Source organism: Zalophus californianus, chromosome 7 (assembly GCF_009762305.2).
Source record: "Zalophus californianus isolate mZalCal1 chromosome 7, mZalCal1.pri.v2, whole genome shotgun sequence".
Classification (NCBI taxonomy): domain Eukaryota; kingdom Metazoa; phylum Chordata; class Mammalia; order Carnivora; family Otariidae; genus Zalophus; species Zalophus californianus.
Window position 1 is genome coordinate 41,277,044 of NC_045601.1, and position 288,358 is coordinate 41,565,401.

General features: G+C 36.5%; 1 long non-coding RNA gene across 5 annotated transcripts; it reads right to left on the reverse strand.

The window, feature by feature from the left end:
• Positions 1-70,622: 70,622 nt before the first annotated feature.
• Positions 70,623-178,280, reverse strand: LOC113927520. Of its 5 annotated transcripts, none has more exons than XR_003521655.1 (8): positions 177,818-178,280; positions 176,648-176,728; positions 113,662-113,861; positions 98,316-98,576; positions 96,701-97,426; positions 96,234-96,344; positions 72,473-72,630; positions 70,623-71,073 (listed from the first exon to the last, which is right to left on the reverse strand). It is a non-coding gene; the product is annotated as an uncharacterized LOC113927520 (long non-coding RNA). The 5 variants fall into 5 exon arrangements; XR_003521654.1 differs by lacking the exons at positions 70,623-71,073; positions 72,473-72,630 and adding exons at positions 81,727-82,110; positions 83,084-83,138; XR_003521652.1 differs by having other exon boundaries at positions 70,623-72,630.
• Between the last annotated feature and the right edge of the window lie 110,078 nt (positions 178,281-288,358).

Here is a 288,358-nt window from a genome sequence, read left to right on the forward strand (position 1 = left end):
ATATGAGGAAACCACAATTAAAAGTCTAGATCACAGAACAAGAGAGTCTTGGGGTTGAGGCCTCCTGAATCCTAGGAATTCACCTACACATCCACATCTTCACATACCCATGTTGTCACACACACACTCATCAATCAGTATATATAAGCAGATGGAGGATTCAGCCACCACACCCACTCCACCACTCAGCCCCAAAGTTGCATTGATAGTAAAGGAAATAACATCTGCTATTTCCTACCTTACACACATTACAAGTTATCCTACATGAGCGAGAGAGTTACTGTTTCCAAAGGATGTTTTCATGGGATCATTTATGACACAGGTTACGTGCATTTTCATTGTTGCTCTAATTGCTTTTGCTCAGCTCTTTACAAGTCAGACTCATTTAAATAGTCTGAGGTAAAGACATAAGATACCTATAATTTAGTTAGCCACTGCCCTTTGCCTGATTTCATGCATTAGGAAGCTGTGGTTAAGAAAGTTTAAGAAACTTGTCCACACAGCAAAAATATTTCAAAAATAGAGTTTTTCACCTGGGATTATATGATGACAAATCATACAGTACTTGGTACATAATAGAAAAGGTAGAACTGTGAGTGCTAACAATATAAGAATAGCATTACCATCTTTTTATGACAGAAGATATCAGCATTACGTTGCAGAAAGGTGGGTAGCCATCAAAAATCCAATTCTAGGAATAAAGAAGCATTCAAAGAATTAATGTGAATTATTTTCCAGGAACTCCAAATTTAAGTCTTACATGAACTTTGAAAACAAAATTGTTTTGTAGTTACCAGTTATGAGAGCTACACAAAATTCTCAGGAGTCATGCCATAGTTCCTGACTAGCTGGGTTTCACAAGCTCACCTAATATAGCATATCTGTAAGAGCATTGCTAAATCAGGCAATGAAGACAACCTTCACTTCTAAGCCTCCACTACAGCACAAAATATGAGGAGGAGCAGTCCCATTGCAACAGCTATTTTATAATTCATCAGCAGTAAGCAAACATAAAATGCAAGCAATGGTTTATAACAATATGTATAATGTCATACCACTGGAAACTTTTTTCTAGATAATAGTCAATGAGTTACAACATAATGGACAACAATCTTTTTAGGATGCCACTTATTATATTAAGGCTTTTTTTTTTCCTAAAGTATTTCTGCTGCAATCCTTTTGAAGAAAATGTTATATTGAAACGAAACACTACTTTGCTGATTTTCTATTTTACAAAGAATTCCAAATTAACAACTGAGCAAAGAATCATCATGTTTGACAATATTGATTAAACTTTAAAATTCTACATATAAATAAACAAAGGCAATAATACCATAATTATGTCAAAACCACATAGTATTATTGTTGGAAAGGCAAATCTTAGATATTCTCTCACAAAGACTGTATTTACATGAGGCAAGTGTTTTTCAACCACACTGTATTATTTGGCCTCAAATATCTTTTCTACACCTCACTGAGACTTGTCTTGGCAAACAAGGAGGTAAAACAGGAGGCCAAATGATGTATCAGGATACTCTCAAAAGTAAAAATTGCCAGGAATTGTAAAGGATAGTGCCCTTGAAATTTGGCACTGCATTTTGACTCCAGTAAATTCAGAAGACAACTTTCATTTTTCATTATTGTCTGAGTTTTTAAACTCCAAATTAAGTCCTCTTAGTTGAAAAAACAATGATAATTTCATCTTTTAAAAAGTTAGATGACAGTATACAACTAGGGCCTCAACATACATATGTGATCACACATATAATTAGAAGAGAAAGTCAACCCATTTTCTTCTGATGAAAACAATTCCTATCATGCAAAGTTTCTTTAATGTCCATTTACATTAAAAATTATGTCAAGTCTTGGTAACATTAATTCATGACAGCTACACAAAATATACAATAAAATTAAAATTATTACAAGGCCACTAAGTCACTAAAAGGAAAAACAAGAATGGTTATAAGTGGATTTAACAATATCAAATTTGTTTTGAAATAAAGGATACTGTATCACATAATCTTCTTTTCCCTTTGATTATTGACTTGTAATTTTATCTAGGAATTTTGCTGAAAATTATAGAGAAACAAAAAAATATATTTTGACATTCAAGTTCAGAATTGGGCATACCAACAAAGAAATATGCTATTATTCAATATATTTGATAAATATTCCTTTTCAATAGTCATTTTGAAAATTCTCATGATGAATCCAAAAAGTAAAATGCCCTTTTTTTCTCTTTTCTGTTGTGACATTCTATAAAATGTGACTGCATATATGTTCAATACATTATGTGTGATATTTAAAAAGGAGACAGGAAACCTAAAAGTATTAAAGAAAGTAATAAAATCACATTAGTATTATCTGCAACACTCTTAATGTTCTGGGGAAGTCAAGGTAAAGACATTGGGAAATGTGAATGCTGTCTTTTCATCAAAAATTAGAGAAAACAATGAGCTGGAAAGGCAGAGAAATAATCACGTCATATAGACTTCTCAGGATGCCAGACAAGACTAAAACAAGGCTCATATCACCCAAGGAACAAGAAAAAGAGATCTGTTTGGCCACCCACACTGAATACTGGCACTGGATTATCAGAAGTGACTTCCTTGGGGCGCCTTGGTGGCTCAGTCGGTTAAGCGTCTGACTCCTGATTTCAACTCAGGTTTTTTTTTTTAAGATTTTATTTATTTATTTGAGAGAGAGAGAATGAGAGATAGAGAACACATGAGAGGGAAGAGGGTCAGAGGGAGAAGCAGACGCCCTGCCGAGCAGGGAGCCCGATATGGGACTCAATCGCGGGACTCCAGAATCATGACCTGAGCCGAAGGCAGTCGCTTAACCAACTGAGCCACCCAGGTGCCCTCAACTCAGGTTTTGATCTCAGGGCTGTGCGACCAAGCCCAGTGTTGGTCTCTGCACTGGGCATGGAACCTGCTTAAGGTTCTCTCTCCCTCTTCCTCTGTCTCTTTCCCTAACCCCCCTCAAAAGAAGTGATGTTTCTTAACCTGTTAACTAGAAAAATTATATTTCCTTATATTGATAGCAGTAAATTTTATTTCTCGAACTTGTGACAATTTGAAACATGAGTTTGTGAAATGGTACTTATTTCTATTTATTGTTTTTATTAAAATCTAAGAATGTCACCATAGAAAACAAATCAAGAGTGTTATGTTTATTAATAATGCAGCTCTTGCAAAGAGAAACTTCTTAGCTTTTATTAAAATGACTGTACGTATTTTCATTCCATCTCAAACTATATACTTTAAATGTAACTAGTTGGAAACTACCGAGAATCTCATGATCTATAGCATAATCTTCAATCCTTTACTCAATATAGATCAGATGTGTGAAGAAATTCACCACCTAAAGCTATTATCTCCTTGCCAATCAAAAAAAGTCACAATTTCATAAAGTAAAAACTGAAGCTGTTTACATAAATTAACACTTCATTGTAGCTAGAAATACTCTCTTGTCCACTGTCATTATATAATACTTTACAAAATATTGGAAAATAGTAATGCAAAATTAGAATATAGTATGACAAAGCTTAGTATTACTTCTCTCCTTGTTTTCTTCTTTAAAAGCAAATAGACCCCCGCCACAATGTAAGTAGAAATTAACATATGATTCATAGAGTCTTTAAAGGGATTCTGGATTTCCTTGGACATGGAGAAATGTGGAAGGATTCCCACAATTCCCCTGATCACTCAAGCTCTCCCTTTTTAACTTTCTATTGTGTACTTTCTATTAGTGGAAGATGATACTCTTCCTGTATTACTTGTCCAGGGTACTGAATGACACATCACTTTATAAATATAAAGTATAATATTTTACAAAGGTAAACAAAAAATTTATTATAATTCATAATAAATGACAAACTGGGGGGGTCAATTCAAGGAGGACTATTTTAAAGATAGGCCAGTTTAAAGATTTATTTATTTATTTGACAGAGAGATAGAGAGCCAGAGAGCACAAGCGGGGAGGGGGGACAGGAATCACAGAGGGGAAGGAAAAGCAGGCTCCTCCCCGAGCAGAAAGCTTGATGCAGAGCTTGATCCCAGGACCCTAGGATCATGACCTGAGCCAAAGGCAGACGTTTAATGGCCGAGCCACCCAGGTGCCCCAAAGATGGACCAGTTTAACTAATAAATAAGAACGATAATAATAAAAATAACCTTATTTTTGGAATATGCTGTCAATTTTACATAGCATCTTGATTAAAGGACTCCCATCAGACACTATTTTAAATAGCTTGAAATAACACATAAAATTTAATTCAATTGATATTTGTACGCTTTTATGAAAAGCAAAACAAAAAGCCAAAACCAAAACCTAAAAGCAACAAGTTAGTGAACAATAGTACAAAAGTAATCATAGAATATCCTTTGAAATCATGAATTCTATAAATTTTTGCGAATAATGAATGTGCCACTAACATTATGGGGATTTAGTTTCTAAATTCCATGACCAATATATAAGTGCTGAAAATAGCCTCTAATTTTCCGTTCTGTTAATCTGTTTAATGTAATCTAAAAAATAATAATCATTATACATAATCACATAAAAATAAGGTAACAAATGACAAGATTTCAATTTTCACAACTACATGGATAATAAAAGTTAATAGATAGATAGTAGTAGATAATAATAGATAAATAGTGATAGATATCTATCTATAATAGTAATAGATAATAAAAAAGAAAAAGCATAGAAAGATGAGTGAAGGATCAATCAGCAAAGGGTGAAAAGTATCTGAATTTAATGTCATAGTGGCAATTACTATGATTCCTAAAAATACACTGAAGTCACACCCAGAAATGGAATTGTCTGCAGAACACAAATCTAAGCTGCTCTTAGTATGGAACTCGCTGTGCTTTAGTCTTTATAGGTTTTCTTTGATTAAATGAAATTCAAAACATTTTTATTTCATGAACTAAACCTGGATTTATTAATTTTTGAATTTCCAAACACAGAAATTGCTGCCTGAGCAATACACACTATACTCAGACACACTTTATCTAGTGGCAGATACATTAGCAAAATTAAAGTTCAGTAATTAACCTTCATAGGAAAAGTAATTTTCAGGATAGATTATTACTGGGTGACATGTGTGGTTTAACATACCCTAATCATTTCTAGAGGTGTACTTTTATAATTTATACAAATAAAGATCTGTAAATAAGCTCCTTATTATTTTCTTTAATTCTAATAAGATAACAACTTCATGTGCCAAATAGATGAATTCAGATTTAGCCCTAACACAAAATTTGGTTATGTTAGAAGATATCTAGATATTCTTCTTCTATGTATTTATACAACTCAGTTCAAGTATAAACTGACGATGAGAGGACTCTCCAAATCTTTTCCCATAAGTAGAGATGAGGGAAAACTACTCAACTAGCTAATATGAAAAGAAGGATATTACTTTAGGTTCACTGACATTTTCTTACATGATTTATTGTAATTATGGTAATTAGGCTAAATGTCAAGCATGCCATATTGACTCTTTTCAGAGTCCAAGGTAAATGGGAATATTCAGATCTTGACATTTTCACTCATATTTTTGAATTGCCTGACTAAGTGAAAGAGAGATCTAGCACTGGAGAAAATTCACCTGTTCTTACAGACTGTACAAAAGGAATGTATTAGCTAATAATTAGATAATGTTTGTTTCACTTAAATTTTAAAAAGGTTCTTCTTAAACTAGCAATATTGATACAACAGCAAAATAAAAATTAAAAGGAAGAAAATCTTTATTGTGTTGTCCCATGGGAGGAAAGAGAGAGTAGAAAATTAAAATGTCCAGCCTCTCTGGGTTCTACGGCACCAGCTTTTTAAGACTGTACATGGTGCTTAAGTTATATGCCACCAATAATAATTTCAAAAGATATCACTGATTATTTTTATGTGGGATATTGCTTTTGGTATTCCTTTCTGGAGGCTCTAGAGGAGAATCAGTCTCTTCGATTTTTCCTTCTAGTGGCTCACTGTATTCCCTGGCTCACGGCTCCTTTCCTCTTTTTTCAAAACCAACAATGGCAGGTCAAGTCCCTCTCACATTGCATTTCTCTGACCCTTCTATTATTGTATCCCTTTGACCCAGCTGGGAAAAATTCTCTGTTTTAAGGACTCATGTGATTAGAATGGCTCATCCAAATAATCCAGAATAATCTTCCCATCTGAGGGTCTCACATCAGCAAAGTCCCTTTTGGTTTGTGAGGTAAAATATTCATAAATTCCAGGGACTGGGGTGTGAACATCTTTTATTTTTCCTACCACACCTTTTGTATACAATCTAGAAAAAGCACACCTATAGAGACAGAAACTATCAGTGGTTGCATGAACTGAGAGTGGGAGCAGGTTTCACTGAAAACAGACATGAGAGATCATCTTAGAATGAGAGAAGTTACCTAAAACTGGACTATGATGGGGGTGCCTGCCTGGCTCAGTTGGAAGAGAATGTGACTCTTGATCTTGGGGTTGTAGGTTTGAGCCCCATGTTGGGTGTAGAGATTACTAAAAAATAAAATCTTAAAAAAACTGGATTATGATGATACTTGCAGCATTCTAAATTTTAGTAAAAATCATCAAGCTGCATACTTCCAACGGGTAGATTTTATGGTATTTGTATTGTAGTTCAATAAAGCTGTTAAATATTTCAAAAATCAATAGAAAAAAACAAAGGAAATAATTTATTGAAGTAGTTAATATGTTGAAAATAAGCACTGATTAAGATAGAGGTCTTATTTGGGATTTTGAGTCCTAATAAATTTCTGTGTTCTCCCAATCAGTGGAATGGGTTTTTGGCTTCTGTCAATAATACACTTTATATATAATGTCTCATCTGCTCATCTTAAAATATTCTTATCATTACATCACCGGATGGGAGTGAAAAATACTGTGCACAGTATGAGAATTCTGAATTCAAAGAAAGGCCAAAACAAAGGGCTTTCTTTGAATGCCTCCATTGGATGAATTAAAAACATGTAGACAGAAATTCCAGGATCAGATCTCTGACTACTTCATCCCACCACACATATAAAACTATAATTCATTATTATTAAGAATCATAACAAAGTCTGTTTGTCAGTTAATTTTTTTCTTCATAAATATATGGTAAATCACTTTTTTTTCTAGTTTCCCTTGCCTGACAAGTAGTTATTCTCTAAAAATTTTTAGAGAATTTTAGAATCTCTAAAAATTTTCCCTAAGTATGTAAATTATTATAGATAGTGATTCAAAAGACCACGTAGTTGAAACACATTTACTCCAAAAATACTCAGGAGGGTTATTTTACTCCCATGAGGAATAAAGGGACATAATTTGCCCATTTATTAATGATGACTCATTAATTTATTCTGATTAGCCTTAAGGTTTTGAATGAGTCAGCTAGCTGAATTGTGTGAAATGGTGGGCGGTACAGCAGGAAGTCTGATGCTGACATATTTAACTGTAAATGTTAACTCCTGGCTACGGATATTCCCATGATCACATCCATTCTGGTTTTTCTTTGTACCTCAAGCTCTCCCAGAACTGGAGGTGTAATGTTTATATATTGCTTTGAAATGAAAAGTATATCCAGAGAGAGGGTATTAGTCTATTACAAAAGCATTCACCTAAAACTTGCCAAACAGTGCAGGTAGGAATGAGGGCCATAAATGGCCATGCCAATATTATCTCACCTTGAAGTACAAGAATGTAAAAATCAACACCTAATCTACTAAATGCTTCCTTCCTTAAATCAAGAAAGCTGGAGAGTTTAGCTGATTTATTTTCTTTTATTATTTCTTTACTCTAATTTTTCCTATCTTATTTTTACTATTTTGGATTTATCAAAGTCCTTTACATTGACTTTTAATTTGGAAGTTGCCAACATATCTTCTTTTATGTATCGATTGTGTTGATAAAAGAAGTCAGGAGCTAAGTAGATATTTCCTTGGGAAATGCAATTTTAGGGATATATATCAATGTCTGTATTTCACTAATTCTTTGGTAAGCAGGATTTAGAGGCAGAAAATTTTTTTCATTCGATCTACAACCATAAAACATTAAAGATATATTCATTTTGGGTTTTTTTAAAGATTTTATTTATTTATTAGAGAGAGAGAGCACTGAGCTAGGAGGAGAAGGAGAAGCAGTTTCCCCTCCAGCAAGGAGCCTGACATAGCAGGGCTCGATCCCAGGACCCTGGGATCATGACCTGACCTGAAGGTGGACTCTTAACTGACTGAGCCACCCAGGCACCCCTAAGATATAGTCACTTTAAATTAAGTTGAAATAATTCTTGAATCGTGAATAAAGATACAGATTCTTCATTTTACTAGGCTTTGTTGGTCTGATTCATTAATAGATTTCTTAATTTTAAAGTTCTTACCAAAGCAATTAAAAAAATTAAATTATTTAGCAACAGGTTAGAGCAATTTCTGTTACCAAAAGGGCTTTGGAGTTCCACATAATTAGAATTAAACAAAATGTATGATCTGTAACCAATTTTCAAGGGTGCCTTTAAAATATACCATGACAACATCAGGATTTTATTTTCTACCTGTTTCTATTTTCACTGTTTCATTTTGCTGGCGATTAGCAGAATGTTTGTTTGTTTTTTTTAAACTCAGGTATTATTCATAGGTAATATTGTATATTAAAAGCCAGAATAAGAAGATGTGGCAGAAAGGACACTGATGAGAATCTGGAAACCTGGCTTCTCATTTGATTTCCCCTGAAACAAACTGTGAGATTCAGAAAAAAAATCCTCGCATTCTTAGCATAAATTAATGGAATTGACTCCATGAACTCCAATAAAACTAAGCCGTAAAACCCTATTCAGAAGTAATAGATTCATAATGAATCAATAAGTAAATGGGCAGAGACATCATCTTTGAATTTTAGAAACTGGATTGCAAACTACAGGGCTGTTCTCGAAATCACAGGTGTCCTAGAGTGGAAAAAATAAGAAAGCAGCAAGAACCATGGGAAAATTTCTGAAGAGTAAAACTTGTCAGAAATGTGCTTAATTCTTGCTTTTCCATACGTAATTTTTGGTCAATTAAAAACACTATGGTTAATAGTAATTCCACTACTGGGTATTTACCCAAAGAATACAAAACCACTAATATGAAGGGATATATGCATCCCTATGTTTATTGCAACATTATTTACAATAACCGAACTATGGAAACAGCCCAAGTGTCCATCTATAGGTAAATGGGTAAAGAAGAGGTGATATATATATTATATGTAATGTATAAATTATAATGGAATATTATTCATCCATAAATAAGGATGAAATCTTGCCATTTGCCACAAGTTAGATGGAACTAGAATATGATGTTAAGTGAAATAAGTTAGTCAGAGAAAGACAAATACCATATGACTTTATACATATGTGGAATTTTAGCAACAAAACAAATTAACAAAGAAAAGAAAAAACAACAAGAAACAGACTCTTAACTATAGAGAACAAACAGATAGTTACCAGAAGGGTGGTAGGTGGGAGATGTGTGAAATAAGTGAAGGGGATTAAGAGTACACTTATCACAATGAGCACTAATGTATACAATTGTTGAATCACTATATTGTACACCTGAAACTAATATGACACTGTATGTGAACTCTACTGGAATTAAAAAGAAAAGACTATGGTCAGAAAGGTCATGTAGCTTAGAGGCTAGCACTCATTTCATGAAAAGGAGAAATGGGACAAAATGAATTCTAAAAATGGGGCAAAAACTTGAAATTTCTCCTGGCTTCCCAACCCCCAGGGAAGCCACATCAATTTTTTTTTTCCAATTAGAAATAAATAGTCAGGGATGCCTCGGTGTTTCAGTCAGTTAACTGTTTGCCTTTGGCTCAGGTTATGATCCCAGTGTCCTGGGATCAAGTCCTGCATTGGGTTCCCTGTCAGTGGGGAGTCGGCTTCTCCCTCTGTCTGCCCCTCCCCCTGCTTGTGTTCTCTCTCTGTCTCTGACAAATAAATAAATAAAATCTTTCTAAAAAAAGAAATAAATAGTTGTAGCTATTTCAGTTTAGATAAATGTCACTGAGGAGGATTTCATGGGACAAATTCAGTAGACAAAATCCTAAAGACTCTGCACTCTACTAGCATTTTATCCTGGTCTATCTTAATGTTCTCTTAACCTTGTTTCAATTGCCTTAGTTCGAAGGTCAAACATCTAAATGGCAGAAACATAAGGAATTATGTGGAATGGTAACTAGATAAAAACTAGAGGAGACATTTTAGGTTGGTGGCTGCTTTGATAGTCATCACTGGATCCCGTGCCTGGCACACTGATTGGTAAGTGGAAGGGACCTAATAGATGTTGGATGGTTAAACAGACATACGTAGGCAGGCTTATTATGGGTCAATTCTGTCTCTGCTCTCTGGGCAAAGGGTCATTCATGTAAGTGACAGAGGTTATGGGAATTGTTTATTTAATCTCTTGCTGTATCTCTCTCCAACCTTTCAACTAGCACTGATAAAAACATTGCTCTCTGCACCTTCTGTGACCATATTTTCCTGGAATCTCTTTATCACCAATATTACTCAGGAGATAGAGCATCTCAAAATAATAACTCCTCTGACGAGAATATCTCTTACATGACCCAAACTTGAGTTAAATCATCAAACCTCAAAGCCCATGGAATTTTAAAATTGGGGGTTGCTGGTGCCGAATATTTCATGATTTTTTTTTCCTTTCTTGCACTTAAAAAAATTCTGTGTATTCATACAATTCTGTGTATTACATAGACACTGATTAGATAACTGACTTTGATTGTACACTAGACTATTTGAGGAAAGATTTTATAGTGAAATTTGGTTGGTTTTCACAAAGCTTAAATGTTTTGTAGCTCATTCAAACTTATCTGTGTTCTCAGATTGACAGTTTTACCTCATGCCACATCAGATAAAGTTTCATGAGTTTATCTCTAGAAAGAAGAGCTTCTTGTCCAACACAAAAATAGGGAGCAGAAAGAGGTGGAGTTTCCTCATGAAATCAGCCACCAGCATGCTGTCTGTTATGAACCCTCATGTTCAATAAAGTTGAGAATGCTAGGGTACTGTAGCAAAAAGTTTTATTGAAGATCAAAGCAAAACAAGCTGCTTTGACTTTATGTTCTGTCTTTTCATTTCCTGTAGGTGGTGAGCTCCTGAATTGTACTAATTACCAAAGTCTCTGATTAGAGGCAATTGGTTTCCTTCCTGCTACTGAAAATGTCAAAAAGCAAGGCTGCCTCTGGATGGACTTCATTTGTGATGATTCCAGTTGGTTCTAAGATGGTAAGAATTAGAATATATTTTGTTTTAGAGGTTCTTTCACATTTCTTGTTGGAGATTATTTTTAAATTCTCCAGTGGTTTGTGTCATAGTCATAAACAAATTGATCACTCTGAGTTCTAACTTAACAATTTTTTAATTTTATTATGTTATGTTAATCACCATATGTTACATCATTAGTTTTTGATGCAGTGTTCCATGATTCACTGTTTGTGTATAACACCCAGTGCTCCATTCAGTATGTGCCCTCTTTAATACCCATCACCAGGCTAACCCATCCCCCCACCCCTCCCCTCTAGAACCCTCAGTTTGTTTCTCAGAGTCCATCGTCTCTCATGGTTCATCTCCCCCTCCAATTTCCCCCATTCATTTTTCCCTTCCTGCTATCTTCTTCTTCTTTTTTTTTTTAAACATATAATGTATTATTTGTTTCAGAGGTACAGGTCTACAATTCAACAGTCTCACACAATTCGCAGCACTCACCATAGCACATACCCTCCCCGATGTCTATCACCCAGCCACCCCCATCCCTCCCACCCCTCACCACTCCAGCAACCCTTACAACAAACAAAAGCCCAGGGCCAGATGGCTTCCCAGGGGAATTCTACCAAACATTTAAAGAAGAATTAATACCTATTCTTCTGAAACTGTTCCAAAGAATAGAAATGGAAAGAAAACTTCCAAACTCGTTTTATGAGGCCACCATTACCTTGATCCCAAAACCAGACAAAGACCCCATCAAAAAGGAGAATTATAGACCAATATCCTTGATGAACATGGATGCAAAAATTCTCACCAAAATATTAGCCAATAGGATTCAACAGTACATTAAAAGGATTATTCACCATGACCAAGTGGGATTTATCCCTGGGCTGCAAGGTTGGTTCAACAACCGTAAATCAATCAATGTGATACAATACATTAATAAAAGAAAGAGCAAGGACCATATGATCCTCTCAATAGATGCAGAAAATCATTTGACAAAATACAGCATCCTTTCTTGATCAAAACTCTTCAGAGTATAAGGATAGAGGGTACATACCTCAGTATCATAAAAGCCATCTATGAAAAACCCACAGCGGATATCATTCTCAATGGGGAAAAACTGAGAGCTTTCCCCCAAAGGTCAGGAACATGGCAGGGATGTCCACTATCATCACTGCTATTCAATATAATATTAGAAGTCCTAGCCACAGCAATCAGACAACAAAAAGAAATAAAAGCCATCCAAACTGGCAAAGAAGAAGTCAAACTCTCACTCTGTGCAGATGATATGATACTTTATGTGGAAAGCCCAAAAAACTCCACCCCAAAACTGCTAGAACTCATACAGGAATTCAGTAAAGTGGCAAGATATAAAATCAATGCACAGAAATCAGTGGCATTCCTATACACCAACAACAAGACAGAAGAAAGAGAAATTAAGGAGTCGATCCCATTTACAATTGCACCCAAAAGCATAAGATACCTAGGAGTAAATCTAACCAAAGAAGCAAAGAATCTGTACTCAGAAAACTATAAAATACTCGTGAAAGAAATTGAGGAAGACACAAAGAAATGGAAAAACGTTCCATGCTCATGGATTGGAAGAACAAATATTGTGAAGATGTCAATGCTACCTAGAGCAATCGACACATTTAATGTAATCCTTATCAAAATACCATCCACTTTTTTCAAAGAAATGGAACAAATAATCCTAAAATTTGTATGGAAACAGAAAAGACCCCAAACAGCCAGAGGAATGTTGAAAAAGAAAAGCAAAGCTGGTGGCATCACAATTCCAGACTTCAAGTTCTCTTACAAAGCTGTAATCATCAAGACAGTATGGTACTGACACAAAAATGGACACATAGATCAATGGAACAGAATAGAGAGCCCAGAAATGGACCCTCAACTCTATGGTCAACTCATCTTCGACAAAGCAGGAAAGAATGTTCAATGGAAAAAAGACAGTCTCTTCAACAAATGGTGTTGGCAAAATTGGACAGCCACATGCAGAAGAATGAAACTGGACCTTTCCCTACACCACACACAAAAATAGAGTCCAAATGGTTGAAAGACCTAGATGTGAGACAGGAGTCCATCAAAATCCTAAAGGAGAACACAGGCAGCAAGCTCTTTGACCTCAGCTGCAGCAACTTCTTCCTAGAAACACCGCCAAAGGTAACTTACCAATTTTTAATTAGAGTTAACAGTTAACAAGAAAATTTTACCTGATCCAGTCATAATTTTTATGAAAACATTTATTTCATAATTCTGTGAACTCCTAATTAAATTGCAAAGTTTAAATTGGGCATAAAGTGTTTTTTTTTTTTATGCTGAGGAGGTTTAAAAAGTATGTATGAAGAAAATACTTATGTTTTTCCTTTTCAGATAGAGTAATCATTTGTATATAATTTTTACTTATGCAATTCCAAAGATAAAATTCCTAGGATGGATAGAGAGTTGGGAAGAAATTTTTAATAGTACCTAAAACTTATGATCACATGAGATTTAACTAAATCACATTTTCAGCAACTGTCCTAAGTAAAATGCAAAATAGTAATTAATATTATTAGCATGTGAGATAGTGCCCAAATTAGATAAGGTTTGAATAAAGAACTATAAGCTCAGCATCACAGAACTTTAGACCAGAAAGTTACTGAAAAAACCTTCCAGTCAAAATTCCTGAGTTTCACAGGTGAGAAGATTCAGTTTCAGAGGAATAAACTGTTAGTAGCTGCATTGAGACAACAATCCATGTCTTTTACTTCAAATTCACTACTTTACTCTCTGTTTTTTTTTTCTAGATACACTCTTGTGACTATATGTATTGAACTAGCCATATAATTATTAATTTAGATAGAACCAAATCAAACCTGAGCATATTTTGTAGAGTGTTGTACATTTTGTAGATAAATGTTCAATTACATATTGCTTACTCAGTACTTATTTCCATTGTACAAATAAAAATTATGACAATACAGAAAATATAAAAAGAAAGGAAGAACATAGACAATTTCCACCATCACAGTACACAATTTAGTTTTTACTTCTAGTACTTATCCATGCTCACATATTTTCTGAAGTTGTAATGATGAGGTAATATGATCTTGTTCTGTTTATTTAATTAACATATTATGTCATGACATCTTCATGTTATTATATAATGTTCAAAATTATTACTTTGACAACTACATAATATTTCATTGACTTGCTTTGATATTTATTCAGCCATTTCCCCCTTGCTGAGCAATTAGATCATCTCTAATGTTACTATAAATAACACTGCAGTGAATTTCTTCTTGCACATTGTTTTTGGTACATTGTTTTCTTTGAATTATTTTTCTTTGAATAAATTATAAGTTACTGAATTTTAACTGGATATGAATATTTAAATATCAACAGGGCTCATAGTTCATTTTGCTAAATTGTTTTCCAAAGAGGTTACATCCCATAACTAAAGAATAAAGTTATATTGGCTACTTTGGTTAAATAACACAGGCCCACTTTTACCTGAAGTGGACCATGAAAACAGAGAAGCCACAGGTAGGACTGGCCTTGTCTGCAGAAGCACATCCAGAAGTCTGAAAAAATAACTTACAGGACATTCCCTAAAGATGACCCCCTAGTAGTCTTTCCTGAAATTTCCAACAGTACAATTGCTCAGTACCTTTCCTAAAGGGCTAGATTTTTAATAAAATTAAAACATTTCTAAGCCCAAGAAGGGTAAACATTAGCTTACGCATGTATAGAGTCTAGTTTATATGATTAACTCCCATTACCAGTCATATATGCTTAGACAACATAGACTTAATGCTTCAAAAAAGCATTAAGAAGAAAGAGGTTGAGGGGCGCCTGGGTGGCTCAGTCGGTTAAGCATCTGCCTTTGGCTCAGGTCATGATCCCAGGGTCCTAGAATCGAGCTCCTCGTCAGGCTCATCGGGGAGCCTGCTTCTCCCTCTCTCTGCTCGTGCTCTCTCTCACTACCTCTGGTTGCCATCTCTGTCTCTCTCTTTAATTTCACAAGTTCTTTAGAACTCAGTCAGGCCCTGTCAGATTCAGACAGTTGTGGTGATTTGTTTGCTCATTATTGCTTAGTGTTTCTTTTTCTGGCTATCACTATACAGCTACCTTTTATCGAAAAGCTGCCACGTCCTAGTCACTTTTTCTTTTTTTCTTAAAGATTTATTTATTTATTTTAGAGAGAGAGAGAAATAGAGCATGAGTGGGAGGGCCAGAGATAGAGAAAGAGAGAATCTCAAGCAGACTCTGCACTGACGCAGGGCTCCATCTCATGACCCTGAGATCATGACCTGAGTGGAAACCAAGAATTGGCTGCCCAACTGACTGGGCCACCCAGGCACCCCCCCCCACCCCACGCCAAACCACTTTCTTGGGCGCTTTTTGTTCAGGATCTCATTTAATCCTTGCAACAGTTCTATATAGTACTTTTATTTTTCTCTTTCACTTTTATGGAACCAATGTCCCAGAATGTTTACGTAATCTGTACAAACTCATACGTTCTGCGTTGTGAAGTGCAGAGCCAAGATTCTCCTTTCTCTGATGTTATTCTAGAAAGTACCTCTTAGTGTGGCATAGTTGGGGGGGGCTTTCTACTTCAATATGTTAACAATGTTTCTGGGATATCTTGAGCCTCTTGGGATTTTCCTTTTCATAAAACTTGAAAAATGTTTTAGTTCCTTTTCTCAAAATGTCAGTCATACCAGACATTTATTCTGCTGTTAAATGCGTATCCAGAAAAATACAAATGGGAACCACAACAGTGACCCAAAATGAACTCTATAATGTATTGTGAAATGTTATATAACATTTTGCACTCAGTCTTCATGACTAAATACACCAAAGTCACAACTGATATTTCAAATCAGCAGTTTTGTTGCCAGTGAAATCTCAACAATATTAATTCAGATATTAATAACCACTCCGATTTATCTTTTTAGATTCAAGTCCCATAAAAACTTAGGATGACATTCATAACTGAAATGTCTCTAAATATAAGTCCTAAAAGATAATTAAATCTGCTAAAGTGTTTACATCTGAGGAGTTTTTGGAGGAAAAAAAATGTAACAAGAATGTACCTGTGTCATAGCACAGCAACCTCAGATTTAATAATACTTTTCTTCATTTAAGCTGATTTCTTAGCAAATTATTTAAAATTACTCACAAGAATTTGAGTATGTACTATTAGTTGGAATGATCTTGGTGCAAAGTTGAAAAAAAATCATTCTTTTCACTGCTTTGAAAACTTCACCCAAGAAAGGATTAGATAAATTCTAAATTTTTAAGATTTGAAAAAGAATTCTACCACAAATTTAAACTCAGAGGAAAGCACTTTAAATGTATAATTAATATGCTATTAGCAAATATTTAGGATAAAAATATCATACTTAGAACCTCCCCCAAAAACTTACTTTGTGTCTATAATAGGTGGAAAGATACTGGCCATAAGTATATCTTGAAACTTTTACTGTGAAGAAAGAAACTTTACTACTTATTCAGCTTGCCTTTATATAGGTAGTTAAACTCTAAATAGTTATGTAGTTACAAATATTGTTATATGACACATTAGGTCCTGTAAAGGGGAAAAACATGATTCTGTGTAGGCACATAGAGCCCCCAAAATTTTCTTGTAAATGGTTTGACTCTTAAACATAATTTCTCACAGAAAAATATTTCAAATTATAACCTCCCCCCACCTGAAACCCATTGAATGTTTAATTAAGTTGAACTGTGGTTATTGCATTTGAGACAAATCTGAGTTCAGAGAGGAAGGAAGCAGAGAACACACATTTGCTTCTTTCCTGTCTATAGGGTGGGCTGTGGATAAAATTTTGGCATAGGCAATATATGTTTGGAATCTTTGACTTCATATTGGTTACTCTTCACCTGAGTATTGCTTGCTGCTGAGTTTTTTGAATATGCTGTACTCATTTGCTTTTTTAAACTATGCTTGTTGGCACACTACCCAACATCAGCCTACCTCCCAAAGTACTCTGCCTCAAAATATTCTCCCTCCTCTCTTGTCCCTACTGCAGTGCCTTGTATATGGAAGACACTCAATAATTATTCATTGAAAGAATAATTGAAATAAGAGATATAGAAAGTAAAAAAGAGGAGATGGCTCTAGCTGATCTTTTACCTTATAGCCTCCTCTTTCCCTACATTTATGTTCTCAGTAAGTTTCCAAGTTTCATATGGTTGTGGTTCTGTTGAATGGCTCCCTGGGAGGCAGAGGTTTGAGTTTCAATAAGTATGTGAAGGCAGGGGTGGGAGGGCAACAGTGTGGATATTTTATATTTTTATAATCAGTGTTGATGAATTTTAAATAGTGAGGTTGTATGACTCAAAAGGCCATTATGAATCAGGATAAAACAAGGTAAACACACAGTTGTCACATGGCATAGTAATTCTAGACTTGCTCTATACAGGTACTGTGACGGGATCTTGAAGCAGTCACAGCTCTGTCCTACCCAACATGGAGAGAGGCACAATCAAACAGTGTATCTACAGTGCTCTTGCTCTGCAGCTGCCCTTTACAGCCAACAAAGCTCAATGCTAACTGTGGCCGCCGTGGTTATTCATGGGCGAGGTGCCTCCTTAGGCCTTTCCTGGGCTGCATACCTATCTTATTGCTAAGCTGCTTCTGGTTAAAAATTCATGCACATGCTCTTGTATGGTCAAAAGGAGACTTCCTCTGAACAGAACTCACTCAAGGCCTGACGTGGGCACATGGCAGGCTGCTGGCCAAAATGTGCCCACTAAGCCCCTAACAAATGATTCATGAATCTGGGTGACTGGAGAGACAAATGTTTACCATGGAACGATAACAAAAAAGTCTGGGCTTTTTGCCATTTAGGGGGAAGAAACATATTAGCTTTCTTATCCTTCCCTGGATAGAGCTCTAAGAAGGTACAGTGCACTCAAGTCAGTCTTTGGATGAGCACATTGAAAAAAAAAAACGAGACGTTTTATGGGCTCACAATGAAATTGTATATACATATATGATGAAGTGATTCTCTCTCATGGTGACTGATTTGCTTTACCATAAAATGGAGAGTAGGATGATGTTATTATAATTTCACTCTTTCCTATTATATCCCCTCATTGTCTAAGGCTATAGAGCAAAGAGACTGTGTTATTACTCACTGAACACCAAGAATGAAGGCAGAGTTAGATAATGTTTAGGAGCATGGCCTTTGTAGTCAGGCAGAGTGGTTTTCAATTTCAGCGGTGCCACTGTCCGGTTGTGTGACTTTTAGCAGAGTTATTTAATATCTTTCTCTTTGTTACGGTCACTGAAATTAGACACCACATGGTAAGCACTTAGGACAGTGCCTGGAATGAACTAAGTGCTCAATAAATGTGATTGACAATTACTTATTTACTGATATTATTCCTAAAATTACTATTAGGACTAATTTCCACTACAAGCCTTATTGCCAAAGAACCAAAAATATATAGCAATAGCATTATGGCCTGCTAAACTAGATTTGTTTGTTCATCTAAGGGAAGCTATTCGAGAAGAAGTATTTTAAATTAACTATTTGTTTATTATTCACCTTTTCTTGGCTTAAGATCTTATTCCACTCTGTGCTTTTGTCAACTCTTCTCACTATACCTGGTGAAAAAAAATATTACTTTAGAAAATGGAGGTAAGACAAATAAGAGCTCCAAGACAATAGAATATCTAGTACGGTTATATACTCTATTCCAGAGGGAGAAAATTAAGAAAAAAAGCTTTTGAAATTTTATGAATAGTTTATTATTGATATTCTATGGTATGTATGTACATACATACATATATAGCTGAGCCTTGTCTTTGGGACTGGAATGTGTGACTCAGATGTGCTCATCTTTCCTTCTGACCAACAGAATACTTTTCCTTCAACTGCAGTTTGCTTCTATTTGGCTCTCTGGAAAGCTGACAAGCTGTGTGATGACTCCATGTTCAGCATACAGAGACTTTGCAGGTTCTTTAAAATCCTCATTCAAATATTCAGGAAAAATTTGAGAACATCAAACTATTTTCAGTCATGCTGGAAGTGTACCAGGAAGTTTCCCACCATGTAGCAGAGTGGAAGTGATTTATTAAATGAGAAAATGAACCATTGGTCAATGGAAAGTTGACAGCTGATAAAAAATGTACAGTTGGAACTCGTCTCTTCATGCAAAAAATATTTGAAAAAGGCCAGGAGAATTAAGGTGATGTGTACTACTTATGACACAATCTTCTGACACTCATTCTGTAAGACCATTAATATAAAATATGTTTTTCCAACTTCAAGTTTGAATGATGAAGGAAAGAAAGACATGAAATTTTAGAAACTTACTTCACAGGAGATTTATTTCAGATCCTCTAAAAATATCAGTAGGACCTCATGTAAAATTTCCTTGTAAGGTCCCCTTCCTACAGAACTTCACTTTGCAATCCAAACCTCAAGTTCAATCACAGTGTGAGCTCAAGAAGAGTAAGGTAGGAAAGGAGAGATAGAAGTTGACACTACCAAAACACCCTTTAATTACATACCTGTATGCTCTAATAACTGCTTAACATTTTAGAGATTTTTCTTTATCATTTATCAGCTTTGAATGAGAATATCAGCAAGATGGCAGAATAAGAAGTCTTAAACCTCTTTCCAGTTTTCCATGTATACCAGTTCTACAACACACAAACCAATTCCTTTTATGTAAAATCCAGACACCACTTAAGAAGTTCCTTCATCCAAACAAGCATAAAACCAGCTGCATCAAACCTGATAGAAAAATTTATGGCACTCACTAACCAGAGTCCTCCCTCCTGGTTCAGTGCAGCACAGTACAGCATGATTGGGAAGAAATCCCCAATCCCCAGCTTCCCCTGGAGAAGGAAAGAGAAGACTGAAAGATACATCTAACATTCAGAATTTTCAAGGGTGGGATGGGGGGGGGGCTGCCAGAGGGTTTGGTTTCTGTCTTGCTCTAATCTAAACACTGACAGGAAAGGATGCCAGGTTGAGGGCCACTAAGAACAATGGTGAAAATTTTGTTCACCTCACTCACTCGTGTTTACCTGTCCCCCAACTCAGCATGAAGCAAGTGAGAGAACACCCCCAACTTCCCAGTTCTCCCTGGAGAAAGAGTTGGATCATGTGTCCAATGCTCTGCTTTCAGTGGGGTAGAAGGCTTTCTCAAGGGATTGGTTTTTGTCTCATTTGAGTTGGAGTGTTGATAGAACCTGGGATATGCTAGGTGCCTGGGGATCTTGAGAACAATAAAGAGCTGGACAGTTTATGGCAGTTCCTGAGAACTTGCAGTACCACAGACAGACACCAGAGGAAAAAAGAGATAATGAACTCCTGAAGAAAAAGCCTACAAAACTTCTGTAATTAGAAACTTACCACTATAAACCTCCCTCTCAGTACTGCTTTTACTACATCTCATAAGTGATGACAAATAAGTCTAAGTCAATAAGTTCTAGCATACCAGAATTTACAACTCCATAGAAAAGGTTGAGAGGCCCCGAGAATCTTTAGCGAAGATAATTGGTGAAGGTATTCCCTATACAAAGCCAATCCATAAAGACTGGGAGAAGTAGCTGTTGTTTTGAGTGTGCAGAGCACAACACAATGTAAGTCACACAGAGAAATAGGGAAACATGGTCCAACCAAAGGAACAAAATGAATCTCCAGAAACTGACAGAAAGAAATAAAGATATGTGAATTACTTGACAAAGAATTCAAAATGATCCTAATAAAAATGCTACCAAATTCAAGATATGATACATGCACATATGGTAATAACTACAAAGAAATAGAAAAATAGACAAGTCAAAAACTGTCACAAGAAATGAAGTAGGACGTTATATAATGATAAGAGAATCAATTTACCAGGAAGATATAAACATTATGATTATATACATCAGAGCATCCAAATGTAAGAAGCAAACAGTGACAAAGTTGAAGGGAGAAATCTAAACACAGTAATAATAATAATAGGCTATTTCAATACTCCACTTTCAATAAAGGATAGAACAACCAGACAGAGCTCAATATGGAAACATAAGACTTGAACAACAATATAGACCAAGTGGTCCTAACAGAAATATAGAAAACTTCCACCCAACAGAAACAGAAAACTCATTCTTCCCCAGGAACACTATCCAGGATAGATCAGACGTTACATCACAAAACAAGTTTTAACAAATTTAAGAAGATTGAAATCATACCAACTATTTTTTCCAAGTGCAAATGAATAAAACTAGAAATTGATAGCAGAAGGGAAACTGAAAAATCCAAAAATATGTGGAGATTAAAGATGCTCCTGACAACCAATGAGTTAGGAAAAAAATCAAAATAGAAATTAGAAAATATCTGGAGACAAACCAATCCAAAGATAAAAAGATAGGGGCGCCTGGGTGGCTCAATAGGTTAAGTGTCTGCCTTTGGCTCAGGTCATGATCCCAGGGTCCTGGGATCAGGTCCCCAGTCAGGCTCACTGCTCAGCAGGGAGCCTGCTTCTCCCTCTGCCTGCTGCTCCCCCTGCTTGTGCTCTCTTTCTCTCTCTCTCTGACAAATAAATAAATAAAATCTTTAAAAATAGAATAAAAAAATAAAAAATAGCATACCAGAACTTACAAGATGCAGCAAAAGCAGAACTGAGAGGGAAGGTCATAGCGATAAACATCTGTATTAAAAAAGAGAAAAAACTCAAACAACTTCACTTTACACCTCCAGAAACTAGAAAAAGAGGAGCAAAGAAAGCCCAAAGTTAGCAGAAGGAAGAAAATAAAAAAGATTAGAGAATAAGTAAATAAATAGAAGATAGAGAAAAATCAACCAAACTAAAAATTAGTTTTTCTAAAGATCAATAAAATTGACAAACCCTTAGTTAAACTTAAAAAAAAGACATGAATAAAATCAGACATGAAGGAGGAGATATCATAATATAGGCAACAGAAATAAAAAATACTATATAAAACTGTGAAGAATTATACACCAACAAATTGGATAACCTAGAAGAAATTTATAAGTTCCTAGAAGCATATAATCTCCCAAGACTGAATCATGAAAAAATAGAAAATTTAAACAGACCTATAACTAGTAAAGAGATTGAAATAGTAATTAAGAAAAACAAAATCTACCAGCAGAGAAAAGCCCAGGACCAGATGGCTTTACCAAAGAATTCTATCAAATAATTAGAGAAGAATTAATATCAGTCTTCCTCAAACATTTCCAAATAACTCATTTTTATAAGGCCAGCATCATTCTGATAACAAAGTTAGAAAAAGACACTACAAGAAAAGAAAACTGCAGACCAATATCCCTGATGAATGTAGATGTAAAATCCTCAACAAAGGGGCACATGTTTGGCTCTGTCAGTTAAGTGTCTGACTCTTGGTCATGGTCTTATGCGTTAAGTGAGATTGAGCCCCAAGTCAAGCTCTGGGTTGAGCTGTGAGTCTGCCTGAAGATTCTCTCCTCTGCCTTTTCCCCCAACTTCTGTGCGCTCTGTCTCGCTTTTTTTCTCAGATAAATAAATCAATCTTTAAAAAAAAAATCCTCAACAAAACATCAGCAAATCAAATTCAACAGTATATTAAAAGGATCATACATCAACAATAAATGAATAAATAAAATTAAAATTAAAAAATAATAAAAGAATCATATATCATGACCAAGTAAGATTTTTCCCTGGGATGTTTGGATTGTTCAACATACAAAAGCCGATCAATGCTATATAATATTCACATAGATCTTCTCAATAAATGCAGAAAAAATGTTTGACAAAATTCAACATGTTTTCATGATAAAAACATTTGATGAGCTAGGAATAGAAGAAAATTATCTCAACATAATATAGATGGTATATGGAAACACCATAGCAAATATCATAGTCAACATGAAAAATGGAGAGCTTCTCTGTTAAAATCAGGAAAAAGGCAACTGTAAAACTCCTACCATAACGTATATTTCTATCTCAAAATTTTGAGATCAAAATATATTTATATACAGTCAATATCCATTGGCTTTCTTTTACTTTTATCAAAAGTCATAACTACAGTTAAGAATATAGTAAACAAAGATAACTAAATATTTTAGATATTTTTAGATTAAGCAATAGTTCAGAGGAATAATTTTTGGAAAGTCATGAAGTAATAATAATGACCACATTCCAGACACTTAACATACAATACATCTATTCTTGCAACAACCATATAAGGAAGTTATTTTATTCCAACTTCAGAAATGAGATTGAAACTTAAAGAGGTTAGGTTATTTGTCCAAAGCCAACTGTTTAGTAAATTGCAGGGCTGGAATCCAAAACTACTCCTGACAATAGGAAGAGATTACCAGCTCAAACCTTTACAAAACTCAAGGAGATAATATAAATCTGTGAATACTGTAGTAGATGTAATGCAATAAGAAGTACAAAGGTCTGTGGATTGATGTCTCCTACGTGATTATTCCCATGTGATCTGCTCATGTGTATACCTGGTTTAGACTTTTTACATGAATAAGTGAAAGAATGACTCTTTCAAATAAAAAAAAAAATTTAAAAAAGTTGGTGGCTCAGTCAGTTGAGTGTCAGACTCTTGATTTCAGCTAAGGTCATGATCTCATGGTAGTGAGATCGAGCTCCCTGTGGGGCTCCAGAACTCAGCGAGGAGTCTACTTCAGATCCTCTCCCCCTGTGCTTCCTCCTGCTTGCTCTTTCTCTCTCTCTCCCTCTCAAATAATAAAAAAGAAAAGAAAAGAACGAATGGTTACCAAGTTGATTCTAATTAAAGATGACATATTACACATATATTTTCCTTCACTTACCTAAAAACTCACTAAAATAACAAAATAGAACTTACTAAATGAAATCGACAAGGTCAAAGAGTAATGAAAATGATATGTAAGTAAGCAAATGTGGAAAGCTCTAAAGCAAAATAAATAGCAACTGACATTGTAAGACTGAGAAAACAGGTTCTCAAGACAGTAGTTGGGGAAACAGGAAGCAACCCAGTTTATACCATAATGCCTCAAATGACTCAGTAAAGTGGTATTGGGTACCTGCTTTGAAGCTGGGGCTGAAAAGAGTATTGTTTGAAGGTTTAAGACACTACTAGGCCTGAGCAGAGGCTTCTGGGAAGATGGTGGAATAGGACGTCCCTGGGTTCACCTCTTGCTGTGGCCGCCTAGAGAGCACCCACGTAGGCATAAATAACCCAGAAAGCAGCCTGAAAACTGGCAGAATGGACTCTCCACAGTCGGGCTTAGACAAGAGGCCACAGCAAAGCAGATCCACCCCCTCCAATCACTCTTGGCAAGATCCCGTCAAAGCCATGCCACAAGCCTGGCAGTGTGTGTGCAGCCCAGATAAGGGCCAGCACTACTGCAAAGTAAGTCCTGCCCCAGGGAGAGGGGAAGATAACCACACACCAGTCTGACTGTGACCCCAGCAGTAGGCTGGGGGCAGGCAGTGGGTCTGACTGCAGGCCCCAGCCACCAACAAAAGCTTCTCAGGGGACTACACAGGGACAGTGCCTGCAGTTTGGTGCTACTGCATCTCTGGCAAACGCCTGGTCCGACTCAACTCAAGCCCAAGGCAGCCCCGGAACAGCCCACTAACACCACAGGCACCGGACTCTGCCCACAACAGGCAGAGAGCCATTGCAGACAACAGGATTGAAGGGAAACACATCCTAGCCACAATGGTAGGACACCCCTGGAACAACACACGTAGGAGACACCCCCTGAAGCACAAGGTTCTGGGGAACAGACGTTGCACTGCAGGACCTCTTCTTCATAAAGCCACTACTTTCAAGTGTGGGAGATGTAGCTGACTTTCCTAACACAGAAAAGCAGACAATGCAAGAGACAGAATGAGGAGACAGAGGAATATGTCCCAAATCAAAGAACAGGACAAAATCAGAGCAGGAGACCTAAGCAAAATGGAGGTAAGTAATATGTCTGATAGCGGATTTAAAGTAACGTTCATAAAGATACTCTCTAAAATTGAGGAAGGACTGCAGGACCTCCATGAGACCCTCCACCAAGAGATAGAAGACATAAAAAAGAACCAATTAGAGCTATTGGACTCACTAAATGGAAATAAAAATAGACCATCTGGAATAAATAGCAAGCAAGAGGAAGTAGAAGAAAGGATCAGTCACCTGGAGGACAGAGTCATGGAAAGCAATCAAGCTGAGCAGATGAAAGGGGGAAAAATATGCAAAATGAAAATAGACCCAAGGAACTCAGCAACACTGTCAGGAATAACAGTCGCATGATAGGGATCCCAGAAGGAGAAGAGCGAGAAAAGGGGGCAGAAGATTATTCTGAAGAAATAATAGCTGAAAACTTCCTGAATCTGGGGAAGGACAGAGAAATCCAGATCCAAGAGGCACAGAGAGCCCCCAACACAACCAACCCAAAGAGGTCTGCACCAAGACACAAAGTAAATAAGATGGCCAAAAGTAGTGATGAAGAGAGAATTTTAAAAACAGCAAGAGAAAGGAAAGCAGGTACATACAAGGGAAACTCCATACGGCTATCAGCAGAAACTCTGCAGGCCAGAAGAAAGTGGCATGATAAATTCCAACAGCTAAAAGAAAAAAATCTACAGCCAAGAATACCCTATCCAGCAAGGCTTTCATTTAGAATAGAGGGAGAGATCGAGTTTCCCAGAAAAACAAAAATTAAAAGCAAAACCAGCCACGTCCCTGTCACACACGATTCCATCGGCCTGTGGGTCCCAAATTCACAGTCCAGCCGCCCTCCTGCCGGAGTCAGCATGCATGGCCTGCCACCTGCTAAATGCCATGTCAACATGCCTTCACCTCAGATTGCCAAGGGCTCAAATTGACACTCTTCCCCTCAAATTCCAGCCCCTGTGCTCAAGTTTGTGCACAAAAGTGGGCATAATTTAACAGCAGAATGAAGCAACCCAAACATCTAACTATTTGTGTGGAATATAGAATGGATAAGAGGACTGTGCTAGGCTGAGAACATCTCCAACAAGCACGTCAAAGAACAATACATACAGCATGATTCTGGTTAGTAAAAAACAAAACAAAACAAAAACAAACCTGGGAAGAATAAAACAAGATGAAACCAGAGAGGGAGACAAACCATAAGAGACTTCTTAAGCATAGGAAAGAAACTGAGGGTTGCGGGAGGGGAGGTGGGGGGGATGGGGTAACTTGGTGGTGGGCATGAAGGAGGGCACGTGATAGAATGAGCACTGGGTGTTGTATGCAACTGATGAGTCACTGAACTCTACCTCTGAAACTAATGATACACTATACGTTAATTAATTGGATTTAAAATTTAAAAAAAGGAACCCCCCCAAAAACAACACAAAAAAACCCCCCGCAAAATTGCTAGGTCCTTTAGATCCTCTCTCTCATCCCCTTCTCCCATCCCAGCTGAATATAGGATTCTTTCCCTGGAGAAGACAAAGGAGGCATGCTTTGGGAGATATCAGGAAGAGCTGAGATTTAGGGATCATTACAGAGAACAAGAGAATTCAACGAAGGGTGTTGTTTTTAAAGATTTATTTATTTTTTTCATTTTAGAGAGAGAGAGTGTGCAGAGGGGAGAGCCAGAGGGAGAGGGAGAGGGAGTCTTAAGCAGACTCTGCACTGAATGTGGAGCCCAATTCCAGGCTCGATCTCATGACCCCGAGATCACCATCGGAGTTGAAACCCAGTTGGACTCTTAACCAACTGTGTCACCCAGGCACCCCAATGAAGGCTTTTTATTGAATGTTGAGGCACTAGTTTTCTTCTGCTACACAGCTTCCAGAATACTAACAGGCAGAATATTACATTCCAAGCAGAAGACTGTAGAATTATTCTCTGGAATTTGATCAGCCCAAAAGAAAAGCCCCAATAATGATATCTAAGCTTCCCCCAATGAAATGGCCCAGTCAGATCACACAAAGAGTAAAGTATACAGGGAGAACTAAGTTTACAATTCGCTTATTTATATAACAATCTTAACTACTTAAGAGTAGACATTCAATGATTGTCAACTTTTGAAAGGATCTGTTCACATAAAAGGCATAAATATTTCAAAAGAAGTAGAAAGCAACTTGGATAGTCAGTCTGCACAAGGAGAAGAAAAGTTAAAAGAAAATACACACACACACACACATACACAAGAATCATTGCTGTCATCAAGCATATGAGAATATGCCACATCTATGAAATAAGAATAGGGCACTATCAAATAGAACATGAATTAGTAGACATTTTATACCCTAAAATAACCCAGAAAATGGGATCAAAAACAAAATACAATTGCCAAAAACTAAAAGATATGATTATAGAAATTTAAAATCTAATAGAAGGAATGAAATAAGGATGAGAAGGAGGAAAAACAAGAAGTAGAAAAGTAAAAGAAATAGAATAAAGGAAAAAAAGAAAAGATAATTAGAATATTGATCCAGAAGTTCAACATTTCACAAACAACATTTAAGGAAACAAACAAAAAAGGAATGCCTGGGTGGCTCAGTCAGTTAAGTGTCTGATCCCAGGGTCCTGGGATTGAGCCTCACGTCGGGATCCCTGCTCAGCAGGGGAGTCTGCTTCTCCCTCTCCCACTCCTCCTGCCTGTGCTCTCTTTCTCTCCCTACCAAATAAATAAATAAATAAATAAAATCTTTATTTAAAAAAGGGGGAAAAAAGAAAGAATATTAAGTAGAAGAAATCATAAAGTAAATAATTCAAGACCATTTTACAAAATTGAAAGGCATCGAAAGAAGTACCCAGCACAGTCCTGATAAGGGACTCCGCCAAGGCACACTATTATGAAATTTAGAACAGTAAGGAAAAAAAGAAGATCCTGGAAGCATCCAGAAAAAAAAAAAAAGCTTACGTAGAAAAGATCCCGAATTAGAATGGCTTTAGACTTTTTAACTGCAACACTAGAAACTAGGTATCAGTGGAGCAAAGCATTTGAAATTTGAGTGACAGTGTCACTCGACTTAGAATTCTATACCCAAATGACCAATTTATTAGATCTGAGAGTATGAGAATGTTTTCAAACTCATCATATCTCAAAAATGCTGCTTATGTATACCTTCTCAGAAACTTATTGAGAAGATGTTTCCACCAAAATGAGGGAATAAAGCCATAAAGAGGAAGAGATGGAATCCAGAAAATAGCAGAACTCAAGAGAGAAACAAATGGAATGCGCCAGATGTTGTTGAAGGGAGAAAACACAATCACAGCTGTGGACCAGGAAATCAATTCATATTATAGCAGTTCAAAAAGCTATAGGAAAAACAACAATAATGACAACAACAACAAACCCCTAAAAATCCCCAAACAAAAAACCAGAAAGCTATAGGAGAAATGTATCCACAAAAATAAATCAACAAAACACTTGCATGCCATTCATAATAATGTGAATACTTAATATTTATTCAGCCACAATTATAATCCAACCACACTGAGATTCTGGGGAACAAAGTGAATGAGGAAGTGTTGAGTGACACAAGTTAACCTTTCATTTTCCAGAATAGAAAGTCAATATAAAATGCCTAAAATTGAAAAACCAAAACTAACACTAAATATGTTATTTAGAAGAACAAAGGTGAGTAACAAAGGAAATAGCCAAAAGACTACAAAGAAGTTGCTTCTGGGAAAGGAAAATGCTTAGGGTGAGGTAGACAGTGTGCCGCCATTCAATAAAAATAATATAGAACTGTTGAGCTATGTGCCTGTGTTATTTTGATTTAGATAAAAAATTTAATTGTAATAAAAATAATAGGCACTATTAATATTGAAAGATAAATGGATTAATAGATTTTTTAAAATTTTAAGATAAAACATTTATATACAGCAGTGTCAAGTTTTGGCCCAGTTGAAAGGAAATAAATATAAACTTCCTGAAAAAGTAAATAAAGAGAAATGTTTCTTAATCTTCTAGTAGAGCAGTGATGTTCATTTGTTTACATTTTTTTTTTTTTTTAATAACAGCACAGCTTTACTGGCTGAGTACTGCCTTTTCTGTCAAGGAAAAGTTATTCTAAACTGAGTGCTGCAGTCAAAGAGCTGCCGACCCAGGCCTGCTGTTTTCAATTAGCATGCCAGTCCCAATGGCATGTCCGGCTGACGGTGTTTTATTAGGGCTTGGTCATCTCCTCCTCTGAGCCACGTGAACAGCCTGCGGTTCTACATGCTTCCCTTGACCTTCCGGTCTCTCTGGAATAATGTGACCGCTGGAAGCTGAAACCACAGCTGTCTGTCACTTGACTCCCAAAGCTCAATCTTCTCTGCTCTTTCCCCTGGGGACAGAGGAAAAGCAAGTTGATGGAGAGAAAATCTCTTCCCTGAAATGAAATAATGCCTCTTCCTTGAGCTGTTTGAGAAAGGGAATGAATGAGCAGTTGCCTGGCAGAGGTGTAGAAGAAGGTAGTCCTATGAATGTTCAGCAGAGGTCAAGTGGGAAACTTTGCTCCTTTCAGCCAGGAATCCCGTTCCAGGTTGGAAGAGAGAGACTCTTTATGGGTTCAGAGAAGGGCAAGGATATATAAAGCCTTGGCACATAAAAGTCTGAAGAAGAGTGAGTGGACCTGGAATTTAGCCTAAAGAAGAGAGGGTTGAGGGTGATTTAAAATGGATCTCTAGAGCAGGAAATATCATTATATTAGGAATGAGGACCAGATGTTCTCAATCTCATCAGAGCACAGAGAAGGGAGAAATTATAGAATAAGGCAGAACTTCATTGTTAAACACTGGAATGGAGTGTCCATGGAGTCTGTGGAATTCTCCATAAAAATAAGACTTTGGTCTAATATGAGCATTTGTGTGTAGCTTTGCCTAAAGCAGAAGGTATTAAGGAAATGGTGTCTTGGGAGACCGTCCATGAGCATTCTTTGTATCAGAGCCTTTCAGATATATAAGGAACACCCATTGATAGCCACCCCTGAGCCCCATAGCTGTAAGGACCTGATTAAACAATACAAAGTTAAATTTTCTTCTTTTCTCCCTTCTATTCTCTTGGCATTTCTCCACGTGTTTGTAAACATATTGATTACAGTGATAACAGAACAATTCCTCAATTATACCTTTTCACTAACAGATTTGTTCTATTTTGGTGCTAGAGACAGAAAAACTTATTAACTAAGATAAATGTATCTTCACACCTTAGTTCTTGAGATGGGCTGAAATTCTGTTTTGGCACTTAGAAGATATTCAACAAATTGAAAGCTAATAGGCAGTATTTTATAAGCTTGAATGAAAATATTTCTTTTATTTGTTTTTTTCCAGCTTTACTGAGGTGTGATAGACAAACAAAATAGAAGATATATAATGTATAATATTGTGGTGATTAACAGAGTATATGTTGATAATGGATTCCTACCATCTGGTTAATTAATGGATGTATTCATCCATTACTTCACATTTTTATCTAACTATCATCTATTTATCATCTATCTATCTATCATCTATCTATCATCTATCTAATCTATCTAATGTGTGAACATTTAAACTCTATTCTCTTAGCAAATTTTAATTATATAATACAGTGTTGCCAACTATAGTCACCATGTTTTACATTGGATTCTCAGACCTCATTCATCTAATAGCTGAACTTTTATCAACCTTTGTTATCTCTTGTATATTTGATGAAAGCGTTCTAACGGGTATGAGCTGATATCTCATTGCAGTTTTGATTTGCATTTCCGTCATGTTTAGTGATGTTGGGCACTTTTTCATGTACCTATTAGCCATTTGTATGTCTTCTTTGGAAAATGTCTATACAATTCCTCTGCCCATTTTTTAATCAGATTTTTTGTTCTTTTTGCTGTTGAGTTGTAGGAGTTCTTTATATATTTTGGCTATCAACCCCTTATCAGATATGTGATTTGCAAATATTTTCTCCCATTTGGTAAGTTCCCTTTTCCTTTTGTTCACAGTTTCCTTTGTTATGCAGAAGTTTTCCCTTTTATTTTTTATTTTTTTTTAAGATTTTATTTATTTATTTGAGAGAGAGAATGAGAGACAGAGAGCATGAGAGGGAGGAGGGTGAGAAGGAGAAGCAGACTCTCTGCTGAGCAGGGAGCCCGATGTGGGACTCGATCCCGGGACTCCAGGATCATGACCTGAGCCGAAGGCAGTCGCTTAACCAACTGAGCCACCCAGGCGCCCTCCCTTTTATTTTTTTTTAAATAAGATAACAGTAAGATCGAAATGTATCTTTTTTTAATTCTTCCATTTGCTCTAATCCTTATCTGATAAGTAATTTTACATGCAGGTCCTATAAAATGGAAATACCAGCAGGACCTATATGTCATCTCATAGAAATTTTAACAAGCAAACCAATGATGGATTGGTCACTGTAATCTGTAGTTAGAATAGTTTTCAATTTATATTTCCTATGCTCCAAATTAAAGCTAACATTTTAATTAGTAAAATGACCACGAAAAGGAGGCTGATGGCTAATTACTACTGATTACTCCACTGTTAGCTGATTAATGAGTTCAATCAATAAGATAGCCATGCATTTTGATCAGTTAAACTCATCTGTGTATCTCTGAATCAACTAAATTATACAGGTGTGTTTAATAATCTGGCATAATTTTCATGAAGTTTTATATTATTTGACAAACAAAGGTTATTCAAAGAAAAGCAGTCTACAAATGTACGAATGACAATGATTTGTGTAAGTTGTATATAACTATCTTCTCCTCATGACTAAAGCTTCTTATCAGCATGCTATTTTTCTTGGTACTCATCTTTCACATGGTTGCACTAACACAGAATAACTGCACTTACTTATCAAATAATTTTCTATTTTTATTTATTTTGTTTATTTTTTTTAAGATTTTATTTACTTATTTGACAGAGAGAGACACAGAGAGAGAAGGAACACAAGCAGGGGGGTGGGAGAGGGAGAAGCAGGTTCCCCGCTGAGCAGGGAGACTGACGTGGGGCTTGATCACAGGACCCGGGGACCTTGACCTGAGCCGAAGGCAGATGCTTAACGACTGAGCCACCCAGGCGCCCCTCAAATAATTTTTTAAAATAAAAATAGGCAAGCAACATTTCTATAAATGGAAGAGCTTTGAAATCTGTTTTATCTTTCCTTCTGCTTCTGACAAGATTGAATTTAAAGCTATCTCATAAAATGACAGGCTCTCCTGTTGGCTAGCAGGCAGCAAAAGGAATGAAGAGTTGGGGTTAGAGGAAAGAGTGTGAAAGGCTAATATCACATTATTTGTGTCATAGGACCACCGATATTAAAGAATCATGGATGCCAATAATTTGTTACTCACAGTATCAGAAACTGTGCTGCCCCCAAAACACATGATCAGTCGAGAAGCCAGGACAAAAGATATGGCACCTTGAGAACTCTTTTAGCATTACCAAAGTAGGTGCTACAAAATGGATTCAAATACTTTGTGTGCTTTGATAATTTTATTCCCGTAAATCATATATATGATTCTCTTTTTATCAGGCTGCTGATAATCCAAAGCAAGAATGATTATTTTGGCACCAGTAGATATATTTACCTTTAAACTTTGTCAAGGAAAAGAGTAACGAGAACAAACTTGTAGTAACTATTTCTATTTAAAGTGATGTCTATACTAGTGGAATTAATATTTGTATTATAAAATAACTGTCTTTTTGTGCATCCTACTCTAGAAGATACAGCATGTCAGAGAACTATGTCAAAGGGAAGAAAATTGGTTATTTGATGATAGTGAGGATAGATGCCGTAGATCTAAGGGAGGACAGATAAAGGAAAGAAGATGACTGACTCCAACATTCCTGGCTTGAGAGACTGGGATAGACACAGTATCCCCGAATGCAGCCCAAATTTGGAGTGGAAAGTCAGTGTGAGGGAGAAGCAATGAGTTTTAACTATTGAGTTGTAGGTGATGATACAGCTTCCCCCCAAAAATATTCCCTTAGAAAGTACAAATTTAAGATTGACCATGGGTAAGAAGAGAACATTCAGGTTAGAAATTTAAGGATCACCAAAGAAATACAGTGTGTGAAAGCATTAGATTGGAGGAGAAGCTTTCTGAGTTAACACATGCTTTGGGAAGTTGGGAAAATATCCATAAGTAGATTGTTAGGTAAACAAGAGGCAGAGGTGAGAGAAATAGAAAAGGTAAGGAAGTGTAGGAATGTAGAAGCTGTATTTCTGCAATGTTTCATGTATTTTTATATCTATGTCACTCTCTACTAAAACTTTTTCTTCAAATTATCATGTAAAGAAGATTGGACAAAAATATATGCTATATAATAATACAAATTGATAAAGGCATATAAAATTTTACAGCAATTATTATATTCCTTCCATGAAAACATCATGGAAAAAATGCAAGGTTAAAGGGATCTAAACTACTCTGAAATATCTGTGATTGACCCATATGAAATCAGAACTCATAGTAGTTGGGCTCTTAGTAGTTGGACTCTGAAAGAGCCTAATTCATTTTTTGTGTTTTTTTTTTTCACGAGAAATATAGCTAAAAATAGAAAAAGAATTACTCATGAATTTTTATGAGATCTGTGATTTTTTTTATCAGAAGTTTCCACTGACTTAGCTTCAATTCAAGAGGAAAACAATTCTCTGACAAACTTAATTATCTAAATACAATATTTTGGCCTGACTAACTTTTTTTCTCTTTCTCTTTTAAGACATTCCTGTTTACATTCTAAGTTTCCCAGGTTGGTATACCTTTGTAACTTTTCATTTTCTTTACAGAACTGCATTTGACTATGTTCAATCATTGGTCACTATTTGAAATAAGTTGTAGCTGTTTTTAGACAAACAGAACCAGGAAAAATTCCATTATGAGAAGTGAAAGAGGGTGAAACTTTTCCTTGAGTATAATTTAATAATTTATACTCAGTGGCTTTTAAACCATTTGACAATCCAGGGGTGAATTTTTGGTTGACCAGACTCAGTTATGTTCTGATGGGAACCATGTGCTTCTCAGTAGTTTCTAAGATTTTGACCCTAGAATCAGTTAAGTTTTGATTTTTGTGAGGTTCTGTTTTTCTTGGAATTGAAATATGAATCCATATTTGCCTGTTTTGAAGATTTTTCTGGGTGTATTTTATGGTATTAAAAGACCATTATATATGGAATTAACCACAGACTTTTCTATAACCTAACATGTTTCACAAATCCCCAGATAGCTTCAAAATATTTTAAGTTGGCATTTGAATTTTTCCCATGATTCATGCATAATTCTATCAATCGCCTCACTTACTGATGCCTCCATTGAGGGACAATGATGTGCTCAGGATTTGTCTCTGAATTTAAAGGGCATTTTTGTAAATTAGACTCAACTCTTGAATACTTGGGGATTGATTAATGTTAACTTGTGGAGGCAGACACTGAGACGACTCAATTGTGAACTTCTATAATTTCAACAAATTATCAAAAAATTTACATTTTGGAGGGCATTTTCTTTCTGAAAGTAAAAATAACCAATAGACAAAAGATTCAATTTAATGGGTGAATCTAGAAGAAACTAAATGTGTATAAACTAGCCCCTTTCTCTTTCCACTCTCTTTTCAGAAGAAGCTGTCTGGTGGTCCAGGACTTCCTATGCCTGTGTGTATAAGCTTATCTAATTCTGAGAATCAGTATTAGGAAGTCCACTTGCCCACACATTTAAGCCATATGCTGCTTCATCAGCTTTATCATGGATCATTTTATTCTCCATCTGTCTTACTCTTTTGTCCTACTTTTTATTTGGTTTATGAACCAAGCAGAGTAAAGAGCTGTTCTTCATTGAACCCCTCAAATCCTAGCACTCCGCTCCTGGCCAATAGCCTATCATTCATGGTTTATCATACAACAAATACTTATACTGGGTACTGTGCTAGGTGCTGGTGATGGTGAAAGGGAAGGCTCGGTCCCTGCTCTCATGGCTTGCATCTAACTTGTGAGTGAATTATAAGGTCAGCCCCAAACCCAGGCAAAGGCTATTATATGGGCTGTGAAGCTGGAGAAATTAGGTAAGAAAGTGAAGCAGATTCTGCTAAACTCAGCTCCTATTCCAAAAATTGACAAAGGATAGATCTGTTAAAATGTAAACAGTTCAGTTCAGTAAAACCTCGGACATTTTTAATGAAAGAATTTGAAATGTATAGTATCTTTGAACTAAATTTGTATTATTTTTACACTTTTAAATGAGGTATGCAGAATAGAGTGCTCCCAAATGTTGGATATGCCCTAAATAATGTTTTAATTAAATCCATTTGGCTACTTTTGCTTTAATTGTAATTTGGCTTATGTTTAAGCACATTCTTCTTCCCCCTTGTCTCCATGATTCCAATGATAGGGAGTTTACAGTTCTATGCTTATTTCTTAGTCTGTTCACTATGTATTTAATAAATGACCACACTGTGAATCTATACCTCATTTATAAGTCCATCTCCAAAATGGTTTTCCTCTTTCTTGAACAGTCTTACAAAATTCAGGAAAAAAAAGTTAAAGGAAAATGGATGAATCCTGGAACTTTCCTTATATTAGGCACAGAACTATACAGAAAGAATGTCTTTAGAGTATATACGATTAGCTCCAGAAAATGAGTGGAAACATTTCCAAAACCTAGCCAGTGTTTTTTCCACCTGGAACCAACATCATCATTTTGCCTGAGACCCAGCCTATTTTAAATTCTCTTTCACTCTCAATCCACTCCCAGACCAAAGTCTACCCAGGCTAAGTCTGTCACCCTTAACAAGCTGGATAACGTCAGTGTACTGGGATGGATTTTTGCTTTCTCAAAAATACTCTGTTCCAAGAAATATAATGCCTTTTTATTAATTTTGAACAGTAAATGTATGTACTGTTCATAGAACATGCCAAAATAGTTTAAAAATGACACTATGGAAAATCATTAGCCAAGCCCTTTGCAACTTTTAAAGATAGAATTTAAATACAGTTTCAGGCACTCTCCTAAAAACAATCTTTATCTGTTTCTGACTGTGACTGATTTTGACTCTGCTAGGAAAATCTCAGGATGGAAATTTCCTGAGCCGACAGGAGGTCATGCTAAATTGAGCCACCACTCTTGGGAGGTGGAAGGAGTTAAAGAATGTAACTGGATTTATTTCTCATTAGTTATATATCCATAAAAGTATTGAAGAGTAACTTTCTAATTTCCCAGTTTTAGAAATAGTGGATCATTTTTTCCATTCAGCTTCTCATAGCAGGATGGGAGCAAAAGATACCTAAAACAAAGCTTCAACTCATTTGCAGCATGTTTAAAAAATTTTTTCCCCCAAGAGAAGAAAGTTGTCTTTTTCTTTAATTTTTCCTATTATCTTTTCCATGGCACATGATTGGGATATCAAAAGCTGATATGTTGTACTCCATAAATGGATCTCTAACATTTAAATCTAATGGAGACGCACACAGAATTTCATTGAAAGTGTGATTCATGTAGACCGAACCAGAGACAATCTGTGCCTGCCCTCCACCCCCCAATTTATCCTTTCTTAAAAAAAAACTATTTCTTTGTTACTAGATATATTTTATTCACTACTCACATTAGTAGACACCCTAAAAACTAAAACTTTGATATGCAAGATGACATTTAACTCAGTATTTGAGGGAAAGCCAAGAATTGAAGGCAAAGGGGATTTTGGTTCTTTTTAATGACTTCCCTTCCTTTCTCAACTTTTAAAAAGGAATTTTTCTCTTGTGCTCCTTGCCTGGCATCCCCTCCAGCCTTTTTTGTCTCGTCTTTTGATATCAATTTTCCCCCCAAAACCAATGTAGCTTTATAAATCAGGGATAGCTACTACAATGCTACATAACAAACCACTCAAAGATCTAGCACGTTGTGACCACAGTTGTTTGTTTTCCCGTCCATTGGTCTGTGGTTTGTCTGGGGAGACTCTGCTATAGGGTGTAAGCTGGCTGGGCTTGGTCCCAGGCTTCAGATTGACTGCCAATGGACTGTGCATGTCTCTATATATTACTGGGACCAGAAGTTCTCCGAGTCATGGTCCCCTCACAGTGGTTCACAGGAGGCCAAGTAAGTAAGCAGGTAAGTGTGAGGTTTATGAAAACTTTGGATCAGAGTTCTGTACTCACTGGCCAAAAACTTCACATGCCCAACTCCAAAATCAATGGAGTAGGAAAATATACTCCACCATTCACATGCACTGCCAGGCTCATGGCAAATGCGGGAATTGAGAAAAATGATCAGCTCTATTGCAAGGACCAATAGGAAGAAATATGGATGGGTGGAACATCCCATTGTTTCTTGACTTCACATCAGGCTAACCTGATGTAACTTGCCATTGGTGTTATATATCACAAAAGGTATCATTAGGAAAAAAATGTTTTATTTAAGAAAATTGTTCATATACATTTTATCAACCCCCTGTAATAATACCAATCATAGATAAATACAGAAGATTTTACAGCCAGATACATGAACATTTACTCAGACATTTGTCATTTTCCCACATTCATTCAAACATAATTATGCTTCTTTAATCCCAGTATATCCTTAGATATTACCATGACTTTCCTTTAGTCCATTTATCTCACTGTGTTTTAGGTAGAGCAAGAAATTAGAAAAGTTGTGCAAAAAAAAAAAAAGCTAAAAATTAGAAAATGAGAAAAAGAAAAATGCCTAGGAAAATGTGGATGCTAAGTACATAGGCTGAATCAGCTCTGGTGATACCCATTGTGAGCCTGTGCAGAGTGAATAGACTGGAATCTGAAGTCAGTATCCAGTGAGCCCTAATGAACATCACAATGAAGCAGATTCCCACCTTCATCCTAAACATGTGATGTTAAATGTGTAGGCAAAGCCAGTAATAATAAAGTCCCACCAACTAATAAGGAGCCAATTCTAGTAAATAAAGCACTGATTTGACCCAATATGTATTCTGTGCCTGGAACATAAGTAAGTGCTCATAAGTATTATCCATTGTTGTGTTTGTTGTTGTTATTGTTGTTGTTGTTGTATATCCTGTACTGTGTCAAGTGTTGCAGATAGACTGTCAGCAAAACAGATATAGTTGCACTTATGCAAATTGTCCAGTAACCTCAAAATTGATTTTTATAATATCGACTAAACCTCTACACAATGAATTTGATTTAAGAACTGTTCTTGTGAAAACTGCCCAATGGTTTTAGTTTCCTGGGTGTTCAGTTTGAATCAATGACTGGGTGTGGTTACAAAGGAAAATCATTTTTACTTATAGGTTAATGAGTAGAAATGTATTTCCCCCAATAAGAGAAGAAGTTTTCCTACTTTGCTCTTGAGCAGTCAACATATGGAATACTATATTGAGATTATATCAGGTTCTAACATTTAAAGAAAATTACTGAAAAATTAGACTGTGCACAGAAGAAGGCACCCAGGAGGATAAAATGTCTAGAAATTAGTTTATAGGAAGAAAAACTGAAAGAACAATGAGAATTATCTTAAGTGAGAGAAACAATAATTATAATGTTTCTTAGTAAGTATTTAAAAGATTGCTGTGGTCAAGATATTATCTTTGTTATTATAGAGGTTAAAATTTGGCATAAAAACGGAACTAACTCTTTAGCATAGATATAACTATACTTATTGATATATTTAAACAAGGGAATAGCTACCTATACAGTTTGAGATCTCCTTCCTGGAAATATTCAGGAAAGATTGAACGGTGTTCAGGGTTATTTGCAAATTTAATATTGCAGGGTATAATTCTATGCTCCCAATTGTCCAAAGAAATAAGCTTATATCCTGACCCATTAATTTATTAATTTATTTACTTTTTCATTCAACAAATATTCTTTGAGAATCTACCGAATATTGTATACAGACCTTGGCAGAAGGAATAGAACAAAAACAGGACAAACAAACTCCTTGCTCTTATGAACCTTACATTCTAGTAAGTGAAACGTTGACAGACTTGTAAAGAAGTAATTTCAGATTGTGATAAGTTCTCTTAAGAAAGTAAATGTCTTTACAATTACTTGTTTCAAGAATATAAAAAATGCATGTTTTGTTTGTGCCCTTTCCCCCAATCCAACTCCATTGTTTTCAATCTCCTTTCATTTCCAGGCTCATATCAAAATGTTTAAGTCATTATATAGTATAGAAGAGGGAGGAATATAAATACGCACTAGACAGACCTGCATTCATTCTAGGCTTGAGCATTTACTAGTTATGTGATTTTAAGCAATTTACTTGTCTACTTTGACCATCACTTTCCTATTTATAAAATGTGGGAAAATGGAAGATTTAGTGAAAGGATAAAATGAGATGCCATGTAGGATAGTTATCTTTGCTACTAGTTCTTCATTTGCATCTCCCCTCCATGCCATCCCCACGTACCCTTTCATAGTTCCATTTCTTTCTTCTCCTACCTAACTCTGTAGCCAGGAGGGGCTGATCCCCAAGGACTGCATCCTGATTTCCCTTATTGATTGGCTTACATTAAAGTTCAGCCAGTGGAAGTGCTGGCCCAAGATTAGAAATTGCAAGGAGAGAGAAGTCAGAGTTATTTTTTCCCTAATGCTTACATGCCTTGGCAGGGATATTCAGAACTAGGGGCATCCACCAAGTGGTCCCTTTTTTATAATTCTAGCACTCTCTGGGGTCAAGGAACTTTATTTCCTCCTTGAACTTTTGATCCTAGGACTGTATATTTTCCTGCTGACGTTAGCGTATGGGTGCCTCAGTATCCTTTCACCCTACATATACACCCATGGATGAATACACCCACTGTTGACATCTTTTCACTTAACTATCTGGGGAGAATTTTGTTTTCTATAGGGATTCTGACTGAACAGTGCTGGGCACCAGACATAACTTCGCAAGGTAGATTCTTAATATGGTATTCTGAAATTGGTTTGTTAACATATTTAATGAATACATGGTCTTCCTGGAGGAAAATGGGAGACTGGTAATGGCATGTCATGGAATCATAATTACTCAGTGCTGTTGTGGGATGAAGACCCAGATATCAAATGGCTGTTGCATTTGTTTTCTATGACAGTAATGATAATTACAAAGAATATGGGGTATACCAGCTATTTCTGACTATCCTGGGAGCTTACAAAAACAAAAAGATAAGTACAGGACTTAAATTTCAAACCCAAAGCACTAGTGGAGAGCTCAAAAGTGTCTGTGGTGACCTTAAAAAAAAATCTCTTCTCTTTAGTAAATATAGGGCAGCCATGCCTGAGGATTGGGCCCAAAAATATAATAGTCTAGGTTTCAGAATTGCTATATTACATAAATGTACAGCATCAGCACAGATCTTATGACAAGGTTAGAGCACTGCTTGAGAAGCTGGACTTGAGACTTGGGATGAGCATATTTGGATAGACGCATTTGAAGTCTGAACTTTGATTCCCCAAATCATCTCAAGATTTTTTTTTCGTGTGGAAAAAGTAGCCTCTCTTTCCCTGTATGAGAAAATAATCTTTCTATGCATAAAGACCTTTCAATGACCTCATCTGAGCTTCTCCTCACAAAGGGATGCTAGTTACTAATACCCACCCCCACCATCTCTCTTCACTTCTATATCCATAACTAAAGCTGGATCCCAGAATGGCTCAGCTGGAAAACTGATAAGCCTGCTTCCAGAAGAGATAGAGTATGCATTATTATAAGACCTGGAAGATCTTTTTAAATTGTATCAGTAGGAACCTGATGAACTGTGTGGGGATGGTTTCTATGAGTATTATGCTAAAGGAGATAAAATATAAGGTTGAATTGGCTCAACTTACCTATAAGGCTTACTTGCCTAGCATTTTGAATTTAGCGTGCCAGCCAAAGCAGCTTTAAGTACATTTAGTAGTTTCCTTTGTTGACTACAGAAGCCTGGATTTAATGAAAATCAACATTTCATGATGTCAAAATGGCAGAACTTCCTTGCCCTAATGTGGAGAAAGGAACCAAAGGTTTAGAGAATTGAGACTTTTTTTTTTTTAAGATTTTATTTATTTATTTGACAGAGAGAGACACAGCGAGAGAGGGAACACAAGCAGGGGGAGTGGGAGAGGGAGAAGCAGATTCTCTGCTGAGCAGGGAGCCCGAGGTGGGACTCGATCCCAGAACCCTGGGATCATGACCTGAGCTGAAGGCAGACGCTTAATGACTGAGCCACCCAGGCGCCCCAGAGAATTGAGACTTTTAAGGTAGATTTATTGTATAAAACCTACACACCTTCCTTTTATGTCCATTAGGAGATTCCAGAGAACACTCTTTCCATTTAGGCAATAAAAAATTCAGAGAATTCACAAAGAAGAGAGTGGTGTCCTTGAGAAGTTCCAAGGTGGCTGTGTTTGGAAAACTGAAAATAAAGGTGAAGGATCCTGCCATTGTATAGGCTCTCTCATTTCTTGGGATCTCTTGTTTCAGTGGGAATAACACCATCCTGGAATAGGAAAGACCATGTGGTAGTGCTTAACCCTTAGAGAAAAGGTGGTTACGATTACCATAACCAGCCTCAGAGACAGAGTGGCAACCACTGTTTTGACCTCCAGAAATCTGTGGCTGTGGCTAATTGATGACAATGTCCCCTGGTATAAAGTGGACAGGCAGCTGGGCGCCTGGGTGGCTCAGTTGGTTAAGCGACTGCCTTCAGCTCAGGTCATGATCCTGGAGTCCCGGGATCGAGTCCCGCATCGGGCTCCCTGCTCGGCAGGGAGTCTGCTTCTCCCTCTGACCCTCCCCCCTCTCATGTGCTCTCTCTATCTCATTCTCTCTCTCAAATAAATAAATAAATAAAATATTTTAAAAAAAGTGGACAGGCAGCCAACAAGGTATTACTTGATCTATATAATTGGAAAAAGTGTATGTCTGGTGAACAAAAACCTAACTTAAGCTGCCAAAGGGGAAATTCATTACTTCTTATAATCCCACTAGAAAAAGGTGAAAGATTTATGCTAGATTTCCAGACCTAGGACATTCTTAAAGAAAAACCCAGGAAATCCACCCCCTGGAGAACGACTGGGTTATCAAAATCTTAATCTGATTGTAGCTGTTAGTCCAGAAGTCATATTTTTACTGGAGAAAATTAACATGGTCCCAGATTCCTAGGATAGTAACTACTCACTTGACAACCTTTTTTTTTTTTTTTTCAGTCCCTAGGGATGTTATATGAAGCTTCTGACACAGGGCAGACACACAGAATTTGGGGACAAAGCAACAATTTCTTCATTTAAGAAGCAGTTCTTAGGAAAATAGTGAAAATCTATTATTTTTGTTTTCGTCACATAGATGTCCAGCTGGAGACCCCTGTAGCTACATACAGCTGGCTGACTACGTGCTAGGCATTGAAATGTAAGAATACATGGTGCATGCAATGTCTATCATATTTATATAAAAGAAGTTGCTTGCCCTGGAATTTCTCTCTATCCCCTTTCCACAAGCTGAAATATAGATATTCACGACCTACCTTTCACCATGCAGATGAAGATAATTTACTAGGTATACTAAATGTTGTGAACCTGAGTCCCTGGATGACCACATGGAGCAGAGCTGTCCCACCAGCCCAGACTAGCAAAAGGCTTTATGAGCAAGAAAGAGAAAAAAACAAAACGAACGTACATAATATTTTGTACTATTCTTTGGAGTCTCTCTATATCACCAGCTAAGCCTTAACTTTAATACATTTTGAAAACTGAATGTTGTGTTACCCCATTTCCCACCTTTCCCCACTGTTACTAGGATAAATTCTTCACTATCCCTTCAACCTAATTAATAATCAAATAATTATAACCTTAAAGAACACGGGGTGCCATTTTTTAGCTATTTGGAAAAGAATAAATATGGTAATAATATTCACTATGAGAGAAGATGTGGAAAACAACTTTCACAAATTTTGGTGGAAGGATAAATTGTTACAAGCTCTTTGGAGGATAGGTTGGCATAATCCATCAAATTTTAAAAGCAAATAAACTGATCAAGCAATGTTGCTTCTAGGAAACCATTCTATATGTGCACAAAGCTGTGTTTATAAGAGCATTCACTTCAGCATTGTTTGTAATAGCAAAAATCTGGTAAAAACTATCAATGGGAAAAGTCTTAAATTAGGGTATGTCTATATTTTGAAATTTGATACCACCATTAAAATGAATGAGGTAGGGGCGCCTGGGTGGCTCAGATGGTTAAGCGTCTGCCTTTGGCTCAGGTCATGATCCCAGCCCCACATCGGGCTCCTGGCTCAGCGGGGAGCCTGCTTCTCCCTCTGTCTCTCTCCCTGCTCATGCTCTCTCTCTCTCTCTCTCTGTATCTCTGTGTCTCAAATGAATAAATAAAAAATCTTAAAAAAAATAAAAATAAAATAAAATGAATGAGGTAAGTCTATATATCATGATGCGAATAAAGAAAAATTTCCACAATATTACATGAAAAATGTAAGACATAAATTAATATATGTAGTTTATGTTCCAACTTTTATAAAGAAAATCATCTGTATATTTATACAAATAGGTATGTAGACAATACACACAATACAACACACACTCAGAAATAGAAATTGATTGATAACACAAATTTTATAAGAAAATATTTCAACCCTCTTAATTTTTAACTATGTCAAAATTTCTTGAATTTTATATAGTTATATAGTACCTCGATAGTTAAAAATAATAAACATAAACTATCAAACTAAAAAAACTTTAAAGGGCTTTTCAGGGTCCTAGGGTCTGCTTTGGGAAAAGTTATTCTAAATCCAGTAACATACTTTCTTTTTTAGAGAGCAAATCTATAATACATGCCTTCAAATCTGTTACACTTTTTAGGACATTTATTATTATTATTATTATTATTATTGACAAACTTGACTTCAAATTTTCAAATGTAAATGATGTTTTCTCAAGGTTAATTCATATTAAAAAAATCCTGAGGTTTTCAAACCTAAGAGAAAATCTTATAAACAGATAATGTGTAATTGATGCGATAAATCATCCTGGATAAATGCCTGGTTTGTTTTAAATTTGGTTAACATTAGGAACAGAAAGAATTCAAATTGTCCAGAAGCTTATTGATGTTCAACACTCAGTATTTTAAAAATCACATTAACAACAGTGGCAACTTATACTCACTGATATCCCAAGTCCCCTTCTGGATAAACCTTGCCAGGAAAATTTAACTTTATTCCTAAAGGCATTGTTTCAGTCTAAAGAATCATATGCACAGACTCCAAACAGAGGAATTACTACTAACAAAATTTCTGTTTGCTGCTCCTTGATTACCTCTGTAGCACTTTAATACTCTTGATGCTTGAGGAAGGTAAATGGTCATGGAATTTACTTTCTCTTCTTGTATTACATAAAGGGTTATGCTTAAACCTGAAGTCCTTAATCTCAACAGTCTTATCAAGGGAATAGTTATGACATATTTTAATATAGGTGCAATACGTACCAGATATTTTCCCTCCTTTTATAATTCACAAGATTGGTCCTTATCAAGTGTCACTGTTAATAACAATGCTTACCCATCTTAGGAATCAATGTTTCTTTTTTTCTCTCTCTCTTTTCTTTAATTTGAGTATAGCTGATATAAAATGTTACATTAGTTTCAGGTGTTCAGCATAGTGACTCAACTTCTCTATACCTTACGCTGTGCTCACCACAAGGGTATACCAACTGTCACCAAACGACTATTACAATATCATTGACTGTATTCCCCATGCTGTGCCTTTTGTTCCCATGACATTCATTCCATAAGTGAAAACCTGTATCTCCCACTCCCCTTCACCCATTTTGCCCATGCCCTCACCGCCCTGCCTTCTGGCAACCATCAGTTTGTTCTCTGTATTTATACATCTGCTTCTGCCTTTTGTTTGTTTATTCATTTGTTTTTGGGTTTTTTTTTTAGATTCCACATATGAGTAAAATGATATGGTATTTGTTTTTCTCATTCGAACTTATTTCACTTAGCATAGTACCCTCCAGTTCCAGCCATGTTGTCACAAATGACACAATCTCATTTTTTATGGTTGAGTAGTATTCCACCCCCCGCGGCTCCCCCCCCCCCCCACAGAGCACATCTTTCTTATCCATTTTTCTATCAGTGAACATTTAGATTGCTTCCACATCTTGGCTATTGGAGATAATGCTGCAGTAAACATAAGGGTGTACACATCTTTTTGAATTAGTGTTTTTATTTTCTTTGGGTAAATATCCAGTAGTGGAATTACTGGATCTTATGGTATTTCTATTTTTCATTTTTTGAGGAACCCTCATACTGTTTTCCATTGTGGCTCTGCCAATTTACATTCCTACCAACAGTGCACAAGAGTTCCTTTTTTTCCACATCCTAGCCAACACCTGTTGTTTTTGTGTTGTTGATTTTAGTCATTCTGACAGGTGTGAGGTGATATCTCATTGTGGTCTTGATTTGCATTGCCCTTATGATTAGTGATGTTGAGCATCTTTTCATGTGTCTGTTGGCCATCTGTTTGTCTTCTTTGGATAATGTCCATTCAGGTCCTCTGCACATTTTTTTTAAATTAATTTTTTTGTTTTCTTGGGGTTGAGTTGCATAAGTTCTTTATATATTTTGGATATTAACCCCTTATCAGATATATCATTTGTAAAGTTCTCCCATTCAGTAGGTTGCCTTTTTGTTTTGTTGATGGTTTCTTTTACTGTGCGAAAGCTTTTTATTTTGATGTAGTCCCAATAGTGTACTTTTGCTTTTGTTTCCCTTGTCTTGGGAGATATATCTTAAAAAATGTTGCTATGGCTAATGTCAGAGAAATTACTACTTGTGTTGTTTCCTAGAATTTTTATGGCTTCAGGTCTCACATTCAGGTCGTTAATCCATTTTGAGTTTATTTTTCTGTATGGTGTTAGGAAGAGGCCCAGTTTCATTCTTTTGCATGTAGCTGTCCAGTTTTCCCAACACCGTTTATTGAAGAGATTGTTTTCTCTATTGTAGATTTTTTCCTCCTTTGTTGTAGATTAATGGACCATATAAACATGGTTTATTTCTGGGCTCTCTATTCAGTTCTATTGATCTATGTGTCAATTTTTGTGCCAGTAGCATACTGTTTTGATTACTACAGCTTTGTAGTATCCCTGGAAATCTGGAATTGTAATTCCTCCAGCTTTGTTCTTTCTCAAGATTGCTTTGGCTGTTCAGTGTCTTTTGTGGTTCCATACAAATTTTAGTATTATTTGTTCTAATTCTGTGAGACATGCTGTTGGTATTTTGATAAGGATTGAATTGAAACTATAGATTGCTTTGGATGATTATTCTTTCAATACCTGAGCATGGAATATCTTTCCATGTGTTTGTGTTAGCTTCAATTTCTTTCATCAATGTTTTGCAGTTTTCAGAGTACAGGTCTTTTACCTTTTTTGTTAAGTTTATTCCTAGGTATGTATTCTTTTTGATACAATTGTAAATGGAGTTGTTTTCTTACTCTCTCTACTACCTCATTATTAGTGTACAGAAAAAGCTACTGATTTCTTTTTTTTTTTTTTTAGGATTTTATTTATTTATTTGACAGAGAGAGAGAGACAGTGAGAAAGGGAATACAAGCAGGGGGAGTGGGAGAGGGAGAAGCAGGCTTCCCGCTGAGCAGGGAGCCCCATGTGGGACTAGATCCCAGGACCCTGGGATCAACGACCTGAGCTGAAGGCAGATGCCTAACGACTGAGCCACCAAGGTGCTCTGAAAAGCTATTGGTTTAAATATTTCTCCACTTCGGAGGATGATTAAGATTTTTTTTCGCACTTCTACAGTTCTCAGCTTGGATATGGACATGTTTTAGGGAGTCCCCTTAGCTTTGAAGTTGCTTTTCCAATCTTATTTCTTTTGTCTTCTGGGAGGATTGAAAGGACCCATTTTTACAGTTTGAATTATTCAAATAAGAAAAATATTTCCTTTGCATTTATTTGAACTTTTTTTTTTTAATCACTTGGAATTGGCATGAAATTGGTTGGTTTGGTTTGGTTTAGTTTTCTTGCACATAAACTATTGCATAAAACCGTGGTTTTGAAGCATGGTCCCTGATCGGCAACATCTGTATCACTTGGGAACTTGTTAAAAGTGCAAATTCTCATCCTCATCTCAGATTTACTGAATCAGAAAGTCTGGGTATTGGGGCTAGCAATCTGTTTTTAACAATTTCTCTGGGTAATTCTGAGGCACACTAAGTTTGAGAACCCCTGGCATAAGATAATGTGAAAAGTGGCTTAGCATTTCCATATAATGCAAATCGAACTAAGTAATTTGTACATTGTGTTGAGGTGGATTCTGAAGCAGATTATGGGGTCATCAGAAAAAGAGCTTTGAATTTGAATGCTATTGACCCCTGGTGGGGAGGGGTATGAATAGGGGCAGAAGTGGTTAGTTCCTTAGTCTCTTGTTTCAAGTACTGCTTTTTAGCAGAAAGTACTTGAGTCTTGGTATTTCAAGTGCAACCTGAGAACCAACATCTTCAAAATTACCTGGGAGCTTACAGAAAATTCATCCAAGAATCTGCACTGTAAGTAGACCACTTGGTGAATCATAATCACATTAAAATGAGAGGAGCCATTGCCTTAGTGATTACCTGGTAGCCTTTAGTTCAGTGTCAAGGGGCTTCCTCTTGCACATTGGTTATGATTCACACTTTTCTGATGACTAAGCTTTGCTGGATTCTCAGCCTGTTGCATTTATTGACTTTTGTTAATTGAGATTCATAAATATGAAATTCTTGGGTCAAAGACTGTCTTTTAAACTTTGATAGATACTGCTGAATTGTCCTATCACCAACAGTTGGTGAAACTTCTTTTTTTCTTTTTTTAACCCTTTGCCATACTGGATATTTTTAAAATGTTTATTTATTTATATATTTATCTGCCAAAACTAAAGGTGAGAAATGACATCTCATTTTCATTCTATTTTTGGTTATTTGAGTCTTATATGTTGGAATATTGCTCCCTTTCTGCTGTTTGTGTTTACCTTTATGCTATTGTTGATTATCTATTATGTGCCATTGCATTGCTAATAATAGTTAATGCCTATATAATCCTACAAGGTAGGTTTTATACAATTTAGACCTGAAGATATTCAGGCTCAGAGCAATGAAATCATTTGTCCTCTAAGTCACACACACATAGGTAATGAATGACATATATGTCATATACACAGATTAAAATTCCAGTTCAACTCAAATGTCCATGTATTTTCTAACTTTTGCTATCTCTCTGTTCAAATAATAAGAACAAGAAAAGTGAGGAAAAAAATGGATTCAAGAGCTTTAAGAGTAAAGAGCTGAAACTAACTATCATGGGTAAAAATTGTCTAGAAAATATTGTGAGTTAAAGCACTAGTGAGTTCATGTGAGAAATAAAAATAAAAACAAAAAGGGATGTTATTCAGGTTATGCTTTAATATTATAACTTGTTGAATGTGAAATAAACAAAAAAATTAATGAGTTGAAAGTTTCACTTGGACAATATCAAGCTATTTTTATATAACTAATTTTAAAACATTTCTCATTCAATAAAGTAACTTTTGCTGCTTTGATGCAATAATAGTATTAACAATAACAATATTTATCAAGTTTCTACTATGTGCCAGACACAACTGAAGATTCTTTAGATATATTAACTAATTTAATCCTCATATCATTCTTATGAAGCTAGTATTAATATAGCCCTATTTTATGGATGAGAAAACTGAGTCACAGAGAGGTTAAATAATGTGCATAAAGTTACACAAGAGTCAACTAGTATTCATCTTAAGGTAGTATGGCTCTGGACCTAGCCTTCTTAAATACTATACCATAATGCCAACTCTGTAAAGATAATTTTATTTTATTTTTTAAATTTTATTTATTTATTTTATTTAATTATTTTTGAGAGAGAGAGAATGAGGGAGAGAAAGAGGAAGAGGGAGAGACAATCTTAAGCGGGGGCTCATGACCCTAAGATCATGACCTGAGCCAAAATCAAGTCAGATGCTTAACCGAATAAGCCACCCAGGCACCCCTGTAAAGATAATTTTATAAGTTTCTTAAGTGGTCCTTGTTTGGAGTAACAATAAAAACATCAAAATAATCAAAAATGGTTATTTGGAAAATAAGGGTACTTATTTTCAAGGTCTGAAAATTTATTTTTCCTTATTTGTTCATTCTATGGTAGAATTTAAGAAGAAAGAAAATTGTTCCTTTGTCACCCTGTGTTTTCTTGTTATTTCCAGGCAATTATTCTCACATAAAACACATATTTTCAATTCATGTCACTCTTTCTCGTGTTGCTTTTATCTACTAGGCTTCTGATAGATGAGATAAGTAAAAATTTGGACTATCCACAAGGTAAATGGGAAAGAGTGCCCACAGACACAGTATTGTCTAGTAGTGCCGTGGGTCCATCTGAGGTTATAGTCAATGAAATTGTAAAAGTAACTAGACCAAATTGAATTTCAACAATTAAAACACATTCTAATTGTCACTGGAGTAGCTAGTCAGATTAATAAAATAAATAAGTACATTCAGAAAAATTTTGAAGAGTATTTCTAAGAGTTAACTTAATAAATAATAAAAATAAAAATTTCCATTAAGAGGAATACTGTCAATTTCATTGTTTCAAGTGGTGGCAATAACTATCTGGTGCTTGATGAACTGCTATTCATTTAAAAATTCTCTTCCGTATTATATTAATTCTAGAAAGTTTAATTACATAAGTAAAAATGAAATTATAGCTTACTATATAGGAGAATCATTTTCAAATCTTAGAATAGGAAAAACTGTTTAAGCTAACTTCAAAAGCTGAAATAATTTAAAAAAATGTCTACATACACATTTAAAAGTGTAGAAAAAAATTCTACACATATAATTTTTTCATATATTTATAAAGTGGGTGAGTATTTTTAACAGAATTAACTAACAAAGTTTCTTAATATGTAAATACATCTTATTTGTCTTTCTTTCTAAACTGTAAATTGCTTGAGAATAGGGACTTATGCTATTTGACATTGGATAAAATGGCCAAAACTCCTTGAGTTCATAAATGAATGAATGTCAGAAAATCAATGTAAAGCCAATACAGACAAATATTGAAACATTTTGAGATGTTTGGTTGAAGAGTTTTATTTTTACTTCCGTCTGCAAACTATTGGAAAATGCAGTTATTTTTATATGAGTTGGGTGTGTGATTTTTCACTGACAGACACATGAAATTTTTTATTTAAGTGATGCAAACAATCTTCCACAGTATCTAAAGAATGATTGTGAGCCTAGGATTTGATGGCTCCTTTTTTTTTAGAATTGTCTAAGCTAGATTTCTTACAGTTAAGTAGCAGCATTGAACCCTGTGTGATGAATAGGCATGTCATCTTAGGAAAGCAAGTACTTTTCATAAGCTGAATTTTGTAAATGTTTTGTTACATATCATTATATTGAGCTTTGGGATCAAGTACAAGTAGCAAGTAATAAGAAGAGTGTGATTCATGCTACTTTGGTGGTGAGCCAACTTCTCATTTATGTCATCAATTGTCCTCTTTTATTGGACTTTAATCTTGGTCTCTCACAAATGCACACCCACCCATTGACCTGAGCATAAACTGTATATATGATGGCACCACACCAATTTGCCATATACTTGAGCAAGAGACTTAATCTCTTGCCATGTTTTACCATCCATAAAAATGCATTTTTAGTATATTTATTCCATACCACACTGGAAGTGTTGATCTAGTTACAAGGTCTATAGTCAATACAACCACATACAAAGAAGCCAACAGAGAATTCTTAGAATTATAGCCTTTTCTGCCCCAGAAAATTTATTTCTACTCACCAAAAGAAAATATTTACAATTGCCTCAACTATCTTTATTGTTAACTCAAAGCATAAAAACTGGTTACCCATAGGGCAAGTAATTGGAGAAGTACCATATTATGTTCTAACTTGTTACAACCTTACAAAAACCCTTTTTCCCACAGGCTTTGTTAAAGGTCCTTTGTAAAATAGGTTCCCTTTTCCAGTCTGCCATTGCCTCAGGGTGTTCCAGCACCTACTGCTTTTGGCAGAATGTTAATTAGCCCTTTTATTTTAGATCCAGTACCTGCTCTCCACCTATTTCCATAGACTTAAAAATTTGAGTTCTTGCTCCCTGAGACTGCTCAGTCCAAGACATGAATTCTGATTCCCTTTATCCTGTACCTGCATTCATGGGCCACTCTCACACTTTCTTAAACCTAGCTTCAACCCAGAGCCACACACAGAATAATCTACAACAATCACAATGGCAAATTTTATATTACTCTCTAATTACCTCCTCATTTCTCTACTGGGAAAACCATAAAGTGAGTGGGCCCAATGTATTGATTTTACTGAAGGAAAGGGCATTTCCTAGCTAAGGTCACAAAATGAGGGAGCAGAAAGTGAATATCAAAAAGATGCTTAGAAGAAGATAAGAACTCAAGCTGGAAGGGATTGTCATTGTCTAAAATAGATGATCTCTCAAACAAAAAGGGCAGACCGCAAATACTAAGAGCTATTAGAAGTAGACTAGCTTCTTTGTTTCTGTTCTTACCCCTTCCAATCCAATCTCTGTGCTATAACCGGAATTAGCTATTTAAAGTACAAATCTCAATTACTAGTCCCCGAATTAAAAACCTTTTAATAATGTTTTCTTCTTAATTAAGAATGGAATAAATTAGGAATGGAATAAAGTCCTTTTATATCCTCTGCTTTGGTGACCCTCATTCCCCTTATCTACTTGTTCTTTTTTTTTTCCCATGTTCTCCCACTTCCTAACCTCTAAACATCTAAAACCTTTCTAGTAGACCTTAAATCTCAATTCCTCCTGTCAAAAAATAATCTCTTCACTGTGTTTTGTAATGTTTTACTCCGACACTTTGCCCCTTTCTTTTTTGGGTTGTAGATGGCTATGTCCCTGTCTCATCTCCCCTTCTTTCCTGAATACTCCTTCACATGTAATCAAGGAGCTACATCTGATTTGTCAGTTCTTTCAAAACATCTAGCAGAGTATCAAGAACCTTAGTTGGCATCCTCTCAATAAATATTTGTGCAATGCATGACTGTCTTCAGCCGTCAGAATCAATCACTTCAAAAATCTACGAAACCAAATGACTACTGACTTCTTTTGTCTACTACTGCCTATGTGGAGAGTGCCAAATAGTCCTAGAATAAATGAATTAAGTTCCAAAAGATGAAAAAGCACAAAGCAAAGAGAATAAGAGGGAGATGATCACACCATGTGCTGATTGTTTTGCCCAGAAGCCTTCAAGGCCTTTAATTAAACAGTTTAACCATGGGAGGCAGAAGATGGACTGTGTTCCAAATTAATGCTTTAAACTCATTATGCTTCCAGGCCAGGAAATATAATAACTGCATAAGAATTTGGAAATTATTTCCGCAGAGATCATGACAGGTTTTTCTGATAAATTTCAGTCACTGTGCTTCAAAGAAGTCTGTGTTATTAGCTGAGCCGATATCATGAAATCAAAATGGGACAGGTCTTGAAGCTGGCAGTTTGATTTAGATATATTTAGATGAAAAACATCACCATACTCAAATCTCTTTTCCCCCGTCTTAAAATTTCACAAAAGTAGTGCATAGTGTGGTTGAGATATATTGATTGAGTAATTGGATTCTAAAGACATTCATGGGGAAAGGATTGCTTTTTAAAAAAATTGATTTAAAAGAAAACATTTAATTTTACTTATTCTTCTCAAATTAAGTATGTGAATGAATTGGACTATTTTTATCCTTCTTTGTGTCCTTTCTCCTTCCTCTATCTTGAAAAACTTGTATGGGGCGGGTGTTTGAAATTTGTCCACAATTCCAAAATCTTATCCTCTTGATTCTATTATATAATGTTTAGAAGATTTTGATAAAGCAGGAAGTACTAGGCAATCAAAATTAGCCAGTCTCATCTCTTATAGTAGGTCTTTACAAGGCTAGTATACCACTTCTTTTTTTTAATTTATTTTTTTATTATGTTATGTTAATCACCATACATTACATCATCACTTTTTGATGTAGTGTTCCATGATTCATTGTTTGCATATAACACCGTGCTCCATGCAGTATATGCCCTCTTTCAATGTTGAGATTTTTTTTTTTTTTGCTTATTAGATGATAAGGTTATACCACAAAATATTTTCTGTTTTACAGACATACTCATTACATTTTATGTGGAAATCTTGTTCCCTACACCATATATAATATTTTTAGAGCAATGCAATTCAACAATAATATTACTAATGTAATATGAAATTTACTAGTTTGATTTCTGCATATAGCACAAAAGTAATCAATATATTATTTCTGAGCTCAAGTTTTTATAATTTTTACAATTTTTAGGAGACCTGTGATAACCAGGTATCAAGATAGCTCTCAATGATCCTCACCTTCTGGTAGTCCTACCTTTGTATCGTCCCTTCCCACATTGAGTCAGGGCTGACCTATGATGGAAGCATGGAAATGATGGTATGTGGTTTTCTCTGCTAGGTCAAAAAATCATCTCAGCTTCTCTTTTGGCCTGTTGGATCATTCACTCTGGCGGAAGCTATCTGCCTATAAAGAACTCTGAGTGATTTGAGATTGTACCCTACTTGCAAGCTAACTTGCCACAGGTTCTTGGATGGTAGTAGAAGATATGAGACTTCAGGGTCACATTCAAAGGACACTTTTTAACTCAAAACAATGGAAGTAACCAGAGTATCAGCGTTGTGCCAGTTATTTGAGCCCCAGTTCCCACTGGCTAATGCAAAGTGGACCATAGACAACATCCATGCAGTGAGTTGCCTTGAAGGAGATGAACCTCAAGTTTAGGGGACTAAATTTTTTAAACCTGACTGATCTTTGTCTTAGGGAGACATCACTCTTATGATATGGGAAAAGAAAAATAAACTGTCTTTTGCTCTGGAGGAAGACTATCTCTAACCAGCAAGGCTTTTGCTATGAAAATGTCCTTGAAAAGATAATCCAGAACAAGGGAAGTTTTCGGTTCCTCTTCTCACAAGCTATGAGAGACTGATGAAGAATTGTTTTCCAATATTGCAAAGCCACAAGACACTCAACAGCATGTCTTGAGAGAACCAGGCAGTGATGAACTGAAGCCTCTTCTGGCAAACAGCACTGCCCTACCAGCAACTGAATCACCTTGAAAGAGGATCTTTCAGCCCCAGGGAAACCTTCACATGACTTCTTTTATAGCTGAAATCTAGCTACAATTTTATGAAGGGCCTGAAGACAGAGCCATCCAGAAAGTTACTCCCAAATTCCCAATCCTCAGAAATTATGAAGAATAAAAATACTGTTTCTTTAATAAAAGCCACTAAGTATAGAGGTGATCTGTCACACAGACATAACCAATATAGATTTTTGTGCTTGAAAGTGGTGTGCTATCGCAACAAAAGTCTTAAAATGTAACAATGGCTTTGGAATAAAGTAGTAGGAAGAATCTGGAGGCACCTAAGGAGAGTTTTAGAGAAAATGTAAGAGGTCTTGATGAGATTTTGAGCAAATCCCTACCACTTTGAGGCTGTTGGGAGAGCTTACAGGAAAGTGAGAGAATGTTGCTGGATACAGGAGGAAAGGGATACTTATGATGCAGTGGCAGGAATTAGCAACACTGTTGCATAGTAACATGGAAAGTGGAAAATGTATCTGAGGAACTGGGGTATCTAGCTAAGGAGATATCCGGGCATTATGGAAGGTGCCATCTGGCTGCTTCTTGCTTCTAGGGGAAAGTGAAACAGAGAGCCTTTTTGGTGATCTTTGAAGAATACATACTGTGTTATATTATAGATAACACAAATTTTATAAATAATTTACCATTTGTGCATATTGCAGTTTCAGAAGGTAAGTCATTTTTTTTCTACGTACTAAATTGTTTCCTATTTTAACATGAGCAAACACCAATTTTTTTTTAAGAAAAATTAAACTCGTTGGAGAGAAAAGAGAAGTAAGAACTTTTGTTTTAGTTGACTTTTATTAAGTGGCTTTAAAGATGAACTTAAAAGAAAAATGTTAGAAATACTTTCAGTGTTAGTTTCATGGAGGGTTAAATTTCCTATCCTATAGTGCTGGAAGTCAACTATTATGAGTCAAAGTAAGATGGGGGAAGTTTTCAGGAATATGGGTGTTGAGGCATAACTGTATATTCACCAGGATACAAAAGAAAAATGAGGAATCAAAATAGAACATTACCCTTAGAGGAATAGTGTTAAAACTTATTTTCACAGGCAAGTGCTGTTCTATTTCCAATAATGATTCTGTCTTACTTTGAAAACTTCTAAACAATAACAAAACACTTGGTCAGAAAGATTCAATAAGCTCTCAAGATGCCAACTTTAATTTGGCAGTGATACTAAGCTGCTCTGTGAAAACTGAACACATTGGGCTGATTTAATGATGAATAATTTGGAAGCTCATGCAAAATAGTTTTTGAACCCTCAATCAACTGCTGTTACAGTCAGCAATTACATACCTTTCAAAGGCTGTTAAACATGTTCTTCTTTTAATTTTGGATTTTATTTTTAATAAATAAAATCAAACAAAACAGTCAAACACTGAATCCAGTCTAGAACATAAATATTATATTTGGAATATTTGGTTTAATGTATATTTCTAAAGTTTTCCTTTTTTATGGATCATATACTTGAAAAATACCTTAACATAGTTTTTATGTGCACAGACACACATGCACACATACACACACAGAAAAATAATTGAAAAAAGAGGTCACTGAAATAACTATATCTTTCTTTCTCTTATTTTTGTTCTGTAGGAATATTTGTCTTTCGAAAGATAATTGTCAACTTCTAACAAAAACTCATCAAAATGATGAAATCACTCGGAAAAAGAATTTCATTTCTTTCTTAGGAATTGAGTTTCTGGCTCTGTTCAAAAGAGAATAGAATATTCCTTTCACTCTACATTTATTTATTTATTTATTTATTTATTTATTTATTTATTTATTTATTTATTTATTTGAGAGAGGGCAGAGGGAGAGTGAAAGAGAGAGAGAATCTTAAGCAGGCTCCATGCTCGGTGTGGAGCCTGACACAGGGCTTAATCTCACAACCCTGACATCATGACCTGAGCTGAAATCAAGAGTCAGATGCTTAACCAACTGAGCCACCCAGGTGCCCCTCACTCCACACTTATTTAAAGTCAGCAGTCACAGGTTTCTGGGCTTGGGAGAGACACTGCCACTATTTCCTAAGGAAACTTGGTGTGACATCCACTCTAGTCTCTTCAACTCAAATCTAGGTGCCTCTCTCTTTCGAACTCTAGATACCAGAGACACTGCTATGAAATGGAGACAAGTATATCACCCCAGAAGCTACATGAAATGTGCTAGTGTGTAACGTGCATGGGGCTGGGGGTGGGGAAAACTGAGTCTCTACTGAGCTTTGCTCATAACTAGCTGTGTAGTTACTTGATATTATTGAATTTCCTCACCCATAAAGTCATATAGTTATATTGAGGGATCTAAGTTTCCTTCAACTCGACTAGTCTATAACTCTGAAAGATTTACCTTTAAGATGACTATAACCTGATATCACATAATGAAGTCTGGCTTTACTGAGCATATCATTTGTAAGTAATTTTTTTTCTCATGATGTATTTTCCCATGTAGTTAATGTCCAATTACTTTGAAAGTTAAACACTGTTTGAAATGCATCACCAGTCATTATGATTTAATGACATTTTCTGAGAGGTGAAAACACCATGACCTTGATGTTATTGGAAAGGTCTTGGTTATGAGTTGTTTAACATGTATGGAGTTGTTTGACATCCTTGTCACTACAATATAAACTTGTACAACTTTTTATGAAGGTATTCTTCATGAAAGTTGATCTCTGTCACTGAATGTATGTTCTTTCACCAAATACCTGCCTCTGATTAATTATTTCAAACACAAGTCATGATAGAGTTGGCATGACAGTGGGTATCTGTTCTATATTCAGAGGATCATTTCTCTGAATGAAAATATAAATTGTATTTTGTGTCAGATAGTTATCTGCTCCAAAGGAAAATAGCAAGAGACAAAGACAGCTTTGAGGCAGGCTTCTGGCTTTTTACTAAGACCGAACACATTCAATCAGTGGATAACTTCACAGCACAGCAAAGCAGATGGACACTTCTAAAATCCCTAGAATGAAGTGAGGTTTTAAAGTCAAACATTTTAAGTGCGTGCAGCATATTGTATAGGGGCAAAACTATTGTGCCTGAAGAAAAGTATTTTGATACTGAAAAAGGTTTTGCGTGTGTGCTTTCTTAAAAAGACATGCTTTCTTTTGAAAATATCAGATTAGCAACGTTTTCAAAAGGCCAGAACTCTACAGATGCTTGTGTTGGTTTGCTGGCTTTTTAAAAACTTAAAAAAAAATGTTTCCCCCAAAGAAAACAAATATGAGCACGTTTTCTAAAGTGGAACATCTGAAGAGTTGTTCACCCATACTACTTTTATAGTCTTCTCCTTTTTTATTCTTAACATATAGAAGAATCATACTTTAAAAAATCCTTACCAAGCAAATAAAGTTGACTAAGAAATCCAAAACATTTGAACAGGAGCCAGACATGTAGGTAAAATTCATCTTAAACCATTTGATTCACACGTGTTCTTTCTCTGACAAGACAAGACAAGCCAAACAGTATCCAACAGCATTCCTCCGTTTTTCCTTTTGTTGTTTGCCAGTTAATTTTTATTCACTGGAAATGCCAATTTTCCACATGCTATTCAATGTGGGGTGCTTGTTTGAAAAGAAGCAAAGAAAAAGAACTTAAGATGCTGAGAACTTAACTCATTCCTTCCTTCTTTTCCCTCCTCGCCGACAAGTCCCTTTCTTCCAGGCTTAGTGAGAAACAAAAGCAGACTCATTCAACTTCAAAACTTGAACCCATGCCAGGTGAAATATTTTAGTGAGGCTTATCCTCCACTTGGTCACACTGTATAGGTGGGCCTAGTTAAGTGGTTTTTGTTGGCTACATGGTTTATTATGACTTTACAGTCACACCCTCTGTGCCAAAGTGCAGCTCAGCAAAGTGCACGTGTGGGTGGGGGTATGTGTGTGCTTTGTTTCAGAATGGAGAGCTAAAGAAAATATGTAGTTGTAGACAATGAGGAAACTTATAATTTCGGAATACATTTAATCTACCATGAACTCTTACTAACATTTGATCTTTACCATATACCTGAGAGCCAACAGCTTTTACACTGTCTTATTATTTTTTCCTAATTAGGTAAACTGCAAAAAAAAAAAAAAGTGCTCAATCACTTGCTTCAGTGCAGGTTAGAAAGTTAGGACAAAACACAGGAGTACAAAACAAAACTTCCAACTTGAATTCTTTTGCCTGAACCACCAGGCAAGTCTCTGCCGGAGAGAACATGGCAAAGTAATGCAAGGGCTGCAATTAACCCAAAAATTCTTACAGGAAGTACAACATCTCTCTAGAGTGACTTATCGTGCAGGGAAGGGCCCCTTTTCTCAGACTTGGCATGGAGTAGAAGCAGTTATTAGCATGCATTAAACAACTACAGTTCAGCACATTTGCTTATGAGAAAAGCCTAAAAAAACTATGGAATCTAAACCTTTTTGTAGGTTGTAGATGATTTGTAGCAGACGAAATCTATGTTCCATAGATTTCTAGTGGTGTTATGTTAATAGGGATGACTGATGCTTGATTATTGCTATTATACGTTCTGCAGCATTTCAGAACAGGAATAGGTCTTCAAGATTAGCTAGTTCAACTCCTTTGTTTTACAGATGAAGAAACTGAGGCCCAAGAGGACTAAATGATTCATCAAGTATTACATGTCTAATTAACAGCAGGAGGGGGTTATAATGTGGTTCTCCTGACAGTCAATTCAACTCACCAAACTTTTGGGTGTGCATTTCATATGAAAAGAATTTTTCTTATGGATGCAAGAGATGAGAAGATACATAAACCACAAACCTTACCTTTAAGGACAGAACAATGAAGGAATAAGACAAGTATAAAGCTAACTATAATGCAAAGAAAATGAAGATACTAACTTCTATGGGTTCAAAGGATAGGGAAGAGAGATTTTCTACAATTTCTTGCTACTCTACACAGTAATGATTCCTTTTTCACAACTATAATAGAACAGTGATTTGAAAAGGACCTTGGAAAACCCACTGAGTTCATCAGGTGACGATCTATATTAAGGGTGACCAATTTATGCTTTAGGATATACAAATCTTCAGAGTGTCCTTAAAGGAGTAAAATTGATATTACAATGAAATAATACTCCATTTTAAAGTAATATGTATTTTCGGGGCACCTGGGTGGCTCAGTCAGTTAAGCGTCTGCCTTCAGCTCGGGTCAAGATCCCAGTCGGGGTCCCTAGTCCGCAGGGAGCCTGCTTCTCCCTCTCCCTCTGTCTGCCGCTCCCCCCTGCTTGTGCTTGCCCCCTCTCTCTCTCTGTCAAATAAATAAACAAAAAAAAATCTTAAAAAAAAGAAAAAAAGTAATATGTATTTTGTTAAAAATCTCAAGTGAGAACAATGTAGAGAAATATCACTACTTTCAAAACTACCAATGATGTATTTTTTTCCTCGTAGCAGTAAAATTGTGTGATACAATTCTTTGTTGATTTTGCAGTCCATTGTTTACTATGTTGGTCACTTTTGGACAAAATCTTATGTCTTATGACCTTAACAAATCTCTTATATACTTGAGAATATTAAACTCTTAGATTTTTATAGGGTCTTTTTTGCAAAGTATTAAGGCCAGTTTATATCTACCTATTTTTTGTTAATCCTGTAAATATAGAATTTTCTACAAATTTCATAAGCAAATTCCAGAATACAGAATAATGTATACCATTGATAGGATTCATACTAGACTGTGACATCCTGGACTCTGTTCTTAGCCATACTGATACTGGTTAAAAGTTCTCATCAACTCCTTTGAAAATTGGAACAGGCACTGAAATTCTAGTACCCATCATATGTAATTAACATAACTAACATAATGAAATTCCAATTGGTTTATAACATGTCACCCTTTTTCCCAATAGTACCATTTGAACATGATGACTTACTCTAATGGAAAGAAACAAACATAGCATTAATTGAGCTTTTTAGAAAATGTGGTGTTAAAAAAAAAGCGGTACTTCCATTACCTGTGAAATGATTAAGTTTTGAGAATGTAACAAATGTGCCTCATGGAAAAAAATTCCCCTCCCAGGGATGAGCCCTGGTGGGTTTAAGGGTGGGCATGTGACCTAAACACTTTCAATGTCAGTGAGTCTCAGAACTCTTGCTTCCAATGCTGGGATAAAAGCCTCTTCTCTCTCTCTAAACCTTGTAGTAAATAGAGTCTAAAGATAATGACATTTATTTTGTCCTGTGGGACGTTTCCATAGCTTGAGTTTGGATCCAACACACAGAGGAAAACAAATCTCAGGAAGTGACAGGAAGCTCCTGGATTTAGCTAACCCTGAAGCCAACCCATCATGGATTTACAGCTACACAAGCCAGTATATTTTCTTATTTTTAAACCATTTACCATAAGGTGTTCTGATTCTTGCAACCAAAGGCATTCTGAATGATATAGTCCTTTAACTCTCCATATAAAGTAAAAGCTTTGTAGCCTTTCTCCAGGCTTCCTATGCTTGTTACTAGTCACCTTCTCATATTCACTCTTTTCTTCAGCTACAAAATACCACTGGAAGGTTCCCTGAACACATCATGCTATTATGGATCCTACATCTTTGTGTTTGTCCCTCTCCTAGGAATGTCCTTGTCCTCTCTCTCGACCTATCTAATTCTACCTATTCTCCAAAATTTTTCTCCTATATGATGTCCCTAAGATTTTCTGGACCATCTCCTACTTGACTTAGATGCCCTTTCTATGTGTGTCCATGGCTTACTTTTACCATGGTATTTATCTTATATTATAATTTATTTTTCCCAACTGGACTAAAAACTCCCCACAAGGAAGACTCATGTGCTACTTAGTTTTTTTTCTTTTCTTTTTCCTTTGTGTTGTTTTTATCACTAGTACCTAAACTAACACATGTTGATGTTCAAATATTGGCTGAATTAATGAATGTGTCATATTAAAGGAAAAAGAACCAACCCAATTCCAGCTTAGGACACATGTTTTCCTTTAATTTGGTTTGGTTTTCAGGTAAGAGAACAAAGCTCATGGACTTTAATGACTTAGAATGTGTTTTTGTATTTTGATACAGTTTATTAACCCTTAGTAGATAGGCAACTAGATAGAAAACCTAATTGCAGATGAGTTACCTTCTCTGATTACTTGCCATTAGTCACTAGAGAGAAATAAGCAAGAGAGATTGAATGAATCAGTAAAAATCTACATTGTTACTTGAAAGCTCTGAAAACACATGATTTACATGATGATGTCATGCTTATTTAGACCGAGTATACAGATGTAAAACTAAAAAGGGGGAATTTGAACATTAATTATGATAAATAGTTTTGTAATAATTGGTACGGTAAATGGTTTTGTATTAGTAGACCCTTTTAAGGTTGCTAGAAGAGATTACCTTCACTGAGTGGTTCCAAAGCATTACTACTCTAGACCCCAGTCATTCCATGACCTGGACATTTAGTGGCCCTTATGGAGAATGTCAGTATCATTTTAGAAATGACTAGATCTCAAAACCTATGTTCTCTTAGGTGATTACTCAGTGACATCTTTTTCAGATAATATACACAATAGGGGAAAATTCTTAGTGAGTTTTTTTTTTTTGGTTTTTTTTTTTTTTTTTTTTTTTACAGTGAAGCTTGCCAAATTTGCCTCTGCATATTCTAAAGTTGGTTTTGGCATGTTTGTTATCATTCATCTAAGTGTCAGTCAAGGTCCTTCCTCACAGGAAACAGATGGCTCACTCACATCAAAGTAACTAAAGTAAGGTTTATTTACAAAGGGACTAATGCCCAAGGTGTGAATGGAGTTTAGGAAACAACTAGATCATGCAGGGACCTGAGACCAACCTCCACAGGGCTCCTACTCCTCCCTCCATCCCATGTCCAGAGAGGTGGGAGGAGGACTCGCCAGGAAAAAAGTGGGAGGAGAAGTCCCCTTGGGGCAGAGCAGGGTTTCCCGTCGAGAGCAGAGCCAGTCCTAGGTAACCTCATCAGAATGGAGCCAAAGGAACAAGCTTCCTGACATCATTCTCCTCACTACTTCCTATCTTCTGCTAGACTCCCCCTTGATGGGAATTCAGAGGGTGTGGGAGGCTTTTGTTGTTGTAGTACAAGACGAGTTAGCTTTTTTTGCCCCTCAGCACCCAATACTGCCTTTGTCTGGGTGGAAAGCCTGTGTCTGCCACCAGTGAACAGTCTCATCAGCTAATATATCATCATGGGGTAATATCAATTCAATTATATTCCTTCCCAAAGTCTAAAATGTTAGCTGCTACTGTTATTCTTCATATAAGAAAATCATGAGAAAAAGAAGAAAAAATAATGGAGTACCATGAAACGCAGCTTCTGAATTCTCTCTGTAGTCAGCCACTAGCATAAACTGGTTATCATAACTGCCTACTTCCACTTTCCATTTCCATGTCCCTTTTTCCTCTGCAAGTACTTCTGGTAGATGAAGGTGGTCATCTTCTGGTGAGATGACTTCAAACTTCATTCCTCTTTCTGTGGATTGGCCTTGTACCCTCAGTCTTAGCTATGCTGGGTTCTGACTCTCTTGATGGGCCCACTGATGGGAGAGAGTCTGAAGAGAGTCAATGTTTGCTTTTGAGGTGAGGGAGGTTCAAGAGAATTTGGAGATTCATAGTTCTTAACTCCATCTATGTCTACTTGTATGTCTCATCCAGTGAGACAGGGTTCCACTGTTTACTGATAATTGCCTTTCCCTTAGCATATTGAAGGATCTGGCAGGTCCAGTTTATAATTAGTGCTAGGACTCTTCAACCTTCACAATCATACCCTGAGCTTGGCTGTCAGCTGTGTCTTTCATAGTTACTCAGGAAAACTTGTGACTCAGCATATTCATAATTACATGTCCATAGCCTTAATTCTTTTTTTTTTTTCCTATCTATATTCTCTAGGACTATAAGAAGAAGCTAAGTGACTCTAAAATCTTAACTATCAGAGCAGCTAAGTGCCACAGCCAATTGATCTCTACCAGCTTATCATCCTGTGAAACCATAGTGATAATCTGAATATTTATAATGTTACAAGATTTCATGAATTACCCCCATCTGATTCTGCACACCCCCAGCAAAGAGGTTATCCCTGCACTCCTCACATATATGGCGTACCAATCCTAGAATCTCATTTCAAGGTATCTGTTTTCTGGGGGCACCTTTGGTACCAACTAATGTATCAGCCAAGATTGCTCCAGAAAAGAGATCATTAGACAGGTATTTATTTACAAAGTGACATATTATAAAAGTTTGATTTTTAATTACCACAGAGAGGGCAGGAGTGGGGGCTGACAGAAGTGAGGGTTTTACCACTCTTAAACCCTAAGGGCTGAAGAAAGGGAGAGACTAGCAGAACCTGGAAGAAATAAAAGTCCCAAACTCATCCAAAAGCTGGAGTATACCAGAGCCCTATTAATGTGGTTGATGCATGCCCATTTTTGAGGCAGAGGACAGATGAAAAAGAAGTGGAATGGCTCTGGATGGTCACACATAGATATGTGATGCATGGTACTTCTTTGCTTTCTCTCTGCAAAATCACTTTCCTGTCCATTAAACTATGTAATCTCACCTTTTCCTTGAACTATATAGTTTAATTAATCTATTATCTCCAGTTTCCTATTTATGTACACATTTCTGTGACAGTATATTAAAACCCAATTTTTGTGTTCCCTAAATGTGCTCTGACAGTTACATATCCTTTCTCATACTCTTACATATGTACCTATAAACATATAAATTTACTTATTTCCCATTTAGATATAACCAGTGATCATGTCTTGTATGTTATTTGAATCATGCCATAGACATGTGCACAATTGATATTATACATGTATTAATGACTTCTTCGGTTTAAAAGGTGAGAATTAATAACTGAACTTGGGATTACATATAGTTCTAAAGATTATATCTTTTCCGTCCCTCTCCCCACCTAGCACAAGCATTCTTTCTTTGATTTAAAATGTTTAATTTCAACTTATTTCATCATCTGGAAGAAATGTTGGCTTTGAAAATGAAATTTATGAAAGCATAGCTTTCAAAAAGTGGCAAGAGATATTTTTAGTCTTAAGGAGTTCATGGTGTTTTCTTTTTTGCATCTTGTTTCAGTAATGAATTCTGATTTTCTTAGTAGGAATTAGGGTTTTTAATAAAAATCCTTTTTAACTAACTCAAATTTTTATTTGAAAGAGTAGTCTTACCTAAATAATTCCCCGAAGAAAAATCATAACAGACCACAACCAAGTTATTTAAAAACCAGGGATATATATTCGTCATCTTGATGTCTAGTTCCAGATAATTTTAACTTTGAACATTCTAAGTGTAGCAATAATAAAATAGAAGGTAAAATAGCATTTTGAAAAGATTATTTTATATCTGTAAAATGTTGCTGATATACCGACATTGGGAATAAATTCGTAGTAATGGTGTTCTAAGTCTATTTTCATTTATAACAACTTAAAACTCGGATGGCAATGATATTATCATAGGTTTCCAGACTCATAAATCACCATCAGTCATTTCCATAATTGTTTAATGTTTGTTTTCCAAGGACCTCAAATTAGTCTATAGATAGACCATTAGTATTTCGGATGTAGAATATCTATATAATTTTACAATGTGAAAAGTAAAATAAGAACACATTCTTGACATTGAGATAATTTACGTCAAGTCATATCCCATGTCTCTGAGAAAGAAAGAAATAGAAACTTAGAAGTTGTGGTTCTGGATTCTCTACTGTGGCCATTTAGCCTCCTGTATTTCTATTTTATACTTCAGTAAGATAGCTTTATGATTCTAATCAGTCCTCTTTATTGGCTCAGAAGTTATAGCAGGCATGCCCTTTGTGTACTACTTAGGTTTTGTGGAGCATGGTTTAAATAATGCTGGTTTCAAATCCACATATGTATGTAGAATAATGGGTTTCTGCCATTCTATGCAAGCTGAGATAAATAGCAAGGAATATAAGAAAACTTAAGTTATCTCCTCTTTCTAGTTTAGAGAGACTGAGGGCAGATGGGTAGGTTGATTTTATTTTCCCTAATAAACAAAGAAAAGGAAAGAAAAATCTTACTTTTAGCATGTCAGTATCTAAATAATCAATAGGGGACCCAAAAGATAACCTTAGAATCAAATATTTTTCTTTCTGGCCACAAATGAGATTGACATAAGCCTCTATAGATACAAAGATGATTTTCTTTTTTTTTTTTTTTTTTAAGATTTTATTTATTTATTTGACAGAGAGAGACACAGCGAGAGAGGGAACACAAGCAGGGGGAGTGGGAGAGGGAGAAGCAGGCTTCCCGCAGAGCAGGGAGCCCGATGTGGGGCTCGATCCCAAGACCCTGGGATCATGACCTGAGCCGAAGGCAGACGCTTAACGACTGAGCCACCCAGGCGCCCCGATACAAAGATGATTTTCAAACTCTCTACATAAAGCTTGGCTTATGATAATTTTAGATAATAAGAACATATCTGATGTTAAAATAACATTAGATATGAGTTGGAATTTGTTGGTGACAAAGCATTTTAATGATGGATCTGGACAGGAAATCGTCCTTTAAAATGTAATCATATGCTTCTAATTGTGATGTAGTAACATACTGTATGCTGAAAGGCAACGTGATCAACTAAAGGAGATTGAGCAATAAAGAAATGGAAAAAGAATTAATGGCAGACAGGACAGTTTGGAACCTTTTTGAGAAAACATCTTTTAACCTGTTTTTGTATTCTTAACCTGGAGGAACACAGATAGGAATCCAATGAAATAAAAATGTAGCAGAAGTGGTTCCAGAAGGGATGGGAAAGAGCCAGGATGTAAGACAATGGCTTTGCCTGCCACGCTGGCCCAAAGGTAGGTCCAGAAAAGAGGCCTCGCATTCCAGAGGTCCTTGCTTGACTCCCAGACTCACACTTTTTCCACAGCACCATGCGCGTCCAGTAAGCATTGCCTAAGAAAATATTGGCGAAAAGGCCAATTTGGATTAGAAATTAGTTTGTCTGAAGCTAGAGTTCACAGTTTTTACCACATTATTCTCCTGCTCAAAAATCCTTCAGTGGCCTTCCTTTTAAATATGCTGTGTTAACAAAGTACATCATTCTCTTGGCATTCCATTTAGACTTGCTCAGTCTTGCCAGTTGCGTCTCCCACGACTTCCCTACAGGAAAGCTCCGCTGCATCCAGATCATTCCATTGTTTCGCATTTGTGCTCTACTACCTTTCTACATGTCCTCTGAGGCTGTTCCTCCATCTGGAACCCCCACTTCTGTCCTCTCTTTATTTCAATCCTACCCCACATGCCATGCTGGGGTCAAAAGCCCATCTCTTTGTACATGTTCCTTGAAGAGACCAGCCAGTCCCAGTTCTCATTTCCATTTCTGGACACCATACAGTACACATTCTCAAGACCACTTATTTGGCCTTTATCAGGTTCTACTTAATGTTGTGTGCTGTCTTTCCAGGAAAGCCTCTACTATGTTGCAAAACACCACATCATACCATAGCACCTCCATCATAAGGGATTAAATAAGTAAGATCTCGTGCAGCATCATGTGTAACACAGGCACTTTGTACACAGCTTACAGGGGCTTTTACTTATTTTATCTTATCTCTCACCATGAAGTTTTAAATAAACAAGCTCTCATATTCTCAGACTATAGTGTTTACAGACGGTCTACACATAATATCTTATTTCACAATATCCTTGGAGGAAGGCCTGGCAGATATTATGATCTTTATTTTACAGATGAAGAAGCTGAACCAGGGAATTATGAGTGATCCACCCAAGGTCACACTGACTGAAGAACAGCACAAGGATTTAGAGCCCTTTTTTTTCTCACTTACTAATGCTCATTTTGCTTAATAGTTTTTTTTTTTTCTGTACCTGATAATTTTAATTTTGTGGTTTTAAACATTGTGATTTGGAATTTGGATAAATCATTAAAATGATAGAAAAACATACTGAGACCACAGAGATGCAAAACTAATAAACATAATAAAAATATATGATTAGTACTTTAAGTGACTTGGCAATTGATGTAAAACAGGAAAAGGAATGAGAGACTGCTTAATGTTGAACTAAATCATAAAGACTAAGCAAGTATGGTGAAAAGAAAAATGAGATGGCAGTCAAGGCACAATGGTTTTGAGTTAAGTATGTTTGGAGTTTTTTTCCTGAATTTTAAATCATGTACTGCAAGATGAAAAGAAATATACAAAACCCATTAAAAATTAGAAGAGTATATATTCACAAGTTACAGATTCCACTGACTAACCCATTCTAGTGTTGAATTGCTAGCATTTCTTAAATGCAAACCATAGGTCAGCCGTTGTCCTGAGTACTTTTCATGGATTATCCACTGTTCCTCACAATAACACTCAGAGGTATTATCCCAACTTTTCAGGGAAACTGAGGTGAAGTGCAGATGTTAATACAGATGAATTTTTCAACATATGCTGCCTAACCCTTAAACCCAAGCTAAACTTTGTATACTCACCCTTGTAATCAGGAAAATCTGAACCCAATGATTCAAATCCATTTTAAGTTAAAGTAAATATATTTGAGCGTCATCATGTTTCTTAATTGTCCATTTGTTTAAAAAACCATTGAAATCTCTTGTGCTTTTCTAGAACTACATATAACTTCAATGATGTAACATTTCTCTAGAGAACTTAAATGTCAAATCTGGGACAAAATAGTCCGCAGCACAAGCTCCTCTCTGCTTTGCAGTGTCTGCACATCTGTTTGCTGCCACATGTGTGAGAAACGAACACATGTGGCTCAGTTAGGACTGCCAAATGTCTCTGATTGTGAAAGGCGACATTTACTTTAGAAGGACCTCTAGGTCTCAGTGGTTTCGTCAGTGGTTGAACGTAACCATAAATGCATTAACAATTTTCAGGAAATATAACCCAGTTTTTCCCCCTTACAAAAGCAGATTATCCATCTTCATGCATATTTGTGTTTGTGACCTCCCTTGCAGTATTGGCAATAAACAGTAAGAACTAACAAATGGTCATTCTCACAGACCTAGGTGTGAACCTCAACCCTTCCTTTACTGTGTGGTATAGGATTTTGACTGAACTTCTCTGAACTTCAGTTTCCTCAGCTGTAAAATGTAGTACCTAATTCATAGGATTTCAGTGAGGATAAAATAAAGGAATAGGTAGAAAATCCAGGGATCACGGTTAACACATGTTCCATAAATATTCACTTAAATAATGGCCAAGAAAATACAGGGCACATATATAGAAAATGTATTTTTTTTAGACAGACATCTATATCAATATAGTTGTTGGATATTATGAAATCATACATGCCTTCTTTTTACTTTTTCAGTCTAACTTTCTGTCTTTTCCAGAAATTTCATTTAAAAATAAAATAGGATTTTGCCATGATCAGAGGCTAAGGAAAGACGCCATGTTACTGGCAGTAACAAGAAATCTCAGCACACAGAAGTGGACATCAATATTCATATCAGTTCACTCAGAAGAAATCAGACATAGTCTCTTGAAATTTTATATTGAATTCAGTTTAGCGACCAATTTTATTTTCTCCAGTAAATTCTGTGAACATATTTCCACTGGCCCAGTCACTTATAGTCTCTAAGACTAATTTTTTTAAGTGTAAATGATGTTGAGTATGTCAGTGAAAAAAAGTAGCAAAGTATAAAGGACAAAAGAGGTTAAGTTGGTGTGCTGAAAACACTGAACTTGGAAAGATGCTTCTAGCACAGTCCAAGGAAACTCTGAGGCTGTAATTTTAAACAGGCAGGCCAAACCTTTTGGTGAGCAGTGGTCTAGGGTGAAGAAGACTATTTTACCTGGCAACACCCATGTGCAGGGATTCTCAGGCTAGCTGGCAACACTTCTTTTTTCAGAAGCATCTGGCTCTTCAGCAGGAAATCCACTCATAGCACCTGCTGTAGCGCCCTGTGAATACCAGCTATTCTTGGCATGAATTCTACTATAATATGATTAAAACAACCTTTACGTAGATGGGTCCTTTTTAGGTAGATGGAAAATGTGAACACAAATACCATTCCCAGTCAGGTGAGCCCCCTTCAGAAAAAAAATATGAAGTGGGACACTCTGAACCATATTTAGGCATCCTCTTTTGCAATTCGTCCAGTGCAATTTATTGAACATTAGTAAGTGCTTAAAAATTCCTCATTAGTGCAATCATTGATTCTGGTATAACCCAGGCTTCTGTAGGTCAAGCCCATATGAGTCAGTTCTTCCCACAAAACCCTAAAAAGCTGACAACTGTAGTTATAGATGTTTAAAACTAAGGTTCAGGGTGCCTGGGTGGCTCAGTCGGTTAAGCGTCTGCCTTAGGCTCAGGTCATGATCCCGGGGTCCTGGGATCGAGCCCTGCATTGGGCTCCCTGCTCCGCGGGAAGCCTGCTTCTCCCTCTCCCACTCCCCCTGCTTGTGTTCCTGCTCTTGCTGTGTCTCTCTGTCAAATAAATAAATAAAATCTTTAAAAAAATAAATAAATAAAAATAAAAGAAGATAATGTTTCAGGGCGCCTGGGTGGCTCAGTCGTTAAGCATCTGCCTTGGCTCAGGTCATGCTCCCAGGGTCCTGGGATCGAGCTGCGCGGCGGCGGGCTTCCTGCTGCGGGGAGTCTGCTTCTCCCTCTCCCTCTGCCCCTCCACTCCACTCATGCTCTCTCTCTTAAATAAATAAATAAAATCTTAAAATCTTAAGAAAACACCAAAATTTCAAAGATATAAGAGGCTTAGCAAATGTGGCAAGCTAGCAGTGAATCTACAAGAAGAGCACACGTTAAATTGCACTAAATTGAATGATAAATGGTAAGTCACCTACGTTTTTATGCTTTTCCCCTTCTCATACTTCCCTCCGCTCTCAGTGATTGTTATGGTTACAGGGTTTTCTCTCTAGGCAGTAACAACTGTGACAGTCATTTCCCAGTAGAACTCTCTATACATCTGATGCTCTTTAAAATCCTCAGTTTTCAGGGTGCCTGGGTGGGTCAGTCAGTTAAGCCTCCAATTCTTGGTTTTGGCTCAGGTCATGGTCTTGTGGTCATGGGATCAATCAGATTGAGCCCGTGTTGGACTCAGGGCAGCGTCTGCTTGGGATTCTCTTCCTTTCCTTCTCCCTCCCCCTCTGCCCCACCCTCTCAACTCTTCCCCCTCTGCTTTTCCCTCTTTGCCCTTCCCCCTCTGCCCTTCTGCCCCTCTCTCCACTTGTGGGCTCTCTCTCTCTCTCTCAAGTAAATAAAATCTTTAAAAAGTAAATAAAATAAAATAAAATCCTCAGTTTAGCCGTCGGTCCTTTTGAAGCTGGAAATGCTCAGTGTGACAATCCTTATAGGGCAGTTTATAACATTTATTATATTCTTTAATCATTCACTGAAAATCTATAGTGTTGTAAGTACTTCAGATACAATAATGAATACTCTAGATGGGATCTCTGTGACAGGAAGCATACAGTGGGGTAAGGAGAGGCACTTGCCCTGCGAAGTTCTCTAAATAACCATGTTGAACATTCCCCCTAGTAGCATCTGGAAGTTGGCCTGTACATCATGTTCCCCTTGGAGACTTTCACAACCTAGAAGCTGATTCCACTGCCCTGGATTCCATGTTCCCTTAAAGGGGCAGCCATGATGCTTCTGCTGCCAGGATGCTCCAGCCTCAGCGTGTTCCAGCATGAAGTCATTCACTCTCTCCTAGGCAGGTCCAAACTCAGGTCACCAGAGGAGGTGGTGATTCTTCCTCATGTACCTCACGACACATGGCACATAGAGAAAAAAAAAAGTTGATGTATTTTTGGTTTTCTTTTAGTTTTCCAAGATAGTTGTACAAAATGAACTAAGGACTTTTCAAAACTGATGAGCACTTAACCTGTGTTTCAGTCTTCTCCATGAGTCCTACCCAATGCAACCCAAAATAAAGCATTGTGAAAGTGGTAATTCACTAGTTTTTCTTTCTGTTGCTTGGCAATTTACATTTTTGAACACAGAGATGCAAATAAAGTGGAGAGGGAATGTTATCCAACTCCCTGTGTTTAATTCTATTTCAGTGGGTTTACTATAGATTCTATAACTTAAACTCAGATTACTTGGGTCAAAGTAGTGCTATTATCATTGTCTCCACATGAACAAAACTAATACATTATAATCGTGTTGTTATATTCCTTGTCTTCTTCTAAACTTTTTATAATTTATAAAATTAATTTGCATATTCAGAAGCAAACACATAAAATAAATATATATTAAAACAATTCTTCATGGAGTACCAAAATAATTTCCTTCATATTATGTTGTATATAACTGATTATCATTCCAGTTTTGTTTGTTTGCCTCATTTAGTTCTATTGTTTAACATACATAGTTTATTTTACAAAAGGTGATAGATAGATAGATGATAGTTAGATAATAGATAGATAGGTGATAACTATTGGTACATACATAAGGCTGCATTCTGCAGAGTATATTTATGTATATCATTTTCTAAAGTAATAATTCCAAAGACATCCTAAGTATGAGAGCCTACATTATGCTAACATCAAAAAGCAATAAAATAAAACTTTCCAAAGCTCTTAGCTTTGGAACTCTGAATGTGGCCAACTAAAAATGATTTCCTGTTTCCAGAAAGTTTTTTTTTTAACAGAAAATCCTCTCTCTGGAAGTATCAGATGTCCTCATAGTTATTTGATATTACTGCCCAGAAGAATCTGGGAGAAAAAGAAAAGAAAGAAATTGGGAAAAGCCAACAGAGCACAGGAAACCCCTTTTGGAATTTCAAAGGCAGTGAAATGTGGAATAATTTAGCTATGCCAAGACATTTTATATAGAAAGCCTGAAGAACTGAATAAAGAAAAAGAACATTCATATGAAGAACTGTATAGCCATAATGCATATAGCTTCATATTATATAAATTAAAATGAAAAAAAAGAGAAGAGAAAGCAATTAAAACCACGTATAATAGAAATTTAGGAAATAGTACATATAAACGGATGAATAGTTAGAATGTACAGGGAACTATGGAGTAGCCACTCAAATATGTTCCTAAAATGCTACAGCTGTTACTGTTGTGGCTTTTCCTCAATTTTTTTATACTAAAGGTATATATATGCACACACACACAAAACAAGAGATTTATTATGAGGAATTGACTCACATGATTACGAAAGCTGAGAAGTCCCACGATCTGCCCTCGGAGAGCTGGAGACCCAAGAAAGCCAAGGATGTAATTCAGTCTGAGTCTAAAAGCCTGAGACTGAGAGGAGCCAGGGGCATAAATCCCCGTCAGAAGGTAGAAGATATGAGATATCCCAGCTTAACAGTGAAGCAGGAAAAAAAGAGGGAGAGAGAGAGAGAGAATTTTTCCTTTCTTCACCTTTCATTCTATTCAGGCTCTCAGTAAATTGGATGATGCCTACCCACACTGAGGAGGGCAAACTGTTTTACTGAGCCCGTTGATTCAAATGCAAATCTCATCCAGAAACACCCTCCCAAATATACCCAGAAATAATATTTAATCTGGATACCTCATGGCCAGTCAAGTTGACATATATAATTAACCATCACAGTAGCTAATCTTTATTTGTTAATATTTGCCAAAGGAAAAGATAGTAAACAATTTTAGAGAATAAAATTTTTTTATGACATTGCCAATGTGCCTTGCCTTTTGACATGTCATTTTTTACTGCTATTATAAAGAAGTAGAAGAGGAAACTTCCAAGGCAAGTATCTACAGAATCATGACAACTTCATAAAATGAAGCAGAGGAAATTATGCCACCTTGTTTTTGGCCAACAATGGATGTTTCAGTGCACATAATAGCGATCTTGCTGAAAGTGAAAATATATTAGAATTCTTGTTCTCTTCAAACTAATAATTAACTATAAGAAAGAGTAGCTAGTGATTTGGAAAGAAAAAATAGTAAATATAGGTAAATTTTGAGTGGATACATTAACTTTTTGGATATCTTGTATTCCATCTAAGATTAAAACATAAATTGAGACATTGCCTAAAAAAGAAGAGTTAACTAAAACTAATATATATGTCAATGTAAAGCACTTTATAAGGTATGTGACACATTATAGTTGTTCAATAGAGTTTGGGGTTTTATAGACTGAGTTTGAACTCTATCTAAAGACTATTCAAAAGCATATCATATATTTGAAAGTTGCTAAGAGAGTGGAATTTAAAAGTTCTCATCACAATGAAAAAACACTGTAACTATGTGAGATGATACATATTAATTTAATGTGGTAATCATTTCACAATGTATACATATATTTTTTCCCTTTGTATGAAAAGTTTTAAGAATTATGAGCCATTAGCCATTATAGACTTTAAGCCTTAATATTTCTTTCCTATGTAGAACCAGATAATTAAAGCAGTCTATCTCAAGTATGACAGAAGACCACAGTATGAATAAGAGTAATGGTAATGTTCATCTACACATCTGCATGCTTCACTAAAGTTAAGAATCAAAGAGAATACTCCAGCTTCCCAAGTCAATATAGTAAATTCAATTACATATTTTTCTTTCCTGATCATAGTTTCAGTTGAAATACAACAAATACTACTTTGCCTGTATTACGATGTTGTATACCTAAAACTTATACCATGTTATATATCAATGATATCTCAATAAAACTGGAAAAAATAAAATCCTTCTGGAATGGGAAAAAAAAACCATTCAATGCTTTGCTAACAGTTTACACGTAATTCACATATTTACTTGTTATTTTTGAACATATTTACTTCTTTAAGAAGAATTTTATTTTGGAAAAGAAATGTGAAAAAAACAGTGAAGTTGCCTTTGCTGTACTCTATATTAAAATATATAATTTTAATAATTTAAAAATTCTGTAACTGGCACTATAATAGAAGGAAATTAGTGTAATATACTAGAAGACCCACAAGTAACCGAGTATATATAAGCATCTCATATACGGTAGAGGTGCCATTTCAAATCATTAAGAATGGAAAGTCTCTTTGGTGAGGGAGCTAGCCAACCACTTGAGAAAAAAAGATCCTTACCTCATGTGATGTAGTAAAATAAATTACAAATGTATCAAAATTTAAATACAAAAAATTGAACTCCTAAAATACTACAAGAAATACAATGGCTATGTGATTTTTAGGTGAGAAGTAGTACTTTAAATCGTAAGTAATATATTTATGAAAATTACCTATACTTTCCAAAACAAACACAAATTTAGTGAGAAGAGTAGCACTGTTTTACGTTTTGCAAATCTCTTTAATGTCCGGCTTAATAGAAAACATCTGGATTCTCATATCTGCCTCTGCATTCATCTGTGGTGATATCATATGTCATGCAGCTTCTGGAAAACTCCACTGTAAACTTGTGAAAGAATAAAAGTGAAAAGGCAGATATATCTTAGTATTATTATGAAAATAGTTTTGACCTTTTAGTCCTCTGGAAGGGGTCTTTGGGACACTGAAGGGACTCTGAATCATACTTTGAGAACAACTGTTATAGGGTAATGTTAATTTTTAAATTGATATTTTTAAGGGACAATTTCATTTGCATTGCTATGGAAAAGATACATCAGCATTACCTGTAGTCTCCCGTAAATTATCAGTTTCCTACCCCTATGAAGTTGCAAAATAGCCAAGGCAATCGAAGACATACACTCTTAAAGAACTGGGTAATCCTCTAAAAGGTCTAAAAGGATACCTATAATCTTATATTTCTTCTGCCCATTTCTCAATCTATCCTCCCCCTGAACACCTTGCATCACTAGCCTCTGCTACATTAAACATGCTTATATGCAAAATTCATGAGTTAGGGAAACTTCCTGATGGTAATAAAATGAGAAGGAAAAGATTGAACTGCTTCCAATGTAGTTAATGCGGTTACTCCTTTATACTCCCACATTTAGATGTTCACAAAACTCCTTCCTTCCCAATCCTCTTTTTTTTTTTTTTAGAGGAAATTCTTCTTCATCTTCCTATTTCAGTCCTTTACCCCTTGTTTGGGCAATCTTACCACTTTCCTCAGCAGACAGAAATTTCTCTTTTTGGTCTCTTTTTATGTCCAGCAACTTAAATGGCATCTCTGACTTTGGTCACTTGTTTATGAGAATCTCTTTTGTTCAGGAAGTTGAGATGCACTCTCATTTCATAAATAAAATAAGTATGATTGTTCTAATTCGGTTTCAGTACATACTCCAGCAGAAAACATGGCTTCTTTTCACACTTGATCATTTAGTAGGTAAAACTTATCAAGGTGAGCACTAAGGTTATAAAACCAAAACTGAAACCCAAAATACATGCATGCATACATAGTGTGTGTGTGTGAAAAATTAAAAAAGATTTTAAGAGGCATTTGACCCTTTCATGCCCCAATTGAGTGTTATATCCTTCCAAAACATCATTCTAAATACGAGTGGCTTAGCCTTAGCTTCCCCTCCTAAGAAGTAGCAGCTCCAATTAAATTCTTTATGATTTCCCCTTCTAAAAGTATGTGCTTGAAAAGGGAGAACACGTAGTAGGGAAAGCTCCAGTTTATATATAATACATGCACAAAACTTATACCAACAATGTGGACATGAGTAAGATTGAGCAGTCCAGACATTTGCAAATCTACCAACATTGCACTACCTTATTTAATGGTTTTTATTATGGTAGGGAGGACAAGTCAGTGCCTATTCTCACTATCAATAATCCTAAGAAGTTATTAATCCTAAATCTGACCTTAAGATTATAGGAACTCATTCTTCCATCATATTCTCAGTATAAAACTAGAGGCACAAGGATGTCCAAGTGTGATTCTAGAGAGAAGACATGAGCTAACTTCGATCACAAGAGACAGACTTTAGTGAGTTGTACCATAAAATCCCTTTTCTTCTTCTGCCTCCTCCTCTTCTTTCTTCTTTCCTTTCATGAATAGAGGAAGAAATGGCAGCAATATGAAGCTTTTGGTCTGAATAAGAATTGGCAAGTTCTGACCCATGGATCAAATCTGACCCTCTGCCTGTTTTTGTACAGCCTATGAGCTAAGAATATTTTTAATGTTTTTAAATGGTTGAGATTAACTGAAAAGAATAGTATTTCATGACACATGAAATTCAAAAGTAGTATTCGTAAATAAAGTAATATTGGAATACAGGCACATTTATTCATTTATGTATCATATATTGTTGCTTTCATGCTATATTGACAAAGTTAAATAGTTACAACAGAGACCTTGTATGACACTCTCATCGCTTCACATTCCTGCTCAGTGCACTGCAAATCACAGTGATGTAATTATAACTCAATAGCATTTCAAATGTTTTACATATTGCTATACCACAAGATGATTTTTATAAATTACCAGTGTGTGCCTATCATGTCAAAACAAGAGAAAAAGAAAAATTGGACTTTGAAAGTTATGCTTTTAAGGTACAGTGGAGTATGGGTTATTTGTTATTGCATTAGATAGTGAATGGTGTTTATTATGGAGTGACACTATGGATAAGTGACACTATGGATTAAGTACATAAATGTACTCAATGTACATTTAGTGTACATTTATGTACACTAAATGGGTGTACATCATTACCAGACTAAACATTCTAGACAATATTTCCAACTCAAAGAAAAGCAATGATCATAAAAATTAGAAAATTTAATGTGGAATATTTTATCAGAGCAGAATTTTTTTTCACAAAAATAAGAAATGAAAAATAAGACTGCAACCAAAGTAAGTATTCAAATTGCTCACTTGTTAGCCAATAAGGGAAGACATTTACAAATGGTGAATTAATTAGATCATATTTGATTGTGGCAATGCAGGAAATATAGCTAGAGAAAATAAATCTATTCAAGCTTTTTGGTGAGAATATCCTTCAAAGAGTTGAAGATATAGGAAGTAACCTCAATGGTCAGTTAAAAAACAAAAGAAATGATTTTTAGTGGTTTTCCTTGGTTCCTGGTGAATTAACAGATATCACCAATACTCAGTTGTTATTCATTTGAGGAAACAATGCTGAGTCTAACATGACTGACGAATTAGGGTCTGTGAACAGCCTGTGTGGGATATTATAGGAGAGAATATTTTCTTTCCAAGTTGAGAAGTCACTTATTCAGTATAGTTTGCACTGGAATCTGCCATGATACATTCCACTTAATGGTGGAAATAAGTTTGTGCTGAGCAGGAAATGGCTTTGTTGGACAAATTCACTAAGCTTGTGAAATTTCTCAAACAAGAACTGCCCTCAATCAGTATTTTTAATATTAAATAGCTTTGGAAGTTAGCTTTTGTTGTGGCCTTGATAATGTCTCCTAATCAATTAAATCTAAAATTTCAAGGCAATACAGAGTGTGTATGTGAAACCTACTGCAATGAAGTCATTTTGACAACTAATGTTTTTTTGAATCACAAATAATTTTAAGCTGCTTATACACATCATGTGCTGGCAAAAGTTAAAACAAGAGTCAAGACTTCTCTCTCCATGCAAATTTGCAGCATGTGTATTTTCTGAGCTCAAACTACAGCTCCAGCAGCATAATTCAGACCTCAATGCGAGTGGAAAGGAAATTTTATTATTTCAAAATACATTTAACTGTGCAATTGAAAAGCTTTCACCTACCCTTCAGTTGGAAGTGATTAATCTGCAATGTAATGACATGCTAAAAGGCAAACATCAAAAGAAGAATCTAATAGAATTTTGTTAACGTATTTCAAGTTTTAAATATGATTAAAATCATATGCTGGTGGATTGATAACAGGATTTGGCAGTATTATCCCTGTGAAAATACATTCTGAAAGATGAAATACATAAAATCTCATTACAGATACCATTAACAGATGAATATTTGCATTGATTTTGATGAGAGGGAACACTAACTTTGGAACTCCATTTAACTAAAATGTCACACCCCTCCCCCCAAAAACAAAATTCCATTCTTTTCATTTGCAGTCCTGTATTACAAATTACTATTTTGTAGTTCTCAAAATAATTTGTCTACTCTACTCTAGTATGCAATCATTACTACTACTACTACTATTATTATTATTATATTTACATTTCATTGATATAGAAGTATAGAAATTTTTTATCTTATTATATAAGTACCTACATAATGTCCCCAATATTTTCTCTTGGCCTACAAATTTTAAAACATTTATTATCTGGACCCTTACAGAAAATGTTTGCTGACCTCTGATCTAAATGAAGTAAATTTAAATTGTGGCTCCACTAGCAGAATGCAGGGGGCCTGACAAAGAAGAAGGTGCTGGAAACCACAGACCCCTGAGGTTGGGATGGTCACTGTCTTGAGGACTACAAGGAGAGAGATTGCTTCAAAGGTCATAGCTGAGATTTTCTTCTCCCAAAAGAGAGCAGAGACTAGCATAAGGATGGATTCTCCTAGGGTCAGAATTAGCCAGGGATTTTTGAGAATCTTTGGCCACCAAAGTCAGAATATTTAGACGTGCACAAATAAAGAAACGTAGCATTATTTCACTTCCCCAAACTGCTAACACCAGACACTGATATATATATATAAATTCTGAAGGGTACTCATCAACATGTTAATATAGGTTCTGTCTGGGTCATGAGGTTATAGGTTATCTTCTTTTTCTCTTATCTAATCTTTTCCCCCCGATTTTTCTTTTTTAAAGATTTTATTTATTTATTTGACAGAGAGATAGAGAAAGAGCACAAGTAGACAGAGCAGCAGCAGAGGGAGAGGGAGAAGCAGGCTCTCGGCTGAGCAGGGAGCCCGACGCGGAGCTCCATCCCAGGATCCTTGGATCATGACCCGAGCCGAAGGCAGACGCTTAACACACTGAGCCACCCAGGTGCCCCTCCCCCTGATTTTCAACAGTAGATAGTTTGGTATTTACTTTTTCACTTGTCTCTTATCTTTTTTTCTTGGATATTTCAATAGTAACTATATTTTATTTGCTTAAAAATTTATATTTTTAAACATTACTTCATTTTAAATATTTTTTTTTATTTATTAATGTTCCAAAGTCATCCTGGGAGAGGACAAATGTTTATTTTCAGATTACTTATAAGAAAAAAATATTGGGGGCGCCTGGGTGGCTCAGTCATTAAGCGTCTGCCTTTGGCTCAGGTCACGATCCCAGGATCCTGGGATCGAGCCCAGCATCGGGCTCCCTGCTCGGCGGGAAGCCTGCTTCTCCCTCTCCCACTCCCCCTGCTTGTGTTCCCTCTCTCGCTGTGTCTCTCTGTCAAATAAATAAATAAAATATTAAAAAAAAAGAAAAAATATTGTAGTTGAAAGAAAGGAGGATCACTAGGCTAGCCATCCTTTCTCTGCAAACATATTCTCTCATTTTATTTCTTCAAGAAAAAAAGATTTTAAAATATTAAAATAATGCCCACTTAAAAAGTAGGAAATAATGTTCTTAGGTAACTAAATATACCCGTATCATCAGCAAAAACAGAAGGCACTATTACTGCTAAAAGAAATACGAGATTGCTTTAACCAGAAAAAAAAAAGTAAGTATATGTAAGACAGTCTAAAAAAAAAGGAATTAACAGGCTTCTTGTCATGACATGAAGAAAAGAAAATTTTTTTATAGAATGTAAATTTACTTTTGTATACATTAGTAAAATTGTCTTATATTTTGAAAATCTAATACATTTACATTATCTCAGCTTGTTCACATCCTTAAAAGTTGTGAATTCCTCTGAGATTATGATTTCATGATGTGCCAAATGCCTCCCATGTTAACACAGTCATATATATGTAACTATGAGCCTGAGAAAGTGTCAGGTTCTGAAAGAAATCAGTGGTCCTAGAGCCAAGGAAATCATACTGTCATGCTCCAGGATATTGAGACACTATTATTTTTCCTTCCAATGACTTTCTGTTTGTTTCCATAGAGTTACATATTTATAGGGAAACTGTATGCTTGCTCTAAACAGATGTTTGTGTTTGTTTACTCTGTTGACATAGAGAACACTTAGAAACTTTGGATAATTTCTATGTTAAGAGATGACATTGACCAACGTATCATTAAAGCATACAGTAGGTGCCTAGGCAAGAGCATGTATAAAATCACAAATTTACTTTTTCTGAAACTAAAGTCCATTCTTCCAGTCTTATTAGCTTCCCACATTTTCAGAAAGAAATAAAAAAGATCTAGAGAAAATTAGAACAGAGACTATTAAAATAGTTTTTCACTTCATTTCCCCACATCTTAGAAAAGACTTAAGACTTCATCAGACCAGTGTGAAAAGATTATGTACTGTCTGAACATAACCAGGCCAGGAAAATAACCACTTTCTGCTTGGCACTTGTTTGCAACTTCATAATCAAAAAGATGATATTTACCATTCCTAAGTTCTTCCAAGATATGGAGGATAAAGGAAAACTTTTATAATAATCTCTTTAGAATAGATTTTCATGCGAAGGAAGGAGAGAATCACCACTGTTTTCTCTTTGTCAGCATACCTCTGGGAGGCACATTAGGATTAAGTCTGCTCTAATCACCAGTTGTTAGCCCACAAAGGTGGGCTTTGAACTAATGAGTTCAAACATGGAGTTTGCTCATGTATGAAAAAAGAAAAAACAAGATCAAGTCAAAGCTAGTCTTTATCACCTGTCTGGCAATCAATCGTGGGCCTTCTGTGCAAAGCTGTTTGTTTTACATACAAAATATCTGCCTTGATGTATTTTATAGAAATGCAAGATGTGCATTGAAAACAGCCTGTCTTCCTTTATTTGCATGGTTTCGTAATTTTTAAAGAAGTAGATCACTTTTTTGAAAAGTACAACTTTTTTTTTATCACATCTTATGTCATTATCCTACATTTAAGTCTTTCCTTTTTGTTACAAGGTGAAATAATAAAATCACATAGTTGTCACAGAAAGATTTTCTGAGGATGAGAAAAACATGCCAAATACCATTTGCTTATTAAATAATTTGCTATACTTCATAAATACCTATAGACATTTAGCTTATCCAATTATTTCTTGTAAGGGTAGTTTTTAGAATGTGGAGTTTAAATAGTCATTTACATTAAAATAGTAAAGAGAAGGTTATCAACCTTAAGTAGGTTTAGCTTCCAATTGAACTTCAAGGTCAAATTTGCCACAGTGGGAGCAGCCTTCCCCAGGCCCCAGGTAGCATGAGAGACAAAGCTGTGAGTGGGGAGGATAGAGTTTAGGAGGCCCAGGACAGAGGAACCCCTTTTCCAAGGTACATTTTGTTCAGTGGAGTCAAGGGGAGGGGGGGTACAAAGCTGGTAGTCTGGATCCCAGGTAGCAGAAATTTGCTTGGCAAAGTTTTTATCAAAACCGGAATTGGTCGGGGCGCCTGGGTGGCTGAGTCCTTAAGCATCTGCCTTCCGCTCAGGTCATCATCTCAGGGTCCTGGAATGGAGCCCCGCATTGCATCGGGCTCCCTGCTCGGCGGGAGGCCTGCTTCTCCCTCTCCCACTCCCCCTGCTTGTGTTCCCTCTCAAGCTGTCTCTCTCTGTCAAATAAACAAATAAAATCTTAAAAAAAAAAAACCAAAACAAAACCGGAATTGGTAAAGGCTTCTCTTTATCTCTCCCTATATTTAATCAGTTACTAACTTCTGGTGTTTCTACCTTAAAAATTACTCTAGGACACACCGAATAAATATATAACTGTATTAATTAATTCATGGATGAATGAATGAACAAATGAATGAATGAAGGAATGAGGCGCAGCTAGTAAAAGCTTTTGACTTCTTATCTCTTAGGTGAGATGCTGCATCCTAATTTCCAGGAGATCTGTCCAAACACGACAATGTGCCAGTTGGTTGGTGGGCGCAGCAATCAGCGTGCAATTCTGGAGAAGGAGAATGGTCTGAATCAGGCTCAGTATTGACGCCTTCATTTGAAGAACAGGGAGATATTTAGGAAAATTAGGGCAGAAAAGAATGTTGAAGCTTACAAACTAGGTAATAAACACAATTTCTCTTTGGCACACAAAGCATCCTGCCTTGCTGGTGACAAGACTTCATTTTAAGTACCACCCCCTGGTGGGCTGAGCTTTCTAAAATACTTGTTGAGCTACCTTGATGATCTTTGTTGGTCTGCGTGTGGCCTATAGAGGATAGAGTGGAAGGAGGTTTGGAGCAGGAAAAGGCAGGAAACATAAGGCAGAAACCAACCACATCAATCCAACTTCAACCACTCTTGTTTTTACAGTATCTTAGGCCATATTTTTTAAATTATTATGCCTTTATTATTATTATATTTTATAATTTGTTAAGCTTCTATGAAATTTACGTTGGCATTATAAAAGCCTTTTTTTTTTTTTTGCTTTGACACAACTAATTTGTTGACCATTTGACCACACAAAAACTGCTGAGTTGCTGTCCTTTTTTAAAGTTCTTGAATTATCTTCCACTCAGCTGAAAACAAGAAGAAATTATGGGAGGTGAAAACGTGAGGGGTTTGGATAACTCAGATATACATCCAAACAAATGTGGGTGCTTGTCAAATTCAAGCCCTTTTTTAATTTTTATAATATTAGGTACAGAAAAACGTTCAACCACCAGGCAGAGCCCGGATATCTTTCCTATTTCTATCAGCTGGATATTAGAAAAAGAAATGCATTCCGTTTGAAACACATTGTTCAAAGACAAATTATGCAGAAATAGTTTATCAAATAGTATCTATTTTATATAGAAAACATCCCTAAGAAAGGTAAAGCAAGTTTTGTTGGCAGGGGAGGGGATATAGGACATCTAATGTGACATGTTAATGTTCATTCTGGTTTATTTCACAATGCTGTGCTTTGCGAAAACACTGCTTACCTTGATTTGGGGTTTCTCATCTTTTCCTTTTCCTGGCTTGGCCTTAACTTTTAAACTAAAAATAAAAATAAATGAAAGCAGAGAACAATTTTTACAAGCAAGTGTCTTACAAGAAATAACTGTAGTCTCATAAAGTTTTATCTTTTTTGATTTGTTGCAATTTGAGATGTAATAAAAATGTAAGGCCAGGTTTAACATCATGTCCTTTAGTCTAAATATAGTACTTTCCTAACTACCTTCATCAATGGAACTTACAAACTTTTAAATTTTAGTATGCTAAGATTTTTAGTGTCGCCCGCGTCTGCTAGGATTCTCCTTACAAGTTTTTCAGAGGGACAGAGACTGCACGTAGGAAACTTGGCATCACTTCTAATGTTACCAAATTAGATGATGTGTGACAGAATGTCTAATTTTTCAACAAATACCATTTCACCAGCTACCAGATTTGAAGATAATCCACTGAAATCTGAAGTACAATATTCTGTATCAGATAGAAGATTATACATAAAATTTTGATTTAAAAATATGTAACATTTTAGCTTGAAATACATTTTATGACTATGATTTAAACATACTTGGGAACATCACATCAGATAGTAGAAAACAGTATGCTGAGTTTTAATTTTTCATAGTAAACATGCACTCTGCAAACACTAAACTAACAAGAACATGTTCTGCTTCCTTCAAATGTATTATGTTTTTAAATCAAAGACTTATTAAAAAAATAACCTTGTTCCTTACAGTGGGGGGAAAATTTGTAGTCACTTTTATGTGGGCAATATTAAGACCATAATATTAGAAATCTCAACATGTCAGCCTAATGTTTCATAATTTTGTGAAAGATCTATGCAGCATCTACTTCACAAACATTTCTGTAAATAATTTTTAAATTGAAAAAAATCTTGCTTGTATTTTAGGGAGAAGTGGAATGGTCTATGAAACTTGTTAGGTCTTATGAAACTAGCAGTTTCTTGGCTAAAAAACAGTATGCCACTCGAGGCCATTCCTTCCAACTGAGTCACTAAATCAGAGGCAAGGCATGGCGTCTAAATGCCAGTGAAGACATAGCCCTTATTTTTATGATGCAGTCTCATGTTTTGGATATTCTCATTCTAGTGAAATTCAAATCATGTTTACTTATCACAATCTGGGAGCTCCTTGTATGTAAATACTGCATCTAATTTCCCTTCCTATCTCCCCAAACATTTCTAAAGTAGCAAGGGCTAATCCACTGTTTACTGAGTTGAATTAATCTAAGGTGGGCTTTTTTCCTCTTCTAATAATTTCACATTGTGACTTCTATGCTGTTTTCTTTGTAGGTGTCTCTGAGTTAGACCACCACTTACTGATTTTTGCCTACTTAACAGGAGCAGGCTAGTAATACAAAATTGCCTCTTCGATTTTCAGCCTGAAGTAAATAAACAGCAAAATTTGGAAAGCACCAGGAAAGAGTAGGAGGCAGAAGGAATGTGCTGTCAGGGATTTTTCTGTCCACTGGGGGATTTGGTGCAGGGGAAGAAAACACAGGTTTAAAAGTAAAATGAGCTCATTTTCAAACTCCTGTCATTTCCTAGGAGAAGTGACAACTTTTCACTGAGCTTTCGTTTATCATCTGTGAAATGGGAAGAACAAGGTTTAGCCTTGGGAATATCAAGAAGATAAAATAAGCTGTTGCATGTAAAGCATTCAGGATAACACCAAACACACAAATGGTCACTATTAAAATTTGAACCAGAAAGATCACGGTGTGACAAAATACGAGATTTCTTTTTAGGTCACATTCTTAGCTAGAAATGACTCAAAGTATCAAAAAGGTTTTAAAGTGCTCCCTCTTAATTCAACAATATGTAAAGAAGGCTGACCCCATCCAGAAAATTCCCCTGCTAATGAGAAGACAGCCAAGTACTCCAGCATTACATAGGGCAATTCCCTGCCACTCCCGGGGTTGGTGATCTATGTCAGAGGCTGCATTTCTGACAAACATGGTAGAAGCAAGCAGCATCCTTTAGAATCAATCAGTAAAGATAAAAGGCCTTAGAAATCTCTCTGATAAGACAAAGGGTCACACATTGGCTTGTAAAACAAATCCAACCATAAAAGAAGCATCCTAAAAATTAAATGATACAGGATCAACAAAAATGAAAAGACAGGCAACAGAGGTTGAATACTAAAGTGTAATTAAATGTTAAAGGCATCTCCCTTTCAGGAAGTCGAATTTAATTTCTTCCTCTACCCCACGGTAAGTGTGGACTGCTCTTAATGATCTATTTCCAAATAACAGAATATGGAAAGGTGGGAGAGTAATTTTACAGTGGAAGACCTGGCAAAAACTACTTCAGCCAGGTGATAAACATTAACATCACTAACAATAACTCATGTCAATAGCACAAAGCCCTGATACAATGTAGTAAAAAGGGCACTTCACCTCTGTATACTCTTCCCTAAAAGTCGTAAGTCCAATCTAACCAGGAGAAAAACATCAAACATACTCAACTTGAGGGAAAGTCTACAAAATACTAGTGTTTCTTAGAACAGTCAAGATTGTGAAAAACAAGGAAAGACTGAGAAACTGTCACAGGCTAGGGAACGCAACAACTAAGCATCATGTCTTATGTTGGATAAGATCCTGGAAGAGAAGAAGGACCTTAGTGGAAAAACAAAACAAAACAAAACAAAACTTGTGAAATCTGAATAAAGCCTAAGGTTTACTTAGTAGAAATGTGCCAGTGTTGGTTTCTTAGTGTGACCAACATATCGTGGTAACGTAAGATGTTAAAAATAGGAAAAACTGCAGGAGGGATATTATCTTAACAACTTTTTTATAAATCTAGAACTATTCTAAAAATTTTTTAAAAAGATTATTTTAAAAGAGGGAAAATATTTATCAAAAGTTTTTTTCATATGTTGAAAAATTTGCAATCCACAGTAATTTATAACAGTCATGGCAAACATGAACATATAGTAGTATCAAGTTATAAGAAGCCAAAACTTAGAAATACAGATAGTGGAAGACTTTAACACTCCTTTCACAGGTTTGACCTCAAATAGGCAAAGTTAAAGATGAAGATAATTATAAAAAAATACTTAATGCAGTTGAATTAGGGTACCATATTCATATTTAAGTTTGCACAATAGTTAATCATGTATAAGGAAAACAAAGAAACCTATATATTCCCAAAAGTTGAGAGTGAACAGACCAAAGTAGCTGGCTATAATAAATTTATACCACATACACAAAAAGTGAATGACAAACTACCAAAAGCACAAAAAACATTTTTCAGTATTTATTTATTTATTTATTCATTCATTCATTCATTCATTCATTTATATATTTATTTTAGGGAGGGGAGGGGGAGAGGGAGAAGAAGAGAGAGAATATAAACCAGGATCTACATCCAACACAGGGATCAATCTCACAACCCTGAGATCATGAACTGAGTGGGAGTCAAGAGTTGGATGCTTAACCGACTAAGCCGGATGCCCCATTTTCCACATTTTAAAATATTCTCTGACAAAAAAAGAAAGGATAAAAGTATCAAGAAATTAACACAGGTTATTTTGAAAATAAAAACAAAAGAAGCTTTGTATATCTAAACTTAAGGGATGTGGCCAGAGCAGCACTTAAACAAGAATTCTATTTTAATTCTACAGTGTTTTTAATATTGAAAAGAGACTGAAAGAATGCAAATGCATTCAACTCAAAGTCAGGGGAAAAATACAAAATAAATCCTATGGAAGAAAGCTATATATATCAAAGCAGAAATCCAACATTTGAAAATCAGAAGGTAGTAGTATTAATAAGGAAACTCAGGATGTGAATCTTTAAGGAAAAAATGTAAACATTTGTAAAGATAATTTTATTTAAAAAGTGGGGTGAAAACACAGAATTAGAAATGCAGAGAGACACAAACAATAAAATATTAGCAATTACTATGAAGATCTTCATGGATGCAAACAACTCAATAACATGAAAGATTTTCTACACAACATAATTTATTTAAATTCATTTAAATAGCCATATTATAATGTGAGACATCTATAAATCTGCTGCACAGAATATCAGTAGGTTTCCTATATGTGATTCCACCTTTCCTTCTGTGCTGTAACTAAGTCTGAGGTTTTAGGACCAAGTGTCTGACATGAAGGTGAGTGGGGCTGGTCTTTGCCTACGGTCATGGACCAAAGAAGACCTGGACCCTAAATAGCTATTGGCAAAGATGGGCTCTGAAGTACCAAGCCCATGAGAGCAAAAACTGGGTACAAATAAAAGTGTATATAATATATAAAAGGCAAAATGGAGCTGAGGTTTTGCTTGGCTAAGCCTAGAAAGATGGTCAAGGAGAGACCAAGCCATGGGTAAAGAGTGAGCTATTAATTGCTCAAGCCAATTTAGAAGTTAGAAGGCAATTATCATATATTATTTTAATTCAAGGAAGGATTTCAAGAGCAAGAAAGAGATTTTTCCACAAATGATGTTTCAAGGAATAACAGAGAAAACAAACAGTTAAAGTTATGTCTTCAGCTTACAAACACCACAATATACCCAAATGGGTTAAATGTGTGTATGTATAAATGAATACATGTGTATGCATATACAACAACAGGAGAGCATTTAAGTGAATATCTAACTGACATGATTCTCTAAGCATTGAAGTGATCAAATAAATTAACAAAAGATCTATATGGCTTATTATATACATTTTTATGTCTGCATTTGTATATTCAATAAGTATTCAAGTGCTTATTGATTGCCAGGCACTAGAAATAAAAAGATAAGCAAAAGCAGATAAAGCCCTGCCTTCTTAGAGTTTATAATCTAGTATGTGCAAGAAGCTCAGGGGGAGGAGAAGTATCAAATGTGAATTAAAGAATTACAGAAGAAATGTAAAATTAAAATTATGATAGGAGAGTACAAGAATGTGCATAGTGCTATGATAGTGTAAAATATGGAGATTTGGTCCAAATTGTGGGCTCAGGAAGGGCCTTCCTGGGGAAGCAGTGATTGAGCTGATATCAGAAAGATGAGGAGGAGATATGTTGGTGAACTGGGAGTAGTTCACAAGAGTATCCTCAGCTCTTCCTTTGCTCTTACTATGGCCCCATTGTTTTTTGTTTGTTTGTTTTGGCTCCTTCAAAAGATTTATTGAACATACTTATATCTAGTGCTTTAGTGAGGAGACAGCAGGGGCTGAGCCTCAGACCTCATTCTGCTCTCAAGTTTGAGGACCAGGAAATGTATGGGTCTTACTGTCCCCTGGGAGAGACCTGAGCTGCAGAGATTATTTTCTCACTCCTTCTCTTATGGTCTTGGGCCACCTCCACCCCAGAGATTCTGGGCTCAAGGGTTGCCTCCTCAGCTCAAGACACGCAAACACTGTGATTGGGTGGACAGGCAAGGCAGACGTCACTCCTGGTAAGTACAAGCTGAACCAATCCATCTTCCCTCCCGTGGTCCTTCTTTCTTTCTCCACTTGTCCCACACTGGGCAGATCCTGGCTTGGTGGGCATTTATCCCTAGACCAAGTCCCTCAACTGCTGGACCATAGCCAGCTTCCCTTAGAGGTTGGAGTCTAAGCACCATCATGCCCTATCCAAGGGCAATTTCCCTGTCCTGGGTTTTCTATGAAAAATAAACAACATCTTTGGTGAAGGAAAGGAAGGAGGAGGTGGGCACAATACATTTGAGCACTAAGAATACTGAAGCAGTAATCTAGTTGAAAAATAGAAAAAAAATTAATACATTAACCAAAGTTTTTTTTTATAAATCTAATCATGGGAGTTAGGAAAGATGAGCGTATTTGGAATGTAGAGATCAAGCATCAGAGTATGCAAGTAGATGAGGCTGGAGAAATAGCTGGTAGCCATGCAAGGCATTATAAGACAAGTTAAAAAATATTTATTTTACCTTATAAATAATAGGAAAGGAGAGTTATGTGGGAGGTGGGATGAGGAATGTGAGGTGGGAAATATAATCAGGTTTTATACTGAAAAGAATGATCTGGCTGCAGTGGGAAAAATGGAAGATTAGTTAGGATGACACTAATAATGTAGGCAAGAAAGTATTATAGTATGAATGTAGCTTGTTGCAGTGAAGATGGAAAAAAAATGAAGGAAGAAAGGGAAATGTAGAAAATGAAATTGACAGGGCCTTTGGATAGTTGAGAAACTGAGATCATGTGTTTGGTTTAGACATGTTGAGCATGAAGGGTCCATTTACTATTGCTGTCAAACAAATAATCCTGAAATTTAAGGGACATGAAAAATATTTTCCTTTGTGCATAGATTTTGTGGGTCAGTAATTAGCATGAGGCACAACAAGGATGGCTTGTTATTGCTCTACAACATCTGGGGCCTCTAGTGGGAAGACTTTGAAGCTGGAATTGACTCTATAGTTGAAGGCTTGAATCTTCTAGAGATTTCTTCACTTAGTATGTCTGATAGTTATGCAGTCAGCTGGGAGCTCATCAGGAGCCATTGGCCAGAGTGCTTGTGTATTGGTCTCATTTGGCTAAGCTTCCTCCTAGCATGGTAGCTTCAGTGGTCAAACTCCTTACAAGATGACACAGAACTCCAGGAGGAGAACCTTTTAGTAAACAAGGTGGAAGCTTCATCTCTTTTCTGTCACCTTCCATTGGTTATGAGCAAATCACAAGTCCATCCAAATTCAAGGGGAAGAAACATAGATCTACATCATCATGGAAAGAGTGCCAAATAATATATGGCCCTATATTATTTATATTCTTCCCACATGCAAAATACATTCATCACCTTTCAAGACTCTTGACAAGTCTTTTTGCATGATGGCATCAGGTTTAGTCCCAAAACCTAAAACCTCTAAATCAGATCCAGATGTCGAGGAGTCTCCTCAAGTATACTTCCTTGGGTACAACTCCGAGAACATACTTCTTCTCAATTAAAGCTCTGTGAAGTAGAGACGCAAGCTATATACCCCCTATATTAGTCAGGGTTCTCCAGAGAAACAGAACTAATAGTATGCATATATGTATATGTATGTATATGTTCAGAAGTTCCAAAGGCCTCTCTTAATTTTGTTTCTCTCTTTTAGTTCAAGCTGACACAGTGTCTTAAAACTATGGGTTTCCTTCTCATCAATTCACTCTCCACTCAGTTAGATAAAAAACATACCAACATATATTTTCAAGATAGTCCCTCTCTCTCTCAGGCTCCCTGGGCTAGAAAGGTAAGTCTATGAGTCATCAATGTAATAAGTAGTAATTGCAGCCACATGTGTGGGTGAACCTGCTCAGAGTAACAGAGTAAATAGAGATCAAAGAGTGCTTAGGACCAAACCTATGCTGTCAAATATATATATATATATATATATATATATATATATATATATATATATATATATATATAAACAAAATTAAAAGGTAAGGACAAAATGGGCATTTGTACTTCCAATGAATATGATGGGCCAAGATTTGGTAGCCTTAATATAGAAAATGCTCTTTTTAAAATTATTAATACCTAAGAAGAAAAATGGTCAAAGGAGTATATCTATCTCTTCAAACAATGAAATACAAATATCCTGAACAAGCTATCAATGAAAATAAAATAAAAACAAAATTATATTAAAAAACCAGTCAAATTCAAAGACTCTTGAAGCATTGACCTCAAAGTTAGGAAGGGTAAGGTAGATAATCACTCACATATACTGGGGCTGTATTTTGATACTAGAGGGCAATATTTGGGCAGTATATAGGATAGGCATTAGAAAGCTTATTTATGGGGCACCTGGGTGGCTCAGTCATTAAGCGTCTGCCTTCAGCTCATTTCATGATCCCAGAATCCTGGGATCAAGCCCCACATCGGGCTCCCTGCTCAGCAGGAAGCCTGCTTCTCCCTCTCCCACTCCCCCCTGCTTGTGTTCCCTCTCTCGCTGTGTCTCTTTCTGTCAAATAAATAAAATCTTTAAAAAGAAAGAAAGAAAGAAAGAAAGAAAGAAAGAAAGAAAGAAAGAAAGAAAGAAAGAAAGAAAGAAAGAAAGTTTATTTACTTAGCAATTCCATTCCTAGAGAACAAGTTTAGAGAAGTGGTTAAATATTATGTGTGGCAGTGTTCACTGAAGCACCATTTTTGTGTAAGAATGATAGTTGAAGCATCATTTTTAATAAAGGAAAATCAGGAATGGTCAACATTTCCAGCAATAGAGGGACAGCTAAGTAAATTATGAGACATACATAGGAATAAGAACTAAAAAGCCAAGAATAATTATGCTTTAATAAAATAGAAACATGATTACAATATGATGATAATTGAGGAAAGCAATAAAACAGTATAAAATATGATTCCAATTTAATTTAAAAATATACATGTCGGAATTCAGAAGGAAATATATCAAAATGTTAACACTATTTATCTCTGTGTGATGCAATTATGGATTTTTATTTTCTCCTTTATTCTAGCTAGTTTTCTTTTTCATTTTCCCACAATAAGCATGAATTACTTTAAGAAACAGAAAACAATAAAAATAATAAAAATGAGCTTAAAAGATGTGGTATTTACAGGCTTTTCTTTGAGCAATTGCACAAGAAAAGACTAAGTGCTTAGTAATAAAGGCCCTAAGGAAAAAGTGGACATCCCAGCACAGATGGCAGGATAAAAATCCAATATGGGGAGCACAGAAAAAGATTCAGACTGAATCAAAACAGAGACAATTCCCTTAGGTGGGTGGTTTTCTAAAAATTTGGCACAGAAACCACTTATCCATACTAGATCTTGCCCAGAAGCATTAAAAGAAAAACAAACAGAGCTGCGGTGGCTGAAGACAAAGACAGAGCCCGGAGCTGTGCTGCCTGCCACCCTGGATCCACACTCATTGCCTTTGCCTTACCCCCCAGCAGGCTCTGCAGAAGAATATGATGTAAGAAACAGTTTAAAAATCAAGAAAATCATCTTATGTTAAGGTTTATCATCAGCCACTCCTGAACAAGATGAGTTGGAAACGATCAGAATTCATCATGTAATCTTCATGGTTCTTGATTTTACCATGTAAGAAAACATGCAATTCACATGATCCTCTGGGTTGGTTCACTAATTCTCCACAGATTCATTGGCCTTCAGTATTAAAACCTTCATTAAAGATATCATTCTAGGTATTAACATCTATAGGTACTTGGCCTGGAAATATTCTACCTGATCTTCAGAGTTATCCAGAGTAAGAAAAACAGAAAAAAACAAATAGGAGTGCATCGAAAATGGGTTGTGGCACTGAGATGCTGGGCCAGCTCTGGCTTGATCACCCTCAGCCATGCTTAATGCCAAAAGGAAAAGAGTCCTTCCTGCCTGAGCCACACTGCAGCCTGGACAGGGACATATAATGACAGTGGCTACAAGAACAACATCAGTCCTGCTGAGCTTAAACCAGCAACTGCCTCCGTGGTAAGCAGGCAGGGCCTGGAGACAACTGAAACATTTGGACAGACCTTCCGTACTGAATCTACTTAGACTTCTCAGAGGTTGCAACAGGTTGTCTTTTCTCACAAGAGTGCCAGTGGCTTCAGTGAAGTTGAATGGGAACATTATTTTCTCACTGTATGAGAAACTATAGCACAAAAGCCCACTCTAGAACTATACTGCCCAATGTGTAACCATCAGCCACACAAGGTTTTAAGCTCTTAAAAGGTGGCTGGTCTGAGCTGAGACATAGAGTGAGCGTAAAGTGCACATCAGATTGCAAAGACTTAGTACAGAAAAAGGATGTAAAATACCTCATTAATAATTTTCATGTTAATTATATATTGAAATGATTTGTTTTGGGGATTTTAAGTTAAATAAAATATCTAACTGAAGTTATTTTCATGCATTACTCGCACCTTTTTTTAATGTGATTCCTAGAAAATTTAAAATTACTTATGTGGCTCGCATTTATGGCTGGCATTAAATTTCTACTGGACAGTACTGTTAGAGAACAAACTGTTTGGAACAAACAGAATTGGGGCCGAAGTTGTTAGTCCCACTGGTCTTACTTGGGATTTCTTGGGGGTGGGGAGAGGATTTCTTGTTTTATGGATGAAGGGAAAGAAAACAACCCTGTCCTTTTGAGTCCTTGATGTATCAACTGGGGTTTCAGTTTCTTTGTGGAAGCAGGAAATACCAGTTGCATTCCACAATAAATGAGGGAGATGTGGACTAACCCAAAAATGCACCCAGAATGAGCTTTCTGTTGGCCTGTGCAATGGTTAGAATCTGTGTTAAGTCCTTTGGTCAATCTAATTCTGTTTTCTGCCAAAATTAAAAGGAGGAAACTATTAACAATTTCTTTATAAAAAAATGGGTATTGACTATCAAAATGAGCTTGGGAACGCTCTATATAATGAGAGCTGATTTTAACTTTTATTTAGGGATATGTCCTCTTATATGTAGGTCTAAACCTTTATGCAGAATGCTTTTTTCTGAAATTAAACATAAATCTTCTGAAACCCATAGATTCTAGCCTAACATTAAGTTATATATTTCTCCAAGAACATCTTCATTCATCGTTTAAATATATTTCACAGTCTGACTAACATAATAGTAGATTCTAAGATGCATTTTACATTACACAGTGCCATACTTTCAAGGGCCTTAGTATTTTTATTCATTTATTCAACAGATATTTATTGAGCACTTACTGTGTACCAGGCACTCTGCCAGGTGTTAGGGATGCAATGGGAATAATAAATAGAATAAGGTCACTGACCTCTAGAAATTACAGTTGAGTGTGGGTGGTAGACATTTATCAAATAATCACATGTGAGAGTTCTGAGAAGCAAGAAGCAGGGAGAATTCAAAGCTTGAGTGAAAATGAGTTGTAGATAGAAGGAGGTATGATTCTTCCAAATATGACAGGAAGAGTAATGCCATCAATCTAATAGCTACAAAACGAGCTGATGTGTTTAACATAAAGTGTGTGAGAGGAGAGCAAATGTAGATGGGAAGCCTAATATATCCCAGCTACATGATCTAGACATAATAATCATTCATTATTTAGGCATGACTAACTACTCAAAGCAAGATTTAATTTCACCGAATGGCCAGGAATTAAGAGCAAACTCATCCATTAGTGCTGAATTGCAGGTTAGTGGGGGGCATACTCAGCCAATTACAGCAGAAGGAAACACTTGTCAGTATAGACAAGCTTGTCATTACCATCTAGGAAATCCATTATGTACCAAGGCTGGACTTCCATACTTGCTGAGACCCTTCAGCAGGTCTAAATAACAAGGCAGGATACCATCGCAAAAACTTTGAAACATGGGTCAAGACAGATGTCCAGTGACCGGGCATGCAGAATGCAGGGGAGTGGGGCATGGAAAGAGAGAAGGATGCTGAGCCTTAAGATAAAAACCCAGCCATGGAACCTTTGTTACCAGCAATATTCAGGAACAATGTTGACTGGAGAACATTGTGGAAGCCCAGTGGCTAGTAGTAGCCATGATCTGAGTTATCTTAGTAAGTGTGATCAGTGCAAGAGCCCTATGACCAAGGTCAGTCTGTAAGGGATATTGCTTAATACCAAGTTCCCTCGTTTGGAAGAGGACATAGGGATGGAGAGTCCCTAATTTTTTCTGCGTTAAGTCAATATTGCCCTCTAAGTGATTTTGACACGCTTTAAAAAACACTGCTTTATGTTCAAATATCTCCTAGATAGATATATTTTTGTGTGTACGGTTGGGTGAGGGACTGGGCTAGGAATATATACTTCAGAGGAGACTCTTTCTGGTGATTCTGATGTGTACCCATCCCCAGAAAAGCACAATTGTTTTAGGAACTGAATGGGGAGAGAATGATTCGTGATCTTAACACCATAAAAACTCGGGAAGGCAACAACCGAGAAAAGGCAATGACTGACAGAGACACACAAGTCATGATTCTGAGCAAGTTTGTAAGAAGGAAATGGTACTTTAAATAGGCTTTGAAAGAGAATCATAATTTAGAAAGTTGAATGTGATAAGAATGCCATGTGTAATAAGTATATAGTCATTTAAATGTAGATAAAATTGGTGATATCTGATATATGAATATATTTATAACATAAAATATACAGAGTTTATAGTTTTAATAAGTAAATCAATACTGTTTTGATAATATTGACAAGAATATAAAATATATTTATTTTATTCTCTATATATTCTCTAAACCTTACATATCTTGCTTACCAAGTATCCAAATTTATAGTAAAAATCATACATCAAGTCATTCTAATGCTATTAAAAATCACTGATGTAATCTTTGATTGATAGATCTATCACTAGTTAAATGATCCTCCTTTCTTAGCTGAGATTTTACATATATAATTCTTCCAAAGACTCCTTCATTAGAGCGAAGGTCATTAGGTGACTGGGGATGCTATGAGGCACCTGAGAACGGAGATTCTTCCTGCTTCCCCATTCAATTTCAACTCTACCTATCTCTCTCCACCCACCATCCAATAGCAGAAGGCACTGGCCCTGTCATGACCCTCTTCACATGGGTATGCAAGCCAAAGTGAGAGGGAAAGAGGCTGAGAGGGAAGGGTCTTTAGCTTCTGTCAACTTGATAGTTTAACAACTACCCTGTGTGCATATGCCAGATACACCTGGTCCCAGACAACATGATAATGTGGCTAAGTCCCCTTGTCTTGGCTTTCTGTGCTCCCTTACCCCTCAAGAGGAGTCCTTCCAGAGGCATGCTTTTCAAATAGAAAGCAACCATTTCAGAGTCTACACCTGCTATCACCTCCCTTGTCAGGCTCTCCCCCTAGGCAACTATACACCGGCCCTACTCACCACAGGGCCAGATGCGAGACAGCTAAGGAGAGACCCTTATGCTCCAAAGTCCACTGAAATTATTCAGAGTAGCCAATCCCAAGCCTGCTTTCCCTGCCTTGCCTGTTCCTTCCTGTGGAAACCATGATAAAGGCCCTTGCCCACAGTTTTCCTCTTTCCCTCTGCCTCCTGACCCTGGTGCTTCCCTGTGTGGCCCCCAATGGCATGAGGTGTATTCCCTCTCTTGGGAACGGTGTGTATCATAGACTATCTTGTCAATGGCAACTGTATCCTAATCTGTTGGCCTTACCATACCTAAATAATAATAAATCCTATTAAAACAAAGAGTGAGCAGGAAGAAGGGACAAGGTGAGTAGTTATTGGTTAATTCTAGTTACCTGAGTTAAGAATCTGCATATTTTGTCAGTTTTGTTCCACCCAAGAAGGGCAAGATGGTTGCCTCCTTTCAAAGTCCAGTCAGGAACCAACCAGTAATGGTGTGGAGACAACTGGTTAAAGCACAGTTAACAAACAGGACAAATGCAGGAAGAGAAAGAAGAGGAAAATAGAAACAAATGGCAATTGCCACCAGGCTCAGCAAGTACCAGTGCTTGGACGAGCTGCAGGAGCAGTCGGGGATGGGGATGGGGAGGGGCATGGTAACATGAGGTTTCTTCATTGGGAGAACTGACCACAGACAGTGGGGAGGAGACCCTCGCTGCCACTTCTTGCTCACACATTCTTTGGATCTTTAAAAAGGGATCCCAGGAAGATTCCCTCCTCATAAACTTTCTCACATTGTTCAGGGATGGACAGTACTTTTCAGGGGAAAGTTTTCCACTAATGCAAATTTTCCCAGTCGTACCTGAATGATCATTATCGGTTTCTCCTCAATGTGTCTGTGTGGATCTCCTTCTAGCCAAGAATGTTTGAACCTGAAAGAAATTCCTCAACACCTGAAACAAAAAACAGAATCTCTTCAGCAGGTCTACCCATTCTATGCTCCAGTGCCCACACAAACAAACAAACAAAATATATAGAAATCATAGTGGTGTATGATTTCTGAGAAAAACCACACATGCTGGAATTCATTAATTAATTTTAGTGCTTATCATGTTTATTATTATCCCACTTCCCAACTGGTAGAAAAAATTTTCGATATTTAATAAGTAGTATGGCTGCTTGATGTGTGCTCCCTGAGTATAAGCCCTGGTTTATTGTATTTCAGACAAACAGACTCAGCACTCCAGTGAAGAGCAAACTTTTGTAAACCCAGCCAAAGAGATTTTAAATAAAGGATTCATACATACATATAAATACATAAGCAAATTGTGTGTGTCTACACACACACACACCCCCCCCACACCCACACCCACAGACACACTAAAGTGACACTATTTTAAATATATCCAGTATTTCTGAACATAGAAATCTTTCTTTTCACAGATTTGCAGTTTAGCAGTCCCAGTAGTGAAGGTTCTCTGTGCCAACAGGAATACTCTCCCTTGCAGCATGAAAGGCTCTTTGTTATCATGTTCTTATGCTACTTTCCCATTCAGTATGTTGCAGAATACCACAGTTATTCTCCACTCTGTTACAAATAAAAGAAAATGGTGTTTCAGAAAATTAGTAGAATTGTTAGAAAAAGAGAGGAGGATCTAAAATAATCTGTGCTCTATAATGTTATGGATTCTCTTCTTTATAGCAAAGTCAAGGTCATGTCTTCAAAATAATGAAAGTCTCTGAATGTTAACAGCACATTTTGAGATGCTCTACCTACAATTAAGTGCAGTTACACAATTCCTTGGGGGACCTCCAGACCATTCTAGAAAGGGCTCCTGAGTGCATGAGAATCAGTGCCTACAGACTTCTGTTCCCCACTCTCTTACACACTTTATTTGGTAACAGTACCAATATGTGTCTTTGGGGAACCTCTCTAGTCTTGCTCTCAGTACATGCACTTTAGGTGGGGCTAAGTTTGCAACCCTGTCTCTAGAAGTGAGCTCATGACCCCAAGCCAAACTGATACCATTCAATCTCAGGACATTAACCGGAATTTTTGTAAAAGATTCTTTCTTTAACATTGCCAAACTCGGGATGCCTGGGTGGCTCAGTTTTGAGCCAGGGTTTCAGCTCAGGGTCATGAGTTCAGGCCCTGCACTGAGGTCCATGCTGGGTGTGAATCCTACTTTAAAAAATATAAATAAATAAAATAAAGTTGCCAAACTGGTGAAACGTAACTCTGAAGGTTTGGATGAATATTTTTGCCCTAATTTTGGAAATGCTTCAGAACAGACCCAGCATATAGGAAAGAAAGCAGAGTCAAAGATGGTGAAGTAGGCATGGAGATATGGAGATGTGCCACTTAGGTGTTTCTTTAAGGAAGGACTGATTGCCCAGCTGCAAGGAATGTGGTCAGCAGATGGCCTCCAGCTGTCAGCTTCTTCAGAGTCTGACTCAGCCACAGAAAGATGCCTCACCTGAAGTCATGCCCTTCCTGGGTAAGCCCACATTAGTGAATGAACAAGGTCAGGTATCAAGCATGGCCATTTTGGCTGATCTTGGGAAAGATGCCATAATCCGTATTTAATACAGAGCTCCCCGTTGGGTGGGCTGCAGTTTTGCAGGGCCTGCATCATAGTTTCCCTTCTTCCTCTGCTTTTCCCTTCACAGGTGTTGATCCCTAATAAACAGCTCACACTCTGAGCTCCATCTCAGCATCTGCTTCTGGAGAACTCTGCCTGTGATAGGTAGAAGAAAACAGATGACTGATACATTATTTGAGAAACCAGCTGTGGTTGAAATAAGTTCTCTCTCCAGACTTCCAATATATTGAGTCAATAAAGTCTCCTGCAACCGAGAGGTTCTTGATAAAAACAGACTCTATATGCTAGCCCAAAGGTTTCATGGGAAATTCTGGATATATCTGTTTGTACTTGGGTATCTCTTGTTTTTGCATTTCTAACCACCAACTCTCTCATTCTCTTCAAACTAATCTGGTAATCCATCTTAATCTTCTCAGGTTTATGAGAAATGAGATCTTGCCACCCAAATTACTGAAGACTACATAAATCATTAATGAAGGATAAGGACTTGAGTCTAGAAATTTCTTACCCAAAGCATATTGTGGGCAACAAGGAAAAGTCCTATTTAAGAAAGGAGAGTAGGTTTGTTCTTTAAGGTAAGAAAACCAGTATGCCCAGTTATAGGGAGACAGGAGAGGCAGAGATGGAGGAAGTGAAATCATGAGCTAATATTCAACCCTAATTTATATTTGCTTCCATGCATAGCTTTTGTCTATGTCTTTCCGTTCTGTCTTATGGGGCTCCATTTTACTAAGGGGCTCCATTCTATTTATACTTCCCCAAAGCATTTTCTCAGCTCTTCTTTTATTAAAAATCTGCTTATAGGGGTGGCGGGGTGGCAAAGTCAGTTAAGTGTCCAACTCTTGGTTTCAGCTCAGGTCGTGATTTCAGGGTCATAAGATAGAGCCCCACATTGGGATCCACGTTCAATGTAGAGTCTGCTTAAGACTCTCTAGCCCCTTCTCCCATGCTCACATGTGCACTCTTTCTCTCTCAAATAAATAAATAAATCTTTAAAAAATCTGCTTATCTAATGATAACGCAGTGCTATCCCCTACCATTTTCTATGTGATGTTCACTTCAGTACCACACTTAGACATTAGCAAAGGAGCCCCTACTCTGAGCTCTAAACATTAGAGGACCCACTAGACTTTCTTTCAGCTGTCCTTCCCATGGGGTGAGGTATCTATAGGGCCAAGTGATATGCTTGTGCTTTCCCTTCCAGAGCACACTCCAGGTTCCAGGGACAACAGAACTTCATGTTCCCTGCATAGGCCACTTTCTCTGGCCATACTCCAAAAGAGCCTACTGTACTGCTAGCATGTACAACTTTAGGTCCAAGGGGGATTGCCAGGAAATGGTTGTTTGGGGAGAGTGAGGGCAGAGTTTACAAAAATGGGCTAAGATTAAGAAGAGAAAAAGGGGTGTGCACCAGAAGCCAGAATGGAACTCCAAGGAATTCCTGACCTCTAAATTGGAACTGAGCCAAAAGGTAAAGGATAATTTTTACTACTATTATTCCCATTTATCTTTGTGGCTTCTTCTAAATCACTGAATTGCCCTATTCTTTCCATCTCTAATCATTTGAAGACTCAGATTTATAGAAAGTCAGCATTGTAACTTCTCCTGAGAGAAATCCTGGGTCTAAGAGACCCTTACTCTGCATAAATTCATGAAATTCCCTTGATTGCACCCTTGTTACTAACTAGAATTCTTATTGCTCTCCTGTCTCCTAAACCAACTCAACAGAGTAACTGTTGAGTACCACCTACATTACTTAGTACTTATTATGCTAGACACTGAGAATTCAAATGATATGGACCTATTTTCTGCTCTTTAAGTGTTCATAATCTAGTGTTTGTAGTGTAATGTTTGTATATGGGTGACAAATACTGCAAAATAATGGTTAAAATAATATGTAACTTTGAATAATTGACAATTAACAATGATTTATAATAACTAAATTTGAAGGAGGTAGGTGAGAAGGGCTGGAAAGGAGAGGAATGGGTCTTAGATGGTTTCATAGCAAAGGTAGGAATGTTTAAAATAACATGCTGTGTTCAAGAAATACCAAGTAGCTCTATATTGCTAGATCTTCAAACTTAAGGGGTTGAGAAAGACATGATTAAAAACTAGACCAAAATGGGGCACCTGGGTGGCTCAGTTGGTTAAGTGACTGCCTTCGGCTCAGGCCATGATCCTGGAGTCCTGGGATCGAGTCCCACATCGGGCTCCCTGCTCAGCAGGGGGTCTGCTTCTCCCTCTGACCCTGTTCCCTCTCATGCTCTCTGTCTCTCATTCTCTCTCTCTCTCAAATAAATAAATAAATAAATCTTAAAAAAAAAAAAAAAACTAGACCAAAATGGCAGCAGTCAAGTCATGGAGAACCTTGGATGCCCTTGTATAATAAGGCATTGAGATTTTACCTTATAGATTGAGGGAAAAAAACTTAAAGAGTTTTATACAGGAGAGAGACATGATATTTAAATCTTAAAAAGATCATTTGAGGACAGAGATGGATCCAAGGCAAGATTGATTCAAGGTAGGGTGACCACATAATTGTTGCCCAACTGGCATACTGAAAAAGGAGCACTATGATCACCCCACTCAGAAAATAGGCATAAATTGGAACCATCCCTGGACAACTAGCATGTATGTTCACCATAATTTGAGGGGATTTAAGGGCACACGGACCATTTACAAAGTTTCTGAAATAATATAGGTTGGAGACAAAGAAGCCTGAAGAAGAGCAATAGCAGTGGGGATAAAAAAGAAGGACAAATCTAAGAGATAGGTAGAAGAGAAAACCAGGAATCGTTTATTTATTGGTTGTAAAGGATAAAGAAAAGGAGAGGACTTCTGCTTTCTGCTCCGATGTGTTTAAAATTTGGAAGATGTTCCATCTGTCCTTATAACAAGAAAAAACTGAACAAACAAAATCAATGAATTTTCTTGGACCCATCACAGAACTGAAGTTGAAAGGCAAACTTCCACTCCCAAATCTGGCAAGACAGAAAAATCCAGAAAATCACAGCTAAGATAATTTTACCTGGGGTGGAAACCTCTGGAACCATAAACTTCTAGGAACACTTAAATGGCAATTTTAATGAATTACTGGAAGCTGGGTGTGGGCTAGCATGAAATTGAGAAACTCCTTAGGGACACAGTCTTAGGGGGACCACCCATACTTTCGTGGGTTCTACTTCCAGAAATCCCACCAGTTTCTTTTGTGAAAAACTAATAAAATCCCCCTGTGCTCCGGCAGGGGCCATTTGAAACAGGTGCAGAGCTCCACAGTGTTCTCTATAACAAAGTGCTACTTCCAGAGGAAAAGACTTTACCAGAAACTTATCCAAGCAGTGGAAAGGACATTTCCTCCAACTCCTGCCTTCTCTAGTCTTCCTGTATAATATAAGGAAAGGAAAAAGGTGAAAAAACATTTCTGAAGGTCATAGCCCAGAAACTCATGCCTACTCAAAGACTGAGATTTATTCATAAGATTGAAAAAGTCTTTCCCTCTTTGCATCTTACCATCACACTGACAAGACTTCAGTATAATAGCAGGGGATTATGGGTGAAATGGCTACAGGATGCAGATTCTATCTGAGGAGGAGTTCTTAAGAAAGCTGAAAGTCAACAAGAGAAACAAAAATCACGGACACTAGAGGAATTTAAAACCCCTGGCTTCTACAGCTACCACAAATATTAAACACGGCCCAACCCAACTTCTAACAGATAAAAACCTGAAACTAAGAGACTATTTACTTCAACTCTTGTTATCCAACACATTATAGATTTCAATAATTATAAGGCATGCTAAAAGGCAAGAAAAAATTGTCTGAAGAAACTAGGCAAGCATCAGCACCAGATCCAGGTATGGGATAAACTTTGGAATTATCAGACAGCTAAGATAACTATAACTGTAGTTATAAATATAAAATAACTATAGTTAATATGTGAAAAAGTTCTAATAGAAAAAGTAAAGAGTATATAAGAACATCTTGATAATATAAGCAGAGAGATGGAAACTCTGAGAAAGAAATCAAAAGGAAGTTATAAAAAGCAAAAACATTGTAACAGAAATGAAGACTACCTTCTACGGACCCATTGATATACCTGGATATCGTTGAGGAAAGAATCAGTGAGCTTAAAGATAAGTCAATAGAAACTTCCCAAACTGAAATGCAAAGAGAAAAAGAATGAAAAAAACATAAGAGAGCATCAGAGAACAGTGTGACAATTTCAAAATGATAGACATATATATTACCAGAATACAACAGGAGAGGTAAGGGAATAGAAATAATAAGAATGAAAATAATAATAATGAGAATTTTCCAATGACAGACACCAAACCATAAATCCAAGAAGCTCAGAGAACACTAAGTGGATGAATAAAATATATATATGTACATATATATATATATATATGTGTACACACACACACACACACACACACACACACACACACTTGGGCATATCATGTTCAAATTGCAGAAAACCAAAGACAAAGAAAAATCTTGGAAGAGGAAGGAAAGTGAAGGATTGAGAATAATTCTCAGGTATCTGGTATGGGTAGTCCTTATGCAATAGGAAAAAAAGATTGGAAAACCTTCCATCTTGAATTCAGCCCTAAATTATTTCTTATATCTCCATAACCTTCTCCACAGCATCTGCCAACACTGAGACCAAGCCCGACACCTGGATTTCTAGACCACTGTTTTAAATACCACCGCCCACCGACCCCCCTCCCCACCCCTGCCAGAATTGATTTTCTCCCTTCCCTTCTATTATTCAGCTTGAGTACTGTCCCATACCATTTTTAAAAATAATATTACTCCACAGTATAACTTTTTCCAAATGTCACTGATTTTGTATTCTCATGAGCACCTAAATATTTTTAAATAATAAAGTAATGTGGCTTCATTGCAGAAAAACTATGAAAGTTAAAAAGGGTATTAGGAAAAACAAAATCACCCATAATTTTGTAGCCCAGAGTTACCTGCTATTAAAAAACGTATGTAGTTTTACAGGATTTTTCTCTGTCTAGTCATACCTCTCCTATTTTTGGCTCTTTACATACATGGTTCTATATGACTGGGACACTCTTTCCCTCATTTACATGCTTTCAGGAACATGGTGATATGAACCAGAAAGAACTATAGCCTTGGCACATAATACAGGGCATCTCTATGACCTGATATATATATATATATATATATATATAAAATCTCAGAAAGAATCCCCAGCAAAAGTTCACAAGCACTGTCTTTCAGGCTGTGCATGCTGAGTCTTTAACATCAATATTATGTATGGGAAGGTGAGGGGAAGCAATAGCAGAAGGAGTAATCAGTCACAGTCCTTCCTCTGCTTGGTATTGGAATCAGGATAAATCTTCACCCTCACTTCCTTTGGACTGAGTTCCTAGAGTTCTTGGATAATTTTATTTTGGGGGATAGAGGGCTTAAAGAGAGATATTGCTGTTACTGTTTCTAAAAAGAAGTGTAGAGGAATAAGTGGTTGTCTGGGGGAAGTGTGGAGATGACTCTATTATTACCATATCTGTATCCTGAACTTTGAAACAGATCATGCTAAGTCTCTAGTCTTTGCATGCTCCTCATTCTATTGAGTTCCAATGGAGCAGGAACTGTATGTATCTCTATAGGATACATGCTTAAAAACCAAGTGATTACTCTCCCAAAACTTAAGTCAAGTGTATAAAAGTGCATTATTGTCTTGTTCTGTCTTTAAAAACAAAAATTTTTCACTACTTCGCTATATAAGTACTAGCTTATAAACTAGTGAAAATTGGGAAACTTCCTTTTTTCTTTAAATGCTTATTTATTCATTCATCTGAGCTAAATTTTTTGTTACTTTTGGAATTAACAACAACAACAATAACAACAAAAATACATAGCCTTTCATTAAAGAGACTCACCAAATAGCACTTCAATTAAGAACAAAGCCAGTATTATGGCAAACAGGTCCTGATACACAATACTGTCCAATTAATTTCAGTAGGTGTAATTATAAAAGATCTCTTTCATGACAGTGGTTGACAAATCATTAAAGGAATTTACCTGCCTTGCAAATGGACACTTTTCTATTCAAATGCTGCGAAGAAATAAATAAAATTTACAAAAATCTTGTAACTGTCAATGTGGGAGAAAAAAACCACAGGACAATGGAATTCTTCAATGGAGCCTATTGTTTTGATTGAATTTTCTCAACTGCATTGCTTTTTTTTTTTTTTTATAAGCTGTCACAGTATAACTTCTTTCACCCCTGAGGCTATCACAGTAAAAACGGTATTTCTTTCTCAAGAAAAAGTTCCATACAGCTAAGATTTTTATGGTGTATCTAGTTGTATATATATAAAAAATCATGTTCTTAATTATCTACAATTCTGTATAAGAAAAGTGACTACTATGATTACTCAGGAAACAGAAAAGCCTCTCTGCATTCTTTCCCAACAGCAACATTGCATGAGATAAAAAGAAGAAAAACATCTTTTTATTTTGAAGTATGAGTCAAAAGAGCTTGTCTGATGGGATTGTACAAAGTCCAGTTTGTGCTAAGAGTTACTTAAGCTGGAAGTGCCACTGCAAGGGAAGGAATGGAAAGAAGGCAGTTCTTTTATACAATTGCAGGGCAATGCTGGGAGCCTCAGAGCCTGCATTCAGCTCCTTGGCTGGGACAAAAGCAGGGCCAGATCCACACACTCAAGTGGATGCAGAAGGAATAAAGAAAATGCCTGGTATTCAAGAGCCAACTCTCAATGGGCCTTCAGGATTGCCCTTTTTGGTTTTCAACAGTGGAGAAATCTACAAATGTTTGAGAAAACATGTATATTTCTATTGTGAGTGGAATGTGGCTGGGTCCTTCATTGCATATCTGGTCTTCAATCTTCAAATTCTCCAAGTGGAAGGAGAAAAAAGCAGATACAGAGAACTAGATCATCACAAGGCAAATTTTCTTTCTCTCTCTTTTTTATTTTGAGTATGACAGAAGTCAAAACTGAGCTTGGACCTTGCAAGTCTGATGACAGCGGAAAAACTCTTCATTGGAACACATGGGGATAGATGTACTCTTACTCATTCTTCTGATTCAGTCACCACCTAGTCTTGTGATATTGTTCACACTGTTGCCCACAAACAACATTTTGTTCAAAGTCTTGCCCAGGTTTATCTCTACCATGAAACTTTCCCAGACAACTGCGGTCTAGAGTGACCTTCTAGATTCATAGCACTTACTACTGATAATGCTCATTTGGCACTAAATACTTATGGCCGTGAATTATCCTTTGGGTATGTTGGATTCGAAGGGTCTTTGAAACATTTTAGTAAAGAATTCCAGTAAGAAAGTGAAAGTGTGAATCTGTCACTTAAGAAAAGTCCAGTCTAGAGATATGAAGATGGACATCTTTAGAAAATAGGTCACGGTTGAAACCAGAAGAATGGATAAGAGTACATAAATAAAGGAATGGAGAAAAGAAGAGGGTTTGAAGTGAATTCTGAAGAACACCATTCTTAAGAAGTATATAGTAGAAAAATGAGGGAAAGGGAATTTTAAGGTGTCAGAAGAGCAGAAAGAACATTGCTTTTTGTGTGCTTTTAGTTTTTCTGAAGGGAGAATGAAAAATTATTATTGGTTATTTCAGTATTTTTCAGAACACCTGTTACAATTTTTTGCATATAGTATGCCCTAAATGTTTTTTAGTGTACAAGACATGAAGAATAAATTCACATAAATATTGCTTTTGTTTTCCTTTGGATTGTTATTTTCTTAGCAATAACCCCGGTGCCATTCCTGGTCCAGCGTGTTTATCCCGTCTTCTCAGAAGATAGTGGGTGACAGCAGTGGGCTTGTTAGTGGAGGACCTTTGCCTCTAGGGGGAGCTCAAGGAAAGAGTACTGGATAAGGTCAAGTCTGAGACCTTATTGGGTCATGGCAGTAGGGAGTTGAGCTTTTGGTAAATTGGGAAAGGGTTAGAAGGAATTAGCCTTCATAGGGTTGAATCCTTCATTCTTTTGAAATTGCACCTTTTAAAAAATTTCACATGACAAGAAGCAGATCCAGGCTTGGCTCTCAAGCCTCTGTGTGTATGTGTGTATTTTGGAGAATTTGAACAACTTTGAAATAGGCACAAGCTTACCACTCCCCACAGTCTCTTCCACTCCATTCATCTAACATTTAGCCCACTTTTCAGGGTTTTGTTACCCTTTCATCATTACAGGCATTTGAGTTTGCAAATATTATTTAAGTTTGTAAAAATACATTTTTACAGTTTATCCTCTCAAAGCCTTAATGATTAAGATTTAAGCATTCAGTATCTCACAAATTTCTGCATTTCTTGGGACACCTGAACCTCTCAGTTGGTTAAATGTCTTCCTTCAGCCAGCTCAGTGGTGATCCCGGGATCCCAGCAACAGTGTAGGGCTCCCTGCTCACTGGAGAGTCTGCTTCTCACTTGCCCTCTGCCCCTCCTCCTTCAAATAAATAAATAAAAATCTGTAAAAAAGAATTCCTGCATTTCTTATCAAGGAAAAAACTATTTCAGTTCCTTTGTCTGAAGATGTGTTTTGCTCCATGTAGGGGAGCTTAGCATAATGGGCCAATGATCCTGGGCACAAGCCACAGGCCACAGAATTTGCCACAGACTGTCCTCTCTTGCTTTTGGGTTCAGTGTCCCTTTGTTGTGTCCAAATTGGTCTAGTTGAAATCATGGAAGCATCCCTCTTAAATGGAACAAGTGTGAATCCTTCTTATGGATTGTGAGTTGTTTTATTACTGTCATCAAAAAAGTCCATAGAAAAGACAAATAAGATCTGAAAACAAAGGATCCAATACTGTTAGTCAACCTTGTTTTCCTTACACTTGAAACAAACAAACAAACAAACAAACAAAGGGTGCTTTAATAAAAGTCTTTTTCTAGAGTTCTACAGTCACAGCCAAGATGGGACACTTCACATCCCAACACAAATGAGCATTCTAAAGCAGGAGAGATTAGACAACATTCACAAAGCAGGTTTACTGCCATTGGACTGGATTTCCCCATGCTAAAAGCTCTTCTGTCCTAAAAGGACAAACATTTCAGGTCTCACCATGGGTGACTGAAAAATAGGGTAAAAAGAGTCTTCCAAACAGTGAACCACCCGTTTGTTTGAAGCATGTTTTGTGAGTTCAGTAAACCAATATGGTGTTTGATTCATCCATCTAATCAAAAATGCATTCATTAAGTGTCTACTATGTATGCGGCTCTGCACCTGCACAGGGGTATAAGACAAGTGCCCTGCCCTAAAAAGCTACTAGTCTAACACTGTTGGCAAATGTAAATGGATTTGCTGTTTTCACCATAGTCCATGTCAATATTTTGCTTTGAATCCATTTACTTGAGAATATTGTGAATTATTGGTCATAATTGCTACAGTAAGAATGGGTACCTAAAATCAGTTCCCAGGTATGAGGAATTCCAGACATATTTCTAAATGGCAATTTTCAGGATCCCATGGCAAAGATTTTAAATGGATTTGATCAAAAGTCAAAAGGAGCCCTTTCACATGCTCTTGCTGAGAAACTTGGCATTGGGACTGTACCTAATTGAGAGACTGTTGGCTGAAGTGTATTGGCTTCAAGCCCAATCACAGGACCCGCTGGAACAAAAAGTAAGGCCAGTAGTTTGCATGCTTAATCCTAAGTGATCTTGTATGAGTCTCCTTCATTCTTGGGATTTGCAGGTCCCATGGTTTGGTAGCATGGGAGTGTGACACATTAATCCTCCTTTTTTTTCTCTCTCATCCTTACAGATTGCTGCAGGCCACTGACTGTCCTGTAAATGGAGATTGAGTTGTGTTTGTTTTTGTTTTTTTTAACAACTTGACAGTAAAGCTTACATCAGAGCGTGTTAAAGTTACAGGTATTAGTGACTTTGAACATCAGTCTCACTATAATTTTTTTCTGTGGGCCTTGGTAATAACTCCCCTTCTTTTTTAAGATAGCTTTATTAAAATATACCTTAACTGTAGCGGGTTCAAATTCTATCAATTAATTTAAAATTTTTTTCCTTAATTATTATTCCTACTTCTTAGAGTCATAACATATTGGATTTGTGCCTTTTTTTTTGTACCTGCAGAGTGACTAACCAAATGCAGAAACTAGCTGTCTTAAATATACCTAGATTATTACTTAATCCCTCAGAGATTTCCTCTATATTTTTGTCTTTAAAAAGAAAAAGCAAAACAAAACAAAGAAACAAATAGACCGAACATACCAAAACCTTTAAAAACAATATATATATATTTTTTCTTTAGGTAAAAATAAAACCTGCAAAAATGTCAATTATATGAACCCCCTTGTTCCATTATCATTGAACTGGCTTTGACAATCTCCTCTTGCCAAATTGTTTCTGGTTGTATGGATGATATTTCTAAAAAATAACTTAACTTGAAAGAAGCAGGGGAAATAGTTCTCTAAAAATAAATGTATACAGTTGTATAAGATCATTAGCAAATAGGTTAGAGTAAATTTGTAGGTTGAAAGAGATGGAAGCAGACTTTAAAAGGGGGCTTTCCAAAGGTTTTCTTGATGAGAAAGTTCTCTCTCCCTGAAGTCTGGCTGGGATTGGAGAAGTCAGACACACTGTGGGGATCTCTTCCTTCTGAGAACAGATTCCCAGTGAGCTGGATGAAGCCATTCAAGAGTGACTACTGGCACAGAGATCCACCACCATACACTTTAAGGTCTTGTTGTGAACTGTCATGTTTAGACCTATTTAAAACTTATGAGAAAGAGGCTCCAATTTAGGGCTGAGTGGGAAGCATGGATTTGTCCAAGGAGAAAACAAAGTGAAAATTATCTTGAGATTTTTCAAGTAGAATTAACACTACTAGTTTCATCAAACAATTATGTCTTTTTAAAAAATTTATTTGAGGGGCGCCTGGATGGCTCAGTCATTAAGCATCTGCCTTCCACTTGGGTCATGATCCCAGGGTCCTGGGATGGAGCCCCGGCATCGGGCTCCTTGCTCAGCGGGAAGCCTGCTTCTCCCTCTCCCACTCCCCCTGCTTATGTTCCCTCTCTCGCTGTCTCTCTCTCTGTCAAATAAATAAATAAAATCTTTAAAAAATAATAATAAAATAAAATTTATTTAAAAAATAATTTAGTCTGAAACAAATGCAGAAATGGCAAGTAATTTCTTGTCCTGAAAAAATAACCATGGTTTTTCCTGTGACATGCAAAAGCCATTATTCATGCAAGAGCTATAGACTTCCTTCACCCACACACCAAGCATCCCTCTCTCCCATTTGTGGGGGAGCCCAACTTGCTCCCGCACTCCCTGCCCCAATTTCCTTCACTGGCAGAGGGTTAAATTTGGACCAAATATATGTCATGGTCACATGTGCATCACTGGAGAGACTTTGTATAACTAGGTTTGAAAGCCTAGCTCTGCAGCCACATTTCTATAACCTATATGAATCAATATTTTGCTGTTTGTGATAAAGATGATGTTTTGATCCTTTTTTTAGTGCTAAATTTTTAAATATGTGCAAGTTTGGTAGAAAAAAATGAATCAAAATCAATAAAGAAAATTTAGCTTCCTTATTGAAAGGTACATTAAAGAAACTCATTAAACACATATTGCATGTCAAAATTTAAAAAGCCAAAAGGAAAAAAGCCAAATAATAGTATAAAAGCTCTATCCTTGTGGGTAAGTATGTTATGTAATCAAGAGGTAATGAGTAAGAAAAGACTATAGAAAAGGAACTTTCGCTGATGGCTGTTACATATTAAATCATCAGATGCTTGCAGGTATGATGAAAATTAGGACATTGTTCAAATAGCCAATTCATTTAACATGTAAAAAGATTTGCTGCTTTCAGTATAATATTTGGATTTCTTTTTTTTTCTTTTTTATTTATAAGAGTTCATAAACTACCCTTCTAAGAGTTAAAACATTCCATCGGAAAAAAAAAAAAGACTCCTGCGTATTACTTATATACAAATACAGAATCTAATTGTAATAAATTCCTTTATAAAGATTGTGTCTTGAGTTTTTTTCCCAGAAAGTCTAATATGTCCCTGGTCACAGATGTGTACTCCCTATGGACAGAAACCAGGCAGCCTGTTTCTGAATGTCTTTTATCGGTTCTGACACATCATTGCTCCCGTTTCTTCAGAAGTACCAGAGGATGTAAATGAATAGTGCCCCACCTCACTATAATTAGTGGCCTTATCTAATAAAGGTGCCAAGGTTCTGCTCTGTGCTTTATCTGAGCCCACCGCCTATTTTTTGGAGGGGAGGGAGAAGTACTGTCATCAAGTCCTGCTTAGTGATCGCTGCCACCCTGTGCTATTTTAGAGATTTTGACTTACTCATAATTCAAGGTGACAAAAATGGAAACCACTAGTTTGGATTTTGAGTTATGACAAATGAAAATGCCATTAAATATATAATAAATTATAAGAACTTCTGAAATGATAAACTTTTTCCAGAGGTCATGAAAACCAGGAAAAAAAACAAAAAAACAAAAACAAAAAAACCAGAAAATACACTGATCCTTTGGCAAAATCTAAACTCATAATCATTTTGATAACAATATATTTTATTTTCTTATACCATAGTAACACCACTTTCCATTTGGGACTTCCCATTTCTGCAACATGATTATTACTATTATCATTCTCACCCTAAAATTTCTTCCTCACTTTTACTCCCACCAATGTTTTCAACTTCTCTGATTCATCGGAAGTCCCATCCACAGGTAGTGAAATATAGTATTCCTAAATCCTTTAGGCTTTAATGTCTGGATGCATGCTGCCTAATCCCAATGATAACAACATAGTGCTCTACTGGATTTCCCCCTCCTTGCTCTCAGAGATGTTAGGCCTGTGCTATTTACTACTGTAGCCAACAGTAGTTGATGGTAGAAACTGATGAATTTCAAGCCCGATCCATTGAAACCGAGCCTCCGAAAAGATACCCAAGTGAAGTTATGTGGTTGCAAAGAATGGAGATGTATGGTTCACAGGATTAAAATTATACATGTTATCAAAATATAGAGGTTAAAAAGAATCACTGTAGGATAGAACGGTAATTAATAACACAAACTGTGAAAAAATTTTTTTGTGAAAAACTAAAAATAAAATATTTAAATTTCTACATCTAAATATAAAAATACAATATTTAAGGTTCTATGTGTAAATACATTTACACAAAGAAAAGTTCATATGTTCAAATGTTAAGTGACTGCTTTTGAGACATGAGGTTATGTCTATAATGGACATGTATTACTTATGATGCCTTAAAGGTGTTTTGTTTTAATGACAGAAGAAACAAGATTAGTATATTCAAGTCAGGCATCTTCAAACAATACAGAAATGCATATAGTAAAAAGAGAACATTTTCCTTCAACTACCTCCAATACCACAGAATCAATGTTACAATTTTAGCTTGTAATCTTCATGCACGTTTCTAATGCATTTACAAATACATGAGAGAAAGATGGATAAGATAAATGTTTTTTGTTTGTTTTTCTTGAGCTTTGGTTTTGGTTTTGCTTCATCATAGTCACATCTTGAGCCTTTTCCTCTCCTTTACCTACATTCTCTACGCAGATGATTGCTCCTTGTCCATTGGTTTTAAATGCCTCTGTATGACTGGTGACACCTAATTTTACATGCCCAAGCCATGACCTCTACTCAGAGCTCCATACTCACTCACACTACTCAACCATTTGATACTGACACTTGGCTGTGGACTAAGCACCTTGAACTAAGTTAAGTCCCAAACAGAATCCTTGATGCCTGTTCTTTCCTGTGGCCTCAACCCCAAATCATTCTTCCTGACCTCAGTGTAGGGTATTTGCTTTTGTTCATCCAGGCTAGGGCCAAAAATGAAGAAACTGTCCTCAATTTCTCAACTTCATATCTAATGCATCAGCAGAAACTTTTGGCTCTTCTTCTAAAATATATTGTATCCATCCACTTTTTCCACCTCTATTGCCATTACCCTAGTCTGAACTATCATGGTTCCCTTGTCTGGATTACCTCATAGTCTCCTTTTCTTCCACTCATGTCTCTTCAGAACCTATTTTCCATGCAAAGAAGTGATTTGTAAAAATGTATGTCAGATCACTGTACTCCTCGATTAAAAACATCCAGTGGTTTCTCATTTCTTTTAGAATAAAACCTGGACTCTGTACCATTACCTGTAAATCCCTCCATGACATATGCCTTGATCTCCATCATTCTGGCCACATTGGTTTTCCCTCCATTCCTAAAACAATAGCAATTCATTCTGGCCACAGAACATTTGTATTGCTGTTAAATTTATCTGAAAAGCTCTTTCTCCAAATATAAGTAAACCTGACTCCTTTTCAGCTTCCAGGTCTAAACCCCAATGGCACCTTCTCAAGGAGTTTTCTCCCTGGCTCTGTTTCTCCCTTATTATACATGTCTTTACAGGTATGAAGTATAAATACTTAAATTAAGCAATGCATGTAATCAACTTAGAAAAATGCTGGTATTTTTATTATAGAGTCATTATACATGACTTTACCCATTTAGGGCTTTTTCACAAATCATGACTGTCAAAAAATGTTCATTTATTAACCTGGGGCCCAGGACCAGATATTTTATTTACCCACACTACTAACTTATAAAGGCATATGTATATATATATATATATATATATATGTATATATGTGTATATATATATATATATATATATATACATAGTCTCTTCTCTTAGTCTATTAATTAGTCTAGTCTTATTCATGAATGTGAATAGTAACTCCACCAGCTAGTAGCAAGGAAAAATGAAAAAGAAAATATATGGATTATATTCCATTTTAAAATTTAATTCAAACCAACTGTTTGGTTTGGTATAATTATTTCACCTTTTACATATATCTCCTCAACTCCTTAATTTCCTTGAGAAAGAGAAGGAAAAGGAATTTATATTACCTCCAAACAATATGAAAAGGGGAATCTCTGGCCTCATGCTGGTTCTTGGGTAACTCAACCATAGTTAATGAATTATTATATAATCCTAACGTCACTTTAATTAACTTACATGCATTGCTTAATTTATTCCTTGCAACAATACTATAAAGTGAATACTTTTATTACCCTGGTTTTTAAGTTGGAGAACCTGAGGCAAAGAGAGGTGATGTTTTTTGTGCACAATTTTACTACATTGTAAATGACAGAGCCAGAAATTGTACCCAGGCAGTCTGCTCCATACCTGATGGCTTTAGCCAACATCCTGTGCTGCTTTCTTAGTGTGCTGGCTGGATCCAGTGAGCTAGGGTTGGCTCTCAGTCCCATCCTTGTGTTTTCTGCTGCTGTCTGCTGCCAACATCTATAGCTAATGAACTTGTGGTGAAGTCCACTTGTCTTGGCCAGAGACTGGGCTGTCAATTCAGCCTTCACGTTACACAGGACCTGGGGGAGGTTCAAGAGGAAAAACAAAACCCTGTCTAGGCTTGTCTATGCCATTCCACCCACTTACCCAGTGTGGGCCATTCCACATTTTTGTGTGAACACTCTACTCCGTGGGCTCCTCCTAGAAACCTAATGGGGAGTGGGGCCAGAGCCCTTACACTCTCCTTTGTTAAAAGTCCTTGTCTGAATGTCTCATTTCCCTGTGTCTGTCTTCTCTTTTCTTTCTCTTTTTCTGCTCATAAGCTGCTGGGCCAAGGGGATGAGCTGGCTGCTGACTTTGTAACACAAACTTTCAGGTGACATGCCTTATTTCTTCCAGAGGTAGCATTTGTCACTTCCCCTTTTCCATGGGGAATGCCAACAGAATCACTGTGATGCAACATGGTGGAAAAGAGATGAAAACACATTGGTTTATTATTTGTTGAATATTTTCCATACCTCTCTTGTATGTCTTCCCTGATAGAAAACGGGCTAATGACAGTGGAGGCTTTGGCTGCCCTTTGTAGACCAGCTTGCTAACTCTTAAATTTCAGCTGTTTATTTCCTTAAAATATATGGTCTATTTGTCATGGATCTGACCTTAATAAAGGTCTGTGCAATGCTTAGAAGAATAAAATACATTGTAAAACCTTTCATCCATCAAATGTCTGTCATACTGCCAGGCCAGGTGGAGTAATAATTGTGCTTACATGTATCAGCAAAGAATAATGTAATAGATGAAACTACTTCAAGCAATTAACTTACTCATGGCTGTTTTGTTTGTTTGTTTTTGTTTGTTTGTTTTTTTACAGGAAGATGCTTGAAAGACTGAAGTTACCAAGAGCAGAGAAGAATAAGGTATGTAGAAAAGGTCACCATAGTTTCACACAGTCTGTTTAAATCCTGAAAAGACAACATGATTAAACACACACACACGTACACACAACACACACACACACACACACACACCCAGAGCAAATCACCAGAAAAGAACTGTAGTTACTAGGTGAATAAAGGAATGAATGAATAAGTAAACTTGGTATATATACTAATGAAAAAAAGAGGACAATTTAATGTATATTATACAGTTATAACTTGCCCACTGTGTTAATTTCTTGTGGCTGCTGCAAAAAATTACCACAACCTTGGTAACTTAAAGCAACAGAAATTTATTCTCTCACAGTTCTAGAGGCCAGAAGTTCAAAATCACAGTGTGGGCAGGTTCTGTGGAGGTTCTCCCAGAAGTTGTGGGGAGAATCCATTCCTTCAGTCTTTGAGTTTCTGGTGGCTACCAGCATCCCTTGGAATTCTTTGGCTTATGGTTACATCTCTCTAATTGCTGCCTCAGTCTTCACATCATCTTCTGTGCATGTGCAATCTTCCTATTCCTCTCTTTTATAAGGATACATGTGATGGCATTTAGAGCCCATCCATATAATCTAAGATAATCTCCCATGCTAGGGAAGGAGAGGACACAGGTAAGGGAAAGAGAAACATCTGATTTTTTGAGTAGGCTCAAATGGAATGGCTTTTTGAACTTTCTAGATTTCCACTTCCAAAGAAATCTTAGCCTTCCGTGTTCCAGCTCTCTCATAAATGTGCTTACTACAATCCTTCCTAGATTACTCAAATTAACTTCACTTTTCATCATTTTATGCTCAGTTGAAATTAATTGCTTGAAGATTTTGACCATTATAAACTAGTATTTGCCAAAATATGCAATGATATAAATGCCTACTAACTCAATGCAAACTAGTACAATAAGTACATGTCCATAGAAAGGAGAGTGGAAACTGATAATTCATTTTCATCTGTCCTCCAATTGTGCTTCACTTTTGTTCCACATCCCTCTTCCCCAGGTAAAATAAAGATGGGCAAAGGGAAAAGTAGCTATGTATATATGCCTTCATTTTTACACATTCAAGGAAAAGTTTGGAACTACTTTTGAAAAACTAAAAAAACACAAGAACTCCCCAAATGAACATACAGTTTAATAAAGTTGAATTAATCATGTTGGATTATCTGGATACTTTTGGTAAAATTTTTCTTCATTTAATTTATATTAGTTATCATATCAGTTTGGTGCTAGAATGGAAAGAGACCCCAAGTGAGCCACTTGGCTTGCATGGTATCTCCACGAGCATCAAATCAAAGGCTCCCCCTATTTCATTGCTCCAACCTTCATGACATGTGGCTTCCATCTTATGTTCAATTGATGACCCATCCCCCTCCTTCCCATAACTGCAAAAGGCAAAGGGAGTAATGGAAGAACATCCCTTTAAGGGAAAATCCTGGAAGCACACTATTTCTGCTCTAAAAGCCAAAACCAAATCACATAACCACAACCAGCTGCAAAGGAAACTAGAAAATGTACCCTTTATTTTGGATGGTCTTGTAAGAGTTAAAATTACATTACCATGAGAAAACATATTGGAGATCAATTAACCATCTTTTCCAAAAATTACACCCATTTGCCTACCCAAATATCCGTGTTATTTCTTCTCATACATAGAGCATAGACAGGCCCTTTGAAAATCTCGTTCAGCATCTGAAAACCTATAAAGTAAAAGGCGAGTTATGTGACTGCCCCCCAACCACACACATGCCAAATCTACAATGGTAGAATATGACTAGGATAACTGTTGTAAAGTCTCTAATTTTAAACAGGGAAAGATGGAAATACTGAAGAGTCATCTGTCTATAAAGATTATAAAGGGCTGTTGAGTAAGAACCGCAAAGATTCTCTGCCTAAGAATAAGTTCTTATATAGCCACTGACTGCCCTTGATTCTTCACTCTGAGAGAAGCCCCTGGCTTTGCCTTTTGGGAAGTTCCTTTCTAGCTTATTGTCCTCTGTGGCCACCTCTGAAGAATGTTTGAGGACTGCCCAGCTTTTGCAGTCTGATTTTGTCTGGTACAGAATGATCTGATTTAGAGCTTGAACAATAATATAAATCTTTGTAAGTTTAGCTCGTACATTCTTTGACAATACAATGTCCTCAAAAACCTAGGAGGTTTTTGTTCCTACTCAATTCCATTTGGGAGTAGCCAGAGCCCCTGTTTTGGACGTAATTCTAAAACCTGAAATCACAGTTCTTTTGTTTACTGGTTTCTGAGTTCTACTTCCCCACGCCACCTTCTCAACATAATGGATACTATCTAGAGGCTGTTTGACACATTTGCCTTAGGTGAAATAACAATGCCCTTGATTTGACCTTTACCACCTCACTTGCTTCACTATCTAGCAGATACCGTAAGGCTCCAAATCACCGGCATAAACATTACTTACCCAGGAAGTGATCTTGAAGGGTAGTCTTGAAGGAAAGCAGAAATTAAATGAAGGTGTGAGGGAAGGATTATGAAGCTAGAGAAAACAGCAGGAGTAAGAGCATGACGGTAAGAGAAATGTGGTATATGAAAAGAAACATTGACAAACAGACTAGAGATAGACTGAAAATGAGCCGAGTTCAGATGATGATGGAAAGTTTATATACTAAGGCAGAGAGGGCCATTTTATGGTTTGAATAGGTTGGTAGCAAAACAGATTTTTGGTAACAGTGTAAAGAGGATGGATTTAAGGAACAAAAATTTTGAGACAGAGAGGCCAGCTAGAAGGTTATTTAGTAAATCAGGCAAGAGATAATGACAGAATGATAATAAGGTCAAGAAATATTTAATAAATATAATTGGTAGAACTTGGTGGTTATTCAGTTGTAATAGTATGAATGAGAGAAAGGAAAAAGGCAAAGTCAAGAGTTCACATAAAGAACAGGGAAAGGAGACTGATTCTATCTCAGAGGTATTGAGATTAAAAAAAAAAAAAAAAGGAAAGAAAAGCCTGTATGAATTCCAGGTGTAAATATTCAGAGGAGGTAAATACAAGAAACTTTTTTTTCAGGAGAAGACTATACTAGAAAAGTCCATTGAGGGAGTCGTCTGTGAACAGGCAACAGTTAAAATCTTGAAACAAAATGATAGCTCTCAGATAAAGTATATAATGTAGGAAGAAAATTTGAGAATCATCAAAATTTTAGAGGAAGGCAGAAAAAAAAGAGGCTTCTGAAGAAACCAAGAAGGAGTTGGAGGAGCACGATGAGAAGCATGGGAGTGGTGTAAGAGAATTGCTCTGAGTGGGGGAAGAGGCCAGATGGCAGTGGGCTCAAGAGTGAATGTGGGAAATGGGAAGTATAAGTCAACAGGGCTATGACACTTGCAGGGGAGGAAAGAAGGAAGACAGTGTAGTAACGAGAGGAGGAAACAGGGTCAAAATGGGATTTTCTTCTGAGGCTACAATATAGGCCTACAATATAGGCCAATGGCAAGGTGAAGAGAAGGGGGCTGAAGTTGTTGGAGACGCAGGGATAACCGATGGAATAAGATCCCATTCCAAGAAGAGAGGAAATCGTGAACATGGTGGGGAGATTGACCTTGGTCATGAGGGAGGTCTTAATCCCTTAAACTGGATGGTGTGCATGTAAATCAATATATCAGAACTGGGAAAAAGGAAAGCTGAGGGAATTTACAGTTATGGACTCAGTTCTGCCACTGGGTTGTGAGTGAACACAGCTTGGGGGTCTACTGCCCAATTCACCGTCTCTGCACTTACACACCATTTAGATCAAGCTGAAGAAATGGGGTTTAAACATCCTGTAAGAACACAGGAATACAAGAAAGTGAGCACGACAAAAACTTAGAAGTTGCTTGCAGCAGACCCTGCTATGAGGGTTAGGGTGCTGTCATTTACATTTCTAGGAGGTGTTACCTGGAGAAAGCAGAACCTACTTTCCTTCCCTTGGCATCTGCCATTATCTCATGCTCTTACAGAGTGGAAGTCCCTTAGATTCCATTTAATCTATAATCAGTCCAGAATACTCAGTAGGGGAAACCTGGACATAGTTATTTTTGAAAACTAGGCTTTAAAAATCAATAGAATTTGACCAAATTTGTGCTAATTTTTAAATAACACTTCTTTGATAATTGATCAAGCATCCAGCACATTTGAACTGGCATTCCTAATAAGCGTTCAGTGATTGTAATGCTTAAACCATTTTCTCATATGAAGTTTATCTGAGTTTGGTCAAATATAAGCCAATAGTAATACCATTTGAAAGCCAAAAATCAAAGGGAAAAGAGAGAGAACAAAGGGCGGGGGGGGGAGACAGAAAGAGAAAAAAAGAGAGAAAGAGACAGAATGTTATGAGAATAAAAATTAACATAAGAGCTGAACTTGCAGGATCAAAAATATTTCACCTGGGAAAGACTCTCTGAGTAACTCTCCACAATTGCTTGTGTGGGCAGGAGTTTACACCGAGGCTTTTTGGAACCCATTACCTAAATTTTCTCTTTTTCCCCATTCTTTTTTTAAAAGTATTGCATAATTTGAGTCTTTTGAGATCTATAATGAGACAAGGAACAAATCAAAAAGTTTTAGGGGATCTTGGCACACAGGCAGTTTGTGAAAATGAATGCTAAGACACTACAGAGTTTCATTTCTTATTAGAAACACCTGCACCTACTTCTATAACTTAGAGATTGTAAGTCTACAGTGCTGAGCTGCTCTCATACAGTTACCTAAATAACATCTTTGTTTTATTTATTTATTAATTTTAGAGAGCGGGGAGGGGCAGAGGAGTCGGCCTGGTTAGTACTTGGATGGGAGAGAATCTTAATCAAGCTCCGTGCATAGTACGGAGCCTGAAGCAGGGCTCAATCTCAGGATCCTGAGATCATGACTTGAGCCAAAATCAAGAGTCTGACACTCAACTGACTGAGCCACCCAGGTGCCCCATAACATCTTTATTTTAAAGCACAATGTGTACTTTCTTGAATTTAGTGATTTGTCTCATTATCTATGCCCCTTAAAGTCATGTTCATTCTTTTTTTTAAAGATTTTTATTTATTTATTTGACAGAGAGATAGACAGAAGAGCACAAGCAGAAGGAACGGCAGAGGCAGAGGGAGAAGCAGGCTCCCCACTGAGCAGGGAGCCCAATGCAGGACTTGATCCCAGGACCCTGGGATCATGACCTGAGCCGAAGGCAGATGCTTAACCATCTGAGCCACCCAGGCGTCCAGTCATGTTCATTCTTGATCTGATTCTTCTCCTCAAGAAAATTTCTCAAGATACTATTAGTGAATGCAATGCTTAGAAAAGGTATGGAGTTAAATGTGTCACTGTTCTCTTATCAATGTCTTCTCTTTAATTTTTTCTTCCCATGATCACCAAGATAGCATCAGTTCAAACTTCAGATCAATGCAGAGAAATCCAATTTTATCATTCTTACATTTTGTCTCTTTCTTTTTGCCAAGGGGTAACTTCTGTTCTCTATAAAAGCAAGATGAGTACATAACCACATAAATAAATCCCCCCCACACACAGACACACACTCACAAACACACATACACATCATATACACACACACACGTACAAACACAAACACCAGACTCCCACAGAAGGAAGAAAAAGTTTGAGTCAAACGAACTTTTGTGACAAATTTTCCAAACTGGACCAAAAATAGCCCTTCTGCACTAAACCACCAATTCAGTGCAAAACAACACTACCATCTGGTTACTGTCAGGTCTGCTAGTGCATAAAAGAAGACTCTGTTTTTATACTTTATTTTTCTTTCCCCAAACATGCTGGGTTTCTTTCCCACTGTGTGTGTTGTGTCTAGAAAAGGCTATACTGAAGCACTATCATTGGTTTGTACTTGCCACCCCCAAATGCGAAGAGCTACCTTCACGATTTTAGGTGATAGATTCCCAAATGCTGACAAAGTCCAGTTCTGAAATAATTTTCTTATTCCTTTTATGCAAATTAAGGCCATAATAACTTTACCTAGCTTTAGCATGTGTTCTCACACAGAACTCCGATACCAGAAAAACTGAACTAACATGTCCAGAAAGGAGTGAAGTCCTGAAAAATGCCCAGGGATCGTCTCCAGTGGCCCTGTTTGAAGATGGTCATGATGTAGACCCTAGTCTACACTGCCCGATTTTCCAACCCCCAGAGTGTGAAGGTCTCAATGAGTGCTTCCCTCAAACACAAGTCCAGCACAGCTGCTTTTATTTCCCTAATAATGAAAATAGCAGAAACACATCTGTTTTCATGCTTTGCTGTTGACAGTTCACCAAAAAATATGCATCCAATAGCTTTTATCCAAATAGACAGAGACATATTGGGTCCAAAACACAGAGAGGTTATACGATGTTTTGGTTTTAAGTTTGTGCAAGAAATTCAATTTTTGCATTTCATGTCATGCCTAGGACAAATCCCTCTCACATTCTGACAATATTCTTAGTGAGGTTCCAGACTATTTCCTAGAGTGTCTGCAGTGTGTTAAAACTCATTTCTATGTTTTATAAGGTATATTTTGAGATAGTTATTTGAAAAAAATGAATTATGCGAAGTATTTCAGTACAAAGCAAGGAATGGTGAAGAAGTACAAATGCTTGTATGATGCACATAAGATGCAACAGAAAGGTATGAGCAGAAATAGAATTTCTTCTTTATTGTTACTCAGCATATCTGTATTTGATATTACTTTAGATTCTCCCCTCCCCAAAAAAAACCCAGCTTGAAAATAAAAGGTTATTTCTCTTTGATAAAAACCTGTGTAGGAAAAATGTTCAATTCAACAGACAAATATTTTTCAGCCTTGAGATAATAATACATGCAGTATAATTTTACCACTTATAAAGTAGAGCGAGGGAGAGGGGCATAAAATATACAGCATGTGAAATTTTGTATCCTCCCCCCACCAAAAAAATACATTTTCAAACATGTCTTTTCAGGACACCCAGTGTAGATGAGTGTCAGATGAATAACTGTGATCAATGAAGAATATTTTGGGAGGAGAACAAAGAAATGGAAGGTTGTTGGCTTTCATCTTTGAGTTTGCTTCAACCACATCAAATAGACATTTAAAATATATGACTATATACTACTTAATAATAATAATTATGTGATTATTGTTAATATTTCAGATTATTAGAATCAAAATATTTTAAACACACACCTAGCTTTTCTACCTCTGTTATTAAAATTCAGTCTCAGAACTAAATCTTCTGATTAATCTTTTTTTGTTATTACTAATCGGAGATTCTGCCATCTAATAGTAAACAGTTAGTTGATTGTCAAGATGAAAAAGGAATATAGTCTTTTGTTTCAGATAGAAACATTAAAGAACTTGGAAACACAATTATCTACTCATGTCCCCAAAGTTTAAACTGCAGAAAAACCTACATATACCTAAATAGACTATAAACAGTCTAGCTGCTTTTCTAATATAGGAACAAATAATGCTTCCTCAAGGCATTAGTTTACTTTGAAGCAAGGGTCTCAACACCTTCATTGCCAGAAGGAACAATTAATACACAAAGATCTAATGCTCTTATAGCAGAAGTATGCAGAACTATTCTATCAAATTTCAGGTTAATAGTTTTCAAAGATTTATTTCAAGAGAAGTAGAAGTTTCATTGTTGGCTCATGCTTTGATCTACCTCTACACCCCTTTTTATCAAGTCAGCCAATCTTTGATCAATGTGAGTTTCCAAACCCACATGCACCTGTTTGAACATGCTGAAACTCAACTTCAGATGGGATGCTTATAATCTTTGGACAGGCATTTATTAGCTAATAAACCAACAATAAGTAGACACAGTCCTTTTATAATTGCTTGCATTTAAAAAGAAAAAAACTAAATCACCTTGTGAAAACATTTGCCACATATTCACACACTGTACTGTACCCTGTGCAGAATGCATGGATGATGCTGTGCCTGCTCTCCAGATGATTAAGATCTAAACCTTTTTTTTTAACAAATCCAAAATCAATCTATATGGTTAAAATGGATAAAAGTATAAAAAGAAAAAAATTAATAAAAGTACAAGCCTCCCCAGTTATAAAGTAGGTGTGAGTGGGAGACCAGCAGTTTAATTTTTTTGTTGGCCTTTGAAAAATCAGAATTTTCTAGGAAAAGGAAGAGACTAGAAATGGTAGAATAAGGGCTTATCTTTAGGCATTTATTACTGCACAGGATACTGTTCTCCGCAGCTTGCCTCTCCAGTCTTATTCATACTAAGTCCAAAATTTTATTCTGCTAAACATTGTTCTCTGTGATGATTCATCATTTACCAAAAATAAAAGGTCTACTAGAAAAAATTCTTTACTAAGTAAAGAAGGACCTGAATTTTAATCCTAATTCCTCCATTAATTGGGAATTCATTTTGGCCAAGTCCACTAAACTGTTCCATGACTCATTTTAACTCATTGATAAAATAAGTGTAACAATGTCTGTGTTGTCTTACAAAAATGTTGAAAATAGAGAGCATTTTGAATATTACATGTGTTCTATATTATTATTGTTAACAAACTTGCCAAAAGTTATTTCTAAATTTAAAACCAAAAGTTACAAATGAATTTTTCATTTACTCAGGCATATGGAATCTTGAAGCACAATTAAAGATCTCTAAGTGGCCCTAGGAAGTAAGTGGTAAAACAATCCAGCTTTGCCAGATACTGGGAGTTACAAAAACTTTACTCTGTCCCCAGCCACGCTGGTTTTCTTCTGATTCCCACTCACAACTTTTTAATCTAATCAATGAACTTGGTGATTTAAACACAGGGTTAGGACATCGTAGTGAGTAGCTATTTTATGGTTCTGTCCAACTGTATCCATATCTTTCAGCATTTCCCTTCTCTCCCTGTGCTCCAGCCATAATGGGCTCCTGTTTATACCAAGCCTTTGTCATGGTGTCAGGACTTTTCCCTTTGAACTATTCACCATTGCCCCATATCTTCACTTGGCCAACTCATTCTCATGCCTCAGATCTCTTCTCAAACATTACCTTCGCAAAGAGCCTTCCATGACCATGCTATATCCACAGAAAAAGGTCTCTCCAATATTCCCCATCACGTCATTCTCATAGCACTTACCATTTTTATTTATCTCATTCGTTTGTTCAGTATTTGATGAAAGAAAATTGAATCATCTTTTATTCCACTCTTTTCCTCACTCTGATAGCCAATCTATCGGCCAGTCACCTCCATCTCCAAAATGTATTCAGGAAATGATCATTGATGTTCATCTCTACTGTTATTACACTATCTAGTTATCAACATCACTACTTTAGACTACTGCAATATCTTTCTAATTGGAGGACCTGCTTCTACATCTATCCCCACATACTCAATTTTTTTCATGATAGTCATAATGATCTTTTTAAAAAACTTAAGTCACCTATTCCTCATGTACCTACTTAAAATGCTCCAGTGGTTTCCCAAACTCAGAAGGAGATTCAAACTCGTTACCATGACCTGTAAGGCCAACCACTTCTCTAATCTCACCATCCATCTTCCCTCCTCACTCCAAGAATGGCTATTCTTCTGTTGGCCTTCTTCCTGTTCCCCCAGGGCATTCACTTTTTGTTTATGCTTGAACACATGTCCTCCTGGCCTTCATATGATGGTTTGCTCTCATCATTTAAATCTTAAATGCCACCTGCTTAGACAGGTGCCCTTCTTGACCTTCCTCCATGATTTGTCACTTTCTATCATTTTACTATTTGTTATTTTCTCCACAGCACTGATAACTGTCTGAAATAATCCTATTCTTTTATTTTCTCACTTATAAGTTTTCCATCTCTCCTACTAATATGTTAGATGTCTGAAAGCAGAGCCTTTTTTTTTTTTTTTTGTCTTACTTGTTGAGGTTTCCTCAGTACTTAGAGTAGGATCTACCAAAATAGTAGATTCTTAATTCAATATTAGCTAAATGAATTAATAAGTGGTTCATTGCCCGTCTTCCTCTCAAAAATGTAACTTCCATGAGGGCAGGAACTTGCCTGTCACATACACTGCTGTATTCCCATCACCCAACCCAGTGTTTGATGAGTACTCATTGTTATTTTTTAGATATTTGTTGAATGCAAGATAAATAAATGACTGAATCTGAAGAAGGTAATAGATGTAAGCATTTCTAGGCTACAAATCAAAATATCTTTGTAATGGATATTGTGGTAACAGAAGTTAGAGACTCTAATATCTTTTGGCAACCTATACAGAGGGCAGGTAGCCAAGATTTTCCTTTGAAAGATGTGATTGAGTCAGTAAGTATAGATTCTCATTCCAGACCTAAATACCCAACCCCTTAGCTGCCAGGATCATTGCTGACTGAAGGCTCTCAGCTGAGTCCTCTCAGAGATCGCTTTCTGCTGCATAGAACTACCTCTTCAAGGTTATGCCTCTTCCAAGGAGAGCCTGCATCCAATGACAGCTGATGAAGGGGTACAAAGGCCTAGCCCTCTATCTCAATTTGGAACATCTCCAAAGTGCAATCCCACATTCAGAGCTCTCTGTAGGGTTGGCTGAGGCCTCTGTTGCAATTATACTGCAGGTCTTCATCTTCTCTCAGCCCACTCCAACTTCTCTTATTCTCAAAGTGCTGCTACAATGAGGACTCACCAATAGACCACCTGCAGGCCAATTTCCATCCAAGAATCTGTTTCCAAGAAAACGTGGCCCATGCAATTATGAAAGTAAGGTTATTTTTACAGATTCTTTTTTTTTTTTTTGAAGATTGTATTTATTTATTTGACAGAGAGAGACACAGTGAGAGAGGGAACACAAGCAGGGGGAGAGAGAGAGGGAGAAGCAGGATTCCCCACGGAGTAGGGAGCCCGATGTGGGGCTCGATCCCAGGACCCTGGGATCCTGACCTGAGCCGAAGGCAGACGCTTAATGACTGAGCCACCCAGGCACCCCTAGATTATTTCTTAATGGCTTTATTGAAGTACAATTTACATACTAAAAAAAATTTACCCACTTTAAGTGTATAGTTCCATGAGTTTTTTTTTAATTTAAATTCAATTAACTGACATATAATGTATTATTACTTTTAGAGGTAGAGGTCAGTGATTCATCAGTCTTATATAATACCCAGTGCTCTTTACATCATGTGCCCTCATTAATGTCCATCACCCGGTTACCCCATGCCCCCATCTCCTTCCCCTTTAGCAGCCCTCAGTTTGTTTCCCATGATTAAGAGTCTCTTATGGTTTGTCTCCTTCTCTGATTTCAAGTAAGGTTAATTGACATACAGTTTAACTTTGAGTTGCTAATGATTTTGACTCCAATTCCAAAGTGTGGTTTTGTCTGCACACCACCAAGCAGTTCTCTGACACCAGTTGGGTGTCCTATAAGTTCAACTCAATTCTAACATTGTCTACCTGGGAGATAGTATCATTTTCTACAAGTTAAGGACTCAGTCCCACAAGACTGCCCACTCCATTACCTGTGTTTCTAACCAACCAGCTGTAGATCGGAGGTTCCAACAACTACCTCCTTGGGTTCAATTAATTAGCTAGAGTGGCTCATAGAACTTAGAGAAATGAGTACTCATTTTACTTACTAGATCATCAGTTTATTATAAAAGGATATAACTCAGTAACAGCCAGATAGAAGAGATGCATAGGGCAATATATTGGGAAAGGGCATGTTCTTTCTGAGTACCCAGCTTTCCTTGCATCTACATGTGTTCACCAACCTGGAAGCTCTCTGAACCCAGTGCTTTTTATGGTTTTTATGGAGGCTTCATTATATAGACATGATTGATAAAAATCCTTAGCCATCAGAGACAAATTCAACCACCAGCCCCTTCCTGCTGCACAGATGTCATGGAGGTGGACCTGAAAGTTCCAACCGTCCAATCATAAGGTTGGTTCCACTGGCAACCAGCCCCCATCCTTAGGTGGGGTCCAAAAGTTATCTCATCAACACAACAAAAGACAACTTTGTTGCTCTCACCACTTAGGAAATGCCAAGTATTTTAGGAGCTCTGCCAGAAACAGGGATAACCAAATATATATTTCTTATTATAAATCACATCATGGTTCTCATGATTGTCATTACTTTTTGTATGAGAATACCATAAGTTAAGCATGATATCATACAGAAATAAGCAAAACATAGAGGGACCATTGTGAGGAGCTCACCCTCTTTCACTTTAGGGAAGAAATAATATGGTACAATAAAGTTATAGAATATTGCTAGATAAGTAGAAGCTACATAAAACAATAGACCATCAAACAAAAAGCATAGGCATTAAATTTATATCATATGCAGTACCACATCATTTGTTTTTTCACAGAAAGGGTGTTCTCACATGGACGAAAATCTGAATATAAGCAGGATGTTTCTAAGAAGATGAACAAAATGTCATAAAATCCAGGCGTTAAAATAGTAAACTATATGTGTAGAAAAAACTCTCAGAATTCACCCAAGGCTTTTTGCTTATTTGAACCCTAATTCTAACAGCCTTGATTTTCTGGTTTGGATCCAGCTATGCATTACAAGTTCTAAGTTAAATGTGTGTGAGTGTCGGCATGGCATGATGTTATTAGAGTAAAGGGAAATACATGAGACAAGATGTTTCAGGAGGACACTGAGCCATAGAAGTTGCAGGCAGATCAATGGTCAGTAAGATGGGCTCTGAATAGGAAATTCTGCGTTCAAATCTGGCTTTTTTACCTCCTTGTTTGTGTTAATTATTTCACTTGAACTCCTTGTTTTTAAAAATCTCAGTAATTGTGGTTGGCAAAAGAGTAAATCCCAAAGATGTCCACACCTTAATATGGTTATTATAAAGATCACATCAAATAATGCTTGCAAAATAGTACAATTTCTGGTACATAAAATGTTAATTATGATTCAGTATGTATGGGAACAAAACTATACCGTTCACTTCAATGGCACTCAAAGTCACTGTAGCTGGGGTTTATAAGCATGACCTCAGTATCAAAAATAAGGTAAATTTGCATGCTGATCTTTTAAAAGAGCAATAAAGTGTGAATATATTTTTCTCTGAAAATTCTTTTTTTTAAAGATTTATTTATTTATTTAAGAGTGACAGAGTACACATGCATATGTGGGGGGAGGGGCAGAGGGAAAGACTCTTCAAGGGGACTCCCTGCTCAGCACGGAGCCCGATGCAGAACTCAGTCCCAGGACCCATGAGATCGTGACCTGAACTGAAACCAAAAGTCAGACACTAAACTGACTGAGCCACCCAGGTGCTCCCAAAAATTCTTAATCTGAAAAAACCCCCACTAAATCTTACTTGCCTGTAAAATGCTTTTAGGAAAAGCATGCCATTTCTTCAAATGTCAGATAGATTATTGATATAGCTATACATAGGGAACAAATCATGGCATTCCCAAGGTCCAACACAATATTTATAGAAGAGAATCTCCCCAGCTCTTCTTGAATGTATTTACTACCCTCCATACACTGTGATAATGACCTGATAAAGAAGGTCTCACAAAGTATAGAACGAGTATCATCACATAAACATATATAACTACATAGAGAAGTAAAAGAAATTACTGAAGATTTACGTGTAGAAATAGAAATATGCTCTAATATCAGAATTTATGTTGGAAAATGTTGTAAATAGATGAAAAGAAAAAATAAACCAACAAGGAATTGTTGACTTAATGACGCAATTCTAAGATTATAGGCTCCAGTTTTGCATCTTAGGTTGTGAGTGAGAGGGAGAGTAAATCTTGGGGATCATTTTCCTTAGTAATTCTAAAACACTCTTGGAGGACAAGTTCTGGGCTTTCTTCGTAAAGTTTTTACAAGTCTATGGATGAAAAAGATAAATGAGGACAATGTAGTCATTTTTTATTTAATCTAGATTTTATTCTCTTAAAAGATTGATATGATTCTGAGATTGTGTTGTTCCCATTTCTTGGCATTCAAATTCTTCTTTAATACAATGAGAAAAGAAGTTTGTATTTTTAAAATGCTCTTTTATTTAGCAAAAGAAAGAAGGAAAAAGGAAAGAAACGAAGGAAGGAAGGAAAGAAGGAAGAAAGGAAGGAAGGGAATTTAAAGTTGGCAGCCCCATGTCCAGTTTCTTTTTTTTTAATTTTACTGACCCATGAATCCCACAAGCCTCGAGGCAGCGGCTGTAGTCCCACTTCCCCATTTTGCAGGGGAAGACACCGAGGCCCAGAGAGGTAAAATATCCTTCTTAAGATTCCTGACTAATCCGTTGCAGCACCAAGCCTAGAACCCAGTCATTTTCAGTCTTTTATCAATGGTCATTAACATAACTTTTTTGAAGAACAAAAATAGCCTCATTTCCATCCAGAATTTTGAACATTGTTTCTAAAATAAATGATCAAAAAAATTCCAATGTTTGTTGGCTTATCAAAACTGTATTACGCATATCTAAATTTATTTATATTTCCACAGAGAATCTAATATAAAAATACTGCCTTTCCACTTATGTTTACTTTTTCAGAAATACCTGACCAGTGGGGCACTTCTGTCCTAATAAAAGATAGAAGCTAAGTGACAACATATCAGCCCAGTAGGTGACAAACATTCACATCCCAGGAGGGCAAGTGCTTAGAATTCTCAGTTGGATTTTAAGTGGTTTGGAGGTGTTAGCAAAAGTTAAAAACTCTAGTATCTTTTGGCAACCTATTGGAAGGGGGTAGCCAAGAATTTTACTTTGAAACATCTAATTGAGTCAGTAACTATGAGTGGTTTTTATTATTAATGTTGCTAATGGTAAAGATAAGCAGCATTTGTTTGGAGGTAGTGTAAATATCTCTGCCCTGAGATAAGTAATTTGCATGTCTGGAGAGATGACAAAAAGGAGCTTCCCCAGGGACCTGGAACTGGCTTTTCCAGGCCTTGAGAAGTGACAGAGTTGTTTCCTTAGCTGCTAGGAAGGATTATATTAGGTACATTCTTAAATAAAACACAAGGATGTAACTTGAATCCCTAGGCATGCTACACTTAGATTGGTTTACTACTATTGTCTGAAAATGAAAGTTTTTATAATTGTGTACATAATGTCTTTGAACTCTGAGCATCTGCCTGAAACAGCTGTTCCTGATTAAAATTAAGCCAAAGCTTTTCACCAGTGGAGAATCTGCAGCAGATAAAAAGAAAAAATTGTGAGTGTTATTGGGACTGTGCAAGCTTCATCTTTATTCTTTTCACTCCAGATTATATGCCGGAGGCCCTTGATCATTTTTATTTTGAGAAATAGAAAGCGTTTAAGGTTAAAAGTTGAAAATCTTCTAAGTCATTACATTTTTTCAGGCACAGTGCTAATTAAACCAGTTCAATTAAAATTAAAATTAAAAAATTAAAACAACAACAAAAATCAATGTGTAGTTGACTTCTTTGCAGAAGCATTTGTTTATTATGATAATCTTATTTGGGAAATTTATAATTCCTACTATTATGGTCACTGTATGTCTAATTCTAAATTCATACTTTCTATGATGGCTGGTTTTATGTGTCACCTTGGCTAGGCTATAGTACCCAGCTATTCAATGAAACACTAATCTAGGTATTGCTGTGAAGGTATTTTGTAGATGTTGTTAGCATTTGCAGTCAGCTGACTTTAAGTAAAGATTATTGCCCATAATGTGGGTGAGCCTGCCCAATCTGTTGAAAGGCTCTAAAGGCAAGCACTAAGGCTTCTCTGAGGAAGAGGAAGTTCTACCTCAAGACTGAACCATCAACTCTTGATGTTTTCAGATTATATGCCTATCTTACAGATGTCAAAGTTGCTAGCCCCCACCATAGCATGAGCCAATTCCTTGAAATAAATCTCTTTATATGCATGCCTATATGTCTTCTATTGGTTTCTTTGGAGATCACTGACTGATAGACCTAAATATAGTAGTCCCCCCCTTATCTATGAAGGATATGTCCCAAGACCCCCAGTGAACGCCTGAAGCTATGAATAGTAACAAACTCTCTCTATACTATGTTTATATATATATAATATATATATATACACCTATGATGAAGTTTAATTTATAAATTAGACACAGTAAGAGATTAACAATAACTAATAATAAATTGGAACAATTAGAACAACATACTGTAATAAAAGTTATGTGAAGGTGGTCTCTCTCCGTGTGTCTCTCAAAATACCTTATTGTACTGTACAAATCCTTCCTGAATGATAAAATGCCTACACAATGAGATAAAGTGAGGTAAATCACAGAAGTATTGTTAGGTAGCCTTAGGCTACTATTGACAATGTCAGAAGAAGGGTCATCTACTTCCAGCCAGCAACCGCCAGTAACTGAAACCTCAGAAAGCGAACCTGAAGATAAGGTGGGACTACTGTAATAAAATTTTTTTACATGGATGAAAACAACTCTAATATTTGCAACATGGGTATCACTGTTTATCATAAAACAGCAATTGCTGTAAGTTAAAACACTCTAATTCATCTATCATTCAGTCAACATGATTTTTATTTCTATACCTCAATTCCTCATTGGTTACCTTCAGATGGATTTTTGATTGATTAATTATAATCAGAAGCTAAAATTAAAAACCAAGGCGATTCTCTTAAATTTTCTTTCAAAGGAAAAGATTATTCTTTAAATAGGGGAGGAAAGACATGTATTTATTAAACTCCTAAAGCTATTACTCATCAATAACAAAAATATTCATAAAACTCTTCTCCACTCCATCCTCAGCAAGTTATTTGAAAAAGGAAGGAGGAGAGGAGAGAGAAAAACAGAAACAGAGAGATTGAAAATAATTCTACAGAATTTGCTAAAACTGCAACAGAGTATTACATAATGTGGGGACTTAAGACTAAGAAAAAGTGGATATTTTGCTAGCTATCAGGGAGTTATACCACTATTGAGAATTTATCATAGGAATGAAAAAAAGTTTAGGTTATAGTGCCTGCTCATCTAACTCAGATTACTGAATACAAAGATGAGTAAACTGCAGTTACTATCATCAGTGTGTAGAGAGAAAAACACTACGACACTGAATTACACGGCAAGACCACCATTTCTCCATCACATTTGTCTTTAACCTGGCGTATCTATTCTGCATAAATATAGAATATAGATATATTGTTTATCCTCTATGCCTGGAGGATTTGTGCAAAAAAAAAGGGAAACAAATGGCAAATTTTATGACCTCAAGTAGCTTAAATGTTGGAACACAATCGATTATTACATTATTGATTATGCATAACACAATACAGTAAAACTTAGTAGCTTAAAACAATGTACATTAATTGTCTTACAGTTGCTGCAAGAAATTGACAGCACCTTACTTGGTTAAGTTCTAGCTCTAGGTCTCTCATAAGTTTCAGTCAAGATGTCATCTTAAGCTACAGTCATCTGAAGGCTTGCCTGGGACTGGAAGATCTTCCGAGGTGGCTTTCTTACATGTATGTTGGCAGGAAGCCTTAGTTTCTCACTACATAAACCTCTTCATAGGACTTCTTGAGGCTCAGAAGTCACTATCATTTCCACAATAGCCAGTTGGTTATCCAATTTAGTCCTATTCACTATGGAAGGGTAGTAACAGTGTCATGACTATCAGGAAGAAGGATATTTAGGTCCACCGTGGAGACTGGCTATCAGTCATTTAATAACAAGGACAAAAAGCATGTTTTAAATCAACAAACACATATTAACAGAGTTAAAAATGAACATAGCAGTTTTCAATTGATAACAGTAGCATAACCAGAATCAGACAGAATTCATCATGCACGGTTTTCTGAAGGAGGTAAGGAAGTTTTAGGTGGATTTTTTAAAGAGGCGAGGGACTGATTTTTAATGTACAGAGAACATTTGAAGTGAGTGGATATTCCAGGTACATTGTACATGACTGTCTTAGTAGGCTACTACAGGGTAAAGATTATCACCTACCATTAAATCAGAGTTTACAGCAACATTTTAACAGTGGGTAGAATAGATCCCAAAGTAAACTTCTACTATTAAGGTAGGAATCTGAAGCATTCATCACATATATTCAAATGTTTCTTTAAAGTAGATGATTTTGGGGTGCCTGGGTGGCTCAGTTGGTTAAGCATCTGACTCTTGATTTCAGCTCAGGTCTTAATCTCAGGATCTTGATCTCAGGGTCATGAGTTCAAGCCCTGTGCCTGGAGCCTACATTAAAAAAATATTAAAATAAAGTAGATGTTTTCATTACACAAATGTAAAAAATCAAAAGCCACTGTAATAAATAACAAATTCAAGGAAATGTGTTTAGTTAAATGCAGTCATTTTTCTTTTGTAGATGTAAAAGTGTGTGTTAATTATTAATGTAACACACACACACAATACATCTTTTTAAAGTTTTTCTGTGCTTTAGTGTCTCATTATTTCATGGAAACTAAAATGTGTAAATAAGTTTGAGTCAAAAAGCAGGTTATCAACAGACTGCCAATGCTAACAATTTAAGTTGTCTAATTTGCCTGATGCTGATTAAATCATTCTGAGCAACCACTCGATTATAATTTGGCATCTCTTTTATTCATCTCTCAGCTAACATAAATATTCTCTGCTTCGCAGTTTTAGTTTTTTTATTACAAGTTAGTCACTGGACTTTCTTTATAAATCAGTTTCTAGGCAGTATATTGTGTAACAGTTCACAAGACTTAATTCATCACCTCAAAGCATACTGACAAAAATTTCTAAGGATCTAGAACACTGGAGAACCGATCTCTGGAATGCAATGTCACTTTAAGTTTTCTTCCTTCACCAAAGTTCTGTTTGATCATTTTGCCTCTCAAGGCAAAATGGTAATATGAGTCCTCCCAAGTATTTTTTCTTTACACTTTGAATAAATCAAAACTATCTAGTTGAGGATCAAAATTCCAGGAGGGAAATAACAGGAACTTCTATAAATGTAAGAGAATAAAAAAAAATCCTTTACTCTTCCACTGAAAAGACTCGATGTTATACTTTCTTTTAGAAAGATCATTAACATGTCTGGATGTTTACATTTTGCGTGGCATCACAGAAAGAATAAGATGAAGAATTACCAGACATGGATTCAAGTCCTTGCTCTGACACTGTTCATCATATGGCATTAGAACATCACCTTGGGGCACTGGGTGGCTTAGTCAGTTAAGCATCTGACTCTTGATTTCAGCTCAGGTCATGGATCAAGCCGCACTTTGGGCTCCTCACTCAGGGGGAGTTTGCTGGAGATTCTTTCCCTCCCCCTCTGCCCTCACCCCCATGCTGCTCTTTTTCTCTCAAGTAAATAAATCTTTAAAAAAAAAGAGAACAACAACTCAATTTGTTTCATCTCAGTTTCTTTGATTCTAAAAACTGGTGTTTTGGTTAGATGATCTCTAAAATTCTATTTTATGAGAAACCCTTTCATTTTCCTACAGGCTACTAACAGCAAATCCTTCAGGAAAATATGATAGAGCACCTCAATCCAGCAGAAGAAAAAGAGCCAAAACAAGATATTATTTCCAAAAACAAAAACAAAACAAAACTTCAGCTATTATTGCAAATTTAATTAGTGTGCTTTACAGTGTTCCATAATGATTAATAACTGCCCTAATTTATGCCATCCACATGAGGGATTATAAAAAAGAATGAACAAAATTGAGGCCAAAATTCCAGTAGCTGAAATGTTATAGGTCAAGGGTCTAAAGGTTGTTAAGCTGTGAGAATACACGTACGAGGAAATCAGCCAGCAATCCTTAGTTTTTTAAAGTACACCTTGCCCATTTCTGTTAACAGATTGGAAACTCTGGAATGGGTCCTGGATATTTGTACAGTAAAATATGGTGTCTGCAAAATCAGGGTCACCCTAACCCTTTAAAAAAAAAAAAAAAGGCACTACGTGCTTCTGACTTATCAGAAAATCTTAGCTATGTTTTTGAGATCACTGTTCGGTTTTATATGAAAATTCCTCCCCTTATCCCACTGCCTACTGCATGAGCTTATGTACATGATAAGCATCAAGCATTTTGAAATGCTCTGACATCTTTATAAATAAACTTGTCTGTCCTGGAATTCAGATAACTGTGTTTTTCATTTGTGAATGATTACTAAATGACTTTCAGAAATTGGGAAATTTGCAGGAATTTTTTTTTATTTTTAAAATATTCCTCTTTTAGGAATAATCATCTTCCTGCTATGTAATTCCTTTAATTATAGTAATTAAAATTACATTTTTCTTTCACAAATATTTCTATCCTCTGGGAATACAGTTTAAATTACTGTGTTTTATGGAAAACACATGATGGCTGATTTTCTCTTGAATCAGAAGTTTTTCTCAAGTTATCCAAAATATATTCTATTTCCTTAAAAGGCAGCTTGGGACACAGATGGGAAGGATAAAGTCCTTTATAATCATTAAAAGTATTGCCTTACTGTACAAATTTCTCCTGTCAAGTTCCTATCAGCATTTCTATCAAAGAACTGAACTTCCAGGCCTTTTATTTTTATTTTTCTTGATGTATACTTTTCCAAATTGATGTTTTGCATAGTATGGTAACAGAAATATGTACAAGAACGTATAGGGAGAAAACTAAAATGAGAAAACCAGTAAAAGAAACAAGAAAAAAAATATTCTGTAAACTAAAGTGGAAAGAGCATTGAGCTTAGGTTTGGACCCCCCTGGTCTCTCTGCTATCTTGCATTGAAAAGACCTTTGTCTCTGCTATAAAATGAACACATGCAATCCTATTTCCCTTCAGGCTTAAAAAGCTAGGACTATATTTTTAATTCATCATGTGTGTTATGGGCTGAATTATGTCCCTTCCAAATTCATATGTTGAAGCGTTGACCCCTAGTACCTACGAATGGGACTGCATTTGGAAATAAGGCTTTTAAAGAGATGATTACGTTAAAATGTGGTCATTAGGATAAACCCTAATCCAATCTGACTGATGTCCTTATAAGAAGAGGAAATTTGAACACGGAGTCAGGAATATGTGCACACAGAGGAAAGACCACGTGAGGCTATAACAAGAAGGCTGCTATCTGCAAGCTAAAGAGAAAGAGGCCTTAGAAGAAACCAAACCTGCTGAAATTTTTGTCTTAAACTTCTGGCCTTTAAAATAGTAAGAAAATTGATTTCTGTTGTTTAAGCCTTTGTCTGTGGTATTTTACAACAGCCCTAGCACACTAATACAGTGTATTATAGTATTGAGCATTAGTTTTATTCCTTCTTTATTTTTAAAACAAGTAAAAAAGAACTTTCAATTTTAATTATTCAATGTCAAAAAATATCTCATGTATAAACTAAAATTTACCTTTACCCAATAAAAGTATTAAACCTTACAGTTCATATCTTGTTTTGCTATTTTAACTTTTAAACACAATTAAAAATTTTCTGTTACATAGAACAGGGATTAGCTAATGTTTCTGTAAAGGGCCAGATGATAAATATTTTAGGCTTTGCTGGCCACATGACTTTTCTTGCAACCACTCAATTTTACTGTTGTAACAATATATAAACAAAAATGTGTGGCTATGTTCTAATAAAACATTATTTATAGACACTGAAATTTGAATTCCATGTAACTTTCACATATTTTAAAACATTATTCTTATTTGGAAAATTTTCAAATTCTAAAAAAAAGTAAAAAATCGATCTTGGCTTGTTGGCTGTTGCCATAGTTTGCCAACCTTGAAATAGTATAACAAAAGTGACCAGCTTCTGTTTATTTCTCTTTACATCACTATTTATTTTAAATCTATGTTTAATTGCAAAAATATGTAGTACCATGATCATTTGAGGCCAGACCGAGGCAGATGTAAGCTCAAATGATTCCTTACTGGTAAGAATTTACCATAGAAATGAAACCACGTAGCTGAGTCTGCACATGTCAGCGCCTCTATATGACTAAGGAGTTCTCTCAATTAACTTCCATATAGAAAACAATGTTTACTATAAGATAAGTAATAAAATATACTAATTTGAAGCTTACATTTATTGTTAAAACTCATCAGTAAATACAATATTATTTAGGAATTTAGACCACAAACTAGCCTGCAGGACAAATTTCATCCTCTGCTTATTTCTGTAAATAAAGTTTTATTGGAACACAGCCACTCCCATCCATTTATGTACTTCTATGGCTGCTTTCTCTCTGCACTGGCAAGGTTGAGTAATTGTGACAGAGACCTTACATTCCCCAAAGTCCAAAATGTTTACTTTCTGACCCTTTATAGAAAAAGTTTGCTGACTCTAAGACCAACAAAACATTTTTTTTTCTGGGAAAACTATTTTAACACTGAGATTGTTTAGAATGGCTTGTGTTTGGTGATAATAAAGAGCAAAACAACCAGAGCAAATATATATACTTATTGCCTGCACTCAAGGTAGACCATTCCCACTGCCCTGTCCTTGGTACACCACTAACATATAAAAAACTTTGGACTGAGTAGCGATCTTAGACTCAGACTCTGTAAATATTTGGAGTTGTACAACTCCTTATACAATATATTAATTGGGACTTAGATTCTACCTGGCTGATCTTACAAAGCTATTTGAATACATAAATATATATGAGGTAGAAGAACCTTCGAGGAGAAAAGTGTTTGGAAGGTATCACGCCTTCTCTTTGAGGTTCAAAATGATTAAAACAAACAGTAGACTATTTCTGTTTTATCTACCATTGCTTGAGCTGTGCCTTACACATAGAAAACACTCAATACATATTTACAGTCAGACAAGGGAAGCTCCAACCAAGGAGAGGTGTCAGGAAAGGATCATGGATGTTGGATAACATGAAATGGATAATGTTGGTATTGGCCAACTTAAGGATGGTATTGATTCCCCAACAACCCAGCCAGCCTGGAACCTTTGGTGCACTTGTAGGAAAATAGCTATGTGAATGACTCTAAGGGCTCACCTTACAACATTAAATCGGTAAATTTTGGGGCCCAAGTTGTGTGTATGTGTGGGTTGGGCACATATAACTGAAGGAAGTAGCATCCTCCCATTTGTTTGAGAACCACCTCAATTAGTGGAGGTTAGTGATTCAGTCATGACCACACCTTTGTTTTGGCAGACTCAAAGACCCAAGATTCAATAGTAGTGAACCTAAAGATGGACATGGAGCCAGCAGAACTAAGTCTATGAGGTAGTCAAGACTTGGCCCTTAAGCTGTCACCTCAGGGAAGCAGTAGATGTGGAAGCCTTGGGAGCCCTCAGTGGCTCCAGAAGGTAGTGGAGTAGGGACCTCCAAAACACAGCACTAGGTCGTCAGCTTTTTGGGAGAAAGTGGTAGAGTGGGTTAGATGAATTCCTGTTCAGTAGGAAAAAAGAGAGAGAGAGAGGAATTAATTTCCTGAGCACTGAGATATATCAAGATACTTAAACAAATGAGTCCTGAGAAACACTGGCAATCTTACAGAGAAAATGGATAGATTCTCCAAAGAATGGCAATTGGGATTCTAAGATAATGTGACATAATTTTTTAGCCATTGACTATTGAGATCAAATATTTAGGTTACAGAGTTAAGGATATATTCAGCCAGAAATATTGAAGTAATTATTAAGTATTGCTTAATAACATCTAGCTTCATCATGCCTCTCTTCAGATAAATTAAATCTTGCTTTAAAGAGAAACCATAGTCTGGCATATTTGCTCTTAGAGGTTAACGTAAGTCTTTACTGGTGGCAGATGGCAAAGATGAATGATGTAAGGTCAAGACCATCAGTAAAGGGAATCTTTCTTACTAATATGTTACCTAAAATGGTTATGTGTGTTCTGTTTTTGACATTGTCAATAGAACACATATATTACCCATCTCCTATTTCTTTACTTTTGATTATATTCTTATCTAGTAACAGGTTTGTTTTACAAATTTGCTACAATGGGGCTAAAAATTTTGTCTTGCTTTGTTTACTTTGTAGTTTTTATTTCTTACTTTGTCTTAGCCTGATTAAAATGCTATAATCATTGAACTGTATCAACATCCTTTGGTAGAGATGGTTATTTTTTATTTCACATTCAGGATATTAGTTTCATTTATTTTCTTTTCAGATAGAATTTTCCAGTGAACTCTATCTGGTAGTAGAGAATGATTGGCTGATCATTCTTCTGTCTTTTCAAAAATTTCGGGTTAAAAAACTGACCCCGACATAGAAAAATCTCAAGTTTTAAAATACTACTACTACTAGGAACAATTGTTAATAACATCCAGGCAATGTGTTTATAGGTTTTATATTTATTACTTAATTAAATTCTCATAACACAAGGAAGTGTGTATAATTATACCCATTCTACAACTCAGGACCTTAAAGCTTAGAAAGGTTAAGTGACTTACACAAAGTGACAAGAATATATGTTCACACATAATTAACAGAGGATTCCTTTAAATCTCAGTTTCCTCTTGTGTAAGTAAACTACTATTCTAGCTCAAAGAGTCAGAAGTGCATCTTGGAAAAGTGTACACTTTAAAAATGTATGCAAAAATAAGCAAAGGAAACTGGAAAAAAATTTCCATCTCTGTTGCAAATAAGATAGGTCCCAATATAATATTAAACTATCATGTGTAATATCTCACATGTAATGTAATTTGGATGAAATTGAATTGGACGCTGAGAGCCAATGCATCATTCCTTAGCGTGTGAATACAGGATAGTGATGCAGAGAGTGGATAGAAGAAATGCCCAGTGGTTCACTCCAGGAAAGGCACAGCCTGGAAATGTGGGTGTATTGCAAGCAAGAAGGACAAGAAAGAGCAGACATAAGGGCCATTTCCCCTCACAAGGTAGAAAGGGCAATGGGGCTGGAGGACATGTTCAATAACGATACAAACCTCTCCCTACTTTTTTTCTGATCAGAAAGAATAAGATATAAAGCATGATAACCTCAGAACAGTGGATGAAGATTAAACACATGAGAAAAAATACATGTTGATTAATAATAAACATGAAAGGAAAACCTATAAATTCAATTCTTAGAAAAATTGCTGGCTCATCCTAAAGGTTGGAAGTTTAATGATGTTGAAAGGATACCTCTCCTAGAGACAGAAAAATCCCCAACCCATGGAGTCAGGTGCAAAAAATTTGAGGAGAGGGGTGCCTGGGTGGGTCAGTTGGTTCAGCGACAAACTCTTGGTTTTGGCTCAGGTCAGGATCTCAGGGTCTTGAAATCAAGCCCTGCCATGGGCTCCATGCTGGGTGTGTAGCCTGCTGAAGACTCTCTTTCTCTCTCTTTCCATTTTGATCCCCCCAACCTGCTCTCTCTGTTGCATGCACGCTCTATCTCTAAGAAAATTTTTTTCTAAGGAGAAATTGCACAAAGCTCTCATATGCTAACCATGGTTTTAGCTTCCTATCACTCTTGCACAACAAGATAATTAAATATGGAAGACATATGTCTTCAATAAAAACAGTTGCCAGGAAAAGAAAAAAAAGACTGTCAAGGAGACTTCATTCATTCTATTTTAGACAACTAATAGACCTTGGTAAATTATGATCATTCAAAAGGATGAACCTGGGAAGAAATGAATATGGATTGGAAAACAAAGATATGAACAATATTTTAGGACATATATTTCATGCAGCAGAAGAAAACTACAGAGTATAACATCTTCATATTTTCAAGAAAATTTACCAAAAAAATGGAAACTTACCAAAAAATGGACTTTATAAAATGAAATCATTAAATAAGAAATGGAGGATGTGAGAAAAGAATCAGCAGCAATGACACCAAAAGACTTTTAAAGTCTAATTAGAAACTGACCTAAACAGGCGTTACTGAAAACAAAAGCAATGATCTGAAGATGTGCTTGAGAACACTGCACAGAAAGCAAAAATGAGGAAATTGCAGAAAATATGATAGCTCTGATGGAAAAATAATCATGATAAAATATTTAGAGAACTGGTATGCATGAAAACACAATAGGATGGTTTAAACTACCAGAAATATTTAAAGATATAATAGACAAGTTCACAGTAAATTGAAGGAAATTCAAATTAAACAAAGATTTTTATTTTTACTTTTTTAAAAAGATTTTATTTATTTATTTGAGAGAGAGAGAGAAAGAGAGAGAGAATGCTCAAGTGGGAGAGAGGGGCAGAAGGAGAGAATCTCAAGCAGATTCTGTGCTGAGCATGGAGCCTGACATGGGGCTCCACCTCACAGCCTTGAGATCATGACCTAGGCTGAAATCAAGATTCGGATGCATAACTGACTGAGCCACCCAGACACACCTAAAATTTATTTGTAATTAACTGAAGTATAGAAAAGTAAGTTGATGAATTTATGCCAACAGCATCTTCAAGGGTAGGGTGAAGGCAGGAATAGTGTCACTCATTGTAACTAAAGAGTTTTAGAATCCACATGGAGCCAGGAGAAGTTAGTACAGATACACATCTCATTCATAAAACTGAAACAAACTCAATACAAAAGAGACTACAGAGAATTCACCCACTGGCAGAGAGGGGAAACAAAAAACTTATCTGTGTTTTTCTGGACTCATAGGAATTGGAAGTCCAAAGTATGCCTTATCACCATAATTCATTCCAAATAGCCATGTCAGTTAAGGTTAAAAAATTCCGATGCCATATTTATAATTGTTTTTTACATTTAATGTCCAAATTTCTAAGACTTCTTAAAACCACACTCTCAAAGTCCTTGGGAAAACCTGAAAATAAGACAACAGATTGAGAACTAAGTGAAGCCAAAGTGAGTTCTGAGTCCTGAACCTTAGCAGGAGAGATAAACTGGAAGTTAGGTTTTGAGTTTTTCTGGTGTGAGAGTTTTTGAATTAGATAACATTTAACTATTGGACTACCTCTATAGCATTTCTGTCAATGTTGAAAACAAGTTGCTTGTGATGTTGTTAGAAGGTTATTACTTATGATCAGCAGAGATAAATTTTGTTAACTGCTATTCTTGGTGATCCAGAGGATAGTGGTTTACAATGCAAGGTTTATATCTTAAATGACCTTCTTTTCTCCTTTGAAATAAAGGATAGGGTTGAAATTGACACCACTTAGTACGTATTTGTGAATGATAGCTGGCACAGAAAACTTTTATTTGGGGCAAGAGAATTTTTTTTTTTGGGTAAAAGAACATAGATCTATTTTATAAAACAAGTATTTGAGGGGTGCCTGGGTGACTCAGTTGGTTAAGTGTCCAACTCTTGATTTCGGCTCAGGTCACGATCTCAGGATCATGAGAGTGAGCCCTGCGTCAGGCTCCATGCTCAGCTCAGAGTCTGCTTGAGATTCTCTCTCCTTCTCCCTCTGCCCTTGGCCCTGCATGTGCTCTCTCTCTCTCAAATAAAATAAATAAAATCTTTAAAAAAAGTATTTGATTTATTTTTTTGTCTCTAAAAATTATAACAAACCAATGGATGTAATAATGATAATACAAACTTCCACTAATTAAGAGCCATCCATGTAAAGATTATCAGTAACTTATCAAAGTTATGAGACAGGTACTATTATCATGCCACTTTTACAGATAAGACACTTGGGCTCAAGATAGCAGCAAAGCTGCTAACAGTGCTTGATCTATGGGAATCCTAAGCCCTTTTACACTTTGCCTCCACTTTGGAAGTAATAGGAAAGCAGATTTTAGCTCAGGATCAGGAAACTCTTTAAAATTAAATTAAACCCTTTTAAATTAAAACTGAAAATGGACTAAGCTGTTTTGGGGAGCAGTGAGTTTCCCTCACAGAAAAATTCATACAGGGCCGAGAGTACTGTAAGTCTAAGATCAAGGCACCAGCAGATGTGCTATCTGGGGAGAGCCCACTTTCTGGTTGTCAGATGCCTACCTTTGCTGCAACATCACATAGTAGAAGGGGCAAGGGAATCTCTTGAGTCTCTTTTATAAGGGCACTAATCCCATTCATGACCTAATTGTCTCCTGAAGCCCCATCTCCAAATACCCTCAATTTGGGGATTAGGTTTCAACATATGAATTTGGAGAAATAAAAACATTCAGTCTACAGCAGTTTGGTTGAAATGAACTTTCCAGAAACTAAAACTAAAAAAGCAGGAGAAGGAAGAAAAGTGGTATTAGAGAGACTTAAGGGATCTTGTAGAACAGAAAGCAAGTACAGGCTACCTTGAAATGGACTGGGATAAGAAGAGACCAGCTGCCTTGAAACAGGGCGACCCGTCACTAACTTTTCTCTCTCTTCATGCCTGCTCAACTATCTGAATCTACTTCATCTTCCCCTGGGTGTGCAGCCTGGCTGCTTTCCCAGCTTCCCCTCACACACTGCCCACCTACACTTGACCTTCCATTTAAAGTGCCCATGGGGATGTTGGAGGCTGGGCCCCTCATCAAATGCCTTTGGGAGAAAACTGAGGTAGGAGGAAGAAGACCAGGGGAAAAGTTTATGGAGGGAAGAGTTAGAGCAATTGGAAAAAAAGAGGACTGGGTAATGAAATGGAAAGCAAGGAAGATTTTCAACAGTGAGAAACAGTGTTTTAAGGACATGACTCATTGAAAATCAAGAAAAAACTATCACTTTTTTTTTTAATTAAGGCATACCTGAACATAGGACTCCATATTGTTCATTTGCTTTTTATTTCTATAAAAATAGTTAAAATTCTGCTTAAATTTACCAATACAGGAAGACATTTTCATAATCCCTCTCCTCTTCCCTTTCTTTCTCATTCTTTTTAACAGATCTTGCCCAGTGGAATTAGGAAATTATAGTCAGGTATCTCCTCTATCAAGAATTAGTATTTCCAAGCCAACTTGTTTATTAGATGTAAAATCTGTCCAGCACAGTTTTATGCTCTATCATCTTTACTGGTTCTGCCTTTCCAATTCTGAGGTAAAAAGTACAAGCTGGACAACTTCTTATTTTTGTAACACAAATGTGCTGCAACCATGCCCATATAACAAAGTATTAAGCTTCACAATAATCCAAGGGAGATTTTTCTACCATATGTTACATATAGTAGCTTGCAATGTGCTTTTATGTTTTAGCTCTTCTCTGTCTCAGATAATCTCGAGTTTGTTTTTGCTGTTGTTTGGTGTTTTGTTTTGTTTTGTTTTACAGAACAAGTCTATGTCAAAGAAAAATACAGAACTTTGTATGTTCATGATACTCATCTTTTTTTTCTTAAACTTAATGTTTCAATGGCTTAAGAAAATCAGTGTTCCGTAAGTACAAATGAAGTGGGTAATACAATAAACATAGGCCTTGGGTCATGTTTTAAGAAACTGGATTTTTAAAAAATGAGGATGAACTCAAGCCCTCAATAGCTCTAATTTAATTTCCTGTAGAGTAAATCCAATCTCAGGCACCCGTGGATAAGTTTGTTATTTAGCACTTCACTGAGTCTCTTTTTGAACTTTACAAAGAAACAGACTCAGGGTCACAGGGTCCCAGAGCTTTGCCTTGTTCTCAGTGGGAATGTGGACCATCCCCTGACACACAGCTCTGACCTTTTACTACATGGTCATTGCTTTTCACCCTTGATCACTGGATAGGAATTATCCATGTGCAGAGAACTGCTTTGTTAACTTTGGTCATACCATAATTCCTGGTAAAAACTAAAGGATTACTGGAGAGAAAAGATGGAAGAGAAATTGAATTACCTATTTTTTTAAATGCACTTTTTATATATCTTTGTGGGACATATATTTTGCCTCACAAATACCACAGACTTATTTTGTTTTCTTTTCAGATTTTGAATTTTCTAACCATTAATTTTTTTTTTGCTTTTATAAACATATACATTTGTACAGGTAAAAACAAAACAAAAAGACCTTTTCCTTAAATACTTCCAAACTAGAATATAGTAAGTTTGTCAGAAGAAATCTCCTGGTCATCTGGTCCAATCTCTTCACCTCCTGGATGATGCATGTGAAGAAACCCAGGAAGACAGGAATTTCTCCCAGAGTCATGCAGTGAGTTAATAGCCAGGCTGACACTTGAACTGAATTCCTTGGACTCATGGCAAACATTCTTCTCACAGGGCAACTGGTTGCCTCTAGGTCAGTGGATACTTGGTCCTTTTCTGTCTGGGACTCCCTGATGTTTTACATAACACACCTCATGTTTTTATAGTTAAGGATATCGTTAATGAAAACATGGAGATGATGTCACAGTCAGGGCTTCTTCTTTCTGGTATGTCCTGAGCTGCTGAGGACTGATTCACTGAGTACTGAACTCCAGAAAGCTATCTCAGGTTATCATGACAAGTTGGCTCAGTAGCCCCCAAGAGCTGCATGAGGGAGGATTATCACGTTAGCTAAATGTCTTTCCAAAATCCAGCAACTTTTGATTTTCTCTCTCATGAAGTAGTCCTTCATTTCAGAGATAGTTCTTTTTTCAGTTAAAGTTGCTATAGAATTGGAGTAAAGAATGTTACTATGAGAAGTTTTTCTCTGAAGAATCTTCCAGATTACATTTTTATACAGTATGAGACTATATAAAATATTTAGAAAAACATTTTTTTCTGACTCACCAAAAAAAAGCACAAAATGAATATAACTCCGAATGGTAGACTACCTTAATATTCCACTAAAAAATCTGGAAAATGTAGTAAATCTTGAAATTTGCAAAATGTTAATAGTTTTTCTAAATTTTGTAAATTTTTCTAATTTATGCAGGAGATTTTTTAATCTCAAATTTTGTTTTCATAATTATTTCATATACTCAGAAGAGAAACTTCCTATAAATTTAGCTGTAATATGATTTCATTTCACTTAAGTTTTCAATCAAAATAGGCTTAGTGCTACCTAGGAGAAGAAATCAAATAATTCAAAATATTTGGATATTAAAATAATATCCCCTTTTGGGAACGTTATGAGAATAATTCCCAAAAGATAAAATTATTAAATTCCTTAGCAGAATGATAGTATACATTCCAAAGGGATTATTAGCAAAATATTTTTTGTTTTTAATCAATGTTACAAAATGACAGTTAATATTTCAATGTAGGAAAACTTTGGTGAAGATCTACTTTTTTAAAAATATTTATTTATTTATTTTAAAGAAAGAGAAAGAGCTCAAGAGCAGGGGAAGGGGCAGAGGGAGAGAATCTCAGGCAGACTCCCCGCTCACGGGGAGCCCAATATGGGGCTTGATCTCACAGCCCTGAGATCACGACCTGAGTGGAAACCAAGAGTCGACAGCTCCGACTGAGCCACCCAGGCGCCCCTGATGAAGATTTACTTCAATTTTATGCCCATCAATCAATATACAGCCCAATTCATGAGTTATTTGGTTGTATTATATAAATCAATAAAAATATTTCAAGGTTTATAGCTAAAGTTAAGTGCTACAACTTTTAAAATATTCAGAAATAGTATTTTTCTTTTCAACCCTGAGTTCTCTATAATGTACAGAAATGAATGTAAATGAATGTATGTGTAACAATACAGGATATAGTTAGTAAAATTCTTCGTAGTAATCTTTAGACTGCATTATATTGCCGAAGTGTGACAAGTACACCTGCTTCCAAAGTCTGTGTTTTTAGTGTTGTGTATTTGATGGGCATAATATCTCTTCACAGGAAGTTAGCATGGAGACTCACCAGAGACTTTTATCCACTGACGTTTCCCTTTGTTTTTATACTTATTACTATGAAATATGCATTGAACTGGTGATGAGAATTACAGATTCCAGTAATAGGGAATTGCCTGATTTTTCTTACTAAGTCTCAGCTATTGGTTACTTCTTGGCCAAGGTACCTCTGCAAGCACATAGCCTGAAGGAGGCTGTGTCCAAAAGTAGGGCAGGGACTAATGGGTCCTAAACCATGCTTCATTCCTGGCCTCTATGGGAGCTTCCCTATTTCCTGAGTCAGTGAATAGAGTCAAAAGACCAACATGTTGAAACCAAGAAGGATAGACCTGTAAGTAGAACTGCAAAAAAAAAAAAAAAAAAACAATTAGACTATTTCCATGTTATTGTTGCAGTCAGATTCCATGCCCTTCCTTCCCTTCTTCCCTCACAACTCCCATTCTTTGATAACCATCCTGTCATCTTCTTTATCTTCCTTTATTAGCAGGCTAAGGAATTAGCTGATATCTGTGTGCAGTGTTAAATCAACATCTCATGTTCTCGGTTTCTTGATACACAACTCACTTAAATGCCACTTTCTGAATTCTCTCCATCCAACACACACACACACACACACACACACACACACACACACACACGCCCAAACATAAAGGAGAGATATTTTAGGATTGGAGGATTGCTTTCTGCTCTACAAATTGCACTATACGTGTAGTGACCTTTCATCCTATTGTGTGGCTTGCATAGGAAGCTCTTTCTCTTCTACTGCCATATAAACCCTTGCCTGATTCATCTGGTTCTTTATAGTTCTTGAATGAAATCATAGAGAAAATTGTATGCACATATGGAAATATAATTCACTTTAATGAGGTTGAAGTTTCAACAGATGAATTTTGCATTATAAACATTTTATGTTTTTAAAACTGTCAGCCCAGAGTTTCTTATTTTTATAGGCTTCAACATATTTTAAAAGCTAGAAGATAACAAAATGATGAATTCTTAATGTCAAAGACAAAAGAACAATAACAACAAAAATCAATGAACAAATGAAGAGGAAGAATTTTATTTTATTTAGCTATGATTACAATAGGGAGAACATTCTAGATCTGAAGATTAGAGTGTCTTGGCAGGGTAGTTTTATAAGGATGACTTTTTATGGGGAGGTATAGACAAGTTCCAGAAAGGATGATTTTACAGTGGAATTGGTTTTGTCATCAAAGGAATTTAGTCAGTCAGTTGAATACGAAACATTTATCTCTGTGTCTAAGATCTTTTGGCAGGGAGAGGAAGTCTGGCTAGTTATTTAGAAGACAAAGAATGGGAGTTTAAAACGTCCTTCAGTGTTTGGTGTGGTCAAAGGTAAACAAGGGTGTCATTGAGAGTCTTACAGGAATCAGGAATAAGAGTTGACAGTGAGAGGTCCTGGGTGGCTCAGTTGGTAGATCAGTCGGTTAAGCATTTGACTCTTGATTTCGGCTCAGGTCATGATCTCAGGGTTTTGAGATCGAGCCCCATGTTGGGCTCCACTGGGCATGGAACCTGCTTAAGATTCTCTCTCACCCTTTCCCTCTGCCCCCTGCCCCCCAGAAAGAAAAAAAAAAAAGAGTTGGCAGTGGGTCTTACCTAAGACAAATGGGAAATGAGTCTTACTTAAGTCAAATGGAGAAGATGGGTCTTTGCAGTAAAAGTTGAGAAATTTTAAAAATATTTATTCATGAGTATGTTGAGAATAACAAGTTAATAATCACATGGGTGATTTTTACTATTAATACATACTTTACAGTTGAAATAGATAACAATTTTACAAAAAATAACTATATTTCCAAAGAAAAAAGTTGGCAAACAGAGTGCCATTTACATTTTTTTAAACATTTTGTAATGTCTGACTTAATATAAGAGACCTGGACTCTCATATTGGTTTCTGCATTCAGTTGTTTGCAATATTTTGGTTGAAATAAACAAAGAATATCTGGCTTCATATAGATATGTAGTTGGAAAAGGGAAGAGTAGACTTTTTGGATAATTGTATTCCTCTTTGAACTATACCAAAATTCAACAAGCTATAAATTTTTAAGATTATTACCAGGTGGGATCTGAAACTACCAATGATCTATCCACACTCTGTTACAATAGACTACAGTCTCTATTTGTCTATTTGCATTTTGAACAAATCTTTTGAACAAATCTATGCATGGTTTTGTAACATTACACATTAGTCTTATGGAAAATATTGAATCACTGAGTAATACAGATCTCTTAATGTTGACACATTTCATTACATAGTATCAAAAAAATAATATTCATTAATATCACCACTGATCACATCAGAAGTCTTTTAGTACTGGGAAGCACTTCATGTTGGTTTGACATTTTCCAAAATTCTAATTTTTGTTTGAGAAGTCTGAATTTTACCATTGAGAGCAAATATTATCAATTGTTTTCCTTGATGTAGAGGCTTACTTTTTTTATTTTTGAGAAAATTTCTGCCAAACACCCAAGTCCCTAAAGCCATAGTTTGCCTGTTAGCCCTTATTTCAAGAAAAAGGGTATGCCATGAAAAAAAAAGCTAGTTCATTCAGCTCAGAAATCAATTGCTTAAGTGCTTTTCCTTAAGACAACCATTGTTCCTTGGTGGGCAGCAGAGGTACTCTGTGCATATTCCTAATTCTTCGAACAGAATCTTAAAAGAGGTGTACTCAAGGGTTGATATTTAATAAAGTCTAGAAATTGATTGCTTCATCAAGCGAATATTCTTTTTTTAAAATTTTATTTAAATTCAATTAATTAACATATAATGTATTATTTGTTTCAGAGGTACAGGTCTGTGATTCCTCAGTCTTATATAACACCCAGTGCTCATTACCACGCATACCCTCCCCAATGCCCATCACCCAGTTACCCCATCCCTCCACTCTCCTCCCCTCTAGCAACCCTCAGTTTGTCTTTTATGATTAAGAGTCTCTTATGGTTTGTCTCCTTCTCTGGTTTCATCTTGTTTCATTTTTTTCCCCTTTCCCTGTGATCTTCTGCCCTGTTTCTTAAATTCCACATATCAGTGAGATCATATGATAATTCTTGCTCTGATTGACTTATTTTGCTTAGCATAATACCCTCTTGTCAAGTGAATATTCTTAATTGATACTGACTTTTTTCTTTTTCTTTTTCTTTTTTCTTTCTTTCTTATGAGTGCATGGTAATGAAAATGTAATGGACAGTTTGGAGCCAATGCCTTGACTTGTAGTAAAGAGTCAACAATGTTACCCATCAGAGCTTTGCACCATCAATGTAAAGGTCAACTTAGTAAAAAGGCAAATAATGTTTTTTATGAAAATAGTTTTGACCTTGAAAGGGTCTTGGGAACTCCTAAGAGGCATCAGACCACACTTCGAGACTTGCTAATCTAGTGCAATGTCTATGTAAATAAGGAGCAAAAAAAGTTGCCTTGGGTAAAAGATTCATTCAAAATGCAAATAGACCAATAGACGACAGTGTAAGAGTGTGGAGAGTCATTGATATGATTTCAGATCCCACACTGTAATAATCTTAAACTATTAAAAAAACAGGCACAGCCTGAGTATCTATTTATTAGGTCTGCTAGTTGTAGGCAAAAATAATAATGAGAATTAAGAATTCCTACAATATTGGGGCACCTGGGTGGCTCAGTCGGTTAAGGGTCTGCCTTCGGCTCAGTTCATGATCCCAGGGTTCTGGGATCGAGCCCCATCGGCAATCTGTGCTCAGTGTGGAGTCTACTTCTCCCTCTCCCTCTGCCTGCAGCTCTGCCTGCTTGTGCTCCCTCCCTCTCTCTCTCTCTCTGTCAAATAAATAAATAAAATCTTTAAAAAATAAAGAATTCCTACAATATCGTTAATATCTTCTTCAATAACTTACGTTGTGGTTTCTTTTTTCTTTCCTGCTACTGCTCTAGAGACTTTTCCACTGGTCGCCTTTCCACATTCCAAACAATCTTCGCTTTCACAATCTGAGTTGCTCCCCTTTCCCCATGTTGGTTCGGACACTAGTCACTGTTTTAAACCAGACGGTTTAGTTTTGTATTGCATTTTGTGAAAGCTCAAATGCCTAGGAACTTTTATTAAAATGTCCATTTTTTTTCAAGTATATGATGGTCTACTTTTAAAATCAATAGGAATTAGAATACATTTCTTCCTAAAAGCTAATGAAGTATAAATTTTTCAACAAAGCATTAATATAAGGCCGTGCATAGAGTCATATAGGAGACACCCCTGTGCTGTACAGAAGGATGTGTACCTCTTACATTCCTTGCATTCCCAACCATTGTTCATCAATAATATTTATCCTTTTTCCCTTGGTAACACATTCTATGCTTGGTTTCACTCATTGTGTATTTTCTAAACCACTGGCGTATGCAAAAAAATGGATCACAAAAATGTTCACTTTAACAATACAATCTTCTGGGCAAAAGAAAAGCAGGCCTCAGAGTTCTTATGGGAAGTTTAGACAGTGAATGCCTGGAACGCTATGCCCCAAGACACTACATTGGGGCACAGCTGAGCCAGCCACAGGGACTGCCTGGAAAGCTGACGCCTAGCTTCCTTTTTAAAGGGATGAGAAGGAAGCATCTTGCAAGTAAGGAAACCTCTTTTTAGTTTACTTGGGCTGCTACAACAAATAACACAGATTGGGTGACTTAAACAACAGAAATTTATTTTCTTATAGTTCTGGAGGCTAAAAGTCCAACATCCAAGTGTCAGCAGGCTTGGTTTTAGAACTTGGTTTTAAAGCATGTCCCCTTGCCTTATAGATGGCACTCTGTGTCCTCACATGGTTTTCGTTCCATGGGCATGCACACCCATATGGTGCTCTTCGTTGTGTGTCCAAATTTTCTCTTCTTATGAAGACACCAGTCTGTTTGGATTAGGGCCCACTCATATGATCTCACTTCAATTTAATCACCTCTTTAGAGGCCTTATCCCTAAATAGTTGCATTCTGGGGTACTAGGAGTTAGGATTTCACCTATAAATTTTTGGGGGACACAATCCAGACCCTAACACCCGTGCTCTTTTATTTTGGGAGGGTGAATGATTCTCCCCACACCTAAAGAAAACCAGGTCAGTGTTAGGTTTAATCATTTACCTTTCTCAAGACAGAAGTGACTATGTTCAAGTGTCATATCAAACAGAAAAGAAGTGACTCAACATAGGCCAGCCACTGTGGAGGGCATGTTACATACTTTTTCTTACTTGATCCTCACAATAACTAAGAATAAGGTATGATTATAACTCCCATTTTGCAGATAAAAAACCCCTGAAATTCAGAGACATAAAGTGTTACCCAAGGGCATAGAGTACCAGCAAAGCCACTCGTCACACCCTGCCCCCTCCAAATCAATCAAGGCTCACGTTCTTACCACTACAGTAGACTGCACAGGGAATGCAGAGCACCTAATACTGAGTCTGCCCCCTGGAAAGCATGAAATAAACGTTAGATATCCTCACCACCATCAACAATCAGCATTATCATTATCATCACCATCAGCAATGGCAAGTATCATCATGATCTACTCCAAGAGTTCAACATTATTATTCCAATCTTAGTGATGAGCAAATGGAAATCTGAAGAGGAAAAATATGTGTGCTTGGGAGTTTTGACATTGTTTTCCTAAAGCTCTTGCCACTACATCTCGTTTGCCTTCATGGAATTGTTTTCTGCAATATGAGAACTTCATTCTCCAGTTTTCATTCATGTGTTATTCCCTCAGGGCAGGAGGCAGGGCAATGGAAGTAAGATAGTGGTTAAAAGCTGGGAACTGTGAATCAGAGCTTCTTGGCTCTGTTCTGTCCATGTATGTGGGTTTCCACACAGAATATCTTTATATAGTATCCATTAGTCACAGAAACTTTGCTGTGGGACCCTAAATGGGGCATTCTCCATTTGAATATAACTTACTCCATTTTGGAATTTGGATAGTTATCTTTTTAAAAAATATATCTTAAGCATATTTGTGAGTAAAATATGGCACCCTTTCTAAATTAGTTTCAAATCTTAAATTTTAACTTATCATGAAAATAAACACATATTTTCTTAACCTTAGAGAAATTACAATTTCCTAAGTATCAGATTTCCTCCTCGAAGCTATGTATGCTTTTTAATTGTACTCAAAACCACTTGCACATGATCATGAATAAATTGGATTGTGAATATCTACTATGGAGTTTAACGGTATACTAGGGTCATAAAGAAAATAATCAACTGAATATTTCAGCCCAGTTCAGTTCTGTTATAGCTGAATACACAGTCTGATTTTCAAGACATATAATATCCACAGTGTTATGAATGTATCATGACTCGTCATTTCTGACCAGTAACAAACCACATATTTTATTGCCCACAATCACAGCTCATTTTCCATGTGGATAGCAGGGAGTTCAGATGTCTTCAAATAATTTTGCTTCTTTTCAAATTTAGCACTAACAGATATCTGCAGGTACTGTATACTTTATAGAAAAAGTTTTGATAAGATTATCATTTTTCAGTAAGTAGTATATTAGAAAAAAATAAAATAGGTCTAATCTTTTATGATCTTCTCATGGGCAAGCATGTTTCATCTATTCATGAAAATAAAAGATAAATTCTGTGAGAGCAAGGATTATGTCTGGCACCTAACGTGGTTTCTAACACACCAAATAAATATTTATTGAGTGAATAACTGATTGAATGAATACAACTGACCTTGGTATACAAAAATACCAGCCATTTAGCAATTAACCAACTCACTTCATTTATAATTGAAAGCAATTATAACAGAGTAGGAAAACGCTAATGTCCCTTGGGTTGTTAAATAGTGAAGAACTGAGAATTTTGTTTTTGGTAAAAATGTGGTCTTTGGGGGTTTTTATACAGTCCTATACAATGTAAAAAAATTAAAGATTCTTTCTCTTCCTACTGTGTTAGTATATTTTGATTGTTTTATTTATAGTTTTTCCTTTTTTTAAAAAAATAGGAATACCACAGGACATGTCAATATCTATAGACTTCCCTCTGCCATGATTGAAGACAGTTATGATTTCCTTAAAGCAGTTACTGACCTCAGACTGGCTGTGGTAGTTGAGGACTGTGGCTAAGGGCTCACCACCTAGAATGCAGTGAGTCAGCACTCTGGGTTTTCATTCCGAGCAAAGTCATTGACTCATGTGTGACCTTAAACAATCCTTTGTTTTTGTGACTCAGTTTCTCTGAGGAAAATAGCTCTCATATAATAGATAAGATTTGTAGTAGGAGCCTCAGTTGATGTTAATAGGCATTTTAAAATTTTAAAAGTCAAAACATAATTTACTTTTAAATTTTGGTTTCTCTTTTCTTCACAAGTGAATCATATAGGGTCATATCATATTTGTATTCTTCTTTACTTTCTTCTCAAAAATTATATATATTTTATATATATAGTATATATATATGTGCATACATATATATTTTTTAAAGAGGAATGGTTTGTATGGGATATACCAAGAATACCTGAAAATATACCAATAAAACTTGAAAAGCTGTAATTACATAGTAGTAACAGTATTTTTAATTTTTAATACAATACAAATATTGAACAATACAGAAATTTTAATAATTAAATTAAAAATTAAGTTGAATATGGTACTCTATTTATATAAATTGCTTCCTAAACCTTATAGATAAAATCTTTTTTTTTTTTTTTTTAGTGTAGTAAGGCAGGAAGATATTTTGGAAAACTCCCTTATACCTGTCTATCCCCTTTAAAATATCTTCTATTTTTTTTTTAAAGAAAAGTATCCTTAAGTTTTGAAAACTTGTTAACTTCTGTGCCTAAAATGTGTTCATTCATTCTTTCATTCATCGAACACATGTGACGGCTCACTATGTGCTAGATGCTGCAGATGTAGCCAGGAACAGGAAGACATGGCCCCTTTCCTGATGCAGTTCACCTTCTAGCAGGGAATAAATGGTGTGGAAGAACAGGCAAATAAAATAGCAGCAAATTGTTGTAAGTGTAAACAAAGAATTAAAGTAGGAGCTATATTAAAGAATGAGGGAGGGAAATCTTTTTGAAAGTGTGAACAGAGATCACATTTCTAAGAAGTATCAATTAAGCAAACCCCAGATGAGAAGTAGCCTTCTATGACACGGAAACTGAACAAAGGATGAGTCTGAGGTATGAAAGCATGTGGTGTGTCCCAGGCTTGAGGTAAGACCCATATGGTTGAAATGTAATGAGAGATGTATGGACAGGCCCCAGGTCATGCAGGGGTCATGCAAGCATAAGAGAACTATTGGGGAATTTATGTTAAATGCAATAACAAGTTTTCATAAAAGTTTACAATAAAAAATTTCACTTAGTAACATTTTTAATTCTCCTTTGATAAATTTCAGGGGTCATTCTTTTCATTTTCTTTTTTCTCAAACCCTACTCCCACTCACCACTTGTTCTTCATTTTGTAGCCTCCCCTGCCCCCTGTATTTGACTTACATACTTAAATATATAGTATTATTTTATGTGTTTATGAGGTTTTGCATAAATGGAACTAAAATCTAATTTTGTTTTTTTCTCACTCAACATTGTGCTTTTTCATGTTGTTGTTGGGACACCTGGTCTGTTACCTCTAACCCTGCATAAAATAACATGCAACACATCCACATTCATGCATCTATTCCCTCAGCTAATGATGGACTCTAATTCCTCAATAATACAAAAAGTGCTGTGATGAAACTTCTTCTGCATGGTTGCTTGGGCCACTGAACAAGAAATGATCTGGAAAGTATACTCAGGGGCGGCATTGCTCACAAGCACATGCATACATCACTTACTTGTGTGCTTTCATGTTGCTTTCTAGATTGGCTATATGAATTGACATTTCCATAACAGCACACAAAAAATTCTTGTCTCCTTATATTCTCACCAACACTTTGTTTTGTGAACTTTTATAATTTTGATACTCTGATGTCTACACTATGCTATCAAATATTTTCAGTTTCCTTTTTCTCTTAATTATTAGTGAGTTTGAGTATCTCTTTACAGATTTGTTAACCATTTGGGCTTTCTTTCTGGGAGTTGTTTGTTCACTGTCTTGTCACCTTTATACCATCAGATTTTTCTCTTGCTCTGTTCACCTGTAGAAAACCATTGTGTATTCTAGATAGTAATCCCATATTGCTGTTTAATAGCCCAATTATCTTTATTCTATCTACTGGATTTGTTTGTTGTTGTACAGAAATCTTTAATTTTAATATAGCAATCTGTCAATTTTTTCACTTTTGGGTTTGAGCTTTTACATCTTTTGTGAAGAAATCTTTCTCATTCCTAGGTCACAAAAATATCCTCCTATTTGTTTTTTCTATTAACATAGGATCTTATCTTTCACATTTAGGTATATAATCCATCTGGTCTCCTTCTGTATGTGGTATAAGTTGGGAGCACAACTTTAATTCTTTTCAAATAATGAGCCAATTTTTCTAATGTCATCTAGTAGAAAAATGTGCCATTTTCATGTTGCCCTTTGTTGCAATTATATCATGAATTATGACCCAAATGTCTTCTTCTGAGCTTTATTATGGTCCATTAGTTTATTTTTCTATTCCTACCAAGATCATACTTTTTCTTTTTTATTAATACTATACTATCTCCTAATATGTAGTAAATTTTCCCATTTGAGTCTTCTTTAAAAGCTTTAAGAGAATATTTAAACCCATTAAACTTACTCATCTCACATAGGGAGAGAAAAAAATAAAAAGTCTTATAAGAAGATTTAGAAAAACTCCAATATAAAAAAAAAAAGAGATTATACCTGGCTTAACTATTGATTTAGTTCCTGGATAAATCCGGTGCTAATTCAAATGAGGTTCTTATGTGTAAAAGGTGGATACATACATTCATTTTCACATATGTATGCATATATAATATGCATTCATTCTCATATATATATATAAAATCAGGTGTACAAGATGCAAAGGGATTTGAATTAAAAACCCAAAAATGTCTTGCCACCATTCTATTCATGATGCCTAAAATCCAACTATTTTTTTAAAAAGATTTTATTTATTTATTTGACAGAGAGAGAGAGCGTGTGCACAAGCAGGAAGAGTGGGAGAGGGAGAAGCAGGCTTCCCGCTGAGCAGGGAGCCCGGTGCGGGGCTCCATCCCAGGACTCTGGGATCATGACCTGAGCCGAAGGCAGACGTTCAACCGACTGAGCCACCCAGGCGCCCCTAAAATTTAACTATTAAAGGTTTATTTTTCTAGGCAAAGTTGTTTAGACAAATGCCTAATGAGAGGACTGATATCAATAACAAAGATCTGATAGCCAAATTAACTCATTTTCAGTTGGTTAATTATAGACATCTCAACTTGACTGCTATCTAAGAGTATTTTTTAAGAGGACAGAAAAGAGAGAAGATTCAGAATAGAGGATAAAGAGGACCCTCCCTCTGTCCCTCTGACCCCCACTCTTCCAGACCGTGTCTCTAGACAGCCAGTGCCCTCATGCTAATGTCAACTGCCCAAGTCTCTGCCACAAGATTTGTATCCCCAGGCATGGTGTTGTACTCCTGTAGAAGAGAACAGCAACTTTTGCTATTTGGGATGCTGAAAGGATTGCTTTTTTATTTGTGGTTAGAATTAAAATATTTAAAGCTGATTGTTATTTGATACTATGTTTTTTATTACATTGTTTGCCCAATACCTTTGTTAAAAAACAACCAAAAAAACCCCTAATTCTTGGTTTCCCTGCTATTATGATTGCCCAAGAATCCCCCCACCTGGGATTCAATGGAGATGGTCTATGGACTCTGTGGAAAACGTCTGATTTAATTAAATGCTTAGATGTCAACCCTGTGGTTTATATGCAACAGCTACTGCCATTCCTTCTGGGCCGCTGCTCTTCTCATCTTGCAGGGTCATGGGATTTCATGAAGCAATGAGTATTTTCTTTATGTAAAAATAACAAGTGGAAAGAGAGAAAAAAATTGGCACATAAGGAGGCAAAAGGAAGGAAAAAATATAAAAAGAATATAGAAGAGAATTGGACATGTTGTTAATACTATTCTTTAGTAAAAGACACATTATATAAAGCAATATGCCTTGCTTCTATATAATGTCCTTGGTGAAGGAAGGTTGGCTGACAGTAACTTGACCTCTGTTACTTTTGTTATGTCTCCTAATTTCTTCAAATAGAGTCTATTATGGGGAGTATGTGGAAACTCATGGGGAGTATGTGGAAAAGAAACAATAACTAACTAGGAGAAATATCTTACTTTACAAGGAAAATATATTCTCTAATTCAGGGTTTCATTTTTATTACTCTTACTATTATCAACAATTTTAATTTCTTTTTAAGTAAAGCACAAATAAACCTAGTGTTAGTTTTTTATGGGCCTTATCAACCACATACTTTTCACCCCTCAATTCCAGATTACTGTATCCTGGAGATATCAGTTATTTAATCTTAATGTTAAATGTTTGAGATGATTTAATTTTAAGCTATCTTGAATACTCATGTGGTAAATTTTCTTCTGTTGACTTTTTGGGGTCTGTGTTTCTTAATTATTATAATATTTTGTAATCACGGAGAGAATAGAAAATAAACCACCTTTTTGTTTTTGGAGAAAATTTTACATATGGAAGAATGCATGTTAATATCTAGCTGCTTCACTCTCTCTAGGGTATTGGTTCATGCAAAGTCAATGAGTCAGCCGTGGCTCTGGCTTTGAGGTTGCTGGATTCATCCCCACACAATCCATATGACAGTGAGAGTTTTATTCCTTCCATCCCTTTCAAAAGTTTAAAATGTTGCTACACATAGAGAGATATCTGTGTATTTTCACTGGGCTTACAGTCTTTCATTATCTCATTTCATCGTCTAGGTAAAATTCATTCATTTTCACTTTGCACACCGAGAAATTCCCAGTGCAAAAATGAAGGCTACTACTGGTACTTTGTAAAGATTATGAATTCTTCACAGCTACTCTTTTCTTCCTTGTGCTCCTCCTATTTCATTACTGAGAAGACCTCCATACCACTATCTTTAAGTGAGTTTAGTCCTGTTCTGGTTTCACCGGCCTTGAGTAGTATCCTTAATCTGCTGAGTGATGGTGGAAGATAAGGTGATAAACTCAAAAACCAATGTCTGCTTGATGCTTTAGCATTCCCAGGTAACACAATGCTAATGTAAAAGATGCAAACTCCACAGGATGAAGAACAACAGAATTTTACACTCAGATAAGACTTTTGGCCTTCCTGGTCCCACACACCACACACCACAGATACTCCCAAAATAACTGTTGATTGAATGACTTTTTTAAAAGGTCCTAAAGCAGTACTATCAATAAGAATGGTAATATCTGTCCCCATGGCAGAATTTTAATAGATCTGAGTTGATTCTCTTAAATGTCCTCTAAAACTATATTATGGAAGCAACTACATATTCTGCCTAATTCTAAACTTAGTTCAAAACTCAGATTTGTAATATCTTTAACAACAGAAAGTAGTGCCTTTTACAACATAATCCTACCACAATTATTTGTCAATGCATAAATATTGATACAAGATATTTGGTGTGATTCATTCTTGGTGAACCCATTTTGGATCAATGTTATTTTCATTTTTAGTGTTTCTCATTTATGGCTTGTATTTATGGCTCACTCATTTCTAGCTCATAGAACTTGACTTTCTTTTTTTTTTTTTTTAGGAAATTGTTACACTATCTGTCCATTCCTACACCTATCTCCATGAATTTTCACAATCCGAATCATTACCAAGAATGCTTATAAAAATGCTATCTGTGATTTATTTCATTATCTTGGAATGAAATTCATCCAGGCCTGGTGACCTAACTCATACAAGGCAGTTACAAGTTTTCTTTCCTCTAAAGCATAGTAATATACAGGTTAATTCATTAACTCTAGAGCCAGACTCTCTGAGATTAAATCCACTAACTGTGTGATCTTCAGAGAGACGTTTAACTTGTGTCGAGAGGAAAACTTTTCCTTTCTCCCTTTCTAGTTTCCTTGGCTGATTCTAAAAATTAAATTCACATAAGACAGATCAGCAGGAGAAAAGCAAATTTAACTATGTATGTTGGGAAGCTCATAAAATAAGAGACTCAAAGAAGTGATCGAAGCAGGAAGCTTTTATACCTTTTGGACAAATAAATAATGAATTTGTGAAGAACTGACAAGACAAAGAATTTGGACTTGGCATAGCAGATTAATGAAGTAAGAAGGTTTGTTTATTTAGCCTTCTCAGACCTGAATTCCTTATCTCTGGCAATAAGGATGCTTTTACCCTTCTATCCTCCAGGGAGGGTACCCTTCACATGGGGAATTTATTTCCTGCTTTCAGGGGGACAGAGGAATGTCGGAGTATCCTTCTGGCATTGGCTATCTCTTAAGGAACTTTAATTAAAAATAATCAATATCCCAAAGTGGCATATTTTGGGGTGACTTTCCCTGAACCCCATCACTTTTTGTGCTTCAAATTCCTCATCTGGAAAATTTAAAGATAAAACAAACATAAGATAAAAAATAACACTACCTTGTATTATTTGATAATATATGTAAAACACTTACAGTAGCCTATATTCAGTGATTAAGCAAGTTAGGACTGACCTGGGACACTTTGGCTGACAACACCCACCCCAGAGACCTCACAGGGGTGACCAAGGTCTCAGTGGGCCTACATCACAGTTCAACTTCTTCCTTCTACCTTGTTCTCTTCTTCCCTCTTTCTTTCACAAATATTGATCCCTAATAAACAGTTTGAAACCCAGACTCCATCGCAGTATCAAAAGATAATCAGATGGGGGTGCCTGGGTGGAACAGTCAGTTAAGCGTCTAACTCTAGATTTCAGCTCAGGTCATGATCTCAGGGTCATGAGATCAAACCCCACATGGAGCTCCATGCCCAGCATGGAGACTGCTTAGGATTCTCTCCCTCTTCCTCTGCTCCTTCCCTCCACCACTCATTCACCCGTGCACTCTCTCTAAGGAAGGAAGAAGGAAAGAAGGAAAGAAAGAAAGAGAAAGAAAGAAAGAAATAGAGAGAGAGAGAAAGAGAGAGAGATATTCTCAGAGAACCTAGAGTGCAATGTCAGTTCATCATCAGGGTTTCCTACAGCAGTTTCCCTTTACATTCCTCATTGACTTAGTTCATGGTTGAAGTGAGAGTTTGACTTTCATACTCTTCTAGCATTATTTTAAGTCAAACTTATATTTTGGTCTAACTTCATGGAATTATGCCAGTTCCTATTTCAAAACTGTACTATATGCATCCTCAGTTTTTTAAGAAACAGTATCTATTTTCCCATTATAAACTAATATATGTAGATAACTCAGAAAATTTTTTTTAAAAAAAGCACAAGGATATCATCATTGTCACAACATTAGAATCAAGTTGCATGATCTTATTTGTAAGTCATTGTTCTCATTTAACATAATGGAAACATAGTCCTGTGCTATGCATTCATGTAAGTAGTGCATCAGTATGCTTTTATGACTAATAATAATTGCTAATATATACCAAGAGCTTATGTGCCAGGTGCTCTTCTAAGTTATTTTATCTCATTTATTTTGTTTCCCTTATGTCTCATTTTGCATATCCAATACGTCTATGAGGTACTAACTATTATTTCTCCATTTTAGGGATAGGAAATGGTCACATGAGAACTTAAGCATTTGCCAAAAGTCACAAATCATGTAAGTGACAAAGCTGGGATTCAAACCTAGCTACATGATTCAGTGTTCTTTTAAGCTTAAAAACTACCACATTTTTTTTTTTTTTTTTTGCATTGTCAGGTAAGAGGACTGTTTAAAATCTAGGACTCATTAAACTACTTGCATATTTTCCGTGATACCTCTAGCTCTGTTTAGGCACCATAGGTTACAGAAAGGCATAAGACAGAGCTTCGATCTTAAAAGTGATCTGGGGGGGAAGAAAAATGAGAATAGGTGAGCTGAATATATGAGAGCAAAATAAGTGCTATCATGGGGGAGGGTAAATAGCAGTTTGAGAAAAAGGGGAGCAGATTCCAAATGGAGGTTCAGAAAGGAGGACTGAATCTCAAGAATTGTTAAACTATGCAAGAAGAGCTTTCCAGACTGAGGTAAGCATGACAAGCAAAGATATGTGAACATATAGGGCAAGCTTGAAGGATGATGAAGAAGCCCACTAAGACACTATAGATTTATTTCATCTTACTGAAGTGATTCTTTTCTGAACAGCTTCATGATAATCGAATATTTATAAATAAAGTCACATTTCAAAGTACTGGGACACTCACTAAATGAAATGACTTAACCTTAAGTAAAGCTAAGGATTTCTTTGTAAAGTGTAAAATCACATCTTTCCTTTTTTAAAAATTTAATTTGTGATTCTATCTCTTCTTATATTTAGATTTAAATCAATGGAATCGGTCCTTTCTTGCTTTATGTATTATTCTTTGTAATTCATGGTTCTGTTTCTACTTTTTATTTTTGTAGTGTTTTCTTGCCCCCCCCCGTTTTTTTTGGTTGTATTTCTTATGTTTCCTTTTTAAGTTTGTAAATACTGCATAATAACAACATACATACACAAACTATCCCCAAAATGACTTAAAAATCAAATTTATTTTTCTGTAATTTGATTTATAGGTAACGCTGGAGAAGGAATTGAGCAAGATTTTAAAATAACTCCTAATTACTAACAGATGAAAATGTATTAGCTAAGTTTAGGCATGGAATTCAGGCAGCTGATTATGTTGGAAATGCAACTGCATGCTTACATAGGTGGATACGCCCCCTCTTTCTAAGCTGGCCCACCCAGTGCTTCAGTGTTCACATTTGTCAGTCTCCATATTTCTATGTACTTATATAATATTGGCCGAAAGCATTACAGGTTAGAATTATGTGACTAAAATACCTAAGTTTTCAACGTTTAAGTCCTCATGCTTTAAAAAATATTAACATTGTATCTTTGATAGTATTACTCTACTTTGTAAAACTGTTGTCTTTGTTTTTTCCATCAGCTTCAAAGATAAAAGGTGATTGTAGTCCTAAAGAGCAGGATCAGAAGAAGATAGGCCCTCTTACTCTCCAGGAGGTACTTTTTTTTTTTTCACCCTCAGTTGCCTGTGAGTAGAAAACTATAGAGATGATCTAATACCACAAAATTGAGGGACAGCCTGGGTAAAATATTTTGGCATATTGATACCAAGTTTATACATGTGTGTAATCTGGATTTGCTGAAAAAGGCTGGGCTTGATATTGGCTGATTCTAAGTAATGCAGATTTTTTAATACTCCTATGTCTTAGCCAAGGTTAGAGAGAGAAAAAAATCACAAAGCAACAGTATCCACAGGAACGTTTTCAGTCATTGGGAGGGGAGCAGTCATGTTCAATTCATTCAGGGACTCAAGAAGCATAAAAACCAAGGCAATCGTGGTGTGAGCTGCAGAATGTTGTATGTTCATCTTTCTGCTTGATGTAGTAACCAATTAGATGAGCTATATGGGGCAATCAGGCTTTGTGAGTTCTTAAAATTTGTAAGATTTTGGGGATCCTCATCTTATTTAACAAAAATAATTTTTAAAAATTATTAATAAGAAATTGCTAGGGCCTCTCTTGGGTGTTAGAAAGGACTCATGCAAATAAGAGGTCCTGACACTAAAGTTTCAATAGCTTCACAGAAACTCTATTTCTAATGCCAAAGGAGCATGAAGATGCTTGAGAAAACTCTACTATCATCTTACTAGCTAGAATAAATAACTCCCAGTCAAGACGGCAACACTTTTGAAAGGAAGTTGGAGAGTAAAAGAGAGATTGGATAGGAGTGAGAGGGAGCTTCTTATAAGGTTTATTCTCAGTAGTGTGCTGGAATCAGCTCATACAAACTCCCAGGAGCTAGTTGTTAATTTTTTAGGAATTTTGTGCCAGGGCTGAAGTCACATTGGTAGCTTGAAATCTACCATGATGGGAATATTTATAACTTGAAAATGGCAAATGCTATGATTCAGGGATAATTCCTCCTCAGGAGTCAGTTGATAATATCAGTACATCACTAATTTTATGGGAATGCAAAATCTACAAAATTATTAAGTGGAAATTACGACAGAATTTGGGGAAATAAAACTGTACAAGTAGCCTGTTATATCAGTAGGAATCTTAATTCCAGAGAAAGCTTTCCAGAAACTTAAAAAGGAAAGACAAGAGCCAGAGAAGATGGCACAGTAGGAGTACCCCAAGCTCATCTCATCCATGGTAAAACTACATAATTCCTATATCAGTGTAAATACCCAGAAAACAGCCCAAATTCGGCAGAACAGACTCCACAGCTAAACCTAGAGAAAAGGCCACATTGAAGAGGGTAGAAAAGGCAGAAACTAAATGCACCTGTGGGACTGTGTGTGTGAGGGAGGAATGCTGCAGGCACAGAGAGGGGAAACAAATGGACCCTCCCACCAGGCACCCTGGGCATGGAGAATGCACGCAGGGAAGACAAATCCCCATAACATTTGGCTTTGAAAATCAGAGGGGCATAACTCCACAAATTCTTACAATTAGCAGGGCTTACCACCTGGAACTTTAAAAAAAATCAGCAGCTTCAGCTCAAGGAAAGCCAGAAGGATGAAAGGAAACTGAGTCCCTACCTTTAAAGAGATAGCACAATAAACAGCCTTGTGGAGATACCGCATAGAAGCAGCAGTTTGAAAAATGTTTGGGATAATTAGGAAGGAGAACTGTTTACTAATCCTAGAGTGTGTGCTGGAGGGGCAGGGATCCTTGGGAGACTTCTCCAAGAACAAGAGTTGGTGAGTGCCATTTCCCTCCCCTGCCCCTCAGCCTAGAAACATTGACACCTGTGAAAACCAGTACAGCATCAACACTCTACACTTAACATGCTAACAGCATGCCCTGCCCACACATTCGCCTGACAACACACTCCCTCCAATATGGCCTTAGCCAGAGCCCATCCAAAGCAGTGCCACAAGCCTGGCAAGGTGCAAGCAGCCCCAACAGAGACCAGCACCACTCCAAAGTGGTGCTCACACACCGGTCTGACGGCAGCCCCAGAGTGGGCTGCGGGCAGACATCTGGTCTGACTGCAGGCCCAGCCACCAGTGAAAGCTTTTCAGGGAACAACACAGGGAAAGCACCCTGCAGTTCATTGCTACCACATCTCTAGCAAATCCCTCGTTTATCTCAACTCAAGCCCAAGGCATCCCCAGACTGACCCACTAACAACACAGGGGCCAAACACTGCTGACAAAAGCAAAGTCAACCATCACAGATGAATGGACTAAAGGCAATGTGGCTCAGGCACAAGAGTAGGGTGTATGCAACACACATAGGAGATACCCCTGAAGCCCAGGTTCTGGTAAACAGGGGACACTGTACTGCAAGACACTACAAGACCTCTTCTTCATAAGGTCACTACTTTCAAGAGCAAGAGTTGTGGCTGACTTTCCTAATGCATAGGAACAGAGACAGAGAGTTAGGCAAAATAAGCAGACAGAGAAATATGTCCCAAATGAAATAACAGGACAAAAATCACAGCAAGCAAGTTAAATGAAATGGAGATAAGTAATGTGCCTGATAGACAAATTAAAGTAATGGTCATAAAGATACTCATTGGAAATGAGAAGAGTGGAGGACCTCAGTGAGACTTTCAACAAGGAGTAAGAAAGCATAAAAAAGAATCAATCAGAGGGAGGAGCAAGATGGCAGAGAAGTAGGAGACCTAAATTTCGTCTGGTCCCAGGAATTCAGTTAGATAGGGATCAAACCATTCTGAACACCTACAAACTCAACAGGAGATTGAAGAAAAGAATAGCAACAACTGTCTGAACAGAAAAGCGACCACTTTCTGGAAGGTAGGACGTGCGGAGAAGTGAATCCGAGGTGATATTTGGGAACGTGGACAGAGGGGGAGGGGGCCTCCGTCGGCCGCTTCTGGCAAGTGATAGAGAGCAGAGCATAAAATCGGAACTTTTAGAATTGGCTCCACTGAGGGACGTCACTCCAGTGGCTAAGCGGGGGGTGGAACCCTCACTGAGACAGTGTGGTCTCAGGACCCTTGGGATCACAGGAAGACCGGGGGTACCTGAGTGTGGCAGAGCTCCCAGGTATCGGAGCGGGGAAGCCGGCTGTAGAGATAGAGCCTAGGAGTGGGCTCTCACCTTGGGGTTGCCATAAACCGTGATCCGCGGCACAGTCGGGCCACTGCTCTTCCAGCAGGGACCCAACAAGTGGCAGATCTGGGGAGACTCCTCTTCCTCCCCCAGGAGGAGCGGCGCAGGAGTGCACCTCAGGGATCTGCGGGGTTTGGAGACTCCACACGGGGTCATGTGCCAGAGATAGAAACATTCAGTCACAGGCTGGGTGAGCCCATGGAGTGTGGCCGGAGACCGGGGAGATGGTAGTGATTGATTACTTTTCTCTGGGGGTCACTGAGGAGTGGGGCCCATGTTCTCGGCTTCTCCGGGAGGAGATTGGGAGGCCGCCATTTTCACTCTCATCCTCCAAAGCTGTACGGAAAGCTTGCAGGGAACAAAAGCTCCCAAGAGCAAACTCGAGCAGATTACTTAGCCCAGACTCGGAAAGGGCGGGGCAATTCCACCTCCCGCAGAGACATTTGAGAACCACTGCGACAGGCCCCGCCCCCAGAAGAACAGCAAGAATAGCCAGCCAAGACCAAGTTTACCAATCAATGAGAACAGCAGAACTCCAGCCCTAGGGGAATACTGCACGTAGAATTCATGGCTTTTTTCCCATGATTCTTTAGACTTTCAAAATTAATTTTTGTAATTTTCTTTTTTGTCTTTTTCTTTCTTTTTTTTTGAATTTTTCTTTTTCCCCTTTTCAACCAACATCTTATCAATCCCTTTTTTAAAAAATCTTTTTTATTTTTCATTTTTAGAATCATAGTCTATCCCTTCATAGTAGTTAACCTTATTTTTGGCATATATATAAGTTGTTCTCTCTTTAAAGTTTTGGGATACATTTTCTTCTAACAGACCAAAATATACCCTAAATCTCTAGTGTATGGCTTTGTTCTAGTCTCCTGCCTGATCACATTCTCTCCCTTCTGTTTTTTTTTTTTTTAATTCCTCTTCTTTCTTTTTTCAACCAACTTCTTACCTTATCAATTCCTTTTATAAAATCTTTTATAATTTTCATCTTTACAATCATATTCCATCCCTTCATCGTATTTATCCTTATTTTTGTACATATATAAGTTTTTTTCTTTAAAATTTTGGGAGGCACTTTCTTCTAATGGACCAAAATACACCCAAAATCTAGTGTGTGGCACTGATCTATGCACCAGCCTGATCATATTTGATCATATCCTTTTTTATATATATTTTTCTTTCCCTTTTTTTTTTTCCTTTTTCTTTCTTTCCCTTTCTTTTTCCCCAGTTTCAGGTCTCTTCTGATTTGTTTAGTGTATATTTTTCTGGGGTTGTTGTTACCCTGTTAGCATTTTGTTCTCTCATTCATCTATTGTCCTCTGAACAAAATGACAAGATGGAAAAAATCACCTCAAAAAGAAAGAACAAGAGGCAGTACTGACTGCTGGGGACCTAATCAATACGGACATTAGTAAGATGTCAGAACTAGAGTTCAGAATGATGATTTTAAAGATACTACCTGGGCTTGAAGAAAGCATGGGAGATATTAGAGAAACCCTTTCTGGAGAAATAAGGGAACTAAAATCTAACCAAGTCGAAATCAAAAAGGCTATTAATGAGGTGCAATAAAAAATGGAGGTTCTAACTGCTAGGAAAAATGAGGCAGAAGTGAGAATTAGTGATATAGAAGACCAAATGATGGGAAAAAAAGAAGCTGAGAAAAAGAGAGATAAACAACTACTGGATCATGAGGGCAGAATTCAAGAGTTAAGTGATGCCATAAGACGAAATAATATTAGAATAATTGGGATCCCAGAAGAAGAAGAAAGAGAGAGGGGCAGAAGGTATATTGGAGCAAATTATAGCAGAGAACTTCCCTAATGTGGGGAAGGAAACAGGCATCAAAATCCAGGAGGCACAGGGAACCCCCCCTCAAAATCGATAAAAATAGGTCAACACCCCAAAATTTAATAGTAAAACTTACGAGTCTCAGAGACAAAGAGAAAATCTTAACAGCGGCTCGGGAGAAGAGATTTGTAAACTACAATGGTAGAAACATTAGATGGGCAACAGACCTATCCACAGGACCTGGCAGGCCAGAAAGGACTGGCATGATATATTCAGAGCACTAACAGAGAAATATGGAGCCAAGAATACTATATCCAGCTAGGTTGTCATTGAAAATAGAAGGAGAGATAAAAAGCTTCCAGGACAAACAAAAAATTAGGAATTTGCAAATACGAAACCAGCCCTACAAGAAATATTGAAAGGGGTCCTCTAAGCAGAGAGAGCCTAAAAGTAACATAGACCAGAAAGGAACACAGACAATATACATTAACAGTCACCTTACAGGCAATACCAAGGCACTAAATTCATATCTTTCAATAGTTACCCTGAATATAAATGGGCTAAATGCCCCAATCAAAAGCCACAGGCTATCAGATTGGATAAAAAAAAAAAAAACAAGACCCATCGATATGCTATATGCAAGAGACTCATTTTAGACATAAAGACACCTCCAGATTGAAAGTGAGGGGGTGGAAAACCATTTATCATGCTAATGGAAACCAAAAGAAAGCTGGGGTGGCAATTCTTATATCAGACAAATTAGATTTTAAACCAAAGACTATAATAAGAGATGAGAAAGGACACTATATCCTACTTAAAGTGTCTCTCAGATCTAAAAATTGTAAATATCTATGCCCCTAACATGGGAGCAGCCAATAATATAAGCCAATTAGTAACACAATCAAAGAAACACATCAAAAACAATACAGTAATAGTAGGGAACTTTAACACTCCCCTCACTGAAATGGACAGATCATCTAAGCAAAAGATCAACAAGGAAATAAAGACTTTAAATGATAGACTGGACCAAACGGACTTCACAGATATATTCAGAACATTCCATCCCAAAGCAACAGAATACGCATTCTTCTCGAGTGCCCATGTAACAATATCCAGAATAGCTCACATCCTCGGTCACAAATCAGGTCTCAACTGGTACCAAAAGATTGGGATCATTACCTGCATATTTTCAGACCACAGTGCTTTGAATCTAGAACTCAATCACAAGAGGAAAGTCGGAAAGAACTCAAATACATGAAGGCTAAAGAGCATCCTACTAAAGAATGAATGTGTCAACCAGGAAATTAGAGAAGAATTAAAAAAAAATCATGGAAACAAATGAAAATGAAAGCACAACTGTTCAAAATCTTTGGGATGCAGCAAAGGCAGTCCTAAGAGGAAAGTATATAGCAATACAAACTTTTCTCAAGAAACAAGAAAGATCTCAAATACACAACCTAACTGTACACCTAAAGGAGCTGGAAAAAGAACAGCAAATAAAGCCTAAACCCAGCCGGAGAAGAGAAATAATAAAGATCAGAGCAGAAATCAATGAAATAGAAACCAAAAGAACAGTAGAACAGATCAACGAAACTAGGAGTTGGTTCTTTGAAAGAATTAATAAGATTGATGAACCCCTGGTGAGACTTATCAAAAAGAAAAGAGAAATGACCCAAATAAATAAAATCATGAACGAGAGGAGAGATCACAACCAACAACAAAGAAATACAAACAATTTTAAGAACATATGATGAGCAACTCTATGCCAGCAAATTAGATAATCTGGAAGAAATGGATGCATTCCTAGAGATGTATCAACTACCAAAACTGAACCAGAAAGAAATAGAAAACCTGAACAGACATATAACTACTAAGGCAATTGAAGCAGTGATCAAAAATCTCCCAAGAAACAAAAGCCCAGGGCCAGATGGCTTCCCAGGGGAATTCTACCAAACATTTAAGAAGAATTAATACCTATTCTTCTGAAACTGGTCCAAAGAATAGAAATGGAAGGAAAACTTCCAAACTCGTTTTCTGAGGCCACCATTAACTTGATCTCAAAACCAGACAAAGACCCCATCAAAAAGGAGAATTACAGACGAATATCCTTGATGAACATAGATGCAAAAATTCTCACCAATATACTAGCCAATAGGATCCAACAGTACATTAAAAGGATTATTCACCACGACCAAGTGGGATTTATCCCTGGGCTGCAACATTGGTTCGACATCTGCAAATCAACCAATGTGATACAATACATTAATAAAAGAAAGAACAAGGACCATATGATCCTCTCAATAGATGCAGAAAAAGCATTCGACAAAATACAGCAACCTTTCTTGACCAAAACTCTTCAGAGTATAGGGATAGAGGATCCACACCTCAATATCATAAAAGCCATCTATGAAAAACACACAGAGGATATCATTCTCAATCAGGAAAAACTGGGAGCTTTCCCCCTAAGGTCAGGAACATGGCAGGAATGTCCACTATCACCACTGCTATTCAACAGAGTATCAGACAACAGAAAGAAATAAAAGGCATCCAAATCAGCAAAGAAGAAGTCAAACTCTCACTCTTTGCAGATGACATGGTACTTTATGTGGAAAGCCCAAAAGACTCCACCCCAAAACTGCTAGAACTCATACAGGAATTCAGTAAAGTGGCAGGACATAAAAATCAGTGCACAGAAATCAGTGGCATTCCTAGACACCAACAACAAGACAGAAGGAAGAGAAATTAAGGAGTCGATCCCATTTACAAATGCACCCAAAACCATAAGATACCTAGGAATAAATCTAACCAAAGAGGCAAAGAATCTGTACTCAGAAAACTATAAAATACTCATGGAAGTACTTGAGGAAGAAACAAAGAAATGGAAAAACGTTCCATGCTCATGGATTGGAAGGACAAATATTGTGAAGATGTCAATGCTACCTAGAGCAATCTACACATTCAATGCAATTCCTATCAAAATACCATCCACTTTTTTCAAAGAAATGGAACAAATAATCCTAAAATTTGTATGGAACCAGAAAAGACCCTGAATAGCCAGAGGAATGTTGGAAAAAGAAAAGCAAAGCTGGTGGCATCACAATTCCGGACTTCCAGCTCTATTACAAAGCTGTCATCATCAAGACAGTATGGTACTGGCACAAAAACAGACACATCGATCAATGGAACAGAATAGAGAGCCCAGAAACGGACCCTCAACTCTCTGGTCAACTAATCTTTGACAAAGCAGGAAAGAATGTCCAGTGGAAAAAAGACAGTCTCTTCAACAAATGGTGTTGGGAAAATAGGACAGCTACATGCAGAAGAATGAAACTGGACCATTTCCTTACACCACACACAAATACAGACTCAAAATGATTGAAAGACTTAAATGTGAGACAGGAATCCATCAAAATCCTAAAGGAGAACACAGGCAGCAACTCTTCTACCTCAGTCTCAGCAACTTCTTCCTAGAAACATCACCAAAGGCAAGGGAAGCAAGGGCAAAAATGAACTATTGGGACTTCATCAAGATAAAAAGCTTTTGCTCAGCAAAGGAAACGTCAACAAAACCAAAAAACAACCGACAGAATGGGAGAAGATATTTGCAAATGACATATCAGATAAAGGGCTAGTATCCAAAATCTATAAAGAACTTATCAAACTCAACACCCAAAGAATAAATGATCTAATCAAGAAATGGGCTGAAGACATGAACAGCCATTTTTGCAAAGAAGACATCCAAATGGCCAACAGACACATGAAAAAGTGCTCAACATCGCTCGGCATTAGGGAAATCCAAATCAAAACCTCAATGAGATACTACCTCACACCAGTCAGAATGGCTAAAATTAACAAGTTAGGAAACGACAGATGTTGGCGAGGATCCAGAGAAAGGGGAACCCTCCTACACTGTTGGTAGGAATGCAATCTGGTGCAGCCACTCTGGAAAACAGTATGGAGTTTCCTCAAAAAGTTGAAAATAGGGCTGCCCTACGACCCAGCAATTGCACTACTGGGTATTTACCCCAAAGATACAAATGTAGGGATCCGAAGGGGTACGTTCAGCACGATGTTTATAGCAGCAATCTCCACAATAGCCAAACTTGGAAAGAGCCAAGATGTCCATTGACAGATGAATGGATAGAGAAGAGGTGGTATATATATTCAATGGAATATTATGCAGCCATCAAAAAGAATGAAATCTTATATTTTGCCACAATGTGGATGGAACTGGAGGGTATTTTGCTGAGCGAAATAAGTCAATCAGAGAAAGACAAGTATCATATGATCTCATTGATATGAGGAATTCTTAATCTCAGGAAACAAACTGAGGGTTGCTGCAGTGGTGGGGGGTGGGAGGGAGGGTTGTGGCTGGGTGATAGACATTGGGGAGGGTATGTGCTATGGTGAGTGCTGTGAATTGTTTAACACTGTTGAATCACAGACTTGTACCTCTGAAACAAATACATTATATGTTAAAAAAAAAAAAAAAGAAGATAGAGGAAGGGAAAAATGAAGGGGGGGAAATCGGAGGGGGAGACGAACCATGAGAGACTATGGACTCTGAGAAACAAACTGAGGGTTCTAGAGGGGAGGGGGTTGGGGGGATGTGTTAGCCTGGTGATGGGTACTAAAGAGGGAATATACTGAATGGAGCACTGGTTGTTATATGCAAACAAAAATCTGCTTATCCAGTTTGCCGCATCTCTGCAAAAGATATCTTCTTTCTTACAGCTGCTCAAGCCAAAAATCTTTGGACTATCCTTGAATCCTCTTTTGTCTTATATTCTGCATCCAATCCCTTAGAAATACCTTTAAATTCCTTGGGCGCCTGGGTGGCTCAGTTGGTTAAGCGACTGCCTTCGGCTCAGGTCATGATCCTGAAGTCTGGGGATAGAGTCCTTGTTGGACTCCCTGCTCAGCAGGGAGTCTGCTTCTCCCTCTGACCCTCCCCTCTCTTGTGCTCTCTCTCTTGCTCTCTCTCTCAAATAAATAAATAAATAAAATCTTAAAAAATTTAAAAAAACACACTACATAGAATAAATAGACTAGAAGAAGCAGAAGAATGAATCAGTACCTGGAGGACACAGTAATGGAAAGAAATCAAGCTGAACAGGAGAGAGAAAAAAAGAATAATAAGAAATCAAAATAGGGTAAGTGATCTCAGCAACAACATCAAGCGTAATAACATTTGCATTTTAGGGATCCTAGAAGAAGAAGAGAGAGAAAGGGGGGCACAAAATATATTTGAAGAAATAATAGTTGAAAACTACCTGGATCTGGGGAAGGAAATAGAAATCCAGATCCAGGAGGGACAGGGAGCCCCCTACAAAATCAACCAAAGGAGGTCCACACCAAGACACAGAGTAATGAAAATTACAAAAAATAGTGATAAAGAGAGAATTTTAAAAGGAACAAGAGAAAAGAAAACAGTTACTTAGAAGGGAAACCCTTTAAGGCCATCACCTAGCTGATTTTTCAGCAGAAACTATACAGGCCAGAAAAGAGTGGCATTCAAAGTGCTGAAAGAAAAAAAAGAAGTAAAGAAAAAAAACCTGCAGCCAAGAATACCCTTCAAGGTTATCATTCAGAATCGGAGAGATAAAGACAAACTAAAGCTAAAAAAATTATGACCATTAAACCAGTCCTACAAGAAAGGTTAAAGGGAACTCTGTGAGTGGAAAGGAAAGTCCATAAGCAGGATTAAGAAAAGTAAGATGCACACAAGCAGTATAAAGTTAAGTATATCTATAAAAATCAGTCAAGACATTCACAAAATAAAATGATGTAAAATATGACACCATATACTTAAAAAGTGTGTGATGAGCAGGAGAGTAGTAAAGAATGGGTTCAAACCTAAGTGACCATCAACTTAATATGGATTGTTATACACAGAAAATGTTATATACAAACCTAATGGTATACACAAATAAAAAACCAGTAATAGATATGCAAAAATAAAGAGAAAAGAATCCAAGTATATCACTAAAGAAAGCCAGAAAAATGTGAGAAGAGAGGAAGAGTAGAAAGGAACAGAGAAGAAAAAAAAAAAAAAACATAAAACAAGTAACAAAATGGCAGTAAGTATATACTTTCAATAATTACTGTGAATGTAAATGGACCAAACACTCCAATCAAAAGACATAGGGTGACTGAATGGATAAAAAAGTAAGACCCATATATTTGCTGCCCTCAAGAGACTCATTTCAGACCTAAAGACATATACAGATTGAAAGTGAAGGGATGGGAAAGCATTTATTATGCAAATGGCAGTGAAAACAAAGCTGGATTATCAATATTTATATTGGACAAAATAGACTTAAGAATAAAGACTGTAACAAGAGACAAAGAAGGACACTATGTAATCATAAAGGTAGCAGTTCAAAAAAAGATATAAAAATTGTAAATATTTTTGCACCTAACATGGAAACCCCCAAATACATAAAACCACTAATAACAAACATAAAGGCAGTAACTGATAGTAATACAATAATAATGGAGGACTTTAACACCCCACTTACATCAATGGACAGATTATTCAAACAGAAAATCAGCAAAGAAACGATGACTTTGAATGACACATTGGACCAGATGGATCAAAACAGAGATATTCAGAACATTCTATCCTAAAACAGCAGAATACACATTCTTTTCAAGTGCACATGGAACATTCTCCAGAATAGATCACATATTAGGCCACAAAATGAGTCTCAACAAATTAAAAAAGATGGAAGTTATACGATGCATCTTTTCTGACCACAGTGCTATGAAACTAGAAATCAACCAAAAGAAGAAATCTGGAAAGAACACAAATACATAGAAATTAAATAACATGCTACTAAACAATGAATTGATTAACCAAGAAATCAAAGAGGAAATTAAAAAATACATGGAGACAAATGAAAATGAGCACACAATGGTCCAAAATCTTTGGGATGTAAAAAAAGTTGTTCTAAGAGGGAAGTTTATAGCAATACAGACCTATCTCAAAAAGTAAGAAAAATCTTAAACAACCTAACCTTACACCTAAAAGAGCTAGAAAAAAAGAACAAACAAAACCCCAAATCAGTAGAAGGAAGGAAATAATGATGGTTAGATTAGAAATAAATGAAATAGAAACTAACAAACAAAAACAATGGAACAGATCAATGAAATCAGGATCTAGTTCTTTGAAAGAATCAACAAAATTGATAAACCTTTATCCAGATTCATCAAAAAAAAAAAAAAAAAGGAAAGAAAGAAGAAAAAAACCCCACAAACAATAACAAAACTAAGGGAGAGGACTCAAACAGAAATCAGAGCTGGAAGAGGGGAAATAACAACTGACACCACAGAAATACAAAGGATTATAAGAGAACATAATGAAAAATTATATGCAAAATATTGGACAACCTAGAATAAATTGATAAATTACTAGAAACATATAACCTCCAAAAACTGAATCAGGAAGAAATAGAAAATTGGAATAGACTAGCAATGAAATTGAATCAGTAATCAAAAAACTCCCAACAAACAAAAGTCCAGGACAAGACAGCATCACAGGTGAATTCTACCAAACATTTAAAGAAGAGTTAATAACTATTATTATCGAAGTATTCCAAAAACCAAAGAGGAAGGAAAAATTCCTAATTCATTCAATAAAGCTGGCATTACCCTGATACTAAAACCAGATAAAGACACTACAAAAGAAAGAGAACAACAGGCCAATATCTCTGATGAACATAGATGCAAAAATCCTCAACAAAATATTAGCAAACTAAATCCAACAATAGATTAATGAAATCATTCACCACCAATCAAATGGGATTTATTCCTGGGATACAAAGGTGGTTCATTGTGTATATACAATAGAATATTAGTCATAAAAATTAATGAAATCTTGCCATTTGCAACAACATGGATAGACTTAGAGAGTATAATGCTAACTGAAATACATCAGTCAGAGAAAGATAAATACCATATATCATTCATATGTGGAATTTAAGAAAAATAACAAATGAACAAAGGAAAAAAGAAACAAAAAATAGACTTAACTATAGAGAACTTTCTGACAGTTACCAGAGGGGAGGTGGGTGAAATAGGTGAAGGAGATTAAAAGTACACTTAACATGACAAGCATTGACTAATGTATAGAATTGTTGAATCACTATATTGTACACCTGAAACTAACATAACACTGTATGTTAACTCTACTGGGATTAAATTTTTTTAAAGGCAAGAATAGAAGCACACAAATTAGACACTTTCCTCCCACCCAAGATCCATCCTCAGTCTGGGTGATTGTCCATATGGATGACCATCCAGTTTCTTAGATCCTGTGTACTTTAACCTCTTCACCTCAGGAACCTAATTCTTCTCCACTTTTATGACAACAATTTAGACCTTCTCATCATCTATAGATTTTCTATCTCTGAAATCTGTATTTCAAACACCCAAGGTCTAAACATACCTCACTTACTCACTCTTTCAACAATATTGATTTCACAACTACTATATGCCAGGCAATGTTATAGATATTCGGGATAATGTGATGAACAAGAAATACACTATGAGGAAAAACTGGCAATAAAAAGTAAACCAACAGGTAACAAGATAATTTCTGATAGTGATAAGTGCCAGAAAAAAATGTAAAAGGGTGATGAGACAGGCAATAATTATATAGTGGAGGGAACTACTTTACCTATGTTGGTTTAGACAAAGCCTCTCTGCGAATTCGCATCAGTGGAGTTACAAGGAGTAGAAAGAACATACAAAACAAGAAGAGGGGAAGGCCAGCTAGGTAGAGCAAACAGAATATTTAGAGGCCCTCTATTAGAAAAATCTTGTTTCAAAAACAAAAATGGAAAAAGGATAGTATGAAAAAATAAAAGATAGAAAGGAAGGAAATTGTACAAGATGATGGTAGAGAACTAAGCAGAGATTTGTGAGATATGGTAATTTTTTTTTTTTTTTTTGGATCTTATTCTAAATACAATGAAAGGCTCTTGTAGAATGTTAGGCTGGAGAACAAAATGTTTTTTTTATTTTTATTTTAAAATGATTACTCTGTTGTATGAAAGTTGCATTGAAGAGGGATAAGAGTAGAATTGGGAAAGCAATGAGAGGGTTGTTATAAGTGTCCAGGCAGATATAACGGTGTCTAGGACTGTGGTGCAGCTGGTGAAGATGAAGGGAGATAGGTGGATGGATTTGAGAGATATTTTAGCAGTATAACTAAAGGTATGCCCAGATTTGCTCTTGGATTGCACATTGTTTATAAAAGAGAGGACCCAAAAACTGCTCTTGGGACAAATAGAGGTGTTTTGTTTTGATGAAAAAGATTAGAAGTAGGAGTGGAGGATTGGGGAGTAAGTCAAGGGTATCATTTTGAATATGCTACATTTGAGCTATTCCTTTCAAATGAAGATAAATGTTAAGTAGACAGTTACTATGTAAGACACTGGAGCTTAGTTTATCAATACTGAGCAATTACTATGTGTCCAATACTGACCAAGGAATGGCTGAAAAAACTGAGGGAAAGAAGGCATGATATCTGAATGATTACCAACCAAGTAGTAGAAATGGTAGACTTACTATGTCTCTCCAGAAGGCAGACTCCAGAACACTGATGGATGGTTTGGTGTATAGAACTTTCCAATGATTAACACTTCTTATCTGTGGAAAGGATTTAAATTAGTCTTAAATTTAGGGTTAATTACAAAACAGTAAATTACCTTTCACTAGACTCTTTCAAACACAGAACTCTGGAACAGGATCACACATTAGTAGAGAGGCTGGAGGAGATCAAGATCTCTTTGGAAATCTCTGCCTCTAAAATTCTAAATGTTTTTTAGAGCAAGAACGTGAAAGAGAGAGGAACTAACTTCTACTCCTCGCCAAATATGTGCCAAACTAGTTAGGCAGCATTAATGTTTTAGGCCAAGTAATTCTTATATGAACTTTCTGAGTCAAGATTATTTCTGTCTTATAAATGATAAATATACATGAAACAGTTGACAAAAACAGAAAGCAGGTAGAAATCAAAATGTCTATAAGCTTTTACGCTGCTAGCTCGGGAATGAAGAATATGAGTTGGTCCTAGGACCAGATGCATTTCCCAGTATTTCCATCAGGGTATCACCTCAGGATGAACCAACCACCCAAAGGAGATTCTAATTCTGCATGCTTGACTCCTACCCAGACATCATAAGGGGAAATTTTACTCTTCATGTCCATTTAGGCTCCAGCAGTGGGAACAGAGACTGATGAGTCTTCAAGTCTATGTCTAGAACATGTGCTTGCTGCTTGGATGTAGAAACAGAGCTGAACATATCAATAATATAAATTCTATCAAAGGCTCTGCTCATGATCAGATAAAACAATTCTCATTTTATAGGAAAGAGTGAGCGAGGGGGAAGAGAGGCCACAAGTGTTACCCTCGTAGTGATCCCCTCATGGAAACATGAGAATGATTGTCTGAATACTGGGATTTCAGATTTCTTTACTTCTTTAATTACATATTGTTTGACCATATTATAGAGAATATGTATTAACTAAATGTATTACTATTACTAAAACAGTAATGTATGTTTCTGTTCTGTCTTTCAAAAACTTTTTGTGTGTTCTTCCAACCTAATGACTGTTCTGTCCCTATAAAACTTAGATACTATAAAACACCAATATTTATCATTCAAAGCCTAATTGAACTATCACCTGCTCTTAAATTACCCTCTGCCCCCCAATAATAATAATAATTGTACCTACCGTATACTTTAAATGACCTGTTTACTTGTTTTTCTTCCATGTTAGAGAGGCTGTCAGCTTCTTGGAGGACTTGGTCTCCTTCATCTTGTATCCCAGGAAGACAAATTGTGCCAATACATAGTAGCTGTTTAATATATATTTTTTGAATTGAATTAAATGCTATTTGCTAGCTGGATGCCAGTGGGTTGACGGGTAAGGAAATGAGCCATACCAAGGTCTTAGGGCTCTCATCCTAATCCCACAGGGCTTTGGCCCCCCTGGCCTAATTGATATCCCTGAGTCAGATGACTTTCCTTTAGCTCCAGTTTGGAGAAAACCAGCATCCTAAACATTCTGAGAACTAACTGGTAGATGGCTGCCCACCCAGAGAACAGAGCTTGCCTCCTGATGAGACTTTACCAATACTTTTCCTTCCTAGTATTTGTCTTTCAAACAAAGCTGCTTTCAAGAAAGAACTCTCTGCTCTCTGAAAGTACAGAGGTAATTGGCATTCCCCATGTGTTGGTGTATCTTTAATTAGAACACTGCAGTATGTTTTTTTTTTTTTCCTACACTTAAAAACCCCATGGGGCTGAGAATTTCACATTCTTTTCTCAGCTGAGAGGGGCACTTTTTAAATACTTCAATAAAATTTTATTTGGTCACTTAAAAAATTCTTGTTGAAAAGCAGTTGCAGTTTACTTGCCTTTTCTGGTAAAAGAGCCTAGTAGTTAGGAGCCCAGACTCTGATTTAAATTTCTCTCTAGCCTGGCTGTACCACCTTATTGTCTGACTCTAGGCAAGTCATTTGATCCCTCTGAGCCTCAGTTTCCTTATTTGTAGGATGAACCCATCTCATGACATTATGATGAGATTAAACATTACATATTTTATTTTTTTATTAACATATAATGTATTATTTGTTTCAGGAGTACAGGTCTTTTAAAGAGTGATTGGAAATAGTACAGTAAGATCAGTGATCACTAAAAAGTAGGTACTAAGTGTTAGCTCTTATTAACATTCTTACCTAGAAAATGTGATTGACCTAATTTAGTATAATTTTATGGGATAGTTTGAGAAATTAGGGTTAAAAATGTGCATAAGATCCATTTTGAACGGCTTGTTTCTCTGCTTAAAATGAAAAAGAAATTTAACCCAAATTAACAACTGAAAATGTGCTTATATGCAATAGGTTCTTGCCTCTGCTTTTCACTGAGAATGTGACCTGTAGTTAATAAGACCCTGCTTTGTTTTCATACTGTTCACTGAAAATCTCCTGCTGTCAATGTCTTGGCATAAGAGGTGTCTCCTACTGTCAGTGTCAGGATATAAGAACTATTTCAAGTCAGTCTTTTTTTTTTTTTTTAAGATTTTATTTATTTATTTGACACAGAGAGATACAGTGAGAGAGGGAATACAAGCAGGGGGAGTGGGAGAGGGAGAAGCAGACTTCCTGCTGAGCAGGGCTTGATCCCAGGACCCTGAGATCATGACCCGAGCCAAAGGCAGTCACTTAACCGACTGAGCCACCCAGGTGCCCCTCAAGTCAGTCTTAAGAATCAATGTATAGTCCTACCTACATATTAAAGTGAGATAATTCGGCCATCAAAAATTCACTGAGGGGAAAAAGTACAGTCAATGTGCCCTGAAGGATTATTTTCAACGACAGCCAAAAATAAACACCCTGCTCAAATGATCTCCTCTACACTTATGCTTTGCCTTAGCTCCCCACCTTATCGTCTATATTACGACTTTATGGGGCCTTGTACAGTGAAAAACATATGAAAGAAGACTGGCAAATGGTCTTTACATTCTTATCTCCCAATTCTCTCTTTAAATCATTCTAAGCAAGTTTGTGTTCTTACCATGCAGCTGAAATTGCTCTTGTCAAAGTCCCCCAAAACCTGCATCTTACAACATCTAGTTTCCAGTCTTCACCTTACTAGACATATGTAAGCCATCAGTAATATCTGACACATGTTTTTTCTTTTGTGAAACACTTTTCATCTTTTGGCTTTTAGGACCCAGTGTCCTCCTGGGTTTTCCCCTACTTCAATGGCTTCTCCTTTTTAGTCTCTTTCTCTGGCTCCTCTTTCTCCAAGAGACTCTAAATGTTGGTGTCCTCCATGCCTTTGGTTTAGCCTTCTTTCCCCTCTGACCTAACTCTCTCCCTAAACAAGTCCATCCCTTCTAATAGGCATAAATGTCATCAATGTGCCAATGATTCCCAAATTTATTTCTTTAGCTGTGATGGTTTTTAAAACACTTCCACAAATATTTTGCTGTACCACATGGTGGGATGAAATATAACTCCCCTCCCTTTGAATATTAGCCAAACTTAGTGACTCACTTCTAATGAAAAGAAGAGGCAAAACTAAAGCTGTAGGATTCCTGAGACTAGGTTAGGAAAGGTGATACAGTTTTGCCCTGGCTCTCTCTCGCTCTCTCTCTCTCTCAGTATGTGTACTGCTGGAACCCAGCCACCAGGCTGCAAGGAAGTCAAGCAGCCACATGGTTAGGCCATGTGTAGGAGTTTGGCCCCACCCAGCAGATAGCAGATGTCCATTATCATCAACCATCTGACAGGTGAGTAAGTGAGGCTTTAGATGATTTCAGCCTACAGCCTTCTAGTTTCCCTAGCGGATGCCAAACAAAGCAGAAACAAGTCCCCATCAAGAACTCCTCAAGTTGTGGGTTTGAAACAAAATTCTGTTGCTGTTATTTTAAGTCATTAAGCTTTGGGGGTTTTGTTACACAGCAATAGATAGCCAGAACCCTACGTAGACCCTAGAACCGGCCCACTCAACATCCCCACCTCAATGTATTATAGAAAATTCAACTTCTTGTGGCAAAAAAAGAACTCATGATTTCTTCCACAAAACTGACTCCTCCCACTTCTTCCCTATCTTAGAGGTACCACCACTCAGTCCATTGCTCAGGCAAAAACCTGGAAATCATCCTTGAATAAGGTCTTTTTCTCATACCACATATCCAGTCTATCAGTAACTATTATGTTCAAAGTATACCTCCAAGGTGGCATTTCTAACTGCTTCTCTCATCACCTCTTGTAATCATCACCACTATCTTCTCTTACAATATCTCGTGTAGTATAATAGCATGTTTACCCTTATACAGTCTATTCACTGGACAAACATCCTCTGCTAACATGCTTGAATGACTTTCTATCACACTTATCATAAAGTCTGGGTCCTTACCAAGGCCTTCAAGGTCACACATGAATGCGCCCCTGCCTTCAGCTCCAATTTTGTTTCCTACCACTTTTCACTTGGTTCCTTTGCTTCTGTCACACTGGCCTTTTTGCTTTTCCTAGAACAGTTTACATTTATTCCTGTTCCTGACTGGCTGATTTTGTGTGTTTGGAAGGCTCTTCTCCCCAAATCACATGACTTACTCTTTCAGGTCTCTGGCTCATACATCATCTTCTCAAAAAGGGCTTCCTCTATATTGCATATCCTCCATTGGCCCTTATTAGTCTCTATCCCGTTGTGACTTTTTCTCATCAATATACTTTTCCCTATCTGGAATCATATTTATTTGTCAACTGTTGACTCTTTCCCAGATGAGAATTTGGATTTCCTGAGCTCAGGGACTTTCACCATTTTTTGCATTACTACAGTCGTCAGTGCCAAGAGAAATTCCCGCTGCAGTTGTGAGCAGTCTATACATAGCAGGCAAATAAACTTTGTTCAATAAAGGAATAGTTTAATCAATTAATACGTGATGTTTGATTAGATTGGTTTAGATTAAAAATGTGTGAAATGTTTTATTGATATGTAAGCTATTTCCATCAAGGAGAACTTGTTCTTCCTATGATGAGGCCTTCTTTGCTGAATGGTTTGACTCCGGATTATTTCGAGATAGCTTCTGACTATGATGTTAGTGAGAGCCTTGGATGTAAAATAATAATTGGAACATTAAAATATGTAATGCAGCATCAATGCTGAACTTTACTTTGACTTAGTTATTTATATATTCACATGTACTTTTTTCTTATCAAAATATGGTTTTCTGGTTTAACTATTGTCAAGAGCTGTGCGGGATTTGAGATTTTACCCAACGTACAAGCTAAAAGTTAACCTGCCACAGATTTATGGATATGGGCAAAGACATAAGACCTGGGTAAGACAAAAGACAGTCTATTAACCACAACAATACCAGGAGCTGGGATAATAGCATTTTCTTGCACTGGTTCGCGGAACCTTAATTCCTGGAAGCCAACATGACAAAGTGGGTTGTGTTATAAAAGAGAAACCCCAAGTTTAGGAAGACCCAATCTTTTATGATAGACTGCAAGCAAATCTTTCCAGTCTTGCCTCAGAAAGAGACATTACCTTATTAAACTGCAAAATAAATAAAACTGCCCTGTTTTCCAGAAGGAGACACTATCTCTGTCTTCCAAAGCTATTTGCTTTGCAACAACTTTGAAAGGACAGTCCAGGAAAATGCTGTCATGTCTCTGCTCATAAAACATGCAGAATTCAAGTGACTCAGGCAGAATCGTCTCATGCTATGGACTGAGTATTTGTGCCCCTGCCCCCATTCATATGTCGAAGCCCTAGTTCCCAGGGTGTTGGCATTTGTGGGGGTCTGTGACAAGTACTCTGAGTTAAAAGAGATCATGATCTGGGCACCTGGGTGGCTCAGTCAGTTAAGTGTCTGCCTTCAGCTCAGATAATGATCCCAGGGTCCTGGGATAGAGCCCCACATCGGGCTCCCTGCTCAGCAGGGAGCCTGCTTCTCCCTCTCCCTCTGCCATTCCCCCCTGCTTATGCTCACTCTCTCTCTCTCTCTGTCAAATAAATAAATAAATAAAATCTTTAAAAAAATAAAAGAGGTCATGAAGTTGGGACCCTCATGGTGGAATTAGTGCCCTTATTAGAAGAGACATCAGAGAGCTTGCTGTTTCTCTCTGAGTGAGTACGGAGGTCATGTGAGCACACAGGGAGATGGCAGCCACCTACAAGCCAACAGAAGAAGCTTGCTGGCACCTTGATCTTGGACTTCCCAGCCTCTAGAACTGTGAGACATAAATTTATGTTTTTTAACCTCCCCACTTTATGGTATTTTGTTATGGCAGCGTGAGCTAACTAAGACATCTTCCAACAGGTACTTCCTTCATATGGTGAGTTTGTTTTTTTTTTTTTTTTGAAAGTTTTTCTTAACACAGTTAACTAATAAAAATATTCTGGCTAAGAACTATGAGAAAAAAATACTATTACAGAAGAAATGTCAAAATATTATTTCATTAAATGAAGTACAATTTCATTTTTAATTGACTATAGGCTACTTAGTAGTTTGTTTAGTCATTTTAAAACAAATAGGTTTTTATTACAGAACAAGAAATCTAGAAATAATATAGAACTGATACATTGGCTCTTGATGCATCAGAGACCCACACTTCTATAATTTTTCTGCTTTGCCCACCTCAGTGTGTTGATAAGATACGCTGTGGAGCGTTGGTCCAGCCATAGCGTGTGGTGCCAGGAAACAGAACTGAATCAGTAGTCAAAACGTCGGTGCTGCCATGTAGTGCTAATGTTAGTTTCACCAAGCCATTTTATTTCCCTGAGTTTCTGTGTGCTGAACTGCAAAATGGCAACCATGGTCATATTCATCCCTTATACTTCAAAGGATTATCATGAGGAATGCAAATGCAAATGTGAATGTTGACAAGGAGCTGATTTGAGTCTTAAGCAGAACTATTGTTTTCATAGCATATTTATCATCTAAATTATAAAGAAACACTAATTTAAAAATATTTTGAGGTGGTGATTTTCAAGAGACCAAGGAGAGACTATAAATCTGTTGGGTGTATAGCTATCACTTTATCTATTCTTATCCTTCAGGCTCGAGCACCAAAGCCACATCAAAGTATTTGCTACTCCAGAGAAATGCCTTGAAATTTTAAACTTCTGGGACTTTACACCAACTCCTTCTATTGACAACACTCTGTCCTTTCAATCTATGCTTGATATTCTTTGAGACCAGGTTAAATATTGTCTCTGGAATCTCTTTCCCAGATTCCTTGGGCCAAGTGGGCTCTTCCATTGTGCCCATTTGGTGGTTATTAGAGTGCATGTGTATCTGTTTATCAAACTGAGTAGTGAACACATTGATGATTAAGGATCCCATTTACTTTACCTTAGAATTCTCAGTACCTAAAAGTGTGTAACACTTAGTAGGTGTTTAAATTATATTTCATGAAGGAAAGAGAGAGAAAGAGAGAGGATGGGAAGAAGGAAAAAGGATGGGAGGGAAGAAGGGAGATGGGAGGAAGGGGAATTCCTTAAAATTTAATACCTGTTTTTGATATACATTTATTATGGCATTATAGATCAGTGCAGACTCTGGAACCAGATACTTGAGTTGAATTCTAGCTCGGTTCCCTATCAGTTATAGGCCTTGAACATATATTACTTATCTTTGCTGTGCCTCAAATTCCTCATCTATAAAATAAATCTAATATTAGCAGCTATTGATAAGGTTTTTTTGAGGATTAACTGAATCAGTCCCTACAAACAACTTAAAAAGTGTGTCTATCCACTCAATAAGCATTGGCCATTGATTCTGACATTGATGCATCTCCCTCCAATACCACTACTAAATAATATATGATGACTAATTACATCTTCAGAGATTAATGATTTTTCAGAAGTCATCTTTGAGATTTCCCTTGTTAATGGATATTTTGATTAGGCAGTAAGCCAATTTCATTAGGAGAAGGTTGTAGAGAATATGACTATAAGTTTTGGGAAAGCTATCCTTTGTTTGAAATGTTAATTGTGCCCATTGTTACATAGAACTCTCCAAGTTTATTTGCACTTGTGCTATATGTTATAATACTCTTGGAAAATACATCTTGCTGGGATTCACAGAAAAACTAAAACAACTTTCCATCCCTTTACTGAGCTTTCCTGGAGATCCCACTAATTTGAAAACTAATGCAAAACTCTCAGTCAGATATTTAGATTGATCCAATCCCTCTCAAAGGCAACAATTAAGACTTAATGAAATTTCCAGGGCTTTCCTAAATCCATAAGAACAGATTTTAGTATTGTCCAGAGTGCCCTTTGCTTTACAGATGCAGAAGCCTCATGGAGAGGCATGGAGTCTAAGACCACCCAGCCACTCAGCAATGCCAATTCTTCAACACAGGTTTCCAGATTCTCAGAAGCTCTTAGGTTCATGGTACTAAACAAAAACGATCAGATGCTACATCTCCTTTCCCTCCTAATATCAAACTATTATTAAACATATTTCTCTTTCTGCTTCAAAAACCCATATTTTAGACATTAAATATAAAGTAAAAATTTCTGGTACTGCAAGAGATAAAAACATGGTAGGAAATTTAAATATTAGACATTACAACAAATGATGGATTTTATTATTTTGACTTTTGTCTAATTTTTTTCTGGGCATAGATAATTGAAAAGTACATATATGTTTTGAACTGTATGTTTGAGGGTGCAGATGAATGCTTGGGAATGCTTAAATTTTGTTTTAAACAATAATGCTACACACTCCTGCAGCCTGGATTTCATGCCAGGAACGTGTATCATTTTCTTTTAAATGGCCACCTATGTTCATCTTCTAACTGGTCTGGCATTGGCCCCCAGATGTTGCCATAAGTCTGTCATCCCCTAATGAATATCTCAGTCTGTGCACATTCCACACAAGGACCCTACGTGGAAGGTAAAACGTGCTGCATGACACTGTGACACTGTCTGGAGAAGGATGTTAATTCTTTGTGAACATTCCCACGGAGAAACCTGACCTCTGTTCATCACAAACAGGAACTTTTTCTCTTTTTTTTAAACCGGAAGGTAGAGTGAGAGAGGAAACAATGTTGATTTCTGGGAGAAGTGGTGCTGGAAGTCCAGTTTGCTGGCTCTCGGAACAATGATGGGAAGCCCCACAGAGCATGTCCTTTTTACTCAGAATAATGGAAAGCACTTCCACTCCTCTGCGGAAACAAGAGTTCAAAGACAGGACACAGCGTACCCAAGCTCTGGCAGCTTTTGAATAGTCCCTCCCACCCCACTCCCGCCACTTGGTAAACTGAAAACAGACTCTCTTCTACAGGTAAATTGATGGGATATGGGTCTCATTTCTATCTCAGCATGCTATTTGCCTTTGGGAATGAAACAGACTGGCCTCTCTGGTCCCAGTTATTTATCCAGTAAATGTACACTAATCACCTTCTCTGCGTTGAGTTAGGCAGTGTGGACACAAAAATGAGTACGATAACTCTCCTTGCCCTCAAGGAATGTACAATCTAGACAGACACTTGAAGAGCATGCCATTCTTTAGAGCAATTACACAACATGTAATCAAATTGCTACGAGTGAGCAATCGTTCTCCTGTTAACTGTGCTGGAGAAAAATCTCACCTAAGCTCTGAAGGGCTTGGCAGCAAGCAAGAGGCAATGCAGTTTTCGTCATCTGGGAAGCACACTAGGGGGTGCTTGGCCACAGGAACAGCAAAGAATTAGACTTAACTGAAAAATGTGAATGAATCTTTAAAACACATAACGAGTATGCGTAAATTAAAAAAAGAAAAAAACGGAAAAAACTCGAATACCGCACATGTAAAATAAAATGCATACACACAAAGCAACAATGCCCACTTACTATACAAATAAAAGGATATATGGAAGCACATTTAAATGACAGCTTTTTGTATAGAGGGCCATGGGCATGGAAACTCAAAAGGGATTAGATAAATAAATTAATTAATTAGTTATTAATAAAACAAGAGTACCTTCATAGATTGATGATTATGTCACACAAACTGAGTAACAACTACTCAACTCTCAACCAAATTCCTAAAAAAGAAAAAAAGCGAATTGAAGTATAAAGCAGCAAGTGTGTTTAGAATGCCCTGCTATTGCAGAGGGGTTAATAAAATCAGTTTTGGGGATCCAGGAAGGTGTTTTGCAGGAGGTGACATATCCAGATGGAGACTTACACACTTACTCTAACAGCGCAGCCATTTCTTCTACCACATAATGGCTTGTCCTTGCCCTTGAATCCGAATTTAACTGTGTAAGTTAAGAAGCTCTCCTCTCCACTCACATTGAAGGTATCTTCTCTTACTCGTTCCAAAGTAAGTAGGTGGTACTACTGCAGATTGGGAAATAGCTCAAGGATTAGCGGGCTTTAGCTTCTCACCCGGATTTACATGGCCGAGAGAGAGCACAGGAAGTCCAGAGCCCATCCTGCTTGGTGCCCTGCCTTGCATCTCGCAGGGGCTCTGAGCTTATAAATTCAACCTGGTCATCCTGTTCCAATTTTGTACCCCAGGCTCTTGCACTGTTTGCTTGTTTGTGTTTTATTGTAAGACACAACCTTGCATTTCCCTTCCAACAGTCTGGTCCTTTGGCTTACTCTACCATAGTCTAGCCAGGTGAGGCTTACTATTTGATTCCTTCGTCTTTCTGGGATTGTGTGCTACCAATTCTGCCCAGAGTCCTCAGGAACCAGAATCTTGCCATGAGCTAGCCGCACAGCTAAGCCCATGGCCTACGGTGAACAGTCTATCAAGGAGAAATCCACCTACTCTGCCTTGCTAGACCTCCCACATGCCTTCTTGCCTGTTGACATTGATCAGTGTGTACTTTTTTTCACCTTAGTCTCTTTGTGACTGCTCTGCCCGCCAGTCTGGCTTTTCTCTGGGACTGTGATGCTGGGGAGGCCCTGAGTGTATCTGACACAGTCTGGTGGAAGAGGCAAAAACGCAAGCGGTTCGACTCTGAAGCCAGGTTTTCTAGGTGCAAATGTGAATGTTTAGTTAATTCACTGCACAGGCAGAAGCAGGTTATTTAACCTCTCAGTGTGCATGGGTGAGGAGAGGCATGTTATGTCTTAGGACTCCAGGTTTTTATAAGCATTAAAAGGACTGATATGTGCGACGTCCTTATAGCAACATCTGGCATGAAGCAAGTATTATCTCTAGGTTTTGTCCTTTCTGGGATGCTTGTCTCATTCCTAACAGCTTCAGTTCTGGCTCTGGGAACTACCAGGGGAAAAAAAATTAGATGATACTTTTTTTTTTTTTTAACTAAAAAGCATTGTTTTTTTGGGGGGAGGGGAATGAAATGCAGTATAGTGAGACTAGCCCAGAATCTGATTTCAGATGACCCAGGTCAAAGTCACAGCTGTCCCTTCCCCTTTGTGTGGTACTGGGGAAGTTTATCTCTCTTGGCCCATTTCCCTGTTTATGGAATGGAAATAATAATGACCTCTACCTCCCAGGATGGTTGTGAAGATTCAGCAAGGTAAAGCTTGTGAAAGGTCTTTTATGGTGTTATGCTAATATTTGTTACTGTTGTCATTGTTATCTGTCATTTGTTTCAGGCGACTAGAAACTATGTCATAATACTTCCTGTAGAGTCAATGAGTGATAACCTTTGTTAAATATTCTAGGAACAAAGTTAGCCTTTCATGATGGTTAAATCTCATATTTTGAATTAACTGGCTCAATTCACTGTGACTCTAGAGAAAAAAAATGAAGCTAAGCCCATTACTAATATATTATCTTTCAAATGTGAAAAACAAGAACCTCATACACACACACACACACACATTTAATTATTCCCTTGTATTTCTCACAACTTACTCTTCAACAGTTAGTAGAATCAAGAGGACAGAGCAACTGAGAAAAACCAAGACTTTCCTAGAATATATATTGGTTATAGCATTTAATGATGACAGCAATCCTAGGAAGGAGAAGATACAGTGCTATACCTTTGTGTAGATGAGACCCAAGGGAGGTGGGAATTTCCATCAATATCATCTGGTTAATTACTGGTGAATTTGAGGGCTAGAAGCCAGGTTGCTGGACTTTTGCTCCCTACGAAGAAGAAATTCTAGAGTTCTTTTTCCATATAAATCAAAAAGAATTTATAATCCCTGTTCTTTGCAAAGTAATAAACAAAGCATAGTAAAGGGATGTGTATGTGTTATTTTGGGAGGAGATGGGGATATAAGGGGGGTCTCATTTCATATACATACCTGATCTGAAATAGTCTGCTCTCACTGGAGTACATTGCAACGCATTTAAGCAGTATCCCAGGCTCACTAAAAAAACATTTTCCACATGTGTCTACCCTGGAATCAATCTTTTTGTCCTCTGATGCCCGGAGCCATTTTTGTTGGATGAATTTATGAAACCTAACCAATATGGGTAGCAAAAATGAAAATCATGGCAGTTCTTTAACATTAAGCATCCGTGAGTGAGAGCCATGAGCACTAGGTCATTAATCTGCTCAACACAATTTTAGTTTGAGTTCCAGGTATTTCCTTGGATGGTCCCACTTGGGTCTTAAAGGGAGGGAGGCTTTCAACGGAGAAGACTGTTTAGGACAGTCAAGGAAAGCAACCTGGATAAAACGAGACTGAGTAGCAACCCAAAATGATAAGATAAATAGGAACTCAAGAGGCCATGAGAGTAATTACTAGGTACTTTCCACTTCTCAACACAATCTACTGAAGCTGTACTTCCTCAACTTTTCTCAAACTGTTAAATCTTCTAAGTCTGTGTAGATTATTTACTGGAAAAAGAAAAGATATTTTTTAAATTGCAGTATTATTTATAAACAGATTGATTATTCTTAGTATCACAATGTTACTAACTTGTCTCTATGACGCTCAAGTATATTTATGCATGTAGTAAACCTTAATTTCAAACTGCATGAAGTTTGAATCATAGTAGTAATCGAAGTAAAAATCATGCAAGCAGATACATATTTGTTTGTCAGGGTCTAGGGAATACTGAGTCAAAGACCCATAACTATATTATAGATTCAAAGAACAGACCGTTTTTGTTTTACCAACTTACTGAGTATTCACCCAACACATTCCTGCTCAGAGTTTTACCTAACTTATCTTACACTCTTTTTTTCTTTTTATATATAGAGTTTTTAAATAACTAAAGTGTTAAAAACTGAACAGCACTTTACCCGAATATTAAAATATAGGAAAAATGGCAAATGATAGTTTCTTACATTTAAAAAAAAAAAGTACCAACTACTCTGGAACCAAACCCTTTGAATTCAAAGTCAGGCTCTGCCACTTATTGGCTTTGTGACTTTCCTTAAGCTTCTTAAACACTCTGTGACTCAAGGTTCCATAATTGTAAACTAGGGATAATAATAGTATTTGACTTATAGGATTACTATGCAGAATGAATGAGTCAATATTTGTAAATCATTTAGGACAACTTTTAGGGGCACCTGGGTGGTTCAGTCGGTTGAGCATCTGCCTTTGGCTCAGGTCATGATCCCAGGGTCCTGAGATCGAGCCCCATGTCTGGCTCCTTGCTCAGCAGGTGCTTCTCCCTCTCCTTCTGTCCCTCACCCCCCCTCGTGTTTTCTCTCTCTCTCTGAAATAAATAAATAAATAAATAGAATTAAAAAAAATAGAAAAACTTTTAACACATAAGTCTATTAAGTCCTAAATATTTTTTGTATATATGTACACATACATAGGAATACATATTCATATATCTTTGTGTATATACTATACATATATGAATAAAGAAACTATGACATCAAATTTCTCAGTATGTCTCACTGAAGTTCAAGTATTCATGAACCTATACATGTATTAGTGCTTAGTATCTTTTGGAAATTTGGTCTTTCAAAAACTAAACATACAGTGCATCTGAAAATTCTGACTTTTTATTATATTTATTTTTAAACACTGAAGTTTAAATTTAATTATTACTGAAATATAAAAAGGAGTTCAGATATTATCTTAAGAAAACTTGAATTGGACAAAGTCTTTATCCAAAAAGACAACCTTTGGCTAGTCTTAAAAAAATTTAGTGAGGTAACCATTGTCAGCATGGGTTAGCGTATAGAACATTGGGATGAGTTCCTATACATATATTTTATGTCCTTTTTGTGGCACCTAGTGATCCACTGTAAAACCAACAAGTCCTTCCTCACCTTCTAAATCTATTATTCAGTCACCAACACTTGTCCTGCATCTAGAAGGTTTTGAACTGATCTCTTCTCCTCCAGTTGTTCTGACACTGCCCGAGTTCAGATCCTGATCGTTTCTCACATGAATTACTTCAACAACCTCTTGCCTCTAATTCATGCTATCTTATGGCCACATTTTATCTCGCTGACCCACAGATCTAATTACATGACTTCATCACTTCAAAAATTCCAGTGTCTCCTCATTGTCTCTAAAGTACAAAGTGTAAAACCTGCTGCACAGTACCCTTGGTCTGCCAAAAACTCGCTCTAATTTGCCTTTTCTTTGCCATCTTATGCCATTTTCTTCTCCCTTATGCCCCTCCCCAACCTGTCACTAGATGAAACTAGTCACCACTCTTTGAACAAACTATGCACTCTTAATACCTCCATATTTCTCACTCATGTTGTTTTTTTGCTTCTGATGCTCTCTTTCTTACACTGAATTTAGAAGAATGTTAGTTGAACTTTAAAACTCAGTTTAGAATGTGTTTCTCTAGGGGCACCTGGGTGGCTCAGTTGGTAAAGAGTCTGCCTTCAGCTCAGGTCATGATCCCAGGGTCCTGGGATGGAGCCCCACATCACGCTCCCGGTTCTGCGGGGAGCCTGCTTCTCCCTCTCCCTCTGCCCCCCTCCAAGCTTGTTCTCTCTCTCTCTCTCAAATGAATAAATAAAAATCTTTAAAAAATAAAAAGTAAATAAAATGTGTTTCTCTAAAGACTTTCCTTAAATCCCTTCTGAGCTCCCATATCACTTTACATATGTAGTTTTTATAACAATTTTTATTGCAATTGATTGCTTTATCTATTTGTCTTCCCCACTCCCTATAAAGCCAAAGGGCCAGACATGCCTAAACATCTTGCAACCCAAGCCCACACTGACCTGGGTGATAGTAGAAGTTTAATCAGGGTGGATGTGTATATGCCTGTGTGTCTAGTGTTTTAATGAAGAAAGTGTCAGTTTCAGTTCTGCAGCTAACTGGCTGCATCTCTTTAGAAGAATCTTAGTTTCTCTTGGTTCTTTAAGTTGAGGAAATTATGTAATAGGTCCTTTCTGACTAAAACTTTATGATTTATAAGAGTAAAATAGAAAATAATTGCAAACATACTGAGAATAAAAATACCCTATCAGGTTAACAAGTACAAATGTTCTTATGTATAAATCAACCAATATTAACATGTTTCAACTAATTACCTAATCAAGCTAACATTAAACGGAGATTTCTTCTTTGTTATACTTTTTAAAATTTGAAACCCTTCCATGAGATTATTAATAAATGTGATAAAAGGAAAGAAATGAAGAAGGAGAAGGGGGAGTGTGTGAGAGAGTGGAGAGACTGAGAGCACCCAGATCAACAGAGTGCTGTTTTAAATATTTATTTGTAGGATGATTGGAGTTTTAATTAGGATGAAAGTGGCGTTTGGAAGAGGAAGTCTAGTGACTGGGCTTCCACATTCTACAGGATGCTTTCCTTAATTAAATGAGATATTGGAGGAAATGATCTTTGAAACCTATGACTGGCAAGTATCTTCTTTTCAGAGACGACAAATATAAAAGAAAGAATGCATAATTTTTGTTTGACTTGAATCGGAAGATAGAAAATAAATTGTAAGGAGTTATAAATATCTCCAGATAAGTCTCAGTGAAGTTTCCATTCACTTTTCCAATTAAGATAGTGTTCATAACAAAAAAAAAATTTTTTTTTTTTTGCCAAACCACAGTGAAACTTTAGGTGCAGAAATTTTTTTTAAATCTTATTTTGTGATCAGATCCAAAATATTATAAATAATTGTTCAATTTCATACACTATTGTTAGCTATTATTGCTACTCTCAAACCAAAGATAACCAAGTCCAGAGAAACAAAGCTGAGTTCAAGGCCGTTTCTTTGTATTCTTCTCCTGTTTTCAAAGCGTTATGCTAATTACACTGAAGAATACTAAAGAATTGGAAACAAAGTCATTGACCCCAAGAAAGACAAAGGTAACACACAGAAAATAAATAGACAACAAAAGCAAAGCCATAATCACATACCTACAAGCACTACATGAGTGCCAAGTTCTACAAAGCTGGGAGCTAATCTCATAGGAGGGAAGTTCGTCTGGGAAGGCCTCTAGCAAGGTCTTGGAGAAAGCCAAACTCGGGTCATGCAGCTGAGGAATGAGGGCCTTCCAGGCAGGGCCGCTACTGGACCAGATGTGTGCGGAAGTTGCAAGTAGCTTGATTAAAGTGAAGAGACTGAGATGTGACTTGGAAAGAAATAGTACTGGCAGGGATTCGTTTGGAAGATGATTGGATAATCTTAACATTTAATCCAACCAGAAAAGAAGAGCCAGGGTTTACACAATAAATTTTTCATCCTTGCACTCCCACAATCAAGACTGTACTATTCTCAGTTCCTTAGTGGATATTATTCCAGATCTCAGTTCCTCAATTTAGTCTTCAAAATTCTCCAGAGAAGTCTGAATTCTTATTCAAGCATTCAAGACTCTTCCCGATATGGTCCCAACTTAACTATCCAGTCCGATGCCTTATTTCTCCACCATAGAAACCTCCCACACAGCCATGATGAAACTAAGGACTGAGGACATTTCTTTGTATTCTTTTGCACAATAGTATGCTTCTTAGCATGTCTGCCATTGCTTTCTATTTTCACTTTTGCCTGAAATGCCTTCCTCTCTCTTACCACTCTGGGTCCTCTCCATCCATCACAGTCCAACAGAGCTCATCTTCTGTGAAAACTTCCCAGCCTTCCCAGCCCACGGTGATTTCTAACCCTGTACACGTTCGTACTTATTGTTTGTAACACCTTTTTAGCACTGAAAAACTGACATTATATAGTTATCTCTCTGTACACAATTTATGTGTGCTTAAAAATAGATAATAAGCAACTGGAGGATAGAAATTTCTCTTATATTTTTCATTACCCACAATTCCTTGTACATTTTAAGTGTTCAGTGAAAATGAATATATTGTCTTCTTAGAACACATGAGAGTGGGATTGTTCCCTTCTTTTAGTGTTTTATCTCAGCACCTCGTTTGGCAACTAATACATCGTTTATTATATTTTTGTTCCACATAAGTAGATTGAATGAGCAAATGATAATATGGCAAAGTAAAAGAAGCATAGGCTCTGAAATCAGACCGATCTAGGTTCAATTCTAGCTCTTTCTACTATAAGCTTTGCGACAACCTCAGACATATTCTCAAGCCCTTAAGATGTATTTTCCTGCATTACCAATGAGGGTAATAACTATCTCACTTGCAATATCTTTGTTAGATAACCTGCAAAATTCTAGGCACCTCAATAAATATATTATCTATTATTAAAGTTCTCCACCTGAATTTCCCCATTAATCATTAGACGTTTATACTTCAACAGAGAGAAATTCCCTTGCTCATTTCATCATTTAAAATTTTCCCACATACCTTAGAAATAACTATCTTATCCTTTCTTTAGCAGACTATGTCTTCTCCTCCTTCCTTTAAAATACTCATTCTCTTAAGGTTCACACTATAAAATTTTGCTTCTCACTACTACCTAGGTTCCATCACCTGCTGATATCCATGTCATTTTCCCCTATTCACTGAAAATCTGAGCATCTGGTCACTATTTTCCTCCCTGCTACCATTACAATCATCATTTTTGGCAAACCCAAGCCCCAGGAACAGACCTAATATTCTCACCTCTCAGTTCTTTGACCTCCCATCCAAAACCTTTCTCCCTTCACCACAACTTGGCCACTGACTCCCTTGTTTATACCTTAGACCTTGGCACATAGTCTCTGAAACACTGATTCTAAACAACTCGTTCTGACAACTACTTCTTACTTTTCCAGTTGAATTATTATAGGTGTCCCACTCCAACAATATTTAATTCTGCTGGAACTCTTATCTGTTGACTCTTCCAACAGCCCCCTCATGCCCTTACTTTCCTACTAACCCAACAGAGCTTTCATGCTTCCTCAGTGAGATCATTCCTTTGCACACACCCTCAATTCTCTTGCCCTCGAATCCTTCTATTGTAACCCTTTGCAAAACCCCAAGTCAAGTTAAATCCTATTCATCACCTACCAGAACACTTGAACATGGCTGGAGAAAAACACACAACCAAAGTGAAATTTCACTTAATTATATGACCCAAAAATCTCTCGGGAACAGGAAACATTTCCTGAAAATGCCATTATACTTCTCTAGCAAAATCGCTTTTCTACTATCCAAAATAAATGTACACTATCTTATCTCTGGTCAATAACCTATTAATGCCTTCCTGACTTTGCTTCATACATAATTGACAAAATAAAAGTAATAAAACAAAAATCCATCTTTTGTCAAATCTAACAATCCTATGCATTTCTGTTTATAAACTTTGCCTTTTCTCCTATTACACTGGATGTTATGAGGGCAAGAAACGCCCCCCCTATGCATCCCCAATCTCTCTTACCTAATCAAGATCCTTATTTGTACAATAACCCCCTTTATGCTCTGTATTACCCATTTTCCACTTTATATCCCATACATAGGTAATATTCCTAAATACATTTTTACATCTACAGAGACATGCAGAGGCTCCAATTTCTCTCTGGCTCCTGTTCCATTCCTCTGCTATGCTGTATAGAAAAGCCCTTCAAAACAGTTGCTTATGTGTACTTTCTCCAATTCCGCTCTTCTGAATTCTCTTTTTCGCCTCCTCAATCAGCCTTTTGTCTTTAGTCCTTGTCAAAGTCACCAATGACCTCCAAATTGCCAAATCTAATGATGAATATTCTGCCCTTATCATACTTGATCTCTCTGCAGATTTGTATGTAACTGACCTCTCCCTTCTTAAAACGTTTATTTTACTTCGCTTTTCAGATGCTGCTCTCTTTTAGCTTTGTCGCTACCCTCTTTCAGTTCCCTTGACTGCAGCTCCCGCTTCTTCTACCTTCTGACTGTTACAGTGCTTCAGGGATCAGTTTTCTTTTTTTCTTTTAATTTTCTTTTATTATGTTATGTTAATCACCATACATTACATCATTAGTTTTTGATGTAGTGTTCCATGATTCACTGTTTGCGTATAACACCCAGTGCTCCATGCAGAATGTTCCCTCTTTAATACCCATCACCAGGCTAACCCACCCCCCCTGCAGAACACTCAGTTGGTTTCTCAGAGTCCATCATCTCTCATGGTTCGTCTCCCCCTCCGATTTCCCCCTTCATTTTCCCCTTCCTACTGTACTCTTTTTTTTTTTTAAACATATAATGTATTATTTGTTTCAGAGGTACAGGTCTGTGATTCAACAGTCTTACACAATTCATAGCGCTCACCGTAGCACATACCCTCTGGAGTGGTGGGGGGTGGGAGGGATGGGGTGGCAAGGATCAGTTTTCTAACTGCCTATACAATATATACACAGATGTCAATGAGCCATCTCAAACCTAATATGAACCTTTGAATCCTCAAACTCACCTCTTGTCTTGCCCAATCAAGTTAATGCTGCTACTCTTTGGCCAGTCAAACCTAGCGATCATTTTTGATTTCTCTTTCCCACTCACTGTACTTTCAAACCACCTGCAAATTTTGGTGGTTCTACCTTGAGAAAAACCGGTTTCTTTGTTTTCACTTTTGACCTACCAGAGTCTATGCTTTCTTTCTACAACAGTCAGAATGATCTGCTTAAGACATAAATGAAGTCATAACATTATCCTTTTTAAAAATCCTTCACTTCCTTTCCTGTTATACAAAAATGAAAATCAAATTATTACTTATTCTTGTTGTTACTTGTATCTGGAATTCTCCCCCTAGATTTTTGTATGTGTCAGTCTTTTTCATTCTTCAGGTCCCCGATCGAATATCACCTCCTCAGTGAGTGTCCTCTGAACACCTTATGTAAAATATGCTCTGCTCACAATTTACCATCTCTCTACCTGTAAAACTGGCATCCCCTTGTCAGTTCAGATGAAAGAATGAACACTAGAAATCATATTATGCCCAGGCATGGCTGGACCAGTCGGGGAATGAATAGACCCCGGCCCATGAGATAGAATGCTTACTTATCATTCGGAGGAACCTGTAGGCTAGCTTACACATGTACAAGTAGTTAGTTTATGCATGGACAAACAGTTAATCAGCATTATCCTAAATACAAAATCGCCAGATGTACCTAATGAAATCTCTAACCTAAAGAACAGACATATTTTTCAGATTGCAAGTCTCTTGAGATGGAACAGACCTCCATGGGACCAGACAAAGTGGCACCAAAAATTACTAAGTAACATCTGTCAGCATGAATTCATGGGCCTCCAATCAATGGTGTCCACCTTCTCAAGAGACTCCTGCCCCAGATTATGCATTTTAGAATCCTCCCTTGCAAATGATCGGGGAGTTTGGGACTTTTGAGCATTAGTTCCCCATTCTCCTGGGTGGAACCACATCAAACAGTGACCTACCTTTCTTCACTGCAAAAGTTCCATGTCTGTTTTTTATTGGCTTACTGCACATCAGGTGGACAAATTCTCATTTGATCCAGTTATACCTGTTTTATTTTCTTCATAGAGCTTACCAGTATTTTAAATTATATTTTTATTTACACGTATATTATTTATTTCACTATATTAATAAGCTCTATGAATGAAGAGACTTAATTTCCTTTGTTTACCACTATGTCATCAATACCTAAAACAGAAGCTAGCTCATATTAGGTGGTGTTGAATTAATATTTGTCAAATGAGTGTTAAACGAAAATATTTAAATACCAAATCCTGTGGATCTCCCTTTGCAGTCTTGCTTGTTTACTCATGTTACTGATTTCTATTGTCACCATTCTAATTCAGCTCTTGTTTCTGCTCACTTATGTCTCCTTACTTTCTCTTTTCCTCCAATTCATTTGGGATACTGACTTCCATTAGTTTTTACCAACTTTACCACTTCTTCACCTTTATTAAAATTAGTCTTTATATCTAAATCAAATTTTACAATTTTCAAGGTAATTTTTCTTGCATTATTAAACTCACTTGAACAGGCCACTTACAAATACAAAAATCTTTAGTGATTCTCGGCAGCCTAAAAGTATTTCACCTGACATTCAAAACTTTGATAATACATTCCCAACCAACTTTTTGAGTTTTAGTTTAGATGTCATTCACCCTAGATCAAAAATGACCTCTCTTTCTCTTACGAGTTTCTGAAGTACATTGTGTTCACAGGATGATGTGGCTCTTTCATATATTACATTGTATTGTTTATATATTTCCCTCTACTGCTAAATTGTAATCTCCTAGAGGGCAGGAAACATATGTTATGCATGGTTGTATCCTCTATAGTAGCTAACAGTATGAAATGTTTACCTCAGTGATCAGTATATATATAGGACCCATAATTTTTTCTTTACATTTTTATTGCCAAAGTTAACATTTGTATTAGAATCCATGACTAAAACTTTTATAGAATATGTGCATTCAGGGTTATATGAAAGGAACACTGATCTTGTCTTCTAACTTACTGGTTTGGATTAGATTTGCTATGACATCTAGTCTTCAGGGACTATGTACCACATGATCAAGAGGCAAGTTCTGGAGCCAAACTCCCTAGGTTCAAAATGCCAGCTTCTCTATTTACTGGCTTTCTGATCTTGGGCAAGATGATTAACTATTTTGTGTGTCTCTCCCTCATATTTAACAAGGGAAGAGTAATTAGTAACTATTTCCCAGGTTAAGAGGATTACTTGAGTGAAGATATACAAAGCTCTTAAAATGCTGGCACATGGAAAGCACTCAATAAATGTGAGTTATAATTAGTCTTCCAACTTCTACATGCAAATATTACTACCTCCAACAAAGGTGCTGAGGGGAAAACACTACTACGTATTGTTTCTACTGAGATAATGGAGTTCATGTTTAGGGGACAGATAAATGTTCTCTTTCATGTGTAAACCTACAGAATCCTGCATAGATATATTTGCATCCCCAGCTCTTACTTTAAGGTCAAAGACTGGAGCTAAGTGTTATTTCATGGATGGTGCTTGATATTAAAAGGATAGGCACAAAAAATTAGCGAGCTCCCGATAGTCACATTAAGGCTGACAGTTTTGAGAGCACACAATTATATATTTATAGTATAGTATAGTTCAAATGAAACTCCTTAAAATTAAATTTACTCTATTGAGTGTGCTCAATTCTTTTTTTTTAAAAGATTTTATTTATTTATTTGAGAGAGAGAGAGAATGAGAGATAGAAAGCACGAGAGGGAAGAGGGTCAGAGGGAGAAGCAGACTCCCTGCTGAGCAGGAAGCCCGATGCGGGACTCGATCCCGGGACTCCAGGATCATGACCTGAGCCGAAGGCAGTCGCTTAACCAACTGAGCCACCCAGGCGCCCTGAGTGTGCACAATTCTAAGCAAATAATATGAGAGGGGCTTTTGGGGGGGGTGGGTTTTGTTTATTTTGTTTTGTGTTTATTTTAGCATTTGTTAAGGGAAAATTAGAGACTGGACACAAACATTTATCTTCTTCCCCAGGGAACATGTTAATGGATAAATCTCTAAGGATTAAAAGCAGTTAAGACCACAAGATAGATGGCTGGAACATGATCGTGCTAATCTGTAAGGATTATAAATTATAATTATAAATAGTGTCAGAAACTCTAGTCAAGATTCTCACGGCAAAGACCAGTCCTTCAGGGTGCATCATTAGAAAATCACACATCTTTTTCTCTTAACCATTATAGAAGTTTTACATTTTTGTTTTTATCTTAAACAGTAAACAAACAAATAAATAAATACATCTCACATGATAAGGTGCTTTACAATATATTCAGGTTTTTAGTTTGCTTTTACAGAATGAATACCGATAAGCTATATGGGTGTGTTCCCTTCATGGAGCTGCTGTTTGGAAAACTGAAAAAATTCACTTCATTTTTCCTTTTGATACCAGAGCAGTACGAAAGTATCTGTTTTCATTAATGTGTCCTCAGCCAACCAGAAGTGAGACTATTTCAGCTGCCTACACTGAGGTTAGACATCCTCTAAGAAAGGGGGGTGGTTAGACTGACCTCAAACTAAACAGAACTACGACTAGGTTTTAAGAGAAAAAGGAAGTAAAATATGCTGTGTACCATTTCAGTCTAGAAAAAAAAAAACAATAAGGAAGTGGGATGTCCCAGCAAAGAGATTCCTGAACATTTTTGGCAATGCAAAACCTTTTTGTTATTTGATTATATAGTCTTCTTCTCTACCAGCTCCTTTCTCATATCCTGGGGAGAAATTATGTTAAATTATACGTTGAATATAACAGATTTAACCCAAACTATTTTGATTCAAAAAATTTTAATGAATTTCTAATAGCGTCTATGCTAGTTGACAACTTCTTGGGATGTTGTAAAGCCAGGACCAATAATCAGTATTCAATAATCAGAGATTTATTGTGATAATCTGTTGTAGAGCTGAGGGTTTGACTTCACTGAAGGGAAATTGTATCTCCCCTTCTGTCTCTTCTCCGTTCCCCTCCCAATTCCTACTGTAAATACCAACTCTTTCCAGGTCACAGTCATCTGAGAATCTATGCTGGCCCATGCTTCCAGTGAGATCTGCTTGAGGTCATAGCTCTTTTAGGGGCTCAGGGAGACAGCAATGCAGTTAGTGAGTATGCTCAGTGGCTCAAAGTCTGTACTAGCTCTAAAAAAATAAAAATACATTTATGACACCTCCTTATTCCTTTATAAAGATTAACCAAACCACACCATCCTGTTCCATCATCCTATTGCCAAAAAGCTGTATGTAATGTATCTATTCTGATCTGTACTGATGTCTACAAATATATATAATGCCTGAAATTTTACATTTATATATGAGATCATTTATGCCTTTGAAGACTTCATAGCTACTATGCTTGGAAAGAAAGAAAATATACATAAGAAGAGAAATAGCAACACAAGGTGACATAAGATAAATACTGAATCGCCTGGGGCGCCTGGGTGGCTCAGTCGTTAAGCATCTGCATTGGCTCAGGTCATGGTCTGGGATCAAGCCCGCATCCGGCTCCCTGCTCGGTGGGAAACTTGCTTCTCCCTCTCCCACTCCCCTTGCTTGTGTTCCCTCTCTCCCTGTCTCTCTCTGTCAAATAAATAAATAAATAAATAAATAAATCGATCAATCAATCTTAAATTAAAAAAAAATACCAAATCTGCTGACGGTATGTGATGCATGGGCTAAAGTGAGCACTAACAGCTGGGTTGTAATATATACACATAAAATGTTCCCGTACTTGTGTTTATGGGTGTGTATATATACATAATATGTATAATGTATATATTTTATACATATAATTATAAATATATATCATTTATGTCCATTTCAGTTAGCAGGATTTTATTAAGTGGCTAAGCTGAATGCAGCACGTACTTTGAAGGTACCAAGGGAAGACATGGTGGGGTTTTGCTCCCACTAATATCTATTAGACACTTCCAGATTCACTCCAAATCAACACACCCTCAAAGTAAAAATAGTGTGCTTTGCTGTGCTAGCATAGTCTAAGTTCACTTGCAATCCGGTCTCATGCCTAAAGCCCTTGTTTAGAAGTTCTATACCTATCCCTGGGGATTTTACTCATTTTAACCCAAAGTACATAACAATAAAGAAGATAATAACCTTCCTTCAGGAATTTGTTTCAAATTTACCTGTTCATACACACATGGAAGTTTAATTCATTGCTCATAGGGAAAGCACCATTTCAGGGAACAATTTCTAAGGTAAATATTACTGTGGGCATATGTACATTTCAAGATGATAAGACATTTTGGGGGGAAAAACAGCACAAATAGATCTCTTGAAAATATGCATAATGTCTCAGGAACTCGGTTGTACATAAGCTGTACAAAGATGCTGAGCATCTTTATTATGCATTCGTTCTCAGAACCAACATGACCTTGGTTTTAGGGTCACTCTATTCATTTGGCAACACTGCATTTTAGGATAATCTATAATTAGATGAGAATATCTCAACTTGTTGCCCCCAATAAAGTACTGAAATTGTCTGAATCACCCGGTCTTTGAGATTTAAGCTTTCTCATATAAATCCACCTAGCAAAATGCTGTTTGCTTATTTCATGTAATCAAATTGGCTGTGTCATCTCTGGAGACCAGCAATTATTAATATTAATGAACCCTCAGGCCCAGGCTTGTGAACTCTTAACTGTACGTGTGTCTTATTGTCTAGTAAATATGCTTTCAAAAATAGTGCTGCTAGTCTGCCAAGAGTCAAGTCAGAAAGATGTCTAGGCATTCATTCTGACGTTCCTCAAAACCCATTTTAACCTAGCCCTGGCCGGACAAAGCTGTCCATCACACCTAGCTCATCCCACCCTTGGAAAAATTGCTTTATTTGTATATTTAAGATAAATACTTCCAGTATTAAGCAACCCAGATGTATGCTGTTACTTGGCCTCAGAGAAAGATTATTACATTTTTATTAATCCAAAATCCTTTGTATACCTGTTTAGCCTTCTACCTAAAAAATCTAATTTTAAGAAAATCTAGCGGACCTAATTTTTCCCTCAGATCTAACGAAGGGCAGCACAAATTACAGTTCCCAACAAGGAGGATTTAAATGGAGATGGCTCTTTACTCAGTGTTTCTTTGTGGATTATACCACAGAAATCTTCCAGGGTCAAATTTAAAACACATTTGTTTTAGAGTTTGCCAAGTTGGGTATTACTTTGCAATTTTAGTGCTATTTGATTTCCACGTAGAAGTGTTTTTCTGTCTTCACTCTGCTCCTCAAAGCCCATTTGCTCCTTTCTGTCTCTAATATGTATTTGCAGCAAAGACAGCGAAAAAAGATGGGCATTTTGAAGTTAGTCCTGCTTTTGTTTGAAAAACATTATGGCCCTTTCTGTAAAAACGAATCAAAAGCTTCCTGTGTTATTACGCATTTTACCCCATTGTAATGAGCGTAGTATATATTGTTTATGGAGCTATTGGAAGCATCCTGAGAAATGATTCAAATAATACCTGGTGGTTGGAAGCATGTTTGACTACACATCTATATGTAATGAATGCAGAAACATTGTTCTTGCTGACCCCAGCACTCCCCCAAATCTATCATTAAAGGCACCATAGCACTCCTTTAGAATTATATCATTTCTTCTCCTCAAAGGATTAATAATGCTTTAATAATTTTTGTTTCATTTAGTTTATAGGATCCTTTATTTTAGGAGATCAGTACATGTAAATTGTTCTTAAATATAGCAGACACTCCTTGTTGCCTGGCCTGGTGAATACTAAAGTGAAGTCATGTGATTTATGTTCCTAAACACACTCTTACCATGGATTGGGGATGCTAATATGAAAGACGGGTTGCCGTCTGAAAGTCCAAGCTGTTAATATGGTTCCTCTTGTTTCATTTCAAATATCAGGAACTCTCAGTCCTGGTCCAAGTGAGTTTGCCCAATTAAAGTCTATGAGAGAGTACTTTGCAAAAAAAGCTAACAAATGACCCATTCCTGGAATAAAGCCCACCCAACAGCTTCATCTATTACAAAGCTCCTTTAGGAAATCATTCAAAGAATACCTGAAAGCTATCATCAGGGTATGCTAAAAATTCTCAGAAGACACAATTTCGCATCTAGATTTTAAATTAAAAACTTTAAGAAATCTACAATAATGTTTTTTCTTATGACGACAATCTCACATGGAGTGCTTGCAGTGGTCCCACATGGTGATGTGAATTTCATATAATTGCTTCATTTGATTATCTCCATAGATCTGTGAGGTGACTGCTATTGTCCTTCCCTACCTCACAGGTTTTAGAAACCATACAGAAAAGTTTAGTAACTTGCTTCTTTTCACATGTTCCATCGTTCACAAATGTTCACAAAGAGTTCAAAAACTCTTCTTAAGAGTTTCCTTACCTACACGATAAGGACAAAATATGTACCTCATAAAGTTTAAAATCTTATTCTCATCAATCAGGAATAATGAAGGACTTGAAGAAAATATGAGAAGAGGTAGTTTTTTCCAATGGGTTTATGGAAATTTATTTCAGAATTTTAGCCTCCAAACTGAGCACAAATTTTAAAAAGGATATTATTGTCCAAACTACTCTGTAAGAACAAGCCTTAAAGTCACCTTCCGGATTACCCTTATGATGTTTAATAAACATCAGAGTCCCATTTAAAATATCTTATCTCTGTTTAGTTCAAACCTACATAATTTATATAAAAACCACCACGCTATAAAGATTTATGTTGAAGCAACCAAAACCATGAGAGGCAGAACAAAATTCGGCAAGATATCACTGACAGATAAGAATGGGACATCATGAGCATTGGGACCCTATACCGATCTTCCTCATGACCTTGTTTGTAGACGAAAGCAAGTTACTCAATTCATATGGGTCTCAGTTCTTTGAAAAAGTGATTGACTAGAGGGTATTACTGAAAGTTTTTTCAAGTTCTCTTAATTCTAAGTAACTTTTTTAGGTTAAAAGAGACAATATCCAGACCAAAATGCTGGGCAGTAGTTGGTATCGTCAGATCAGGGGTGAATCTGTTCTGTATAAAAGTAAAGCATATGCACCAGAAGGCAAGCCCACATGGGTTAAAGACTTGGCATGGTACCTCTAAGTGATAGGGAAGAATGTATTTCAGTTTTTCGGTTCTATTTATACACAGTAAAATATTTAAGAGAACATTTAAAAATTCTTATGAGGAACCAGTAAAAGACTATTTGTGATCTTGAAGGCAATATTCAAGGAAAAATATATATTATTCTCAGATTTTTTTAAAAATCAATGTTTAACAGTATTTTTGGCAAAGGGAAAATTGTGAATAAAATGGTATGCAGCTGTGTATGGAAAAACTAAAAATGGAACTGCAATTTGGTCTTAAATTAGAAACACATCTGAATTTTGTTAACAATTTGAGAGTGATATTAATTTGTTTCTTTCACTCAATTGTGTATATATGTGTCAAAGAGAAGAGAGAGGGAGGGAGAGGATGAGGAAGAAAGGAAGGAAGGAGGAGAGGTATTAAAGACAGGAGAGGGAAAGACAAAATGTCTGACAACTAAACACAGACATCACAGTTTATAATGAACTTTAATCTGCTTATAGTTAGGCTCTCTAAAATGGGTAGAAGTACTTTACCTTGAAAAAGGAAAAACACTGATGTTCTTTCAAAATCAACTAAAGAAAACATTGTGTTTAAGAGCTACCCAGGCACGTGGGTGGCTCAGTCAGTTAGGCGTCTACCTTCGGCTGGGTTAGCGATCTCGGAGTTTTGGGATCAAACTTCACCTCCCGTTGGGTTCCTTGCTCAGTGCGGAGTCTGCTTCTCCCTCTCCCTCTGCCTGTCCCCCACATCCCTCCCACTTGAGCTCTCTCTCTGTCTCTCTTTCTCTGAAATAAATAAATAAATGTCTCTTTCTCTGAAAAAAAAAAAAAACCTTAAAAAAATGTGAACATTGGTAATCACATGTGTTCTTTAAGTCACACAAAATCAGAAAGAAAGAAATTAAGAAATGCATTAACCTTTGTCACAATACCAGATATTATCAAGTTATTCCTTAAATGACTTCTCAAGACCCAAGGATTCCAAGTTGACTCCCTTTTGTTCTATGTCTAAATTGAACGGTTGTGCCACAGTAAATCTGGAACATTAATTTGAGTAAGAATAACCCAGGAGCTTGTTAACAAGGACAGTTCCTCAACCCTGTCCAAGTGATTCTGATTCAGAGATCTGGGTTGGCACCCAGAAATATACATTTTTAAAGAGCACTCCAGGATCTAGAATCTAGAATCCTCCTGGATTCATAGACTGTACCTTGAGAAATGCCAAAAGCTTTGTTTCTAAGGTTCTTTCCAGCTATAAAATGTCTTGAAGAACAAAAAGTGGTTAAGAGAGGGCAGAGGAGAACACATGAGTGATGATATGAGTGATGATATAGAGGAAGGACACAAAATATTAATAAAAGACTCATTCTTCATCAATACATATTGCCAATATGTCAAGCACAGTACATGTAACTGGTGATAGAGATGAGGGAAAGCTCCCAGTCTACTGGAAGAAGCAGAAAATAAATAAATGATTATGAGACAGTAATGTAAGTGCAGTAATGGAGGGGGAAACAAAAAGTAACCAACTCTATCAGAGAGGAGAATACTTGCTGGATTAAAAAAAGGATGAGAGTAAGAAGGGATCTAAATGGATTAAGGAAATGGAGGTTATAGAGAAACCAAAGCAACTAATGCCACAGAAATAATGAAGAAGGAAAGAAAGTAGGAAGACAGCCTGTAAAATTAGGCTGAAGTAAAGAGAGTTCATGAGAAATTGACAAAGATTGAATATGATTCTAGGTCCATTGATTCAATATACCTATAAGGCTTTAATCTCTTTTGCCTTTTCCTCTCAATTTTTTTTCTGCCAAAATTTATACCACTTTTTAAATGAGTCCTTTGGAACAATGAGTCTATATTTCATTTTGTTAAAGAAGCTAGATTATCAGCGTGTTTAAGTAACTAAATCATAATATTATCATTCTTTTGTAGAGTTACTGGCTTCCGAATATTGAGATTTATTGGTCAATCAGAATTATTTGAAATCTGTTGATTATTTCCATTTGTTGTTTTCTCCGTGGATGCTCCAAGACAGAATTCTTTAAATAGTTTTTAACCACACAACAATCCCTTAATCAAACTTTATTCTTCCATGCTACAAATGACATTTAAAGCAAAACTGGGCCCTGGTGTGTGTGCATGTGTGTGTGTATTTGAAAAGGCAAGTTGATTGTTACATCCATGTATGGAAATAGTTTAACATCCTAAAAATCTACCATAATTTCTGTATAAAAAATGATACTCAGTTGCTAAAGTTTTTACTTCTGCTCCTGTTTTTATCTTTTTTTCCAAAAGAAAAATGACACTTTAGCTCTATTAACCATATTCAGAAAAAGCATCTTATAAGAAAAGCAAGAGAAAAAATTTCTTTTTTACTTTTCTGTAACAATTCTCATTTAATGTCTTTACACATAATTCATATGTGTTATCTATAGTTCATGTGTATGTATTGCATAAATTAATAAACATAATCATATGCATGCTTATTTTTAAATTAATATATTTTTCTCTATCTTTTTGATTTTCCTCTCTCCTTCTACTCTTCATTATACTAACACATCATAATATCCCTCTCCAAGATGACACATATCAATACCTAGTGTCTTTGATCATGTTATCTCCATTGTCATGTAATTTTATATGGATATTAGGTACACTCATAGGCAGACACACACATATATCTGATTTTTTTCATTGTTTACCATGCTGTGGCAGACAGACTGTCTGAGACTCCTGATATTCTCACCCTTGTATAATTCCCTCACCTTGAGTAAGGGTGTGATCTATGACTTGCTTCTAGTAAATTGAATACAGCAAAGGTGATTGGGTGTACATGATTATATGTATACGATTATGTTACATAAAATTATAATGCCTGTCTTGATGAAGCTTGTCTCTCTGTTGCTGGTTTTGAAGAAATAAGTGGACATATTGGAAAAACTCACATGGCAAGGAACTGAGGACATTCTCCAGCTGACAATCAGAAAGAAACTTGGGCCCTCAGTCCACCAACTCATAAGGAAACGAATGCTGCCACATGAGCTGAGAAATGAATCCTTCCCCAGTCAAGCCTCAGATGAAACCCCAGCCTCAGTGACACCTTGATTGCAGCCTTCTAAGACCCTGAAAAGAGGACTCAGTTAAACCATGCCCAGACTCCTGATTCACAGAAACTCGAGAAAATAAATGTGTGATGTTTTAATCCATAAATTATCGGTAATTTGGTTATGCAACAATAGATAAATAATATACATGTAAAATGGGATTATATAGAACACATTAAAAGGTAACTCAGTTTTGCCCGAGGCCTGACTACTTGATCATCTAGACAGAATGTGCAGAGTATTGAAAACCAAATTTTAGACCATTTCCCAAACCTGTCTTCAGGATTTAAAAGAATTGTGGTTAAAAAATAAATAAATAAATAAATAAAAGAACTGTGGTTAAAGACACCAGAATTGGAGATTGAAGAAAGGATTTCATTGGAGAGAGCTATCAATTTGCAGAGTCCCAATTCCTGATCCCGTGGGAGAGTGGGTGGAAGGACTTAGCCCTCACCGTAAGCCTAATGAGGGAAAATTCAAAGAAACTATTTGGTGGGGTGCCTGGATGGCTTATTCAGTTAAGCATCTGCCTTTGGCTCAGGTCATGATCCCAGAGTCCTGGGAGAGAGCCCCGTGTGAGTCTCCCTGCTCAGTGGGGAGTCTGCTTCTCCATCTCCCTCTGCCCTTCCCCTCTCCATTCATGTTCTCTCTCTCAAACAAATACAAATAAAATCTTAAAAAAAAAAAAGAAACTATTTGGAGAGTATGTCATGTATGTCATGTATTTGATACATGACCCCAGTGCCTATAGAGTTAAAAGGTGAGTGAATTGCTAAAGGAGGCTTGGTGGGAGAGTAGAAGTCGTTACTGGGAATTAACTGTGGTCTATTACCAGAAGACCAAAAGTGTATCTTTCCTATGGGCACGACATGGGCCACTGAAGAGAAAGTTGGGGTGGAATTATTATACATCCTGCCTAAGAGGGCTTCTGGAGTGCTGTCTCAGCAGAAATAGGCTGAAGTGTACCAGCAGACGCTCAGGGAATTAGGAAGCAGTTGGAAACTACCAGACAAAAGAGCTACATCAGCCCAACTCAAGTGAATTGCAGAGAGACATGTCCAGTTCTCCAAAGCATCACGAACTATCTATTAGAAGTAGAGTCAGGCTCAAACATCCACCAAGTCCAGAGAGTGCCAATTCAGGCTAACTTAGTCACATAAAATCTTTCCTGATCCCTTAACTTTTTTTTCTTCCTCCCTACTTCTACCACTACTCCTTTGATTCTGGAGGAGTCAGAAACTGATGTTAGATGATTGTGGGAGGAAGGGTAGAAATACAAGAAGATAGAGTTAGTTTCCTCTTTGGCCTCAAACCAGAGCTAGGGAGAGGAGAAGCTTTAATTTTGAAGGTCTTCAATTATTACACTGACTGAACATATTAATTACTGAACCGAGCCTTTTTTAAGTCAAAATGACTTAAATATGTTTTACTATTCACTAGTGAGCCGTAAACTATGAATTTGTCCTATATTTTATCCAACAGCCAAAATTCTAGAGCTCTACTAAATAGTTGTGTAAGAGTAGCCATGGGTGAGAAATAATGCCTATGATTGCATCCTGCAAATCCTGCTCTTTCAATGTTTTTCTGCACTTCTTTCACTCAACTAAACTTTATAGAAGTCCAGCTTCTCACAGTTCATCTCCTATAACTCTAATGCATTTATTCATAATGGTTTGAATTAAGCATAAATCTATTTGACCTGTTGATGGGGACACTCTTTTCCCCTATCAGGTTTTATTTGCTTGTTTGTTCCTTTGAGCAGCAATTCTGATATTAAGGATGCAACAATTAACATCAAGTATGTAAATTTTTAAATATTGATGCTTTTCATTTCTATAAGATATTCCCAGGAATGAAATTTCTTGGTTGAATGATACATACATATACAAATATATATTGCTAAAGGCTGAAAGACTTAACATTTCCACCAGGAATGAATGAGTGATTTTCATCATGTCTCAGCCAGAAATACATGCTAAAACTCTTATCAATTTTTCTAGTTTACTGGGTGCAAAGTGATAATTACCATTATATTAATTAATATTTCTTTGAAGAGCAGCAAATCTGAGCATTCCATGATTTTACAAAACACAGATTCTTAGATTGACAGAGGTTTTTGTAAAGATATACTAAAATGTTTACCTAGATGTTATAAATCTGAGACCTACAGAAGTTTGATTGACTTGTCCGGATCACACAGTTCCTCACTGAAAAATTGAACTAAACATTGCAATTGTGGTCTCTTATTTTTCAAGGCAATGCCCTTTTAATCACAAGCCACTCTTTATCAGGAAAATATTTGATTAGCAAATAAATAAGAAGTATAGATAATAAGCACCATGAGTTCCAAGAAAGGAGAGAAAGGTCACTATGAGCTATAATAAGCACAGAAAAAAGAAAGTAAATGTTTAGAAAGAGCAAAAATAAAAACTTATTTGAGAGAAAGTCAAAGAATATGGCATTCATAGAGAAGTTTCTTTAACGGGAATGGCAAAGGTAAAATTGTAAAGGTAGGCTTAAAGTAAATTTTACTTTCAATACCAGGTTAAGGTCTTTGTACTTTATGTTATAAACTAAAATGAGTCTTTGAACGGGAGTGTAGAACAACGATCAATGCTTTTACTTCTAGCAAGGCCAGTCAAGTCTTTCTGGATACTACCTTTTTATTCTACATTGTTCTCATACAAGCTACGCTACATTGGAGCAAACTGGCAAGGGTGAGTGACCAAGTTCTTAAACACTCACATTTGAAAGCTGCATAGATCATGTGTATGCAGTAAGGCTTGAAAAAAAAATGTTTCCTTTTTAAAAAAATAACTTTTGACAGGAAAGAATCTATATTAAATGACTATATATAAATAATACAGGAAATATCACACAAGATAAGAGGCAAAATGTCCTTAAAATGTCTTTAAAAGAACTGCATTCACTCAATACATAAGCCATTCTTTGGAAAGATGTCAGACATAAAGTAACCTCAAGAAATAAATGAGGTTAAAAATCCCTTAGTGAATTACTGTTTTGTGCTTAAAAAAAAAATAGTATGCCGATTGTCTAAAAGAATTACTTGCACGGCAAAATCTGACTTCTGCCTTTGGTGTGTGAACAATTCTCTATACGAAAAATCCATATATCTTTTTAAAAATTCTGGTGTATTTAATATACAGTATTATATTAGTTAGAGGTGTACAACATAGTGATTCAACAATTCCATACATTACTCAGTGCTCATCATGGTAAGTCTACTCTTAATCCCCTTCACCTATTTCACCCATCCCCCACCCACCTCTCCTCTGGTAACCGTCAGTTTGTTCTCTATAGTTAAGAGTCTGTTTTTTGGTTTGTCTTTTTCATTCGTTTGTTCTTTTTTTTACTTCTTAAATTCCACATCAGTGAAATCATATGGTATTTGTCTTTCTCTGACTTACTTCACTTAGTATTACACTTTCTAGCTCCATCCATGTTGTTACAAATGGCAAAATTTCATTCTTTTAATGGCAAATAATATTACATTGTATATATAATGTATATAGATACGTATGTATATGTATACATCTTCTTTACCCATTCTATGGATGAACATTTGGGCTGTTTCCATATCTTGGCTATTGTAAATAATGCCACAATAAACATAGGGGTGCATATATCTTTTCAAATTAGTGTTTTCATTTCCTTTGGGTAAACACCCAGTAGTGGAATTACTGGATAATATGGTAATTCAATTCTTAATTCCTTGAGGAACATCCATACTGTTTTCCACAGTGGCTGTACCAGTTCGCATTGCCATCAACAGTGCATGAGGGTTCCTTTTTCTCCACATCCTCCCCAACACTTGTTGTTTCTTGTGTTTTTTCTTTTAAAGCCATTCTGACAGGTGTGAGGTGGTACCTCATTGTAGTTTTGATTTGTGTTTCCCTGATGATGAGTGATGTTGAGCATCTTTTCATGTGTCTGTTGGTCATCTGTATTTCTTCTGTGGAGAATGTCTGTTCATGTCTTCTGCCCATTTTTTAATTGGATTATTTGGGTTTTATGATGTTGAGTTGTATAAGTTCTTTATATACTTTGGATACTAACCTTTTATCAAATATGTCATTTGCAAATATCTTTTCCCATTTAATAGGTTGTCTTTTAGTTTTGCTGATAGTTTCCTTTGCTGTGCAGAAGCTTTATATTTTGATGTAGTCCCAATAGTGTATTTTTGCTTTTGTTTCCCTTGCCTCAGGAGGTGTACTTAGAAAATTGCTGCTACAGCTGATGTCACAGAAATTACTGCCTGTGCCCTCTTCTAGGACTTTTATAATCTCACATTTGGGTCTTTAATCCATTTTGAGTTTATTTTTTGTGTGTGGTGTAAAAAGTGGTCCAGTTTCATTCTTTTGCGTGTAGCTGTCTTATTTTCCCAGTACTATTTGTTGAAGTTGAATACGATCTGTCTTTTTTCCTATTGCATTTTCTCACCTACTTTATTGAAGATTGATTGCCATATAATTATGGGTTTATTTCTGGGCTTTCTAACTTGTTCCATTGATCTCTATGTCTATTTTTGTGTCAGTGACATACTGTTTTGATTACTACACTTTGTAATATAACTTGAAATGTGGGATTGTGATACCTCATACATATACTTTTTGAGAATTATTAACAAGAGTATAAAATACTATACATATTAAGATATATAAGGCACAGTACTGAATAGAATACAGTTATTCAGATCCAAAACTTCCATAAATATTGTGGGTTAATCTAAAAAAAAATGTTTTAAAACAATGACAGGAATGTAAAAGAAACAAAAAATCTATAACAGAAGTCTGTAAGATTATTTTTTAAAAAGCATGAAGTGAACCTGCAATAGAATGGAACATCTGAGGATATTTAGCTATGAAATATAAATAAAAATAAGCTCTGTTTCAGTTGAGCATGTTCAACATAAGAAGTTTATATCCCTTAGAGATATTTTTGAAAATGATCTCAGAAGGTTTGAATTTACACGTGAGAAATTTGTAATCTCAGTTCAAATCTATAAATGTTATTATACACCCTGTTATGTGCCTAAGATTTTGATTTATGTTAGATAATGAAGCTTATGAAATATGGTCTTTACTTCTTTTTTAAAGAGTTATTTATTTATTTATTTATGTATTTGAGAAAGAGAGAGCAAGAGAGCACAAGCTGGGGGAGGGGCAGAGGGAAAGTGAGAAGCAGGCTCCCCACTCAGCAGAGAGCCTGATGTGGGGTTCCATGCAGGGCTCCATGAGGGGCTGGATCCCACGACCCTGGGATCATGACCTGAGCTGAAGGCAGATGCTTAACCAACTGAGCCACCCAGGCACCCCAAACATAATCTTTACTTTCATTTCACTTAAAGTATAAGATGAATTGATACTTGAGTATATTGCTTTTCTTTTTTCTTTTTTTCTTTCTTTCTTTTTTTTTTTTTTAGTACATTGCTTATTAACCAGCACTCACTTGCTGTTAAAACATCATATTTGGGGGTACCTGGGTGGCTCAGTTGTTTGGGCGTCTGCTTTCGGCTCAGGTCATGATCCCAGGGTCCTCGTATTGAGCCCCAAGTGGGGCTCCCTGCTCAGCGGTGAGTCTGCTTCTCCCTCTTCCTCTGCTGCTCTCCCTGCTCATTCTCTTTCTCTCTCTCTCTCAAATAAATAAATTTTAAAAATCTTAAAAAAACATCATATTTGTCACTGTCAGAAATAATATACTGAGATAGATGTGAGTCTCTCAGTTTGATAGCTTTCGTGTTATTTTATTAGACTATGCAAGGTCAGTGTTTTTCTCATCATGATATTTTTAAAATGTAGTTTATGTTTTCAGGAAAGGCATGCTTTCTTACTGCTTCCTCTAAACTTAAATGGAAGTTATCATCTATGCTACTAATTTAGCACTTATTGCTTGTCTTTCTTTCACTCATTCAACACATACCTAGAGCATTTATTATCATTCACGCACTATTCTGAACACCTTTTAATATGTCTGGTAATATTTTTTAAGGCTATATATTTAGGGAAACATCTGGCCCTCAACTAATTCTGTAGCTCTGTCAGGCCAAGGAAATACATATACATATATTTGTTAAGTATATATACTACTATTTTTTTAAAGTTTTTATTTATTTATTTTAAAGAGAGAGAGAGAAAGAGAGAGTTGAGGGAGGAGGAGAGGGAGAGAATCTCCAGCAGACTCTGTGTTGAGCACAGAGCCTAATGCTGGGCTTGATTCCACAACTCTGAGATCGTGACCTGAGCTGAAATCAAGAGTCAGGTACTTAACCAACTGAGCTACCCAGGTACACCAGGTATATATACTACTATTTAATGTATCTAGCACCTACCTACATGGGTTCTCTTTTAGTATAGTATGACATCTGGACTCAAACTACTATGGTTCAAATGCTTGTTCCAGGATTGACTACCTGTGTGATTTTGAGTAACTTATTTGACCTGAGCCTAATTTCCAAATCTGCCAAATTAAGCACATATTTCAGAGGATTATAATAAATAGTAACAGAGATGATGTGTGGCATGGTTTTTCAGTGCTTAATTGGTATATAACATATGCCAGTTATTAATATTTCAGTAGGAAGGTAGTTAAAACATTTTTAATGTAACATAATCTTTAATTTCAAAATATAAAAATCAGGGCAGCCTCAAAAAGTCCAGCAATAGAGAAGAATTTAAGGAAAAAAATGGGCAAGTCATTTAGCTTTTGATGACTTAATTTCTCACTTGTAGAAATTTCTAAAAATAAAATTTTCTCTGAAGTCCATTCAAATTCTACTATTCTTTTTTTAAAATGGTTTATTTATTTATTTGAAAGTGAGGGGGTGCAGAAGGAGAGGAAGAATGAGAATCTTAAGCAGACTCTGCACTGAGTGTGGAGCCCCAGGCAGGGTTTGATCTCATGACCCTGAGATCATGACCTGAGTCAAAACCAAGAGTCAGATGCTTAACTCACTGCACCACCCAAGCGTCCCCAACTATTCTTTCATTCTTTCTGTATAACAGAGTTTGTCAGCCCCAATCATCAAGATACAGTTATCAATCTGACATACAAAGTGTGAAAGTCTTGGGATAAGGAACTTATGACACTTTAAGCACCTTTTTCTTTGTGCACTCATTGCCCACCTCTCTAAGGTGACAGGACACAGTTAAATAAAGCTTGTAAAAGAATGAGATATTGCCAAAAAATAAGGCATTATTTATTACTGAAGGCAAAATATTGAATTACTAGAAAAGAGATAGGTAACTATCTCACAAACAGTTCGATGCTATTCATTTGGGATACAGTTAATAGGCAATGCTTTCGGAAAAAGTAACTGCCAAACATTTTCTCAAGCAGTTGAAAAGAAAAAAACTGAACTCTGTGGAAGGCAGATGTGGGCTAGTGTTCTCTCTTTTCCCTTCCCAACTACCATAAATCACATATGTCACAATCTTTACAGAGTTTTGCCCTTTTAACATTTTCACTATGAAGAAAAGATATGATTTCTTAAATCTCTATACTCTGTAGGAAGTTTTTCCTAATAGAATGTGTTTGAATAATTCGTGTAAAATAAATCTCGATCTCTTCACAGATAGTAAAGGACTGTAACAGTGTTATCTGGATCTCATTTCAACCGCTTTGCTCAGCTTAATTGCAACAAATTCCATCATCCTTTCCAATTCAATTGTCTCTATCAAATGTTTTTGAATCCCAATCTGTGCCTTGGAGGGAAGGAAACCTTGCTTATTGACCTCAATATAATTATCAGCAGCCATCCATGAAGCCCAGCATGTATTGTACAAATATTTAGGCTGATCATCTATTGTGCCAGGAACTTTAAAAATTGTCTTGCTTCACACATGATTTGTCCTCTAAAAATACCGACAGACACTGTTAACTTGACAAGAGAGGAAAAGGGGAAAAAAAAATTAGATGTGGGTGGGTGAAAGGGAGTAGTACTCAGTGTTTGAAATGCAATTTTGGACTATCACTAATTACAGGAAAATAGGAAGGGTCAGAAGCAATGGGAATGTCATAATTTAATATTTAAAGAAACAAAGAAAGGAATAAGCAAGCAGAAAGGCCCTGTGATGATACCTCTCTTCTGGACATTTTTTGGCCCCCTTTCTTCAAAGCTTATTAATGGCAAAAGAGGGAATATTGGTGAGAATCAAAGAAATGAAGCTTGTTAGTTTAAGCTTTCTCTTGGCAACCCATGCAAAGAGACACAAATTAGGAGTGAGACCTTGAACACTTTCCTTCACCTCTTACACTTCAGTTTTCTCAACTGCAGAATAAGTATTTGGACTAGACAGTGGCAATGCTACTGTCTACGTCAGCTCTAATTTCTAAGATTTGTATATGCCTGGCTGGCTTGGCTGTCAAGAGAATGTGGTCATCCAAACAACAAATTAAATTAGCTATAGCAATTTCTAAATCAGCAAAACAATTATCTTGTTTTGTTTTAATTTTTAACTGACTTGGGTTTCCATTCGTTGACAAGAATATACGTGTAAAAAAAGTGGAAGCTGATGCAGCCTTAGAAACTTGAGTTAAAAACATTCTCAAGAGAACTAAATAAATGATACTGGGGACATGATGATAGAATGGTGTTGAGAGTTTGAAATACGACTTTGAAAATACATCAGTGTTAATAAGAAAGAGAATCTACTAAAAAGCAAGACGGAATAAATGATCACAGAAACTTTTTCTTTTTTCTTTTACAAAACAAATTTCAAATGGAGTCATCCAAAAATATATCACTCAGAGTAAGAGGGAAGAAACTAGGGAAATTTAGAAGAAAAAATTAGAGGCTCAAAAATATTTGTTAGGTGAATCAATATAGGTTTATCTGTTACCAAGATGAAGACATATAGGGTATTTGTTCTTTCTCTAAGCATGTCCCTAGGCAAAGTTAAGCATCTTGGAGGTTATCATGGATAGTTCCTTATTCTGAACCCCTTGAAACTCTCATGACCTTATCAGCAATCAATAAATCAATTAATAGAAAATGCATTTTTCATCCCTACTGTTCATCTGCTGTTCTCTCTTACAGTGAAAAACTCCTTGATAAAGTTCTGCTCCCTTGTTCTCAGCCTCAGGCTGCTTATCTTCTACCCCATGAGGAAATGTTTATGTACCTTCAATCCCAAAACCCACCTAGAAAAACTGCGTAAGTAAAAATGCTTACCTTAAAGTTGCTTTTATTGATTTTTTGTATTTCAAGAATAGAATGGGATTGTGGGTGAGACAAGTATGAAAATTTGATTTGGTTAGATTGAATTGTGGCTTATCAATCAGCACACATATATTACCCACCTAACATATAAAAAGCACTTTAAAATATATGAGTGGGTCCATGGCCAAGGAGGTCACAATCTATACTCTTTGTGGAAATAAATATATAAAAAGAAAAAATAATGCAGTAATTCCAGTGTACTAAATGAATAATTCACTGATTACACACACACACACACTGTTCTCCGAGTTGAGAGGAGGACTAAGATCTCTGTGAGCTATAATGCTTGTTGGAAGTGAATAGTACTGATGTAGATCTTAAAGAATTGGTGAAATAGCTATCAGAAAACAAAAGAATTTATATAAACAGATTGACATTATTAAATATTTGAAAGTAGATACTATTGACTATAAAATCAGGACTATATAAAATCATGGCACATTGTGGAGGAGTTAGGTAGAATTTGAGAGGGTCATTGTGAAAAACCAGTGGAGTTAGAATCTGATATAGTGCTTCTATCCTTCAGTTGACTAGAATAAATCCTAAACATTATTAATTAAAATAAACAGGTTATGCCACTGAAGTAAATCACCAGATTATTGTGAATAACTAACACTATAAATGGACACAAGCTATAACACAGACATATCCAGTCAATAGATTAAGCAAACAGATGAAGAGAGTTGGATGTAATGAAAAGCTGTGCAGATCAACAGGCAGGAGACCTGGATTGAGCTTCTATGTTGCCACCAACTAACTGAATAACCTCAGTTTTTCAATGACCACTCCCAACTCTTGGAATTGTGCCCTATTTTCAAAAGATTAATATTGGAATTAATGACCATTAAGGGCCCTTTCTGTTCTAAAATTCTGAGTCTGTACAGAATGAGTATATTAGTTGAACCCTCTTTCCAAGAAAGGCTAAATTAGCATCAAGTACTTCAATTTCTGTTTGCTATAATTGAAGTATCATGTATGAAATCAAAGCAGGTGTTTCCTGAGACACTCCAGACCCTAGTAAAAGTTATACTGCTTGAAAATTTACTTGAGTTATTCCTCACCCAGTGTGAGGACATCATTAAACATTATGGCCAACTAGTAAAGAGAATTTGGATTTTTTTTAAGCTGGGGAAAGATTGTTACTGCTATACGATAATGCTATGAAATACAACAAATGTGTTAGATTAAACCATATGTGAAATTGCTAATATATTACAATTATTTACATAAAAAATGGCCACCTCATATAGCTCAATTTAAAATTCTTTGTTTAAAAAGAGAATGTTTGTCATGTAGATAGAGTGCTACCAAGGGGGAATAGTTAAAGTTTAAAGTCTTTTGAAAGCACAATCGGAATTAAAAAAAAAAAAAAGGTGACTGCTTAAAAGAAAAGTTCACTGAAATTTCAAAGGGGAAACCTGGGTGGCACTGTCAGTTGAGCATTTGACTCTGTTTCTCCTTGTGATCTTGGGGTCATGAGCTCTGTGCTCAGCATGGGATTCTCTCTCCCTCTCTCTCTGCCTCCCCCATGTTCTCACTCTCTCTCTCTCAAATAAATAAATCTTTAAAAAATTTTTTCAAAGAAAAGGTAATGAGGAAAACACACCAGGTGTTAATAAAAAACTGAAACAAGAAATAGATTATATAGGGGGCGGAGCAAGATGGCAGAGGAGTAGGAGACGTAGATTTCGTCTGGTCTCAGGAATTCAGCTGAATAGGGATCAAACCATTCTGAACACCTACGAACTCAACAGGAGATCGAAGAGGAGAGTAGCAACAACTCTCTGAACAGAGAAGCGACCACTTACTGGAAGGTAGGATGTGCGGAGAAGTGAATCCAAGGCGATATTCGGGAGGATAGACGGCGGGGGAGGGGCCTCCGCCGGCAGCTTCTGGCAAGTGATAGAGCCGCGGAGCACAAAATCGGAACTTTTAGAAGTCGGCTCCGCGAGGGACGTCGCTGCAGTGGCTAAGCAGGGGGTGGAATCCTCCCGGGACAGTGTGGTCTCAGGACACTTGGGGTCACAGAAAGACTGGGGGTGCCTGAGTGCGCCAGAGCTCCCAGGTATCGGAGTGGGGAAGCCGGCTGCAGAGACGGAGCCGAGGCGCGGGCTCTCAGCTCGGGGTTGCCATAAACTGTGATCCGCGGCCCAGTTGGGCCACTGCTCCTCCAGCACGGACCCAACAAGCGGCAGAGCCGGGGAGACTCCCCTTCCTTCCCGGGGAGGAGCGGCGTGGGAACGCACCACAGGGATCTGCTGGGTTTGGAGACTCCACACGGGGTCGGGTGCCAGAGATAGCAACGCTCGGTCACAGGCCGGGTGAGCACGGAGTGCTGCCGGAGACCAGGGACACGGGAATGACTGCTTTTCTCTGGGGGCACACTGAGGAGCGGGGCCCCGAGTTCTCGGCTCCTCCGGGTGGAGATTGGGAGGCCACCATTTTTGCCCTGGTCCTCCAAAGATGTACAGAGAGCTTGCAGGGAACAAAACTCCTGAGAGCAAACCCGGGCAGCTTCCTTAGCCCGGACCGACAAGGGCGGGGCAATTCAGCCTCCGGCAAAGACATTTGGAAACCACAGCAATAGGCCCCTCCCCCAGAAGATCAGCACGAACAGCCAGCAAGCCAAGACCAAGTTTACCGATCAAGGAGAACGGCAGAACTCCAGCGCTAGGGGAATACTACACATAGAATTCATGGCTTTTTTTACCATGATTCATTAGTTCATCAAAGTTAATTTTTGTTAACTGTTTTTTTTTTTATTTTTCTTTTTCCCTTTTTCAACCAACATCTTATAAATCCCTTTTTTAAAAAAAAATTTTTATTTTTCATTTTTAGAGTCATATTTTATCCCTTCATAGTAGTTACCCTTATTTTTGGCATATATATATATATAAGTTGTTCTCTCTTTAAAATTTTGAGATACAGTTTCTTCTAACAGATCAAAATATACCCTAAATCACTAGTGTATGGCTTTGTTCTAGTCTCCTGCCTGATCACATTCTCTCCCTTTTTCCTTTTTTTTTTCTTAAATCTTCTTTCTTTTTTCAAACAACTTCTTATCTTATCAAGTCCTTTTATAAAATCTTTTATAACTTTCATCTTTACAGTCATCTTCCATCCCTTCATTGTATCAAACCTTATTTTGTACTTATATGTCTTTCTTCCTTTAAAATTTTAGAAGGCACTTTTTTCTAACAGACCAAAATACACCCAAAATCTAGTGTGTGGCACTGATCTATGCACTAGCCTGATCATATTTGATCATATTCTGCTTTTTTTGTATTGTTCTGTTTTTGTTTTTATCTTTTTTCTTTTTTTTCTCTTTCTTTTTTCTTTCTTTCCCTTTCTTTTCCCCTGGTTTCAGGTCTTTTCTGATTTGTATACAGTATATTTGCTGGGGACGTTGTAAACCTGTTAGCATTTTGTTCTCTCATTCATCTATTCTCCTCTGGACAAAATGACAAGACAAAAAAAAATCACCTCAGCAAAAAGAACAAGAGGTAGTACCGTCAGCCAGGGACCTACTCAATATGGACATTAGTACGATGTCGGACCTAGAGTTCAGAATCATGACATTAAAGATACTAGCTGGGCTTGAAAAAAGCATGGAAGTTATTAGAGAAACCCTTTCTGGAGAAATAAAAGAACTAAAATCTAACCAAGTCGAAATCAAAAAGGCTATTGATGAGGTGCAATCAAAAATGGGGGCACTAACTGCTAGGATAAATGAGGCAGAAGAGAGAATCAGTGATATAGAAGACCAAATGATGGAAAATAAAGAAGCTGAGAAAAAGAGAGAAAAACAACTACAGGATCACGAGGGCAGAATTCGAGAGATAAGTGATACGATAAGACGAAACAACATTAGAATAATTGGGATCCCAGAAGAAGAAGAGACAGAGAGGGGGGCAGAAGGTATATTGGAGCAAATAATAGCAGAGAACTTCCCTAATGTGAGGAAGGAAACAGGCATCAAAATCCAGGAGGCACAGAAAACCCCTCTCAAAATCAATAATAATAGGTCAACACCCCGACATCTAATAGTAAAACTTACGAGTCTCAGAGACAAAGAGAAAATCCTGAAAGCAGCTCGGGAGAAGAGATATGTAACCTACAATTGTAGAAACATTAGATTGGCAACAGACCTATCCACAGAGACCTGGCAGGCCAGAAAGGACTGGCAAGATATCTTCAGAGCACTAAACGAGAAAAATATGCAGCCAAGAATACTATATCCAGCTAGGCTGTCATTGAAAATAGAAGGAGAGATAAAAAGCTTCCAGAACAAACAAAAACTAAAGGAATTTGCAAACACGAAACCAGCCCTCCAAGAAATATTGAAAGGGGTCCTCTAAGCAAAGAGAGAGACTAAAAGCAGCAAAGATCAGAAAGGAACACAGACAACATACAGTAACAGTCACCTTACAGGCAATACAATGCCACTAAATTCATACCTTTCAGTAGTTACCCTGAATGTAAATGGGCTAAATGCCCCAATCAAAAGACACAGGCTATCAGATTGGATAAAAAAACACGATTCATCGATATGCTGTCTGCAAGACTCATTTTAGACCCAAAGACACCCCTGGATTGAAAGTGAGGGGGTGGAAAACCATTTATCATGCTAATGCACATCAAAAGAAAGCTGGAGTGGCAATTCTTATGTCAGACAAATTATATTTTAAACCAAAGACTATAATAAGAGATGAGGAAGGACACTATATCTTACTTAAAGGGTCTATCCAACAAGAAGATCTAACAATTGTAAAATCTATGCCCCTAACATGCGAGCAGCCAATTATATAAGGCAATTAATAAAAAAAGCAAAGAAACACATTGACAACAATACAATAATAGTGGGGGACTTTAACACCCCCCTCACTGAAATGGACAGATCATCTAAGCAAAAGATCAACAAGGAAATAAAGACTTTAAATGACACACTGGACCAAATGGACTTCACAGACATATTCAGAACATTCCATCCCAAAGAAACAGAATACAAATTATTCTCTAGTGCCCATGGAACATTCTCCAGAATTGATCACATCCTAGGTCACAAATCAGGTCTCAACCGGTACCAAAAGATTGGGATCATTCCCTGCATATTTTCAGACCACAATGCTTTGAAACTAGAACTCAATCACAAGAGGAAAGTCGGAAAGAACTCAAATACTTGGAGACTAAAGAGCATCCTACTAAAGAATGAATGGGTCAACCAGGAAATTAAAGAAGAATTAAAAAAATTCATGGAAACCAATGAAAATGAAAACACAACTGTTCAAAATCTTTGGGATACAGCAAAGGCAGTCCTGAGAGGAAGGTGTATAGCAATACAAGCCTTTCTCAAGAAACAAGAAAGGTCTCAAATACACAACCTAACCCTACACCTAAAGGAGCTGGAGAAAGAACAGCAAATAAAGCCTAAACCCAGCCAGAGAAGAGAAATAATAAAGATCAGAGCAGAAATCAATGAACTAGAAACCAAAAGAACAGTAGAACAGATCAACGAAACTAGGAGCTGGTTCTTTGAAAGAATTAACAAGATTGATAAACCCCTGGCCAGACTGATCAAAAAGAAAAGAGAAATGACCCAAATCAACAAAATCATGAATGAAAGAGGAGAGATCACAACTAACACCAAAGGAATACAAACAATTATAAGAACATATTATGAGCAACTCTATGCCAGCAAATTAGATAACCTGGAAGAAATGGGTGCATTCCTAGAGATGTATCAACTACCAAAATTGAACCAGGAAGAAATAGAAAACCTGAACAGACCTATAACCAGTAAGGAAATTGAAGCAGTCATCAAAAATCTCCGAAGAAACAAAAGCCCAGGGCCAGATGGCTTCCCAGGGGAATTCTATCAGACATTTAAAGAAGAATTAATACCTATTCTCCTGAAACTGTTCCAAAAAATAGAAATGGAAGGAGAACTTCCAAGCTCATTTTATGAGGCCAGCATTACCTTGATCCCAAAACCAGACAAAGACCCCATCAAAAAGGAGAATTACAGACCAATATCCTTGATGAACATGGATGCAAAAATTCTCACCAAAATACTAGCCAATAGGATCCAACAGTACATTAAAAGGATTATTCACCACGACTAAGTGGGATTTATCCCTGGGCTGCAAGGCTGGTTCAACATCCGCAAATCAATCAACGTGATACAATACATTAACAAAAGAAAGAACAAGAATCATATGATCCTCTCAATAGATGCAGAAAAAGCATTTGACAAAGTACAGCATCCTTTCTTGACCAAAACTCTTCAGAGTATAGGGATAGAGGGTACATGCCTCCATATCATAAAAGCCATCTATGAAAAACCTACAGCGAATATCATTCTCAGTGGGGAAAGGCTGAGAGCTTTTCCCCTAAGGTCAGGAACGCGGCAGGGATGTCCACTCTCACCAGTGCTATTCAACATAGTATTAAAAGTCCTAGCCACAGCAATCAGACAACAAAAAGAAATCAAAGGCATCCAAATCGGCAAAGAGGAAGTCAAACTCTCACTCTTTGCAGATGATATGATACTGTATGTGGAAAACCCAAAAGACTCCACCCCAAAACTGCTAGAACTCATACAGGAATTCAGTAAAGTATCAGGATATAAAATCAATGCACAGAAATCAGTGGCATTCCTATACACCAACAACAAGACAGAAGAGAGACAAATCAAGGAGTCAAGCCCATTTACAATTGCACCCAAAGCCATAAGATACCTAGGAATAAATTTAACCAAAGAGGCAAAGGATCTGTACTCAGAAAACTATAAAATACTCATGAAAGAATTTGAAGAAGACACAAAGAAATGGAAAAACGTTCCATGCTCATGGATTGGGAGAACCAACATTGTGAAGATGTCAATACTACCTAGAGCAATCTACACATTCAATGCAATCCCCATCAAAATACCATCCACTTTTTTCAAAGAAATGGAACAAATAATCCTAAAATTTGTATGGAACCAGAAGAGACCCCGAATAGCCAGAGGAATATTGAAAAAGAAAAGCAAAGCTGGCGGCATCACAATTCCGGACTTCCAGCTCTATTACAAAGCTGTCATCATCAAGACAGTATGGTACTGGCACAAAAACAGACACATAGATCAATGGAACAGAATCGAGAGCACAGAAATAGACCCTCAACTCTATGGTCAACTTATCTTTGACAAAGCAGGAAAGAATGTCCAATGGAAAAAAGACAGTCTCTTCAACAAATGGTGCTGGGAAAACTGGACAGCCACATGCAGAAGAATGAAACTGGACCATTTCCTTACACCACACACAAAAATTGACTCCAAATGGTTGAAAGACCTAAACGTGAGACAGGAGTCCATCAAAATCCTAAAGGAGAACACAGGTAGCAACCTCTTCGACCTCAGCTGCAGCAACTTCTTCCTAGAAACATCGCCAAAGGCACGGGAAGCCAGGGCAAAAATGAACTATTGGGATTTCATCAAGATAAAAAGCTTTTGCACAGCAAAAGAAACAGTCCACAAAACCAAAAGACAACCGACAGAATGGGAGAAAATATTTGCAAATGACATATCAGATAAAGGGCTAGTATCCAAAATCTATAAAGAACTTATCAAACTCAACACCCAAAGAACAAATGATCCAATCAAGAAATGGGCAGCAGACATGAACAGACATTTTTCCAAAGAAGACATCCAAATGGCCAACAGGCACATGAAAAAGTGCTCAACATCACTCGGCATCAGGGAAATCCAAATCAAAACCTCAATGAGATACCACCTCACACCCGTCAGAATGGCTAAAATTAACAAGTCAGGGAAGGACAGATGTTGGCGGGGATGTGGAGAAAGGGGAACCCTCCTACACTGTTGGTGGGAATGCAAGCTGGTGCAACCACTCTGGAAAACAGTATGGAGGTTCCTCAAACAGTTGAAATTAGAGCTACCATTCGATCCAGCAATTGCATTACTGGGTATTTACCACAAAGATACAAATGTAGGGACCCAAAGGGGTACGTGCACCCCAATGTTTATAGCAGCAATGTCCACAATAGCCAAACTGTGGAAAGAGCCAAGATGTCCATCGACAGATGAATGGATAAAGAAGAAGTGGTATATATACACAATGGAATATTATGCAGCCATCAAAAGGAATGAGATCTTGCCATTTGCAACGACGTAGATGGAACTGGAGGGTGTTATGCTGAGTGAAATAAGTCAATCAGAGAAAGACATGTATCATATGACCTCACTGATATGAGGAATTCTTAATCTCAGGAAACAAACTGAGGGTTACTGGAGTGGTTGGGGGTGGGAGGGATGGGGTGGCTGGGTGATAGACATTGGGGAGGGTATGTGCTATGGTGAGCGCTGTGAATTGTGCAAGACTGTTGAATCACAGATCTGTACTTCTGAAACAAATAACGCAACATATTTTAAGAAAAAAGAAAAAGAAGAAGATAGCAGGAGAGGAAGAATGAAGGGGAGTAAGTCAGAGGGGGAGACGAACCATGAGAGATGATGGACTCTGAAAAACAAACTGAGGGTTCTAGAGGGGAGGAGGGTAGGGGGATGGGTTAGCCTGGTGATGGGTATTAAAGAGGGCACATTCTGCATGGAGCACTGGGTGTTATGAACCAACAATGAATCATGGAACACTACATCAAAAACTAATGATGTAATATATGGTGATTAACATAACAATAAAAAAGTAAAAAAAAAGAAATAGATTATATATAAAGGAAAGGATTATATATAAAGGAAAGACAATAATGAAAAAGTCAGTAAAGGACAGATTTCAGAATGTGTAAGTTACTAGGACCCTGAAATCCAGAAAATAAATTATTGGATGTCATAGTATTGGTCCTTTACTTTCCCTTTCAGCTCCAGATGCATTCCATTTTCCTCTCTTTTAAAGGGAGTAAATAGTTTTGTTTCATTTCTTTAGTTGTCATCTTTCAATTAACAATTATTACTCTATAAGGGTTAAAGACATAAATGAGGCATACTGTTATCTTCCATTGGTAAAATTCTAAATCACCAAGTTATTTAATCACCACAGTTATTTATCTCAGTGCTGTGTTCCATTACTTACTAGGAACTATTGCCATCCAGTAACAAGTGGGGAAACTAGTTTTCACAAATAAGCCACATAATATATATCCTTACTATACAAAAAGTTTAAACGAATCAATAAGAAAAACTACACTTCTCCATCAGCCTGCAATCACAGTATAGATATATGATATTCCATCCATTTGCATGTTATATTTCTGATGCTAATATCCCTGTATTTTTCTGCATGTTCCTGGACATGAAACACTTTTCTTTTCTCATGGTCCATTATTACAGCAAGACTCATTTTTAGGCTAGAATTCCAGTATACTCCAACATAAAGATATCATTTAATAATGTAAATATTAAATTACATCCACAATGTGCCAACTTTTGTATATAATATGTAAAGGTTTGATTTTTGCTATTGGAACATGCTTTTAAATAATATATATATATATATATATATATTTACATACATAATACATAAACTCATTAAAATATTCTTTCACCTATTATGAGAAAAAAACAGAAATTCACTGGGAGGGTAAAATCAAACTACTTGGAAAAGTATCTAAAATCAAAAGGAAGAGGAATGTAATATGAATTTTTTTCTATATAGGTCACTTTATCTACCTAATGGGGAAAAAAATCCCTTAAAATATAGTTCAAATCCTCTATGTTAGAACTGTGATCTTTCTTAGGCCAAAATACCCTCTACAAATCTGATACTCTCTCTTTTCTTAATGGTTAAGCAAAATCCATGCTTTATTCAAATTCCCTTCGTTTTAATTTTTTCTGTTGTACCATCTCCTCCAGGATACCACATTACATTAAGTCATCATGTCTCCCTAGGCTCTTTCTGGTTTTGGTAATTTCTCAGATATTCCTTGTTATTGATGACCTTGACAGTTTTTTTAAATTTTATTAATTTTTTTATTTTAATTCCAGTATAGTTAATATGCAGTGTTATATTAGTTTCAGGTGTACAGTATAGTGATTCAAGGATTCTATACATTAGTCAGTGTTTATAACAATAAGTGTGCACTTAATCCCCTTCACCTATTTCACCCATCCCCCCTCTCCTCTCTGGTAACCATTGGTTTGTTCTTTATAGTTAAGAGTCTGTTTTTTGGTTTATCTCTTTCTTTAAGTTGCTCATTTGTTTTACTTTTTTAAATTCCACACATCAGTGAAATTATACGGTATTTGTCTTTCTCTGACTTATTTCACTTAGTATTATACTTTCTAGCTCCATCCATGTTGTTGCAAATGGCAAAATTTCATTCTTTTTATGGCAAGTAATATTACATTGTGTATATATATATATACGTACATACATATGTACGTATATATATATATACACATATACACATTGGGCATGTATGTACATACCACATCTTCTTTATCCATTCTTCTATCGATGGACATTTGGGCTGTTTCCATATCTTGGCTATTGTAAATAATGCCACAATAAACATAGGGGTGCGTATATCTTTTCAAATTAGTGGTTTTCATTTCCTTTGGGTAAACACCCAGTAGTGGAATTACTGGATAATATGGTAATTCAATTCTTAATTCCTTGAGGAATGTCCATAATGTTTTCCACAGTGGCTGTACCAGTTCGCATTGCCATCAACAGTGCATGAGGGTTCCTTTTTCTCCACATCCTCCCCAACACTTGTTGTTTCTTGTGTTTTTTCTTTTAAAGCCATTCTGACAGGTGTGAGGTGGTACCTCATTGTAGTTTTGATTTGTGTTTCCCTGATGATGAGTGATGTTGAGCATCTTTTCATGTGTCTGTTGGTCATCTGTATTTCTTCTCTGGAGAATGTTCATGTCTTCTGCCCATTTTTTAATTGAATTATTTGGGTTTCTTTTGGTGTTGAGTTGTATAAGTTCTTTATATATTTTGGATACTGACCCTTTATCAAATATGTCATTTGCAAATATCTTCTCCCATTTAGTAGGTTGTCTTTTAGTTGTTCTTTTTTTAAAGATTTTATTTACTTTTTTGACAGAGAGAGACACAGTGAGAGGGAGTAGGAGAGGGACAAGCAGGCTCCCTGCTGAGTGGGAGCCTGACACGGGACTCGATCCCAGGACCTTGGGATCATGACCTGAGCCAAAGGCAGATGCTTAACCAACTAAGCCACCCATGTGCCCTGTCTTTTAGTTTTGCTGATAGTTTCCTCTGCTGTGAAGAAGCTTTATATTTTGATGTGGTCCCAATAGCATATTTTTGCTTTTGTTTCCCTTGCCTTGGAGACATACTTAGAAAATTGTTGCTATAGCTGATGTCAGAAATTATTGCCTGTGCCCTCTTCTAGGACTTTTATAGTCTCACATTTGGGTCTTTAATCCATTTTGAGTTTATTTTTGTGTATGGTGTAAAAAGTGGTTCAGTTTTATTCTTTTGCATGTAGCTATCCCGTTTTCCCAGTACTGTTTGTTGAAGTTGAATACAATCTTTTTCCTATTGCATTTTTCTCACCTACTTTATTGAAGATTGATTGCCATATAATTATGGGCTTATTTCTGGGATTTCTAACCTTTCCATTGATCTGTCTATTTTTGTGTCAGTGCCATACTGTTTTGATTACTAAACTTTGTAGTATAACTTGAAATCTGGAATTGTGATATCTCCAGCTTTGCTTTTCTTTTTTCAGGATTGCTTTGGCTATTTGGGATCTTTTGTGGTTCCATACAAATTTTCAGATTATTTGTTTTAGTTCCATGAAAAATGTTGGTATTTTGACAGGGATTGCATTAATTCTGTAGATTGATTTGGGTAGTATAGCCATTTTAACAATGTTTGTTCTTCCAATCCATGAGCATGGAATATCTTTCCATTTCTTTGTGTTGTCTTCAATTTCTTTCATCAGTGTTTTATAGTTTTCAGAGTACCGGTCTTTCACCTCCTTGGTTGAGTTTATTCCCAGGTATTTTACTTTTTGTGCAATTATAAATGGGATTGCTTTCTTAATTTCTTTCTTTTCTTTTCTTAATTTCTCTTTCTGTTGTTTGATTATTAGTGTATAGAAATGCAACAGATTTCTGTACATTGATTTTGTATCCTGCAAGCTTACTGAATTCATTTATCAGTTTTAGTATCTTTTTGGTGAAGTCTTTAGAGTTTTCATGTGATCTGCAAATAGTGAAAGTATTCCTTCTTTACCAATTTTGATACCTTTTATTCCTTTTTCTTGTCTGACTGCTGTGGCTAGGACTTCCAAAACTATGTTGAAAAAAGGTGGTGAGAGTGGACGTCTTTTTTTTTTTTAAAGATCCTATTTATTTATTTATTTATTTATTTATTTATTTATTTATTTGAGAGAGTGAGAATGAAAGAGAGAGAGCACATGAGAGGGGGGAGGGTCAGAGGGAGAAGCAGACTCCCTGCTGAGCAGGGACCCCGACATGGGACTCGATTCTGGGACTCCAGGACCATGACCTGAGCCAAAGGCAGTTGCTTAACCAACTGAGCCAGCCAGGCACCCCGTCTTTTTCTTCTTCCTGATCTTAGTGGAAAAGTTCTCAGTTTTTCCCCATTGAGTATGATGTCAATTGTGAATTTTTCATATATGGCCTTTATTATGTTGAGGTATGTTCCTTCTAAATCTATTTTGTTGAGGGTTTTTTTTTTTATCATGAATGGATGTTGTACTTTGTCAAATGCTTTTTCTGCATCTGTTGAAATGATCATATGATTTTTATCCTTTCCTTATTTGATGTGATGTATCACATTGATTAATTCGTGAATATTGAACCCTTGCATCCCAGGAATAAATTCTACTTGATTGTGGTGAATGATTTTTTTAAATGTATTGTTGGATTTTGTTTGTTAATATTTTGTTGAGGATTTTTGCATCTATGTTCATTAGAGATATTGACCTCTACGGTTTTTTTGTGTGTGGTTTTGTTATTATTGTTGTTGTTGTTGTTTTCAGTATCTTCATCTGGTTTTGGTATCAGGGTAATGCTGGCCTCATAGAATGGATTTAGAAGATTTACTTCCTCTTGTATTTGTTTTAGAATAGTTTGAGAAGAATTGGTGTTAAGTCTTCTTTAAATGTTTGGTAGAATTTACCCGTGAAGCCATCTGGTCCTGGATTTTTTTTTTTCAAAGTTTTTTGATTACTGATTCAATTTCATTGCTGGTGATATTCTTATTCTAGGGCCATTTTCCATCTTTTTTTGTTTCTAAATTAAGAATTAAACCCAACTACTACTAGGTAGCAATATGATTATTGTATCATAACAGATAGTAATGATGAACCAGTAAGATATACAGCTGTCAATGGTGCTAGTTGAAAGTGTTTCTGGGGGCACCTGGGTGGCTCAGTCAGTTAAGCATCTGCCTTCGGCTCAGGTCATGATCTCAGGGTCCTGGAATCGAGTTCTGCATAGGGCTCCTTGCTCAGTGGGGAATCTGCTTCTCCCTCTCCCTCTGTCTCTCCCCCCTGCTTGTGCTCTCTCTCTCTCTCTCACTCTCACTCTCATGCTCTCTCTCTATCTCTCACTCTCTCTCAAATGAATAAATAATATCTTAAAAAAAAAAGAAAGTGTTCTGGATCCTTTATTCATCCGTTCTATGTAATGGTAAATAAGTGTTCTGAAAAGAAGAGTGTTGCTAGCATCAATAAAAATTTTAACTTTATATCTCTATTTATCTATCTCTTTATTTATCTACTTAGCCATCATTTATACTACCAAGTATTTTATCAAATCCTTTGTCCTTTTCATAGAGGAATATATGTTCATGTAGCTGCTGCTACATTAATCAGTTTATCTTTGTAAAAAACTTTTTGAATTTGATATTGAACTCTTATCAAAGAATCTCAGAAGTCATCCAACCTAATCTCCTCTCCAGTATAATAATCCTATTATTGTTTTCATCCTGATCCATTTGTAAAACATATGCTAACTCAGTAACGAAAGAAAGAAAAAACAGATATGGAAAAATGAGAATATAAATAATACAGAATTATTAGAAAGAACGAGGTTTAGTAGAAAAAACATGAGTTTCAAATGTGATTATGTTTAAGATTCTCAGATCATCTTTGGTCTTTGTGAAATGCCCTAAAAGTAAAATTTGACTTAGATTTAGACTCCAGAAGTATCTGTGACACATCCCAAAGTAGGATAGGCAGCAGAAGTATCTGTGACACATCCCAAAGTAGGATAGGCGGCAACACATAACTTTTTGACTATTTATTCTAAACAAAGCTTCACAAAGTTGCAACTTTACTAGTAAGTTAAATAATGATTTTGCTCAGACCTTAAAATTCCCTTAAATACTAATTAGGTGAAAATCCATTGTTTCTCAATAATGAAAGTTAAGATTAAACTGTTCCTTGGATTTCATATCATGATTATAAAACTTAGAGTGCCTTTAATATGCATGTTTTTAAGTGATTTTATTTTTAACACTAAAAGCCTATTTTAGTCTTTGTATCTGATTTGCTTCTTGCCTTTTCCTTCCTAAAATATTGATTTTTTTAAAAACTATACCATAGCAACTAATGAGGGGATATTTGGGAAAAACTTTTGCCATCAGTCTTAATGTAATATAAAGACTGGTGATAATATATAAATTTATTTCTCCATTTTGAAAGGACAACAAAAGAATGAATGGTAACAAAAAAATGGAGAATTTTTATAAAATATAGAAGATGATCAGATGTGCTTCATTTCAGTATACTGACCTATTTTTAAAAATATTCAAAGATACATCGCATATGGCTCTGATAAAGTAAATGGTCCCTGACTTGTCCTCCCAACAAAAACAACTAAAAACTGGACAAAATGTATGAGTCAACTATTTTCAGGCACTGAACAATAGAAGCAAAAAAAGTAGGAAGAGTTACATTTTTTGACTTCAAGCCAAATAATAAGACTAGTAACGTAGAGTCTAATATTGGACTAATGGTGGAAAAATAGATCAGAAAAATAGAAATAGGCCCACACATACATGGTCAATTGATCTTTGACAAAGGTGCCATGGCCTTTCAATGGTGAAAAGGAAGTCTTTCAAGAAATGGTGTGGAATAACTGGATAAACATGTTGGAGGGTGAATTCTTATGTCTGAACACTAAAATTGCTATTTGGGATATGAACAATGATCTGAGATGCACTTGGCTACATGGAACAGTGCTGCTGAAATCATTACTGCCTCCCTGTGATCCTCTTCTTGTGTTACTTCCTTGCAGTCACAGGAAATTAAAAGTTACCAGAAAAGAAAAAAAAAATCAATGACTATCTGCTGTATGTTATAGAATTAATATTAGGGTATATGTTTGCAGCAAAAAAAAAGGAAGTTATTTTAATGTTTATTTAGAAAGAGACCAATCATATTAAATACCTGGAGAAAGAATACAAACATATTAGAACATATTGGTGGATGAAAGTTGTAAACTTCTAATATATGGTGGATTCATAATTTTTAAAGCAGCTTGTAAGCTACAATCAAGAGTGTAAGTAGCACCTTGTAAACTCTAAATCCATCCACATTAAGCAAAAAAGTTTGAAATGTTTGCTGTCAAATATTGACTTCATTGCTCTCAATATCAGAAATATTGCTATTTATATTTACATGAGTTTGGGGTAAGTACATTATCAAAATTGATGCCTGGGCAAGCTATAATCATAATACAGACCAGCTTTTAAAACTAAGAATTAAAACAAGGGTGTTCTTTTCACAATTAATACCAGAAGTTGTTATCACTAGAAATCTTTCTAATACTTGTAAACATTGACAATCAAACCTGAAAGGCAACTGAGTGCCTGCAATGGAGTTTGGCCAAAGTAGACACGTCAATAAATGTGCTAACGAATAAGTGTTTAGGTAACTGAATTTAATAAAATAACACTAGAGGAAGAGCCAGAAGACTGAGTTCTACTGAAAATTGCATCATTTCTGTAAAATTTTATTTCTTCATGTGTAAATTAAGAGTGACAATACTTGCTTTACCTATCTCACAAGGCTGCTATAAATATCTGAAGAAATATCAGATGGAAAAACTATTTAAAACTGAGAAATATAAATGAATCCTTGCGAAGCTAACAGGAAAAAGCCATGGTTTTGACTACCTACAATGAGTAAATAGTAACTTCATTTAGTAGAAATATCAAGAGGTCCAAAGGAAATTGGTGTTTGTAAAAAGTGTCTACTTTGTAGAACTGAATGAGAGACTCTTAACTCTAGGAAATAAACTAAGGGTTCTGGAGGGTAAGTGGGTGCGGGGTTGGGGTAATTGTGTACCAGGCATTAAGGAGGGCATGTGATGTGATGAGCACTGGATGTTATATGCAACTGATGAATTATTGAACTCTACATATGGAACTAGTGATGTACTATATGTTGGCTAATTGAATTTAAATAAAAAATATTTAAACAAACAAAAACAAACTAAATGAATACACCTCTGGAGTATGAGCTTCACACAGACCTTTGTTCTCAACCTGACAAAGAGGTGACAAAAGTTCCTTTTTTCCTAGATTTATTCCACTAACTTAGGGTTGTTTTCTGTATCTAGGGAAGGAAGAGATTCTGCAAGAAATATGGTTTAACCAAATGATAGAATGATTCTTGGTGTTTTTATCCAAACAAAAAAACCCAAAGCAATTGTGAAAGGAAACCAAGGAAAATAGCTCCTCTATTATCTTTATTTTCGGGCAAGCTATTTGGAAGCAAGTCCCTGCATTTTGGTTCAAGTCTAGTAATATCACCCACTGAGTTTACCAGAATGGGAAATGCTAAGGTTTGCATTCTAAATATTCACATTTGCTTTTCCTTTATATGACCAATGATCCCTGCCCTAGACCATAATCTGGTAGTAAAAGGGATGGAAATGAGCTTGGTTCACAAATTGGCTGATACCAATGAAGTGACTAATATGAGTTATCGATGTCAGCTTCTCAAAATACTGGAGATTCTTAAAAGAAAAAATTTTCATGTCTGTTACCTTAAATTATTAAATTTTTCTGAAACAAGCATTTCCAAGTACAAGGGACTCAGATTTTTCCAGAGTCGTATGGATCCCTTCATTGGGCAGAAGAAATTCAATCCAAGGGCAGCTTCATCAATTCTGTATTAACCAGGATTACTATAAAACTCTTTTCTCTGTGTTCCCCACCAATTTGGCACTGAGCATATTAGAGTATGCTATATATATATATATATATATATATATATATATATGCAATTAGAACAATGCCTAATAGGCACATGCATGATAGGGAATCAAAATTACTAATCAAATGAATACATGAGTGAATGAGTAATTTTACAAGGAAATCCTAAAACAAATATTATAGTCTTTTTTTTCCAGGTTGCATTCAATCTGCAGTAAATCTAATTTTGTTACTTTTGTTGATTGCCTTTCTCAGCATTACATATCACATATCTTTTGTTCTTGCAAACACATCTCTGTCATTTTGCTTCTGTCTTTGCATTTCTTTCCATTTATGCTTATCAGTAGTTTTTTTTTAAGATTTTATTTATTTGAAATAAAGAGCAAGTGAGAGAGAGCACAAGAAGGGTGGGTGGGAGAGGCAGACATGGAGGGAGAAGCAGACTCCCCACTGAGCAGGGACCCCCAATGAAGGGCTCAATCCCAGTACCCTGGGATCATGACCCGAGCCAAAGGCAGATGCTTAACCGACTGAGTCACCCAGGCGCACCTATCAGCAGTTTTTAAATTATCCTCCCAAAGTTCAAAAAAGCTTTTATCGTGTTTATACTTTTGTGTTTATCGTGTTTTTTGTGTTTCCATTGTGTTTATTTCTTCTTTTCTTTTCTAATTTACTATTCCTCATATAAAAGGAACTATTGATTTTCATACATTGATATTTAATACAATCACAACACAGCTTTCTTTTTAAGTCTTAAGAGCCTCCCTATAAAATCTTATGTTTATTCGTACAATCCATCATATACTAACAGTTTTATTCCTTCTTTCTCTAATTTTTATTCTTCACATTTCATTATTTCATCTAAGCTCTCTACTGTAGTGTTGAAAAGTCAACATGTTTTTGTCTTTCTGACTTTAATGAAAATGTTACACTACCATATGAATTATTTTCTGTTGAATTTTTGATAAAGTCTCCTAATCAGGTTTAGGAATTTATTTTTTGCTCTTATGTTGTTGGCTTGTTTTTTTAAGGACTGATTGCTGAATTTCATTAAATGCTTCTACATGTTTTAAGACTACATATTCTTTTTCTAATTTAATCAGTATAGTGTGCATTTCATTGGTAGATATTTTTTAATTTTGGAAACCATTTTCCTCATGAAGTATTATTATTATTGTTTAATACATACTGAAATAATTTGAAAGTAATTTCTTTAGAATTTTTGTATCTATATTTGTAAATGTCTGGGTCTATAATTTTAATTTCATGTACACTTTTTTGCCAGTTTTGGCATCAAAGTTAAAAACACCCATAGTAAATAAACTAGAGGGCTTTCTCTTCTTTTTTCTATTACCTGAAACACTGTGTATAAGATCTTAATTATTAAAAATAACAATAATGGGCTCCTGGGTGGCCCAGTTGGTTAAGCATCTGCCTTCAGCTCAGGTCATGATCTCAGGGTCCTGGGATTGAGTCCCTCACTGGGCTCCCTGCTCAGTGGGGAGTCTTCTTCTCCCTCCATGTCTGCCCCTCCTCCCCTTGTGCTCACTCTCACTTGCTCTCTAGTTCAAATAAATAAATAAAATCTTAAAAAAAAAGAAAACTACTGATAAGCATGATCTCAGGGTCCTGGGATTGAGTCCCACATCGGGCTCTCTGCTCAGCGGGGAGTCTGCTTCTCCCTTTCATTCTCCCTCTGTACTTTCCCTCCTTATGTCTCTCTCTTTCAAATAAATAAATAAAATAAAAAAATAACAATAACAAAATATATTAAATATTTATGTACCAGGCATTAAATGTTAACTCGAATAATCCTCACAACAAACTGTAAGTACTATTTTATAATCATTTAACATATTTAAAAAAACTCAGGATAAGTAACTGAAAGCTAATTAGAAGTCAGTAAGAGAAAGATAACAGGAAAACTTTCAACTAGAAACTACCAACACAGTTCTAAATAATCCATGGGTCATAAGGAAATCTAAAGGGAAATCAAGAAATACATAGAACTCAGTGAAATAAAAGCACAACATGTCAAAATTTATGAAATCCCGCTAAAAAGTATTGAGAAGGTGATTTATGGTACTAACTACTTATGCTAGAAAAGAGGAAAAGTCTCTAATCAATAATTTAAACTCCCACCTCAAGAACCTAGAGAAAGAAGATTGAAATAAACACACATCAAGCAGAAGGAAGGAAATAATAGGAGAGGAGAAATAAAAATGAAAACAGAAAAACAAGAGAAAAAATCAACAAAACAATAGCTGTCTCTGAAAAAGTCAATAAAATTGACAAATATCGAGCAAAACTAACAAAAGAAAAGACATGAATTTCAATATTAGGAACTAAACAGGAGATATTACTACACAGCCTGCAAATACCAAAAGGATAATTAGGTAATGCGATGAACAACACTGCACATACAAATTTGTCAGCTTAGATTTAAAAAAACAAAGACAAAAAAACCCTTTAACTCAAAAATATAAACTACCACAATTGAATTTATAATTTTAAAACTCTCAAAAAAGAAATGTCCAGGTCAAGATGGTTTCACTGGGAAATTCTCCCAAACATTTAAAGAAAAAATAACACAATTTCTATACAATCTCTTTAAAAAAAATAGGAGAGAATAATTTCTAATTTATTTTATGGAGCTAGTATATTACCCTGATACCAAAATATGACAAAGAAAATACAAAGAAAGAAAATAAAAAGGAAAACAGAACTGTAGACCAATAAACCTTATAGATACAAATGCAAAACTCCTTAGTAAAATATTAGCAGGGCACCTGGATGTCTCAGTCAGTTAAGTGTTGGACTTTGGTTCAGGTCAAGATCTCAGGGTCCTGGGACTGGCCCATGAGGTACTCCGCACTCAGCTGGGAGTTTGCTTCCCCCCCACCTGCCCCTCCCCAACTCGTGCCGTCTCTCTCTCTTTCTCTTTCTCATAAATAAATAAAATATTTGAAAATAATAAAAATAAAAAAACAAAATATTAGCAAATAGAATTCAACAACATAACAACAAAAAGTATTATATACCATGGCCAAATGGGATTTATTCCAGGCATGTTAGACTGTGTCAATATTTGAAAAGCAATCATTATAATCCACCATATTAACGGGCTAAATAGAAAAGTCTCACAATCATGTCAATTGATGAGTCAACAGCATTTGACAAAATTTAACACCCATTCATGATAAAAACTCTCAGATAAATAGGAATAGAGGGGGACTTCCTCAACTTGATAGAGATCATCTACAAAAACCTACAGCTAACATTATACTTACGGGTGAAAGATTGAAGGCTTTCACCCAAAGATTGGAAAATGCAAGGACTTCTGGTCTCACCAACTTAAATCAGTGCAGCATACTGGAAGTTATAGCCAGTGCAATAATGCAAGAAGAAATAAAAGGCACACAGATTGAAAAGGAAGAACTACAACTGTCTCTATTTGTAAATGACATAATTGTCTATGTAGAAAATCTTAAAGAATCTACAAAAAATTCCTTGATTATAAATAAATTCAGCAAGGTCACAGGATGCAAGGTAAACATACAAAAATCAATTATATTTCTATATACTACCAAAGAACATGTGGACATCAAAATTTAAAATACAACGTCCTTTGTAATGAAATACTTAAGTGCAAATCAACAAAACATATATAAAATTGGTATGCTGAAAACTACAAAACACTGATGAAAGAAATCAAAGTTCTAAATAAGTGGGGGAAGATACTGTGTTATATGGATTAGAAGACAACATAGTAATGATGTCAATTATCCTTAAATAAATATTTAAGTTTAATACAATTCTGTGAAAACCCCAGTAGGATTTTTTGAAGCTAGATTATTTAAAGTAAGCAATTTATTGGAAAGACAAAGGAACTAGAATTGTTATTAGGTGAATCTCCAGAGAATTATAGTGAGAGGAAAAAAAAATTCCAAATGGTAACAAACCATATAAGTCCATTTATATAACTTCTTAAAATGACAAAATTATAGAAATGTAAAACATATTAGTGGTTAATAGGAGTTAAGAAGGTAGGAAGGGAAGGGAAATAGGTGTGGCTATAAAGGGTAATATGAATGATGAGTGATCTTTATGGTAATGGCAATGGTCTGTATTTTGACTATAGCAATGCCAATATACTTGTAGTGATATTGAGTTATAGTTTTGAAAGGTGGTACCAGTGGGAAAACTGCATAAACAGTACATGGTATATCTGTATATCATTTACAACTTTATGTAAATCTATAATTATCTCAAAATTAAAAGTTTATATATATTTTTTAAGTCTACTACAAAAGAAGACAACAGATACAGATTATTCCACTCAGGAGCCCTATCTCATCTTTCAAGTAGAAATAATCCTTCTATTTATGCTTTTTAAATTTTTCTTCGGGATCATAAAGTTAAACGGAGAGTTTTCCAATTCATTTTCTGAAACTATCATAAACTTGCTGCCAAAATCTGAGAGAGATCACAGAGAAAAATGAAAAGAACATTATCACTTATGAATAATACCAAGTTCTTAAGTAAAATACCAGGAAGTAATTATTTTTAACTACTTCCAAGAATGCTAAGATGATTTAACATTAAGGAATTGATTCATTGAATTTATCACATTAATAGATCAAAGAAGAGAAAAATGGTCATCTTGATTAACCAGAAAAATAATTCCTTGTAAAAATCCATAGTAAAATGTGAGTAAATATTCTTTATTAGTACATTAAACAATATCTTCCTGAAACCAAAAGCCAACATCACACTGTATAAGAAAATGCCAGAAATACTTCTATTAAAGCAAAATAACCACTATTGCTATTATAATAACCATATATTCTTTCATAACTTCAATTAAAAAATCAAAATTCCTCAAATATATTTGAAGAACATGAAAATCGCCACTGTGAAATATAAAAGATATATATATATATATAAATGGAGAGATATCTTTTGTTCTTTGAATGCAAACCCCACTGTAGTAAACGCATTTCTCTACCAAATGGATCTGAGTATGTAAAATAATTCCAGTAAGAATCCTGTTTTTTTCAATAAACTTGATCAAATATTTCCAAAAGAATCTTCCTCTGCTTGTTGTTAGGACTCAATTGTTCATTTACCTACTCACTAAAATATTTATTATGTCTCTATTATAGGCCTCATATTGTGCTAGGCCAAGGAATTGCCAGACTACAGAATGTATATTTGGATCCCATTAATATAAAACATACATACAATAGATATGCCTAATCGTTAGGAGTAGTTATCTGAGGGTGCTAGGACTGTGGTAGTACTCTCCTCAGTATTGCTTACCCGTATTTCATTTTTTTAGTATATGTGCTGCTGAAGCGAGCACCTGTATTTCATTTTTTAAGCTGAAAAAATTACCTATGGAATTTTTCTTAACAAAGAAAATAAGCGCTTAAAAAAGTAAAGATACTCACTGTTTTTTATATAACTGAGATAATTTATTTTAGGAATGCTAGATAGAAGAAAAACATGAAAAACAAATTGCTAAAATTTCATTTACATATTTGCATTTTCTATGAGGTTTAATGCAAATATTCGTATCTTGGTTTTTTTTTTTTTTTTTTTTTTTTTTTGTATTGTCTTGCCACAAAGGTATTCTTAAAAAAAGGGAACACAGAGGGCACCTGGCTGGCTCAGTTGGTAAGTGTCTGCCTTCAGCTCAGCTCATGATCCCAGGGTCCTGGGATCAAGTCCTGCATCTGGCTTCTTGCTCCGCTGGGAGTCTGGGCTTCTCCCTCACCCTCTGCCCCTCCCCCCAACCAGCACCCCACCGCATGCCCCCCCCGCCTGTGCTCTCTCTCTCTTTCTTAAATAAATGAACAAAATCTTTAAAAAAAAGGGAACATAGATATTCATACAACAAACACAATAGAAATATTTGTCAGTATATATAAAATGGATCAAACATGGGTTTTCAAGTTTGGTGCATTAATTTTTTTTTAACTGTACTAACTTGTTTTAAAATGTAATTAATAGTTCCCTATTACAATAATGTATTTTTCTGTCTTAGCTCTTCTTTCTGATGCGTAGTTTCCATAAAGGCTGTAATTCCCTCACCAATAAGTATAATTTAGGCCAAGTATTAGTATTGTTCCCTTTTACCAGATAAGAAAATAAAAACTTAGAAAGTTCATTCAACTTTCCCAAGACACACAACTAGTAAGTTTTAGAGCTGAGATCTGAACCCAAATATTCTGATTCCAGAATCCATTTGCTTAACCATCACCTAATTTTCTTAAGTCTCTGATTATCAAGCATTATGAGAGATACGTATTACGCTAACTGCCAACTGATTGTTAGTCATATTACACAGAAGGGAAAGCTATTTCCCGTATGGCCTATGGCCATATTCAGGATGACCCAGAGACTCAAAATAAATATTTTAAATAATTCAAGTTAGAAAAAAAAGGAAGGAAGAAAGACATAAAGTGAGAAGGTCAATCAGATTTATACTGGAAAGATTATTCATTGAAGGGGAAAAAACGCCGTTTGGAGAAACAATGACTCATGATGTCCATGATGTAGGTAGGAAATAGACCAGGAAATAAATCACATTTCTGAAATGAGAAGCCTTTGAGATTACTATAAAGTTTTTTCAACTTAAGTTCCACATTTTCTATGTAAAGAACTTGTATTTATAAATTGAAAACTTATTTTGTGGGTAAAAGACACTTTTGAAAATTAAATATCATTGTCCAGTAATAAAAGTGAACCTAAAGATAAAATCTAAACCCTTTAAGGATAATTTCAATTTCTCTTTCCTATTTTGATTCAATTGTGTGCTGTTCTTCTCATTAAAGTATGTTGTTCTTGTCATTTTGTTTAATTTAATGAGGTCTTTCCCTCTAATTGTATGTGTATACTTTGCATAACATTTTTAAGTTAGTTTTGGTCACAGAGCCAAGTATTAAACTCAACTTCCATTTGAATTTAGTTAAATGTAATCTGCGATATTTTTGCTAATCGGTTAGCTATTTAAATAGCTTAGGTGGATAAACTATAAATTAATCATATTCTCAAATAAAATTGACAGTGAAATGTTTTAATGTTTCATTGAAGAATTAAGACTTGATTATTTTACTTTAAAAGAAAGAAATAATGTATAAAATTGAGTATTTGGAGACAATAGAAATTGAAAGCATTTTATTCAGTGTATTGTCTACCCCAACCAATCCTACAGATACCATTTATTAATCCTAATAGGTTTTTTTTTAAGTAGACCAGTGATTGTAAAGATGGAAAGCCTAGTCAGAAAAAACTTGAAAATATTTTTAAAATATGTTTTTTTGTCCATGAGTAGATATTAGAGTTCTAATAATAATACTCTGGTTTCCTGATGCAAGCTTAATTGTTTTTTTCCTATGGATCCCTTTAGAAGAAACTGCATTATGTTTGTGCATACTTTTGAAAGAGGGAAGAGGCGTAGTGTCACTAAGTCCTCAGAATATCTTTTCATTGGACATGAGAGCAGAAGATGGTTTGTTAGTCCCTTGAAGGATGATATGGAAACATTTGGTTCACAGTGAGAGTTAAACTGTGCCTGGCTCCTATCAGTAAAGGAAATTGAGTTAGAAATAGTGGTATACCTGTGCTAGTCACTAACAGTCACAAGGTTTGGGTAAGAGTGACAGTTTGCCCTACAAAATACTTAGTACTTGTATCACGTCATGTATTTCCAGGTGCCGAGCAACTGTTGCTGGTTTTATTATAGATTCACTCCCTGCCAATTTATTGTGTTTTAAACAATGGATGATGCAGACCATGGGAACCTCAGTGAAAATGTATTCCCTAGCAGTGTCCGGATGTCATACATATATTTCTGGTGGGAAAACAAGGTGGATAAAGCCATGTCATTCATTGACCACAACAAATAATATTTAAAGTACTTGATTAGTATGAGGAAGTTTATGCTAAATTAGGAAGCATGTTTATTTAGAGTAGGAAATGCTCTATATTTTCAACATGCAAAAAAATTTTTTCTTGTCTGGAAATTTAATAAACAAAATGCTTCTTCAGTTCTCCAGGTGTTTGTCAGAGTTAAACTCGTTTTCCATCTAGTTTCCATCCTTTATTCTAATAGTACTCCTTTACCTTGTCTCATTCTAAGGGATGAGTATAAAACCTTTTTTTGCCATTTGATTTTTCCATTCAAAAAAATCTGCATTTCTAAATTTAGCTTTCTCACTGTGCTTATGCCTTCAAATCTTTCACAGCAGTTTTCTGCTCTTCAATAAGGAAAGCACGCTGGACCTTGGCAAAGACAAGTTTAGCACACATGGAACCACCAAAGGCCCCGCTGATGTGTTTTCTTAGACAACCTCAGGAAAACTTTAGGTCTCACAGCACGATCTCCACTAAGTTGGCCTGGGTACAGGCCACGTGTGGATTTTGATGCTTTTCAGAACCTTCTTGGTATAAAGGTAAACAATTCTATTACTGGGATTATTACTAGGATCTATTACTAGGGAAACAGCCTGGTTTTTTGCTTTTCTTATGGAAAGAAAATTTTATATTTTTCTCCCATAAATGTAAAACTAACAAAAATCCAACATTCAGACTCCAGAGGCTGGTGGAAGATGACATCTGACTGCAACATAAAGTTCTCCTTGGAACCATCTTTCTCAACTCGCCAGAGCATCCCAGCTGACGTCAAACGATAGCGAAAGCACTGCAGTGCCCAGCAGGCAGTGAGGTCTGCTGTGGCCACAGAGACAGGAGGATGACCTGCTTTTGCCAAACAGAAAGGCAACAGCAACCAAAGGTGGTGGCTTTCCTGAGTTGGAACGTCCCAGGAAGCTTGATGATTAAAGGTTTCGGTTGAGAGTGGGAAGAAGGCTGGGTCTGGCAAGCAGGTTCCCAGGTGTTCTGGGCACACAGGGGTGCAGTGTGGAACCCTAACACCCTGTCCCAGGGGAGCCCCAATGCATGAGCAGGCTCTCTGGAGAAGCCAGCCCGCCCCTGCTCGTATTTGGACTCCACAGATGTTGCTGAGGAATCTTGTTTGGTGAGGACACCTTCTCATGCTCCCCAGACCCATCTTCTGCCAACACCTTGGCAGCCCAGGAACCAAACTCTCTGGAAAGGCCCTGGGCTGAACACAGAGGGCAGTGACAAGAGTGTGGACAGGGACCTGGCACTCAGCCTTCCAGACACCATGACAGCTGGTTTTGTTAGACTGGATTGTAGGACAGCCGGTGGTGGTATGCCAAACCCTGGACCATTCGGAATGCCTCTAGACACCATCCCTGGAAGAAAAAAATGTTTTAAATGAACAGTTCTTTTTCATGTTATAGGAGGTGCTAGTTAAACTTACCTGTATTTTTACCCCAGAATATTTTTCAAAGAAACAAAATAAGTTTTATTCCAAACTTATTAAATCTTACTAAATACAAAAACGGAGGACTTTCCAAAGGGACTGTCAAATTTATCAAGAGTAAATACACCTAATTTTTCAGTGTGGTAGTTATTTTTACAGAAAGAACACTGGGCAGGTGTATTTGGCTAACATAATTCAAGGAATTAAAATTCTCATTTAGATCTAAGGAAAAAAATAAAGAATCACGTCAGATTAAAGTGTCTATATAAAAGGTGACTGAAGTAAGTATTTTCATAATTTATTCATGCAAGGAACATTTTCATGAGGTAACATTTAGCTTTAAGAGTATTCAGTGCTCCTTAAGATGACCACTCTTTATTTTTTATATTGCTTGTTGCTCCAATTCTTTATGTAAAATAAAACCATATCCATTTTACATTAGTCACTTTACACCAGCATACTCTGTGTATTCAAAATAAATGCATGCCAACTGGGCTGAGTCACACCATCACTTAACTGAATATTAAGAAAACGGCTACTTAACCCACCCTGGGCGACCCAAATGAAAGATCTCTCAGTCTCCATTAGGTCATATGACTTTTCTTTCTTTTCTTCTTCTTTTTTTTTTTTTAGTATTTTCCATTAGGTTAGCCAGGCTTGATTATATGATGGAGGCAGAGGTCCCAAGAGACAAGGTACAGCAGCATCTCTGCTGCATTCTATTTGTAAAAGCAAGACACAGGGCCAGCCTAGGAGAAGGTATAAAGTCACATTGCAAAGGGCATGGATTTAAGGGGAAGTGGAGAATTGTGGTCATTTTTGCCACCAACGACACTATGTGTTTAATATTAAAAGGGGGGAACAGTACTACTACTAATAATAATAGTGTGCACTGAGTAGTTATTATGCACCAGATATGTGTGTGTGTGTGTGTGTGTGTGTGTGTGTGTGTGTGTGTGTGTGATTAGGCTTCCTGAATATTTTATGAAGTAAGTTTTATTATTCCCATCTTACTAGTGGGGGAACTGAGGCAAACAAGATGATGTTTGTGTTACAACAAAAATACCGATGAGAATGTTTTTTTATGTTCAAAATTAAGTAACTGTGAATTACTCTGAGCCCTAAAAATCAGTTGTTAGGAGAAAAAAAGAAAACGGAATCATCCTTTAAAACAGGTGATTCTAGGCCGCGGCGGTGGCAGCGGCGGGGTGCGGGTGAGGGAGCCGGGCCTCGACACCCCTCCTCACCTCCGTACCCCAGGAACTGTACCTAGTCCAGGACGGGTTAGCATTCCGTGGAGGTGCGAATCGCTGCTGGAACGTCGGTGCCGACCCGGGCGGTAGACTAACGGATGTGTTCTACAGCGTGATGTTGACTGGCTCCACTTCCTTCTATGATTGCTACAAATCGCAGAGTGAAGACAGTGTTGACCTACGGCAGACCACCTATACTCCACTTTCTTCATCAACAGAATATTCAAGTTCTGTGGATTCTTCATTTTTCTATGCACCATGGTCTACTTATGGAGATGATATTAAACAGCTTGTAATTCTCAGGTCAATGTAAAGAACAGGATTCAAACGGAAAGAAATGACTATGGCAGTGAAACAGACTTATATGGACTTGTGTCTAATATTTTGGAAGAACAAGATAAGTCACAGCCATATTTTGCTGAGGGGTTAGTATATTATATAAGCCATGTGGTATGTAGTAAGCTTTTAAATTCACATATACTAGATTACTGTAATTATTTTTACTTAATAAAGGATCATCTGACAATAGACATGTTAATTCACATATTTGTATCTAACAGCCTTGATTTTGGTGAGGTACTTACCATACAATGGAAGTTTCATACTAAAATTTAATTTGCTATTAAGAGCTTTCATTTGGAAAATTATTCTTGCATAATTCAGAGCTATTTCCCTCGAGTTTATGAGCTAAAGTTTGGCTTAAAGTGTATAAATTCCAAAGAACTTTTATAAATATATCCCAAAGAATAAAACTATCATTACTGCTATGCAAAAAAAAAAAAAAGGTGATTCTAGTATGTAAAATAGAAATGTTATCACCTAATTCTGTCACTCAGATAACTCTGTCTTCATGGAAAAATAATTGTCTTTAATAAGCTATTATAGTATTGAACAGTGAAAATCATATTTAAATGTCTTCCTAGCTATATCCTCATTATAGTAAATTCCTACAAATGTTTTTCCTATATTCCGTAGACATTGCCAGAGTTTTTTGAACAAGGGTGAACAATGGTACCATTTATCAGCACCTGGTTTTTCTGTTTGTTTTTGTGAAAAGTACATTCACATCAAATATATACATATATACAAATATATATATATACATATATTTAAATGTTCCTTTATTTACTGACTCACCTAACTTCAACCATTTTGTATGTCAAAGAAATGAGAGAAGGAAGGCATAAAGTTACTGAAAGTTGGAGGGGTTTTATACCAAGATAAGAATGTTGTATACTCTTACTTAACCATAAAATATGGACAATAACATGAAAAGAATTCCCAATTGTATTATTTAGCAAGAACAAGATACTTAATTTTTTAGAAGGATACCTAGTGTGTCTTAAAATTCTGCTATTTGGCAAACATGATTAATTTGGCTTAATTAATTAATTTGGATTAATATGGCTCAAAGATACTAAGAATTAAGGAGATTAGTTGAAATTATCTTTGATTAGAAGTCAGAAGACTTAGGGTGCCTGGGTGGCTCAGTCAGTTGAGCATTCAACTCTTGATTTTGGTTCAGATCATGATCTCAGGGTCATGAGATCAAGCCCCCACATCAAGCTCCATGCTGGGCATGAAACCTGCTTAAGATTCTCTCTCTCCCTCTTCCCCACACACTCTGTCTCTCTAAAAAAAAGAAGTCAGAAGTCTATTCTGAACATTGCTCTCCATTATAAGCTACATAACTTTATGCAAGTTAATTTTGAGAGCCTCGGTTTCCTCATTTATAATTTTGAAATAATGATACCTACCCTGCCTTCCTAACTGGGTTTTACAAAACTCAAAGCTGATGATGGGTGATGGTGTTTTGTAAACTGTAAAGCCCTAGACAGATATCAGGAATGACTGATAATGGTGATGTACTTTTGCTGCACTGAGCACGAGTTATGGAAGTTTATAAAGATTCCTTCAAAATGCACTTAATCTACTTCTAATTTAGACAATGCTCTATCATTTATATGGTAATAAGGTAGAGGAATAGATCAAAACATTTATATTATTAGAAGTTGATAAAAAAAATAAAGCCCCCATCTGTCTGGGACTATGTGATACAAATGGAACAGTTCTGAATGATGATAGGTAAAAAAGTCATAATAATAACCGCCAATTTTTCTATTCTTTTGCAACAATTCCATCATGAGACATCATGGCAGATTTTATGATCCTTTAAGCAAGGTAAGAAGGCTATCAGCAATTTGATTTGAGAAAAGCAGGGAATGCAATGTGTAATAAACTTGGGAGGAGCGACCACCATCTAAAGTTTCAGAGATCTCGCTTAGTAGATGGGAATTTAAGTCTTAGCTAAGAAAAAGTATCTATCATAAATGATCATATCACTAGTAGCTATTGTATATTGAGCATTTTTCTCTGTATCACTTATTTATGTAAACTGTCCTGTTTTTTCTTAACAACATCGGTGTGGAGTATTACTTTTTACTCATAAGAAAATCAGCTTTTAAAGGTGATATATTCTGGTGCACCTGGGTGGCTCAGTGGTTAAGCGTCTGCCTTCGGCTCAGGTCATGATCCCAGGGTCCCGGGATCGAGCCCCACATCAGGCTTCCTGCTCTGAGGGAAGTCTGCTTTTCCCTCTCCCACTCCCCCTTGCTTGTGTTCCCTCTCTCGTTGTCTCTTTCTCTCTGTCAAAAAATAAAATCTTTTTTTTAAAGATTTTATTTATTTATTTGAGAGAGAGAGAGAATGAGAGATAGAAAGCACGAGAGGAAAGAGGGTCAGAGGGAGAAGCAGACTCCCTGCTGAGCAGGAAGCCCGATGTGGGACTCGATCCCGGGACTCCAGGATCATGACCTGAGCCGAAGGCAGTCGCCTAATCTTAAAAAAATAAAAAAGGTGATATATTCTGGCCAATGCCACACAACTATTCAGCAGTGGGCTCAGTCCTCAAACCTAGCTTTAGTTATTGCCAAAGGGCATGAGAGAGTGAGAAAACATCTGAGGCTCCAGCCACATTGTTTATTTGGAAACTTCTTATATATATATTTTTTTTTACTAATTCAGTCTGATGTTACATAGAATTATATTATACATTGCTCAGCAAGAAGAAATCCTTTCTCCCACTTAGAGAAGTTAATTGCTTGTGAACAGAATCAAAAATTTGAAGTGTTGAGGGCTGTTGCATAACCTTGTTCAGTTTGCACAGAATTGACAATACATTCAAAGATTTACTTGAGCACCTATGCAGTTCCTTCCCTAGGCCCTGGGGAGAATAGAAAAATAAATGACATGAATTGCCAGTTCTGGAGGAATTTACAGCTTCCTTGGCAAGAAGACACACAAAAATAATAACAATGCAAAAATTAATAAAATATTTTAAATAACTTTAAATAGAAAGTAATAAAAATAGTAGCAATAACAAAATTTTTGATTTAATAAAAGTTGAGAAAAAGGGGCACCTGGGTGACTCAGTTGGTTAAGCATCCAACTCTTGATTTCTGCTCAGGTATGATCTCAGGGTCCTGAGATTGAGCACGGAGGGCTCTACCCTCTTCAGGGAGTGTGCTTCTCTCCCTCTCCCCCCTTCTTCTGCCCCTCCCCCTGCTCTCTCTCTCTCTCTCTCTTTGTCTCAAATAAATAAATAAATCTTTTAAAAAAAAGTCAAAAAAAAAGAAAAGACACTTCCTGGGAGAAGTCAGAGAAAAGAGACAAGTAGGGAAAAAAGAGATTCTGAAGGCTGGGATGCTTTAGCTGCTTTATAGTGAACTTTCACCAATAGAGATGACGGGCAATTATTCCAGGTATAAGGGTTTGTATGCACTGGGGAGGCACTGAATGGTGAAGTATCCTCACTCTTCACGTGGAGGAATAGCAAGCCATAAAGCTGAAAAGGTAGTAGAGGCAATGAAAGGCTGTGTTAGAAATTGTGACCGTATTAGTTTACAATGGTAGGGTTTGAATGAGTCTGAAGAGTACAGAGCTATGCTTTAACAAGACTGACCTATCCATGTACACGAAAAAGGAGAGACTGGACAGGAGGGGCCCAGGGAAGAAATTCTTGCAAGAAATCAGTCAAGAGGTAATTAAGATCTGTTCCAGAATTGTAGGAAAGGAATAGAAAGAAAAACCTGAATATGTAATACAGAGAATTTGCTGATTGAATGGATGTTGGCTTCAAAAGAACAGGAAGTCTAAATAAATACTAACTCCAAGTTGTTCAGTCTAAGGAGGAAGTTCTTACTTGAGGTGAAAGAAAATGGGATCAGTTAAATTTGAAATAATGTGGAGGCTTCTAAATGGAGAAGTGGTTAAATGTTTGGATTTGACTCTCCGCATAGTAATTGGAGCTGATGAACACAGATTTTGAAGATACACATGAAGTTCACTGTTGAGGTCTCAAAAGTGGATAATGAGCAAAAAGAAAAGGAAATAAAGAGATTAAGATAACGGATGGAACTATTTGAAATGCCAGCATTTGGGATGTGAGAAGAAAAAGCAAAGCCAGGGATTCTGCATTTAATGGTTAAAGCAAAAGATTGCATTGAGAAATAAAGGCCATTGTTGTAAAGTGCAGTAGGAGTTCCATGAAAAATAAAATTAGAGACTGAACTCCATGTTTAGGGTTGGTAATCTTGAGAGGACATTTACAGTGAAGCATCAGAGCCAAATTCACATTTTTAGATATTAAAGAGTGAAAAGAGAGGATAAAAGAAAAACTTGACATGGAAGAACCATTGCAGATAATTTGACCCACTGATCAGACATATTTGGAAGGTTAGAACCATTAGGCCAGATTTTTACTTCGATAAAATCAAATGAATGCTTTCCAGGACTTTTTTCCCTTTAGACCATGTATATACAGCCTAAGACTTCAAGCCTGGCTCAAACAATCAGATTCAAAATAATAAAAATGCTTATTCTTTGAAAAACTAGATGCAAACTTTCAGTCTTTCAAAATAAAAACAAAAGGAAAAATACTCAAACCTAAAGTTTCCTAAAATTGACCTTATTAAATGATGTACCACAGGAAAAGAACAAAACAAAGAGCCAGCTAAAGTAGTAATAAATGTGGAAAGGAACTTGCCTGGTAGGGGAGGATGTCATAGGAAATCCAACATAGGTATGGTAGGACTTACTGCGGGAGACGATAGCTTATAACAGAGTTTATTATGTAACATAAGTATAGCATTTATCTAAAAAAAAATTCTAAAGAAATTCCTCATTGTTCATTTGAAGTGCAAAGGCCAGAAGAAATTATAGAAAATTGGGGAAAATGCAGGCTGCTGCCTTCTGTAGTCTTTAACAGACATTGTTGACCCTCTATTAAGGAGTATTCAAATGTGAACAAAGAAAAGCAGCATGCCAATATTTCTTTTTAAGGTTAAAAACATCTAGGGAGTTTTTGAGCACCATGGCTTAAGCCTCTAAAGTAGGCTTTCACAGTATCCAAGAAATTCACAGCATAAAGCAGTTAAGTGTGGCATCCCAAAAGAACCAAAGCGCAGGACTCCAAAGTGGCATTTCCCCTATGGTCTAAAGATTGGAACCAAGTGTCTACTTGTTACAAGGTTCACACCCCACCCAGGCGTGACTCTTTATCTGTTTGTGCTTCCCAATCACACAGAATCACACCACTGATTGAAAACACATACACAAACTTTGTAAGTGATAAATTCCTCTGATGGTTAAATAAAGAAAATTATTCTCTTTGGTAAATGAGCATTCACTTTATCAGTTGAGTAACATTCTTTGGCTATGTTGTTAGCAACTGACAATCTAAAATAAACTGACTTAAATATAAATTAAATCTATTCATTGGTAATTAAAAAGTCCATATATATATATATATATATATATATATATATATATTTAATTTCAGATGAGGTGCCCCCCTCCCCCAGGGGCTCAAATGGAATGACCAAAGGCCTATTCTTCTCCATCTCTCGGCTCTGCCTTCCATGGTAATAACTTTATCCTGAGGCTTCAAAATTGTTTCTTTTGGCAGTTTTAGGTTTTCTCCTTAGGGTAGATAACATGCTTCAGCAGATCTTGACGTCACTTCCTGATACCATGCCATCCCACAGGTTGGGGAAAAAAAAAGCCATTTTCCTCCCACCAACCTCAGCAAATGTTCTCTCCTTCCCATAAAGGATGACTGGATTATTCTTTAATCATTGTGGCTGAACATTGGAATAAGCCAATGAGTTAACCAAGTCCTGGAATATAGAATTGAGTGAAGAAGTGTAGAGTCAATCTCTCCACTATCACTTATGGAGAGAATAGAAAGAATGATTCCCTAGAAGAATGTTGTAGTGCTATTTTACTCTTCTCTCCTCCAGATAAAAACAACAAAAAAAGGGAGTGACAAAAACACGAGGTGTTCATTAAAATCTCTCCTAGACTCATTAGTTGAGGGAAGGTCTAAATAGGATAGATTATCCTTGACCAGAGACTATTAATATTATACAAAGTCAAGATCAGAGCAAACTGGACTCCAAACTGCAGGAGTCCTTCAAACCTTCCAGTCAAATATAAATACTAAATCAGAAGAAAAGGAGACAATTTGGAAAACAGAGAACTATTTTGTTGGTATTCACCTGAAGAGAAAATTCCTACCAGCCATGATAAGGCCCGAGTATGTTTATCTCTACGCAGATGTATTTTTTCTAATTCAGTATATTTCTCAGCACATCTCCATCAGTATATTTACTCTGTACAGAGTAATTGTATATATATGTATATATGTATATGATATATATATCTCTGTACAATTTTCAAGGTCTGTTGAATCTTCATTTTCCAAGACAGACATCCCTAATAGAAAAAAGAAAATTTTTCTTTCAGTGTAGGTTATTAAATTAGTTCCCTGGAATAATAAGTCAATCCCTGGAAAGCCTGACTGGCATAGGTTTTCACAGACCTACTGACCCTTAATCAATAAATAAACAGAAGGTATTACTAAATACTTGCTATGGCTTTAGCTGCCTATCAGATTTTGATATCTATATGACTGAGAGGCCAAACTCTTATGGAACTCAGATGAAAAAGAAAACATGAGGCCTTTTCTGGCTTTTAATCTGTATACAGCACTCCCACAAGAAGTTTTCCACCTCTACAACAAGAAATATGATGGGAATTTCAGGAAACAGAAGAGCTTACATTTCCAAGCCAAATTTTTTTACCCACTTGTGAATTCAGCAAATACTCATGAAGAGAAGGAAAGGATATTTGATAAGGAAAAGTGACACCATTCCAAAGTAAAAGAAATCTTTAAATATTGATTTTAATTTTAAATATTGCTGGAGGAAGATTAGGAAGGGGGAAAACATCTTTCTACTATTATGATAACCTGAACAGAACATTTTACTTTGAAAACCTGGTAATGTAAATATTGATTCTCATTAAATCCTGGTTCTAGATTTCACGGAGGATTACAGAGATGTTTTATTCCTTCATTGGTTGAAAAAATTATTTAGAATTCTAATACCTGTTACCTTCCTTTGATGATGATATAATAATAAAAAAGAGTACTTATATATGTGTAAAATTTAACCATGATATATATATATATATATATATATATATATATATATATATATATATAAGAGAAGGAGAGAGAGAATAATGGTTAATGGTAAAAATGGAAGATTGATGATATTCCAAGGTAATTTTTTAAGATTTAAAGAAATATTAATAATTTTAGGGTCTATTGTTTCCAACTTAGATAGTATTTAATATACCATCAATGAAAGAGGCAAGAGAGGGTTGGCTATATTTTGATGAAATCTTTGTAGAAAAGAACTTGACAAAAAAGTGTTTTTCTATCATGACAAAAAAAGAAAGGGCTGTATATAATTGCCCAAATCACTGTGTTTTAGTAACAGTGATTTATTTTTTGTTTTGTTTATACAAGTGTTTATTAGCCATAATTGTCATTGTTTTAAGTGCCTACTCCATATATTGCCAGGATATGCTTCACTTTTAAATTAATTTTAGCATCATTCCCAAGTCATGTTCTTATTTTTCCCATACTTTGTAAATAATGATATCATATAGAATCTCACTCACATTCTATTTTTCCTTTGAGCTATGTAAACACACAGAAATCAACATTGTTTTAATTTTTGAAAAATCTACTTAAAAATAAATGTTCCCATCATATTTTTCTTTTATAATAAAACTTCATTGCAGCAAAGTATAGAATGTCCTCTTTGGTCTGAAGATGTAATAAAAAGTAAACCATAGAATAAAATTTGGATTATAATAGGAATTTTATATATCTTTTATCTATCTATCATCTTTCTATCTGTCATCTATTTATCTATCCAGAAAAAGAGAGAGATTGAGAGATTTTATACTCATTGTCATAAGGCTTGATGGACGTTTTCAATATAACTAAATGCAAACACAAAATGAGCAATAAGTTTAAAGTATGGACACACATAAGAAATCACAATTCCTATTAGATTTTTGAAATGTTGAATACTGCTCACCAGATCTCTCCAGATTTCTCCAACTTGTATCCCCTAGGGAAAGATTTGCATTTCCCTAATGAGTAATGTTAAACGTCTTTTCATCTGTGCATGTTTTATGGGGCAAATGTCTATTTAAATCCTTTGCCAATTTTTTTAATTGGGTTTTTTTTTTATGATTATATAAGTTCTTTGTATATTCTGGTTACTAGTGCCTTATCAGATAATATGATATATAGGGGCACTTGGGTGGCTCAGTTGGTTAAGCATCTGCCTTTGGCTCAGGTCATGATGCCAGGGTTCTGCTTCCCCCTCTCCCTCTGTCCCTCCCCACAACTCGTGTGCTCTCTCTGTCTCCCTCTGCTCTCTCTCTCAAATAAATAAATAAAACCTTTAAAAAAATATATAGCATTTATAAATATTGTCTCCCATTTTATTTGTTTTCTTCATTTTCTCAATGGTATCATCAATAGCACAAAGTTCTTAATTTTGATATAATCCAATTTATTTACTATTCTCTTTTGTCACTGTGCTTTTGTTGTCTTATCTATGAAACCACCGCCTTTAATGAAGATTTACTCTGAAGTTTTCTTCTAAGAGTTTTATAGTTTCAGCTCTTACAATTTGGTCTATGATTGATTTTTAGTTAATTTTTGTGTATTCTATAACAAAGCATGTCCAACTTCATTCTTTTGTGTGTGGATATTCAGTTGTCCCAGCATCCTTTGTTGTAAAGACTGATATCCTCCAGTGAATTGTCTTGAGACCCTTGCTGAAAATAAATTGACCGTAAATGTAACAGTTTATGGCTGGTCTCTCAATTACATTCTATTTATTTATAAGCCTATCCTTAATGCTAGTATCACTCTATCTTGATTACTGCTGCTATGTATTAAGTTTAGAAATTGGTAAATGTGAGTCCTCCAACTTTGTTCTTTTTCAAAATTGTTTTGGCTATTTTGGGTCCCTTGCATTTCAGTATGAGTTTTAGGATCATCTTGTCAGTGTCTTCAAAAAAGCTGGTATTGAGATAGAGATTGTGTTGAATCTGTAGATCCATTTTGGCAGTATTGCCAGGTAATAATGTATTATGTCCTCCAACCCATAAACATGGGATTTCCATTTATTTAGGTTTTGTTTTTTCTTTCAAATAATATTGTACAATTTTCAATTGTACAAGTATTTTACTTCATTGTTTATTAAGAATGTTGTTATACTTTTGTTATAAGTATACTTTTGTTATACTTTTGGGGTGCCTGGGTGGCCTAGTCAGTTAAGTGACTGCTTTTAGCTCAGGTCATGATTTCAGAGGCCTGGGATTGAGCCCCATACCAGGCTCCCTGCTGGGCAAGGAGCCTGTTTCTCTTTCTTCCCAGCTTGTGCTCTCTCCTTCTTGTGCTCTCTCTCTCTCCCTCTCAAATAAATGAATAAAATCTTAAAAAGACAAAAAAAACTTTATACTTTTTCATGCTAATGTGAGTGAAATTATATTCTTCATCTCAATTCAGATTGTCATTGCTAGTGTATAGAAATACAATTGAATTTTTGTATACTGATCATGTATGCTACAAATTTGCTAAACACATTTATCAATTCCAACAGTTTTTAGTGGATTTTTTATAGACAAGATCATGTCATCTGCAAACACAGAAACTTTTAACTTTCTCCTTTCCAATCTGGGTGACTTTTTTTTGTTTTTTCTTTTCTTATTGCCTAACTCACCTGGTTAGTACAATGCTAAATAGAAACGGTGAAAGAATACATCTTATTTTGTTCCTTAACTTTGGGGAAAAGGCATTCCATCTTTTATCACTAAATATCTTAGCTGTGCATTCTTTGTAAATGTCCTTTATCAGATCGAAGAAGTTTCCTCCTACTCCTAGTTCGTTGAGTGTGTATTACATGAAAGAGTGTTAGATTTTGTCAAATGTCTTTTCTGTATCTATGGAGATGATCATGTGGTTTTTGCACTTTATTCTATTAATATGGTGTAGTACAGTGATTGATTTCTATATGCTAAACTAAGCCTGTATTTATTCTTCTGCCTCATTCTATCCATTATAGAAAGTGTGATATGGAAGTCTGCAACTGTTATTTTTGAATTGTCTATTTTTTCCTTCAATTTTATCAGTTTGTTTCATGTATTTGGGGGTTCTGTTTTTATTTGTGTATGTGTTTATAATTGTTGCATATTCCATCTTCCTGTGGATTTAACCTTTTATCATTATGAAATACCACTGTTTCTCTAATAACATTTCTTGTTTTAAAGTTTATTTTGTCTGATACAGCCACTCCAGTTCCTTTATAGTTGCTGTTTGCCTGGTATATCTTTTTCTATTCTTTTATTTTTGAGTGATCTAAAGTATGTTTCCTGTAGACAGCATATATTTGGATCTTGTTTTTTCATCCAATCTCTAATCTCTGCCTTTACATTGGGTCATTTAATTCATTTAATTCATTTTTTCTTTCTTTTTATTAAAAAATTAAGACTATTTTTTAGAGTAGATTTAGGGTCTCAGCAAAATTGAGGGGAAGGTATAGGAAAGTATAGGATGCTCCATATACACCCTGCACCCACACAGCCTTCCCTGTGACCAATATCCCCCACCAGAGTGGTACATTTGCTATAATTGATGAACCTACATTGACATGTCATAATTACCCAAAGCCCATAGTTTACATTAGGGTTCACTCTGGGTATTGTATAGTCTATGGGTTTGGACAAATGTGTAATGACATGTATCCATCATTATGGATTTATACAGAGTATTTTTACTGTCCTAAAAATCCTCTGTGCTCTACCTATTCATCTCTTCTGCCACCCTACCAACCCTTGGCAACCACTGACCTTTTTACTGTCTCCATAGTTTTGTCTTTTCCAGAATGTCATATAGTTGGAATCATATAGTGTAGATAGTCTTTTCAGATTGGCTTTTTTTCACCTAATAATATCTATTTAAGATTCTCTCATGTATTTTCATAGTTTGGTAGTTTTCACTGTTTCAGTGCTTTTCGCCTATATTTTTTAGTGCTGAATAATATTCCACCGTATGGATGTACCACAGTTTATTTGTCCATTCACCTACTGAGGGATATCTTGGTTGCTTCCAAGTTTGGGCAATTAGGAACAAACCTGCTATAATCATCCGTTTGCACGTTTTTGGACACAAGTTTTCAACTCCTTTGGGTAAATACCAAGGAACATCACTGCAAATTGTATGAATATGTTTAGTTTTGTTAGAAACTACCAAACAGCCTTCCAAAGCGACTGCACCATTCTGCATTTCCACCAGCCATTATGAGAGTTCTTGCTTCACATCATCGCTAGTATTTGGTGTTCTCAGTGTTCTAGATTTGACCATTTTAATAGGTATGGAGTGGCATCTCATTGTTTTCATTTACCTTTCCCTGATGACATATGATGTGGAACATCTTTTCATATGCTTATTTGCCATCTGTATATCTTCTTTGGTGAGGTGTCTGTTTTTTAAGTCTCTGACCCATTTTTTAAATTGGGTTGTTTGTTTTCTTACTGTTGCATTTTAAGTGGTCTTTATAATTTTTGGATAATAGTCCTTTATCAGATGTGTCTTTTGCAAATATTTTTATTCAGTTCTGTGATAAGTCTTCACATTCTCTTGATATTGTCTTCTTGCAGAGCAGAAAATTTTAATTTTTATGAACTTCAGCTCATCAATTATTCTTTTCACAGATTGTGCTTTTGGTGATATACCTAAATGACCATAGCCATCTAAGTTTTTTTCTTATGTTATTTTCTAGCAGTTTTGACAGTTTTTTTTTTGTTTTGTTTTGTTTTACATTTAGGTTTCTGATCCATTTGAGTTAATTTTGTGAAGGGGATAAGGTTTGTACCTAGAGTCACTTTTTTACATGAGGACGTCCATTTGTTCTAGCACAATCCATTCACAATGGGTATTTTGATTTTTGTTCTCTAAATGCCCCATGTCTTTCTTGTTCTTCTGTTCATCATTTACTGCTTTTTTGGTACTAAGTAGCTATTTTCTACCATAACATTGGTATTCCTTTAGGATTTTTACTTATTTTTATTTTTTTAAGATTTTATTTATTTATTTCTCAGAGAAAGAGAGAGAGCACAAGCAGGGGGTGCGGCAGGCAGAGGGAGATGGAAGCAGGCTCCCCACTGAACAAGGAGCCCAATGTGAGACTCAATCCCAGGACCCTGGGATCATGACCTGAGCCGAAGGCAGATGCTAAACTGACTGAGCCACCCAGGCATCCCAAGGATTTTTAAATTAAATATGTTTTAAATATTTTCTTTGTGTTTGACCAAGGGCTTGAATATGCATGTTAACCTGTAAAACCTAAATCAGATTTAAACTAAGTTAATTCTAGTAAAATAAAGAGACTTTACTCCCATATAACTCCATTCCCTACTCCTTTTATTGTGTTATTATTATTATACATATGAGGTCTATATATGTTACAAACCCAATAACACATTGTTATAACTATTACTTTATATAATCTTATGTCTTAATGAAGTGAAAGAGGGAAGAACAAGTACATATTTATAGTTTATTATATGAACCTTCTTGTCATTTTGTGATTCTTTTCATTTCTTTTTGTGGATTTGAGTTACTATTTGGTGTCATTTTCTAGCTCCAATACAATTTTGCTTCCACCTGCCTCCTTTGTGTTGGTATTGTCAAATATGTGACAGTTCTATAAATCTAAAATGCAATTATATACATATGTTTTATAAAATTTTTCATTAAATCAGGTAAGGGGAAAAAAGAGAAATGTGCAATTACATTTTTTTTTTTTACAACTGCCACTCTTTTTTTGCATTTGTGGATTAGATTTAATTATTTGCTTTCAGCCTGATCTGCTAGCAACAAATTCTCCGAGCTTTTGTTATCTGAGAGTGTTTTTGTTTCACCCTCATTTTTGAAAGATAGTTTTGTTATTTATAAAATTCTGTGTTGGCAGCTTTTTACTTAACATTTCTAGTATGTCATCCCTCTGAGTTCTAGCCTCTGTTGTTTCTGATGAAAAGACAACTATTAATCTTATTGGAGTTTTCTTGTATTTGGCAAGATTTTTTCTTTTGCTGCTTTCAGGATTCTCTTTGTCTTTCAACATTTTGTGTATGATTAGTACTAGTTTGGATATCTTTGCATTTATTCTACTTGAAATTGGTAGATGTGTAGATGAATGTTTTCCATCAAATTTCAGAAGTTCTCAGCCCTTCTCTATTTCATTCATTATTTCTGCCCCTTTCTCCTTTCTCATTCTGATAGGCCTCTTATGCATATGTTGGTGTCCTTAATGGCATTTAAAATTTTTCTGAGTTGTTCATTTTTCTTCATCCTTTTTTTCTCTTTGCATCCAAATTCCACAATCTCTAATGATTGTCTTCAAATTTCTGTATGGGTCACCCTATATTTTGCATGTTTCATAATTTTTGACTAAAAATTAGAAACTTAAATAGTATATTATAGCAACTTCTGGAGACTGATACCCCCCATGGGTTGATGTTGCAGCTATTTGCTTAGCCATTTATTTATTTGTTTAGTGCACTGACTGATCTGACTCTGTGAAGTCTACTTCCCCTTGGTGTGCAGACTCTGGTGTTCCTGTCAGATATTCTTTCTTGTTTTTATCTTTTAGCCTATCTACCGCCACATTGCCTCTGGGACTGCGTAGGCCACTTATTGTTCAAAGGTTGTAGTTAAGTCTTGTTTAGCCAGTAAGATTATTTACACTTTATCACTGCATGTACAAGTAGCTTAAAGGCTGTTATCACAGTTTGAGGAATTTATGTTTTTAACCCATGCCAAACCAGGGACTAGTAGCTTCTATTTTGCCTCTCTGATAATTTCTGAAAAGGCACAGTCTTGAGCATGCAGTCTGTCACACCACCAAGAATGCATATGATTTTATTCTTAAGACTGGCTTCTTAGGAGTTGCCCCTTGGTAAGAGTAGTTTATTATTCAATCAATGGTTGGTGAGAGCTTGTGCTTGTGGTCCTAGTGCCAATAAGCCTTCTGCGCTTTGTTGATTGATCTGCATGCTGCTTAGGGAACATTGTCAAGTTCATCCCACTCCCTGTTCTGATTTCTCCTGAGTAAATGATGCATAGAGCTTATACTCAGTACTCCTTACCTGCAGGAATGAATGTGATACCAGAAAATTCTTCTTGGGTATTTCTTTTTTTGATTCCATTAAACTTCTGATACCTGTGTCATTTTGCTTATTTCGGCTTATGTCATAGAGTTATGAGAGCCCTTTTAATTACTTTATACCAAAATGTCCATTCTTTTCAACAATGACATTAGGCATAGAATTCTCCACATTCTGTTTTGCATAAAGTTGTTTCCAAAGGGAGAGCTATGGAGCCCTTTATCTCTTAAGACTTGTCTCTCCCCACCAGGGTAGAACTTCTGTGACACTACACTAGAGCTGGAAGTAGAGATAGTGAACTGCTTCTCATGGAATAATACTCTTCAACAACTGAGTGCTCGCTGGGGGCATGGTATGGTGGTCCCTACTTTTTCCTGGTTCACCTTCCCCAGAGTGAAATCTCTGCCCTATGAATGAGCTGAACAGGAGTATTGCGGCCCTGCTTTGTGATCAGCCTGACATGCATGGGTAGAGTTTCTATTTTATTTATTTTTTATTTCTTTAAAGATTTTATTTATTTATTTGACAAAGAGAGAGCACGAGCAGGGGGAGCAGCACAGGGAGAGGGAGAAGCAAGCTCCCTGCTAAGCAGGGAGCTTGATGCAGGGCTCGATGCAGGGCTCAATCCCAGGACACTGAGATCATGACCTGAGCCGAAGGCAGCTGCTTAACTGACTGAGCCACCCAGGTGGCCCTAGAGTTTCTATTTTATGAATGAGGCTTGTTGGGGAAGAGAGACCTGATGTCTCTGCTGCCCTTTCCTGGAAGTAAAGCTCCTGCAACAAGGGACTGAGGAAGATGAGAAAACCTGACAGCCTCCTCCTCACAAGTTGGGAATGTAGCCCTAAACTGATGCTATGAGGGAGAGGGTGCCTCCATCTTCACTGCACTTAGCAGAATAAGAGCTCTTGGAACATTTTCACAAGAAGCAGCTTGGAGGAAGAGAAAGGACAGGAGCGAGTTGTGGCTCAAATGTCTCAGATTTTCACTGTTCTTACTGAGATTTAGTAGATTTTTGTGAATGAATGTTTCTCCATTTTCTGTATACCCTTAGGGCAGTTTCCAGGTTCCTTAAAGGATTGTTTTAATATTTTTTTTCCAGAAAAATTGTTGTTTCCATGCTACTCGCCCCTCAATTCTGGACAGGGCTCACAGAGCATTCAACTTTCAAAGTCAAGAATATAAATATTCTAATAAAAATATTTAAAAAATACATTGGTGAGCCTCATTGGAATAATAACTTATCATAAGTCATAAACCAGAGTTTGCTCTAGCTGTCTGGGCAGAACTGTGCCCTGTTTTTGAGTAGCATAAGGAATGCTTCTAAAGGGTGCTTTTGGTCACTAAGAATCAGAGGGAAAAGGAATCATGTGAACTTCATTTTTCCTAATATTACTGCTCTGTTCAGCACAGTGATATTAGAGGCCTGGGAGCAATCTTACATTCCATTTCATCCTTAAGGAAGGGTACCATCTAGACTTGGTGAGGCTAGACATGACAGGCTCTACTGTGTGTGAAAACACTCAAGCACTCTGAAAAAGCCCTGCCCAGTCTCTGCACTTGCCATTTCAAAAACTGGTAACCAGATGTCGTCCAATCTGGAAAATCGGCTTCTATTACAGTGATATCAGGAATCAAACTATTTAGATGATGGTCTTTGGCTGAGGACTGGTTGGAAAGAACAGTCAGTATCATAAACATTTAGTGGTTCAGAGATAGGTGGGATTTCTATGGTATACTAAGAGGGTGCCATGAGTTCTGATCCACTCACCTCCCTGGGACTTGTCCCATTTCTTTGCAACAGGTCAGGCTTAAGACGAGGTTATCAGTTCTATACATTATTCAGTGCTCATCGTGATAAGCGTACTCTTTAATCCCCTTCACCTATTTCACCCATCCCCTAACCCTCCTCCCCTCTGGTAACCATCAGTTTGTGCTCTATAGTTAGGAGTCTGTTTCCTGATTTATTGCTCTCGCTTTCTTTTTTTCTTTTGCTCATTTGTTCTGTTGCTTAAATCCCATATATGAGTGAAATCATATGATATTTGTGTTTCTCTGACTGACTTATTTCACTTAGCATTATAGTCTCTAGCTCCATCCATGTTGTTGCAAATGGCAAGATTTCATTCTGTTTTTATTGTACACCTGAAACTAATATAACACTCTATGTTAACTATACTGGAATTAAAATAAAAAACTTAATTAAAAATTTTTAAAAATGAGATTATCTCCTAGATCCATAGGATATTAAAACTGAAAATGACTGACTATAAAGAAAATGGTAGACAGAATAATGACTTCCAAAATATGTGGATGTTTTGATCCCCAAACTTTGAATATGTTATGTTATTGGCAAAGAAAAATTAAGGTTGCAGATTAATTAATATGATACTCATCTAACCTTATTCACCAGGACCCACTCAACAACAGTCAAGTAGAGCTGAGTGACTGCCACACCCTTGGACGGGGCAAGCTTTCTTCATTTTGTTCCAGTCCCTGCCATTCCTGATGGTTATCTACACAATGAGGTTAAGTGTTGGTTGCTTAGCTCACGCTATGCACTGGTGTCTTTATCAGAAGTGGGGGAAAATAATACTGAATTTTATTAAACCTGGCCTCACTTCACTCACTTACAATACTAGTCTAGAAGAGGGTAAACAGACAAGCCAAAAGAGATTACAGTATTAGGACAATATGTGCAGTAATCAAAGTAAGCATCATACCAAATACATGAGGTGTCCCAACCAAATGCAACCACATCTTATAATCTAGTTAATGTAGCTATGTTTAAGAGTTCAAGCAATGCTGTCAGTTTTAAGTGCCTGGTAAACTGTTTTTTGGCCACGGCTACAATGCTAGCTAAACTGTGGCCCTTCGCTGGCACAAACTCAATGAAACAGGATTTATTTTGTTCCACCCAGCGACTGAATATTTTAATGGTCATGGATTTGCTTCTCACAGGTGCTAGTTTCAGTCCCAGTGGTGTGTGTCATATTCTGGCAGGAGGCACTGCGTCAAGGTTTTTAGGCAAAGCCTAGAAAAACATGCAAACAATGTGCCGTTGTGGATTTGGATTCCTTCTTCTTCTGGAAAGAATTCTAACATTTCTACCACGTTCTCAGCAGGAAAGACTTTTTTTTTTTTTTTTCCTACTTACTGACATGGAATGTCAAGCATTTAGGGAAACTAATTGTATCAGTCTGCCAACTTCAGAACCCTAGTAATTTGTAGTTTCCCTGGTTGGTAAAGTGAGATGGACTAGTATTGGCAAAAGAGAAAATAATTCTCTTTGGAGCTTTTATTTTTCCAATGTGCTTTAAGGAAGCACAGGTGCAAAGCCTTTGCAGTCAAGAAAAACAACAAGATTTATACATACTTGAAGCTGATACCACCTTCTTAAGAAGTAAGATAATCTTATCTGCAGTATGAACGAACTTATATGCTTGTAGAACAAATCTGAGACCCTTGTAATTTTTGTGAATCATAGCTAGCAGTCAAAGGTTATCTCTCAGTCCCAACTCTTCCCTAAATTCTGTACTGATAACTGAGATATTCAATACCTAGGGTATGTCTATTAAATATATGCCCACCAAGTAAGCAGAGGAGAGGGTCTCTCTCCTCTCTGCAGCTCCCTGTTTGGGAAGTTTAGATCTTTTATTCAAATGAAAGTGACAATTTAATAAAATAAACTAGGCATGTGGAAAGACCGAGTTTGATCAATCTTGGATTTTAGTACTAATCTCCACTTCAGCACAGTGTACTCTCTGTCTCTTTCCAGATTCTAGTTTTGAAACCCCTTAACTCCAGGCTGGGACACACTTGATCATTCTTAATCTAGATGAGCAGATCAAAGCTGGTGTGTGACCATTTCAAAACTAGAACCTGGAAAGAGACAGAGAGTACACTGTGCTGAAGTGGAGATTGGTAGTAAAATCCAAGACTGATCAAACTCGGTCTTTCCACATGTCTGGTTTATCTTATTATTACTATATTCTCTTCTGGCCAACCTTACTGGGTAGAGATGATAGGTTTTCAAGATCATCTCATTTTCATCACAATGTCAGTTGCATTCATTGTTTTCCTAGGACATCTGGACCTGGACCTGTTCTTCCAGCATGGGCTTTAATCTCTACACTTCATACTTGATCTCTAACTCTGCTTCCTCAAGTTGGAAAGCAACACACACTGCACAGTTTTCAATTTCTCTCTCTTTCTTTCTCAAAATAAGCTGCAAATCTATAAAATCTTCTTCTAAGTTTTAATATTCAGCAATTCCTTATCCAGTTCCAATTAACCTACACATCTTGAATAGCAAGTGTAGCAAAACCAAAACTCATTTGCTGAAGATTTACTAGCTTCACATTGGATAGAGCCTTGTATAAGGAGAATTTCATAAAATTACACCAGTTTTAACCACTTCTTACTAAGTTTCTGAACACTGATATTATATTACTTTCTAATATGCTTTTAAAACTTAGTTGTCTTTTGGGGCGCCTGGGTGGCTCAGTCAGTTAAGCATCTGCTTAGCGGGGAGCCTGCTTCTCCTTCTCCCTCTGCTCCTCCCCCACTCCTCTGCTCATTCTCTCTCTCTCTCAAATAAATAAAAAAATCTTTAAAAAAATAAGTAAATTGTCTTTTAACAATTATAGATGGGGCGCTTGGGTGGCTCAGTCAGCTAAGCATCTGCCTTCAGCTCAGGTCATGATCCTGGGGTCCTGGGATCAAGCCCCACATTGGGCTCCCTGCTCAGTGGGGAGCCTGCTTTTCCCTCTCCTGCTCCCCCTGTTTGTGCTCTCTCTCTGTGTCAAATAAATTTATAAAATATTAAAAAAAAACAATTGTAGAGCATACAAGATATATGTATGACTATTGAACCAAGTACCTGGAGAGAGAAAAAAATAATTAAAAGGGGATGTGACATCAGCAAAACAGAAAGCTTTGGACCTTCCTTGCCTCCATGGACACACATTTCCACAGCAAATGGACCAATTCCATCTGTGAGAAATCCAGAAACTAGTTGAGAAGCACCTGCATCCCAGGTGCATGCAAAACCAGCCACATTGAAGCCAGTAGGAAAATCTGAGATACCCTTTCACCATAATCCCTCCCCCCACCCAGCACAGCACTATATGATTGGAAGGAAACCTCCCACTCCCACCTTTTCTGTGGGGAGGGAAGGAAAAGACTGGACCATACATCCAACATTCTGATTTTTCTGGGGGCCACCTGAGGGACTGGTTTCCATCTTGCCTAAATCCGAGTGCTAACAAGAAAAGACTCCAGACTGGGAGCCGCTGAGAACAAAGACATCAATTTAGCATAAAAACCCTTGCCATAGTCCTTCCCCTGGTTCAGAGCAAAGTGAGCATGTAAAAATCTCCAAATCCCAAGCCTCTCCTGGAGAAGGAAAGATTTGGACCATGCCTCCAATGTTTCAACTTTTCCGGGGACTGCTAAAGGATTGACGTCTGTCTCTCATGTCTCAGAGAACTGATGGTCCCAGGGATACTCTGATCTATTAGATGTCTGAAGAAGGCTTGAACTAGCACACATTCGCCCACGAGAGCCCATCCCCCAACTCAGCACAACACAACTGGCAAGATTCCCAGTCACTGGCTTATCTCTGGGAAAGGAAAGAGAAGACTGAAACATGTACCTTTAGAGGAATATATGTTCCTCTATGATCAGCAACAAGGCAGGGATACCCACTCTCTCTCTACTTCCATTCAATATAGTATTGGAAGTCCTAGCCAGAGAAATTGGGCAATAAAAAGAAATAAAAGGCATCTAAATCAGAAAGGATGAAGCAAAATGATCTCTGTTTATAGATGACTTGATCTTAATATGTAGAAAACCATAAAGACAACATAAAAAAAATCCGTTAATGCAAATAAACAAATTCAGTAAAAGTGTAGATTACAAAGTCAATATATATAAAATATATATAAATATTATATATAAATATATATAAATATATTTATATATTATAATATATATTTATTATATAATAAATAATATAAATAATATATAATATATAAATAATATAAATAATATATAATATATTTATATATAATATTTATATTATATACAATATATATTTATAAATAAATATATATAAATATAAATATATATAAATAATATATAAAAATCAATTATATTTATATCCACTAATAGTAAATTATCCGAAAGAAAATGAAAAAAATATCCCATTTATAATAGCATCGGAAAAGAACAAAATATTTAAGAATAAACATAACCAAGGAAGTGAAACACCTATACACTGAAAACTACAAAAACCTTCATGAAAGGAATTAAAGAAGACACAAATAAAAGTAAAGACATCCTGTGTTCATGGGTTGAAAAACTTAATATTATTAAAATGTCCATACTACTCAAAATGACCTACAAATTCAATGCAATTTCTCTCAAAATTTCATTCTTAAAAACAATCCTAAAATTCATAGGAAACCACAAAGGACTCCAAATAGCCAAAACAATCCAGTGAAAGAGGAATTAAGCTAGAGTTATCACACATCCTGATTTAAAAATATAACACAAAGCTGTAGTAATTAAAACAGTATGGTACTGGCATAAAGATAGACATCTAGCCCAATGGAAGAGAGTAGAGAGGCTAGAAACAAACCCACGCATATACAGTAAACTGGTCCTTAACTAGGTTGCCAAGAATACACAATGGGGACACTGGAAATCCACACACAAGAGAATGAAATTAGACCTTTGTCATACACCATGCAGAAAAATCTACTCAAAATGGATTAAAGGCATGAGCGTAAGATCTGAAACTGTAAACCCCTAGAAGAAAACACAGGGGGAAAACTTCTTGATATTTATTTTGGCTACAACACAAAAAGCATAGGAAACAAAAGCAAAAACAGACAAGTAGGACCACATCAACCTAAAAAACAAAAGCAAAAACAGACAAGTAGGACCACATCAACCTAAAAAAAAAAAAAAAAAAAAAAAGCAAACGAAACAATCAATAGGGTAAAAAGACAACCTAAGCAATGAGAAATATATATATATATATATATATATACACACACAAAACATATATCTGATAAGAGGTTTATATTCAAAATATATAAGGAACTCTTATAAGGAAAGAAAGAAAGAAAGAAAGAAAAAGAAAGAAAGAAAGAAAGAAAGAAAGAAAGACAGAAAGAAAGAAAGAAAGAAAGAAAGAAAGAAAGAAAGAAAGAAAGAAAGAAAGAAAAAGAAAGAAAGAAAGAAAGAAAGAAAGAAAGAAAGAAAGAAAGAAAGAAAAGGAAGGGAGGAAGGAAGGAAGGGAAAGAGAGAGAGAAAGAAAGAGAAGAAAAACTGAAAAGAAAGAATGATAAAGAAAAAAACCCCAAAACACCACCACCAACAGCAAAAAAATAATCTCAATTTTGAAATGGGCAATAGAATAGATACTTCTCTAAAGTAGACATGCAAACAGCCAATGTGAAAAGATGTTCAACATCACTATTTGTTAAAAAAAATATAAAATCAAAACCACAATGAGATACCACATCACACCTATTGGAATGGCTGTTGTAAGAAAAAAATAAAAAATAACAAATGGTGACAAGGATCCAGAGAAAGTGGAACCCTTATGCACTCTTGGTGGGAATGTAAAATGATGCAACTGCTATGGAGAAGAGTAAGGATGTTCTTGGAGAGATGAAAAATACAACTACTAAATAATCTAGCAATTTCCACTTCTGGATATTTATTCAAAAGTATTGACAACAGGACCCCAAAAGGATATTTGCATTCCAATATTCATTGCAGCAGCATTATTCACAAGAGTCAAGAGGTAGAAACAACCTAAATGTCCACTGACAGATAAGTGGATAGAGAAAATACAGTATAAACATTTAATGGAATATTATACAGCCTTTAAAAAGAAGGAAATCCTGCCATATGTGAGAGCATGGATAAGCCTTGAGGACATTGTGTTAAGTGAAATAAGCCAATCACGGAAGGACAAATACTGCATGAGTCCACTTATATGAGGTATCGAAATAATCAAGTAAAAATGGAGTTTCATGGCGGTTGCCAGGGGCTGGGAAGAGGGAAATGTGGAGTTTCTGTTCAACAAGCATAAAGTTTCCATTATGCAAGATAAATAAGGTCTGTAATCTACAACGTTGTACCTATACTTAAAACTTTGTAAAGAGGGTAGATCTCATGTTAAGTAATTTTTACCATAGTAAAAGAAAAGAAATAACTGAGGTGAATGGAACTCAATTTTGAACTAAAAGATTGGTTAGCATAAGTTTGTAAGATAACATAATGTACATTATTTTCATGCAAACTATATTTATAGTTTTGGAATATTTGGCCTGAGAGATTTTGCAGACATATTAAACAAAAGGGTAAACATCTCTCCTGCACAATAAGTATTGTGATAATTTGTACATACACGTTGAAAGGATATAAGGATGGATATAAAGATAAAAAGAAAATTTGTCAACAGCACTAATCATCAGGGAAATGCAAAGCAAAACCACATGAGATTCCACCTTACACCTGTTAGAATGGCTAAAACCAAAACACAAGAAACAACAAGAGGTGACGAGGATTGGAGAAAAAGGAGCCCTCATGCACGGCTGGTGAAAATGCAAATTAGTGCAGCCACTGTGGAAAACAGTATGGAGGTTCTCAAAAAATTAAAAAGGGAATTACCAACGTGATCCAATAATTCCACTACTGGGTATTTACTGAAAATAAGAACAAAGCAAAAACACTCATTCAGAGATATGTGCACTCCTTGGCTGGATGCCAAGAAGAATCAAGGACTGTCTCAGTTATATAACCCCTGTAAGAAAGGTGAAGAGCTCAACCGAAAATTTTCATCAAATAAGACTAGAAAAAGTAGAATTCATGACTCTTGGTGATTTTGAAAAAGTGAGGTAAACATTTATGGACATAAAAACATAACTATTTTTAAAAAGAAGAAATATATAACTAAAGTAAGCAGTCTGTTTCCTCTCTCTTTTCCTCTACCTCAACCCTGCCCCTTCTTTCTGATCCACCCTCTAACACACACACACACACACACACACACACACACACACACCCATATACACCCACAGACACACACACACACACACACACACACACACACATATCTAACTATGTGTGGAATGGCTGTTTGGAGTTCTTTGCCTCAAAACATTTTGCAATCTCAGGTTTTGGTGTTAAAAATATCAAAAGTTGTCTTCTTATTTCTCTTAGGCTTGCACTTTGATTCTTTGCAGCTTATCTTAAGAATTCTAAGACCTTGGTAAAATTTAGAATGAAGAATAATGTTGCCTAGGGAATGTCCATGAACTAGCTAGGTATCTCATTTCAGCTACTTCGATAACAAAGTAAACAGTATGGAATGCAGTTTACGGTTTGGTCTGTTTTCATTCTCTTCTCTTTGTGATAATGGCAATAAGATATGCATGTACATGAAGTAGCATTTTTTTTTCTTTTTTTCTTTTAACAAAAGCAATAAGGTACTGAAGTAACTCTTAAGATGTAGAGTACATGTGGTTTTGGAGTTCTTTAGATACATAAGCAAATTTTGAACATTTTTTATCTGGCATAAGGAGTAATACTATATCACATTTGTGGGCATTTTAAGGCAAATACAGTGACAGAACTACTTATTTTGCTTTCAATAGACAACATTTAGAATGAAATGCTTGGATATGCACTAGATTTTCACACTCAGTTAGTCACCTTCAATAGCAGGGCTGGCAAATGTAGCCATCTCTTATGCTACAGAATGTAATATCTGCTTATTTACTGCTTGAACATTCTAATCGAAATTTGAGATCATCCTTTCTAGACCATATTTCTGTAGCTCTTAGTGTGTGGAAAGGCATGAATACTGAGTTCAATGACTTTTATGCTGATGGTAATGTCTCTGAAGCCCTATGTATTATGTCCTTCCTTTTCATACTTTCTGGTCATGGCTCAGATACCCATAATCATATGCTCTGGGTATTTGCCCTTACGTGAGGATGGTCTATGGAATGTGAAATCTTTACCAAATCTGAAACTTCTTCACCTTAATCTGTCAAGAGTTTTTTTAATTTGACCCTGAGACAGTGATTCTTTTTCATCTTCAAGACATCATGTCAGAATCACAAACAACACTTTAGTTCATTCACTCCTGCTCATCTTGCCAAACCAAAGGTTCCTTATCAGCCTCACATTAACGCACCACCCTGGCATCATAACCTGACTCAGACAGTCATTAATACCCTCTGAAAGCACTTCCTGTAAAAGTCATCATTCTTCCCTCTAAACCTGTTTTCCTCTTAGTCAACTCCTTAGGGGCCCAAAGCTATTTTCTATCCATTGTTTAGGGTTCCCATCCATCATTACAAAATAATTTTAAAATTAAGTCCAGATTACTTATGTTTTTGTGTAAGGCATTTAGCAGCCCTAAGTTAACATACAGGAAAACAAACAACATATTTTCTTGAATCTGCTCCTGTCAACAGAAGGCTTATTATCACCAACCATAACATACTGACACTTCCACAATTGGGAACAGAGAATACTAATAAATATTAAGACACGTCACGATGGAAACTAAAGACCTCGTTTGGTAGAAAAAGCACATACAGATTTTTGAGTCTACACTATAAAAGATACTAATATATTAACAACAGTGTTACATGCCAAAAGATTGGCATTAAAGTATAGGTCACAAGCATCAGAGACTAGAAGGAAGAGAAAAGTAAAGGAGAGAGAAAAGCTGAAGGGATCACCGACATCTGATGGGAGAAGTAGGGCTCAACTTGACTGTGAAAAAAACAGTTTGGGCTTAGACATGTAGGGGGAGAGACGTGGTGTTCTGGACACATACCTTAAAAAGCAACACTGCCAGAAAATGAGACTTCAGAAAAAATAGACTAATATTTTCAGTATATTTTTCAGTCAGGTATGGACAGGAGTGATAACTGTAAGACGAACAGTGTTTTATAAATGGCATATTTGGGACACAGTGCTAGCAAAATTTGTCCTTAAGTGCTGAAAGAAACACACACACGCACAATGTATTTACTTAAGACACATTCATGCGAATTTTCAGCCCAGTAGCATAAAAAAATTGGGCAAACTGATAGCATTATCCTGCAAACAAACAAACAAACAAACAAAAAATTTAAACTATATCAGATTATATGAGTGTCTTTAGCACTTCTGTTGTCAGAGAAAATAAAAACTCCTGAGAGAGCAAGGGCGAATGAACTACATCCTCTCCCTGTGCCCCACTTCAGGAAGCTTTCTTGAGCGTGCATAGAGATGGAAGAAGGGAGCCGAGGGAGGGGAAAGTGCTAGGAGAGCAGAGGAGAGAGCGGGATTACGGGCTCTGGATTTAAAAGCACTCCAGGTAACAGAATCGACAGCAGCACCAGTAAATCTCACACCAAGCTCGAGATAAACTGGTTCTGCAACTATTTGAATTTTATTTATACATTACACCCAATTTTGGTTGGTTTCCAATGAATCCCTATATATTTTATTCCAATTAAAAAAAATCACTTAGACATACTTTAACCCAAGGAACAATTATAATTGTAAATATCCAGTTCAGGAATTGTTAAGCAATTTATCCAAAAAGAGACAAAAATCAAAGACAAAGCAGGAAATATATATATATATATATATAACTTAGGAGAATAACTACTACAGGACTTACAATAAGTATTTGCTTTCACCGTCTTTTAGATGAAAAGAAGAAGTATTTCCAGAAGAAAAATGAGTCCAGTGGGAATGTGTCAAATGTTTAAATCAACAGTCTAATCTTTGGAGAAATAATACATTCTTCTTAGGTAACTTAAATTTTGAACTCTCCTACAGAGTTTAAAAACATAATTTCATTTTTCCCACATGTTACAAATCTTGTAGATATTCACTGGCAGAATTAAAATGCAAAACAAAACAAAAATGTGTAAAGTGTGCTTTGAAAGATTAGCATCAAAGAGTCAAAGAAAAAAAAGTTCTTTCTTCCTGTTGGCTCTCCTCGCCCACAACATTTTCATCTGTCATACTGAAATAAATAAGAGGACCAAGGGTTTCTTTCTCCCACATGCTGTTTGTGGTTAAGGAAACAATAAAGGGATATTGTTACAAATAGGTAGGCAATATAATGAGAAAAAGAACGGCCTGTGGTCATAGTTGCAGCTGGGCAGGCAAGAGGTAAACATTTCAAGGGTGTAAGAAAAGCAGCTAGAAACATCCATTAAAGAATAGAGGAGGTTTTTGACTGCTGTGTACAATAAGATTATTTGGAACATATTAGCTTACTACTAAGCTAAAGTTCTGGTCATAGACTTTGAAGTTTAAGTGATTTTATTTACCTTTTCTGCAGGTGCTTTTGCTTTAGTGTGTTTCCTTTTCTCTGAAATTTTTTTCAGTTCTTTTCAGAAACTATGTATTTCATATAAAGAGTTGGACAGAGGAAGCATGGAAGTGTGATCCTTATACAGATTTGCCCACACGGATGCATGGTGGGTGAAAAATGCACCCATGCAGGGAGCTAGGACAACAAATTTTCCTCACAAACCCCAAATGACCACAGAGTTCAACATCTCAGTCTGGCATGAATGAATTTAAGGCATGACTATTAAAACCCATTAAAATGTGCCCGATTTGGAATTTGCAGTCTTGGTAGTGGGTAGTGGTTGATGGTGCAGCATTCTGAAATCAGCAAATGAACAGCCCTGGAGGATTATCAATTGAACAGTGGTTACATCTACTACTGACTTCTTGATCGCTTGAATCAAGAGATAAGGAAATGTATACTGGTTAAGAAGATACCACCTAGAGTGAGATGCCCATTTTTGACACTGGTAGCAGCTGTTGGCCCTACAGGAATAACTCCACCTCTCTGTACTTCATATTCTTACTTCTGAAATGAGGTTAACAACAGTATTTGTATCATAGGCTTGTTTTAAGGATGAAACAAATTAGTACATATTTTTTTAATAAACTGTATTTTGGAATAATGTTAGGTATACAGAAAAGTAAAGATAGTACAGAAAGTTCCTGTAAAACCTCACCCAGTTTCCTCTAAAGCTATTTTCTTACATTCCCACAGTACATTTGTCAAAACCTAAGAAACCAACATTGGTACATTGCAATTAACCGAACTCCAAACTTTATTCAGATTTCACCAGTTTTTCCACTAATGTCTTTTTCCATCCCAAGATTCAATCCAGGATACCGCATTACACTCGGGAAAATACATATTTTATTTTTCAAAAACGTTTAGAATAGCGTCTGGCACATAGTAAGCACCTGCTTAATGTTACGTAATCATATTAGATGATTGCCATGTAGGTGAGATGGAATGTTTCTAGCCCTGTTATACATCAACAAGACTTTTACTCCCAATTTCTTATACTGCCAGTTCATGTAAGAGAAGTAAGTAGAATTATTTCACCAGGATATAGCAAAGAAGCTATTAATACAAAATAAAGGGTAATTTGTGTTTGTACTAAAAACTGTAGGTTAATTGCTCTCAAAAGGCTGTAGGGTATCTTCTAAAGGTCAGAAAAACAAATCATGTCTCAGTCATTAACTCCACTAACTGACTCATTCACTCAACAAATGTTTTTCCGAGTGCCTACAATACATAAGGCAGGGTGCCATGGCCTGAGGCACAGAGATAAGTAAGTCAGACTCAATCCCATTTTCATATGAAGCTTACATTTTATGAAACTAACATACTATCGCCTTAAATAAGCAATTGATATGGAATCTGATTCACCCTACAATGAAATGGAAAGGCATTAGAATCCCTCATCTAAACACAACCGATAACGTTTACTCAGAAGTGGTGATGGATATATTAGGTGAAGAGGGAAATGCACACAGTTCACTTTTGTTCCAATTACCCAGATGTGCAGGATCCAAAAGGGACTTAGACAAAGATATGAGTGCAAGGAAAATCTGTGCATGACTCCAGATGTGTCCATTCCACCCACTCTGGGGTGCTTCCTGAAAGGAACAGCTTTGCTTGTGACTGATAAGAATATTAGCTAAAGGCTTTCAGGTGCTAACTCTATGCCAGACATTGTTCCAAGTGTTTTACGTGTATTAATTCAAGTAAGTCTCACAACCATCATATGAAGTAGGTATCATCATTCCCCAGTAATAGATGAGAAAATGAGGCAAATCTCATTGAATTTAATTCAAGAAATACATAAAGGAAGACCAAAAAAACCTTGTATTTCCACAACTTTCTGAATACAGAGGCATAAATTGCCCCTGGGCATAAACAGTAAAATCAGCTTTATTTGCCCTTCATTAAAAGAAAAGTTGAAATGAATCATCTTGACGTCTAGATTCTGAAAGACAATATTCCTTAGCAGTAAAATCTTGGAATATTTTCTAAGATGTCTCAAATAACTGTTGAGTGAACTTATGTGTACGTATACATGTACTAAATGCTATTTGTGTCTTCTTTTCACAATTCAGTAAAATCCAGTAGTAATTAAAGCATCTACTACTGGGGCGCCTGTGTGGCTCAGTCGTTAAGCGTCTGCCTTCGGCTCAGGTCATGATCCCAGGGTCCTGGGATCGAGGCCCATATCAGGCTCCCTGCTCAGTGGGAAGCCTGCTTCTCCCTTTCCCACTCCCCCTGCTTGTGTTCCCTCTCTTGCTGTGTCTTTCTCTGTGAAAAAAATAAAATCTTTAAAAAAAAAAGCATCTACTACTGCCTAGGCACCTCCTGTGTGCTATATCAAAGACAAAATGAATAAGGCAACCAGTTTCCTCAGAGACTTTACACTGTAATAGATGCATTTTATTTTATTTTGCTTATGAGTTACCAAAAAATGTGTTAAACCAAAATAAACACATCCCAAAAGAGCTACAGTGTAAAATGGAATAAGGTAGGAGCCACTAGAGGCATTCAAACACAATGAGGAAAAAGAGAACAGAAACAGAAGGAAATGCACCTGGCTAGAGTGCATGACTGTGACATGTGAAGACTGAGTGGAACTTTAACAAGTGGAGACAGATGACAGGGTAAGATATTCTTCATGAAAGGAAGAACATTGATGAAGGCAAAGAGGTAGAAAAGCACAGTTTGTCCCAGGAATACCACCCACCCGTTTGGCTGAGGTGCTGACTGCAGCCAGTGGGAAGGGTGTGGTAGGACAATGTTTGGCTAGAACTTGAGCGGCAGAATGAGGATATTGTACTAAATACAGTGGAGAACGGTAAGCTCTGAAGGATTTTTGGTAGAGAATTGACATCATTGAGACTGCACTTTAGGAAGATGAATTTGTAAGTGTATAGGATGGATGGATTTCAGACTGGAGAGAGACAGGAGCCAGAGGTACCAATTAAATTTTGTTGTACTGTCCAGGGGAGAAATAATGACTACCTGAAACCAGGGTAGGGCAGAAGAAATGGGAGAAGATGGACATGGCTGTAGGGGGACTGATGTAGAAACTTACAGAAAATAAGAGACATCTGAGATGCTTGAGGAGACTGGATGACGGAGGAAATGGAGCTGTTCTGAACACGAGGAAAGGTCAGGATGCTTTTAGAGAAAATGGGATGAGTTTGTTTTTGAACGTGTTAGGTTTATGGTGCTTGTGGAAGAGTTAAATGAAGAGTTTTAAGCAAACAGGAAGAAATGCCAAAGAGAGACTGCAACTAGACACATAGGCTCCAAAATCATCTCAGTAAAGGTGATCATTGAAGCACTTGGAGTGAGGAGGGAGAAATGGAAAACAGAAGACAGGCAGAATGCTGGGGGAACAGCTGCATTTAGAAATCAGGAAGAAGATGAGGATAAAAAAAAGGAGGGGAGTGCAGACCAGAGGTAGCAGAAGAATCAAGGAAATGTTGTATTGTGCTGTACTGTGAAAATCAAGGAAGCCAGAATTGTGAGGAAATTTCCAGAAAACAAAATTAATCCATACTCTGAGAAGCTTCATGAATACAAAAGCCAGTTTCCTTATTTCAAGTATCTTTTTTTTTAAGATTTATTTATTTATTTGAGAGAGCAAGAATGAGAGAGAGAGAGACTACATGAGAGGGGGGTGAGAGGGAGAAGCAGGCTCCTCGCCGAGCAGGGAACCCGATGCGGGACTCGATCCCAGGACTCGATCCTGGGATTTGATCCTGGGACTTGATCCTGGGACTCTGGGACCATGACCTGAGCCATTTGTTTTATTCTCCAGTGCCTCATGGAGTACCGGTTCATTTAAAAATTTTTCAAACAAAAACTTCAGAAAAAAATTCACTTCTGAAAATCTAAAATAGTCATTAAAATACTTTTAGCAAATCTATAAAATCTATTAAGCAGCAATTAGATAAAGACACATAGGTCACACATGTACTTGAAAGCTTCAGCTTAAGATCAGATATTTTGTTGGAAAAACCACTTAGTCTCTTCAGGTTTTGGAGAAAATATGTTTGCAATTATTTCATTGCAATGTCTAACTGCAATTTGTCTTCATCCTGGGGGCTGGAAAGAATAATTTTTGAATTAGAACTTATTTCATTTTCAGTACGTTTCTTTGGTAGCTTTCTATCCATTTCCCCCCTTTTAAACTTTTAAAATGAAAGAGGTTGCCAAATTCATCTTAGGGCTTCTTGCAACCAAAAATGTAAGAATCAAAAGAAAATTGAATTACTGTGACGGGTGAACACACATTTCTATGAAAGATTCACAATCTCAACACAAACAATATAAAGTTCAAAAAAATAACTAGATGGATGGATGGTGGATGGATGGCAAGAGACTGAGAACAATCAACTTAAAATTTCTTTATATTGTGGTATAGTTTACTTGTGAATGTCAGTCATTCCAATTTGGGATGGCACACAGGCACACACAGGAATTTCTTCAGCCTCAGTGTTTGCCCACATCCACCCCACCCAAACTTTTGAGCTGTTGATACCACTAGGCATAAGAGAAAAACAAAAACATCTTCCTACATCTTAAGTTGGAACTGGGAATGCATTGTTTCATAAAGAAGCTGGGGGTCAAAGAGCATTATTACTATTCCTTTTCATGGGCATTTTGGATCAAGTAAGTTTTGATGCACTAATTTTTGAGTCAAATACCAATCATAAAATTTTATCTATGAAAAAATACACCCTAAACTCAAAATGATAAATCTATATAAGGCCTTCTAAAATATACTGTGTTCATTCATGAACTAAACTGAACACTTACAAATCTATATAGGTATGCATAGGAATATATGTAAAATTGATAGCTGTATTTATGATATAAAGTTAGCATGTTTATATCTTTATAACTATTGAAGTTAGTGTTTATTAAAAACACATTTTTATGAAATTGTCGTAGTATAATAAATTTTCTAAAGACATATATAGTATCCAAAACTCTGAAAAAATTAGGAATACTGTGTTTTAGAAGACTCTACATCTTGAAAAACAATGTAGCAAGCAAGGCAAATCCAATAAATGCCCTTTTGTTTCACTATCATTGAAACCAAGGAACAGGACTAATTTAGTTTTATTTTGTATATACAGTAACTTTAAAAAGGCAAAAAGAAACTTTTCCAACAGCCTAAACCTTGCTATTTTCTGATATTTATGCCTCAGTGTTCCTCACTGCTGTTTGACCCAGGCTTTTGTCTAGTTACTGCACTGATTCCTTTGGAACATTAAGTCTATCCCTTTTTGCTAAGACATGTTCCTGAATATGCCTCGCACTGCTAAGTGTTATAAGAGAAAGTGCAGGGAAATGAGAAATGGAGATCCAGGTGCTTCGCAGACTTTCTTCACACTTTAGGCTGTTCTGTAAGATGAAGAGGTTTCCTCGTGGAACAAAAAACAACATGTAGTAAAGCAGGTCTCATAGAGACTATCTATGGTCATACTGAAAGTGTGTTATAGAAACAATTATTTCCATATAGCAGAACCAAAACCCCTATTCGGTGAGCAACAAAGACTTAACCATACACACTTATTTTAGCGGCTTCCTGTTATTATTTACTACTCTAGCATCGAAGACAAGCAATACAGAGATTCTGATCAGAGACTAGTAATAGAACACAGCTCATACAGGGAGTTGCCACAATCAGGGTATTTCCTTGATAGGGAGGGATGGAATTCATTTGTACAGATTTTCTCAATCACATAAATCATACTTCCTCAAAGCACATGCCCTCAGACACCACACACACACACACACACACACACACACACACACACACTGCATGTGCGATTTCACTAAACAACAGTGGTCTGTTTAAAATGAACTACAAGTTAAAGCTGCATTATGTAGTCTAGGCATTTATTTCACATGTTTCAACAATGCTCCCCTGGTCTGTGATCCAACGCAGGAGGGTGGTTGATGACTATGGAATCCATTAGCCTTTCTGATTCCATGTGCTTACATTGCAGATTAGCTATGGTTCTAACTTCCAGTTTTAATGGAAACCACTGGGTGGTTTGGTTGTGTAGTACATGCATACATGTGTGTGTGTGTGTGTGTGTGTGTGTGTGTGTGTGTGGTACTACAGAAAATTTCACCAATTCTTATAGGTTGATTAAAAACAATAGTACTTTTCCATTTTTCTCTTTGTCCTTTATATTTTCCCATATTACAGTTCCTCCCTCACCGCCACTGGCCGTTTCTTTTCCCCGTGACCTCTTTTACTGAGACCTCCAAGTTCATTTACCCTTGGAAATGCAAGAAAGTTCTTTCTTTTATTCCGTTCCTCTGATAACTTGTATTAAATAAAAAAGGAGATCAATTTAGGGGAATTAATCTGTACTACAGAGGAGCTTTTTTTTTATTACCGCCTAATTTTAATAAAAAAGGAAGTTGGTGACCAATAACCATTAAACAGAGCTTCTAAGACTCACCTTTATTTCCCTAAATTATGTGCGTTCCCTAATTAAAAGGAGAACATCTTGGCCCATGATACATCTTTTCATAGGCTCTGATCCAAAAACAGTTCTAAAGTTGATTCAAGGTACTTTAAAGGGTAAGAGCGTAGTAAATTTATAAGCAATATATTACAATTTGTCTTACCTTCCTTCAAGCTCTCATCTTTACAGTGATTTGTGAGAGGGTTTAATAGTACACATTTCAGAGCAGATTTTTCTTGAGATGAAGTTCTGATCACCAAAGATTTAAGCTCCATTTTACACTAAGTGGTTTGTCACCTTTTGCGGTGAATCTATAGTTAAGTATAACAAATCTCCTGTTTTGGAAACCTATCTATACTCTCTTCCCAAAATTAAACATATTCATCTTCATTTTAAAAATCAAGAAATATCTTCTTTTTGAACACCCATTGGGCTTCCTAAAATGTAAGCTCCTCTCTATTGCTGTGTGCATTTCACTGTGAGATTCATCTTCCACACAGTAACTCCTGCATCCTGTCCATCACAGTCAAAAGGATTGGACACACGGAAAACAGGGCTTGGTCAGAAGAGTCAGACAGATTGACACGAAAGTATAATTGGTAAAAATGTTAGTCCTCCTGTTAAAAACTGAAAGCCATAACATTTTACTTTGAAGTTTCATACATTTGGCACATAAGCTAGAAAGCAGAGGTGTTGGAGTTGTTGGATTGGAATTTATTGAAGAGAAACTAGAATAGGTGGGGCATGTGGGTAGTGGGGAGGGCCAAAGAGGAATTATTCCTAGGGGGAAAACCTTTCAAAAATACTCTAAAACTGAAATGCAAATATGTGAAATCAATGATATAAATTGAGAAACATGTTATGGTTTTATTTGTTCTGCAATTGTGTAAACCTCACAAATTTTCAAGTGGATTTTCAAACAGTTTACACTGGAACCTCTCTTCTTAGGAAAAAATTTTCCCCAGAAGTATAGAAACTAGTATGGAATTACTACAGATAGGACTGCCTTCACACACCTAAATCTGCTCTTGACCTGTGTCAGCCCCCACAGGCTTCCTCAGACTCATAACTTTTGCTAAGAACATGGTGTCAATTCCACTGAGATTCAAAATTAAATCAGAGCAAGCCTTAGCTCTAGAATACTATTTCAGCAAAGCATGACATATCAATTGCACCATCCATTTCAGGAGAACCATTATGCCCCTGAAACTAACTTCACCCCAATATTTTAGCCATACTAAGACTGGGAGCAAACACCCATGGATGCAGGGTGGTCACTAATTTGCATACTATTAATTCACTATTTTAAAAATATTTATTTAGAGGAGAAGCTGGGAGCCACATGGCAAAAAGTTCAAGTCAGTGATGGGGTATGGCTCAGTTCTGCACAACCTACATAACAAATTAAAGCTCCCTTTTAAATTGAACCCACCCTCCCAGGGAGTCAGTTTAATGACCATCTGTTTTTACTCAAAATACTCCTTGGGGGAAGGAGGCATCTCACCTCACACTCCATGCAGCTTATCAAAGTATTTCCTCCCAACCACAGACAAGTATGTTCTCTGAGAAGAGAGCTAGTAAATTTTTTTTTTTTCTCCATCTAGTTAAAAGTCCTGGGATGGTTTAGCAACCTAATAATGTTTAATCATTCCTTATGGACACTTTCCTCAGGTCCAGCCTTGATTGGGATCTAGGGGAAGAGTACAGAGTTTTCTTATTAATGTTTCTGCAGAACTCAAATTATTTAATCCTGATGCTATCCGGCAAAATAGAAATCATTAACCCTTTTCACAGATGAGAAAATTGGTGTTTTAGAAGTTAAGATATATAATTATTAAGCCTGGATTCAAAACCAGTATTCTGCTGGAAATACTGTACCAAACAATACAAGTCCCTGATTTGAATCCATAAGACACAAAGCCAGTGAAAGGGTGCAGAGCAAGGGGGTTTGGGTTGTATGGACAGAAGGACCCATTTTGCTTTACTTTGTTTGCTTTTCCTAATGGGAGCAAGGGTGTATTTTGAAGGGCAAAGAAAGATGAAAACCAAGAGGAAAGAAATTAAAATGAGAAAATTTAAGTTAGTTTCTGGAGAATTGAATTAATAAACACTTATTTTGTTATTATTGTGACAAAACATAAATTGAGCATTTACCACCTACCCTACGAGCTGGTACCATTTAGTCACCATTTTTAAGGCATTTTAATGTCCTTCACTTGGATCCCTAGACAAGTGAAGAGGAGCTTTGAGAGGTCCATGAACACAGAGGTTACATGCAGAGTTTTACCTGTGAATGCAGTTCTCTGAGAAGAGGATCGATAGTTTTATCAGATTATTAAGAGGTTATTATTAATGGTTAAGGAAAACCAAACCTCTATAACTTCAGACTGTACCCCAGAGGAATTTTATCTATTCTCATGGTTTTAACCAACTGTTTATACTGTTCAACGTCAAGCCTGTTCTCTTTTTAGGACTTCAGAAATACTGAATCTCCTACTGAATATCAACCTCCTGAAGGTGGTTCTATAGCGACTCAAACTCAACATGCCTAAACGCACGCACACACATTCTTCTCCTGCATATCACCTCTGGTTTGGTGGCGACACCACCTTCCTGTCACCCATCCTAGAAAGCTGCTAGTCACCCTATTATGCTCTCTCTCTGCTTTTTTTTCAATCAAGCTTCAAAGCCTGGTAATTATACCTCATAAGGAACTGCTGAGTCTGTTCTCTATTTTATGGCTCTTGCCACATCTTACCTGGGCTTTTATAACCTTCTATCTGCTCTTTTTAAACTACCTACTTCACATTACTTTCAGTAGCTTATTAAAGATGTTAAGACTTGCCTGACATGCAAGGTCTGCAACAAGTTGGCCTACAGCTTTTGCTCTTTCCCACTATTCTTCCTCCCTCTCCACATTTTACATGCCATCTTCAGAACTACACCTTTGATGGAGTCAGTGCCTCTACACTTTTTCTTAAACTGTTCACTCTAGAACGCTCACTCCAAGTTTCTCCCTTAACATATTTCTATTCAAGTTAATGACTCGTCATTCCAGAAGCTCTCCCCCATTGCAAGGGTGGATCAAGTGCCCCTCCTCTGTGTTTCAGAGTCTGGAGCAGTGGTTCTCAAACTGTAGCATGCATCAGAATCACCTGGAGTGCTTGTTAAAACACATTTGCTGATTCAGTCTCTGATTGAGCAGGTCACAGGTGGGGCCTATGGGGTTGACCGGGTCGGAGAGTCACCCACAAGGATTTAGCCTCACACCTACTGAACCAGCTCGATTTCTGGAACAGCTCTAGCCCAGGTAAAACTCTGGCCACACTGCTGGGTAAGCATGTTACCAAGGTGCTGTCTACAGGTAAGCTTCCTCCTGCATTAGCCACTCTTTTCAGAAGGCTTTCTGGCACTGGGGGCTCTTTTTATTGAGAAATCAGCATTTCATATCTTGCAGCTAAGGTCACTAGTCACATAAACAGTTTTACTGACTTAGTCTTCAAAATTTTCAACTGACTCACTTTTCAGGAGAGAATTATCAAGGCTATTAGATTTATAACATTTTAGAACCAGAATGACCTTGAACCTTTTGCTTCCCAATCTAAGAAGCAGTACAGTATCAAACTATTTGATTCTGCAAATAATGATGAGTGGCAGCAATGGAAAGGTAGTTTTAGGGGTACCTGGGTGGCTCAGTCAGTTAAGGACTGCCTTCAGCTCAGGTCATGATCTCAGGGTCTTGGGATAGAATCCTGCCTCTTCGGGCTCCCTGCTCAGTGGGGAGCCTGCTTCTCCTTCTGCCTTCCCCCCACCCCGCCCCGGCTTGTGCTCTCTTTCTCTCTCTCAAATAAATAAATACATCTTTTAAAAAAAGTACCTTTAGAGTTACTTGCAAAACTACTATCTTTGCAAAGATAAAATAATCCTTTCAGTCGGCTTAAAAACATATCTCTACAGTAAGAAATGATTCAAGATTTTCTTCTTCCATCCAGGAATAAGTGTATCCAAGAACAGTCGGACAATTTACCTATTTGAAAAATAAGTATGCAAGCAGGTTTCTTAACAAGGGCCTCTTCTCTGGAACTGTCTTTATGAGGGTCATAAAGTTGGATACAAATAACAACAGAAAGCCACTTTATTTTAGTACCTAATTCTCTACTTTGAGATCCCTTAAAGATCATCTTACATCTTAGTTTAAGAGGTTATAGAAAAAAGTTATGTTGCATGCCTTCAAAAGATTACTTTTGTGTGACCCTGGAGAAACCTAGGAACACACAAAAATATGTATCTTTCTTGGCCCCTCCCCCATTTAATGATATTCCCTTTTTTGTTCACATTTATTAAATCAAACATTCTTTTTGAAACTGTTCCTCAACATGTTTCAAATTATGTAGCGTGTTTAAGACATTACTTACTTCATTCCCGTGGATACCCTTCTCTTACATGATCTGTCCGGTATCTGGTGCCATTCATTAGAATGTTAAACATCCTGGACTCTGCTTCTCCCATCTTGTCAAAGGAGGTGCACGTCATTTGCCCCTCTCAAACGTGGATTAGAAAAGAGCCTCAAAAGCCCTTCCCCAGAAGTTGTCTCTGCCAGATTTCTTTTGATTGGCACCAGAGTCCCTAACTGGCAGTCATTCCGGATAGCTGTAGGTCCTCCTAACTTTACAGGGTATTGGTCATGTACTTCCTGGGACCCCTCATACACAGGGCACACCTGAACAGGCAGACCTTTGTGAACTTACTGGATTTATCGATGTCTTTATAAAAATAGTCCGGAATTTTCCATGGGTAGCAGGACATTTTTGTTGAGTTTTTTGTTTTTTGGTTTTTTTGTATAGTGCCACACACAGATGTTTACTCAATGCTTTCTAATGATCAGAACCAACCTGGTAATTTACAGTTTTTTAAACTATATTAATGCCAGCATACATGATTTTAATGCTTTTTTACCTATCAGGATACTAACCCAGAATTCCTAACAGCTTATCTTCTTAAATAAATTCTTCCCCTCACCCCCCATATGCCCCAACCTCCTTTCCATGGCAGAATATAGAACACAGCATCTTATTGCAACAATCGAGGAGGGATGAAGAAAAAGTCTAATTCCCAGGGTAGGATATGTCCTTGGTTTCAACCCAGTTTCATCCTATGATTCTAATCAGAAGACAGTTGTGAGAACTTTAGCTTTTCATATGTGATAAAAAAAACCCTTCTTTCTCCTTTATGCACTGTCAAGGTATTTGTTGCCTGCAAACACTCATCATATGTTTAAATTCAAGGTCGAAAATGATCTATATTTACTCCTAAATTTTCCTCACAAATAAAATCCCTTATTTTCTTTCTCACATTAATTTCTCTTTAGTCACAATTTCCCCTCAAAATTCTTTGTCTATTTTCGACTGTAAGGACTCGTAAATCAAAAGCAGGATCTAGGATATCTCCCAGATAAGTGAAGAGAGATACCTTATGGAAAGCTATTAAAGAGATTTGATTATTTGATTTGATCATCATGGAGATCAAGTATTAAGCTTTTTTGATGAATTATATTCTTGACAATCTGATGAATTAGAAGTAAGGCAAGCCCACAAGACATTAGGCTTTTAAGAGTCATTTTCTAAAACTTATGGACATTGCCTACTACATCTCAAACAGTATGCTTAATATTTTTATAATTATTTTTTAAAAGATTGTATTGATTTATTTGAGAGAGCATGAGTATGTGCAGGGGGAGGGGCAGAGGGAGAAGGAGAAGCAGGCTCCCCACTGAGCAGGGAGCCTGATGCAGGACTTGATCCCAGGACCCTGAAATCATGACCTGACCAACGGCAGACGCTTAACCGACTGAGCCACCCAGGCATCCTTGATAATTTTTATTTTATTTAATATCCACAATAACACTATGAAATAGATATAATTAATCCCAAGTTTCAGATACAAAACTAATGCTCAGAAATGTTAAGAGTATCTAAGGCTTCACAATAACCTTGCAAATAAGACAGATAAATCACATAAGAATTAATTCTGTAATAGTGATATTGTTAACATGAAATATTCTAGAAGGTGAGTTATGTGTATTATACTAAGGCATGTGGAACTTGAAAAGAGGTTATTTTTATAATTAAATTTCTTAATTATCTTCCTCTCTCTGTCTTCATAAATTTCAGGTCATCTTCCAAGCATTCATTAACTGGAGTCAAAAGTTTGACTCAGTATCACAAAGGAGCCAGTTTTTCTAAGTACGAATTTCCCATTGATACCTGTGCATAAGAAAAGAAGAACACTGTTAACATTTAAAGGATATTTTTGAAAAGAAAAAAAAAATTCTTTACAGACCAGAGCGTAGCCAATACGGTGTTTGAGACCATCATAAATTACTTCCTAGCAAGGAAGCACTTGTTCCTTGTTCTTCCTGTGCTCTTTTTTTTTTTTTTTTTCTATAGTATAAAAATAGGGGCGCCTGGGTGGCTCAGTCATTAAGCGTATGCCTTCAGCTCAGGTCATGATCCGAGGGACCTGGGATCAAGCCCCGACATTGGGCTCCCTGCTCGGCAGGAAGCCTGCTTCTCCGTCTCCCACTCCCCCTGCTCGTGTTCCCTCTCTCGCTGTGTCTCTCTCTGTCAAACAAATAAATAAAATCTTTAAATAAATAAGTAAATTCATTCAGTCATTCATTCATTCAAGCCCTGCTGAGTCATTTCATAATGTTCTCTCATATCTTGGTATTGATCACTTTTAAAAATAATAATTAGTCCCAGTTGCCCTTTGTTGAGTATTTCTATGTGCCAAGTTTTTGTCTGTTTATCTGTTTGTTTTAAGATGCTCTACTCCTCACAAAAATCTCATGAGGTAGGTATTATTAGCCACCCATTCTCACATCAATAATAATTAATGAGGTAACTGAAACATGGAGAAATCCCCAGTAAGAAAGAAAGCTGGGATTTGAGCCCAGGATTCAAAAGCCCATGATTTCTACTCTCAATGGGAAATCTCAGATAGCCTCTGGTAGCTGTTTTGACAGAATAGAAGTCTTTAGTGCTGTTACTTCATGTGCTGAGACTTGAAAAGGAAAGAAAATACTTGACAGTATTTTCAAGTGTAGATTAGTTAGAAATTATGGCCATTAGTTTGTAAGTCTTCACTCAGGCAGTTAATGATCAGATATATGTGTTGTTTACCCCAACCCAGATTCCGTACACCCATCCTTACCACCCAGCACACTTTTTCACACCTCCTATTCCTGATTTCCTCATTAACCTATATTTTCATGTATCACCTACTCATTTTCCTCTAATGTTGATTATGCTTTACCTTTTTCCCCCGTCATAAAATATACTTCTGTATGCACATATTCACATGTATTCATGAGTGAGTGAATACCGAGTTTAGATTGTGTTTGAGAGGGTTTGACAAGCTATTTTTGTTCTGTTTTGCTTATTTTCAAAAAAATAAAATTCCAGAATTGATTACCTTCCTTGCTCTAGGTGATGGAAAAGGGCCTCATTTATGCTGCCTTAAGAGGAACACAAGTAATGATTGAATGACAAAGAGCGAGACAGAGAAACCGAGCAGTAGGCAGGAGTAAAGTTTGAATAGGGGAGACCTCAAGAGTTCAATGTAGAAAAAGAGTGAGAGTGGAATCAGATTTTCTGTAAGCAAGAACTGATGTTTGACGTCACCTCTCACTCTCAGTATGACTTCAAACCCTTTTTAAAAATTTCCTTCAGGGCTTGCTTCTGTCATTTTATTTAAGAGACTCTCTTCTCATTGATGGCTGATGCTTACACGTGTATTTTCTGGTGGGGAATCTTGCTGTTAACATTGCTACTCCTTACACTACTTTTAGTCTTACCTTCAAGCAATCTACCCTGATACCCGGAATAGGAGAGTAGCAACCACTCTCTTTCCCAACAGAGCTGGTACTTTATCAGATTGCGCCTTGTGCCCTCAGAGTTCAGAACACTTTCATTGACATACTATCTTTCAAATTCAACTGAAATGGAAAAATAGAATCCCAAGGATATTTTACTGTGTTGAAATAAGGATAAACTTACAAATCTTGCAGTAGACATTCTATGTAAAAGAGTGAAAAGAGCAACAATTTCTGAGTCAACCAAGTGACCCTGGATTTGAATCCCACCAGGAAAACTAGAAAAAGCCATTGAAACTTTCTGATCTCATTTTGTTCAAAGGTAAAATGATGGTAATAACAACTCCCCCAGGTTGTAAGGATTCAAGATAAATTGCCTAATACTCTCCCAGGCACAGATTAGTGGCTTAATAAATAAAAACTATTATTATTGAGTTACTTGATTCACACAGTAGTAGCATAAAGGGGAAAAAAACAAGTTTTTATTTTTTTTATTTTTTTTCCATCAGGCACCTAACTCTGCTCCTCAAAGCCTGATGGAGTTAAGCACTCTTACCCTTACCCCTTGCACATTACAGTACTGCATTTATATATTTTTTAAGATTTTATTTATTTATTTGACAGAGAAGAGAGGGCACAAGCAGGGGGAGTGGCAGGCCGAGGGAGAGGGAGAAGCAGACTCCCCACTGAGCAGGGAGCCCCATGTGGGGCTTGATCCCAGGACCCTGAGATGATGACCAGATACTTACTCGACTGAGCCACCCAGGTACCCCACACTACTACATTTACGAGCTTGCATTGAAATTTTATGTTTACATGCTTGGCTGTCTTTTCTAGAATACAAGCTTTTTAAGAACAGAGCATACATTGTTAGCATTGCATTTCCAGTGACTAATGCTGTGCTAGACATATTTGTGGTGGTTAATCTTATGTGTCAACTTGGCGGTGTCACAGTGTGTCCCGATATTTAGCCAAACGTTATTCTGTGTATGCCTATGAGAGTGTTTCTGGATGACATTAATATTTGAATCCATAAACTGAGTAAAGCAGATTGCCCTCCCTACTGTAGGTTGAAGGTTGCCTAATGTAGGTTGTAGGTTGCCCTCCCATCAGCTGAAGACATGACAAGAACAAAAATGCTGAATAGAGGGAACTTGTCCTGTCTTGACTGGTTGAGCTGGGACATTGGGCTTTATTAGCCTTCAGACTTGAGAGAAACATTAGCTCTACATTTCAGCCTAGAACCTACACCATCAGCTCATGAGGTTCTCAGGCCTTCAGACTCAGAATGGAGCTACAAGTTGGCTTTCCTGAGTCCCCAGCTTGTGGACTGCACATCTTGGGACTTCTTAGCCTCCCTCATTGTGTGAGCCAATTGCTTATAATAAATTTATTTATAGATAAACACCCATAACTTATTGGTTTTGTTATGCTCTTTAATTAATATTTGGTGAACTGATCTGATCTCTCAGAATGAAAAATCCTTCTAATAACACCAGCTTTTCCTTGGCCTATTACCTTTTGAAAAACAAAAGATTTTTGACATTTCCAATGTCCCCAAATAAAAGTTCCAAATCCTGTTGTTGAGCACTTACGTGAGCAAAATCTGTCCCCAGTTTATGCATTCTCTAAGAGCGACAACTTTTTTGATGGATTTTAAACATCCACCTCAGAAGAATAGGTTTAGAGTTTCAAACTGAATTTCAGTCTTTGATCCTGAAATCAATTTCTGATGGAGAAATGCAGCTCTGGTTTTGACTGGAGAAAGCAAAAATATCAAAATGACTTTTTTTGACATTAAACAGCTGTTTTTAAAAATTCCATGATTTCGTTGTAAGTGAATAAGACACATGTGGATTAAATTTCCTTAAAATATACAAGGTTTGAAAAATTAAGGGAAACTGGTTTGGGTTTGATTGACTGAAAAGCATTTGCAACCCAATGCTTATTTTCTTCCATGTCTCTGCCTGAGAGTTTTCTTCTTGCAAACTGCTTTGAATTCAACATAAAGAAGAGTGATCTCAGGAATGTGAAAGATGTTGAAAATCAGCCCTGGGATTTGTTTCTGAAATTTAATGAAACCAAACCAGTCACTACACACAACTCCTGAAAGTCTCCTTCTGAGAACCTCATACAACCAGAAAAATATTAAGCTATTTTCAAATTACATTAAAATTGATTTTTTAAACACTGTATCATTGAAGTTTGGATCTTTATTCCTAAATCTCATTATTTCTAGACTTCTGAATTGTACGACCCTTTATTTTTGAGGGTAGTTATTTCACATCATTAAAAGGAAATTCAGCAGTTTTCTTTTGAGCATAAGATATTTTCTAGGAGAGAAAAACACAGTTGTTAAGTTTCAGATAAAGTTGTGAATGAGCATTCAAATGGCCTTCTCTGAAATACTTAGATTACTGCAAGAATTGTAAACTCTGATTTTAGAAAACAGAGGGTTCACTTGGCCTCCAGTTCAGAGGCAAGATTGACA